Source organism: Pimephales promelas, chromosome 6 (genome assembly GCF_988280905.1).
Source record: "Pimephales promelas chromosome 6, fPimPro1.hap1.1, whole genome shotgun sequence".
NCBI classification, from domain to species: Eukaryota; Metazoa; Chordata; class Actinopteri; order Cypriniformes; family Leuciscidae; genus Pimephales; species Pimephales promelas.
The window spans coordinates 6,467,679-6,687,931 of NC_142774.1; the positions used below are offsets into that span (position 1 = coordinate 6,467,679).

At 37.6% G+C, this 220,253-nt stretch overlaps 10 protein-coding genes across 34 annotated transcripts in view; 5 read left to right on the forward strand and 5 right to left on the reverse strand.

Moving 5' to 3' along the window:
- Window positions 1-10,823, reverse strand: part of grin2bb (glutamate receptor, ionotropic, N-methyl D-aspartate 2B, genome duplicate b) — a 112,412-nt gene extending 101,589 nt beyond the window's left edge. Inside the window, exons 1-3 of one of the 4 annotated variants that reach the window (XM_089132016.1) lie at window positions 10,382-10,823; window positions 10,061-10,131; window positions 7,190-7,818 (exon numbers count right to left, since the gene is read on the reverse strand). In XM_089132016.1, coding sequence (XP_088988142.1) covers window positions 7,190-7,216 — 27 coding nt within the window. In that variant the 5' untranslated portion in view covers window positions 7,217-7,818; window positions 10,061-10,131; window positions 10,382-10,823. Of the gene's footprint in view, window positions 1-7,189; window positions 7,819-8,709; window positions 9,357-10,060 lie in introns of all 4 variants that reach the window. The other 3 variants (XM_039687296.2, XM_039687278.2, XM_039687303.2) reach the window with 3 other exon arrangements.
- A 13,114-nt stretch (window positions 10,824-23,937) lies between these two features.
- atf7ip (activating transcription factor 7 interacting protein) lies at window positions 23,938-67,709 on the reverse strand. 12 transcript variants are annotated; one of them, XM_039687347.2, is made up of 14 exons: window positions 67,440-67,709; window positions 35,108-35,170; window positions 33,822-34,398; window positions 33,108-33,286; window positions 31,250-31,396; window positions 30,965-31,039; window positions 30,743-30,801; window positions 28,691-28,752; window positions 27,958-28,617; window positions 25,768-25,802; window positions 25,622-25,679; window positions 25,196-25,285; window positions 25,035-25,063; window positions 23,938-24,942 (listed from the first exon to the last, which is right to left on the reverse strand). In XM_039687347.2, the coding sequence occupies exons 3-14, from the start codon at window positions 34,390-34,392 to the stop codon at window positions 24,469-24,471; spliced, it is 2,439 nt and encodes an 812-aa protein (XP_039543281.2). In that variant the 5' UTR covers window positions 34,393-34,398; window positions 35,108-35,170; window positions 67,440-67,709; the 3' UTR covers window positions 23,938-24,468. The 12 variants fall into 12 exon arrangements, with proteins under 12 accessions (XP_039543281.2, XP_039543319.2, XP_039543272.2 ...); XM_039687385.2 differs by having other exon boundaries at window positions 33,108-33,283; window positions 67,440-67,708; XM_039687338.2 differs by lacking the exon at window positions 67,440-67,709 and adding an exon at window positions 55,410-55,550.
- Window positions 67,710-69,745: 2,036 nt separating this feature from the next.
- Window positions 69,746-90,039, reverse strand: septin3 (septin 3). 4 transcript variants are annotated; one of them, XM_089132019.1, is made up of 12 exons: window positions 87,785-90,039; window positions 87,214-87,636; window positions 85,163-86,673; window positions 80,133-80,372; window positions 79,912-80,040; window positions 76,914-76,995; window positions 75,711-75,848; window positions 73,869-73,986; window positions 73,688-73,783; window positions 73,498-73,594; window positions 71,988-72,039; window positions 69,746-70,977 (listed from the first exon to the last, which is right to left on the reverse strand). In XM_089132019.1, the coding sequence occupies exons 2-12, from the start codon at window positions 87,618-87,620 to the stop codon at window positions 70,842-70,844; spliced, it is 3,006 nt and encodes a 1,001-aa protein (XP_088988145.1). In that variant the 5' UTR covers window positions 87,621-87,636; window positions 87,785-90,039; the 3' UTR covers window positions 69,746-70,841. The 4 variants fall into 4 exon arrangements, with proteins under 4 accessions (XP_088988145.1, XP_039543355.1, XP_039543348.1 ...); XM_039687421.2 differs by lacking the exons at window positions 85,163-86,673; window positions 87,214-87,636; window positions 87,785-90,039 and adding an exon at window positions 83,095-83,205; XM_039687414.2 differs by lacking the exons at window positions 85,163-86,673; window positions 87,214-87,636; window positions 87,785-90,039 and adding an exon at window positions 81,879-82,101.
- Window positions 90,040-92,044: 2,005 nt separating this feature from the next.
- On the reverse strand, window positions 92,045-98,188 carry serhl (serine hydrolase like). The gene is made up of 13 exons (XM_039687441.2): window positions 98,106-98,188; window positions 97,764-97,871; window positions 97,137-97,280; window positions 96,902-97,015; window positions 96,476-96,517; window positions 95,348-95,367; window positions 94,969-95,043; window positions 94,764-94,873; window positions 94,080-94,159; window positions 93,961-93,995; window positions 93,626-93,702; window positions 92,780-92,861; window positions 92,045-92,688 (listed from the first exon to the last, which is right to left on the reverse strand). The coding sequence occupies exons 2-13, from the start codon at window positions 97,819-97,821 to the stop codon at window positions 92,542-92,544; spliced, it is 984 nt and encodes a 327-aa protein (XP_039543375.2). The 5' UTR covers window positions 97,822-97,871; window positions 98,106-98,188; the 3' UTR covers window positions 92,045-92,541.
- A 176-nt stretch (window positions 98,189-98,364) lies between these two features.
- trappc5 (trafficking protein particle complex subunit 5) lies at window positions 98,365-101,019 on the forward strand. 2 transcript variants are annotated; one of them, XM_039687470.2, is made up of 3 exons: window positions 98,365-98,449; window positions 98,731-99,057; window positions 100,141-101,019. In XM_039687470.2, exons 2-3 carry the CDS (start codon window positions 98,788-98,790, stop codon window positions 100,435-100,437), a joined length of 567 nt encoding a protein of 188 aa, XP_039543404.1. In that variant the 5' UTR covers window positions 98,365-98,449; window positions 98,731-98,787; the 3' UTR covers window positions 100,438-101,019. The 2 variants fall into 2 exon arrangements, with proteins under 2 accessions (XP_039543404.1, XP_088988146.1); XM_089132020.1 differs by lacking the exon at window positions 98,365-98,449 and adding an exon at window positions 98,455-98,478.
- A 3,001-nt stretch (window positions 101,020-104,020) lies between these two features.
- Window positions 104,021-122,407, forward strand: mcoln1a (mucolipin TRP cation channel 1a). Its single transcript, XM_039687481.2, has 15 exons — window positions 104,021-104,263; window positions 111,725-111,969; window positions 112,690-112,854; window positions 113,002-113,158; window positions 113,718-113,799; window positions 113,891-113,987; window positions 115,132-115,231; window positions 115,347-115,453; window positions 115,533-115,682; window positions 115,783-115,884; window positions 116,109-116,231; window positions 117,680-117,796; window positions 117,884-117,973; window positions 118,527-118,657; window positions 120,923-122,407. Exons 1-15 carry the CDS (start codon window positions 104,224-104,226, stop codon window positions 120,957-120,959), a joined length of 1,743 nt encoding a protein of 580 aa, XP_039543415.2. The 5' UTR covers window positions 104,021-104,223; the 3' UTR covers window positions 120,960-122,407.
- Window positions 122,408-124,532: 2,125 nt separating this feature from the next.
- Window positions 124,533-150,039, forward strand: prr36a (proline rich 36a). 4 transcript variants are annotated; one of them, XM_039687493.2, is made up of 6 exons: window positions 124,533-124,849; window positions 134,368-135,047; window positions 135,338-135,416; window positions 141,237-141,388; window positions 141,504-144,128; window positions 145,988-150,039. In XM_039687493.2, the coding sequence occupies exons 2-6, from the start codon at window positions 134,450-134,452 to the stop codon at window positions 147,001-147,003; spliced, it is 4,470 nt and encodes a 1,489-aa protein (XP_039543427.2). In that variant the 5' UTR covers window positions 124,533-124,849; window positions 134,368-134,449; the 3' UTR covers window positions 147,004-150,039. The 4 variants fall into 4 exon arrangements, with proteins under 4 accessions (XP_039543427.2, XP_088988148.1, XP_039543435.2 ...); XM_039687501.2 differs by lacking the exon at window positions 124,533-124,849 and adding an exon at window positions 125,157-125,633; XM_089132021.1 differs by lacking the exon at window positions 124,533-124,849 and adding an exon at window positions 125,947-126,103.
- c6h19orf67 (chromosome 6 C19orf67 homolog) lies at window positions 149,585-153,252 on the reverse strand. Its single transcript, XM_039687511.2, has 7 exons — window positions 153,124-153,252; window positions 152,833-153,019; window positions 152,438-152,582; window positions 152,254-152,354; window positions 151,867-152,046; window positions 150,639-150,800; window positions 149,585-150,397 (listed from the first exon to the last, which is right to left on the reverse strand). Exons 1-7 carry the CDS (start codon window positions 153,230-153,232, stop codon window positions 150,253-150,255), a joined length of 1,029 nt encoding a protein of 342 aa, XP_039543445.2. The 5' UTR covers window positions 153,233-153,252; the 3' UTR covers window positions 149,585-150,252.
- Window positions 153,253-155,073: 1,821 nt separating this feature from the next.
- pkn1a (protein kinase N1a) lies at window positions 155,074-196,132 on the forward strand. 3 transcript variants are annotated; one of them, XM_039687536.2, is made up of 22 exons: window positions 155,074-155,749; window positions 178,678-178,978; window positions 179,736-179,884; window positions 181,214-181,334; window positions 184,862-185,007; window positions 186,406-186,619; window positions 186,727-186,921; window positions 187,601-187,710; window positions 188,806-188,949; window positions 189,101-189,176; window positions 189,323-189,452; window positions 190,271-190,358; window positions 190,437-190,510; window positions 190,640-190,715; window positions 190,809-190,900; window positions 191,150-191,326; window positions 191,996-192,058; window positions 192,145-192,221; window positions 192,326-192,468; window positions 192,549-192,656; window positions 192,765-192,845; window positions 193,412-196,132. In XM_039687536.2, exons 1-22 carry the CDS (start codon window positions 155,729-155,731, stop codon window positions 193,613-193,615), a joined length of 2,790 nt encoding a protein of 929 aa, XP_039543470.1. In that variant the 5' UTR covers window positions 155,074-155,728; the 3' UTR covers window positions 193,616-196,132. The 3 variants fall into 3 exon arrangements, with proteins under 3 accessions (XP_039543470.1, XP_039543455.2, XP_039543464.1); XM_039687521.2 differs by lacking the exon at window positions 155,074-155,749 and adding an exon at window positions 171,961-172,224; XM_039687530.2 differs by lacking the exon at window positions 155,074-155,749 and adding an exon at window positions 175,942-176,043.
- Window positions 196,133-197,842: 1,710 nt separating this feature from the next.
- Window positions 197,843-214,771, forward strand: map2k7 (mitogen-activated protein kinase kinase 7). 2 transcript variants are annotated; one of them, XM_039687551.2, is made up of 12 exons: window positions 197,843-198,031; window positions 200,986-201,033; window positions 204,938-205,082; window positions 205,203-205,269; window positions 205,359-205,472; window positions 206,967-207,086; window positions 209,092-209,199; window positions 209,332-209,511; window positions 209,709-209,789; window positions 210,857-210,999; window positions 211,722-211,767; window positions 211,840-214,771. In XM_039687551.2, the coding sequence occupies exons 1-12, from the start codon at window positions 197,908-197,910 to the stop codon at window positions 211,978-211,980; spliced, it is 1,317 nt and encodes a 438-aa protein (XP_039543485.1). In that variant the 5' UTR covers window positions 197,843-197,907; the 3' UTR covers window positions 211,981-214,771. The 2 variants fall into 2 exon arrangements, with proteins under 2 accessions (XP_039543485.1, XP_039543494.1); XM_039687560.2 differs by lacking the exon at window positions 200,986-201,033.
- Window positions 214,772-220,253: the final 5,482 nt, after the last annotated feature.

Genomic DNA, 220,253 nt, shown 5'->3' on the forward strand with positions numbered 1-220,253 from the left:
TATAATGTGAATTTTTGCAATCTTTCCAGATCTTTCCTATATCCTGAGACCTGACATGAATGGCAGAATAAGGCCAGTGAAGAATAAGTCAATTTCACACTTTTAAAAGGCCACCACATGCAAAAAAAAAAAAAAGTAAAATGCGATTTATATGACATTTGGGGACAAAAAAAAACATTCACAATGCACATCTACTTTTGAACGGATGTCAATTTGTGCCCCAAGATGGAACAGGTACGGCATCTGCCAGCAGGGGTTAACGGGTCCATACTAACCAGATAAAACTTGACCCCTTGGCATAAAGATCATCATTAGCTATTAATGCATGTTTGATTGAGTTTTATATTAAAATCTAAAGAACGGTAAATCTCCAGGAATAGGAATGAGCATCCCTGCAGTAAAAGCAGACAGAAAATGTAGACCAAACGTTTCTTAGGTGACATCTAATCTGATATATCCAGTATTTCACACTTCAAAAAAAAAAATAACAGCACAGCAAAATACGGTATTGAACTGCAATGTTTGGTATAATGACATTTTGACTGTTGTCTGCCGTACAGATCCGCTTACTCGCAACTTTCTCGCCCATATCCTCCATTCCAAAGAAGCAGAACGTCATTAAACGACATAATGAATGACATAATGAAATTACTCCATTAAATATGCATATCACTCATCTCAGAGACTTATGACACCGTGCATGACTGGACAAGAGCTCATTAAGTCACTGTAACTCTATCCGTAATGAAGTCATGCGCCGTGATTAAGGCTAAGCTTCAACCAGCATGGTGAACGAGGGACGAGAGCCAAATTCACTCCTGTGGTGATGTATTACAACGGGTGCACATTGATAACTGGAAATTCATCCCCATGAGGGGGAGGGGGGGTCAAAAAACACACATATACACAATCAGCCGTAACTTGCCTGTTAGCAAACTGACCTGTGCCATAAGGCATTCCTTTTGACCTGATTACAGATGAACTCTGTGTTAAATGCACCCATTACACATGCACACAAATACACACAATGGAACCAAGTCTCGTTAATTTGTTAGTCGATACTGCCGATGCGAAAAGACCAGTGCAGGATAATGACCTCCGTGTCATGTCAATCCATCTCTCCTGCTGCCACTTTCACATACAAATGTTTGTGCACTTCAGCAAACAACAGTTTGAACTCTACCCTGCTTTTACTTTTCAGTTTTATCTGGCAGTTTACTGCTGTACACAAACGAAAACGAAAAAAATGAAAACATACTTTCAATTTTATTCAGTTTAGCAGTGAGTTAAGAGCTCTTTTTCTTTGAATGTCTGTTAAAGGAGTAAAAAACTTTTTAAAAAACTTTTGCTGATAATTTACTCACCCCCATGTCATCCATGATGTCCACGTCTTTCTCTCTTCAGTCGAAAAGAAATTAAGGTTTTTGATGAAAACATTCCAGGATTTTCTCCATATAATGCACTTCAATGGGAACCAAACGGTTCAAGGTCCAAAAGATGGTTTCAGTGCAAACTACAAACTGTTCAAAGGGCTTTAAACGATTCCAGATGATGAATAAGAGTCTTATCAAGCGAAACGATCGCTCATTAGAAAAAAAAAAAAAAAAAAAACAAAGTTTAAGTTTTATAAGCTCAAATGATCGCCTTGCTCTGTTCTGAGATGCGCGTTCGTGACTCTCCTGTTCAAACAATTCTTTTTCAGTCAATTTCATTTGTTTAATTCGTTGAATGAACCAAATGACTCGGAAAAAGATTTGTTCAAATTTTATAAATGAGTTCGAACAGGAGAGTCACGAACGTGCATCATAATTTCTTTTCGACAAAAGAAAGAAAGACATGGACATCTTGGATGACATGGGGGTGAGTATGTTTTTTTTTTAAAGTGAACTACTCCTTTAACTGCTGCAGTCAATTTAAAATGTTTAAAAAATCGATTTGAATGAAGGATTAAATAACTACTTCACTTGTTTCATTACTGGATGAATCAGCGTTTTAAAAAAAAACTAAAAAATTGAATAACGATTCAATAACAGATGTAGTTGTTTTTAGACATTTGTCGCCACCTACTGGCATGACGATAAAAAATGTATATTTGTTTATATCCGATCTATAAAAAACTTTTATCCCAGTACTTCTGTGATAATTTGAATATTTGTAACATAGAAATTAATGATGCTGTGTGGTTGAAAAGATTGTTTGAGACACTGCTTCATGAAAACTGCTTTCTCTGGCTCAGTGATGGCGCGAACAAAGATTTGATTGTTCGATGTGTTTGAGTGTTTAACAGACACAGCCGAATCGCTGTTTTCAAAGTTTCTGAATTTGCAAAGTTTGTCCAAAATATCTACTTTATATTTGGATATAATTATTGATCATTTGAAACCAAATAAAAATCAAATAAGAATCCTGTAAACGAAGAAAAAACAAATCCTACTAGAATATAAGCTATCCTAATGGTAAATGTTGTTAGGATCAAATTAGGATCCTTCCAAATTATTGTAGAATTTGGATTTAAGAATTATTTACAAAAAAAAAAACATAAAATTTAATAAAGTAGTATCCATAATTATCATTTACATTATATTAAAAAAAAAGAAAAAAGAACGCAGATGTGTAGGCTTTATAACACGCTGTTCTGTTTCTCTGACTACAAAGTCCACAACACTCCAGCTCTATATTCACTCAAAACAAATGAGCACTACACATTTCCCTAACTTGTTTCATCACCCATCCCGAGAGGCTTTTATTGACTATCATCTTTGTTGTTTGAAAACTAAAATTTCTAAGTCAAATTTCTCCAGTTTTCGGGATGCTAGATTAAGGCTTGCTGTTTGCTCAGTCGGTACACAGAGACACAAGTTCAATGTAGAGCAGTACTTTGTCAGACAATTTGTATACACAAGCCAGGTGTCTACCGCCTAAGTATCATTATTTCTGAAACAACGGCTGACACAAAATCAGATTTGCACCATCTCTGTGTAGCAGTTATATCATTGAAAGTCTAGAATGCCCTCGTGTCCCTATGTTCCGTTGCCATGCCAACAGAGGCTCGGTTACCACACCAACAGAATCTCTGAGTGATGCTTCACTCTGAAAGACATTCCACACTGTCCTCATCCCTCTGGTCCCTGTCAATCAGTGTCAAGCTTGATTGACAGCTGCTTCGACCCCACTGACGTGGGTAAAAAACGCTGTCACCTCACGTTAATCATCAGCGGCACATCTTAAGAGGGCGATACATCATCAGACGTTTTCAGATGGACTAACGACTTTCCTGTTTTCCCAGGATTGAGTCTAACGGCTATTCGGGAGCGCCTGTGGAGCAGCTTGAGAAAAGAGAGCGAGAGAGTAAAAAGGCAGCTCGACCTCTCCGTCTGTTTCTCACCCTATTTTCTTACCCTCTATCTCTTTCTCAGTATTTATCGCTCTTACTCTCTCTTTCATTAACCCACTTAGCTGCAACGTCTGACCCAGACCACAGGCACATTACTCAAACTGGATCGAAGGCAGCACGAGCAGGTGCAATTTGGGCGAATGCCTGCATGAAAACAAGACAATGGCAAGCTGAGTACCACAAACGCACACATTCATTGAGACAACAGAAAATTAGAGCCCTGGAAGAAAAAAAAATAGACATGTCGTTTAGGCTTTCGAGTAAGTGGGAGACGATGGTAAAATGGCGATGAGAGAGAAAGCGAAAGAGAGCATTTCAACTATTCAGGCTATTCAGAATACCATATTATTTTTAATATTGTTGCAGCACATCGTGTGTAGGCTATTAGGGCTGGGACTGGGTATTGACACAAATTTCACAATTCAATTAGATTTCGATTCACAAGCTTGTGATTCGATTTGATATCGATTCATTTGGATGTATTGCACATGAGGTACATTACATGGCAATTTTTCTCAAGGGAAAAAAATCTCTCTCAAATGCTGTAAACTAGGAACCCTGTCAGTAAATCATAAAAACATTTACATTTTCATGATGGATTTATTCAAACATGCATGAAATTTTAAAAAACATAAATATTTCTCTCTATAGTTTTTCATTTTTAAAAATGTATAGTTTACATTTTTCTAGCAAACTATCGAGCTATGTAATACACTCACCTAAAGGATTATTAGGAACACCTGTTCAATTTCTCATTCATGCAATTATCTAATCAACCAATCACATGGCAGTTGCTTCAATGCATTTAGGGGCGTGGTCCTGGTCAAGACAATCTCCTGAACTCCAAACTGAAGTATTTGGAGCTCCAAGATCTGAGTGTTTCACAATCTGCTCAGTTACTGGGATTTTCACGCACAACCATTTCTAGGGTTTACAAAGAATGGTGTGAAAAGGGAAAAACATCCAGTATATGTAGCATATGTTGATGCTAGAGGTCAGAGGAGAATGGGCCGACTGATTCAAGCTGATAGAAGAGCAACTTTGACTGAAATAACCACTCGTTACAACCGAGGTATGCAGCAAAGCATTTGTGAAGCCACAACACACAACCTTGAGGAACAGCAGAAGACCCCATCGGGTACCACTCATCTCCACTACAAATAGGAAAAAGAGGCACACTTTAGGCCCCTTAGTGCCAGTTGGGCATCGTTTAAATGCCACGGCCTACCTGAGCATTGTTTCTGACCATGTCCATCCCTTTATGGCCACCATGTCCCCATCCTCTGATGGCTACTTCCAGCAGGATAATGCACCATGTCACAAAGCTCGAATCATTTCAAATTGGTTTCTTGAACATGACAATGAGTTCACTGCACTAAAATGGCCCCACAGTCACCAGATCTCAACCCAATAGAGCATCTTTGGGATGTGGTGGAACGGGAGCTTCGTGCCCTGGATGTGCATCCCACAAATCTCCATCAACTGCAAGATGCTATCCTATCAATATGGGCCAACATTTCTAAAGAATACTTTCAGCACCTTGTTAAATCAATGCCACATAGAATTAAGGCAGTTCTGAATGCGAAACGGCGTCAAACACAGGATTAGTATGATGTTCCTAATGATCCTTTAGGTGAGTGTAGCATTACAAAGCTTTATGAAGTCACACTGTTTGCAAACCGTTTCATTGACGTCTTTTCTTGGTTGAAACACTTTTTGAGCGATTACATGCGAGACAAGATGTGGATTTCATTAAGTTGTACTATCTCTTTAAACATATCTTGTTTATTTCATCCTATAGCAGTGCGATCTGTTACGCCATATTGAAGAGCCCCAAAATGGTATTTATTGAATTTCATAATAAACTTGACACAATTTTAAAGGTGAAAGTTTGTTTCATATAAAAAGTAACAAAGCACAAACCCATTGCGATTTATTGTATCAGAGGAGCACTACAAATATTTTTTTCATTCGTCAACTGAAAACCTCATAGACTAAAAGAACGATTCTTGGGATTTAAGAATAGATATTGATATTTATCAATAATAGATATTTCATCAAAATGAGAAGTGATGAATGAATGTGAAATTATCTATGATTTTTGAGTCTTTTATGACTCATTATTTAAGTGAACTGCCTAATTTTGTAACATTTTTCACAAATCTGATTGACAAAACAATAAATCAAGGTATTGGATTGGTTAGCATGGTCCATTTAGGCCCTGCTGGTAGAACTAGACCATGTGGTGGGCAAAAAAATAATAATAATAATAATAATTCAATGATGGTGAAGACTACGTATTTGATAAAAAAAAAAATACAGTAAAAACAGTAATATGAAATATTACTGCAATTTAAAATATAATATATTATTTATTCCTGTGATGTCAAAGCTGAATTTTCAGCATAAAGTCTTCGGTTTGACATAATCTTTCAGAAATCATTCTAATATGAAGATTTGCTGCTTCAAAACATTTATTATCATATCTATGTTGAAAACAAGTTGTGCTGCTTAATATATTTTATGATATATTTTTTTCAGGATTATTTGATTAATTAATAAAAAATCTTCAAATTATCAGATTTTATTTGAAATAGACATTTTTAACAATGTCAATTTCTTTACTGACACTTTAAAAAAATTCATAAACAATGCATCCTTTAACGCACACAGAGACCAGAGAGGCCACAGAAAACTGAGACCTTATAACATTTGATCACTGAATTTACAGAAATCTTTTCACTTTGAGATGAGGAAACACCATAGATTGTAAAAAAAAAATATGGACAAAGCGTCTGTGACGTCTCCCATAGAGAACGGGTTTGAAGCTGTTTATGGGGGGTATGGGCGGCGCCATACTGGAAAATCTTGGAAAATTCAAAATACAAAAGTTTCAGAAAGGATACAGAGGTGGTATGATGTGTTGTGTCAGACCATGGCCGAGACGTCAAATTCACTCGACGCATCCCGTTATCAGCTGTCAATCAAAGTTAACCGCCCTTATTGGTCATACGTTTTATATCTAAATATGATCTAAACTAACGAGTTAGAAAAAAATTCACCCCCCTCACAGTTGTCAGGCACTCGGAACATATTGAAGATTACAATAAAAGTCCATGGGACCAAACTGTAAACATGAATTTATGCTGTGAAAACGGACATTATAACTTGACGTCTATGGATATTTGCTCCCTTTTGGGACCGGCCTCTAGCGGATTTGAGATGTATTGCAGTTTATCGCACTTCCGGGTAGGCTTCATCTTTCAGATTAGAATGTTGCCGTTTGGGAAACACACGTGTTTTCTACATCCTTTAATCCCACCCAATACCTAAACTTAACAACTACCATACCAACAATTGTTAAGCAGTAATTATGAGCTTACAGAGGCAAAAGTCATAGTTAATAGTGAAAATTGGACCCTAATTTAAAGTGTGGCCATAAAATGAAACCAATAATAAAATTAAGTTCATACCTCTGATGCCGGTTAGTTTTCACCTGACATGCAAATGAAATATTTAATCTTTATAAACAAGTGTTTTATTTTGATACACTCGTGAACCCTCTGCAGTTCCATCATGAACCCTGGGAATTGGGAAACCCTGACATATTGTACTTAAAATAGATTTTCTTTCCCTTTTTGTCTTTATATCAATATGGCACAAGATTATTTTATTCACATCAATGTAATAAACGAGTTAGGTCAAAAGTAAATGTGATGTACTACATTTTTCCCATGTAATTTAGAATCTGTGACCGACTACAAGTAATAAGAATAAGAAAGGTTTAACCCTTACCTTGAACATTGCCAGCCCAACTCCCATTCTCTCTCCTCAACTCCTGCATGATGATGTGAGCTGGGTCTTGTCTCTTCCTCTCATAGCCCTGGATGGAGGTTGACTGACCGTTGAAGTAGTTTGAGGGATTGGTAAGAAAAAGTTGGACTGGTGTAAAGACCGTGGATGAAAGTGTTGGTCCCTACTGTAAATCCAGGCAGGATGACTGAGCACAGGCAATTGTACTGTGTCAAATCAAAACTATTAAGAAAAGTCACTCAAGAAAAGTAAGAATGATGCCTGGCTCACAAAAGAAGACAAAATCAAAGACAAGTGAAGCTTTAAATGCTTGAGCTATGTGAATAATGTTCAGTCACTCAAGAAAAGTCTTATATCAAACCTAAGAAATGTACGTCAAATTTGAAATGAACCAGGACAAAGTCAGGCCTACAAAATGTGATATAAAATGAAAAAGGTGAAAAGAAGAAGATTAAATGTTTTTAAAAGTTCATTTTCATCTGCGAACAAGTCCACAAGCTCTGGAGTTGTTTGAGTCCAGTGGTGAGAGGGCCGAAGAAGCGACGCCTGGTCTTAAATTCTCATTGGTTCAAGTATCCATGAACGTCCTTCGCTGGATCCTTCTCATGACACTGGAAAGGAAAAGAAGAGAACAGTATCTTAAAGGAGTAGTTCACTTTAAAAAAAAACTTTTGCTGATAATTTACTCACCCCCATGTCAGAAATTAAGTTTTTTGATGAAAACATTCCAGGATTTTCTCCATATAATGGACTTCATTGGGAACCAAACGGTTCATGGTCCAAATGAGAGTTTCAGTGCAGCTTCAAATGGCTTTAAACGACACCAGATGATGAATAAGGGTATTATCTAGGACCCTTCGAGTCATGACTCGAAAAAAGATTTGTTCATTTTGATAAACGAGTTCGAACAAGAGTCATGAACGCTCATCAAAGAACACAGCAAGGCGACCATTTGGGCTTATAGAACTTTCATTTATTTTTAAATGGCCGATCATTTCGCTTGATAAGACCCTTATTCATCGTCTGGTGTCGTTTAAAGCCCTTTGAAGCTGCACTGAAACTCTCATTTGGACCTTGAACCATTTGGTTCCCATTGAAGTCCATTATATGGAGAAAATCCTGGAATGTTTTCATCAAAAACCTCAATTTCTTTTCGACTGAAGAAAGAAAGACCTGGACATCTTGGATGACATGGGGGTGAGTAAATTATCAGCAAAAGTTTTTTTTTTTAAAGTGAACTACTCCTTTAAGCGCAGGTTTTCTGGTTAATGATGTTGAATAAAGATCAAACTTGATGATGATTTTGGAAAACTGAGTGCCATTTTTCTTATTTCTTTCAATTGATCTAATATACAGTGCTTTGGTTAACTGATATGTAAAAAATATGCACTTTAGTCAACTTCGAGCCATAGAAAGGACAGGCATGTTTCACAAACACAAATTAACACACTTACAAATGCATACAAATACTTATGTGTGACGTGTTTAACCGTGTTACTTACCAGTCTAACTGTCCTGTGGCATTTCATCATTATTATTTGGGTAATGTTTACAAAAATGTGATACACAAGACAAGAGGGCGAGTGCAAGCATTCAAAAACGCAAGACAAGATGGCCGCCTTCCACTGATTGGTCCATTTCGCCCAATAATAGGCAAAGTGAGATGCTTTTTCCCCTTTTTTGATTGTTTGTTTTTCAAACAGTCCATATATAAGAAAAAAAAAGATGAATTTGAGACGTCTAAAGGAAAAATTCTAGCTGAGATTTCAAACTCGTCACTGAGAGGAAAACATAAGCATAGAAATAAAATATCAACATGAATGGAAAAAGGAGATGTTCAGATTTCTTTCCATGACACAACGTCACTTCTTGGATCACCATTAAAATGAACTAAAAACCAAGAAAAAATCAAAAACAACCCCGTTTGACTCCTGTTTGTAATTTGTAGAGGCAAATATAAATATATATTGCAACGAATATCAATCAGTCAATCAAAAAAAAAGCAGTTCTGAATTAAAATGAAGTGCAAAATGGTCATTCAAGGAAGATGGGGTATAAGTAACTTACAGTGGGGAGTGAAAAGTTGCATTCTCTATTGAGAAGATTTCAGTCATACAGCGGTCATGCACGACACCTCAAAACAGGGACCCTAAACGGATAGACAAAATCAAGAGGTGGTGATAAGAAAAAAAAAAGTGGAGGTGACAGCCCGTCCTAAAGGCGTTCGATGAACGGATAAAATGAGAGTGACGGCAGAAAATTAAACACTCAATAAAACGAAGGAGTGACCATAACGCCGCAAATGGACTCGAGCTCGCAGGCGGGTGAAACTGGGGGGAACGACTGCTGTACTGAACCCTTATCGATCTTTTGAGCAAATGCCAATTTATTGTTCAAGTTTTAGTTCGTCAGTTCGAAATGTGTCCAAGAAGCACAAATTAAGCAGTCACACCAACCTCACCCATCTCTGTCGAAGAAAGGAAGCAGAACCTCATTTCACGAATGTGTCTGCAATGATTTCTCAAAGAAAACTGGACATATTGAAATGAATGGAGGATGTTTTTAGACCAGATGTGTGTGAGTGTTTTAAGTGTGTGTATGTGTGTTGCAAAAGAAAGAATGGCAGGAAACAAACGTCTTTGTGCTCATAAGTGAGAGATGGACAGAGTTGGAGAGGAGGAAATAATGGGCATGGAGAAGTGATATTTAATTTCTGACACCTGGCTGTCCATTAGTTGAATGCATGTGTGTGTCGATGTGTGTTTTATGTACATGTAAAAGAAAAAAAGGACACACAAGTACACACACACACACACACAGACAAACAGACACTAAACGAGCCGTTAAACCTACCTAGAAGAATATTAAAGCATCCGGGGAAAAAAAGAGTGATACGTGAGGTTAGATGGTGGAGGACAAAAGAACTGTTTAAAAAAAAAAGAGAGAAAGAAAATTAAAGAAGAATTAAAAAGAAAAACTGATAAGGAGACGTGGAGATGGTTGTTTGAGTCTCTTTCGCAATTCTAACCAACTTTCATTCAGGGAGCGTCACACTTTTGAGATGAAGGGAGGGATGGAAGGAAGAGGGGATGATGGAAAGGAGGGACAGGTGAAGGAACGAAGGGGGACATAAATAGTCAAAAATCTGTGAAAGAGTTGAAAAAAAAAACTTGCCCCTTCTTTCTCCTCTCGCCTGTCTCGTCATAAATAGACAAAATTATACACCGTATAGATGGAGAAATAGATCAGGAGGCAAATGATGGAGAGAGCGAACAAATGAAAAGATGATGTGCCGCCCAGCACCACGATGAGAAAGAAGAAGAAAACAAAACGAAAGAAAAAAACAAATACTCCAGTGGCTTCCGTTTTCCTTCCTTTCTTTTAAACAGGAAAGGCGGTCAGTTTGTTCCTGTTGTCCAGTTGTTGCTTTAGTTCATCTTTTTCTTTCCCTCTTTTTTCTCTCCTTTTCTTTTGGCTTCTGAAGGAGTCCTCTGTTTGCAGTAAGTAATAGCCCTTTTCCACAGACAGCGACTGAGGCAGAACAGTATGAAGAGGTGTAACGGTTGCGATGTCTGCCCAAGAATTCCACACAATGAGACTGCGCTCTCTCTCTCTCTCTCTCGGACAGAACACTGTTGAGTAAGAGTGAGGCAGAGGAAGCAGAATGAGAGGGGTCCCTCTACAGGAGTACTGCACAACTGAAAAAGAGGGAGAAAAAAAGAGGAAAAGCTAAGAATGTCTTCTCTATTCCAGTTCAAAGTAATAGAAATTATTACGTAGGGCTGTGAAACGATTAATCGCATCCAAAATAAAAGTTTGTGTTTACATAATATATGTGTGTAGTGTGTATAATTATTTTGTATATATAAATACACACACATGCATGTATATATTTAAGAAAAATGTGTAATTACTATATAAAATATTTATGTGTAATATTAATTTTGAATAAATATATATAAAGTATATACATGCAAATATTTCTTAAATATATGGATGCATGTGTGTGTATTATTTATATATACAAAATAATTATACACACTACACACAAATATTATGTAAACACACACTTTTATTTTGGATGCGATTAATCGCGATTAATCGTTTCACAGCCCTTATAATTGGTAAAATTATTCAGTATAAATAAGAAAAATATTTATTAAATACACAACACGAGGTATTTTGCAAAGCATGACATTAGATGGTACTAATAATCATAATGATGGTACCAATAAAAGTTTGAAAAAAACTACTAATATATATATATATATATATATATATATATGAAGAGTTCAGATGCAAAAGCCTCTAAATGCCATTTGAAATTTTCTTCTTTAATGATGATTTTTATCAAACTTGTATATTTAAGTTCAGTAATTTCACTTAAATAACAATTAATAGGTAATCTTCATTGCCATTTAGGTGAAATTACTGAACTTAAATATACAAGTTTGATAAAAATCATCATTAAAGAAGAAAATTTCAAATGGCATTTAGAGGCTTTTGCATCTGAACTCTTCATATATATATATATATATATATATATATATACACACACACACACACATCTGTGCTATATATACACTATATTTTTTATTTATAAAAATGCTGGCTTATTTTAACCCAACTTTGGGTCAAATATGGATAAACCCAGGCATTGGGTTACATTTTTTAATTAAATTTTTAACCCAACATTTGGGTTTGTCCATATTTGACCCAAAGTTGGGTTAACCCAGCATGGTATTATTGTGTATACATAAAAAAAATAAATAAAAATAAAAAATAAAAAAAAAATCACCAAGACTGCATTTATTTGATCAAAAACACAGTAATATTGTGAAATAACGGTTTTCTATTGTAATGCATTTAAAAATGTAATTCATTCCTGTAATCAAAGCTGAATTACTCCAGTCTTCAGTGTCACATGATCCTTAAGAAATCATTCTGATTTGCTGTTCAAGAAAAAAATTCTTATTATTATCATCCATGTAGGTAATAATTTTGTTGAAAAGGTGATAATTTTTTTAAGGATTCTTTGATGACCAGAAAATTTAAATGAACCGCATTTATTTGAAATAGAAATCTAATAACGTTACACACATCTTTACTGTCATTCTTGACCAATTTAATGCATCCTTGCTTAATGAAATTTAAAAAATTCAAACTTTGGAAAAGTTGTGTATATATATGTATATATATATATATATATATACATATATATATATTTAATAAAATTTGGTGCTATTCCACCCAGGGCCAACATATATATTAGTGTACTAAATACATTTTTGTTGGGTTGCACCTGGGTTGAAAAGCAGCAAATTTTATTAAATTATAAAAAATGTCATATTTCTTACCAAAATCTTCGCCAAACATCTATTCTACATATCAGTTAGGAAAGTCTAAATCAGCTAAATTAGTCTAACTTATGTCATATTTTTTTGTTCCAAAAATAAATTAAATCTCTTTGTTGTGTGACTTTGTTGAATTTCCTTGAATTGCGATGCAATAAAATTCCTCTTTAACATCCTGTGGTATGTGTGTAATCAAATTAAAATTCCAACTTGAGCCAATTCCTTATTCTAGATAGATATTGCCCATTCCTACTTATAGGCACTGATTCTGTACCGGTGCACTACCACTCCATCTGTCATCGGTCTAGGTTTCTGTGTACATGTGGATGTCTGGTTCTCAGATGTCTGCTCTCTCAAGGGCTCACTCTCTCTTTCTCTGGTTTCTTGGCTTGAACTACTGATCACTGTGCTTTTGATCCTCAGTTTCTTGGCACCTGTCTTCCACTCCTTTTTAAAACTCACACAGTCTGTCTGCCTGTTGCTCTCTCCCTCTGTTGATCATTTTGAAATAGACAACAATAAAAGGAGAGTTAAAGAAGGGCTGTGGAAATGGCAAAATTTGGGCTTTCAATTTTTTTTAAGATTATTCTATACTTTAAGGCTACTGCTAAAGTTTTTACCACCTCAGACCCAAAGTATCAGGGTTGTAACAGAGATAAATAAAAATTGGAGCACTATCTGGGGTGCACATCAATAAATAAAAAAAACACCAATCATAAATACTAGCCATAAAACACTACATTAAAAGCTGTTTGTAATTTGTGTAGCCTACCAACAATTTGAATAAAAACTGAATCAATATTGGCAGTATCATTGCCATTATTTCCAATAGGGACTGCAGGGACATGTCCCCACCACTTTTGTCATGGATAATTTAAGCCAAACCGGTTTCACCATAGAAAAATACTCATGTTAAAGGTACACTACATAACATTTGGCGAAAGAACATTGTTTTGGTTGTGCTTCGGCTGTGCGGATGAATATGACCCTTCACGATACTTTTCAATAAAATCTGAGAGCTACAAATGTCAATTTATCTGTTCAATAAAATACCTCACTGACCTGTCGAATAATAAAAACAGCATCTTTGCATCGCACAAAATGTAAAATCCCTCAGCTCCCGCCATTTACGAAAAGCCAAGCCAATGTATATTCTTGTTTTATTACGAGTTCTGTCGCATTCCCTTTTCGTAAAAGTTTGATAAAAAAAACCTGAACCAAATCTGTGATATGTGACAGAAACATCAACTTTTTCTTGACCCAAGAAATATAAAAAATGTGATCTCATTTCTTGCAAACAAAGGACAAGTTGTACATTTGTAGAAACTACAAATACAAGAGGAGAATGAGTATCTGGAGGTTCCCACTGACATTTTGAAATACTCTGGGGTTTTGAATGCTTGATTTAACATCATTACACACATAAAAATAATGAAATACATCAATGTTTACGTTTTGACGTCACTACCGGGCGGCAGGCAATAACCGTTTTTTGGTAGTTATCAGCGTATTGGTGTGTTCCTGTTCTCTCACATCACCCTTCTTCTCATGAGAAATACACAAGTCACATTGGTAAGCAACATTCATCAATTTCTTATCACTCCCATCGCTCAATGTCAAATAACCCACTCAATTAATGGTCATATCTCTCTCTCCATCTGTTTGGCAGCATGGCGACTATGTCGTCCTCATTCATAATACAGCTGCTAACTTAGCTGAACTAAAACAGTTTCCCTAATCAAAATGTACAATGGTAGCTCTCAGATTTAATCAAAAATACCTTAATTTGTGTTCCGAAGATGAACAGAAGTCTAACGGTGTTGGAACAACATGAGGGTGAATAATTACTGACAGAATTTTCATTTTTGGGCAAACTATCCCTTTAAAAACCCGAGTGTAATGTTCATTCCATTTTTAATGATCACACATTGTTGTGATGAACAACAGCTAGCTTAAGCCAGTCATTTTTTTTAACTCGTTCCCATGACAATATAAAAGTAAGAGTTCCTCTCTCTGAGTTAACACAGTAAATTATAGCAGCGCCGCCTTGTGGCTACATGGATATATTACTGAATTTCAAAAACGTCACTGGGAAACTCCCACAAACTCATTCTCCTCTTGTATTTGAAGTTCCTACAAATGTACAATTTGTCCTTTGGCTGCACGAAATGAGATGCATTTTTATATTTCTTGGGTCAAGAAAAAGTTGATATTTCACCTCCTCTACCACGAAACACTTACTGTGGCTGGATGTGCTTAAATCTTCCGTATGAGGACGCTTTCCTGTGTGCGGTTTATGCGTTACATACACAAGCTGTCGGCTTATTAAACGTTATCGGGTTAAGAACGTGCATGTAAAAGCAACTCACTGGTGATTGTGAATAATGTGCTGTGATGATGATAAAACTATTTTAACAATTAACATTGCGAACCATTAATGCATTTTTTATATATAAAAATAAATTATATTACTCAAAGATTGATTTGATTTTTTCCTTACTTAGTGAATTTCTTAGGATGTATTTTGTAGCCATCGGCATGAACTCCACAAGCTTTTGTAAAATCTGTTGAGAATGATCCAAAGGGAATCTTTGGCTTCCGTGGAAGTAAAAATGTTGACTGTATAAAAGATATCACATGCTCAATGTTACAAAATTGGTGTGACAGTGACCTAGAGGGCAGATTTAACGTTATATATAAAAAATCATTGTACATAATTCCTTTTCTGTTTCACAATTTCACATTATCACGAGTTAAGGGATTTAAATAACTGTTTGAGATTTGATCGCATACGTTTGGTTGGAGTAACGTAGCTGATGTGACCAGAAGAAAAAAAAACTTTATAGAAACAATTACTCGTCGGTAGGCCTATGCTATGGTCTAAAATTGATTTTGAACTTACCGCTGTTTTTTGTGCAGAAATATGAGAAATTCACGTTGCTCGCGCGCTCCAGGAAATCAGCCGGTCTCATTGCGTGGATTTGTGCTCTGAATCTAGTGACGTATTTCTGTTCTTCGCGCTACGGTTCTTCTTGCCAATCACAATTCAGATTTTGATTTAGCGGCAATACATCACACAGACCCGGCGCCAGACACAAATTCTCGGACGGACATTTTTTCAGGGGGCACGTTCTGAGATAATGATATGACCGATTATGAATTGAATATGTATGATATAATTGTCGATATTAGCCTGTTACATAATGTAGGCTATGACGCTATTCAAATTCACTGACGGTAAGAATGCTGTTTAGGCCATAGACATATACACTAGACCTCACCTGGGGGTTCTAAGCATGCGTCAAAACCGCCGCCATCTTGGAACAGGGGTCTTGTCATAGGAAGTAGCTAACGCTGCTATCTTTGCCTTTACTTCAAATTCATTGATGGTGGCGGACTTCTGTGCAGCGTATGAAGTTCACGGATGAAATCTGAACTAGGAAGAATGTTTAAAAAAAAAAAAAGTATTTTTTTTTTCTGGAATCAATGATAAATACATGTCTGACCGTTGGAACAAACCAAAAAAACAAGAAAAATCGCATTCATGATGATTTATGGTGATTTTATTTGCGTTAGACCTGTGTCTACTACATTGACGCTGATGCATTAAAGTGGAGGGGCTCCCCTGTTTCAAGATGGCGGCTCTATTGACGCATTCGTTCTAATGAACTGCCGTATCCAAGGTGACGTCTAGTGTATATGTCTATGTGTTTAGGCGCGCAGCCTCGATGAAAGGCCTATCTACAGCTCACACACACAAACTCGGTTAGCATACTGAGATAAAAATTCAAAATGTGTAAGTTAGTTTTAATATTTATAACACGAAGCAACACCATACAACCAAGTGCTGAATACCAACATGATTTAAAATGTAGCCCATCACTGATTTCGACAGTTCAATAAAGTAATTCATATTAAGTCACTTACATTTTAGATGCAATATTGACTTCTACTATTTAAAAACAAAGATCCTACCAGAAACAGAACGCAACTCGCGGTCAACCATGTTTTGATTAGCAAATGAGTCAGTGTTTTAAGCGAATCGGTTGAGTCAAAGATTCAACGACCCATTCATGAACGACCACTTCTTGATGAATCAGCTGTTTGAACGAATCGTTTGAACAAAGACTCAATGACTCGTTTAACACCACAGCCCTTATCCCTTACCGCCATCTAATGGCGGTGTAGTTTAGTTTGTTTAAAAGTGTCATTCTTTTAGCTTTTCTTATTTGCATATTTAAAAAAAAAAGATTAAAAACAGATCATAACATTATTTAATGTATATTATTTAATGTTAATGGTTTAATTCTACCAGTAATAACAATATTAATATAGTTCAAAGCTAACGGTTCCTGAATGCTGTAACTAAAAGCTAAAAGCACCTGTCTGCGTGACTGTGGCGGATGTTGGTAAGCCTGGGTCATGTCAGTTTGAGTTTTTATTTAATGGAATTTGTTTACAGTAAAGAATACACAACAACATTATTTTGGTTTAATAAACTTTATTTAAACTTTCGTGTGGAGTTAAGTGCGCACACAACGTTTAGTTTAAGTTCATTCTTACCGTTCTTATTGTTTGTTTGTTTGTTTGTTTGTTTGTTACGTCTGGGTCCCGTGAGCTGGTGTACCATCAAAAGGGGTTCGAGTGGAAACATTGGACGTATATATAGGATTCCGGCTGATGATCGGGCCACAACCATTCCGGTTTCTTCTCCGGGGGAACTCCAAGGACTATTTTGCTTGCTTTTCTTTTGTTTGTTTATAAGAAGTATATTTATTAAGTGAAGTCATTTGATAGTATTATTTGAGGTGTTTGTTTATATATATTGGGTGTTTTCATATTCGTTTATTGTGTGTAATGGCCATTATATGTCTATGTATCCCCTTTATGTGTTAGTGGCCACCAAGGTGTAAATTTGTTCATTGTTTCTGTATGTGAGTTAGTGTTCTGTGAGAGAACAGGTTCTGTAAGCACTTGACCTCTGTAAACGTTTGAGAGGCAAATGCAGTGAACCATCGTTATTGTATGTTTTTTTTTTTTTTTTTTTTTTTGTTATTTGATTTTTGGTATGTTTGGTTTACCACCATTGGGTTAGCATTGGCTTTACTTTTGTAAACCCATCCTGTTGAAATAAACCCCTAAACGTTTGCAGTAGCCTGCTGCTTCCAGCCTCCGTGTTCTTTTATCCTTTACTGATCACATCTATCACAGTGACTAAATCAGCCATCACAGCTGTGTGTGATTTGTTTACATACGAGCTGTGGTAGGTCTATCTGTTGAGTAGCATACTATATACGAAGAGTTCAGATGCAAAAGCCTCTAAGTGCCATTTGAAATTTTCTTCTAAAATGACCATTTTTATCAAGCTTGTATATTTAAGTTCAGTAATTTCACTTAAATGGCAATGTTTTAATTGTTTTAATTAATATTAATTGTCATTTAAGTGAAATTACTGAACTTAAATATACAAACTTGATAAAAATGGTCATTTTAGAAGAAAATTTCAAATGGCATTTAGAGGTTTTTGCATCTGAACTCTTCATATATATATGTGTGTGTGTGTGTGTGTGTGTGTGTGTGTCAAAATCAATGAATAAAAAATATATGTTCTTTGAGTTATTCTTACTTGACAGCACTTAAATGTGTATTCTTAGTTAAAGAACAATATTGTGAAATTCCTGGGTTTTTTTTATTTCACCTTTATGAGGCAAAAAAATGGACTTACAGGGCGGGTCAGGCCCCCCAATGCCTGCCCATGGCGGCGGGACTGATCACATATTCTGAGGCTGCTTCAAATTCAACTAAAATGGTACGTTAATTGCTTCAAGAAATAGTTCAAAACTTTGAAAACGTAAACACTTTCCCCTTTAAATACAAAGTAATTGACCCCTTTTAAATGTCTGATTTAAATGTCTGTCAGTTATCAGTGTGGGAATGCAACTTTGCTAAGATGTATTAATAGACCCACAGTTTTTCTATTAGCATGAGATCATGCGTCTGCGCTGCATTTCCTACTACAAAAATTGTTCATCTTTGACCGCCCCCTTGTGGCCAATGTAGGGACAACATAGGTGAAATTTGATCAGTGCAAATGGCAGGTTTTAACTTCATTTGTATAATAAATGCAGACGTGTACACTTTAATTTCAATTCAGTTTCATTCTATTTGCATAGCACTTTTCAGATTTCATTTTGTAAAGGTGCTTCGCAAAGTAGTGCCAGATGAGGGAAGGGATACTCCACTTTTTTTTGGAAATAGGCTCATTTTACAACTCCCTCAGAGTTAAACAGTTGCGTTTTACCGTTTCCGAATCCATTCAGCCGATTTTCTGATACTAAGAAGAATTTCAGTAACCAGACAGTTTCTGGTCCCATTGACTTCCATAGTAGGAAAAATATGGAAGTTAATGCAGAAACTGGCTGCTGATATTTTTCTAAATATCAGATAATCGGCTGAATGGATGAGATGGTCCTCACTGTGCTACTGGAGAGGATTCGTAAAATCGGCTGAATCAATCCAGAGCTGGTCAAATCCAGATCAGTCGGCAAATAATTATTCAGTCGTGAGGGGGCAGACGTGATCAAACACGGGGCAAACGCAAACCGTATCAGAGGAATCCAAGCGCACGGTCAAGATCAGGCTGACAGTCAGAACGGCAAGACAGTCCAAGGCATCAGGCACTGAGGGAGCGACTCCAGATGGTCAAATCCAGGAGAGCTGTCCGAGACACGTGAGTTTTGGAAGGGCAAACGGGCAACTGGACAGAAGAGAAAAACGTCAGACAAATAAACTAAACTAAATGGGATCCCAAACTTAACAAAGTTACTACAAAGGAGGCTTGAAACACAAAACACACTGAGCAGAAAACAGAGGGAAACGGATTGATATCAGAAATCAAGAGACAACGAGAAACAGGAGGAGAAACTGATTAGAGCGCGCGATCACGACGCAAACATGATCTATCCGAGGTATGCCAGAAAGCAGGTAGTGCAATATGCACGGGTAAGATTACTCAGGGTAAGGATAACCTCAACTTTTACAGAAACAGGTCTTTCCGGGTAAGTAGCCATGGCAATTTATTTCTATTTCTATGCGCGGACACTTTTAATGCAATATGAAACGGCTAATGATTTAATAACTCCTCAAGAAAACTAATTTGAATAGCCTAACGTACGTACGCTATAGCTTAACCTAATTTACTCATTTGCCCAAACTAATTTATTTCAACAGCTGTAAATGATGATAGTCAGTTCATCTATTTTGAAAAACATACAAAAATGAATAATGAAATTCACCCAAATTATTAATAAAACAACATAATAGCAAAACACAAATGAGAGCGTAACGTTGCTGAGCATTATTAAACGATGCTATGCTATAACTTCGCAGACATTTCAGATGATTATGGAAAGATACCAAATTAGAGACATAAATATTAACAAAAGTATGTAAAGTAGACTGTGGGCAATGTGTTCTGACGCAGTTAAAGTACATTTGTGAATATAACTGTCCTCTCCAGCAGCTTGAATGTGTTCTCGTGGTTGCTATGGATCAGTTAGCGCAGTTGACGGAAAAAAAGTGCCTGAGGAAAAAAAACCTGCGCGCACATGTGGAGGATATTCTTCTTCTTTCTTCTTCTTCTTCTTTTGTGTTTTTTGGCGGTTGGCAAACCAACTTAACGGTGCATTTACCGCCACCGACTGGGCTGGAGTGTGAATCAGGAGATATTGGAACTTTAATATGTGGAGGATATCTCGTCACTATCTCATTATAAAGACCAAATAATCGTCTGACTTGGTGAAAAGAAAAACATTTTATATTAAGGGAAAATTCACTGTGTCTGACGTTTAATTACTCATTTTAAGTAGCAAATACTGCATCAGAGCATAGCCCATATAAAGAACGTGTAAATGATGGTATTGGCACGCACATTACCTCATACAATTACCAATATAGTTGTATCTTGAACGTTATCTTGTAACCTTGGGGGACGTTCTGCCAATGTTGTGAGTTGGTAATGTGGTGGTAAAATTACGGGTATGCGACGTCGTTTTTACATTGTCAATTCTAAATTACCAAAAAGTATAATACATAACTTTTATGTTGTGTGTTAGTAGGGATATTTTAGTTATTATTATTATTATTAAAAGCAGTGCTTTGAAAATAGAGAAAATATAGTCACAGTCCAGCTTAAGTAAGTTTGTAAAAAGTTATTGATTTAGTTCATATATACAGTATATAGTTGTGTGATGTCACCGTCCTGCTCAATTCAGTTCTCATATAATTGTGTCAATCCAGGCAGATCAATAATATTGTTGAATATTAAATTTAATGTTAAATTTTGCTATGCATTGCTATGATTGGCTGTACTCATGACATCACTGAGGTTGAGTCGCCCGACGGCTCTGGATATCTATGCTAGATATGCTAGATATCTGGGCTCGGCGACGCGTCTACGAGGCGTCTGCGAGCGTATTCGCAGTGTTGTTGGCTCTTTGTTGGAACCAGCATACCATGAGTAAGCAAGGTAAGATATAACTGTGATGAGAAGGGAGAGGTCGAGGGCCGTGGAAGGACGGCGCAAGGCCGGTAGCGTGATTACTAATGAGCACACCTGCGCGACGCACCGGTCTCATATCTCTCACGGAGGAGCGGAAGCATAAAAGGAGAAGCAACGACCGTGGAGATCAAGAGTTTTGTTTTGTTTGTGTTTTCTTATGTAACAGCAGTCGTCCTTGAGGGGCTGCTGTCTTTTACTTTCATTTTGTATTTGTTTATTTTATTATTCAAATGTTGAACGTTCGCCAGTTCCCGGCTTGTGGGATTTTACTTTGTTATAGAAGTTTCCAGTGTGATTACTGAAATGTTCTTTTCATGTATTCCCTAATGTCTTATTTGATATCTGAATGCAGCAACAGTGCTTGCTCATTTAGCCCGGCTTCCAGAAATGAAATGTGGAAAGATGTTTTGTTTGAGAAAGGTCTTCACCATCTGTTAAATAAAACATATATCTGTTCTTCTAGCTCACCATGACGACTATTGGTCACAAGTTTCATTGAAACCAATAGTTTGAGTGACCATTTCGTAGCTAGTCTTTACTTAACTGTGTTAGATTGAAGTGTCCTCTCCTTGGGTGAAAAAGCGTATTATCTTGATGTTTTGAGGCAACTCCCCTGTCTATAGTTAAGAGCCTGGCCAAATCCAACCTTGGAAAAGCAGTGTTTCGGTGTGTGTGTGTAAGTCTGTTTGGTTACAGGTTGAGGAACCACTGCCATTACTGGAGATTGACTGAGTTGTTGTTCTGGACAGGCTGGCGCCTAGCAACCCGAATCTGCGACCTGGAAGATCACAACGTGCCTAACTAAATTGTGGGACAGTCTGAATTGTAAGCAATATTAACTAATAAAAACTTTTTAAAAGGTCTGGCTGGTTTCTTCTGTAAAAAAAAAAAAAAAAAAAAATTAAAGCAAGGTATTGCTTATACTTTATTCTGTTATAAATTGAAGCTTTATCAGTTCCTGTTCGTTTTTGGAAGGTCCTTATATTTTTCTGTATATTGCCTTGCACATCACATCTAAGGACAGTTGCTAGTAAAGGCCTTGGGACTGTGGTATTGTTATGGGGCCCTCGACATTGTTATAATTCTTCTGGAACTCATTAATCATGTATCATTGGACCCAATTGTCCTTTTTCATATTTCCTGGGCTCTCGTGGTGTGGCTATGAAGATTTTAGGCCATTACTTATTGGCTGCTTGATAAAATAAATCCTCCTAGGGAGTTTGTGTCTGTGTGAAAGTGAGGGGTTGTTTCCACCATCTTGAAAAACTTAAATAGCAGAGAGGGACAAAAAGTACTTGGCCAACGCGTTTCCGTTCAGAGCCAGCGTGACGTAACTGAGCAGTGAGAGGCGCTTGACACGGCCCCGACAAGTTTCACAGTCAGTAATTCATCCTGTAACATTCGTTTGTTCGTTGTGTCAAGCTGCAGTTTGTTTGAAATCAGGGATGCAAACACGTGTATGGTCAAAAAAGAGAGGTAATCAAAGCCCTCGCCCCACGGAAAATATCCAGATACTTGCATTGCCACCAGCTGGCCCACCCCTAGGAACATATAGTAAATATGTTTCAGGTTTTATAAAAAGACGATGCTCACACATTTCAGCCTTTAAATCATTTTTCACAAAAAAAAGATGTTATAAAAAGATAAACCTCCCATATTTCAGTCTTTAAATCATTTTTATAAAAAGAATGAGTTGAAAAAATGAATTACTTGACATTTACATTAATGCACATTAGCTTATCTTTTATTATTAATAGTAAAATTCAGTCCGATTTTCCCGTGGCGTCTGTCGTTGCTAAGCAACCTTGAACTGCGCTCTCCGCAACAACAAAGAAGCTTCAGTAGCTAATAGATTTTCACCACCGAAAAACGCTTTCTGTAGCTCTGCTACAAGATTTATTTGCGGAGAAGAGAAAAACACAAGACAAAAGTCACCCAAACTGAAGTGAAACAGCGGGAGGCGCCGAAAAGCGCGCTGTTTTCGTCCATGTGAAATAACAAACCTGTTCACCTTGAAGGAACACTCGACGAAGTGCTTTTAGAAGAAATCCTGTCATAGCTTTTTGGTACATAACAGCTACTGTAGATACAACACGCATTTGAAAAAGCTAGGTGCTGAAGAGCACATTTAGTTTGAATGCAAAATACAATTTCACCGCAAGATGGGAGAAATTCCTACACATTGTCCCTTTCAAACAACAGCATTTTGGGGGCCTGAAAACAGTTTTCTGAGTGCACGTTTTTGAATATGATATGGTCTTTGGTAAACTACAAAAATGCTAATTTTTGAAAACATGACATCATGAGAATGCGTATTACGTGCAGTGCAGTGTTTCTTTATAAAGTGACATCGCCAACTACTGGCCTGGCATTCATAGTTGTTTTTTCAGATTGTCATTTGTATGCTAAAAACAAAAGGAAAACGTTTCCGTTGTTGTCGTGTAAATGTAGCCCAAGTCGTCATCATGTAACCTTATATAGTGGATGACGGAAACTACAACAAATATCATTTTTGCGTTCTCATTTGCTCCAGTAGCAAGTAACTAGTTTCCTGTAATTTAATGGCAAGGTAATACAACACAAATATAGTGTTACGTAGCCTACACAAAATATCTATTAAAAACTTTGCTAGATTTACAATGTTAACAAAATGTTAAAGCATGTCATCAATCTGTGAAAATAAAGGTCAATACTTCCAGGGAACCAAGGAACTGCCACTGAGCTGAACGGGAATGCTACATTTGAAATATTTGTAACAGGACTTGTATGTCATTAAATAATACACTGTAGTTTTGACAATTAATAAATGAGAGACCTTTAAATATATCAATACTTTTATTGAGTGTCATTTTGGAGTGTCTGGGTACCAGACAAAAAACATTAGAAAACCTTTAACACCTCTGCTTTCCTGTCCTGTAGCTAATAACCGGGACCTATATTGGAACAATAATCTGTGCAATGTATTGAATATTGTTTTATTTAAAAAAAGTCACCTTAAAAAAAAAAGAGAGAGAGAGAGCAAAAGAATTCCCGAAAACAATACTTAACTCTGAACATTTTGCACAAGGAAAATACAAATTCAAGCAGAATGCATGTTTGATAGTTCCTTCCTCATTGTAAAATAAAGTTGAAACAAATAGTGTATATGTGTCTGTATGCAATGATGAGTATTTGTTTTTCCGTTTGCATTAGACAACCTATTTGAACTCCCTACAATTCCTAACACGAAGGGCAAGACTAAACCAGTGGTCTGCGCATAGTTAACAATTTTGTAACAATTACAAATCTCCCGTCAAAATTCCTCCGGCCCAGGCCACATCCTTTTGTACCATCCGTTTGGAAATAATTTAGGATGATGCAGCGGATGTTGGATTAATGACGTCAGTGCACTGCGGTTCACAGAAAGGACCGAAGCGGCCGTACACATCTTTCGCCCTCACGGCGAAATAATATGTCGACCCCGACACAAACTGGGTCAAGGTGCACGCCATGGGCAGCGGCAGTGCCTTCACCTCCCCGATCTTCTTCCACAGCGACTGAGCCGAAGCCCCAGTGCCCGCTACTGTCCCCTGGTTGTCCTGGTGATAGGCGTACAGGTGATAGGTATCTACAGCGGCGCAGTTGCGGTCCGTTTCCGCAACACACCAGGAGAGGACGATCCCGTTTTGGCTCTGGACGCGGGCCAGTTTGAGCTGGGGCTGCTGCGGCGGTGAAGTGTGGGCCGCCTCGGGTGGGAGACGTGCCGGTGGTGATGGTGCCAGCGGTAGAGGAGGAAGAGACGTGGAGGAAGAAGAGCTTGGGCGGGAAAGAGATGGAGAATCCTAACAAAATAAAAATAAAATGTTAAAGCATAAAAGAGAGAAAGAAGTGAAATTATGGCCTTTGTATCTATCATCTTTAAATATACACTCACCACAGAGGAACGCTGTGCAGATCGAACTCCTGAACATGGGGAGGCAAGGGGGGGGGAAGTAAACCATCAGTATAGTATACTGAATTTATTCGTACAAAGTGATGTAGAACGCTATTTAATATTTTACACAGCAACAGCAAGATAAAAATATGATCACTCACCTGCATTAGGGGTAGAGCTGACTAAAGGAGGCGGCCCAGATGTACGCTGGGTAGTGATAGGGGAAACAGTGGCTTTCTGGACTCCTGTCACTGCAGAACACCCACAAAAAGAGAAAAGTATTAGAAAACGGTAGCTTGAGAGATAAAAAAAAAAGAATATTTAGCAGTGAGAGACAGTTAGCAAATGTTCGGTCACATTTGCATTTCATCCACACAATCGTGTGAAAGCGGAAAAGTTCCCTACTTAGATTTCTATTATATTCAAATTGGTCATGCAAATTTGACTCGCTGAACAAGGAAGCCTCTTGGTTTCAAACTGACTTCAGTGAGAGCTGTGCTTTATACAGAACTGACCTTTTTGCACACAAAAATTTGCTAATATGGCTGCACCTTAAGATTGAGGAATAAAGAGCAACTGTATGTTACCTTGAACATCGTCATCGTCTTCAGTTAGATCAATCACAGAACCTTTGGGACGCCCAGGCTGTCGAAAGAGGGAGTAAAATTAAGTATACCACACTTTTACTACACAAAAGTGGTATTTGCAAAGACATATTTTAAACCTTGCTTACCTGAGTGGGTGTTTTTGGTGTTGAGGCCTGATTATCTGTTAAAATGAGAAAGTAAAATGATTGCATTATGAAATTGATAAAGTCATAGCTTAAATATGCATTACATAGTTATAAATAAAGGCAATGGGTCTCATTCATGAAACATTCGTAAATATACGAGTGATTTGCGCGTAAAGAGACCTTCCCGAAAACTCTTCTCCTGATTCACAAATACTTTGTAAACGTCAGATGTGATAGTGAAATGTGTGCGTGTGTTAATGAATTCCAACCAGTCGTAAATGGGATGCGCGTGCACGTTCATTCTCAATTACCATAAATCCCACCCTTTATATCAAACCGACATCTATATATAGGCATATAATAACATGAATGCGAATGAAAAAGAAAGATTTCTTGGATGCAGAAATTGAAGTTTTATTATCAAAATGCCACATTTTATTTTCAAGCGTAACCTACATAGTGGCGTATCAGGTCCTAAAAAAAAGTAAGCTTGTCAGCATATTACAGATGCAGTTAATGGAGTTTCATCTGTTAATCGAACAGTCCCAGAAGTGAGAAGAAAATGGTTCGACATTAAGCTTGACAGCAAAAAACGAATTAATTCACTTCGGAAAAATCAAACTGGAGAAGGACCGCCACCGATGCCCAGATCTGCTATTACTGGCTCTCATAATAAAAGTAAAAAGAAAAAACGTATGTAATTACTATAAAAAATATTTTTTCAAAATTCTGTTTAAATATGTACCCGATTAAGGTGAATTAAAATGCAGCCTTATTTATTAATGAGCAAAACGTTCGGATGTTAAGAAGCGCAAAATTTACGCGTGGCTGGGAGCAGGTGTAGATTTCTTGCGCATAAACTAACATTTGGAAAATACGAACATTTTAATGAATCCGAAAATTTACGCCAGAACCAATACACGATTTACACACAAATTCGTTCTGCTCGTGTTTCATGAATGAGACCCAACGTGAGAATAATAAAATACGCTACAAAATATTTGCTCCTTAAGGGCCGTAAACACCGGGACGAATATCTGCGCACGTTATTTGCTAGCGTTTTTTGTGTTCACACACCCAAGCGATTTTCGCTGCCGATGAGCCGAGTGAACATGCAAATTCATTCCCTGACATTAGATGGCGCCCATTTGCTCTGCAACACCACTCCATATCAGTTCTCTTTTATCAAGATGTTTGTAGTCACAGTCATCAACGAGACCAGCAGCTCTACATTCATCTTGCATCTTCCTTGTCTCATTTCTTCCTGGCAGTGTAGACGGCGACGCTACTTGGCGTAGATCTTCTCCATTACGCATGTGTGCTCGGTAAGACCGTTTTGTGTTTGAGCGCCCCCAAGTTGTGTTTTACAGTAAATTCAGAAGCACCAGACACGTAAGCAAAAGCGCCAATCTCATCGGTCGGATAGTTTTTGACACGGCGCGGCAAACTAAAAAAAAATTTATTTTTTTTTAATTATTTTTTTTGTTGTTTAAAAAAATTACGTTTTTACACGTGGTGTTTTCCGCGTCGGTGTGCACACTCACATTGGCGCCCTTTGTTTAGTCACGAGGCATTAAACGTCGGCGAATATCACGCGTGAAATTCGTCCCGGTGTGAACAGGCCTTTATAATATCTGGTACATGCTTTGAATTTTCAGGAATTACAATTTTCCAATGCGTTTTATTTAAAATGCTATTCTTCATTGCTTTAAATAGCATGGTGTAACTAAATCTAATGCAGTATGTCCCTTATAACCCCCAATGGGCTCTATGCACGGCGGTATTTCCGGTGAAGGATTAAGGATGCTCGATAACTTCCACCGATCGTAGAGTCCAATGCAATACTGAGAATTTATATTGAGTTTTATACTCCACGGTTATACTAAAGAAACGTTAAAACAGATAAAACAGACACCCCTCGTTGTGTTTATGCGTCTTTTTAAAATTATATTAAATAAACATAACTATATATAAAATTACACCTAAATGTATGACGTTTCGTTTCAAAGACGGGAGGACAGTAAATTTTGAAGACTGCCATAATCCCGTTTTCTTCGGTTTTCCTCCAGTTTAATCTCCCCAACCGGAAACTAACGAGCATCTTTGCGTCAAAAGCGGAACTTATGCGTGCATGTAGCCCATTGGAAAAACAGCAAAATTACTAAACAGAATAAAGACGTCGTCTCGTACCGGTCTTTGAGGCCAATGCGGAAGCTGATGGCGGAGCGGCTGCCGCTGATCCTGTCGCTGCTGGTCCCGTGGTTCCTGGAGAAGAGGCGGCTGTAGACACCCCCACAACAGCAGCACACTGAATGGGTGTTCGGGCCGTCGTCACGGATATCCCTGTGCTGGGTGAACTAACAGTCCCTGTGCCACCCGGATACACGGCTCTGGCCAAAGACACCGCCGGAGCTGACGATGTGGAGGAAGACGAAACAACACTGCCTGCTGGCTTTTGAAGGATGAAGGTGGTAGCAGCTGTAGTCGTCTTTGCCTTATTGATGCTACTGACCGTAGATAGTGACGACACTGGTATCAAACCAACACCACCGGCAGCATTAACCAATGCCCCGCCTTGCCCATTCGCCATCGCTAAAGGCAGCTGAATTAAAAGAGGCTGAATAGACACTGACTGACCCCCTGATGTCACCGGGGTGTTAGTCATGACCCCTGTACCGGGCCCAGTCTTTAATAGTAGGGTGCCTGTCTGAGTCTGGCCAGGCAAAGATGTGGACGAGGGAGTAGAGCTTGTGGTTGTGGAGATGATCTGAAGAATTGGTGTGGAGGCGGCCAGAGCGGAGGAGGCTGGCGCAGTCGGTGTAGACAGAGGTTTGGGCTGCGCTGGGATTGCTGAGAAGAAAAACAAGAGTTATTTCATGGAATAGTTACTAAGCATATTGCAAAAACTAGAACAAAAGCTCACCAGTTGAATTGGAACCAGTGGGTGGACTGGACAGTTTGGTTTCCATTGTGGTTTTAACAGTACTGTAAAAGAACAGAAATTGTAGGGTCGCATTAAAAACGGCAAAATAAAAATAAGTGGTGGGCAAGCATTTCACATATTGTTTACTGTAGCATTTTGAATTAGAATTAGCAGAGCTAATATTTGTGTCTGGAGAATTAGCTCTTCTGACAGAAACACTCTTAAATGGGGGTGGTATAATGCCCTTTTTTATAAGATGTGATATAAATCTGATGTCCCCAGTGTGTATGTGAAGTTTTAGCTCAAAATACCCTTACAGATATTTTTTATAGCATGCTAAAATTATCCCTTTCTGAGGGCGACCAAAAACACATTTTGTCTGTCCCTTTAAATGCAAATGAGTTGCTGCTCACGGCACAGAGGGCGGAGCTTCAACAGCTTGTGTGTTTGTGTGCGTGTTAGTAGCTCCGATTACCTCACGCAGACAAATACTAAAATAACAGAAACTGCTCTACCTTTTATGTTCAAACTGGAGTCGGACAATGATGGAGAGACTCAAGTCACAACGTAGAACGTTTCCGAATAGTTAGTTGATGAATTTATGTTGCTGATGTGGAGTTAACCATATTATGTCACGATAATCTATAAAATAGCTTGTGTGGGAACTGTTGTAATATGCATACAGAGCGACATGCTATTGCATTCGTGTTGCGTACTGTATTGCACGTGAAAAGACGGATGCGACGGTTTGAGCAACAACTCTACTACAACAACTCTACCTCTTCTCAACATGGACTACATGTTCCCGGGGCGGGGTTTGTGTAAATTTGAGTGTTAATGATGTCACTAACCAGGGAGGAAGCTTGTGTAGTCCCTACCAGCAGTTTGTTGTCCTTAAACTCTTTCTTAAAAAGCAAATATCTCACTTTGCTTTGAACTTTGAGCGTTGTAACTTTGCAGATACGGTTTATGCTCAAACAGCAACATTACACACTAACTAAAGTTAAAAACAAGTGAGGTCATAACCAACCACCCCTTTAAAAATAAAGGTTATTTACTGGCATCTATGCTTCCATAAAGAACCTTAATCGATTTTTTAAAAGTTCATCATACTGACAAAAAAATAATTGTTCACTGAAAGGTTCTTAGGGGAACCAAAAAATATAATTGTATGGCGTTGCTTTTGGAACAATTTAAAGAGCAACTAAACACTAAACCAACTTTTTTTAGTTAATGATCTGTAAGAATGGGTCTTTATTAATACCAGTCATTGATTCGAGTAACTTTTTTGACATTTGTTTATAAAGTGTTCTATTTCTACAATATATGGTGTAAAAACGTCTTAGTGCTGCCCTCTTCAGGTTGAACGGTGGCTACTGCAGTTGAATTTTCCTATTAGATGTTCCGCACTTCGTGACGTACGCAGGTTTCAGCTCACCACGCGAGCTACGCCCACTCGTCAAAACCACTGTAGGGAGTGTTGTGAGTATTGAAAACGATCAGGATAGAGTGTTTTAGCATCTATTTCGTCCCCTCCATCTCCGCTGGGGTCAGCGAACTTTTTCAGCATTTTCAAATATTGCCAGTGGGTGGAGTCAGGCTCTGACCAGGGGTTTAGTTACCCTTTAAGAGTGTACCGAGAGTTTGTTCAACCAACATGAAAAAGTGATGGTGAAATTTCTAGATCTTGGCAAGCTGGAGCCCTACAGCTTTAGGGGCCATTGACACAGAATGCATTTTTTTGCACTTAAGTTGCTCCAAAGGGACGTCTTTGACCATTGCGCTCACATGGTTTTCGCGCATAACACAGCACTCATGTTAAAGAAATTCAACTTAAAAGCATTGCCTTTTTACCTATTCCACTGACCACTATTTTATTGTTTTTTCAACACAAAACACATTCTGTTTGAATGGCCCTTTAGAATGAGTAAAAGGGGTTGAAGACGTTTACAGAAGTGTAGGTTAGAAGCAAATCAATTGCAACAACTTGTACTAAAGAAAAAGTAGCATGATCTTGTGAAGATTAATAGAGGATGTGTCAGATATGTTTACCGTTGTGGTGTGGTCATGTTGGTTGCATTGTTGGCCTGAGCAGCAGAGGCAGCATGAACCTGATTAATGGGAAGCAAAGTGCATTTTACCTTAGAAGTGAACTAAACCTTACATTCAAAAGCACATTTCGCCTGCAATCAAACACTAAGAAGTGTATTATATTTCTAAATAAGGACCATATCTTTATTCCACAATAACTTGACAGAAAATTCACACTCTTACCTCTTGATTTCTCTTTGAGTTCTCGGAGGCCTGATTAGCAGCACCAAACTTTTTGGCTAGCCGTGAAATCTTAGCCTAAAGTTAAATCACAATTGTATTAATGTTATGTGTCCAGCATGATACTATTTTTAAAATTACATACTGAGATTGAGCAAAACATTCATATGTGGTTTAATGCTATTCAAGCATTCCAATAAAGACAAACTTGTTTCTATTTGATGCACAATAGCAATATTTCTTGTATTATTCCGGCAAACATCGATTCTAGTGAAGACTTAAACTCACCTGTAGTGTGTTAATATGCTGCAAAGCATTCTGCTGTTTGGTTGCATTGTCGATCTTCTCCACTCTCTCTTTCAGCTCTTTAATGCTCCGGTCAAATACAGTCAACTGCAGCACCCGTAACCGTTCCTCAACTAACTGCTGTACCATCTAATAGGAAGAAAGACAAGAAATATAAGGTCTTCCAAAAGAGAAGAGAATTAGACTTTAGAGACTATGTTTCTCATGAATATTATATAGGAGTATTCCTTTCTACAGATAATTGGGAAAATCCCCCAATGAAAATCTATATTAGCAGAACCCAAAAGCAAAATTAATAGGTCCTTATCAGAAGACTTGGATTGGACTTCCGTCTACTTTTTATTAACTCTATAAGCTTGAACATTTTGGTTGAGTGAACTTACAATATTAAATAAGAAATGAGAGGTTATTAAATCTTAATTTGTGCTTCCAAAGCTGAATGAAAAACACTCAAATATCTTCAAGCCATACAGGGGTGGAATGTGAAATTATGACAATGTTCATTTGTTTTGATGAAGTATCCCTGTAAAGTATTGGTGGTGATGGCGCAGTGGATAAGACACATGCCTTTGGTGTGAGAGACCCGGGTTCGAAATCCACTGTGAGACACCAATGTGTCCCTGAGCAAGACACTTAGGCTGAATCCCAATTCTCTGTCTTACCCCTTCCCCTTCGTCTTACCCCTAGCCCTTGTCCCTCAAAAAACCGAGTGGTAAGCGCTACTGCAAACATACCCCTATGAAATGAGACACCACTCGGTTACGTCATCTTGCTTCGTCTTTAACTGGCGAATGTGTCACCCGGGGCAACAAGTGTTGATCACAAAATTCTCGAAACTTTCAAGATGCCGTCAAAATGTCCGCGATTGGGCTTTTGCTTTCCGTCTTCACTATTCATTATGTTTACATGCACAAGGTGTTGTTTCAATCGGACTGAATTCATTCATTTAAATCGGTGAATCTGAATGTATTGTTGATCTAATATTCCCGTGTTTTCGTCTCAGTCGGGATCCGTTTGAAGCTGAATGCATCATCTGAGAAGCTGATCACGTGCGTGTCAGTGTCAAATAATGTACACATAATGAATGGCGACTGTCGAAATCAAAAGCTGAATCCTGGACATTTTGGGTGATCTTGAAATGTGGGACTGATTGTGCAAATCAGCAATGTAACGTTAGCATAGCCTAGCGTAGCAAAGTAGCGATTTTTAAAAACGTTTCAATAAACAACATAGTTGCAAATATATTTGTACATAATTGTGTAGAGCACAAAACAAGGCGGTCATATTTTTTTATCAATCATTTAAGCAAAAAAACTTGTGCATTTCTTACCCCTTAATTTCAAGTAAGCTTGCGAAAATTCTTGGTCTTAAGGGGTATACACCCCTTCACCTTACCCCTACCTACCCCTTGATCAAAATGAGAATTGGGATAGCCCTTCCTCTCACGTGAACGTGCAAAACTAAGGGGAAGGGGTAAGACAGAGAATTGGGATTCAGCTTAAACCCCTAGTTGCTCCAGAGGCGTGCGACCTCTGACATATATAGCAATTGTAAGTCGCTTTAGATAAAAGCGTCAGCTAAATGAATAAATGTAAACGATACACAAGGCAACTTTGAGGAATTTTGCCGTCAATGTGCACAACCAGGGTCTAAAGTAGCCACTAGCCAGATAGAAATTTGTTGCCCATTGTCAATGGGAAAGTACCCAAGCAACATTGCTCAAAAAGTTGCCCCGTGTATCACCACCTTTTTTTACACATTCACCTCCTAAAGCATGCTGTTGTGCATGGTCAGTGACTGCATGCTACAGATGCTGTACATAGAAATTAGGATTACAAACCTTCTCTAGTTTATGGCGGTTCCCCGCATTGCCTGTGATTTTCAGCTCCAGCTGAGCCTCCAGCTCCTCACCCTCAAGCCTTGCTCGTTTTCCATCTCTCTCCTGGATTTCTTTGTCATCTTCATCTTGCTCCTCAGACAATGCTCTCTTTGTACCAGCAGGGGAGCTGTTGTCTGCTGCTAAGTAGAAGCAGAGGAAAGGTTTAGGTTTAAAGGCAGTGCCTGCAACCATTAAAACAGGGATATTAGCGTAACGAACGTTAGCTCAAACGCTAAACTTCATGTCGACACTTACGTAGGAAACTCAAAATAAATTCTACTGTAAAACACAAGATATATTGAAAAATGTTGCAGCTTTTTTTGTCCATACAACGGGGTCGAATGTTGTTTTTTTACTTTCATTGAATGGCAAAAAAACGGGAACTTAAAATTTGTGTTCCACAGAAGTGGATTGAGTTTATAGAGAAAATTTAATTTTTTTTGATAAGCTATCCCTTTAATTAATCAGATTACAAAGTAATTCATTATGATCAGGATTTGAGGAACAAAAAAAGGGAAGCACATATTTTCCTCTAAAGTATTCAAAGGAGCGCCTTTTTTTACAGTCTCCAAAAATAAATTGTATGGGAATGCAAGAATGACAAAGATCTCACCACCCCGAAATTAGAGATTGACCAGTAGTTTGCAGGCGGGTTGGGTTTCTAGACATTCTCACCTCCTGCGTTTTCAGAAGTGCCTTTTTCATCTTTTTTGTCCTCCGTCTCGTCATCTACATTCATCTTCTCCTCGCTACTTTCTTTCTTTTCATCTTTCTCTGCTTGGATTTCATCCTCTTCGCTCAAGCACAGAAATCCTTCTTTAACCTCTGGATCGCAGTTTAACCCAGATGGAGAAGCAGAGAGAGAAGAGGAGGAACTTTTATTGCTTGTCTCCTTTTTCTCTTCTGTGGCCACAAGGGGGTCGTCCATATCCATAGAAGGTGAGGTAGCCTGTGCGTTGGGAGGGGATGGGGATCGAGAGACAGACGGAGAAGGAGAACAGCGAGCTGAATGCGGAGCAGGTGACATCAAGTCAGCCTCTTTATGATTCAAGTCTTTCTCCTTCTCCTCGGTGTGGGTGCCATTCACCAGCGGTGTCTGAGGTTGTGATGAGGAAGAGGCGGAGCTGGAATTGGTGGTTGTCAGGGTGTTGTGCAGAACTTCAAGTTGTTGCCGATCGCTCATCTTCATAGTTTTCCGTGCACGGAAGATTTTCTTCTGAGGTTCCTCAGGTACAGCTACTTCCATTTTCACCTGCGGAACAAGAGGAGGATATGGTCAAACAAATGTTTTACATCCTAAACAGGCTAGTTAGCAAAACTCCATGCAGTACTCAACACATCTGATTAATCTAACCAAGTACAAGTGCCTTTACTGAAGAGTGACCACAAGGTGGCACTGTCATTCATCTAAAAGCCATTTCCTGCTGTTCTAATTTTCTCTTGACCTCAAAACACAATACCTTCTCTTTTAACTGTAACAAAACCGTCACAGCAACCTTGGACTAAGGCTTTGGCAAGTTTTTTTTTTTAATTTTTTTAGATGGTAATTGATCCAAAGTAAAAGTATATTAAACTGTTTAGATCTGTTTATCCACACTATCAGTCTGAGCTGAAGCATCTCTCTAATAAACAAGCCCACAAACCACTAGAAATCTGTTCTGAAAAGAGTTACCTAACGAAAACCAATAACCTTCCTCAGTTCTATTGACATAACTAGCGAGTTGGTAGGGCCGTAACAGCCAGCAGTGCATCTGCTATCAGAATAATAAGAGGGAGAGCAGACTTTGTGTCCTCCCCCTCAACGTGATTGGTGCAATTCTTAGCCAATAAGAGCAGCACACCACAGAATCTGCTAGCGACAAGAGGAGTTCATTATATAATGCAGATTTTCAAAGTTACAATCGAACTAGACTCGTACTTCTGGCTCGTGTTAATCACAGAAACACATTAGTTTGTCTTACCAGGCTTCTATAATGTCTCGTACTATCCTGTTCATGGATTAGGCAGCCAGTCGCTTGAGGATCCTAAAAAAAGGAAAGAATTGAAATATTAGATATGTTAAAAATAGTTTCGCACACATTCTAACTCATTTCATGCTTAAGTTAGTTCTTCAGCTCATAACAAGATCCTTCAGCTCCCTACCTCATGTTTTAATTAATAAATTGCTCTCAAAATGTTACGTAATCATAACCCAGTAGTTTAGCATAACCGATGAGCGCTGCTGCTGGCATGCTCTCTAATTGATTATCTAGCAATCTAGTCAACATTTTTTCCTTAGTTCTATGTATATGATTACAATCCATGCTGAATCTCTAGCCAAATGTTATGACAAAGGCCACATACAGTGAACTCATTGCAAGCTGTGCAAAAATAACAACATCTACAGAGAAAAACAAAAGAACTTGAGCAAACAGCTAAAGAAACAAAGCTGGAGACATCCTGCAATTAAAGTGGATGCTTCTCAAATACTACACAACTAATTAAATTCAGAAATTAATACATCACACAACGCGCGTTAAAGTAGTACACTGCAAATTGTTATCCTGAGAAGACGAGGTAATATTAAAACCGATTTGCCAATTACAAAGACTGAATTTTACTGGAGGACATGTTTTAAAAAATAAAATTACAATGCTGGTGTTGTCTTTCAACGCTTAAGAGACTATAAGTTTCTAAATTAATACAAAACGAACAGCCTCCTGGCATTTAAAAAAATTAAAAACTTGTGATCTGAAACCAGAAATAATATGGTCAAGTTTGAAATTAGTGTTACTTAAGCAGCCATAGAAATGTTCAATACTGAACTCCTCTCAGCCAACACCATTTATAAAAAAAGATTAAAATACCATAAACCTCAAAATATTCAACAATTTCCTTTATTTTACAATTCTCCCAATGATAAGAGATGAGCAAATTGCTAGCATTGAACTTGCTATTAGTATCAAAGCACCTTACTGGATCCAAAAAGTTAAACTTCATTCTAATGCTTAACATCAACTTATTCTCAGTACTGATTATCTACTCCAGTTATTCTCATCTTTTCTTCATTTACTACACTATCCCATAAAAATATATTGCCAAGATCTGCAAGCATAAATCCACAGGACACCACATTGCTGCTGTGCAACAAAATTGAGCAATCGTCATCCTGGCAGGTGTGAATGACGCGGCTTACATATACACCATTAGCAAAAACCTCCTGTCAACAGCCATTCCCCAACGTTCTGGTATCCATGACAACCACAAACTTAATTCAATTGTAAGTTCTATAAGCTTTGACTAATTTTCCATTCTAAACACTGAAGTGTCACCACAAACAGCTGAGTCAGGTGCAAGACAGGTAACAAGGTTGTACAACTCACAAATGAAGGTGTCAAGCAAGCTGACTAGACAGCTATTTAGTAGCCCAAAGCGAACACTAAAAAAAATTGACATTTGATGTCATAAATCTCCCCCACACCCCCCAAAAAACACTAATGTGTGACAAACTAAATAGTAATAAAGTGCATCTCTGTATTCCTCCATGTCCTCGGTTTTATGTCCACAGAAAATACATTCATTTTATAGAAATGGCTGCTAGCTTCTGGGAAGCTTGTTGTTCTAATGTTGATCACCGCGCACAGCCTCACTGTGGCCCTCCCCCACCCTAACTGTAAACATAGACACTGAGGTTCCCGCTCATTGCAAAATGGTCGCCAGAGCTGCGGTGTAAAGCCAGGCTCAGTTTTACAGTAGGCCTATTCCTCCACCTGAGGCTCAGGCCTGAATATCCAAGTCCCATTCAATGTGCAAGTTGATTTCAGCGATATAACCTCTTGTGAAAAAAAACTATTCGCAAAATAGCCGAACATTGTATCCCGTATTGAAAACCGTTTCAAGGTAAAATACCTGCAATAATTTCTATGGTAAAGCTGACAAAAAAAAAATAGTTTGCTCTTTCTAAAATAAGTAAAATCACTAATATTCCATTAGAAGGTGTTAAATGTCAACAACAAAAAAATCGCTAGGAATTGCGTTCGTTTACGGTTTGCACGCAATCAACACTTCCTGATGCCAAAGACCAAAGTATGACTTGAAAATATCCCAGTCAAATGTAAAATAGATGATCTCAATCATGTTAGAACTGCACAATTCTCACTAACAGCCAAAACAAACGAGACCCAAAAAAAATCGTAAAAAGGGTTGTTTCTGCGATGATAATACGAAGACATGAAAATCCATCTAGAATTTTTCTTAAAACAAATAAAACAAAAATCCACCACAATGTCCATTAATCTTACAAGTTCACAACACTAAATTTGAAAGCGAAAAACTGAAGTCCCCAATAACCAAAACAGCTCAAAAAACAACCTTGAGGTTTAGTCTTCAGGAGTAGGCCTTGATTAGTAGGGAGCGCAAAAACGGGAGCATGCCTAGCTTCCAACTAGCTCAAAGCGCACACAACAAGAAAAGAGGAACAGAGAGAGACAGAGAGAACGGGAGGGGGAAGGGATCTCATGTGGAGAGGCGGAGCACATTCTTTGTAAGGTGTTGGCTGTAACTAGAATAGAAAAACAGTGTAGCTACACACAATTGTAGCGTTACAACCAACAGGCCAGTGTTGTATGAAACAAAAGGTCACATTTTGCCTCATGATCAGCCTGAGATGATTCATCTCATAATAAAATATCACTGACAGACTAGCAGTATTATAAAAACCTGCAATTAAAGGTGTTCAAAAAGAAGACATTCATACAAAAACCTTTAGAAAAGATAGGAAAATGAAGAACAAAGGAAAAAAAACATCAGCAGCAAGAAAGAAAAACTGCCATATGCTGTAAAGCAAAAAAAAAAAACAGACCCCTCCCCCACTGCTGCAGGCACAGAGAAAACAGGGTGGAAAATTACTGCGATGTGGATCGTACCATTGCAACAGAAGAGGGGTGTCTTACATGCACCACTGTGTGTCAACACAAGAGGGAGCGCAGAAAAAACTGAATCTGCTCTGCATTTTAAAAACAAACCAAGTGACAACAATTTGCCTATACATTTTTACTAAAGTCCACAATTTTCAATCAATCAACTTGGTAGCGTATATCCCAATACAGCACAAAAATCTTTTGGCAGTAGCTTTGCTATTGCACAAGAGCAGGTTTATAACAAGGTAAAAGGTCAAAACACTGCCATAAATAAATGTAAACAACTGAGCAAATGATGCCACACAATTAAGCATATTCATATTTCATGCTTTTTTACTATAACCTCTTAGTCACATGGAAACATTCTCAGCTCATGAACATTTTTGTGATATTTCATGACTATGCGAAATCAAATAACTGACAAGAAATTCATTTATTCTATTCATTGTTGTCCTATAAAGGAAACCTATCCTGACTAACTATCACTCAAAAACTACATTTTGTTAGGCATAGCAGTTAGTGCAGGTGTTTTGACACATTTGACTAAAGTGTTCATTCCGGGCAAGTACAAGTACTAATCCGGCTCATCATGACATTTTCCGATTTTATTCCCCCCTCTTCCCCCAATCCTTTCCTGTCATCTCTCAACTGTGCCTATAAATAAAACTGAAAAAAGGGCCTAAATAATACCCTACAATCAGTCCTTGCGGGACAAAACAGAGGATCGTATCTAAACAAATCTTTTCTAGTTCAGATGGCTGCTATTTCTGCTGTCAATTTTCACATACACACAAAAAAGAGAAATATTAGCACAACAGATTTAACAGATCTCATAAAAGCCTAATGACATTTATGTTGCAACTCAGCAGACAGTATTAGCAAACATTGAGGAGTTCTTCTCACATACTCAGAAGTCTGACACGACAAACCAGACGCGACATGACCAAAGCGCTCTTCCACATTAATCCGCGCTTCTGTCCTAGCCATGACAAGCGACACTGCACTTTGCCCATCTCACGGTTTCCCGGTTTCCATTTTTGTAGTTTTACTAGTTTTCACAAACATCAAATATGACAAATCCCTTAATATCCAAAAGGATATATATATAAAAAAAAAATAGTGCCGACTAGAAACACATCATACAAGTCATGAAAACACAAGGTTTGTGGTTCTTATCCCTGGTACACATTGGCGATTTCTCTGGTCCTCTGTCATACAGTGAGAGGTTCAAAGATGGCCATTTTCACGGTCTTGCAACCAAAGATAACCTGTAATAATTTTCTGACAGAATCTCACAGTGCGTTTGCTGGTACAACCTACGTCTACTGACTAGCCAATTAAAATGCGACATGAAACGGCATATTGATCAATGCGACATAGCACTAAAAATAAAAACTACTTAACTCGAGCTCAATTTACAAAATTGGCATGCCAAGTTAGCCTCTTTTACCTAGTCTATATTTTCCTTTTATTTACGTTTAATTTTCAGCGAACATAAAAACCACAATTGCCAAAATGTGATTCATCTTTCTCTATTTGTTTACCACTCACGAATGCTGACTTTATTCTCCTATACCAACTTCAATAGTTGTCATCATCGTACAGTCTACATTCATGTCGTACACAAGTTTGTTAGATCCATGTCGTACAGTGTGATTTGTAATGATCTTATAGGATTGCCAAAATCACACAGTCTGTTGGAGGCATTAGATTGACGCAGTTTCAGCAGTAATGTGCAAATTATTGCGAGTGCAAGAGAATGTGCAAAGTGAGAAAACCACATACTGAGGTTATTTTGTCGCAAAGCATTTTCGCTTTCAGAGTGGACAAAGATCACTTGCTGTAGAAATCTAGTTGCACCACATCTGGTTAAGACATGTCTGCCTAGCAGCAGTGAGCTTGTCAATGCCCCTTTCGTACTGACATATTTGGCGCCATCCACAATCAATAAACGTGCATGAATACACACACAATGAACCTAATACTTCATAGGCAGAACTCATGATCATGAGAGAGCGCAAGTACGACTAGCTATCTCACACCTAGTGTGAATGGAAGGAAAAGAGTTCTCCGCTGGTCCTCTTTTCTTAAAAAAAACTTTAGAAGACCACTAGGAAAAACATTCCATGAAACTGCAAAGAGAGAAATTACACCAAAAAAAGGTGTAAAATGGGAATGAAAAGGCGTTCCATTAGAGTGGAGGTGAAACTCAAGCAATGAGAACGGTCACTCCTCCCCCACTGCTGAAGAATGTGCCGTCAAAACGGTAAGAAAGAGACAGGGATCGTACGATAACTAAAAGCAGGGGTGTGGAGATGCAGAAATTTGAATACAAGGAAGACTGTGATAAAACTTCATTTAGTATTTTCCAGTGTGTCCGATGTTCCTAATGTCTGATAAAGGCCTTGAAGGAGGCTAAACAGCATGGTTTTTATCTGATAAATTTGAAGCTCTTTGTTTTCATATAGAGGAAGTCTGGCGCCTTCTCAGTACAGTCACATAAAAATGAGTATAATACTGCAGCTATGATGAGAACAATTAAAACATAGTATGCTATCAGGGTGTAAAAGATTCAATTTATTATATTCATTTCTCTCTCTCTACGGTTTGCGCACTAGCGTAAGGTTTATTTTACGACGCTATAACTATTCTGATCTATTTATTGCGGCACTGCTAATATTGCTGGGGACATGATTCCGGCTTCCGTTTTATTCTAATTAAATTTATTAGCAGAAGATTTTTATAATGATATTTTTAATTGTTTAATAAAAAACGTTTTTAAAAATTCACTACACCAAGGGGATTCCGACAACTGAATATTATAATTACGGCTTTGAGACACCGCTGTTTCAAATCGAAACGTGCTCCCAAACAACATTTCATAGTTTTCTGTGGCAGCAGAAGATAAAGCATCAAATTCAAACCCTAAGTTTATCCTTTGCTCTTTATTATAGAGCATTAGTGCCAAATAAACTCCCTTCTTTGTTGGTAAGTGGACAAAGCGGATTTTATTCAGACAAAAATCACTTGAAACCAAATCCCGATGTTATTGCGAATTTCTACCTCGCAGAGAATTCCCGAGAGAATGTAGCGCCGATGTACAAGCACAAGAGAAGTACAAGCGCAAATGACCGGCAATGGATACTTACAACATTTAGGGCCACAACATCTTGAACCCATCTTAAAACCCTCCAACACAACAACTGTTTATATAAAAACAGCTTTCCTTTTAAAACTGCTGTATGCACAGCCAGCTAATAACAGGCTGAAACCAGTTGATACAATCTCATAGATCTCTCTCATGTGCCAAAAAAAAAACACTTGGAGGTTTCTGGGATAGAGCCATCAGATTAACTGATTTCTGTCAATTTTATTTTAGAAATTAACTTATTTTCCTCTTATTTGCTGACTGTCTGATCAATAACATTGTCAAAACACCACTAAACTGTCTTATATGCGTGAAATAGAAAATATTTCAGGCACTAGAGCTTAAACTCCTTCTCGAATGACAGGAATCAAACGCGGCACAACAAACAGTAAACCGTGCACATTCTGCAGTTACCACTGAGAGCCAGAATCACAGCGGCGTCTCTTTAAGAGCACCTCCCCCGCTCTGCCATTTCATACAAGTAGCTCTGCACTGCAATAACACAAAATGGCCACCAGCTCGGCTGCTGGCAAGCCAAACAACTGCACTATCCATGTGACCTAAACCAGATTTGATTTGATTTTACAAGTTGTCTATTTTAATTCAGCCAACTTGCATAGAGCATGCGTCTGACTCTCTCCGGTTCCCAACGTCGGGGTTCCTCCCAGCAGTTGATTTTCTTTTTGCTTCAATTCATCCTCTTTAGGTTGTGAAACTTCAAGTGTCTTCAATCATTCACGATTTTAGATCCCACAAAATAACCTGCTATATGAGAGCACAGAGGTGGCCTTTTGTCTTCTGGACAGCGTAAACATGTTTCAGTTGATGCGTCAGGTGCGTGTTGCTCCATTGAGCTATATCATCATCAGTCTTCCGGTTTTGCTTCATCCTGGAGTTGTACGCTGTTATAGGTACTCTTCAATCCTTGTTCCTCATCTTCAACACCTTGTACTTGACAAGTCAGGGTTATAGAATAGCAGCAATATCTCTAGACATGCATGGCTAAGTTAATCTATCTATTTTAGTTAAATACATTTGGTAAGCACTGTTAACAGAGAAGGCCTAAGTATGTTAGCTCTACTACAAGGGTGCTCACAATCCTACTGGAGATTTACCTCAGTGCAGATTTGATTTTCAAGATTGTGTTTGTTTCCAAAAAAGGACCTGAACCAGCTAATCATGCTCCTCAGAATCACCTGTAAATTACCACAGGTGAGTTAAACCACGTTATATCTGCGTAAATAAACTGGTTAAGAACCAACATACATTTTTTAGTACATATGTTAGACATTTACCAATAATCGCATTATGTAGCAAAATGTTTGTTTTTTTGAAAACCCGCATTTTAAACTACGGTAAAAAAAATTAAAAATGTCGCAAAAACATGTCTAGCTTCGATAAATCACATTCTACTAAAATAAACCACATTCCCACAAGGATTCTAATAAAGAGAAACAAAAGTACAGGAAGACAGAGAGCTGTGACCTTACACTGCTATCCTCAAATGCAGGCCACCTTCTGCTTGGAGGAGAAACTTGCAAGCGTGACTAGCCAACATGCGATCAAAAGCCTAGCAGTAAAACTGAGCAGAGGTGGGGGAGGGGCAGGGCTAGGGCTGTACCATGGATTTTACAGGGGTGCTACTATTATTCATTTCAGTATTAAACACACTAATATACAATATTTGACACTGACAAATGAGCTCAGCTGTACTATATTTAGCCTATTCACATAACTGCACAAAGGGAAAAAAATGATTGTTCTCTTAGCAATACATTTATTCCGGTTATACTTTTGGATTTTTCTTAGCAAATTAAATAAAACATTTTGACAGACTTAAACATGAAACTAAAAACATTTTTAAACAAACATGAGGTCTCAACATATCAAACTAGCTGAAACTAGTTCAAGAGCAAGCTCAGTCACACTGCAGTGTAGCTCCACCCTCTTGCTGCAAAGTAACACAGCAGAGCAGACAACGGAAAATTACTGGAGAGTACAGAGCATACCATTAGAAAGGCCGAGAGGGGGAGACACTCTTAATTTGGACGTTACAACGGTTCGAGTTCCAAACAGACATTAATTACACGTCTTTTCCATCTGAGGTCCAACTAATCGAGATGTTCCTAAACTGAGGTGTCCAACTTCAAGCGCATATGAAGGCAGACGCAAATATTTTTTTATCGAAACATTTAAATTCACGATATGAATCTGTAATAAAACGGTTCTCAAACGCAGCCCATGATTAGTTATGAGAGAGTGCAAGCATGTCTAGTCACACTACCTCAAGGAGCACACAAAGGAGTTCATGGAAGGGGGAGGGGAGCACACGTTGGACTCTTCCATGTTTGCAGTCGTTTTTAAAACGTGGACTTCTACACTAGTAAAATAGTAAGACTTTAATAGGTACCAACTATTATTTAGCAAGAAGCACAACTGTCCTCAGCAACCAGAACAGTTTGCAAGACCTTGCCATGATTGAACAAGCAAAGCCAAACTCCACAAAACTGCAGGCTTTCAATTAAATTATACATTGCGAAAAAGTGAAGCATATAGACAATATCAAATAAATAAAAGCTGTCAAATTATAAGGGGATAAAAATCATGAATACTCGCTTTTCCCTCACTTTTGCAGAAGATATATAGAAAAAAAAAACTGTAGAAATTAATAGACAGAAAATGTACTACTAAAATCTGCCTAAATTAACATACAAATCACAATTTAATTATAGTGTGTTTCTGCATAATCTAGTAGCTTATAAATTTAACGGGGCTTATGCTCTGCCAAGCTTCTTCTCAACAGCTTGGAATTTTCCGATTCGTGTGTAGCACTAGCTTTCAATGCAGAGACCAAACTCAATCTGCTAGTCAGTTGGTTGCCTCAGTAGTTTCAATAATCAGAAAGCCAGCTTTAAGGGCAAGTTCTGAGTCTATATAGCCGTTTCAGTAAAGCGAATTCACAAATGACAAGAGGCATTCATTTAAAATCCCAGCAATGTTAATTCATATCAGAAAGCTTTTCATTGTTCATACAAGTTGAGGATACAGTGTATCCAATGGCTTTTTATTTTATTTATTTATCTGGATGTAGGCCCACATGCTGCTTTTACCCTGCACAAGTAGCCACAGATTTGTCTGCACCGCTAATCAAAGACTACGACACGCTGCTGCTGAATCTACAGCACCAGGAAAGAGAAATTTTAGTTGAGTTGGGACTTGTGAGTTCACAGTGTGAAGTGAATGTGATGAGAAAGAAGCAAAGGAGAACTGCGAAATACTGATAGTATGAATAAACATTGTTTACTGCATTGTTCTCGCTGGATGCACACAAGAAAAGACCTCTGTAGTCTAATTTGTGAACAAATAACTATGTGCTGATTCTTTGTAATGAATCAACAAAAAAAAAAAAAAATCAAACCTGAGTTATCTGATTGAATCAGTCTAATGACTCACTCGATGAATAAGCATCTGACTCACTGTCAGTTACTGTTATTTTAGTCATCGTGCAACTCGAGATGAACAGAGAATGGTAGTTTTGACTATCGACTAAGATATTCAATACCGTTCTGTGTGGACATCTCAGTACTAGTAACTGGTACTGGAGCAGATGCCAGCTAACTACCTCACAAGTATTATACATTAGCAAGGTGATTACAATTTAATTCAATGTTATAAGTCAATACAAAAAGAACAACACAAACAGGGTGTAAAATGAGATGATCTCATTTTAGAAGACATGAGACTGTTGCTAAAGAGTGCCAGAACTATATAGTTTTACAGTTATGTGGAATATTGGTTTATGTGCCTCTATTATTTAGCATTGTTTCAGACTAATATTTATTTATAGCTTTATTCTCATCTATTTTTTTTTAATTCAGTATTGTGGGACTGCTAAATTTTGGCTCCTTATTCACCATTTGCATTTATATAATTCAAAATGGTATGTCCCATTCAACAAAAACATTTTAAAATGAATAAATGCCAAATGCAATTGTTGCGGTATAGTGCACAACAAAAAGTTTAGTCAAAAGACAAAAAAAAAAAACCTTGAAGAAATTCTTCAATGCAATTTAACCAATCAAAAACTATTTGCTGCTAGCATGAAATACATAAGATATACCAAGATCCTCCCCCAATCTTCACTGTGATGAAGAGTAAAAACCTAAATGGAATATACCATTTTTCTCAGATTTGTAGGGCAGCACAAACATTAACAGAAGCTAATCCTAAAAAATAAAATATAAAGTATTATTAATGAGGTTTTCTGGTGTGGGTACAATGTGTACAAACATGACCTGTATACATCTTAAAAAATAATAATTCAATAACTCCCTAAAGTCCAAAAAAACCCAGCTTCCCCCTTGTAATGCTACTGTAGGCACAGCCAGCTAATGACAGACACGACCGGCAGAAACCGGCTGAATCCAGTTGAGACTGGCTTAGCTGTGGGTTGTATGTCATAGATCTCGGTCATGTGTCAGTCTTTGTTCCTGATAACATACACTAACTGACTAGCTAGCGGATCAAGCAACAAAACAAAAATTTTATAATGACCTGATCTAAAATTTCTTTGTCCTGTGTAATAAATGATTACTTTCCAAAACTAACAAAATGATCATACAAGTGCATGAAATGAAACATTTCACGCATTGAAGCCTAAATCCTGCAAGAATGACTGAAACCAAACACGACAAAACAACATTAAACCGTGTACACGGTGCAGCTACCATGGAGAGCCAGAATTACAGCGAAGTCTCTTTAAGATCCCCTCCCCCGCTCTGCCATTTCATAGTAGCTCTGCACTGCAATAACACAAAATGGCCACCAGCTCGGCTGCTGGCAAGCCAAACAACTGTAGCTGCACAAATCATGTAAATTAAACAGGAAGAAAAGACTAAATTAAAAGCAAGTGCCTTTGTTTCAGGGCTGTCTGATGGAGTGTCTAGCATGCATGTAGCATGTTTCTTCACATCTGACATTCGTCCACACAGGAATTATTTATTTGCTTTTAATCATGCTGCATCATCAAGATCGCACAACTACTACAGAGGGCATAGTCTGTTCAGTTATTCAAGCCTTGGTCTTCTGTATTCAGGAGCACAATGATGGTTTCCGCTATGCATCAGGTGCAGGCTTGCTCCTGTGATTCTTCTGAGATATCTGATCATACTTGAGTCTTGTGCCATTGCTACTTGTGCATTGGAGTATTAATGGGTTCTCTCTTCAATCCATGCAGATGTCCCATACCGTTGTCACCTTTCACTCAACGAGTGACAGTTATGGAATAGTAGCAATGTCTCGGGACTTTAACTGCATGCTTTGTTTTATAGATAAATGCAGGTCATGCTGTATCAGAAATATTGTAAGGTGAAAAGGCCAATAGCATGAACTATCACGTCATCCACACTGCATCCAAGCGGCACGTCACATCAAAATGTAATCCCCCTCCATTCTAATTTATAAAAGCCGTCTACATTGGAAACACCTAATCCCTTTAGTTTACAAACATTTCGATTTTAAGTATGCCAAAATCTAAATCGTTTAAGCTCTGAACCTTTTCTTAAAGGCCAGCTGAATTGATTTTTCTGGTCTGTAGTTTGGTCTGGTCTCGCTATTTCTTAGTTAAAATAATACAAAAAAAATGTGCAATTAAATTTTTTTTGTAAGCATTTTAGCTCATGTAAGGATTACATTTCATTAAAATTTAGTTTCAAGTTTAGACCAAGGACTTTGTTGTGACACCACTACAGCTTTCAGTATTTAAGCTGTAACTCAAGTTTAATTTAGTCTGGCCTCTAAACAAGCTCACAAGAAATCTAATCAAGATCCTCAGGATCTTGTAAATTACAAGCAGGTGCGCTAAGGTAGGGACTTTAACCGCTGCTAAAAGGAAAACACGTCCAGGATTGAGTACACCTGAAAGACATGCCAAAATCAACTGATTGACAACCAATCAACTGCTTTTAGTTTAGCATATGGTCAATACATGTGACACAGTTACAGAAAAAAATGTTTTTTTTTATATTAAACACTTTTATACTAATGCGCAGTCAATCGCAAGCACCCCAATTACTGCGTTTTTGCATTTTGTTAATTTAATATATTTTACATAGTTCTATAAATCATACACAGAAAGACGCTAATGAAAATACAAACAATTAAATAAGTACAGGAAGAGAGAGAGCTGTGACCTTACAGGGCTACCCTCAAATGCAGGCCACCTTTTGCTTGGAGGAGAAACTTGCAAGCGTGACTAGCCGACGTGCGATCAAAAGCCTAGCAGTAAAACTGAGCAGATGTGGGGGAGGGGCAGGGCTAGGGCTGTACCATGGACTTTACAGGGGTGCTACTCATTTCTATCAGTAATTACACTAATTAGTTCTCACTGAAAAAAAATGAGTGCTAATATAGGTCTAACTGCAAGGGGAAAAACTCATTTTCTCTTAACTTTAATTAATTTAATTATTCAGGTTTTTACCTTTTTCCTTACTAAATTAACTTTGAGGTGGATGGATGTGCTGTGAAACAGAATTGAAAAACCGAGAACTGTAAAAACATAAATTAGGTCTCAACATTTTAAACTAGCTGAAACTAGTTCTAAAGAAAACAGTCACACTGCAGTGTAGCTCCACCCTCTTGCTGCATAGTACAACGCCAGAGCAGACAGTGGAAAATTACTGGAGAGCATACCATTAGAAGGACTGAGGGGGGGGAGACACTCTTAACCACATGAGTTCCAAACAGACATTAACTAGTTGTCATTCTAAGGTCCACTAACTCAGAGGTCCAACATATCCGCAAATGAGCATCGAGTTTGTCGCAATCCTCTTCAGAGCCCCTAAGCGTTCACATATAGACGCAAAAAAAATGTGTCAACACAAAAATACAATTAACTGTGGAAATAAGCCTGCAATACAGCGGTTCTCAAGCTTAGCCCAGGATTAGTCATGAGAGAACTCATGCACGTTTAGGAGCACAAGAGTAGATGGAAGGGGGAGGGAAGCATCGCTCGGACTCAACTACGTTTGCAGAGGTTCCTTTAAAACATGTTAATTTTAAACCAATAAAGAATATTTACATCCTCTGTCTGGATCACTGTTGAATCCTGTAAAAAGACTCAAACATTATATACTGCCCTCAGTGACCAAAACAGTCTGCAAGACCTTGTTACAAATCAACAAGCGATTGAACAAACTAGCATTTCCAAGAACACAAAAAAAATCAAGTAGAGATCACGATGAGAAACAGAAGTACTTCAACATGAGTGGGGGTAAAACTCATGGAAGTGAGAACACTCACCCCTCCCCCATTGCTGCAGAATGTGCAGTCAAAACGGGAGAAAGGATAGGCACGGATCGTACTATTATTTTAAAAGGGGTGTGGAGAGATCCATTAAAAGGAAGTAGTGCAAGGAAGAGCACGACAAGCTCGGCTATTTATAATCTCCGCCTTTTCCATCCCGGCCACTAGAACCCTAGAATATCAAACTCTGAATATTAACACTGACAGAGGGTCAGCCAAGAACAGGGATGGGCAACTTTGATTAGGTTGCTCAGGTGTGTTTGATTAGGGCTGGAGCTAAACTCTCCAGGACTGTGACCATCCAGGACTAAAGTTTTCCATTCTTGGCCAAGAAGGATTAATATGACATTTTGAATCAAGCTCTTCCCAAATGCTTATAAATTAACAATGTAATGCACCATGCAACATTCGGCGGACATTACATCGAACGGTTTGATGTTTGTGGCTGCCTCTCTGGATGAATGCTCGCATGCATGTTTTACCCAGCTCAAACAGGTATCCACAGTGTTTCATGCACCGCTAATTAGAAGCAGCAATGCACTTCTGCTGAATCTACAGCGCAAAGGATTTTTTTGGCCTAGCAGTGAGCTTGCAGTTTCAATTGAATGAGATAGAAAAAATATGCATACACACTATACATTTTAACAAGTGCATAGAACGGCATGACCAAAACATTGCTGAGTAAATGTGTTAAAAAGTGTTATTCTGTAATTTCTATATTTACGTTTAATCAAAAGCTTAATTATTTCTTAAAGGAATTGATTCACAACTACAACTGACTTTTTTTCTAAAACTCTTTTACCCAAATTTATATACTTGTATGTCTTTATATACAATATATATCTAAAATAATCTGAAAAGGAGAGTGCAATAAACACAGCAACTCTTTCCATTCAGAACGAATCAAATGATTGGCTGTGCGACTGTCACTTTCCCTTCGCTACCACCCCTGCTGCTACATGAGCTCGGTTGCACTCGGTTGACCAGCGAATTCATGTCAAATGCGTGAATGCACTAAAATAAAATCACTAGCGCGTATTGCACCAGACGCAATTATCACTGCTAATATCGCATTGCCATTACTCTGAACTTTAAGATGCTTGTTTCGATACAAGTTAAATGAATTTATATATGCTACTGCTTAATAAAACAGCATTGTTCACAACCGTCTTAAATGATTTCCAAAAAAATGAATCCATAGATTCTTTAAACTGGATAATATCATAGAATGGCTTAGAGAAATGGAAGCAAAAAAACTGCTGCTAACACAAGCAAAACCCCACCCCAGTCCTGACTGAGAACAAAAATGAATAAGTAGAAACAGAGACGCCTGGAATATACCATTTTCTAAATTTCAGAGGAGCAGAAGCATTAGGATCTAATCCTAATGACAAACACAAAATCCAAGATATTAAAATCAGAGAGCATTGTTAGTTAAAAAAAAAGGTTTGCATTGAAACTGATATCATTTTTCCAATGCTATTGTATGCTCAGCTCAGCCACCTCACAGATAAACCCGGCTGAAACCAGTTGAGACTACTTCAGTTATTGGTTGTTATAGAACTCTCATGTATCGGTCAGAAGTTGAAGGTATCTGTTAAAAGATGCTAAAACTAGCCATCTGATCTACCAGATTTCAATTCGATAGTACAATTTTACAATTGTAGAATAAAGAATTCTGAGCCATAAAATGTTATTACTTTCAAAACCCACAAAATTGTCAAACAGGTGCAGGAAATTGAATATTTTTCATGCACTAGTGTTTAAAATTCTCACTAAATGACACAACAGCAGTGAAGCATGCACACTACAGCTACCACTGAGAGCCAGACTCTAGCACGGTCTCTTTAAGAGCCCCTCCCCCATTCTGCCATTTCACACTCTGCACTGCAATAACACAAAATGGCCACCAGCTCAGATAATGACAAAGAAAAAAAATACAATCGCAGTTAGGCCAAGTGAGAAGAAACAAACACAAGTGCCTTGATCTCAAAGGTTGTCTAATTTAGACTGAAATAATCAAGCCTGTTTTTTATCCTCAGGTCAAGGTCACCCATGGTCTTATTTGTCTTTTTCAAAATTGTTATCTTTTAATACTGTTCCATCGTCAAGGTTATACAACTTCAACACAGGGCATAGCATGCCCAACATTCAAGGTTCATCCTACAACCTAATCTGATTGTGTTGTTGTTTTTGCTTCTTCATGCTCTGTAGAACGTATACGGTTGTTGCTGAAATCTTGCTCACTAATTAAGACGCTTTCTAGACTGAGAAAAGCCAGAGAATGTATTTTTGGCTTATGTGAATGAAAAACAACAACTCCTAGAATACACTTACTTCGCTGCCATAGGAGGCCACGCCTACCGGTAACAGAGTGCTAAACAAGTCTAGGCTACTAGTGAGTCTCCGCATTGATTCTGCCTGGCATTTCGAGATCGCCCAAAATGTCCGGGATTCGGGTTTTGCGTTCTACAGTCGCCATTCATTATGTTTACTGTGGCAAGCGGGACAAGTGAGGGCCACGGGAGAACGGCGCGAGGCCGGTGGCGTGATTACCGATGAGCGACAGCTGTGAGACGCACCGGTCTCGTATCGCTCACGGAGGAGTTGGAATTTTCTTAGAAATGTTAAAACGCACATCAACCGATCACTTGTTTAGCGTTCATGTAAACACTGCATTCAGATTCACCAATCAGAATGAATTCAGTTAGATTGAAACAAAAGATGTGCATGTAAACAATGAATGTCGACTGCAGAAAGCAAAAGCTGAATCCCGGACATCGACGGTCGGACATGTCCGGGAAAAAAGAGGATGGTAACCCCAACTACTCAGCTTTCTCCACTGAACAAGAGCCTGCTAGCTTAGCTTCCAAAAAAAGATGGCTGGCACTATCGGCTATTTTCCATTACCAGTACCTGCTCGACTCGACTCGGCTCGCCTCGTTTTCCATTGCGGACAGAGCCGCCACAAATAGTACCTGGTCGTCATAGGGACGCCTTTCGTTCCTCGTTGCCCCATCAAGCTCTCGCTGGATCCTCTCTTCGGCCAAACAAAGGAAAGTCTGCACCTCCTCGTTTGACCATGGCATATTCTTCTGAGTTGCCATAATAACAGTAGTACGTTTTGTAACTATCTCTGGCCAAACTATTTAAAAATGGCGGGGTTATTCTGGATACATCTGGCGCGTGCAATAATGATGCAGTGAATGGTAACGATTCTCTCTGACCAATCAGCTGTCGGCATTGATTTGACGTCACATTTTAGTATCGCCTCAGCTCGCTCAGAACCTCGCCGGAGGTGATACAAAAAAAGTACCCGAAAGCAGGTACAGGTACAACTTTTACACAGTGGAAAACGGAACAAAGGCGAGTCGAGTCGAGCTGGTACTGTGTAGTGGAAAAGCGGCAAATACTGTGAGTGAGATCCCACCCTCTATGGGTGGGTTGAAAACATGCGGGACAGCCCCTACTACTGACTATATTCTTTAGCCTCTGGCCAAAAAATATTCAGATGACGCAAAATGACGATTTTTGCGTAATCTGAGGATTTTTTCCAGACAAAAAAATACATAAATCTCTCATCTCGGGGGGATATGAGGGTGGAAAGCATGGTAATTTGAAAATACTATAGGTTTTCTACTAATACAAATCTTAATGCTAAACCCTGAAGTATGCCTTTAAAATGAAACTTAAGCTTAGTTCACACTACATGATTTAAAGCCCAATTTAAGCCCGAATTGAAAATCGTTGAGCTTGACAGGTCAGGTTGTTATCGCGTGCAAATCCCGGGGGATTGACCGATAAACGCTTGCCAATCTGTTAGTATGAAAGAGCCAACAACGCATTAAAGACGCTCACAGACGCCTCGCAGATGCATCACTGAGCTCAGAAAAATATCTAGCATGCAAGATATCCAGAGCTGTCTCACGACTCAAGCTCAAGTAATGTGGCAGCAGGTATATTAGGCTGCTGTCACTTTAACACCTGACGCACAGATCCATTATACTGTTGCGCATCCGTTTTATAGCTTGTTTCTGTTAAACTGTTTCTCTTAAAACATAACACTGTGTTTACGTGAAAACTTTTCAAGACTGGCATTTTAACATTATTTTTTAGTAAATTTGACTTTTTTTCTAAGCAGCAAAATATTACTCAATTTAGTACTGAGGAGGCTTTGTGAGCGCACCTTCACTAGTACTTTACCAATTTTGCGGTTATTGGTAAAGCGATGCACAATACGCGCAATCCCACACCGAAATTCAAGTCGTTAACACCAACAATATTCATTCGGAGAAATAGAAATGAGTGAGTGAGGGGAGGCAGGTTTGTGTGTCAACTTGTTGTCGGATAGAAGAGTGAGTGAGGAAGCACAGCTGGTATATATTCTGCAGAAAATGATTATTGGAAGCGTTTCAGATATTTTTTCGGGGGGTCTAAACCTACCTTTCTACTACTTCTCTGACTGAACATTACGTTGTGGGTCACTTGTGCATTTCAAAACTCACAAAATTGACAAACAGGTGCATGAAATGTAAAAAAAATTCTTGCACGTCTAGCTACAGCTTAAACTCCTTCTAGAATGACCAGAAACAAAGACACAAGGCACAACAGCAGTGAAGCATGCACACTACAGCTACTACTGAGAGCCAGACTAGGTCTCTTTAAGAGCCCCTCCCCCATTCTGCCATTTCATACTCTGCATTGCAATAACACAAAATGGCCACCAGCTCAGCTGATGACAAAGAAAACAGTTGAAATAGCAGTGTTTCAGTAAATTGAGAAGAAATAAACATAAACGTATCATGATCTCAAATGCTGTCTAATTTAGTACAGATTAAACTAAACTAGTATGTGTTTCTTCTAAAACAGCATCAAGGTTAAACAAATTCAAGACAGGTCACAGTACGTCCAAACATTCAAGCTGGTTTATCCCACAACCTAATCTGATTGTTGTTTTTTGCATCCTCTGAAAAATCTAATGACTATTGTTGCTAAAATCTTGCTTATTAATTAAGATTGAAAACAGTATGACACTTTCAACAGCTGCCTCTCATTTCCTGTCATGCATTGCAACGCTTCAGTATGACAGCAAATCAATGTGAAGCTCACCGAAATAAGAACAGAAGTACAGTGCAAATATACACAATCGCAAAAGACTGAATTAAGGTGTAACTTAAAGCTCCTCAAACTGCATTTAGAGAGCAGTTGTGTACCAAAACTGCTGTTGCGCAAGTATGAATTGCATTCTCAGTGTTGCCACTGAGGGCACTAAAGCAGACATTATTAAATGACTACTATGGTCATTCTTCCTTATGAGGCTAAAACTGTTATGATAGAGCAACAGTATCAGTGTAGTACAGCATAGCAATCTAAAATTATCTTTCCACTCATCTGTGCCTCTGTTCATGCAGTGTGCACATTTTACTACTCAGAAAGAATATAAGTTCCAATTTGAAGCTTGAGACATAAACACTCAAATCATCCCGGTGACTTAATTTATCATTCATAACACTATGTTCGAAATCATCACTCTTGAATTATTTCATTCCGACTGAAACAAAAGGGGTCCATGTAGCTAGTTTTAAGACAACCTTGCTGAGCAAGTAAGGGCTCACTTTGTTTATTGAAAAAAAAAATGGTTTTAACTTTCTACTCCTTCTCTGACCCTTCAACTGATAGTTTAATTTTTGGGTCACTTGTACGTTAAAGACTAAAATGTAAAAAGCCATGATTGTGATTGGCTAAAATCTTTGCAAAGGAAATTATCAATGTCTCCTCGATTACGCACAAAATGGTTTTCAAAATTCTGGATAGACGCATGTATCAATCCTATTTTGCACCCGTGCAAAGCGGGCTTTTCCCTTCACAGACACACGTCAGTAAACTAGGGAATTAACTTCTGCTCCCTGGGCGGGTCAGCGCATAAAATAGGCGTGTTTCAGCGCAAACATTCCCTAGAGCTATTTTGCAGTTCAAGAAAACTGACCAGAAAAACACCTAGTCTAAAGTCAGTGGCGCGTTGCGCGTATACAGATGCTACTGTGAACAGATTGTGAATCGCGCCTGGTAAATGTGTTGTTATATTAGAATTGCACCATGGAACAAGCGCACCTCGTTCATCATGCTCTTAAAGGGTATGTTGGATGACCCTCTTATTGGTTTATTTCACGTTACGCCCAAACCACACCCAGACCAACCCCTTTTAAACTTGCGTCGGGCGCAAGAGTCATTTATCCCGCCGGTAAAATAGAAACAGCGCCCAAGACCCGTCTACAAAGTTACTTGCGCTTCGCGCTTGATACTTGCGTTTCAGATTGTTAAAATAGGGCCCATAGTCTACAAAAGACATAATTTGATGAAAACCAAAATTATACGCTTATACCATCTAAAAAGCTGCCAACGCTGAAAATAATAGACTTGAGGCCCGTTCACACCAAGGACAATTTCTATAAAGATAACGATAAAGATATAGGCTAGAGCTAAATCGTTCTCAATATTAAAGAATAGCAGAATTCACACCACAGCTTTAACGAAAAGAAACTAATCACTTACACAATGATCTTATCCAGCTGATGAAAGAGCCAATCTGAATCCATCCTGCTGTAACGAGCTCGAGCACGTTTAGAATAAACAAAACTATATCGTCCGCTGGTGTGGACGCTAATATAGTTGTCTTTATAGTTATCGTTCCTGGTGTGAATGGGCCTTAACACTAGCTTCAAGTTACGAGCTACGAGTTAGCTACGTAGCACTAGCTATGAGTTCACAAATCTGACTCCAGGTATCTGTTGATGGACTTCTTGGATAATCAGTCAAGTATTACATATAACACACACATGCTTTGCATTACATTGCACCCTGCTTTTCAAACAAATATTAGCAAACCAATACTTAAGAATTAAATTGTTTACTTACCGTCATCACAGACAGGTTGATTATAGTACTGTCCCATATTTCAATAATAGTAACTTTGCAAATCCTGCCACATATTGTGAGTGTTTTACAAACAAATCAATGTTAAAATGTGCCAAACAAACAAATAATCCCACATTTACGCAATCAGACACACCATTAGGCACATCCTTTTTCTACAACCAGGAACACAGCAAGAATGTCTGGGGAAAAACCAAATACACTGCCCTATCAGTGCTGGATTACCTTAACTGCTCTCTTTATCAATTCAACAAGACTATTACGCTTATTGCAGGGGTGGGGTCATTCAAATGAACACCACCTCCTGACCTCACAATGTGACCTCTTTAAAACAAGTCGTTACTCCAGAGTGAAAAATTACAAGCTCTATTTGGATCGCTAGCATGTTTTGATTTCTGTAATTTCACTGAGTACAATGACCCCTTATGCCAAAATATCAATGTAAATTTGATTCCTCAAGACATGAACCCTTTAATGAGGGTTTAAACTGGACATGCTCTGAAAAAAACAACAACATTTAAACATAGAACTGTTCAAAATAGCGTAAAAGTACGCAAAATATCAAACTACCTGAAACTATAGTTTTGGAGACACAGTCACACTGCAGTGTAGCTCCACCCTCTAGCTACCAAGTAGCAGGCAGAGCAGGCAATGGAAAATTACTGGAGAGTACAGACCATACCATTATAAAACTGAGAGGGGGAGACACTCTTGTATCGGCAGAGAAAGCCAGTCGCAGGAAACAGCATTAAACAACAGAGATTTCATTGATTGGGAATGGTAAAAACAGTATCTAAACCCTTACCTTCTCCTGTAGTTCCAGCAGAACAGACAATAGCCAAGTAATTATATGACTGGGAAGAGAGATTGTGTAACATTTGTGTCCATTGAGTGCTTATGTAACGAGTAACTTACTTGATGTTGTATGATCACACATGAAAGTGAAAAATGCTTTTATTGACGAAAGCTGGAAAGCATCCTGCACAATCAAACGGTAATTGTCGCAAAATAAATAATCAAGTCCTGGGATTAATGATATGAGAAGAGCTGACAGTTAAGCCCTAATTTTCGTAGATTAGTTATACTTATTTTTATACTAGGATCTAGTTTACACCTAGCATGAAGACAGAAAGTAGGCAAAGAAACAGGAATCTGATATCGTCTCAGAGGACAAAATGCGAGAGAAAAGAAACCTCCACTTTCTAGAAACTGCCTAGAATAGATATTCAGGTGTGTTAATTATTAAAACAAAACCAATTACAACGAATGAGGAAAAAAGGACAATAATAAATCAATCATGATTTGGTTCCATGCATACTTATAGGTTTACTGCCAATATCGAAGCACTGAAAAATTGCATGCAATTAATGTGCATTGAAAATTGGACTCAAGAGACAAAGGCCTAGATGTCAGTCATAAATTTAATATATTTTTATATATTGGGAAAATATATATATTCAACTAAATATATGGGATGTTAGGGGCAAGATTACCTGTTTGCACAAATAATGACAGGGAGTAGTGCAGGAAGGGTGGTAAGTTTTTGGCAAAGGCGTTTTGTCATTATTTTGCAATTCCATTTGGTGCCACTGCTGGCGCAAAAAAAAAAAAAGATGATACATTGGCGAAGTTGACGAGTTTGTCACCTACCCGATGGGCCAGTATTGGATTCATGCTGTCAGTTCAGTGCCATAATGTGTGTGTAGTGGGTTCACAAAAACCAAATCAAATGCACACAGACTTACAGATGTGCAGCAGCACAGATGAACAAGCATAATTCCCCTGACAGCACTATTCCAACTGTTTTTTGGAAGCATCAGTTTAAATATGTCAAAACATTAACGTTTTCGTTGTACGCTGCTGGTTCAAATAGGCTTTTAAATAGGTTATTAGCACATAGTCTGGTTGGAAAAACAGATTGCCAACAACCAACCTATTTGGTCCACAAATGCTTCCATTATAAATGACAGTAGCGCTGTATGCCACTGCTTCATAATTCCTGTAGCTTAACTAGCATAGCGCTAACAATGCAAAGGTCACAGGAATGCAAATATGCAGATGAGCATTGGAAAGCAGCCGAGTACTCACGGCAAGGCACTCAAGTACAAAGTCATTACTCTGTCAATCAACACTGTAGAGAAACATTAAGTACGATTAAATATATTCATATCAAACCAGGGCTTAATTAGGTCAGCAACCTTTAACAAATGGTGAGAGCATATAACACAAAGAGTTGTAGAGAAAATAAACCTGTTCCCACGCAAAAAACTTTAGTTATTATGACTAAATTTACAATTGCAAAAAGCTTGTTGGTTGTTAAATGTATGAATTTAAGTAAATGGCACCCCAAATAAAAAAAGAGATGAAGTGGAAAAACAAGAGGCAAGGGTGGACTATACCATAATGTGGTTGTGCATAGGGGAGTGTCCACACCACATGTCATGGTTAATGAGAACAAAAAGCTGCAGCATTTTGAATCAGTTTTGTCGAAGTCCTGTTACCATTTTAAATCCTGATATTTATATCTTGTTTTTTTTTTTAAATCTTGTAAAAATGTTTATACGCCATTTTAATTAAGCAAGCCAGGAGAACTCAATCATGAGCCAACACGTGATAAGTGTGGGGGAGGGGTGACAGAAACAAGGCTATACCATTTACTTTGCAGAGGATATTTTAGGTGTTGTATAACCTGGTAATGTTTCATAATGCCACCTTTTTTAAGCGCAATACAGTTTTGCACATCATTTTTCACTTTTTAAATTATGAAGAATTATCACTGACTCAACTAATTGAATTTCGCTAATCTAATAATGATCAATGTGTTACATGATTCACATCTATCATGCATATTCAATGTTCTACCTGTCGTCTGTTAGTATGGTCCTGAATTAGTGGCCAATATTTGGTGTTGAGCCTGCTGCTACATAGTATGAGCAGTACATTTTTACACTTATTATATGGAATTTAAACAAAAGATGATACATTGCAGTTGACGAGTTTGTCACCTACCCACTATAGGCCAGTATTGGATTCATGCTGTCAGTTCAGTGCCATAATGTGTGTGTAGTTGGTTCACAAAAACCAAATCAATTGCACACAGACTTACAGATGTGCAGCAGCACAGATGAACAAGCATAATTCCCTCACAGCACTATTCCAAAAATATTTGGAAGCATCAGTTTGAATGTCTCAAAACATTAACGTTTTCATTGTACGCTGCTGGTTTAAAAAGCTGACAAGTCTGTTAGCAACCTTAAATTATTGTAAATGGGCTCTTAAATTGGTTGTTAGTACATAGCCTGGTTGAAAGAAACATAGTTCTTCCATTAAAGAAACATAGTTCACCCAAAAAAGAAAACTTGCCATCATGTACTCACCCTCCTGTGACACAATTTAGGAATGATTAGGCCTAAATGATGACACATTTAAATTCCTAAATGCGACTAGGCTAATGTGTGGCCACTCTAAAGCTAAATTCACCCTGATCTATAACATGCATGATCATATACCAGAATTATCATGTACGATTAGTGCATGTTGAAGATAAAAATAATAAATCATGCCTTCTTAATATGAGACCAACAACACAGACAACTATTTACAGAGGCGCTGGTTTACTGCAAAACAATCAATGTAAAATTAATCTTCATCAGCTAGATTCAGAATCTGAAAAATTAGATCAGGTGATTATTTTTTTATTTATCGCTTTACTTTGTTGGTTTGTGGTTATTTCATTATATGTTCTTCTATTACCTTAAAATTTTAAAACATTTCTTAAACTAATCAGTCACTAAACGACACATAATTAAAAATCGTGAAATGTCCTAAAACACAAAATAGTTTTAGCGCTAAAAAATTTGCAAATATCACGTTATCATTACGTCACAAATAGCTAGTGACCTGAAATCATTGTTGTTCACAGTGGCGATGTACATTCAGGAAGTAAAGCTGTGCAAACACAACCGGTTTCAACCAGTTCTGTCCTGTTCTCTACACTCAAGATATGAGCAGCTCTCCTTCTCCTTCCATTCCTTTTACCCTATTTTTTATCAAGTATTTATTTTGATGGGAAAATTTCTGTCTTAAAACATATACATTTTAGATTAAAGACTTAACTTTACCTTTTTCGAATTGACTAATAATCGACAACAGTTTTAATAATTATGAAACCTCTTAAATTTGTTTAATCGCTTTATGCATGAAAGAGGCTAGGCTTTATGTATTTTGACTGATGTGTTGTACAAATAAAAAAAAAAACAACATTCATGTGGCACTAATAGCTAGCGACATGAAATCACCCCGGTTTCACACAGTTCTGTCCTATTTTCTTTACTTAGAAAATGAGAAGCTCTCTCTTTTCCCCTTTTGAGTTTGTTTTGATAAGGTCATTAAAAAAATGAATAAATACCACATTTCAATACATTGTACAACCACGACCTGTGATATAACAGCACCTAACAGAGCTTAAAAGGGAATAGAAAACTGAACCATGTACTCATGGAAACGCAAGTTAAACATTTTACTTGCCACTGCAAAGCTTGCAACTGTAATTGCATTTTAAGAAAGTACACTAGACCTGACGTCAGTGAACAAACTATTTGTCTACGACTATCACATGGCAAAGAAGTGGAAAACACACCGAGAAACGCATAATACAACAGCACAGCTACTCTGTGATTCAAGCAAGCACAGCCGTTCCCCTCCCCCCACAGTGAATGTCAATGGGTGAGTGGAAAATTACTGACAGAAAGGGCTGTACCATTTAAGAGAGCTTTAGGGGTGGAACAAAAAAAAAATGTGCGTAGTTTAATAATGTATTAAAAGAGATATTACCCCAAGAGTAGAAAAAAATAATCTATTGCTTTACTGTTATGAAATGAAAGCAACTATTAAAACTGTGTGGAATGAGTACACAGACAGGGGAAGTAGGACAGCTCAGCCATGACTACTTGGTGGCACATGACGTCCACAAGATGCATATGTTATTAGATCAAGCATTCTGAATATTTTTAATGGCTGTCAATAACTTGAATCAAAAATCGCATACTTCCCTACTACATAGTAGGGGGTAAACAGTATGTGAACAGGTATTATGTCCGAATTCACAGAATTCTTAAAATAGTAGGCGACAAATACCCGAAGATATCTGAAGTGCGCGTCCAATGAGCACTTTACTATCCCATGAAGCCACAGAACAGATGAAGTGACACAACTGACGCAAGTAGGTCACATGAAAGGTAGCAAAGTATGTAGTGTATGCGAGTTTCAGACTACACGTTTTTTTCTGTTACGAGTCACTGTCAGATTATGCGATTTTGCTCCTTAAATTCTTGTCCTGACATGGACATACATCTAGCCATTTTAACGACATGCAGGGATGTCATCGAGAAGGTAGATCTAGTGACTGACTTCACAAGAGCGTAAACAAACAATAGCACTTTGGCATGGTAGTGCCTTTTTCACTTTGGCATGGTAGTGCCTTCAGGAAACATCATATACCCCTTTTCCACCAACAAGAGCCAGGTGCTGGTTCAGAGCTAGAGCTAGTGCTGGTTCGGAGTTGGTTCGACTGACGAGCTTTCAAAGAACCGGTTTGCCTTTCCACAGGCAATCACAGAGCCAGATCTTACATCACTGTATCTCATGTTGCCCAGCAACGCTAGCGCGGCACACACAAACACACTAGGCTTGTTCGAGATGGTTCGGCACTGTGAATCTTGAACTGCGAAAGCGATTCGAAAAAATATTAGATTCAAAAGCAGAAGGAGTCATTAACTCTGCAAACACTCCCGCAGCTCCGATCAGTCCACACTGCTCCGATGCATCTCAAACAGGCCTTCCATCAACATTGGCGGTTGTTGCGTTACTATTTATGCTCATGGCTTTGCAAACCTACATCGGTATCCAAACATGGCGAATCCAGCACGTCCGTGCAGCTCGCCGTAACTTGCATTAACGGAGATTACAATCAAACTGTTATTAGCACGATTAGCTGCGATTTAAAAAATGGCGGACACAAGTTTCTATTTGTCTTGTTGGTCACAGGAACCCTGCCCCCAGCTGCTGACGTAAGCGGTTCTTACTTCTAGAGCAGCAATGATCTGGAGCTACTTAAGAACCACTTTTACTGGTTCGGAGATGGTGCTTTGGTGGTCGAAAAACCAAGAACCGATTTGAAACTAGGCTCTGGCTCCGAACCAGCACCAGCTCGGCCTTGGTGGAAAAGGGGTAATATAGGCAGGAGTATTGTTGTTACTCCAGGAAACTCTATTGCATAATTCCACCTAGCAGCAGCACCAATTCATTTTGCCATGTTTGAAAGCTGTGCAAGGAATAGGTTCTGTGCTCCTATTGGTCAATGACAGAACCCAGGAGATCAGAAATAAAAAATGACTGTCGATTACTTTCTGTCGTGTAGTGTCGGGTTTCGTTCACGATGACACACTGTACGAGATGAAACGATTGATTCTTGTGTCCCAACAGCCATTGTTTTCGGATCTGTAGATTGTTTGCTTTGTTCCGAAACAGGGACTTAATTTGTACAATGTTCCATTTTCTTCTTGGTTTGATTTGCTTTCACAAGGCAACATTTCAAAGCGTACCAAAAGTCTTTTTGCAAGTCACGTGTGAGAAAAACTGTCCTCTTAATGGTTAGAGTTTTCTCTGCTTCATCCATAAAGAAAGATTGACAAGTTTTTGACAAGATTGACGAGAGCTTATTGGCTTCATCTGTAGCTATCGTGACACGCAACCACTTCGAGATGAAGAGGTGCTCTTTTCTTTTCAGTTACGATAACTAATAACACAGAATCAGACACAGCGGATTTCTATAGAACCCATTTCCCGTTACGAATTATGATACCACTTGGTTCGTTGGTTCATTGGTCTGTTGGGTCAGATTGCTTTCTCATCTCAAACGAACAGCCCCAGAGTTCGTTTTCAATCAGACCAAGACCTGGCGAGCAGTTGCTTTCGTGCGGATCTGAGCAAGATTGCGATGTTCATATACCTAAACGATCTAAACTAAGGGAGAAAACGCACGACGAAACAAACACTCCAAACGAGCCAGGTGTGGCAATGCCCTTATTCTCTGGTGGTGGGTCAATAGCTCAACTTGATTGCACAACTATATCTCAATGTTGCTCAGCAGGGCTCATGTTCAGGGTTCTGAACTCAAGTGAATGTACCTTCAACAAGGACTGGACCATCTTTGTTATTTGGCAAGACAGTTCAAAGAGAATGACTGACACCAACAATTGTTGATGATTAGCAAAGATTTGCCTAAAATCTCTTATAGCTAATGGATCTGTTGTTCCAATCTGACAAGATGAATTCACTGCCGTCAGCTCCAATCCCTAATAACATGATTCAGCAGACCATTCTACCATCTTCTAGTCCACATTTCCAGCCCAGTATTGTACTGTTACTAGTGAAAAAGTTTGTCACCGGCTTCCAAAACCCACAGTCAGTCTACTAATTCGATGATCAACCTCAATGAAATTTAAGAAAATTATGCACCATGTTTTCAAGCAATGCAGAACAGATGTACATGCCAAAACTGGCCACAGCATGTCAGTTGTCTTCACAGTAGTCAAATCTTCAAACAGTAGGCTATAAAGAAGACCCCAATGTGTCCATCAGATGGAGTGATCTGATCCAACAAGTTCACTTACATCATGGATTATGCCCATAATCTCATAGAATGCTACACTAAACAGAGGTTGTAAAGTGTATCAGACTCAGAATGATTGTAGTACTATTGGTTTATTTAATTTCATGAAAGCTTGCTAAAAGGTGTCTGTGTACTAGGCACAAATATCTAAACAAATCAACTCTGCAATGAATCATTTGAACTGGCATTACTGATTCAAGTGATCCAAATCCCTTTATAAGTTAGGTTCTTTTACACGTACAAACACAAAACCTCTCAAAGAATACTCCATTGTATAGCATACGTGAACACAGGCAGTTGAATAGAAAGTTAAAAGACAATTAGTCTCTGCACTTTCTCTCAAAATATAAGCACAAAAGCATACTGTAAAACAACAACCATGGGCAACTTGTGGACAAACTAATTAGTGCAAAAAAAAAACGGAAGGATACACTTATTTACTGACAATATGTTCCCTTCCCATCCAGATGTTATATGCAGTAAGTTTGAATTGGGTCAAAGCAGTAAAGCAAAGTGATCAATCTGAATCATTATAGTAAACAAATCTATGGTTTCAAAAGAAGCATCTGTAAAGGTCATGTTCATAAAACAATTATGGTTCTTTAAAATAAAGAAGGGACACCATTTGTTGATCATATTTAATAAGTCTGTTTTGTACAGAAACTTATTGTAAATAGTATTGTTCTGATATAAAAGATTCCAGAATTACCATTTTTGTATGTAATCTAAAGGCCTTTGATCTAAATTGGCAAATGCTTTTAGTGAGGTACACTGCATTCATGGTATTCATTTTTATCAGTTCATGCTTTCCCTGGTCTTCTGGGATCTATGAGTGACATGAGTGTGTTCTTCAATGACAACAGTGCATTAATATAGAACACTGATTAAAATGACTTGGAACTATTAAACATTTTTATTGTATACCTTCCAGCCAATCAGAATCGAGTATTCAGAAAGACCATGGTATAATTAGACTTAATAACTGCAAGCTAAACAAAAAAATTATGAAGTGCAGTGCTTGGCAAATTACAAGATCTATTACTCCAAATAAATTCCAGTGGACCCTTAAAGCTGCAGTCCGTAGTTTTTCCTCTTTGTCACCATCTCTGTTCGAAATCTGCAATTGCACTTATTCACGGAATTATCAACTTTACGTAGGTTGTGCCTCGGCACGGTAGAGCGTGGAGACGCTTTTCTTGCAATGAAATGGAATAACCGTGGAAGTGTTAGTAATATCTATTTCACGGATAGCTTGTTTCTGTATTGTTTCCATATGAAAATGTCAATGTAAAGTATTTGCTTTTGTTTTAAATTATGTTGTTCCATTATTATGGTTGTTGTCATCTGTCATCTGTACAAGCAGGATGTGGCGGTTGGTCTGTGTGGTATTTGTCCTGTCCCTCCTCCACTGTGATTGGACGGCTGGGTAAAAATTGACAGTGATGAGTGCTTTGTTTTCTCTCGGCGGCCAGTAAAAAACTTGTCCCGAGAGAAATAGATGCTAAGAGACTGATCACGCTGTTGCCGTTTTCAAAACGCGGAGCTCCCATTGAAAACAATTGGAAAAATCTGCTAGCCTCAGGAAAAACTGCATTGGTGGACACATGGCCTAATTGCAACCTTTTTGTACTTTACATGGTGGGGGTCACTAGCCTGGCTCCGCCCTCCTACCGCTCAATTTTAATTTTCCTTTCGTACTACGTCTGGGATTGTGGTGTATTCTTTGGTTTTCTTAATTCTAACCGGTAAATTTTTTACCGGTCCAATCAGCGAACAGAGGGAATTGCTGAGAACGATGATGTTGATGTCGTGCGCTAGTTTGAGTCATCATATGTCACGACCAAGCACCAACATTCTAATCTGAAAATCTTCTACATCGAAAATCCGCTAGAGGGAGGTCCCAAAAGGGAACAAATATCCATAGACCCCATGTTAAAATGTCCGTTTTCACAGCATAAATGTGTTTTTACAGGTTGGTCCCATGGACTTTTATTGTATTTTTTCGATAGGTTCCGAGTGCCTGACAACCGTGAGGGGGGTGATTTTTTTTTTTCTAACTCGTTAGTTTAGATCATATTTAGAAATAAAATGTTTGACAAATAAGGGCGTGGTTAACTTTGATTGACAGCTGATAACGCCTGCGCCGAGTGGAATTCCTGAAATTTGACGTCTCGGCCATGATCTGACACAACACATCATACCACCTCTGTATCCTTTCTTAACATTTGTATTGAAATACCGTACATTACATGGGTTGCTCTGCTAAAAACTGCACTAACCAACACTATAGGACTAGGAGTACTTCGCTAATTTTTTCCGGTAAGTGACATTCCACTACTATTTTACATAGCACTATTTAGCATCAGTGTTTATGGCCAGTGGGACTGCAACAGTCAGCATTAAATCGCCTTAGATAAGTTAGCGTCCGAGGTACTTTACCTATGGTTATAATTGACGTTTGAAACACTGTAAATGTGTCTGCCAAATGAACAAATGTAACATAAGAATCGCCTTAGATAAGTCAGGGTCCGAGGTACTTTACCTGTGGTTATAACTGATGTTTGAAACACTGTAAATGTGTCTGCCAAATGAATAAATGTAACATAAGAATAGACTGATCGGCAAGCTCGTTTGGTCGCACGTCAGAGGCGCCCACGCCATTGGATGTGCAGTTGCCGCAGCACAGCCTATGAGCGAGTTATGCAGCTTTAAATACGTTTTACATATAGGCTTCAGTAAATCGAGGAAAAGGAGTTTCAACATAAGAATGATACTGACTGTAAAAAGTAGCTTAGTCTGCCAGTTGATCTTGTAACGGTACAGATAGCTGAGGCTGCCTGGCTGAAGAGGCGCGTCCACCGGCCGGCTCAGTCTCACACAAAGCCCGCCATTTTACCCATGCATTATATGAAATGACCAGAAGGTGGGCGGGGTTAGGATTTCCAAAGATTTTCCAAAATGGCGGCACCCATACCCCCCATAAACGGCCTCAAACCGTTTTTCAGAAAGTCTATGGATGATGTCACAGACGCTTTGTCCATATTTTTTACAGCCTACGGTCACGGCCAAACGTTAGTGATTGGTTATAGCAGATCCAGAGTGGCTCTGGGCATAACCAATAGTTTTAAACTTCAACAGAGTACCCGCCTTCAAGGAAATTAGGCCGTGTGTCCACCAAAGCGTTTTCAGCTACGCTCTGCTGAAGAAGGACAGCTTTGGGAGCTTGAGACGTTTCGTTGCTGTGATACAGAATATCCACAGCACAGTTAATTTGTAACTGATTTCGCAGAAAATTTGTTTCATAATTAAAATGTTTTTTTTTCATCCATTTTGTTCGGTTAGCTCTGCTGGTTGATGTCGTTGTACAGAAAGAATGTTGTGACAGTTGATCGTGTGGTTTAGTCCCGCCCCTCTTCCACTGTGATTGGACGGCTGGGTAAAAAGTGACAATGATGAGCGCTGCGTTTTACCCAAAGTTGAACATTTTTCAACTCTCGGCGACTAGTAAAAAACACCGGCGCTCAGCGCTTAAGCTTTAAAAAAAAATGCTCAGCGCCTCGTTACGCTCATGTCGTTAAAGAAACGCAGCAGGGCCTCCCATTGAAAACAATCGGAAACATACGCCAGGCGAATGGAAAAACGCTTTGGTGAACACACGGCCTTAACGCTTGTCAATGGAGCGAGGCCAGACTCTCTGTACAACTGAAATTGACGAGAGTCTGGTGGGACCAGGCTGGGGGTTCGCCTCAGGGGGCCCGATATATTGAGTTCACATGACCATCCAAATACTACTTGTTGGACACTTTCTCTCAGAGAATACATTATCATGGCAGACAAAATGTAATGTTTCTACAATGACATCAGTAACAAAACTTATGCAAACAATGCTACATCACACTAATATCAGTCAGCCAACATAAAAACATTATATGTTATATATACACATGTGCAGCTTTTTTTTTACCTTTTGGATTTGTAAATATAAGTGATTTTTCCAGGTTTAGAAGAAATCAAATTGAAGTTATCACTTTAAGAAAAGGGGGGAAAAGATACTCATTTCAATTTAACCTAATAAATTTAACATAAAAAGCATATAGTCTAAATTGTGTTGAGTGTTTTATTTTATTTAAATTGAGTTTCTAGATGAGTTTACACCTGACGTGCAATTAGTGACAGGTAAAACCACGTAACAGTTTAAAAATAAACATAGCCCAAATTCAAGATAAGAACAATTACATAAATAATACATTAATGAAAATAAATGCATATTAAGTGACAAATATTCTCAGAAAAACGAAGGACAAACAATTCATTTAGCAGAACCAAGTGTGAAAACTCACCCAGTGTTTTGATCAGTCGGAGCACATACAACCGGTACCTCCAAAAAATCGTTACCACAACGGTCTACGTGTAATATTGTATACGTTTAAAAACAGAACATCAGCAAACGCGGGTTCGGTTGGTAACGTCTTTATCGTCACGCAACGGAATCGCATACAGTCACACATGCAGCAGCACAAGGTGACTGACTGTTGGCTACAGTGTGAGCAGGCTGACAGCAACTCAACAGTGTAGTTTGCTTGGTGATTCGCGCTCTCCTCTCCTGTCCTCCAACGGTACAACAACAGGGGGAGGAGACATGCTTTTCGCGGGACAAGGGACAACGTGAGAATCGAAATAAGCTCCTCCCATCATCCCTCGAACGTTTTCAGGAACGGGTGTTCACAATGTTAAATCTAAATGTATGTTGGTACATTTTACATAGTTTAAAATCCATAAGTAGATTATGGGAATCTCGATTTCTCATGTTCAACCGTCCACACATGAATTTTGTTTGGGTTCCACATGAGTGTCAAGTGGACAGGATTAGCAAATGATGTATTCATGTATTTGCAGAACGATCAACAAAAGTTAGAATTTTTAACAACTGGATTATTTTTGTATTATTTATTTATTTATTTAATTATTGAGATTGCATACAACGCAGCAACCAAGCTCGAATTTTGGTCAAACCCTGGCAATATATATTTTTTTTAACTGTATATTATGTGAGTTACATTAAAAAGAGTCATGAACTGGCTGTCAGAATGATTTACCCACATGTGCTGCGGCATAGTTTTTTGGTTGAATTCGAATCAGGGATGAAAATCATTTGTTTGGGTTATTTCCGGTTACAGAGTTACCTCTCCGATTGATCCATATGATTCACCAAAAAGAACCGGTTCATGTGAGTATCTTCGGTTCCATCCATAGACACCATCCCAACCATACATATCTATGATCCCAACGGTGTGATCAATGCACCAACCCATGTGCTGTATCATTGATTCACTAGAATGAATCGATTCAAAAGAGTCATTCGTTCGGGATTTGGAGTACCGGTCACGCTGTTTCGCGCTGCATTCTTTTGTGGTGAGGGGGATGGGAGCTTGCTGACCCGTGGGAGGAGTCGTCTGACTCTGTCCATGCATGCAGGCTCAATTATTTATTTATTTTTTTATGATCGCCTCTTTTTAACAAACCTAAATAAACAAGTAATGTAAAAAATGCACATTAAAAGCACACATCCAAACACCTTCCAGAGCCGTTCGACGATTCACGATGGCTTTATTTGTGTGAGCTGAAGGTCAGCCATTTTGTCATTACTTGCAGCATGCGTAGCTGTTTGAAATGTCTACTATGCAGTACCGCCTACCAGCTGTTGGGCTCGATAGAAGATACGAGAGACGTTTATTTGTGACCCATTTAAGATAAAATTCAGTGGATTAGGTCTATATTTGCATAACCAAATGTATCTTAATCAAACAATAAATAAATGATTATGATAATGATGATATTTTAATAAATTAAGAATCCCTTCAGTGCTGAAACGTTTCTGTTAGACTCCACTTGATTGAGAATTTAGATTCAATAAGTTAGCGGAGGTAAAATGTGGTATGACAGTACACTACACCAGTACATGGTGTACATTACACAAACCAGTATGATAAAGAACAAGAAGTAACTTAGCCTACTTCTCTCAGACAGAGTATAGAGCAGGAAGATCATTTGGCCCCGCCTCTTTTTTAAGCCATCCACACAAAGCTCCTGAAACGACACTTGGTCATTGATAGACGACGGTATTTTTGTATCATATAAAAGCCACGATAAATAACGATGTCAAATTGACTATCACTTAAAATCAATCACCTCAGTGCTAGAGGTTTTCGAGGCAGAGCGGGCAGAACACGCTCGAGAATGATAATATGAAGGCAGGTTTACAAGATTCATCAGAACACACTGATGACACTATAAAATGTTTAGTCAAACCTAGTTACAGCGTTTTACACTCAGGCAGGCACCAGTCATACAACAAAACAAGAATTCGGATGGACTAAGAAAATACTGTGTGAACTGAATACAGTAAACTGATGTGTTGTTACGATTCAGCACTTCGCCACCCAGTGGGCTTTGTGAATACTGACGTAAATGTAGTCTTTTGTTATACAGTTCCCCCTACAGACAAAATACGAGATGACAGTCTTCTTTCCGTTTCTGTTTGGAAACAAATAACTGTCTTTCTTTTCTGTATATGTAACTGTGTATAAAAATAGAAAGACAACTGGTAAAAGTATAGTTTTTAGATGTGAAAAAAAAAAGTCAAGACAACCATGCCAACCATGTTTATTAAATCAAAACACAATAAATAAAACATAAATACAATATAAATAATTTTCATAATTACTGTTCAAATGTGTTTTATTATTCCACACCAGCATTGATTAAATGTGATATGAAAACAGTGAACTGATTTAAGATCAGTATGAATCTCTAAGATTCCAACATAATGTGTATAAATCTGTGCAGAGATCGTGGGAGTGTTATTGTGATAGTAAATGTAAAAGTAATTACACACAATTGAAAATATTGGCACACATGGGATATTAAAAAGAAACTTACATCACATAAGAGACAGAAATCACTTTTACCATATGCGAAATGATGAGAAAGCTTTGTTAAACGCAACCTTTCTACTCATTCACACCAACAGACACGCATACAAAATGTGCTGAAGAAAAACTTCTTGATTTGTAAAAGGAACTGATCATTTTTAATCAGTGTTCTTTCAGTATCTTCCTGAATTGGCCACTGGAAAGCAACGTAAACGCACTAGTTTAAATTGTTGCAGTCATCTGTATACTTCAATGGTCACTTCAGAGTCCTCTGAGACTTCCTTTGGCAGAGATACACAGCAAAGATAAAAAAGTACTTAGAGAAACACTGCTGTACCCAAAGAGAGGACACTTATTAAAACACTTTGCAAGTTAAGATTTAGTAGGCTAATTCATGTTCAATTGAAACAGGTACTAAAAGTGTGCTAAATGTTTTAATAGATAAGGCCCGTTGAGTAAGCTGCAGATTGCAGTGGCAGTGCAATCCCCCTTCTAACTAAATCAAACTGCTCAAATGTGTCTAACAGAGGTTGCAGTGGAGGACGGAGGACAAGACACGATTATCACGAGCAATCTCGCTCGCTAATGTCAGCATAGTGAGCAACTGGGGAACACTTTTTCCAAATTTTCAAAGGTTGTGACAAGAGATGACGACAAGTTCCACAAAGGGTTAAAAGGAGCATAAAGACAAAACCTCCACAGCGATGAGATCTTCTGAGCATGCACAGCTGAATTATTACAAGATGAATCTATGTCTTCTCTCACATCCTTACTATACTGCTCGTTGGATATTTTTTTTCTTGTTCTTCTTCACAGGTTGCTTTCTTGCGTGTCATGGCCAGAGGAGTTGATGGGATGCAGACCTCCGTTATCGTTGAGCCTCTTGGCACGGTACGTCTCGTATTGGATGTTATGAGTGACCTCCTTCAGGTCCTGGAGGTGAGACCTGAGTATATGAAAACATAATTAGTGTCGAGTGTTTTTGGTAATATTTCATAAAGATTGAAAACATACAATATATATTTTTTTATATTAAGAATGCAATAAACACACAAATATATATATATATATATATATATATATATATATATATATATTAGGGCTGTCAAGCGATTAATCGCAATTAATCGCATCCAAAATAAAAGTTTGTGTTTACATAATATATGTGGGTGCACTGTGTATAATTATTTATATATATATATATATATATATATATATTAACACACACATGCTTGTATATATTTAAGAAATATTTTCATGTATATACTGTATATAGATTTATATATAATTTATATTATATATAAATCTAAATATTTTATAAATATACATGCATGTGTATTTTTTATTTATATGAATACAAAATAATTATACACAGTGCACCCACATATATTTTGTAAACATAAACTTTTATTTTGGATGCGATTAATCACGATGAATCGTTTGACAGCCCTAATATATATATATATATATATATATTAGCATTTATACACTAGGCTACTGTTCAAAATTTAGGGAATACTATGATTTTTAATAGTTTTTGGAAGTCATCTCTTATGCTCACCAAGGCTGCATTTATATGATCAAAATTAATTAAAAATATATATATTGTAAATGTATTCCTGTTATGTCAAAGCTGAATTTTCAGCACCATTACTCCAGTCTTTAGTGTCACATGATCCTTCAGAAATCATTCTGATATGATTTTCAAGAAACATTTCTTATTTTTATCAATGTTGAATAGAGTAGAAAGTTCAGAATAACAGTATTTATTATAAATACAAATCTCCTGTAACATTTTTATTGTTTTTACTGTCACTTTTGATCAATTTAATGCTTCCTTGCTGAATATTAATATCTTTAAAAAAACACACACACTTACTGACCCCAAACTTTTGAACAGTAGTAAATACAATAAACTATTAAGATCACTATAACAAATAAAGTTGCATACATCACCTAATCATGAAATCACGAAGTAAGGAGAATTCGCAGTGGTTTGGGTTTTCAACTACAGGGACGGGGAAAAAAAAAAAACTTGTATTGTCAGAAACATGCACCAACACAGCAATATAGTGTACACAACTACAAATGGTAAAATGTGTCATCTGTAGAAAAAAAAGTGATTAAAATGCCTCGTGTTCACATATGTGTATTATTTGTGCAAGCTAAAACATAATCCTCTTGGAAGCATTTTCAGTCCATGTTTTGAGTGAAACATAATCTGATTTTCTTCTGGGACTATAATACATAGAAAATTACCCAAATATTGTAGGTGATGTGCAAACTCTGTTCACATGTAGTTGGGTTCAGTAGGGTCACATTGGAAATCTGTCATTCAAAGTTTAATTTGAAACCCGAAAACAAACGAACTTCAAGCAAATTTGAAACAAATTTTATGGAAAATTCCTTCAGAAATATTAAGTGGTGGGAGCTTTTAATGTTGTTTATATGTCTATGTGGTGTTTTTAATCTGCTTTAAGACAAACCAATTCTCAAGTCAACACCATTGCTGAGTATTTTCTCCTTAAAACTGCAGTGAACCAAAGACAGTCTCAAAAGCGTGGTTTGAAATTGCTAGTGTTTCTGACATCACAAACTACCTTTTAACCTACATCAACGCGTGATGGTGTGAGTGAGTGGAGGTGGGGCTAATTAGCATTTTCATAGAACTACTAAATGAGGCTAGAGTGTGTTATATCCAACCTATTTTAATGCATGAAGTTTTTTTTTTCAAGGAAAACACTTTTAAATATGTAATTTTGGTGATCAAAGATGAGTTTTAAGGGATAAAAGTATTGACTACAGGGGGACTTTAAAGGGATACTTCACTTTTTTTGGAAATAGGCTCATTTTACAAGTCCCTCAGAGTTAAATAGTTGGGTTTTAACATTTTCGAATCAATTCAGCTGATTTTCTGATATTTAGAAGAATATCAGTAATCAGACAGTTTCCGGTCTCATTGACTTCCATAGTAGGAAAAAATATACTATGGAAGTCAATGAGACCAGAAACTGTCTGGTTACTGATATTCTTCTAAACATCAAAAAATCAGCTGAATGGATTAGAAAACGGTAAAACCCAACTGTTTAACTCTGAGGGAGTTGTAAAATGAGCCTATTTCCAAAAAAAGTGGAGTATCCCTTTAAGATTCTGCACTATTTCTATTTTACTAATCAAATAAGCAAGTTTTTAATTGATCAAGTGACGTTTGATCATCACGTTTCAACTGTAAAACGTGTAAATCGTTCAATTAAGCTATTACAAACTTTTAAAATAGGGTTATTATGTGTATTTACATGAGGGGTCCGAGGGTGTATGGCACTTTGATTAATTAGGAAACTTAAAAATGTCACTTTAATCGAACAGAAATAAATATTATTGGCATAGTGACACTAACAGACCATTTTTATCTTAGAAATATGCGTATAAAAGAAAAATAACACCGCAAACACTTCTGCCCACTCACCCTCCACCACTCCCCAGGGTGTCTTCCTCCCTAAAACTCGTTTCCCATTGACCTGGTATTCTTTATCACTTCCCACCACGGCAAAGGGCATTGTCTCCTGTAATGGGACAAACATAATGTGAAAAAAAATTGACCAACAGATGAGAGCGTCCAAAGAGATAAAAAAAGAAAACAGCATGCAAGATCTTACCCTGATCTTATCATTATCACTCTTATCCTCCGTGTCCTCATCAAACTCTTTCTGCGGATAACACTCGATCCCACACGCTTCCAGCTCCTTCCTCACCTGCAAGGGAGTATGGTGAACTCTAGTTAATCGGTGTGACTGACTTGATTATGAATCACCCTGTGAATCCGTCTTTCATCCTCACCCTTTGTTTAAATTCAATTTTCTCTTCAAGAGTGAGTGTGTCCGATTTGGCAATGACAGGAATGACGTTGACCACACGACTCAGATGTTTCATGAACTCAATATCCAACTGGCGAAGCCTGAGAAGGGGAAATAAGGGAGAAGATATATGATTAATAGAGTGATATAATCTTATAACCGGGACACTGGTCTGCCTAAGGTTCACGGTTTGACTACTGTTAAGCATTCAGAAGCTTACTGGCTGAATGTGGTCTTAAATCACCACAGCGGCTTGTTTTAATTACCAAACCTGCAACGGGAAGCATTTTTTCAATTACTGACAAATAATAGAAAGAATTCTGAGAGATGCGACTACTCTGAAGAAGCACACAGAAATCCAGATGTCTTATTGCTGTCTTCTAGAGACCAGTTTAGTCAATTACAGTTTGAACTATATAAGAAATACGTGAGCTGATTCAGTATGTGATTAGATGCTCTTATGAGAAAGACGTGCACTTAATTGTATTGAATGCGCACTTGTAAAGTACTTCAAATTTGTAAAAAAGTGAATTTGCAGATAATATGATATGAATTAAATGAAGGCCATTTAAGTGTATTTAAAGAGAGCACACTTTCATGGCTATATTTCTTAACACTTATGTACACTTTTAAAAATCACACTGTCAATAATGTCAAAATAAAAGATTTAAATGACATTTTAAATGCTCTTCATCATGCTTTAAAGCAAACTTACTTTGATATGTTGGCTGACATACTATAAAGCACAATGTACTTGATTATAATTTGAATTGTAGCTTGTTATTCAATATTGCATTTAAAGTTAATATTTTAATCCCCGGTTAATCCCCGGTTTCACAGACAAAACTTAAGCCTGGTCCCTGACTAAAATGCAAGTTTTAATTGTTTTAACTGAAAGCAACTTGCACTGGAATGTCTTAAAACATGACATATCTTAAAATATGTAGGGCTGTAAAACGATTAATCGCATTCAAAATAAAAGTTTCCAAAATTAAAACTTTTATTTTGGATGTGATTAATCGTTTGACAGCCCTATATATTTTAAGATAAGTCATGTTTTAAGACATTAGAGTGCAATCCAAAATAAAAGTTTGTGTTTACATGTAAACACAAACTTTTATTTTGGATGTGATTAATCGCGATTAATCGTTTGACAGTCCTATATATTTTAAGATATGTCATGTTTTGAGACATTCCAGTGCAATCCAAAATAAAAGTTTGTAAATAAAAGTTTGTGTTTACATGTAAACACAAACTTTTATTTTGGATGCGATTAATCGCGATTAATCGTTTGACAGCCCTAGTAATATGTAATATTGTTTTGTCTCAAAGTGCAGTTTTTTCTAAGGTATGTTTATAAAAGCTACTTAAATGTTTTAATTGAACTAAAGCCTAATCCTGGCTTAATCTAAGCCCTGTCTGTGACACCAGGCCTTCATTACAAAGGTGTAATTAAAATATATACATGACATACAAGTTTCAATAGAAATGACATTACATTATTATTTTTTTGTTTATCATTTATGCTTGTCAGTACATTCGGCAATTCGCTTTAACCATATATAAAAGCAATAGAACTAATTATGAAATTAAAGATGTACTCTTAAATTCAACTAATTGCATTTGATATGAATGTAAACTATAATGTACTTTCATTTAATTGCAAATAACATGCAATTAAGTGTCTAAAAACATTACATTGAGTTTGAACTTAAGTATTATTTCTGTAATAGGGTATCTTTTTAAAAAGTATGCGTATGCATAAGTGTACACACTATGTGAGCTGTTTTACATATGTGAGCTAAAGTAAAATGTGTAAACTCACGAGTGTCCAGTTGGGGATATGAAGTACAAGCAGCAGTGCACTCGGGTGTCAGGGATGCGTTTCTTGCGAGCAATGTTGACTTCTTCCTTTAAAAACTTCTCATATTGTTCATTGATGTATTTGGATATGGGCTCCCAGCTAAGAACAAACAGGAACGAATCAACAGTGTGGGATGTGGAGAGTTGTGTTAGAGTACATGAAAAGGAAATGGAAGCACATGAAGAAAAACAGACTTTCTTTGTGAAAGGCAGTAAAAAAACAACAGTGTTAAAGTTTTAGGTATGCTTCGTTTAATCATGAATGAAATGTTTTTCATTGTCATGACAGTCACCAACAGAAGATTCAACCCCCAACGCAACAGCGTTTTGTCTGAGGCATTTAAATGACAGAAAGTACTGTGTTGCTTTACGGAGACCCTTGGATCTGTGATTGCTGGGGGCGAGCTGCCAAACCACACTCACATTTGGCATCTCTACCAACAATCAACATCTTGTCTCAGGAAATTAAATCTGGAAGTCGAAACACTGACCCTCACACTTTGAATGTTTTGGATGCCAGTTACTAGTGGCTGACACAAATGCATGTCCTCAGTTTCTCCGATGCAGTGATGGCATTTTGGATCATTTGCAAAAACTCAATTGATTGAAAATAGCTATGAGTCCTCTGGATTTAAAGGGATACTTCACGTCTGGAAAGATGAATGTGTATTTAAAATGGGTCACATATATTTTTGAATTTGGAGCTTTCTAGACTGAGTAAAGCCAGAAATGTATTTTTGGCTTATGTAGATGAAAGACAACAACTCCCAGAATGCACTTGCTTCACTGCCCTATAAGGCCACGCCTACCGGTAACAGAGCGCAGTAGTTAAACAACAAGTCTAGGCTACTAGTGAGTCTCCCCGAAAATGTGTTTCAAGATCGCTCAAAATGTCCGGGATTCGGCTTTTGCGTTCTACAGTCGCCATTCGTTTATGTTTACGTTGTCTTTAGCCTCTGGCCAAAAAATCCTCCGATGACGCACAATGACGATTTTTGCATCATCGGAGGATTTTTTCCAGACAAAAAATACATAAATCTCTCGTCTCAGGGGGATATGAGGGTGGAAAGCATGGAAATTCGAAAATACTACAGGTTTTCTACTAATACAAAGCTTAATGCTAAATCCTGAAGTATCGCTTTAACAGAAATCACACAATACTCACCAATTATCATTGTTGATTTGGTCCCCAAAGCCTGGTGTATCAACGACTGTTAACTTCATCTTCACCCCTCCTTCCTCAATCACTGCAAAATCAACATTTATCAGAGCTACAAATGCAGAATGTAAGATTACAGTGATTGTTTCTGTTTAAATACCAGAGTATAATATGGGATCAGACGGGATACAGTGGTTCAATGTCACAAGATAACCTCCATTATTTTGTCCATACAATGAAAGTTCCAATGTTTTGCATTATATGGACAAAAAAAAAAAAAAAAAAAGAAAGGATAGTTGACCCAAATATGAAAATTCTGTCATCATTTACTCACCCTCATGTCGTTCCAATCCTATAAGACTTTGGTTAATCTTCCAAACACAAATATCTGAGAGGATTTGGTAGGTTTCTTTGAGGGGTTTCTCTCCCTCTATTGAAAGTACTGGTAACCAAAACTTGGCTATGTTTACACGGTCAGTTTTTGGGGTTGGCAACCTCATTTACTTAAAGGTGTGAGTCTCGAAATGTCCGGTTCACACATGCAACATTAGTCAAGCGCGTATTTTCTTACCAGTAACCAAAGCGACAGTGACCAAAATATCAAAGAGGGCGACGTCCATAAAACTGAAAGGTCATCTCACTTGATAAGACACGAGTCCAATCGAGCAACGAGTTCATACATTAAATCTTCATTAACTGATAGCAGCTTTTACATCTGGGTGGAGAGCAGTATTTGGGTCGCACGCACAACACAAAACTGACGTGAGCGGCTCCGGTGGAGAACAGTGACTGGATTTAGAACCTTCAGAGGCTCATATCATCGTTGTAAGTTACTGAAAGCAAAACCATACACCAAAAAAAAGAAAAAACGCAATACACGACACATACATGCATTTGTGCACTATCTATGTGTTTATCATTGATTAGATGTAAATAAAAGCCTAAATTGAGACTTCGCTAAGCCACGCCAGAAAACCGTCACAATCGTGTCTTAGCAACCGTAACTAGGAGCGGGAGGTTTGGCAAGCTTTCGAGCGAGGGAAACATGCCAAAGCATTGTTCAAATCTGATACCCGGTATCCTAAAAGTTTGGACAGGGAAGTGGATTTTTTTTTCCTTCCCGAAAATCTAAAAGCCGCGGGGAGAAATGATGGGCGTGATCAAGCAGTGTGGGAGACCCATTCACAACTAAATGTCGACAGGATTAACAAAAACGCCCATTGCTTGGAAATATTGACGGTTCTTTGTCCATAATGCATATATTTTAACGTGAAATAAGACGATTAAAGACAAGACGGAGGCTCACTGACATACTTTAAAATATATTTCAGCATTTTGTTAATCGACGGCCTACTAAGTAACTTTAACCCAATCCGATCGCGGCTCTCCCAGTGTTAGTGTTATTCCACAAGATTTATGGATAAACAGTTTGATTTATAATTAATTGGATTATTTTCTCATTTTACATACCCTGCTGTGTACGAACATCTATGTTCCTCAATTTGTGTGTTTCCCATTTGAATAGTCAGCATATGAGGCGCTGCTTGCGCTGGGACTAATTTATAGGCTTTAGTTTCAATTTTTAAGAAATTATTCTCTAATCGGTTGCATATTATGTCGTGGATATATCCGTCAAATGGAATACTGCAGTCACACGTTCGCCAAAAATGACTAGATATCTGATTGGGAATGTCTGACACCGGTGCATACACACTGTAATAGATGTGCCAGCCGCGAAAGCTTGACAGGCGTAGCAACAGTAACTAGGGAGGGCGGGGTTTTAGCGAATCTGTTGCATCCTATGGTTGCATCTCTTCACAAGACTTGGATTAAACCACTTGTTTTTACAATTCATTTAGGAGCTTCTAGAAGCTTTAGTTACCTTGAATTTCAATGTAGAGACAGAAACCTCTCATGTTTCATTAAAAGTAGCTTACTTTGTGTTTCAAAGATTACCCAAAGTTTTATGGATTTTGAATAAGTACATTTTGACAGAATGTTTGGATGAACTATCCCTTTAAAAATGTCTCCTATTGTGTTCCACAGTAGAAAGTCATACAGGTGTGGAACAACATGAAGGTGAGTAAATAACACAGGTGTCATTTTCGGGTGAACTATACTGTTTATCCAGACTCAATGTAGTTTTGATTTAAAATATTTGCACCTGATTTCTAATGACTTCCATTTAACACAATCTACAGAACAATATCACACATCGGTCTACACAAGGTTAAAACATGATTACATATAAGTGCCTTTTTCTAAACACCATTTGGGTGCATATGGTATCATTTAGTTTGCCAGCTGTTCACCTATCTGACCTCCTGACTTACCCTGGGCACATACACACATCTTACTCCTGGGCACATACACACATATTACTCCTGGGCACATACACACATCTTACTTACGCACCGTACACACTAAAGGTCACCACTGTGCTCCAGTTCCTGGTGTATTGATTAAAATGAGCAGACACTAATTGAGTCTTTCTTAATTAGCCCATTCTGTCCGGTAAATGGTCTGTTTTATAGCAAACTGCAGCTAAAAGCCAAAGGCCCCTCAAGGCAAGTCATTTAAGTCGGCGGCCATCTTTGATACGCCTATCGTACAGCTATTTCAGTCATGCAAACACTAAATGGGAAAACATCAAATTCTCTATACTGTAGCTGTTCACCAAGCATATGATTAAATTTCCTCTTTGAAATCACCAATGAAATCTGACAACAACCGTCTCATACATTTTGTTTCTAGATGGTCAAATCATGACAAAATTTTTCAGGCTGGACCAACCATTGCACATGCGGTATATAAGCGCACGTCTCAGAACACAGAGCAAACTGAGCTTCTAAAGGCAGCTGCAGTGGCACAATGATTTTACCAATTGGCGATTGGCTCTTTTATTTAGCAATAGCAATATGAGTGCATTGTCTTTGTATATCTAAAGTCCTTACTGACTGAGACACTGTTACATGTTTAGAAGTCATGATCAATATTCTCTTACCATGCGAGACAGATTTAATCTCAACAGTCTTCGGAATCTTGTCATCACGACTCCAGCTTGCGCTCCTCCTGCTCACCTGTGACTTAAAGAGAGTATTCACTAAAGTGGACTTCCCAAGACCACTCTGACCTGGAGAGAGAAAGCGAGGAGGAATGGTAAGAAACGGTCACTCGGGAAGAACTACTGGATTAAAACAGAAACTTAATCACTCTCCCACCCACCAACCACCATAATGTTGAAGTCAAAGCCTGTCTTCATGGTTTTCTTCCGCATCTGCTCGATGATGGTGTCTATACCGATGTATCCAAGCAATGCAGATCCTCGACCTGACCCTTGACCTTCACCCCCTGTTCCTTGGGGTGAAGGCAAAAAGGGAGTGCCAGAAGGTGGTGCCACATGAGAGGGCTTGGCTGGGACGACAGGTTTAGGTCTCACTTCAGGGGGCACAGTTTCTGACATGTCTGTGTGAAAGAATCAACATTCAATACATTTAATCAGGCTAGGTGTTATTACACTATAAATCCGACACGACACCATGCCGTCCTTAACCCTAGCAAACTGTGCTTTGTCATGTGATCATATTTAAGGTGCTGCACATGAGAAAATTGATTCAAAGTACTTACATAGCAAGTACAATAAATTTTGTGTCAAATCATGAATCCACAGAAAAAAAAAAAAACATTGAATTTCCAATTTATACAACAATGCAAATTATTTGGCTAAAGATTAATCAAATTATTAGGATGTAAAGGAGACATTAAGCTTTACATCCAAAATGTACTATTACAAATCCTAAACTGTAAAAAAATATTGTTGGTTTAACTTAAAAAAGTAACTAACCTGGTTGCCTTAAAATTTTAAGTTCATTGAAATGAAAAAAATTGAGTTAATACAATGAAGGAGATTGATTTAATCATCAGAAACTCAAAATATTATGTAATCTGGTAATTAACTACGTAATTATTTAAATTGTTTTGACAAAAGAAAAAATGTGATTACAAATCATGAAATTTTTTTTTTTACAGTATTACTACCTTCAAATATCGTGAATTGTACACTTTTAAATGCAAAACATAAACTAAAATAGTTTTGTTTATATTAATATTATAATTGTAATTATTTATTTGAAATGAATTCAAATAATTGTATTTGAATGTAAGCGTATATAAAATATTCCGAACATTTTTAAATGTAAAAAAATATGCAGCAAAATACAGCTTAAAACAATTTTGTTGTTATGATGATATTATTTGAAATGTAAGTGGTATAACTACATTCAAATATTCTAAAAAATAAGACGTATTATAGTGTTGTTCACATTAATATCTAAATTAATATAATAATATAATAATATTCAGAAGCTGTATATGTTATGCTACTTTCAAATTACACTGTACAGCAGAAATCTTGAAATATAGGTTGAAGTCCTATTTCTTATTCCCTGGGCAATTTAAGTAAAAGGTGGCACAGTTTACCCCACTCTCCCCTACACTGTTTTGCATGGACAATATGTAGTTAATAAGAAACAACAGGATTAATTGGTGATAAGAACAAAGATTAGACAGTAAATAATTGGACTCAGAAAGACAAACACCTGTGTGTGCTATTTATTTCCCAGTCTATATAACACCATATGCCACAATAATAAGCAACAAATGAATTATTACAGAAGCACTCAACAAATTTCTTTATCGGATGAATCACCCACGGCTCGACCTTTCCCACGCACTATATGAACACAACAAGAGACATTTCCTTCAAGCGACTCTGCATGATGTGCGTCTTTCATGTAGAATGATATTAATATTACTCGCATTTTAAACGTCACTAGCAGTTTATACATTAGTATGTGAGTATGTTCATGGGTTCATGCACACACATTCTCCCGAATTGTTCGTGTATTTACCTCAAACGGATTCGAGTGATAACGAGTAGCCTAATTAAAGGGAAACACTCTTCCCACTTACCAATCCTTGTTTTTGTAGCGATCGCAGGATGTGTTTTATTCGCGTCCTTATCTGCCTTTCTCCGCGGTTTTACAGTCTTATTAAAGTAGGCTATAAGTAGACTAAGGCAGCAGTTAGGGAATGATCATGTGTTCAGGTTCACCTCTCTTCCTCTTTCTTTCACTCGGTCTCTCGCCTTTCTATTCGCAGCTCGATGCACCTCATTCCTTCCTCCACCCTTTTTTTTTTTTCGTTACCAAGGAAACTAACGGGAGACTGGGGGATGCAGCGCGCATGCTCAGTGCGCGGGTCGACCTGAATTAGGGATTCGGGTCGTTGGATGATATGATATTTGAGCGGCACTCTGATATTTAACTCATAGCCGTTTGTCTGTGTTTGTTTTAGCTAGTTTTCTACAGATTTATATAGGCCACTTTACTAAGCCTGATGTATCAAGCAGAAAATAAGGCTATTGTGATAATATGATTAATACGCTGATTTCGTCATTTTGAAATCGCTCCGGTGGGAAGAAAACCGGAAGTGTTGCCTTTATTCATAGAAGAGTCGCGAATGCGATGGCGTTTTTTTGTGTTTAATGTACAAATTTGTTATTCTAAAAATGCACATACATTTCTTTCATATTTTAGACTATATACAGTGAAATTTATACAATTATAAATACATTTTATATATATATATATATATATATATATATATATATTCTATTCAGAACGTAAAAAAGAAGCAGGGATGAAATATATACATATCCCATATTGGATATTAGCCTAACATCTAATAGTTTATATTGCGGCAGCAGATTCAGATTGGTAGTCCAAGACAATGTTGCCTCGCTTTCGATTTCAAAATGGCTGCTGTGTGAAGTCAGCGTACAAGATAAAACAATGCGACAGAATGTAGATTAGCCTACAACGGAACTCTTTAAGTAAAAAGTTTTTTTTTTTTAATGGCTCCAAAATAGGAGTTTATGGAGCAAAATAGTTCATAAACAAATAGCCTAACAACTATAACTATCCCATTCTGTCGACGTCATCAAGTCCTCTTATTTTCCAACTATCTTCTCCGTTCTATATTACTCATTCAATATTCTGAAATACATCAATTTATGCAAATACAATCTTTCATATTAACTTAAACTCACATTATACCACATGGTACAAAACAAAATTTTAATTTTGATTTGCACTTCTTATGTCATCAAAACTATAGGCCTACTCACATTTTACGCCTTTGTATTCCGGTGCCTGCTTGTCCCATGAGCTCCGTTCACATGTGGAGAGTTTGTGGCGTATACAGTGGCCACTGAAGTGCCGCGTCAATGTGGTTTCACCTCAAAACAGGGTTATCTCAATGTGTTTAGACAGGGCTGTGCTTGATGATAAGGCGGGCTCCCTATTTCGCATGCAACCATTTACAGTTTGTCCTTTCCCATCTATATTGTAAACACTCTGTATAGCCAACTCATGAATATTTGGGTTTAAAGGGTTCATATAGATACTGAGTCTTGAGCATATACCCTTTGCACAGTGACATCACAATCTAATCACATGATCCCAAAGAGATTTTCAATGGCTACTTAAAGGAGAACTCCAGTCAATTTTAACATTGAGCTCATTTTTTGTACATTTGGAGTGCTGTCAGAACAGACAAAAACATCAAAAATCGGTGTTGCCTACACTGTGTTATCCTCTTTTTAAAATTCATTTCGCACCCTGTTGACTTCAATGGGGTATGTTCTTTTAGCCTCTTAACATCTTTGATTTGTCATTACGAGTGCACAGCCATGTGCGTGGTGTTATTAAGTGGACCACGGTCAATCTGACTGCAGTAGATGTGAAAGAATAAAAAATTATGTTATTTCAGTCAGCTCACATACCTGTATTTACTTCCTGTTTTCGGTCAAAGTCCATAGTAGTCGATTGTCGAGTTTACGCGCGAGATCATTAGTGAATATCATCTCAAACCTAACACTGTGTGGTGTTCTGAGAATATCAGCTCAAATGAATTGTTCATCCGAATCAAATGTTGAACACACGGAGGAGGTTTGAGATGATATTCACTAATGATCACGCACGTGTGAGATCGACAATCAACTACTGTGGGCTTCGACCGAAAACAGGAGTGTTACCGAATTTTTAAATTGCCAAGTCTTAAACTTTCTTGACGATTCAACACTGCCCCGTCAACTGTCCCGAGCATAACGTTTTAGAGCCCGAACGATAAAGGATTTTGAAGGCCGATACGATACAAATATTTGTTGGTTTTAAAATCCGATATTCCGATATATCGGCTGATATTTATTTATTTATTTTTCCAGAAAACGCGCAACAAAACATTAACAGATTTCCCTAACATGAATTATTTGTAGTTATTTATGAGTTTTAACTAAAATAATATGATAATACATTTTAAAAAGAAACTTGTTTCTTTTATAGTCACAAAAGAACAGAGGAACATCAAAATATATTAAAGTTCTGATAAATAAAATAATAATTAGTCCCTACATTGCCTTATAAGCAACCTGCTACCAGCAGGTTGCAGGATGTGTGGCGCGTTATACACGAGTGTTGCCAACAGGGACGGTGTAGAGTGCCCTCTGGTGGACAAACTATACAACTCCAACACTCATGACATGGTTGAAGCATGTTTCGTCCGTTTTTATTTTATTTTTTAAATATTAATTTATCGGCCATTATAACTGCCGATACCGATAGTTTGGAAAATGCCTAATATCGGCCGATAATAATGTTTAATCTGGCTCTATAACGTTTGTTCATGTTCTCACAATTTGTTTCATAAAACTGCTACCAGCCAACTGGTGATTGACACCGTTTCATAAACTCTGCAACACAGGTTTTACTCGCATTTGGTGCCTGGCGAGTGTCCATTTTCCACCCTAGTAACACACACGCTGGTTAGGTCAGTGCTGTTCAGTGTTATGAGTGAGTTTTAAAACTTTCTATGCAATAAGGTGTTCTACTACGTGATTTTTTGATGCAGTTGCTACAGTGTTCTGGGTGGTTGGTTGTTTTCCTGAGCCACATAATTTGAGGTATCAATATGTATTGTGCACCTAAGTAAAATATTTCGGCTTATGGAGTTTCAAATCCCTATGAGAAGTACTAACTGTGACTCTCGCCCAAACATGTGCCACTAATGACTAGTTTAAGTCTTCCTATCTGACACATGATATTCTCCATGCTTAGATTGTTTATCTACTAAATTTACGTGAGGCTTCTAATGTATTCAATCCTAATGTAATTCCAGCAATTTGTCTTTGCACTTACCTGTAGACACGCATTCTTCAGGACAGGACTGTACATCAGCTCCACTCCTCATGTCTGCGACTACAGATGGCTGTACGGGTGGGGGGTCTTCTTGCTCTCTTAACCACGGGTGGTTTATTTCTCTAAATCTGTCACAATCTGTAGTATGAAGTGTGTGTTTGGGCTCTTGTCGTTGATCTAGAGTGAACGGACACTGCGCCATGCAATCACGTTTCTTGTCACCAAACTTATTATCGCGCTTTTCGTATAAACATACACCCCTGTATTTTCTTCCGAATCTGTAATCTTCATGCACGGACGCTTCGCTTGAAGAGGACTTGGGAGATTCTGAATCTGAAAGGTTGTGTCTATTTTGGGATGCATTTCTGACATCCCTCCCTGTGTTCGCTGTTTGGTTTGAGGAAGGTCTACTCCATGCCTGAGGAGTTTTGAAGTATGTCGGTCTACTGTCAGGTGTTCTTTTGATCATAGGTCTACAGATTCTGCTCAGCTGACCGCATTCGGTGAATGATCTGGGACTCTTCAAAGGGAACTGGAAGCCGCTCATTCGGCCGCACTGATCTGATGCATTATTGTTATGGGATGTGATGACGGAAGTCTCGGAAGCTGCGGACTGAGGCCTGATATTTGGTTTAGACTCTTGGTTGGACTCATTGGCATTGGTTTGATTGTGTTGAGAGTAGCTAATCACCATATTACTTTCATTAGATCCATCGTTGGTGGTGTTGCAGTCCTCTGAAGCTCGGCTTGATGAAACCAGTTCACTGTATTGCTTTGGAGAACTTCCATTTTTCAGGCTTGATGTATCTTTAGGTGATGAGGCTGGTTTTGTTGATTTTTTGTAGAGTTGTGGGTGGTTTTGAGGTTTCTGACGCATCATGGTAGGTCTTTTTATCTGTGTGGCTGCCCCACAAATTATCTTTGAACGAACGGGCTGTTGTAACTTTTCTGAAACAGCAGGATGTCCATCGCTCTGAATTTTTGGGTTGTTCTCTTCACTGCTTCCCTTGATCTTCTCCAGATTAGACACGTGGGCAGTAGAGTTTATAATCCTCCCTGTTTTAATCAATCCAAGCCGGATTCGAACTAAAGTAGGGTCCTGGGATTGCCTCTTCTTTTGAGAGCCTGCTAAATTTTGTGGTCTGCTTTCCCCTTTTTCAACATGTCTGAGGTTTTTAGGGCTTATGCTCACAAACGTTGGAGGCTTGGCAACTTCCCTGAAACAGACGTTCGAAGTTTGTTTTAGTTTATCTTGCCGTTGAGGTTTGAGTGAATCTTGTTGTTGGCCAGTTTGCTTTTTTTGACCCCTCGTGTTGGTTATGGGGATTGATTTGACGCTTCTCTCAGTGGATGAAATGGGTGAAAATCGAGATATTTTGCTGTCTGGCCATGTTTTACCATGTATATTGGCAGAATGTAATGGATCTTTAATTGTAGTCTCTATTTGAGAAATGGTCTTGACTGTCTTCAATTGTGATGAATTCAGAGATGTATCCACTTTATTGATGATGCTTTAGAACAAAGAACAATGGAAGGATGGATGAGTATTATTAGGTTTGATCAACAAAATGAAGTAACTTTTTATCCAACTTTTCAACGGGGTAAAATATTGTAAAATTAAAGACATTAGCAAATATGTAATGTTTGGAAATTAAGGTCCCTTCACACTTCGTTTTCGCCATTTGGTGGCTACACTGTAAAAAACACCTACACTGTAAAAAAGTAAACCGTAATTTTTACGTAATTTTGCCAGAACTTTAGCAATCAACTGTAGCAAGGTTATTGGTTTACACACTAAACTTAAAATTTACAGTAATAAACCATATTTCATTATCTGATATAATATTAATTTACCAACCTATTTAAATATTGACATGTTTTGTACCATTGGAACAGACTGAAAATCAACAATCACCCATGATCAATCAAAGCTCTTCACAAATAGTCTTCCATAAGAAGGTTAATACTTATGTAAAGAAGCTGCACAGTCTTGTTCACACAAATTTGGTGCTCCTTAGCATCAAAAAACATTTCTATTGAGATTAACATACCTGGTTGGAGAACTGTCAATCTGGTTCTCTTGTTTCACGCTTTGGCCGGTCTGACTGAAGGAGGAAATGTGGATGGGCTTTATTAAGACGACAGAGGGGGAAAGAGGCACAGGACAGGGGGACACTCTAGTGGGTGATGTAGATGGATCACATGTGGGACAAGGAGACAGACGAACAGGAGAGTAGGATGAAATAAAGTGAGACGATGGACTGAGACGAGAAGGAGGAGTGGATAAAGGTGAGAGACGGGAGGGAGAGGAGTTTGAGGTAACTGGACATGGTGAGAGACTGGAAGGGGAAGGATAAACAGGCTCAAGACTTGGAGAGAGTCTTGCTGAGGACAGAGAGGATGTGTTGAAGGAAAATCCTAACGTGTTTCCAGTCGGGTCTTGCTCACATGGGTTCATTGCAGTAAGACACAGCCTATGAGATTTCATGAAAAAGTTTGAGTAGGCTAACACAAAATATGTAGTACGTTGTTCAAAAGAACCATGACAAAAGTCTATTTTTCCATTGAATATACAGAAAAAGTGTACATCTAATTCTAAACGTGATATGTAATGTTACTGACCTGTGATCCTGAGGTCTGTTTACTGGACGAGAGAAGCGAGAGAATGAAGGGGGAAGAGTGTATCAGGAAATGGTGGGTCCTAGACTTACATTCCCTCCATTCTTCTCATCTGAAGCTCCACTGTCTCATTCACCCACTCTCTTCACATCATACTCGCTAAATGGCAGATTTTGTGAAACTCAAAAATCAAGTTTGTTTATTTCCAAGAAGGGGGAAAAACATTCTACAATTGTCCACTTCATTATCAATGACATTATTATATATGAATCTGATTGTCCAAAAAAATATTAACCAACAGTTTTATTCCAAGAAACATTGCATTCTGTAAATGAAAATCAGTGCAAATCTAGACGGTAAAGTTAAGAGACACAAAAGTATTCGCACATGAAAATATACAGACCTCGGATAAGAACAGTAGCACACAAATAAGCACTTAAAAACAGTGTTCTTTTTTTTCGTATTGGGCCGTTTACAAGACATCGTTTCAAATAAAAACTTAACAAAACTTCTATGTGTTTTGGCTGTTCATTCACACGACAACAGCGTTTTGAAGGACTGAAAACTTATTTGAAAAAGTATTTGAAAACAATACCGTTATCGTCTCTGTGTAAACAACAAAAACACACATTTATGAAAGTGTTGACATCATGCCGAGTTTATGTTCATAAGTCCCGCCCCTTCCGCTAACCCCGCTGGACCTCTAGGTTTAAAAATGATCAATGCAAGTGAATGAGAGAAAATTATTATTTTCTAATCCCATTTGAATTTTGCAATGAATGTGAACATACGTTGTCAGTGATTTTTTTATATAATTTTTCGTGTAAAGAATGCTACAATTTAGCGGGTAGAATTTTCATACGGTTAGACTTTGTGTGAGAGCACTTTGTGGACTACAACTCTTCCTGCTTTCGACGCATTTGATATACGTCACCACCACTAGCACACGGATCCCGCTAAACGAACCATTGTTTGAATGGTGACATTTGGAAACAAAACACGGGCATCTCGATCTAATTTCCTTAGATTATCGCACGTGGAGGTAAAATGTGTTATGCGGCGACGTCACATATGCGACGTGTAGTCTTTCTCGTTATGTCTATTCCACAACTGCTTGCCAAAGAATCATACAATACTGTCAAACTCGTTACATGAGAAATTATATAAAAAATTCACGGACAACATAACGGGATCAGAAAATAAGCATTTTCTCTCATTCACTTGCATTGACGCTTTTTCAACCTGGAGGTCCACTTGACTTCTTGCCACTTGAGGGACTTACCAGCTCTATAGGCGCATAGTGTTTCATAACACGTTCCTTGACATCGCCAACTACTGGCCTGGCATGCATGCATATTTCAACGCGTTCTCATCCTAGGACGTCATATAGTGACACTTTTAAAATTTTGTCTAAATCAGAAGCACATGGGACCCTTTAAAGTCAATATAACACACTTCGGTTATGTGTAGGTTTAGGTCTGGGGTAAGGTTAGGGTTAGACCACTAGAGGGCGCCTTCTACCCCCTATATATCTGCTTCTCACGCTAAAGGGTGCCATGTGCGTTGGATGTAGACGAAAGTCAAAAGTGTCAGTATATGATGCCTTGGGATGAGAACAGGCTGCATATTTCCATCATTATGGTGCCCAATGACAATTTTAGCACCCGATACATGACAGTCATGACCTGGAAACACTCCATCTTGTTTGATTATTGTATGTAATGTATTTTCACACAATACCACGCCACCCTTCACACTAATGTCAAGGTTGTTCCTCCAGTTTGGCGAAATGTCACTACAATTCATTCTAACGTTGACTTGTGTGGGAGGTTTGTGTGAGAACAATCACTGGATTTGATCAAATTTTGCAGGGCTGAAATCTTCATTTTGGGATTCTCTGATTTTGCATTTTGCATCCGTGTCTATTTTGTGGATATGCTGACACAAGTAAACATGTCAGCTGTACGATGCACTGCAACTTGACCAAAAATGATGCTAGAATAGCAATGTGTATTTTTACATTGGGCTGAACTTTACTATGCAACTGGTTTAATTTATCACCTGAAAACACGACACCGAGTTCAGTTTCCCACTGACCCAAGTTGAATTGCCATTATTGCAAATAATAATCATTGTAAATAATGGATTGACTTCTGTAGTTTTCCTCTGTAATCTGATTGCATATGACTAAAGAAAACACAATGGATTCTGATAAAGTGGCATCAATGCATGATTTGGCACAAACGTCCACACATGTCCCATCATAACAACGCATTGCTGTCGTCATCTCTGCTGTGTGTTTGAGCCAGCGGCTGGTGCCTCAGTGACTTGCTGCTCCACTTGTGGGCATCCTGAAGACCCGGCTCCAGAAAATACAGACACGCTCCAAAACCAGCCAGGACCAGGACTGAGACCAGCAGATAGACGGGGACGAACCAGTCCAGAAACATCCAAGACATCGTGTTGTCTCAAAAGTACGAGAGAAATGGATAAAATGAGAACACACCTGCATGATCCACATGGAAATATGACGCTATCGTCCCTCATTATTAACAGTGCAGCAGATTCACTTTACTCTACAGTACGCGTGTATGAAGTACAATGAAGATTAACTAATAAGTACATCAGCATGATAAGACATCAGCACATTTGTATCATGTGTCTACATACCTGTAGTCTTTCTTTGATCGTTTGTGAACTGGAACTGTAGCTTGGGGGTTAACCAGCTGCGGATCGAACCGTCTTAGTAAAAATGCTGAATGAAACAGCGAAATGATGGTTGATGCAGCTACATATGGACAAATATTATTTTATTCGATGCTGTGGCATGAGGGTATCTCGCACCCTTGCTTTCGTCCTCTCGAAGGGGTGGGGGGTTGTAACCATGGAGACGTCTCTGACGAGGAAAGGGTCAGAGCAGAAGTTACATAATTTTTTTTGTAACCCTTTCTTTTCAATCTTCGATCTCCCGTTTTGGTCATTTCAGGTCAAATTGGAACATGGCAGATATGATAAGAAATCAGAGGTTTTAGGGAGGACGTTGTGTTGTATGTTTTCAAATCCCTGAAAGGGTTCAAAATAACCCACATCATCATTTGTCCTGCATTACTCACTCTCGTGCAGTTTTAAACCTGTATGGCTTTTCCTCCATGGGACACAAAAGGAGAAATTCAACAAAATGTTCAGGCTGCTCTTTTTCCATACAATGAATGGTGACCTGGTCCATTACAACCGAAGTTGTAAAAATAACAAAAAATGTAATAAAAGCGGTTGATATGATGTACTATTACAGAATATATGCTGCTTTTTTTGGTCTGAAAGAAAGAAAATCATACAGATTTGAGTGTAAAACAATTTGTGTGTGTGTGTGTCAACTCTAATTAACATGAATGACACTTCCAAGAATAATGTTCCTAATGTAATATTTCTTGTACGCACACACACACACTTGGCTTACTCTATATGTCTAAATAGCTTGAAGTAAGCAATGCTTGGCTGAATAAACATAAAGCAGATTCTTAAACACAAGCACACACAACTATAATCTCATCACAATAATGCCCATTACACAGTTGTTGGCTTTCAAAGCATCATGCAATTGATAGTCTCAAATGTAAGGCAAAACTGAGCAGTGCTGACCTATAAATGAGCACAAGATGTGGAGCATTCAGCAAAGCCTGAAGGAAATACATTGACAACAAATCTGCACATTCACAATTACAACTGCAGTGACCCAAGAAAGTATATGTACACTTACAATTTTCAGTGGTGATAAAATGCCAAACCAAGTAGGATCTGCAAATACATTTGCAGGACTTTTTTTTTTTTTTTCAGATCCAATTTCAATATTTGTGCAATTACTTTCAACCAACTGGTGGCACAGTGATTGAGTGGATATAAAGCGAGTTGCACTTCACTTAAAGGGATAGTTTACTCAAATTTAAAATTTTGTCCTCGTTTACTCACCCTCGTGTTGTTCCAAACCCGAGTTTCCTCCTGTTGAACACAAAAGAAGATATTTTGAAGAATGTTTGTTACCAGACAGTTGATGGACCCCATTGACTTCCATAGTATGTTTCCCTACTGTGTACTAAGTCAATGGGGTCCATCAACTGTCTGTAAAAAAAAAACACTCTTCAAAATATCTTCTTTTGTGTTCAACAGGAGGAAACTCGGGTTTGGAGCAACATGAGTAAATGATGACAGAATTTTTATTTTTTGGGTGAACTATCCCTTTAACACTCACCGCAGACTTCTACACCATTAGAGCTTTGATGTGTCCCGCACATCCACGGCCAAATTTATTGTGTTTGACGTATGATAATGAAGTCAAAATAACGGCACATAGTTAAACTGTTTTTACATTTTGTTTCCAGCTCAGCAGTTTTAATCTTTAATTTTCATTTCCACAAAATACAGAAAGTCATTAACTTAACCAACTCCACAGAACACTGGCTTTTATGAGAAGGCCAAAACATTAAACCAAAATTCAAAGCAATGTATTTTGCTAAATTAATAGTGTTAATCCGCACCTCAAAAAGCAAGGTGAGGCGAGAACTGGAAGACCCATGGATGAACGGAGTGCAAAAATACTGCAAATGTTCAGAAGGCTTTCTAATAAAACACCATTTTTTAAATATGAGAAAATAAATCTAAAGTTTGTTATGCTTTAAAAAAGTATCATTGTATAAGACAAAATGAGGATTGGTTAATGATGTGAAACTTTGAATGATGTGCATACTTCATTGTTTGAATCTGTGTTATAATTTCGATGTTTGGTTGTTGTCAAATTCACTTTCTGCTTTGTCAGGACTCTGTGACTGAAGAAAATCAGTGATTATGGAGGCCACAGACTCGGGTTTGTTGAGGTGAATGTGATGGTCTCCTTCTACGTGAAGAACGGTGGCCTGTAGAGGAGCGAGAAAGATCTATTTGTACATACTGCTATTCCAGACATACATTTTCATTCATTTTTGTGTGTATGTGTATGTATCTCACTTTTTGATCAGTCCAGCTCTTCAGAATCATATCACTATATCCATTAGGTAGAGGAAATGTTTTGAGCAGACCCTCATTTGCCCTGAACAAAGAAACAAACGCAGTCTTTTGTGAGATTGTGTGGGTGTTTGAATCGAGATTGCGATTTTTTTATGATTAATCGTGCAGCTCTACCACTTGGTTTAAATATCTCATTATTTAGTACAGTGACATTCAGGCATTCAGTGTAACTTAACTGTTCGGATACTTTTTGGGGCCACTATATTTCAAATAGCAAAATACTGTACATTATAATGTTGTGAGGCCTAAAAAGTTTTTTTGACCTGTAGCATTTAAAATGACTCTTTATATTCTAAATCAATTAACATCTGCAAATTATTGGTTTCTGGCCATAACATGAAAAATTATCCTATCAGTACTGGACAGAAATGTACGGAAGCTTATTGCATTCAGTTGAGGAAACACTTGAGTTAATTATCTCAGAATTATTAAATAATTTTTCATACAAAAAAGTTTTTGCTCTGTTTTTTCTGAATTAACGAGTTAATAATCTCAGAATTATGAGATATATATATATATATTTTTTTTTTTTTGCTGAATTAATAAGTTACTCCTAATTTTTAAGATAATCAAGCCATTAATTAAAAAAAAACAGAGCAGAAACTTTTTTCCATGAAAAATTCTCGTAATTCTAATTCAGAATAACAGAGTAGATTTTTTCTTCTTCAATGCAATACACTTCCGTAGAAATGTATTAGCAATAGTGTGTCCCTAATTTTGAGCATTGTGCATTAATGCGAATGGTCTTTCTCATGAATGTGTGTGTGTGTGTTTGAATGGACTCACAGCAGTAGCATCACTCTGGCTTTAATAAGTGACATCAAATAGAGGACATGCTGCATGTTAAAATTTACAATGTTTTTCTAAAAAAAAAAAAAAAATCACCAGAAAAAGTTAGATCACATTAATCATGATGTGTATAGTGTAAACTTCCACACATTCCTTCATTAACAAGACATCTGTAAAGCAGAAAACATGATGAAAAGGTAATAAACTATATGATAACGAGTGGTTTGGGATAAATGTGAGTTAAACTGTAGAACAAAATCTGAAATCTTGTTATCTGGAATACACAAACAACTGAAATGTAAATGACTAAATAAATATATCGAATGCCTCACCAGGTTGATCCTGAAGTCTCTGGTAAATATAAATCCTATAAGAGAGCTTAGATATAATAAACTGTTTTGTCTGAGCAAAATCTATGAGAAAGTTTAGGAGTGTGTGTTGCATGTCTTACCTCCCTCAACCTCTTTGATTGCTCGCTCCAACAGAATATCTGCAGACTGATCCGACAGGAAGGGGTTTGCAACCTTCAACCTGAAAGAGAATAATAAAAACTAGTGCATATATATATATTTTTTTATATATATATATTATATTATAATGCATTTATATACATAATACATTACAATTTGGGTAGGGCCAGAACAACTTTTAAAAAAGGAAATACTTTTATTCAGAAAGGATGCATTAAATTGATCAAAAGTGACAGTAAAAAACATTTCAAATGTTGGTATGTTACAAAAGATTTCAATGTCTATTTCAAATTCTATTTCAATTAATCAAAGAATACTGTGACACTGAAAATTTGAGTGAAGATGCTGAAAATTCAGCTTTGTATCCCAGAATAAAATGACATTTTAAAATATATTCAAATAGAAAACAGTTCTAATATTAGACAATATTACTGTTTTTACTATACTTTTGATCAAATAAGTGCAGCCTTGGTGAGTGTACGAGACTTTTTAATATATATCAATATGAGGTGGACATGACAAAACTAAACTTAAAATGGCAAAAAATTGAGTTAAAAAGGAATGAGAATGAGATGAGAGCTTGAAACTCAACAGTAAACAACAACATTCATGTTTACAGTAGTTACAGACAAACATTTACATCACATGACATCAGAAATCTTCACCTTTCTTTGGCTTTCTCGTACGTGTACACCTTCTCTTTCCTTTCATCTATCTTGCTGTCATAATGGATTTGATCATTTATCCCTTTTCTCATGTTTTTAAACATGTCACTCTAGGGAAGGACAAATAAACATTTATGTGGGATGCATGTATGTTGAACAAGGAGTCTTCTCTATGTCGACTCTAACATGCTCCATTTATTCTTACCACTTCTGTCGGGAGAAACCCATAAGTGTCCAAGAGAACTACGTCTTCAACCATCTCTGGGTACAACGCGCTAAACTGGAAAACCAGAGGAAACTCGTTACATTTACACGGCACAGTGACAGTCCTAACACATCGGTTCTCAACGGTTGCAAAAAAAAAACAAAAATGTCTCCGTTCATCAGTGACTTCAAATTTAAATAATATTATTACAGCTCATAGTCATATTAACACATGTAAAGAAAAAATAAAATGCATTATTTTGTACTGTAATAGGTTGTCTCTTTGTCAAATGTAAAATCTGGGTCATGAAGCAAATTGAGAACAACTCTACTAAACAACTCATTTACATAAATAGAAAAGTGCTATGATGGATACTCACTATTCCTGCCACATTACCACCTGTTAAAAAAGCAAAATCAATTTAATAAAATATTAGGGTAAATGGGCAAATACTTATATATTTTTAGGTCAAACCGTTCTTGTCTGTCAGTCATATAATGGAGGTCTATGGTCACCACCTCAAAGAGCATGCACAGAGAAGTCCAAATTAAACATGATTTAATGACTCATAAATGTAAGTACACATTGATAGCCTAAGACACGAAACGAGCGGTTTGTGTGAGAAAACGAACAGTATTTATATCGTTTTTACCTCTTGTAACCACAAAAGCACCCTCGCCCTCAGATCACTTGGACATAGCTGTGAGCTGTGGTTACAAGAGATAAAACGATATAAATACTGTTCGTTTTCTCACACAAATCTTAGGCCATCAATGTGTACTTACATTTACGAGTCATTAAATCATGTTTAATTTGGACTTCTCTGTGCATGCTCTTTGAGGTGGTGACCATAGACCTCCATTATATGACTGACAGACAAGAACGGTTTGACCTAAAAATATCAAAATTGAAACTACTGCGGAAACAAAGACACCTGCTCTTTGAGGCAAGTTAAAACATACCAAAAATTAATTTCAAAGTGAACTATTCCTTTAATCCAGATAATAAAAATATATATATTCATTTACACTAATTTTAAATTTTGAACATCATAAATATGTGTTACTTATAAGTTGTGAATGGTGAAAGAGCTTTACTGCTTTTTTATAATTATATATATATTATATAAATTATATATTATTATATATATTCACTCTATATTAACCCTCATGTTGTGTTGAACCGGAGAAGATTTTCTTTTTCTGGGAACTAATATTGCAGGAACTCAACAACACGGATCATTCTCTGGCATGAATAAGGATGACGTTTAGAGCACCAGCAGGTATGCTATAAATAAGTACTGTAGTTGTGGCATTCATCCCACTGTGTCCTTCTTTTCTAATGCCCTCATGATCTACGACAATATAGTTATATCATAGAAGATATAACAGCAACACAATAATATCACTCATCTTCAGCTAATTTACAGTTTACATAGATCCTCCAACCTTTCACACACTAAAGGGAACTTTGACCTGTCAGTAGATGAGTAAAAGTGTTGACTCACCCATACTATGTCCAATTATGGAGAATCGCTTCCACTGAAGAGCTATGAACAAATGGAGAAAAAATACAAATATAGTTCATTCGTTTTTTTGCCTTGTTTTCCAGTAAAAATGAATAAGATATATTTACTTTAGAAGCAACAATGCATAAGATATTAAGACTTGTTTTCATAGGTTGTATCTAGAATTTTGTCTTTCTGTAATAGCAGTAAATATTGCTAAACTTGCAAATGAGTAAAAAAAGAGAAAAAAATATGATACACTCTCACAATTCAGGACACTTTTTCTGAAAACCAGTTATGCTTCTCAATTACATTTATTTTGTTTACAAAGATTTTTTTGATATTTTAACTGGAAAATAAGGCAAATTGCGTTATTGAGGATGATACATTAACGGTTTGTAACAAAGGCCCGAAGTGGCTTCAAACCTTCTACAACTCGCCGAACATCTGCCACATACAAAGGGAACGTGTAAAAGCATCCATCAGGCCTATGAGACGAGAAGCCATGACCTGGAAGATCAATGGCAACGAATCTCCAGTCTGGAAGAGATGTGGACAGAATGAGAACCATGGTCACTTCATTGATGCTTGCAAATGGAGTATGCAAGAATGAATTCATAAATGTGGATCTTTATAATGTCCATGAATCCAATACTAATACCTTTAGGAAGCAATGGAATCAGGGTATTGAAGGATCCGCTGTTGTCAGCCCAACCGTGCAAACACAGCACGGGACGGCCATGAGGAGGACCCCAAACCTGACCTCTCATCTCTCCCCATGGCACAGTCATTCGAAACTCAGACGCTGTGTGTCAAAGTACAGACGAGTCAAAATCAATGCAGTCAATGCAATCAATGAATTAGTGAACACATGCTCCATGTATTGAAAAGTTCATTTTAAAGCAGCTATAATGAATGTTAACTAATATAACTTTTCAATCGTAATAAAAAAATGTTACACTTTATTTGGTAACCCTTTATTTTACAGTGTCAAATCCTAATCTCACCCTAACCCTGTAGTGCGTACATGTAGTTGTTTTATATTACCCAGTACTTAGATATATAATTACACTGTAACAATGACACTTTAAAATAATAAAGTGTAACCCTATATTTTACGTCGAAATAACTTAAATAAATACTACAGGGTATTAATTAACTATATACTTTACGGTTAGGGCTAGTTACTTGTAATTAAGCATAATTTGCTGTTAGTAAGTACTTGTAATAGCTTGTAACTACTTCACCTTACAAATAAAGTGTTACCGTAAAAAAGTCTGTTTCTTACCAGCTCTCCTCATCGTGGTTGTGCCAAAGTGTCTGAGGCTCGTGAACGCATAAATCATTCTCAAACCTTGTAGAGCAGTTTAAAACCCCCTTACATGAGAGGGAGAAGCTGGTGATAGCGGAAAATACACTTTTAAAATGTTTTAAAGGTAACCTATCTTCCACTTTATTCATTTGAACATGACATGCATACAAAAAAAGTTTTCGAATGAAGAGAGAAATAATTTTACTTAATACGAATATTTTTACATGTACTAACGTTATACAATTAGAATGAAAATACATGTATATAAAACACATCTTTATTGTAAAGTACTGTTTTCCAAAAGAATCGCAAACTTACATCGAAGGATATCTGCTATTCCTGAAGTTTACATCAGCACATCAGAGAATGTCACATTCCCATCCTAGCCAGTGACCTTAGAGTGATGATTTCAAAGTAAAAGTCCATTCCATTGAATGACAATTTCGTGAAAAAATTTACAAATTACAAATTAAAATAAAAAACAAACAAACAATGCATTTAAAAAAATTATAACTACTTAACCACTACAAAACAGTGAGTTATATTTCGCAAATTCATTACTATTTCCCGTCCTACTTTTATATTGAAAATATCCGGTCACAATGACAACTTTACTAATCGTGGCTTCACGGCACGCATCCGGAACTGAAACAAAACATCAGGTAAACGCTACTGAGCAACGGAATACGCTGTAATTGTTATACCTGCTTATCATTTCATATAATTTATTTACTGGCTTTGCTATGTTCTGCGTAGTACGTTCAGCACCTATATAATATAATTAGGAAAACCCGTAATATAACCAGAGGCAAACAACTAACGTGAGACTCTGTACCAGAGCAACAATGAATGACATTCTGACATTTTCTATGCATTCTTATATATTTGCAAATTAACGTTACAATGCGTTGATTTTTAAAAACAAACTGTCATTGTATTCCAGGGCTCAGGCACGTTTATTCTTTGATTCAGATTGCAATTCGAATTCGGTGTGGACGGAATGGAGGTCCGCTTCACGCGAGGCAAATCTGCGATCCTCGAGCGCTCGATCACGCGTCCTAAAACGGAGGTCAGCGTGAGTGCGTTCGCGCTGCTGTTCTCCGAGATGGTGCAGTACTGCCAGAGCCGCGTGTACTCGGTGTCTGAGCTCCAGGCCCGGCTGGCTGACATGGGTCAAGGTGTGGGAGCCAGTCTTCTCGATGTTCTTGTGATGAGGGAGAAAAATGGGAAAAGAGAAACCAAAGTATTAAACATACTTCTCTTTATTAAGGTAATACTTTTATTTTGTTTACAGATTATTTTGGTTTAAGTTCAAATCTATAGTGTTAAAGGGGTAGTTTACCAAGCTTTGAAAATGCTGTTATTTTCAGGCTATGTTTACACGGAAACGATTCTGAAGAGAAAACGCAAAAGTGGCGTTGCGTTATCACTTTTTATTCTGCGCTTAGACGAGCGTTTTTGGTGGGAAATCCGCGTACATATGGTGACGCAAAAGTGTGTACAATTGTAGTATGCACTCCAGACGGCTAGGTGGCGATGTGAAGCACTGCCACACAACAACACCAAGTCCGCGCGCCTGCGTACAACCTTCACTGTCAAGCAGACTTGTGCATTTGAGTGTTTTTAAGATTTCCACTCTCGAGGGTGGTTTCACTTTTTTGCTTTTTTAATCCCCCAAAATGCCGTCACCGTGTAAACGAAAGTCACATCCGCTAAAATATTTTTACGTTTTCACCAGCGAGCGTTCTCGTGTAAACACGCCCTTTCGTTCATCTTTGAAACACAAACTGTCAAGATTTCTGTCCATCCAGTGAAAGTCTATTCACCCAAACCTGTCACTTTAAAATAATCGTAAAAGAAATCCATATGAATCCAAGTCTTCTCAAGAGAAACGGTCACTTTATACAATGGACAGATTTAATTTAAGCTTTTATTCACATATAAACATTGATCAGCCAACAGCCATTGTGGCTAGCCACTCAGTTTAAGTTTTATAAGCACAAATGGTCTCCTTGCTCAGTTCTGTGATGCGTGTTCGTGACTTTCCTGTTCGAACTCGTTTATCAAAATGAACAAATCTTTTTTTGCGTCATTTAGTTCATTCAACGAACGAAATGAACAAATTGACTCGGGAAAAGATTTGTTCATTTTGATTCATTCATTTATTTGTATAGCACTTTTCACAGTACATATCGTTTCAAATCTGCTTTACAGAAATGTATTTATATGTAAATTCACGGTTTCTTAATTTGTGTTTCGAAGATGAACGAAAGTTTAGGTTTTAGAATGACATCAGGGGTGAGTAATTGATGAAGGAATTTTAACTTTTTATTCTTTCTTACTTTTCTCCTAGGTAAATGTGTGGAAATCTTTGTTTGGCAAGGAGGCAGACAAACTGGAACAAGCCAACGACGATGACAAAACATACTACATCATTGAAAAGGAGCCATTGATCAATGCCTACATATCAGTACCTAAGGAGAACAGCACTTTAAACTGTGCGGCCTTCACTGGTGGCATTGTGGAGGCTATCCTAACCCACAGTGGCTTCCCAGCCAAAGTCACGGTCCACTGGCATAAGGGAACCACTCTGATGATCAAGTTTGATGAGGCAGTCATTGCTCGAGATAAAGCTCTTGATGGCAGATAGCAGATTGATCAGAATCAAGTCTCAAGGTTTACCCTCGAGTCTGGAGTCTAAATAGGATTTAAGTTGAATTGAATTTTCATTCATTTTTATAGCTAACAAATTCACTGCATCTAGCATCTCAAATAACTTCATGCCTGTATCTGGCTCTCTTGCTTTATTAACGATGTTACAGAATATAGATGAGGACAGCACAGTCACCTCACTAGTCCAAAAAAAAAATGTCTTTACTGATACACTAATGCAGTGAAGGGTTATACAGTTCTTAATCTTTGGATGTCCCTTTTGCATATGTACTGAAACAAAGCATGCATAAATTGTAATAATTAATCAATTAAATCAGAATTGAATAGATTGTTAGGTTTGGTTCTCATTGAGTTGAGGATAAAATGTGCTGGATTTTTCCAAAATTTTGCGGACAATGTACATATGGCAAAATTAAATATGTATATGAAGTTTTATTTACAGCATTAATTAGATTTGGACTTCTTGATCATTTTTGTATTATAGAGGATTGATCTATGTATCTGTGTTTCATTTGTTCTTTCATTGTCTTACAATATAATAAAGTCTTTGTAAATTGCATGAAGAGATCGGGAAATATACCTCAATGTGACAATGATTATTATTAATACTATTATAGTAACATTTTGTCTGTTTGTTTTGATGATGACTGTTGGCTAACAATAGTTACAGCAGTTTTATTGCAGTTGCAATAACTAGTAAGTGGTAGTTTTTATCGGGACCAGGATTTAGGAGTTGTGTGTAATCAAGTGTAATCATGGCCTTTGGTAGTGCTTCTGACTTCATTTCTTGTAAATGGTGTCATGTTGTAAAAATCATTGTGAACTATTCCCAAATGAGTCAATATATGTTGCCTCACATTAATTCTTGATTATTGGGACAACACTGAAATATAAGAGCAGTATTTAACTTAAGCTAATGTTCTTAATAACAAAACAAAAATACACCCACCAGTCACTCAGAATGGGTCAAGACCAATAAATAAATAAAAACGAAGAAAAAAAATAGCAAAATAGCAGGGTGTTCAAAATCAAATACGTATTTTCCTCATATTATACCACATTTTGGCAGTGACATACATTGTACTTGTAGATTATTGCTTGATCAGTTGCCGTTTGAGGATTGACCTCATGTTTGCTATGGGATTAAGATTCGTAAACTTGCCTGGCCAGTTGCAAAAGATACAAAATTTATATGTAATGATCTCTGAATCATTTCATGATCACTCTCGCCTTGACATGGTGACAAATCGCTCCTGGACTGTTGGGAGAAGCTGCTCTTGCAGGGCATTTTGATACCATTCTTTTTTTAATGTTTTTGGGCAGAATTGTGAGAGAGACCACACATGGATGTTCTCAGGATGCTTCACTGTTGGCATAACCTTTTCTTCTCCAGACAAAGAAGTGGTTTCAGGCCTTGACACCAGGCCATTGTCCAAATGTCTTTGCTTCTCTGTGTGTGTGTGCAGGTGCATCACATCCTCCTCCTGCCAATATTGAGCAAGTTCTGCACTAGTGGTGACCCGATTCCATAGGGGGAGATTGTCCTGGAACTCGCTGGACACTCGGTTTACATCCTAAAGCCTTGATCACTCCAGCTGAAAAAATATTCATGCAGCATTTCCCTTGCATGTGAGTCCATTTTGAAGCAACGATGGCTTGCTTTTTTTTGGAGGTAACCATTGCTAAAACAAAAAAACAGTGACTGGAAGGACTTCCCTCCTTTTATAGCTTGTGTATGCTCTTATAATCCAATCAGAATAATTGTATTTTTTTCACACTTTCCTAAGTGCCAAAAGATGATTACTGGAATGTCGTTAGCTGGTCATTTTGTGGCAGCGGCAGCGCTGTTTTTTTTGTGTGAAAAAAGTTACATTTTTTGGCCCATGAAACTTTTTGCAATTATTTGAAATGCATATGATCACTCTGCACAATAGTATAGAAACGTGAATCAACACCACAACAATTGAATCAGCAAAAGACAAATGTATGACACTGCCAATTCTTTTGGCCACAGATGTGTGTATAGCCTAACAGACATTACATACAGCCTATCATTCACCTCAGATAATAAATGAATTATGACAGCATGGTTTCAACTTTGAATCACCTAAAAAACAAAACAAAACAAAAAAAAAACGTCAAAATAACCATGTTTTGCACATCATATGAAATAAAGTAGACATTTTTGGGGGAGTAAATTTGAGAAGGGGATTCCAAACATACTTGCAAATTTTTGTGACAGAGTTAAAACAATAAGAGGCTCACAACTTATAAAACAAGACATCTGTACACATACACACAATAAAGTGTTATGGCCAATATTATGAAGCTGCAGACTCGGAGCCTGCATCTACAGTCCCCCACCGAGAGTCCCGCATTCTCAGACCCCTCGTTTTTCGAACACAGCGCCTCCTGCTGTTCAAAAGATCGAATAACACCCGCACAGTATAGTATAGAGTACAGCGCACGATATCCAAATGCAATTAAAACAATAGGATGCAATATTACAGTCTTCAAATAAATGATCCAATAAATATTTGTGTTACCTGCTTAATGCATGTGTCAAATAATAAATAAAAATAAACTAATTGTTACTGATGGAAGGGACAATTAGCAGATTGAACTATCTTCAGAAAAATAGTAGGCTATGTGATATTATATTGCTACAATGTTTTTTTTTATTTTTTATTCAAATTTCAAATTTTTCTTTCAGTTAAACCTATAATGGTCTAATTAACATTACCATGCTAATGCTAACATTACTAAATTTGTTTTTTGATATTTTTATATTTTTAATATTTTGAATGCGAAGCAAAACAAATCAAAATAGACAAAACACCAATAATTAACAATTCTGTACTTTATTTAATGATCACCTAAACATCATCTTGCTGTAAAGAAAAAAGGAAGAAAAAACAGTGTTCGTGACTTTACTTTTCGTCTTGCATTAAACAAACTCATTTATAAGTCGCTTTGCATAATCAGAAAATGATATGTTGCTGGATTCGGCAGGGGCAACTCAATAGGACCGATATAGCACATGTCTTACGATGTTTCAAAAAGAAAAAAAGAAAAAAATGTTTGCAAATGTTAGTTACCATGTTGCACTGCTCTGTTGAAGTGTCCCTTGAGATGTTTTTGAACTTTGGACAACTTTGTGGGTTTGAACTGTATGGGGGCACAAAATGGGCAGTGAAAATAACTGCAGCATTTAAGACAAAAAGTCCAAGGTTAAAGGCTAACGTAAACGTAAGCTATCTAAATATTTTCGGGAGGAAGAGGGCGAAAAAACATACATTAACGGCTCAAATCTTGTTACAAACTATCTTTACAAATATTAAATGGACTATTCATATGTTGTATCGATGAGCTAAATTAGTTTTATTAAAAAATAAATCAAACGAATACAATTTGATAGGAGGCGCTGTCTCAAAAAACGAGGGGTCTGAGAATGCGGGACTCTGGGTGCAGGGGGACTGTAGATGCAGGTCTCCGAGTCTGCAGCTTCATACTACTCGTTATGGCACCTCATGAGCGTCAGATGGTCACATGATGTTGTCACATGACCTCAAGCATCGGAAGTTCTGTGTCGCTCGCGGATCGCGAGTGTATGCTTGTAAACATGAGGTAACCGGGGAAGAACCCGTCAGATAACTACAGAGGAACAAAAAATCCTGTTGAACATAATCAGATACTATTGTGATGTGAATCAACCGGGGGTTTTAATGCCGACAGCCTCTGCACGTGATTTTAAATCGCTGACATGGCCGCTGTGGACGCGAATAAAGCCAACATTCCCTCCGGTGAGTGATCGGCTGTAATAATGCATGCGATGAGAGCGTCAGTGAGGTGTTATTACAGCAAGAACGGATCTAGCACTGAATTTTAATGAAGTGGAATACAAAATAGTGATTTTATTATTATTTGTTTGTGTTGTTGTGCGTGTGTAATGTATATGAAGTTCTTAAGATGCACAAGAAAATCAAATGTCAAAGTTTGTTGATCACGGTCACGAGACCGTGATCAACAATTTATTTGACGTTTGGTGGTTTGGATGATTCACAAGGTCGGATACACTGCTGTTTTAGTGGATAAATAATGTATGCGATGTGTTTTCCACTTGCTTGTTTTCGTTTTTTCTTCCTCATTCGTGTTTCATTATTACACCATAATACAGAGTCCTGATGTTGTGTTTATGTGGTCATAAAGCACAACGCTACATATTTAACACCTGTTTTCATTTTCATTTCACTCAGTTTTTAATGACCATAAAAATCATCTAAACCTGATCTGCTCAAGACTCACTGAAATATCTTGGGAGTTGTAGATTTGTTTATACCTCAGTTTTGTTGAGTTCTTCATTTTGATGGGCTGACAGACTTTCCAAAGTCCTATTGCACATTTACTATCCATTAGGAATGAAACATTCTGCCACAGAATTAGTTGGGAACCAAAATTTCATAGCCAATAAGTAGTTCAAGATTTGTTGACCAAAACACTGTTCCATATCACTTTCCAGACTAGTAATTACGTAAAATCTTACGTAAGCATAAAATCAAAATTTTCATGTATTTGGTTTCATAAATTTAACTTCTTAATGTCTTAGTCTTTGTGAAAGTGTCATCGGTGGATGTTATTTCAAAGGATTTTTGTTGTTGTTGTAATCTTTAATTATTTATTATAGGAAATAAAAATTTAGTCTAAGTCTGTTCTGCAATGTAACACCCACTTTTCAACATTCAATCTATTCACAATGGATTAAAGCAAGTTCTACAGTCCACCCGCCAATTATGGTTTTACTCAAAATATATAAAATACAAAAAGCAAAATGGGTTGCTATGCTAACATCAATTCACATTAACTACAAAATGTATAATCAGTTGCAAAAGGGTCTGTTCTCACAGATCATTCATTGTAAAACATGCGCTAGACGGAGAAGTTTTTTTTTTTTTCAACGCTTAAGCTTTGTATTAGTAGAAAACTTGTAGCACTTTCTAATTACCGTGCTTTCCACCCTCATATCCCCCTGAGACGAGAGATTTATGTATTTTTTGCGTCATCGGAGGATTTTTTGGCCAGAGGCTAAAGACTACAGTCAGTAGTAGGGCTGTCCCGCATGTTCTCAACCCACCCATTGAGGGCGATCTCACTCACAGAATGAACACATAGTGTCGGCCATCTTTTTTTGGAAGCTAAGCTAGCAGGCTCTTGTTCTGTGGAGAAAGCTGAGTAGTTGGGGTTACCATCCTCTTTTTTCCCAGACATGTCCAGCCATCGATGTTCGGGATTCAGCTTTAGCTTTCTGCAGTCGACATTCATTGTTTACATGCACATCTTTTGTTTCAATCTAACTGAATTCATTCCGATTGGTGAATCTGAATGAAGTGTTTACATGAACGCTAAACAAGTGATCGGTTGATGTGCGTTTTTACATTGCTAAGAAAATTCCTGCTCCTCCGTGAGAGATACGAGACCAGTGCGTCTCACAGGTGTCGCTCATCGGTAATCACGCCACCGGCCTCGTACTGTTCTCCCGGGGCCCTCACTCGTCCCGCTCGCCTCAGTAAACATGACGAATGGCGACTGTAGAACGCAAAACCCGAATGCCGGACATTTTGGGCGATCTCGAAACACATTTTTGGGCAGACTCATCACTAGTAGCCTAGACTTGTTGTTTAACTACTGCGCTCTGTTACCGGTAGGCGTGGCCTTATAGGGCAGCGAAGCAAGTGCATTCTGGGAATTGTTGTCTTTCATCCACATAAGCTAAAAAAGCATTTTCTGTCTTTTCTCAGTCTAGAAAGCTCCAAATTCAAAATAATTTCACATTTCTTCTACATAAATGACCCATTTTAAATACACATTCATCTTTCCAGAGGTGAATTCAGCTCACGATTTTTCTGCCAAGCAAATTTAAATATTTCTATTTTAGCATACTTTTTGGTCACAGTAAAGTGCTCCACACAGCTGACATAGCTTTTCCTAAAGTTGCTCGTTCACTCCACACTGGCACTTAAATTATTTTACTACGCATAAATAATACATAATCAAAGCTCACTGAGATGAGACAGAGAAACCAGACATAATCAACACAATTTTTTTTTTTTTATAACAAAATATTCCACTACTTACTGGCGCATCTAGGTCGCACTCAATCGCTATTCCATCTATGGTCTAAAACGCAATTGCCATCATGCTTTGCCGCACAACAACAATTGTAAGTAAATTTTCTGTCTTATTTGCAGGAATGTAATATGAAGATAGCACACATGCCGGTCTAAGCATAGGTACAGTGTGCGTCACATGGCTAAACATGCATCTTCTTTTTCAAACACCTCCGTTTTCATAGTCCACACACTGTACAATCATGTAAAAACAATCTTTTTAAAATATACCCACTTTAAGAAGAATCTTCAAAATGATTCAAAAGGTTTTCTGATGGATTAATGTACACAGATTTAAATATCACTATTTCAATCAGTGATTTTGGCCCTTTAAAGCCATTCATCTCTTTTTCTGTTTTTGCCAAATATTTTCTGTTGCTGAAATTTTTGTGCATGACTATTTTGTTCATATATTTTGATTCATGATTGTGTGTTGTTGTTTAACTTAGACATATAGATATAGATCACTTAGACATAGATCTTGGCCACGGCAGAACGAAAAAAGCAGATGTCGTGTGTGATAGGGTTAATTATAACATGCTGATATTTACTTATGACAGCAAGAACGTGTGAGGACCCATTGCACACGATCTTAGAAAACTTGCTGCAAAACAGGACGGATGAGATTTTTCAGTTTATTCTTTGCATTTGATTGACTCTATCGCTTGTAGACAAACACCAGTGCTCGTGAGAGGCTTCAGACACTCGCGAGTGTCGCAGCTTTGCTGCCAAGATTTTATCACTCCAATAGACTGCATTCAAAATCTTCCTGTTATACAGTAACAAAAATGTGATAAGGGAAGATTCCAGTGACTCCGACAGACGGACCGACACAGACCTGCTGCTAGATGAACAATGATGGTTTTGATTAGAGAGACAGAGCAATGGGAAGAGTTGCATAAATAGCCTAATCTTAGGGCTCTATCTTGCACCCGGCGCTAATGACTTTAAACACTGACGCATGTATCATTCCTACTTTGCACCCGCGCAAAGCTGACTTTTCCCTCCACAGACACACGTCGGTAAACTAGGGAATTAACTTGCACTCCCTGGGCGGGTCGGCGCATAAAATAAGCGCGTTTCGGCGTAAACATTCCCCAGTGCTATTTTGCAGTTCCAGAAAACAATTGCGACACCTAGTCTAAAGTCAGTGGCGCGTTGCACGGACATTCAGATGCTATTGTAAGCGGTCATGCTTGGCCATAATACAGAGTGTGAACAATGCACATACACTGTAGATGATTCTCGCATTTACACAGATGCATTTTACTTTTTGCAAATGATACATTATTGTAAGGAAAAAAAATTTTAACACGAGGGAAATCATTGTTGTGTCCATGATGATGGGAAAAATAGGCATAAAGCTTACATATTTACCCAAATAATTATATGCATGTTTAACCGAAGCTAATTTGGGAGGGTTTGTCCCATCCCCAATGTCACTTCTCTTTCTTTTACGGCCCTTACGAGAACATCGAGCTCCTCGGCTGTGAACCGATTGTGATTGCGCCGTTATATTAGAATTGCGCGCACCGTGCTCTTAAAGGGTATGTTGGATGACGCTTTTATTGGTTTATTTCACGTTACGCCCAAACCACACCTAGGAATAATGAAGCTACTTCAGAGTCAGAACAACCCCTTTTAAACTTGTGTTGCCAAGACCCGCCCACAAAGTTACTTGCGCTTCGCGCTTGATACTTGCGTTTCAGATCGTTAAAATAGGCCCATACGCCTTATTCACGGCAGCGCCATCTTTGATTTTTAATGAGAATGAAAGCGAGGCTGTGAGGGATAGACTTGCATCTCTTCAATGGGCTGTACTGTTATTTAATGTGTTTTTGGATTGTTCTGCTCATGAAACACTGGAAAAATATCTTTCAAAGAAATGTCAGTTGACAAAAAACTCCTGACAATGTAAGCTGTGAAAAAATTGTAAGTAATCTAGGAGCTTTATTCAGCTTTTTACAGCGGATGCCATTGGAAACACGGTAAGTCTATCCCTCACAGCCTCACTTTCATACCTGTCATGGCGCTGCTCTGAATAAGGTCTATAGTCTCTCTCCATTTTTTGCTTAATCATGCATCAGCTGGTCCAATGTTCAAAAGAGTAAAGAAATAGGGAAATCTCAGTTGCTCAATGTGGACGTTACAGGAACTTGGAAATTAGAGAAATATCAGTGCATTTAGTCCGTTTAGTTAGACTTTTCTGTTTTGCTGTAATAAAACACTGAGTTGTATGAAATTTCCCATTTGTCAGCACTGATACGCTGTGATCACTAATCTCATTTGAGTGGCTGACCCTCACACTTTTTTATTTTACTTTCCTTTCAGTCTAGATTATCTTTACAGAACAGGAAATGCATCCGCAAGATTGACATTATTAACACTTTTTCATTGTTGCAAATGAAGATAAAAAGATTAGAGGCCACACATAGAGACAAAATTCAACATTCATTTACAAACCAGCCAGGCTACTAGACAAGCTAACTAAGCTAACAAGCCCTTTCACATGACTTGCACCAGCACGCGATGGAGTGAAACATTAAGATTTGCTGCCAGCAAGCCAAGCGCTGTAATGCGATAATCGATAAGTTCTGATAAATTCAACATTTCACTTCATTACAAGGGCAGTGCACAGAAGTCATTGGATAAAGTCAAGTCGTACAGAAAGTTTTGGTGTTCCCCTTTCACTTCCCTGCTACCTGGCAACCACACAAAATCCTATCCTGATCCTGTCCATGATATAATGTGAAACGCTTCATGTAGGAGTCAAAGCTGTACATGACGCTTGCATTGAGTGCTACGGTGAAGCCTTAACAGTAACGCTAGTCTGTTGTCTCATAGATCAAATTCACGCCAACACAAGTCTTTGACAAACCACCCATTCCTCAAGTGTTCACACTTTGAAGAAGAGAACACGCGTCAGATATCAAGTTTCAGATTGTGTGCATGTAAATGTGACTGAACTCCCACATTGAATTTGGGTCTCAAGAATGTTGGGTTATTTACGGTATATTATTTGTTGTTTGCGTGTGTGTACTAGTGATAGTGTTATAATGTGAGTTTGCAGGGAATTAAGCTGCATTTTTTAAATTCTGAGAGTGGCAGTTGAGAGTTTGATAGTTACCATGACGACTGTGGCTCATCAGACAACACAGAGCTTGAATAATATAAGAACACCTAACTCGTGTTTCTCTCTTAGTCAATGCTAAAGGTTCGTAAAAATTGTCGGACAATTTTCAGAGGAAAAAACTGTTAGTCAAATGCTTTTAACTTGTGAATGTGAAGTGAATGTTCATTTTATTAAAGGGGTGATGAACTGAAATCAAATTTTCCTTGAGCTTTTGACATCTAACATGAGGTCATCATATGATAAGAATATCCTGTAAGTTTCAGAACTGAAAACGTCCTTGTTAGTCCAATAAAAGCTTTTATTGACACCTCAGCAAACGACTCGTTTTTCGAAGTGGGGAATTATGACGTCAAAGAGGATAAAACCCCACCCCCGCACTTCAACACGGCCGGTTTAGCCCCGCCCATCGATTTGCGCTTTACACGCATAGCTAAATTACATTGGCCTAGCTCGTGATGATAAACCGGATCGAGAGTGAAACTCATTATAATATGCAAAACTGTTATCCACTCACAGCAGTGGGTGTTTACTTCAGTCTTCAGTGCGAGACGTCCATAAAAACCGAGCGTTTTTCAGCCGTGCTCAGAACTAGGGTAGAAAATAGCCTATTACTTATTCATTTTTATGTTTTTGAATGTAAAAACCAAGCGAACGTCATAAGTTGACCTCAGACAACAATATAATAAAATTTAAAAAGCCAGTTCATGACCCCTTTAATGATTTTTGTATAGTTATGTCATCGAGAAGTCTGTTAGTGTATCATTCAACCCGAGATACCTAATGTTACCCGAGATCAAATGTGTATTACATTTATTCATAGTTAAGAATATTGTATTTTCTTCATTGTTTTGAATACTACTGGTATGTTTAAATAAAGACAACACAGAACTCTTGTCTCTCTCACTCTCATTTAATATTAAAAGACAATTCTCATCTGTTGAGTGGACCTGCAACATATAGCCTAGGCCGTCTCTGACTTACTGAAGTAACGTTAGACTGAAGGTCACGTCAAGGCTCTAGTTGAGGCCATCTTCTCTTTCAATTGTCTTTTATTTTTCTCTTATTTTGAATAAAGTTCACTACTGTATCCTTATGATGCAAATATGAATCCAAATTTGATCAAGTTTTGTTTAATTCACTGTATGTATCAAGCAAGATACTTTTGTTAATTTATTTGATCAAAACACAGTAAAAATACGGTAATATTGTAAAATATTATTACAATTTAAAATAAATGTTTTCTATTTTAATGTTTACTGTGTCATTATAAATGTGTTTACTGTCACTTTTGATCAATTTAAAGGGTTAGTTCACCCAAAAATTAAAGTTATGTCATTAATGACTCACCCTCATGTCTTTCCAAGCCCGTAAGACCTCCGTTCATCTTCGGGACACAGTTTTAAAGGAGTAGTTCACTTTTTTGAACGTTGAATGAAAACGTTCCAGGATTTTTCTCCATATTATGGACTTCATTGGGAACCAAACGGTTCAAGGTCCAAAAGACCGTTTCAGTGCAAACTGCAAACTGTTCAAAGGGCTTTAAACGATTCCAGACGACGAATAAGGGTTTTATGTAGCGAAACGATCACTCATTTAACAAACAACAACAAAGTTTAAGTTTTATAAGCTCAAATGGTCGCCTTGCTCTGTTCTGTGTGACTCTCCTGTTCGAACTCGTTCATCAAAATTAATGAATCTGTTTTCGTGTCATTTGGTTCATTCAACGAACGAAATGAACGAACTGACTCGGGAAAAGACATTAATAACATAATTTTAATTTTTGGGTGAACTAACCCTTTAATGCATCCTTGCTGAATAAAAAAAAAAAAACATTTTATAATCATATTGACCCCAAACTTTTGAAACGTTAAATGTAATAGAAAGAATAACAGTGGTTTCAAGCAAAAAGACCATTTACTTTGTGAACTGTCCAACTAATGCTATCTGTCTCTCTCTTTCTTTTTCAGAAGAGGATAGGCTATTATTTCCGGTGACTCACTATGGTTCGAATGACTGCATGGATGAGTATAGTAACCCCAGGACGACTCGGCCGACAACAGATGGCTGGATAGGTGCTGGTGAAGAAGAGGAAGAGTTGCGCAGGAAGTTAAAATATTTCTTTATGAGTCCTTGTGAAAAGTACCAAGCCAAAGGCAGAAAACCTTTTAAACTGGTTCTGCAAATGCTGAAGGTTCTTATAGTAACTATACAGGTATTTATTTAATCTTAGATATTCTTTGTAGTGTTGTTCTCTTTCTGGGGCTTGTATACTCAACCCACAGCTTATTAAATACAGTGTTGCAGCTCAAAGTCTCAGTTCTACCCCCAAATGATTTCTTAACCACTGTGACATTCCCTAGAATCCCAGAATTAACCCTTGTGTGTATATATATATATATATATATATATATATATGTGTGTGTGTGTGTGTATATATATATATATATATTATTTTTTTATTTTTATTTTTAATCATTGGCCGGGCAATGATTAATCGTGATTAATTGTATCCAAAATAAAAGTTTGTGTTTACATAATATATGTGTGTTTAGTGTGTATAATTATTTTGTATGTATAAATACACACACATGCATGTATATACTCAAGAAATATTTGCATGTGTATACTATATATATATTTTTACACACAATTGATATTAAATATAAATATGAATATTTTATATATTAATAATAACACATTTTTCTTAAATATATACATGCATGTGTGTGAATTTTTATATACAAAATAATTATACACAGTACACACACGTATATAATGTAAACACCAACTTTTTTTTTTTGATGTGATTAATCGTGATTAATCGTTGCTTAGCCCTAATATATATAAATACACACACACACACACCCATATATATATATATATATATATATATATACAAATTCTTACGTTTTTGCTTTGTCATGATCTCCAGCTGGTACTTTTTGGCTTAAGCAACGAGATGGCGGTGACGTTTAAAGAGGAAAACACAGCCTCGTTTAAACACCTCTTTCTCAAAGACTACGCTGACTCAGATGACGCGCTTGCTGTTTACACACAGAGTGATGTTTATGATCATATGCATTACACAATAGAACAGGTAATGTATAATTTTGACAATGACACATACACTATTTGGGCAGCGAGACCAGTCAAGTCATAACACAATTTTGTTTTCTGAATTTATGTTTTTAGGACAAAATATATTATCCTTATTTAACGGCCTTTGTATTCACTTGTCTTTCAGTACCTGGCTTTGCCGGAGACGACAGTGGGCCGCTATGCATATGTGTACGATGTCGGTGTGAACGGGAGTGCTCTTTCTCTGTGTCAGCAGTATTATAAAAAAGGCCAGATTGACCCAGCTAACGACACCTTCAACATCGATCCGCATGTGGTCACAGGTGACAAGTTTTTGCCCTCTTTTTCCTCAATCGTTCTATCATTGTTTAATCTGAGAAATATACCTGTCCAGGTGTGTATAGGATCAAGGCAGATACTTCATGAACTTGCTATATTAGTTATTAGTATAACAAGCAACACTGTATCACTGGAAAAAAAAAAAAATCTTTTCACGACTAGTAATCACAACATTTTTTCTTTTGTCAAATCAACTTAAATAATTTCTTTAGTTCAGATAACATATAATTTTGAGTTTCGGATGATTAAATCATTCTCCTTCATTGTATTAACTCACTTTTTCTATGTCAATGAACTTAAAATTTTAAGGCAACCAGGTCACTTACTTTTTTAAGTTAAACCAACAATATTTTTTTACTGATTAAAACTTGATGAAACTAAAAGACCATGTAATTTCCTCTTTTGCATGTTGTTACTTGCAGTTCCTTGTTACTGAGACACAGGAATCACTTTCTCATGTATTCTAAAATAAATCATCGGATGACCCTCTCGGTCACTGAGGCTGGTTTAGGTGCTAAACAATTTCTCTCTTCCTCTCTGTAGACTGTATGGGTGTAAACCCTTTGGCCACTCCCACAGCGGGTCTGGGCCGCGATTACAGGAACTTCACCCTTAAGTTTCACAAGTAAGTTAAGTGTGGATTTTTTTTTTAAATTCTACTTATTTCCATTAATTAATTATCTAAAACCGTAATATCAACACACACTCTCTCTCAGGCTCATTAATGTCACCATACAGTTCCAGCTAAAGGCTATAAATCTTCAGACCATCATCCACAATGAAATTCCTGACTGTTACACTTTCTTCATCACAGTGAGTTTGCACATGAAATGTTACTTTAACACAATAAAAAATAGTATAGATGGATAGATAGATAGATAGATACACTCACCTAAAGGATTATTAGGAACACCATACTAATACTGTGTTTGACCCCCTTTCGCCTTCAGAACTGCCTTAATTCTATGTGGAATTGATTCAACAAGGTGCTGAAAGCATTCTTTACAAATGTAAGCTCCCGTTCCACCACATCCCAAAGATGCTCTATTGGGTTGAGATCTGGTGACTGTGGGGCCATTTTAGTACAGTGAACTCATTGTCATGTTCAAGAAACCAATTTGAAATGATTCGCGCTTTGTGACATGGTGCATTATCCTGCTGGAAGTAGCCATCAGAGGATGGGGACATGGTGGCCATAAAGGGATGGACATGGTCAGAAACAATGCTCAGGTAGGCCGTGGCTTTTAAATGATGCCCAATTGGCACTAAGGGGCCTAAAGTGTGCCAAGAAAACATCCCCCACACCACCACCACCAGCCTGCACAGTGGTAACAAGGCATGATGGATCCATGTTCTCATTCTGTTTACGCCAAATTCTGACTGACAGAAATCGAGACTCATCAGACCAGGCAACATCTTTCCAGTCTTCAACTGTCCAATTTTGGTGAGCTCTTGCAAATTGTAGCCTCTTTTTCCTATTTGTAGTGGAGATGAGTGGTGCCCGGTTATTGGTTATTTCAGTCAAAAATGGTTATTTCAGTCAAAGTTGCTCTTCTATCAGCTTGAATCAGTCGGCCCATTCTCCTCTGACCTCAAGCATCAACAAGGCATTTTCGCCCACTGGACTGCCGCATACTGGATGTTTTCCCCTTTTCACACCATTCTTTTGTAAACCCTAGAAATGGTTGTGCGTGAAAATCCCAGTAACTGAGCAGATTGTGAAATACTCAGATCTTGGAGCTCCAAATACTTCAGTTTGGAGTTCAGGAGGTTGTCTTGACCAGGCATTGAAGCAACTGCCATGTGATTGGTTGATTAGATAATTGCATTAATGAGAAATTGAACAGGTGTTCCTAATAATCCTTTAGGTGAGTGTATATATCTATATATAACAGTGCTATGTTCCTCTATATAGTCGTACTATTTACTGTATATAATGTTATTATTTTCTGCTCAGATCCTGCTGGATAACAAAGCCCACAGTGGTAAAGTTAAGATCAGTCTTGATAATCAGGCCTCCATAAAGGAATGTAAAGACCCAAGTGTGTCTGGACACGGTAGGATTCAACTACCTCATTCGCGTCACTTTTCAGATCAATTTTTGGGGATTTTCTCATTTTTTTACATTGTGGATAATCACAATACGTTTGTTCTCATGCCATCTGTCTCCAGCTGATAGTAATGCTCGAGTGTGGTTTGATGCGGCGGTTGCAGTGGTGTGTATCTTCTCTCTGCTCCTCTGTGGTCGCTCTATCATCAGAGGAATCATTCTTCAAAATGTAAGATATTGTAACAAACAAATCCACATTAAATGCCAAAGATCACTTAGTAAATCCCGTTCTAATGTTCTCTCCTCAGGAGTTTGTAAAGTACTTTAGGAATTATCTGAACCGTGACGTCTGTTGGGGGGACCGAATGGAGTTTATTAACGGATGGTATATTCTGCTCATCATTAGCGACATCCTCACGATCACAGGGTCCATGATAAAGATCGGCATTGAGCTGAAGGTCAGTCGAGCTGATGAGCATCAGAAATACATTCGGAAACCATCCATTTTATTATGTCAATTAGCACAGATACTTCACGATACTTTGTTTCAACCCTCAGAACCTCTCATCGTACGATGAGTGTGGGATCCTTTTGGGCACATCGACGTTATTGGTTTGGGTTGGAGTTATTCGCTACCTCACTTTCTTTCAGAAGTACAATGTGAGAGACAAACACACCCACACACCACCACATTAAAATTCTCCTTGATCTTTACAGTAAAAAGACAATAAATTCAATTATTTTAACAAGGTTGCTGACTTGTCTAGCTTTTCATTTTTTGTTGCATTTTTCATTCAATCAATACACCTGAAATTTGACCTCATCTCTTGAGATGTTTCTTAGGATGTGGAATTTGTTTACTATATAGTGTTTTCCTTTCTCAGATTCTCATTGTCACATTACGAGCTGCATTCCCTAATGTGATCCGTTTCTGTTGCTGCGTGGCGGTGATCTACCTCGGGTATTGCTTCTGCGGGTGGATTGTGCTGGGACCCTATCATGTCAAGGTATACAACTTAAGTCTGACAGTCTGTGATTGACACAAGATAATTAAGTATAATTAAATAAACATAATTTAATGTGGAGGTATTGCATGGAACATGTTCAGAAAGCTGACATTCACATATATGTATATTTGTGCGTGTGTGTTATTTTTTTTTATTTAGCTACAACAGTAATTTTGACCTTTTTTGACCTGTTTAGGAATATGACACTTGTTTTGGTTTAATTTATACTGTAATGTAATAAAAGTCCAAAAGAGAGAATGTTTTTCAGAAACCGTAAAAAGGTTTATAGTGGTTTGTAGCGTTCACACTGCCGCCCTGCCAATGACGCCGTAGAAATATTCGTGGGCGCTCTGACGTAGATCGAATGCTTGCTCTTTTTTTAAACTTTATTTAAAGGGGCCGCGAAGCAAACAAGCACGTTGGTCGTTATTTGTGCAGACTTGACCGTATAAGTTAACCTCGTGGAATCTTTTAAATGTGAAAGTAAGAAATCGATCGATGGGAAGAACTTAACAATTAAAGTGACATATTTGCTAACGAAATAAACCAATTAAAAGCTATTTGTGTTCATGGTTAAGTGCTAAACTAATTTGCATTCCTGCTGAAAAACAAGCATTCTAGCGCAAAAATGTTGCCTGTATTTATAGTGTTGCTTGCCTTATCAAATTCACAAGATCAACTTCTCCTCTATATTGCTTGGGAACTAATGTGGTCAGAACCAAAGTTTACAGGATTCTGGGATCCTCTCAAGCAGAGGACTGTTACATTCTGATTGGTTTTTTTGCGAACAGCATCATAGCTCATCATTATCATAAAGTTGACCTGACTTCAACTCTCCTCGCCGGCGTCTCACATTGAAAATTAATGACTTCCGCCACTTTGACGCTCTCGCCGATGGCGGTGGGAAGGCACTCTCCCTAAGATCTTTTTTTTAATGAAATTAATATTTTTATTCAGCCAGGATGCACTTAATTGATAAAAAATCACAGTAAAGACACTTATATTGTGATAAAAAATGTCCATTTTGAATAAATGCTGTTCTATTTTTAGAGCTAACTTTTTATTCATCAAAGAATCCTGAAAAAATGTCACGGTTTCCACCAAATTAAGTTTTCAACATTGATGATTATAATACGTTTCTTGATTTTCTTCAAATCAGCATATTATAATTATTTCTGAAGGATCATGTGACACTGTAGTCTGGAGTAATGCTGAAAATCCAGCTTTGCATCACAGGAAGAAATTACCGTTCAAATTGCAAACAATCATTTAAAATTGTACGAATATTTCACAATATTATTGTTTTTTACTGTAATTCTTTAAAGGTGTAGAAACTTTTGAATGGTAGTGTTGTGTATATGATGTATGTACATAAGGAAATGTACATGTGTCTTCTCTCTCATTATCTATTGAATGTGGTGTTTATAGTTTTTGTTTTGTATCCTCAGTTCCGCTCTCTCTCGCTGGTGTCGGAGTGTCTTTTCTCTCTGATTAATGGAGACGACATGTTTGTGACCTTCAGTGGCATGCAAGAGAGCAGTTTGCTAGTCTGGGTCTTCAGTCAGGTGAGTTTGAGCCTCACATCCTCACACAAGGACATACATTACAAATACTGCAGGATTCAGAGCACTAAAGACACTGTTCTTTTGCAGGTTTACCTTTACACATTCATCTCTCTGTTCATCTACATGGTGCTCTCTCTCTTTATCGCTCTCATCACTGGAGCTTACGAGACCATCAAGGTAAGAGTGAGAGAGGATAAAGAAATGAAAAACACGCACATGCACAAACATGAATATCTTTATAGGGAAACTCTCATTAGAGTTCAGTATGTTTATTTATTTATTTATTGCTATCTCTTTGAGATTTATTTAGATAGTTCTTCTTTTTTTATAGATTTGTTTTTATTAACATATTTACTTACAAGATGTTAATAGAATGTGTTTTATTTTTTTGTTTGTTTTTAAACATATTAAAGTGTCATTTTTGACTTATCGTTCTTGTAAATCATGGGTCACCAATCTCGGTCCTGGAGGGCCGGTGTCCTGCAGAGTTTAGCTCTAACCCCAATTAAACACACCTAAACCAGCTAATCGAGGTCTCACTAGGCATAATAGAAACTTTCAGGCAGGTGTGTTGGACCTGGTTGGAGCTAAACTCTGCAGGACATCGGCCCTCCAGGACCGAGATTGGTGACCACTGTTGTAAATTAAAAAGTTTTTCCTAATTAAGGTGACGCTGACAGTTATAAATAGCTTGATTATGGTAATGTGATATCCTGTCATTTCCATTCAGCATCAAACTCAGGAGCCGTACCACATCACTGACCTGCACGCGTTCATCGCTCAGTGCACCGACACACCCTGCTCTGGAAAGTTTCGCGGGATCGAGACCTCACCCTGCTCGTTCTTCTGCTGCTGTGACAGGTGTGTCACTGTAAATTAGAAACAAAGAAAATGCCTCTTAAAGGGATACTACACTCAAAAATGAAAATCTTGGCATCATTTACTCACCTTCAAGTTGTTGCAAACCTGTATGAGTTTCTTACTTCTGCTGAACACAAAGGAAGATATTTTGAAGAACGATTGAAACCAAACAGTTGTTTGGCACCATTGACTTCCATAGTTGAAGAAAAAATACTATGGATGTCAATGGTGCCAATCGTTCTTCAAAATATCTTCCTTTGTGTTCAGCAGAAGAACGAAACTCATACAGGTTTGCAACAACTCGAGGGTGAGTAAAAGATGACAGAATTTTCATTTTTGGGTGGAGGATCCCTTTAAAGTCGGCATGAAACACCTATTCTGACGTTTATCCAAGTGAAAATGTGTGTCCATGTGTAATCGCTTAGAAGGTTGTGGTTTTCTATTGGTGGATCTCATGTGACTGACAGGTTTTCATTAGCCAGTAAACATGTCATCAGAAAAGAGATGTCACTGCAAGTTTTTTTAATTAAAGGCAGGATTACGAGGGCAGTATATATATGTACACTGTATATATATATATATATATATATATATATACACTGTAAAAAAAATATTGTTGGTTTAACTTTAAAAAAAAGTAACCTGGTTGCCTTAAAATTTTAAGTTGATTGAACTGGAAAAAGTGAGTTAATACAATGAAGGAGATTGATTTATATATGAAGAGTTCAGATGCAAAAGCCTCTAAGTGCCATTTGAAATTTTCTTCTAGAATGATCATTTTTATCAAGCTTGCATACTTAAGTTCAGGGATTTCACTTAAATGGCAATGATAATTACCTATTAATTGTTATTTAAGTGAAATTGCTGAACTTAAATATACAAGTTTGATAAAAAATCATCATTAAAGAAGAAAATTTCAAATGGCATTTAGAGGCTTTTGCATCTGAACTCTTCATATATATTTATATTTGATTTATTTATATATATATATATATATTTGGGTTGTCAGTTTAACGCGTTATTAATGGCGTAAACGCAAACCCATTTTAACGGCGTTCATTTTTTTATCGCGCGATTAACTGTCTTTTTGTCCTAGCAAACTTTGTCGTTTTTTCACATGCTTTTGCAACAGGACGTGGCATGCGTCATGATCCATTTTGGCGTCTCGCGCTCATCATCCACTCAAAGACGAGCGCGAGACGCCGAAATGGATACCCTAAGATTCTTAATGGAAAGTTTACTTTTAAAAAGTTGCCAAATTGTCCCATTGACAAGACCAAGTGATCTGTGTGTTTTGTCGTTGTGAACTGAGCTATCATCATCGCAGCATGTCCAGTCTGAAACACTGCTTGATGATGGCCAAGCAAACACACACACACAAATGATGCGAATTCTCCACCCCCTCGTCAATATCAGGACCTCATCAGTATTTCTTTCACCCTTTTATTGATAGACAGTGTTCCATTGTGTGAGAGATTATTTATACAGTATATGTTGGTGTGAAATTGAGCACTATTCCAATGTTATTTTCAAAAATAATAATTAAAAAAAAAACATTTGCACTAAACAAGCCAATCCACTTTCCCATGTTGATAAGAACATTAAAATGAGAAAAAAATAATGTAACAAAAAGAAATCAAAAGACATTTAGAATAGATAAAAATGTGCGATTAATCGCGAGTTAACTATGACATTAATGCGATTGATCGCGATTAAATATTTTAATCGTTTGACAGCACGATATATATATATATAAAGAGAACCTGCTGCCAAGTAACAAAAACTTGTAAAACAAACTAAAAAAATAACAAGAAAGCATAACAATACAACTTGGCATAACAAGAAAGACGCATATTCATTATTAAAAACAACCAAATGCCAAGTAGTATCTTGAATTCTTTTAATAGTTGTTTTAGCTTATTTCATTGCTTGTTTTGTCTTAAAATTTAAACCATTTTATTTTTAAGGCATCTTGAGGCCCCCTAGTTCAGATCTTCTGATTTAAATCCAGCCCCTACAAACTCTCATTCCTCTGCCTATACCTGGCGGGCAAACAGCCGATGCAAAGAACTGCATTTTCACTTTTTAAATATTCCGTTTGCACTTGGATGTACGTCACAGTATAGAAGAAAACGTTTAGTTTTATCATGACTTTACACTGGGGTATTAGAAAATATTATAACACAAAAGTTTTTCGAAAGTATTTCAACACGAAAAATGACATCACCGAATGCTGTAATTGTGTCTGTTGGTGCAACCCTGCAGAACCACCACATACGAGGACGTCCTCCTCGTGAACTAGTGAATGACGAGTCTCGACGCCTGACTGCACCTCCCTCTGCTGGTCACACTGCGCTAGAGCAACAGGACAGAAGCCAGTAAAAAGCTCCAGGCAAAATACTCAAGAAGTCACAGTCGCTTCAGTTTGGAGAAGAGCATTAATGAAGAATCGCTTCGGTGGGAATAAACTAATTTTACCTCCCCTTGTTTTTAGTTTTAACTCAATTCTGGAGGTTGCCGCTGATTAAAACACCCAGGAGGTTTGAATCGGAAGACTATTAGGTGATATGTACAGTAATCACTCCCTGAATGTTGATCCCACACACGTTGGTTCAGTGCACGTGCTGTGGTGTGCAAGTGGGTCACCAGTCGCCGATACTGAGAGTCAAAGTGGCGTGTGTGACGGTGGTCAATGATTCATAACTATTGAGTGATTCATATAACCTCTAGTCACGTGTAATGTCTGCATCAGAAGGTGTTTCTAAAGGAGACTGAACTGGCAGATGTTAACCTCACAAGATGAGAAGATTAAACATAGTAAAGTTGGCTCTTATTCCACACTTTGAGCAGAAACAGCACTCCCAAAATACATGCTCTGCTATGAATTCATGCTCAGAATGCCTCAAAACCTTGGCCTTAACACTCTCTTGATGTGTATAGATGGCTATAATACCTCATTGTTGGATGAGATGTTGAATAAGACGATTTTTAGGATTTTGATTCACAAATTCAACCAAAATGACACCTCTATTTTTTGACACTGATTCATTGTTTCGTATGCAGACTGAATCAAATCACTCTGTTTGCTAGTGAAATTATATTAGACAGCTTTACCCTTGCTGATCTAGTACTTTATAGAGGAAGACTTTTACAGCTCCCCTCCATCAGCTTTATTTTAATCTATCGGTCGAGGACACAGTGTTCACAGTGGTGACATATTAAAACAATATAAAGCCATTTTTAGTTTCTCCATTATACTTGACTTATAAGAGAAGCAAGTATAAATATTTAAATCCTGGGGCCTGTGCAAGCTTTTACTCAAGTACACAATAAGTGGGACCATATGATATGATTTTGACGATTTTCCTTTTTTTATTTTAATTATACTGTATGATTTTAATTAGTAGCTCAATCAATTTTTTTGGCTCTGTTGTCTTTGTTTTAAATGAGTTTAAAGCGCACAATTTATTTACATGTGAATCCTGCACCAAGTGGGGATGTTGTAGATGTGTACCTGAAGTATTTCATATTTCATTTTATCCTGCTTATTGTTTGATTGTGTGATGATTTTTTTTTTTGTGATGATGTGTGCAAATACATGATGTTAAAGAATCTACTGACCTTCAAACTGGAGGATTTTAATTTTAGTGTCATTGCACACTTTTTTTTTTCCTGAACTTTGTTCTTGACAGGGTTATATGTGTTATTTTAATGTTTATATGTATATGTTCAATACAGAGATTTTCTAAAGTCTGTTTAATAGTCACTTTTTTGCTGTTGTTCTACATTAAAGGAGTAGTTAACGTTTAAAAAAAAACTTTTGCTGATAATTTAAGATGTCCTAAGGTTTTTTGATGAAAACATTCCAGGATTTTCTCCATATAATGGACTTCAATGGGAACCAAACGGTTCAAAGTCTAAAAGACAGTTTCAGTGCAAACTGCAAACTGTTCAAAGGGCTTTAAACGATTCCAGACGATGAATAAGGGTCTTATCAAGCGAAACGATCGCTCGTTTTAAAAAACAAAAACAAAGTTTAAGTTTTATAAGCTCAAATGCTCGCCTTGCTCTGTTCTGTGATGCGTGTTCGTGACTCTCCTGTTCGAACTCGTTCATCAAAATTAACAAATCTTTTTCCGAGTCAATTCGTTCATTTCGGTTATTGAATGAACCAAATAACACGTAAAAAGATTCATTCATTTTTATGAATGAGGTCGAACAGGAGAGTAACTAACACGCATCACAGAACAGAGCAAAGCGACCATTTGAGCTTATAACTTTGTTTTTTTAAATGAGCGATCGTTTCGCTTCATAAGACTCGTCTGGAATCGTTTAAAGCCCTTTAAACATTTGCAGTTTGCACTGAAACTGTCTTTTGGACCTTGAACCGTTTGGTTCCCATTGAAGTCCATTATATGGAGAAAAATCTTGGAATGTTTTCATCAATAACCTTAATTTCTTTTCGACTGAAGAAAGAAAGACGTGGACATCTTGGATGACACAGGGGTGAGTAAATTATCAAATTATCAGCAAAAGTTTTTTTTAAAGTAAACTACTCCTTTAACCATCTAAACATAATTTATTACTATACCGTATAACCACCACTAGATGGTATAATGAGAGCACCCCCCCCACACACACACACACATACACACACACAAATCTGAACCCTTTCAAATATAAGGTAGTGTATGTAAAGATAAAACAAATTGTAGGCATGTTTGATTAGCTGGACTAAGCAGGTGCTCTAGCCAGTGTACATTGTTTTAGATGGCTACCTGAAACCACAGAACGAGATTACACACACTGTTCAAACAGAGCAAACTCCATCAGACGCTGATCTCAGACCTGTGGCCATTGATAATAAGAGAACCGCTCTATGAAGGCCTGCTTTACTATTATGTGAATATGAGCCACACCCAGCTATTCAAACACAATGACTTAACAGGAAGAGATTTCATTTAACCACATCAGTAAGTCCATTGTGGTGATGTAGCTACAGACAGGTCTTGCAGCAGTATAACAAGAAAGATAATCTTCCGAGACTTACATTTAATTAGTCTAATCCCAAATCATTTCCGTGATGCTTAATGCACTCAGATGTTCACAATATCCACATTCTTGGTTAACCGTAAGGGGTGAGGTTAGCAATTGCCAGACTAATGCACTGTTAGGAGGTTCAGTGATGTTGGTGCTGTGTGATTGGCTTCACCCATAGATTCAGATCAGCATATTAAAGACAAAGCAGAACTTATATAAAACCAGTTTAGACAAGAAGAGCAATGTATAGTGCGCAGCTGCAGGCCTGTGAGTCACTCTTACAAAACTTCTTTTTGAGATGCACACTAAAATGTGTTTTGTCTATTTTCTCTCCCTCTTATATACGTACACAAAAAACAAGTGTTGCTTGTCCATCAATGAACCTTTCTTTGTCTAACAGGGTGAAGTTTACTGTCATACTGCTTTTTCTTACTGCCTGAATGCTACTTTAGACCATAAATACGCCTTTTGTTTTCAAAGAAAAATACAATTTCATAAGGGTGTGAAATTACTCCACATAATTTTACTCTTTTTTTTTTTACTTTAAACTACTTTAATTTTTTTTATTTGATTAGAGCAAAAACAGGCAATATTAATTTTGTTCCGATTTCTGATAATTAACTTACAGTTGTTGTTTTTTTACATATCTTGTATGCATTTTTTTTTTTTACAATAATATAACGGTATATTTGTGTATGTTGGAAACTATCAATAGATTTACATTTTATCAGGTAGCCTACTTGTGTGTGTTGAGTCGCTAGTCCTCCTCAGTCACGCTGGACGCTAGATGGGCGGGGCTATAGTTTGCAAAGTGACATCACTGCCCTTTGAAGTGAATTTCGGTACTTGACCCCATTGGATGAAACGGGAGTCCGATGGGCTTTTTGGTGGCTTGTTCCTTTTTTTGGTTCTTAATTGCCACGCTAGTATTTGGTTAACTTCCTTCACACTGGTTTCAGCTCAAGGTGTAACGCGAGAGCAAAGCAGCAGCGGGCTGGGATAAATGTGTTTTTTTTGCACGTTTGTATATTTTAAGCAGTTTGCACAAGGAACCTCACGGCTCCGTATCACCTTGTCGCCGGTGTGAAGTCGTGGATTGCCTGCTTTTCCAGATTTTCAATCGAAACAGGACGCTTTTAAAATCATCTGAAGGTAAATTAATGGCATTTTAGAGCATGTTTTCTTTGCTTATCTTTCAACCTGTTTGCCTGGGTCAATTTCTCTGTTAATATTGTCACTTCATTCGGAACCAAAATCAACTTGGTTTGCATTCGGTTGTGAATGTTTTCTCGTGTCAGGTTCGGATTTTGTATGTTTGGGTTGGGCTGGGCTTAAAGGATGCATCGATTTATACACACATGGTATGAATTGAACAGCGGCCTGCGCTTCGTTTGTTACACCGATTATGTTTATTATATTGGCTACGTTTGTATTTAATCGCTGCGCGTGACTGAAGGGCATCGTTAATCACATTTTCGCGTGGCCGGTTGTATGTAGCGATTCGTGCTCGGATAAAAACAAATATCCTTGCAGGAACATTTTTTCTTGGGCATAAAAGGATACAAAATAGAACATTAATCTGTCTTAAATTCAAAGAAATCGCTGGATTTTGTGGAGGGTTGTATAGTAAACTAGCCTATATGCTCAACGTTTAGTGATGTTGTTGAGAATTACAAGATTTGATGTTGAGGAATTCAAATCCCTGTTTTAATCGAAACGCGCATCACTTGACAAACGAATCTACGCTCGTCTCCGACATAGGCTAGCTGTCCTGTTTTATTCTTAGCCGCCTCGAGCTCTTTATCCGACTAAACTTCTATAAAGCTCAGAGAAAATCGATAGTATAAGTGGACTCTCATGGATTGCCGTTGTTTGATATGGTCGTGATGTGGACCCCCTGTGATAATTATCCCGAGCTTGTCTGGACAAATTCCACGTAAGCCTACGTTTTGACTTGAAATCATCGTTTGAATCGCGTTGATGTCATTCCGTGTTATCACCTTGCCCTTGTAACGCCAGTCGGTATGTAGATAACAGCGTGTCTCTCATCACACCCTGTATCTGTCTGTTTACATTCTAGGTTTCAGTTGTAGAAGTTCATGACCGCTTTTAGCGCTAATGGCCCGGATATTTACGCGGCCGCTCCGGGAACTGTTGCCCATTCACCAGCGATTGATCGTTTTGCGTGAAAAGTGCAGATTTTAAGCTGCGTTCGGTAATTTCTCCCAAATTAGCAGGGTTTACACAAAGCGTTTTAGAAATATCCTTAAAATGAGGTGATTGAGGAGTTAGATTAAGACATCAGTCATATTCCAGAAGAGTTCATTCTACACAGAACGGGTCGCCTATGGGCGTAGCCATATTGAGATCACGTGACTAGCGGAATTATGCAATTAATTATTACCGGTAAGTTGGTAATTTTAACAATATTAATACATTGACTTTAAATCAATACTCAACTGTCGTCAGTACTTCTAAATAGAATCTAGTAAAACAAGTTAACAGCATGGTCGGGTCCAGATTGATAGAATATACTGGCAAGGTGTTTGAACAGAATACATTCAAGTGGGGAGAAAAAAAATGCATCCAGTGTATGCAATACGTGTTACTATTAAGTCCAAAACTGGGTCGAATAAAAGTTAGCTAAATTTAGCCTTTACAAAAACGTGCTGAGTGCACCTTTAAGTAATTTGCAAGAGATCGAATTCTTTATATGGTATTTTAACCCCCCTGTCTATGCCATTTAATGTGAATCAACTATGATGTCTTGCTTAGCCCATAATGGTCTATTGTTTTCCCAGTTGTCTGTAATGCCAGCTGTTGTTGTGACCCCCCCCCACCCAAAAAATAAACCCTGATTGACCTGACCAAACAATCCAAAGCTAAAACCAGTTTGATGCTAGAATGGTACATTGAAATGGAACAGAGTACATTGTTGGGTCTCCTTGTCCTAAAAATTATGATAACCCCTCTTTGTTTCAACGTGTGCCTGAGCTCAGGTCAGTCAGAATAGTGTTTGGCAGGGACAGCTGCTTTCAATGGTTGTTTTAGCCATACCACTTTGACAGCTTTATTTAAACGGGACATTTTTACCAATGTCTCTTGCTGCTCCATTAGACTTAGTTTTATAGCCGATAGTGCCATGTATTGATTGGTTGTGCTTTATTGCATCCGGTGCGCTAATGATTTCATCAGTTGAGTCATCTTGGGCTGGAACCATCTTGGGGTTGTCACTGTGGTGCTGCTCCTCAAGTCTGTGGTCGGTATTTTGGCGATGACATTAGTTTGTTTGTTTTTTTGTGCTGCATAACACACGAGAGTGAACTCTCATTGGTTCTTGCGGTTCCGTTTACCACAACGGGTGAGTGCGTTGATGAATGTTTACATGTGAATAAAATCCTAAATTCAGTTTATAAAGCGATTGAGAGAATTTGTAGAACTAATCCATATGAATTGAGCTGTTTTGTTTTAGCGTCAAAGTGGTAGTTGCGTAGCTGTCAAATCTCTGATTTGAAAAATATCTTGGGTTTGGAATGGGTGAGTAAATGATGACAGAATTTCTTTTTGGATTAATTAACCCTTTAAGGGTGTTTGTATGCATATCTATTGATGTCCTGGCCAATGCAGCAGTCACAGATTGGACCATTTAACAGCTTTTGAGATATGTCTGGTTTGGCTTCAGCTTAGCCGTGGGGTCGTCGAGTTGGACAAGGCCAAATTTTCTGTAGCAGATGAATTGAATTAAATAAACCACATCATCAAATTGCTTTGCTCATGCTTATTCACCACCAGTCCACTGCCTTACAGAAACTCTAACCTAGTTTAGTGTAAACTCGATTGACTCCACTTCCAGTAATGTGAATTCCAGACAATCATTTAGTCCTGGTATTCTTCGTTTCTTGTGAAATGGCTTCCTGAGTTTTTACCAACGGGATAATCTACTTGGTTCTTGACGTTGGTTTCGCATTTGGAAAGAACATTTTGAAATACCCCTTTATTATGTTAAATCCTTTCTGGTGGTTTTATAACCCCCAAATCTGCTGAAACCCAGCCGCTGACATAAGAGCTTTTAACCGTCAGCAAACCAGTGCTAGATAACTTGGCAGAGAGTTTATTTGTGTGTTTTTTAGATGGAGCTGATGTCCCGTTTTAATCCTCCTGGGCTCAGTTTCTGTCCATCACAACGTCCTGCTGCGTGTTCAGTATGCAAACTACACCCAAACATCACGCCACCATTCACCATCTGTTCTTTCTATCCTTCCCTCTCTCAAAACTCCCGCCCTCTCCGTAACATCTTCTGACGCTAATCTTTTTTTGTCCGTCTTGCACATCATGAGATGGTTCCAGGTTTCTCTTTACTCAATTTACACTCAAAGTTTCGTTTCTTCAAAATGCCTTTTACACCACTTTTACTTTTTGTCCCGTGTCGTTTTACAGCCTCTTTCTGTCCAGGCAGCCCCGTTCTGGCTGTGCCCAGCCCCCGTCGGCACACAATGAGGAATGTCCTCTCTTAATCCTTACATTACGCATGGCAAAATCAAACCCTGCTGGGTCATTAAGCCCCATTCACACCCTATACTGAGACAACACAGACGGCTCGCTTGTCTGGGGTTAATCCCGTTGGATGAGTGGGAGCGGGGTCGTCACGTTTCTTCCTGTTTATATGCATCGTTACTACCGTTTCACACTCCCTGAAGTCTGACACTTCAGCTCGACCCCACACACACAATACCGACCCATTACCCTTCCCTACTACACCCATATAGTAGCCATTTACCAGTGCTAGTGAATGGTGGAGAACATTTACAGAAAGTGCTGATTTGTATAATATCTATATGGGTGTGTTTGTGTGTGGTGGATCAGAAAGTCGATAAAGTTTTATTACTTTGAGCATATTAAAGAATTTCCCCCTTCTGCGAGGAGATTATTTCACTTGGGCAGTTTTCACTCTCACAGTTGTGGGTGTATATGAATGTTGCGACGTCCTGTCTCTTGTCCGTATTGAGGAATGTGGTGTGCTCATAAACATGCTGAGATGTAGCTCAGGGAGAAAGATGGGAATCTGGGTTTTCTAGCGCTGCGCAGCATGTTAGATTTTGTTCTGAGATGTTAACTGATATGCAGGCCAAGACAGAATCAGAAGAGAATCCCCCCCATATTTTCCTTTTTTTTTTAAATCAGCAGAGCTTAATAAAAAGTTTTGGCTATTTTCATTATGCTTTAAACTACTGATAAGAATTTAGTACTCTTGTACATTTGACTGTTTTTAAAGGGATAGTTCACTTTGAAATTAATTTGATATGTTTTAGCTTTCCTCAAGGGCATCCAAGATGTTAGGTGTTTTTGTTTCCACAGTTTTTGATATTTTTGGGTCAAACCATATGTCATATAATGGAGGTCTATGGGGTTCACGTCAAAGAGCATGCACAGAGAAGTCCAAATTAAACATGATTTAATGACTCGAACAGTATTTGTATTGTTTTTACCTCTTGTAACCACAGCCACGTCCAAGTGATCTGAGGGCGCAGGCACTTTGTGGTTACAAGTAACAAGAGGTAAAAACGATATAAATACTGTTCGTTTTCACACACAAACCGCTCGTTTTGTGTCTTAGGCCATCAATGTGTACTTACATGTACGAGTCATTAAATCATGTTTAATTTGGACTTCTCTGTGCATGCTTTTTAAGGTGGACCCCATAGACCTCCATTATATGACTGACAGACAAGAACAGTTTGACCTAAAAATATCAAAATTGAAAATACTGTGGAAACAAAGACGCCTACATCTTGGATGCCCACATCAAAAATGTATTTCAAAGTGAACTCCATTCTGTAGATTTTCCTTTAAAATAAGAACTGGCCTAGATATTACTGGCTGTCGTTTTCTACATGGGAAGTGAAAGTAAAAAGTGAACATGCCCATGCAAAGTGCCCATGCGAAGTGATGCCCATGCAAATTTCAGAGGTCAGTGTGCAAATGCCGAAAAGTGAATCATCAACTTGAGATACAGGTCAGACTTGTGTAAAGACTTCATTTCAGATGTCTATTCAAAATATTATTTGTAGTAATTTGCCAGATTTTCAAAAGTTTGAGATCAGAAAGTTTTTTCTAATTTAATAATAAAAAAAAAAATGTAATCAGAAAAAGTCCTGGAAACTATTTAAAACATTAAGCAGCACAACTGTTTCTGAAGGATCATGTGACACTAATGCAGAAAATTCAGCTTTACATCACAGGAACACTTTCTTAAATGTATTGCAAAATGGACGGGCTTTTTGGAGCTTCAAAAACCCAGTGACGTTACAAAGCCGGGAAGAGCCAGGATATTATTTAATATAACTCTGATTGTGATTTAGCTGAAAGAAGAAAGTCATAATACACATACAATGTCTTGAGGGTGAGTAGCTAAATTATGGGATAATTTTTAGTGGAATTCCTTTAAGAAAAACTTTCATTTGCAATGCAAGCTCCGTTTTGGACCGGCCAATTGAATGCACACAACAATATCTTTATGCACAATATATTATCTCATGGAGTCAGTGTGGGAGTCCGATGACTAATTGACTGTAATGTGTAGGGAGTAAAAGAGATGGAATAGGAGGGGTGTGTTGCTGCACTCTTTCAGTGTTTTTTTCATGTGTTGATCTCTTAGGAGTGCATGTGCCAGTGGTAGCGTTGTGAGAGCACGGCCTTGTATGGGCAGATTGTGTGAGGGGTGTGTGTTTGTGTCGTTTATGTCTGCTTTTTTACCTCTGCTGAAATCCGTTTCGTTATTCGACCTCTCATCCCATTCCGATTATTTTTCCGTTTTCGCCTGGTAACGTCAAGTTACAGAACAGATGATAACTTTCTTGTGAAAGTACAAGTTAAAACTAAACTTAACAATTAGAATGAGGATACAGATATTTGTTAAACAGAGGCCTGGGTCCTGCTGCTGGCTCTTATTACAAGAATGCAGGATGTGGCCAACTACAGCTGCATGGAAATAGCTGCACGTCTGTCTATGACAGTTGGTTATGGCTCGGCCCTGAGGAGCTGGAAGCCTTGTGCAGGAATTTGGGTTTGCAAGGACTCGTTATTTGTTGCTTTTTCGTTTTGTATCAGTTTCTCTAGAATGTGACATTTGCTTTGTCTCTAGCTGTCATCTGCAGATGTTTCTGAACTGCTTAGTGGGACGCGGTCAAAATCCATCAAACCACTACACTAAGTAAAAAGACACACACTTTGGAAAGGACGTCCCCATGCGGAAAGCTGCTTTATAAACTTCATTCAGCTTCATTTATTTCATATCTGATAACACCAACTCTCAAAACTTTTTAATTTAGCTTAAAAACTTACTTGCATAGGAGTCTTAGCTTAAGGGACTGATCTGAGAGCAACTCTGAGTAAAGAAAAGACAAGAACTTTCGTCTATTGAGGAGGCGGGGTTGACCCCGTTGCTATGTATGACACAATCTTTTAAAGACTGATTGGTTGGTTGTCTGAGGGGGAAAAAAGTGATTTTTAAGTATAGGGTCTATTCTAAGCCTTCACTTTGAAATTACATGCGTCATTTTTCCTATTTGACCATTCTCTCTCTCTCTCACACACACACACACACACGTTATACGTGTATATAAATCCTTTTTAAAGGAAGGGAATAAGCTGTTAAATTATTCATAGGCTTAGAATGATAAAAAATTGTTCCACTCTTTCCAATTACACTGATTGCTGGCATGTCTATTTAAGTGGTGGTTTGAGTGTTGGTTTCAATAACAAACATGGAATCAAAACCAAGAAGGACGAGAAAGCCCGACTGGACAGAGGAACAGTGTTTACTTTACTGTTTGCCTCTTTTAGTGGATGAACACAAGGCCATCTTTAAAGGGGTCATGAACTGTCCTTTTAAATTTTATTATATTGTTGTCTGAGGTCAACTTATGACGTTCACTTGGTTTTTACATTCAAAAACATCAAAATGAATAAGTAATCGGCTATTTTCTACCCTAGTTTTGAGCCTAGCTCAGAAATGCTCGGTTTTTATGGGCGTGTCGCACTGAAGACTTGGAAGTAAACGGCCACTGCTGTGAGTGGATAACAGTTTTACATATTATAATGAGTTTCGACTCACTCGTCGGTGTACGTGGGGGAAATTGTTTTTAAAACGTCCAACGATGTAAAATGGCAACCGGAATGATTCCCCCATACATGTTCGACCCAGAGTCCGTGTGTTGCACATTGTCGGATCCAATATACATTCAATACAACATTCGGGCCGGGTGTCAATCTATAGCGTTTTCTTAAATCACTGTAATACATTGTCTGCTGCAACACATTTCTTCTCTTCCACAACTCCTCGTCCGTAGTCCTAACAACTTTGACCTTAAGACCTCTTTTAAGGGTTAAGATACTTTCCAAATTACTTTTTTCTTTACTAGGATTTTTTTAGGAGTAAATGCCCATTTCTAAGAATTTTCTTAGAATTGTGTCATTAGGAGCTACTCTTTGCATTACGTTTCTTTATGAATACGGGGTTTAGGATTAGGGAAGCACGTTTTAAAATGTCCACATGGCACCTTTTCTAATCCTCAATCTATACGTGTAAATTCCCTAATCCAAACAAATAACAGATTAAGGTATTAAACAAGACAGACATGGGATTTAACGAGAGGCAGACAAGGTTCCTACTTTCAAAATCAGTATCATTTTTTAGTGTATCTTAAACCATGGTCATTTTTTAAATCGGAGAGTGACTTGTTACTTCTAAATGAATTGGTTGGTTTGGTTCAATGCATCAGTCTGAAAGACTCATTTGCAGATCAGTCTTGAATCAAATAGATGAATAGCTGAAAAGGCCATGGAAAAATCAGTTCTTATTTTTAAGTGTGAACCGATTTGGTTTGGATGATAAAGTAGGCTTTTTTTCATGAGCACCCGAAGTGCTTTTGCTGGTAGATTTCACTGATAGTTCTCATTTTCGTTTAGTTTAACTTGATGTACAAAAATAACTAAAACTAGTACTGAAACAAAATAAATTGTATAACTTTATACACATGAAAAAAAGATGCTCAATTTAACTAAGATGAAAATGGAAAATATCAAAATAAAACTAATTTAAAATATGAATAAGAGGTTTGGGTTTAGTTAAAGTTTTAGAGGTAGAGGTAAAGTTTTTTTTAACTTTTTTACTCTTCTCTGACTAAATTGGATCTCTTTGTTTTTAATGTCCCCGGTTGACCTTCACATGGAGACACAGCAGCAGGGCTGCTGGGTAATTTCTGGGCAGAACGATGACTCCCCAATTCATCATCTTGGCCTGTAGGATGACAAGTTTTGTCTCTTGAGTGTCTTCCTTCAACATTGTTATTCAGTTTTGCTGTATGTTGTTTGCCTCCTCTTGATTCTGCCTCACACACTTGAGCCCACTCATTTCCTGCATGCTGATGAATTTAAAATTTGATTTCTCTGCTTGCCTCATCATTGTTACTTCATCCCACTATTTTCCCCTTTGCCCTTTCTTAATTTGCTCTCTTGATTGGTAGCTTGGGCTTGTTGAAGAGCCAGAACAATAGCTCAGCTGCTTGGCCCATCTGTATTGCTGCAGACGAGGAACAGATCTGATGCGGAGGAGGAGGGGAAGGAGAATGGAAGAAAGAGGGGGGGTTGTGGTTATGTGGTTAAGGAGTAAGACAAGAGGATTCTGAATAAAGGAGTTTGGAGAATGGAGAGGGGTGAATGGGTGCAAAGCCCCCCTCTCCACCACATTGACCCTTTATCCTTCTTTCTTAGAGCCCAAATTCCAAAATCTTTTTTGCTGACAAGCTTTTGCATCAGTGCCTGAAGGAAAAATAAAAGACTGGCATAGTGCAGTGCTCCAGTAAGAGTTATATTGAAATCTTCTTTTAGAATTCTACCAAAATTTAATTTGGGTTTATTTATGAGACATAAAAAGCTGTGGATCTGAATTGGTGTTGTGTGAAAAAGATGTCTGGGACTTTGGTGTTTCTTCACTTATGACATCTCTGTTTACTCTTGGCAGACAGGAAATTACTAGTTTATCTGGACAGTAGGTTTCATCTACTGGTTCATTCAATGGCATCATGTCTTTGTATAGGAGGTGGTGGTGATGGCTTTGTGTGAATAATCCACACAAATCAGAGCTACAAATCATCTTATATTAATATTTGATTTTAAAAAATATATTAAATTATGGAGCCATTTCTGACTAATGTATTGGTGAATGAAAATGAGTGAGAAGTGAATGACAATGTCATCAGTTGTAGAATATACAGTGATCAATGTTACTTTCTGTAATACATGACAACTTGTCACTGTATTTCTGGCCACCACAGTTGTTGTGTTTTTATTTTATTTTTAAAGGATATTTTTATAGTATTTCATTCTATATTCGAAACTATTTTAAAACTACAGTGATCCTTTAGGATGCTTGACCTGGACGTGATCTTTTTTGTATTTTGGTTCTTTCATAATGCACCATTTCCTGTTTTTCCCAAGTCACCATTCATGGGAATGGTTCCCTTTAGAAAACACTGCTTCCCATTTAACTGAATGTTCTCTCTGTGGAGTGTATTTATTTCTTACTCTAAGATTACTTAAGTCTTTCACACATGGCAAAAGCTTTTCTCTGCTAAACTGATTGTATTTGTGTCTTTCCCATGTTTTTGCAGGGCAGTTATTGAGTTGAACACATCTGTGATCCCTGGGTTCAGTGTGTGAGCAGCACTGAATCCAGCAAGTGTAATATTGGAGATGAAACCTGATGGGGTGGCCACATCACCATCTGAACCAATGGAAACTGAAGGAACAGAACCGGTAACGCATCCAGCCAGCAGTGATGGGGCATCTCAAAATGGCACTACATTACCTCCACAACCTGATGAACCCCAAATTGAGCAAGCAGCTCCTCCAACTGTGAAGGAAGCTCCTGGGAAAGCAGTAGATGCTAAAAGCAAACCCAAAGGCCCAGTCAAAGACAAGACCACAACAGCAGGTCCGGCTACCACTGGACCAGGCACACGACCTAAAGCAACCCAAAGCCGTGCGGCTAATGGCCTCACAAAGACTGCAGCGAGTACCTTAACCAAGAAACCCATTCCAGTGGCCCCCACTGCAGCAGACAAGAAAAAACCCACCTCTAATGTTGGACAATCTGGTCCCAGTAAGAAACCTGTTGGCTCTTCTACTGCTGCTCCAACCTCAAGGGCCCAACCTAAAGTAACGACGGTAGGAACTAGCAGATCCATGACAACTGTTGCCAGCGGAACGAAGACCGGAACAGCTGTCGGCACAGCAACCAGCTTGAGTAGAAGACCTGCCACTAGTGCTGCAACCAAACCCAAAACCACAGGTAAGGTGACCTGGCATGAGTTTAGTTCTGGTACTTCTAAGTTTGGATTCGGGCATGCACAAATTACTCATCGTAATTAGAAAATAATCCATTATTGTCATGTGGTAGTTACAACATGCGCCTCTCATGGTGTAGTGAGTCATTATGTGCTAGTTTTCTTTTTTTGTGTAAAATAAATGTATTTTAATCGTGGTTCTTTTCATCATTGCTTTGCATCATATTTGATCAGATTCATATCCCAGTGAATTTTCACTTTGAAACATTTATTTATTTCAATTTATTTTCTTCAGCTCCAGCTCCAAGGCCAGCTGCTGCCAAACCCAGCACTTCAGCCACAGCCAAAACCACTGCAGTTCCCAAAACTAACAGGTAAAGCAGCTTTTGGACATTTGACTGTATTTTAATGGAAAATTGAAATGCTGGGAACTGAACAAATATTTGACTTGTGTGGCTATAAAGGAGAACTCCGGCGCAAAATGAACTTTTGGTCTAATAATAATAATAACACATTGGTACCTAGTCAACCGTTCTCTGAGATTTGTTTTCATGATAATTGAAAATAAAGAGTTATCTCTAAACTTAGTTTAGTGTATAATGCTAGTAAATGGGGGCATAAAATAAGTAAAATGAAATTGCTAGTTTATACCACTAACAAGGTTCAAAATAGCCCCGCACTAACAAAGTAACATAATGAGGGTCCCTAAATACAAAACGTTTTCAGATTTGTTTTCATGATAATCGAATGTAAAGAGTTTTATCTCTAAAAACTGTTTGTTTAGTGTATAATGCTAGTAAATGGGGCATAAAATAAGTAAAATGAAATCATTAGTTTATACCACTAACAAGATTCAAAATAGCCCCACACTAACAAAGTAACATAATGAGGGTCCATACATGCAAAACGAAGCATTGAGAGCTTTGTAAGTGTACAGACTGTTTAATAAGAAGATACTTTACAAAGACAGTTCACTTCGTTAATACAGGCGGCGCCATCTTTGGAAAACAGTCTCGACAAGTCGAACCACGAACGCTGTTCATGTAGTTCAAAAGTTTGTTAAACTTCATACAGTTCAGCTCACTTAGCACGTCGTTCGTGGTTTGACTTGGCGCTGCCTGTATACACGAAGTGAACTGTCTTTATAAAGTATCTTCTTATTAAACAGTCTGTACACTTACAAAGTTCTCAATGCTTCATTTTGTATTTAGGGACCCTCATTATGTTACTGTGTTAGTTTGGGGCTATTTTGAGCCTTGTTAGTGGTATGAACTAGCGATTTCTTTTCACTTATTAAATGCCCCCATACTAGCTTTATACACTACAGTTTTTAGAAATAAAACTCTTTACATTCGATTATCATGAAAACAAATCTCAGAGAACGGTTGACTAGTCTAGGTACCAATGTGTTATTTGACCAAAGGTTCATTTTGCGCCAGGGTTCTCCTTTAAGGTATCAATAAGGCAGATGTGGATGCAGTCACATTTGGAAACTGCTTTGTGTTTAGGACACCAGAAACCATATAAATATCAATGACTGCATGCTTTTTGCAGTGGAATGGTCACTATTGTGTGTCTGGCAGTTATTGGCTCAAGTTTCTGTCCCTTTGTGAGTCATTCTCCCTGAAAGACTGCTTAGATCAGGCTTAACCAGTGTATAGGCTCAACAGTGCTCTTTTTGTTGATGATACACTGACTCTGGGAATGATAATTGGTATCTTCACTTGAGTTAACCTGCTTTTATGATCCAAGTTAGCTACATTTACCAATGATGTTCATCTTTTTTGTCTTCAATCTCTTGTTTATTCCTTTCATCCCAGTTTTATTTAAAACTGATCAGTCCCAATCATTTGATTCTGATAATGATTATTTCTTTCCCCAATTCCTTCCCCAATTTATTACTATTTATTCTTTCTTTTATGATTTAAAAATGCGCAAACTGCATGTAAATTTGTATATTACATCATTTTGAATCAGTCATGGATTTTTTTCTTTGATCAGATCTAAAATTCACTTTGTGATCTTTAATAAATATATTTAGCATAAAAGTAAAAATACAAAATTATAAATAATCACAAATGACTGCATGGCATTGAAGTCATTGGTGAAAAAGTTTGTGAACCTTGTTTTGAAGAGTTAAACTGTTTGTTGCAGCTGATTACTTCCATATCTGATCTCCTCAATTGTACGTGGAGTTAATGTGGACATAACCGGTCTTATCTGCTGATTACAGATTAATTATGTGCTTAATTATGTCTATTTATGTGGTAGTGTCAGTTTACAAGGCTGTTTAGACTCCCTTTTTATAGTGCGTTTTAGGCAAACTACAGGGTGTGTGCTTCTGCGTTGACTCAGAATTTACTCTTGAATGAAATGCTCAGAGAAAAATTAAAGGAAGTTTATGAGCATTCATTTGATCTTTCTATTTAGGCGGGTACGTTTTCCTTTGATGCATGTCATACAATGCTTATCCTCACTGTAGCTTCAAATGAAATGTTTGCACTGTGCAAACACAATCATGCCCCCACTGTGAGAAATGTAAACTAGTTCCATCAAAGTCGTCTCATGATCAAACTACAGCTTCTCCCTTCTCTCCTCTTTGCTTTTACTTTTACTTTTCTTTCTGGTATATGTGCCAGATATATATATTTTTGTCTTGTGATTGTGAGGTGAAATAAGATTTTTGGCCATGGTTCTTCTGACAGTCTTACTAGACCAACTGTCTTGCTCGCTTGCAGTTTCATGGGATTTGGATAAGTGCTGTGCTCGCCACATCAAATTTCCTTTTGTATTTGGAGTTTTTCTGTCTAGGTTGCAAAGTGAGCCTCTTGAATTTTTAGCCTGCGGGAGTCAGAGCATTTTTTTCCCCTTGAACTGAGCTTCTGGTTAGCCTATCTCTATTTGTTTTCCTTTTTCCTTTGCTGCAAAATTACTAGTAAACCAGATGGCCTTTGTCACATTATACCACAAGACAAATGTTTAAATATGAATGAGCTTATACATTTCAAAATGGTGCTAATGAGGTTGAAAATAAAAGCATCTCAAACCCTTAAAGGTCCAGAATGAATGGAAGAGTTAAAACCTAAGTGAGTGATGTTTTAAAGCAGCGTGTAAATGCTGCCCAATGCTCTGCTGAACACTTTTTAATTTTTTTTAATTTATTAATCCAGAACCGTATCTTCATCCTTATGGCCATTACTTAATTAAAGCTTAATTATTGATGTTTGTTCCTGTGGGTGTTGTGTTCTTTTCCATTGTTCCTCCTATAGGAACAACTTTGACCTCTTAACCCGAAGAAAAGCAAAAAAAACCACTATCATTCACATTTGCAGGGCATTTAGTTTTCTTAAACTTCTTGCCCAGTTATTTTGTTGTTTAGGACTTTGGAAAAATAAGTACATAATGGTCAACAGCATGTTATTGTCGAGTCTTGTCTTTATCAAAATTATAGCCTTGGTGATTTGTGTTCTGTTTGGCCAGAAATATAATGAGCCCTAATCAGGCAAAGGTTTTTGTAAATACCTAATCTTTTGGATGCCTGAGCTTTTGAGGTCAGCATGTCTGTGGAAACTGCTTGGTTCGTACCTTCCAGCTGCATAATTTTAATCGGGTTGATGCCATAATGCTACAGAAATGAAGATGATGAATCAAAGATGTTTACTTTAGTTTATTTGCTACGCTTATCTTATGCCTTATGCTCTCCTGTTATATTAGTCGCCCTCTATTTATGTAATGTGATTGCAGCCCTATTTTCTTTTCCCTCTTGTTGTCTTTATTTAGCTTTAATTTGACCAAAGATGGTTTAATCGGTGTCCTAGAAAGTACAAATAAACTTAATGTAGGTCATGGAAATGTATTGGGAAATTCCAGTTCTTTTGTTCTCATCCTTTTAACAATTGGCCATTGTTTCATAATAATTTGTGGGGGTGATGTTGCATGTGGGGCCAAGCCATTTGACCATGTTCTCTATTGTGCACTTCTATTAGGAACGCGGTTATTAGTGTGGAGTTGAGCTTTCCAACATGCTTCATGTAGTAGATCTGATTCTTCCTTGCTTACAAAAAGTATTTAATGATGTTTTTGATTATAAAGACTAATGCAAAGGTCATGACATGTAAACAGATGTTAATCTGTTCCGATGGCATTCTGCAGTGTTTGACTGTGTCTACATTTAATAGGGCTGTGCTCCAAAACAATGACAAAATCTGCATTTAGAAGATGTAAGCATTCAAAACTTAGTCTCTGTCTTCTGCCAGTAAGGTTTAATGTTTTTAATGGCATCACTTTGCATTTCAGCTTCTCATCAGGTTTCCTGTCCAATCAAATGCTCTCTAAATTATAAATAGATGCTAAAGTTGCTGCTAAAATCGGTCACTCTTAACACATTTACTGTTTGCTACATGGTGTAAAGATGTTTTCCATTGGGGCGAATGAAGTCTGGTTTCATGTTAGTGAAATGTGGTCAATGTGAAAGCATCACTTTATAAAAATATATTAACTTGTATTAATATATTAACATGTTAGGTGTGATTAATCACAATTACTTACAGTAAATTTTGATTAAGCAGCTATTTTTCAGTCAACAGTTTTCCTTGCATATTACTGTGATTATTATTGTCTTAAGTTCCTACTTTTAGTTCTTATTAGTTGCAGCCTGTTATTTAGGTTAGTAGCTTGTAACTGTTATCTGGGATTCACTAATGCAGTGTATACACTGTAAAAGACTAATTTATTCAGTTTACTTAAATTAAGGCAACAAGTTTTTACAATTGAATTAAGTAAGCATAACTTAAATGGAGTAAGAACTTGATGCAATTTTTGCAAGTTTTGTCAACTTAGTTTTATGTGATCTGAGGAAGTGTACTTCCTCAGTACACTTCCTTCCTCAGTACAGATTGGGCAATTAATAAATTAATTGCTTTAATTACTATGTTTGGCTTTATTTTACATGACAATTTTATTTGCTATCGTTATTTGGGTTATACTGACAAGAGACAGCAAATTGTAATGGTCTAAATAATAAAAAAAACTAAAATACTTGTTACCATTGTTGTGGTTTTCATGCTGAATGTTTAAGTCTGTGTGTGACTCAGGCAAAATTATAAGATATACTCTTAAATATTTGAGGGATTATATCAACCCAATTAAAAGTTTATGCCATAAGTGTTAGCAATAAAATGTTAAAAGATCATTATTATACATTAAATATAATTCTTATATATCAATACATTAATTCAAAACATGAAAATAATTTAAGTGTGTGTGTGTGTATATGTATACACTTCCTTTGAAAAAAAAAAAACCCCTCTGATTTTTAATTTTGCATCACTGCATCAATTGGAAAAGAATTACAATAATATTAAGTTCCAAGTGCCCAACCAAAGAGAACACTAATCATAATGATGGTGAGACATTTTTGGAAATAGACATTTAAAGGTACAATATGTAATAATTTTGTAATCAATTATAAACAAAATTACTCGCACACTGTGATATTTTCTATAGTTGTCTTGTGTACTTAAAATATCCCAAAAGTTCCCAAAGATTTTTAATTTCAGAGAAATTCCGATTTTAAATAATTGGCAGTCCCAGAATCCCTGTTCACTTGTTGCCTGTCAATGATGTAATATTGCCATTATCCCTGGTTTCCTACCAAAACTACATTAAGTGAAGTGATGTTACGGAAATGATCATCTTCCATTTCTCCCTAATGTGGTCTCTTACCAAACGCTTTACCCATCCCCACTCCTATTTCCTCATTATCACCATTTCTACTCCCCTTTCTAGTTTCCTCCTCCCTACTCGAATCACTTTCTCTCAGGTTGGAGAAATGAGAGGTAGATGCATTAGTTGATGAATGGCACGAGTGGATTGGATTTCTGTTTCTGCTTGAAATTGCTTTTATGGTACACATGCAGACTACAGATTTACCACCCAAGACAGAAAGCTGGTTTGATAAGAACATATTTTGTGCATGTACTGACACAAAACAGTATCTTGGGAGGAACTGTAATGAAACAAAATATTGCACCTTAAAACGTACCTCGTATATCTGCTTTTTGTACTCAATCATACAGAAAAATACCTGAATGTGTGAAACGCATCCAAAATGCTTAATTTAAACGGCAAACATCAAACAGACATCACTCTTTTTCTAAAGTGCTCATGAATTTTTTTTTTGTGTTCTTTCTTAGGGCACCTGGAAGTACTGCCCCACGACCAGCTGCTATATCTGCTACAGGAAGAACGGCAACCAGTACAACTACTTCTACAGTAACTAGAACAAGCCGCACTGCTACACAACAGCCTGTTAAACCCTTGATTACAGCATCAGCTGCTCGGAAAGGTGATGCACCATTTATTGGCATTTAAATTCATATTATTTATGGAAAAGCCATAAATCCATTGCTTAATTTTTTGCTCATTTCATCAAGTCATCAAAATCTATTTGTCACTTATAGATGTTGGAAAAACGAGCACTACAGTACCTCCAAAAAGAACAGTTGCCTCATCTCGTCCTGCTTCCAACAAGCCTTCAAATTCTGAAGCTCAAAAACCAGCTGCAGTTACCAAACGACCTCCACCAGGCATCAAAGCACCTCAACCCAAACCAGATGACAAAAAAAGTGTACCAACACGTAAGGTGCCCCCTAGTCCACGAAACACTCCCTCACGGCCAGCATCAGGCAAGACTGCTGCGGCATCTCCTAATCGTAGACAAGCAGGTAGTGGGGTTGGTGTGAAGCTTCAGCCATCTAAACCAACACAGTCTGTTTTGCCACTTGTCAAAGGAAAGCCTGAATATAAACAATCTGCAGCAAAGCCTAATGATAAAGAAGCTGCTCCAGAGTTGGTGCAACTTTCAGCAGGCGCAGAAGCTACTGCTGCTGTAGGAACAGCTTCTGCCATAGCCAGGGAAGAGTCGGTTTCAGGCCCCGAAGTTACTCCAACTGTCGAGAGCTCTCTGGATGCACCAACCCCCTCTTTAGATGTGCAGGAAAATGTAGATGTGCAGGTCCCTAATGTAAGCTCCCAAAGTGTGCTGGATGTTTCTAAAACAGAGCCCGATGCTCTAGAGGCCTTAATAGAAACTAGTCCTGCTGAAGTTGCTTGTCCGACAACATCTGCGGTTGAACATGAATCTGAAGGGCATGTGTCTGAAAAAGTTGATGAAAAGCTTATTATAGCTGTGAAACCAATTGTGCAGGAAACCATGACTGCTTCACCGGTTAATAGCTCTGTTGCAACTATACTATCCTCAGGTGTAGAGGTGGCTGAAAAAGCTGAAGCGATTAACAGTGACTGTTATGAAGCAGTGGAAGAAGAAGAGAGAGAAGGCAGTCAGCAAGTATCTTTGTCAGAAATGAGTGGCACCCAGCCTACCGAAGAGTCTCGACCTGGGTCAGCTGGACTTGCTGGGTCTGTTTGGCGTGCAGGTGCCTTGCTTTCGGAGCTTGACTCTGAGGAGGTGAGTTGCAGCCAGCAGGGAGCATCAGAGCTCAGTGCTCCAGGTGTCCTGGAGGGCACGGAAAGCCTGGATGATCTAGGTGATGCAAGCCTTAAAGGGGCTGATGGTGAAGGTGCATCTGTAGGGTCCCCTGACTTTGAGAAGGTTCCTGATATTCTTGCTAACGAAGATGACGATGATGACTATGATGATCGAGTTTGTGACATGGAGGTAGGGTCAGAAAGAGCAGAGGACTCCCATAGGCAACATCATGACAATGAGGACGATGAAGAGGATGAAGATGTAGAAATGGCAAGTGAGGGCATTACTGAGAGTGGGCTTGAGAGTTATGGGAATGCGGATGAGGATGACTTGACCGAAGACTACAGATTAGACAACTTGAACCGAATCCAGCCTCCTCCCATGGTTCCCTCTGCCCCTCTGGCAACCCAGTATAACCAGCCTAGTTACTTTGCTGATGCCTGGGCCCAGCCACCACAACTTGCCTCTACTCTTCCCTCAAGTCCTTCATCTGAATGTTGGCAAGCAGACCCAGAGACCCCAACACAAACACCTGCTCAAGCAAAACTTGATGTTAGTTCTGAAAGTGGCTCTTCCTCCCCTCTACCACCAAACCTTTATGATCCTCCAACTTGCTCACCTCAACAAGCACCACTAACTGCTTCAGATGGAGATGTTAGCCCCCAACCAGGCTTGACACCCTCTCAAACCTGCAAATTCCAGTCTGGTACCTCCAGTCTCCCTGACTTAGCATCTGATGGTAACAGAGACACAAGTATACCAGCAGAGGTGGAAGATTGCAACAAGTTCTCCGATACTGAGACTTCTTCTAAAGGGGAGCTGCAGCCAGAACTGCTGGTCCCTGTCCCCGCTGTCCTGCCTGACATCATGCAGGACCTAGGCATCCACCTTGAACATGATGATGAGGAAGAAGAAGAACAAGTAACTCTGCCAGCTGATGATGTATTGGGTGGTCCAGCAACTGCTCCATCATCTCCTTCATCAGCTACAGAGGATGAGGCAAGCGAGACGGAGGGCGAAATGCAGATCAGTGAACCTCAAGCTGAGCTACCTGGCACTGGGAATGCCCATGAAACTGCACCTGTGGGCCACAATGTGTCCAGTCTGGAGGAGCGTGAAGAAATGGGCGGTGAGAATGAAGCTGGTGGTGGTAGTGAAACCCCTCAGTCTGCCACTTCTGCTGCATCCTATGGCTTTGACTACATGACCTCTAACTCCAATGCCCAGTCATCTGCTGAGAGTTGCAGCAAGAGTCCTGGCATCTTTTCTCTTGAAAACGAAGAGCAGCTCCCAGATGAGGCCAAGGATCCATCTCTTCTTAAAGAGTTGATCCTGATGCCTATTACTGCATCCGGGGAAAATATTGATCATATTGAAAGCCAACATGGGGAGTTCCAGTCCTACTCAGAGCAACAGTACATGCTGTGTGGAGAGTCCAGTGAGTTGCCTAAACCTGATTCAGTACCAAGAGTTGTACCCTTACAGTCAGGTTTGACTGACCCTTCATCCCCAAAGCACCAAGAAGAAGAGCAAGATATTAACACTCAGCATCCCTACTACTCCACTATATGCGAAAAGACTGATAGTCCCATGGCAGGTAACGTATAGAGTGCACTTAAGATTTTGTCTGGCTTGGGGTTCCCCAGTTGATGATGTCTTTTTATTCAGTTTAAAAATAAAAACGCTCATTCAATGGTTCCACTTACACAATATGAAACCGATATTAAAATTACATTTATAAGTATATGGCTTAGAACCTGTATGTGCAATAGCTACTACCATTTACACTTGAGTTGACTTTCTCAACTATTCTTTTTAAAACTAATAATGGGTGTTGGTCTGAAGTCTGAACTGGCATGAAATCGTTTGTTTGTGAAGTCTTCAAAATGACAAAAGAAGCATTGAAGATAAACGAACAATGTAATGGACTTTCAACATATTTTGTGTGTATTTATCCATTTTTTTACTGAACAAATGTATATTCATTGCTTTTTGTATCCTGATGTCTGTTAACTATAAATGCCACTCTTTCGTCCCTTTCCCATCATCATTATCATATCCTGTCCTCGCGTTTCTCTCTTCTGCACTTTAGGGTTTGCTAACCCCTTACTTTTTTATGTCTTATTTGGAGTACTTATTGTCTTGGCGTTAAATAAAGGTTCGATGTTTAACATGATTTCTTTTTACTCTGTATGTTTCTTGAGGTTTGCATTTCAAGGTAATTTGCACTGGTTTATTTTAATGCCCACTGTTCATCCATCACTATGGACTTTCAAACTGGTAACTTTTGAATTAGCCAAATGATAGCAAAGATTACTTTGTTATATTATTTAGAATATATTATAGTATATATAGAATATTTAGTACATAAGGATGAGACGCATTCTTCAAAACACATTTGGGTCATATTGTAATATTTGATTTATTCACTCAAAACCAGTTGCTACCATATTTGTTGTGTCATTATAATTCAGTTACTTATACTAAATTGTGAACTTGAACATTCAGATTTGCACACAAACATACGTAAAACCTTGTGTAAGTGAATTATATAAAGAAATCAGGATGCTTGCAGCAGTATGCCAGTATGTTCCTTTTGCTTGTATTCCTCCCGCCTTCCTCTCAACTCCCTACCATCCAGAAGAGGAAAAACAACATCTGACCCCATCAACCTTCTGGATCTCACCCTCTATCAAGGTGCTTTAAGTCGTCCACCTCATTTTTGTTTTTAATTCTCCATCTTTGTATTTTGATAATGCTGCTTCTGGAGTAGACTTTGCACACCTTCCACTTTGGGACTAACTGGGTGAAACCGCTTTAATCACTCTGATTATTAACCGCTGAAGCTATTTGAAAGGACCTGACTTGCCATATTTACCTGGACTAATTGGACGTCAGTAAATCCCTATGCTGGGTTCTTCTTAATCCCCAAACTGGACTTGCTTTGCACAATGCACTTTTCTGTAATTTTTCCTGTTTTTAAGCATGCTCACCTCGCCAAGGAAATATGCTGTACACTGAGGTGGCTTATTGTGTAAAGCATGTTTTGTTTTATATGCATGGATCTATTGGTGGGGTCATGTTTTCACATAGTTAAAAAAAAAAGAACATGTTTGCTTTCTGCTGTATTGTAATATGCATGGTGAGCACTCACTTTTGCATGTGTTCAGCTTGTCACATTAAGGGAGATTGTTTACCACATCAGCTTTTGTTTTCTTTGATTGCTCTTCACACTAGTTAGTGGTTACTGCATATACAGGGTATAGCCACTTTTATTGCACAAATCTCTTCACAAAAAGGTGCACACTTAGTTTAATTTTCTGCAACAATTGTTTCTTATTCTGCAATCTCAATTTTTCCCCACAATGCTTTTTTTGTCTTTGAAATTTGTGTTTTATTGCATTCTGCTTAACTCTCCAATTTTAACATGCCCTGGACTCTATGCTTCCTTCACAGAAAGGACCTTAAGCTTTCCACCACAACCAAATGACTTGCTTTCAATCCAAATGACGATGTCGTCCAAACTTCGTCTTCGGCCACGTGCTGCCCATGTGACCCAACCACCACGGCTTCCCACTGACCTCCCACCCAGAATACCAAATGCAGTGACAAACACACAACTTCGATGTCTAGAGCAACACCAACAGCACCTTCATGAGATCCAGCAACGACAGGAGAAACGTAATCGAGAGCAAGAGAGATTAGAAGCGAGAGAGGAAGTACAAGTGAGGAATGAAAGAGAGCAGCAGGAGGAGGAACAGAGGAGAAATTTACTTGAGTTGCAACTTAAGCAGCAGGAACAAGAACTGAAGCAGCGACAGCAGATCATGCAGTGGCAACAAGAACTTGAACAGCAGCAGCAGCAAAAACACAAGGTGCATACACCAGTCGTCCTCTCTCCTTCATCAGGACTTTCCACCATCTATGAAACTGTGGAAGCAAGTGACACAGAAGAACAGGAGGAGGGGGGACAAAGAGTGCTTGAAGTAGAAGATAAAAGCTCTTTTAATGAGTGTCCTGGAGAAGACATGCAGAGATGCACTGAAAAAAATGACTCGGATGATCTTTATTCACAATACTCGACACCTTCCCCAGAGTCTACCACTCAAGATCCACAGCGAGAACTTCAGGGGACGGACCCTGCATCACATCAAGACAGTCCTTCTCCCTTGGGATTTCCAGAGCAACCTCCACATTTGGAGTTTGACTGGGGCAAGAAGGTGGACATCGTTCATCAGCTCATCCATCAGACATTATTGCTTACAGGTGATGGTTGCTCGCCCCTTTTTCTGCTTCCCGGAGCTGCAGGTGGGACACTCAGCCCCCTCGAAAGCAGCCTGTGGCCCAACTTGTTGCCACCTTTGACACCCCCTTCAGCCACCGTGACGTCTGTGAGCAGCTTCTCACCTGAGGTTCCCGGCAGCTCTGCTCAAGGTGAGTGGACCGTTGTAGAGCTGGAGACACATCACTGAGGAAAGCTCAATAAAAAGCTTCCCAAAAATATGAAGGTCCACCAATAGGGAAGCGCATGTTGTAGCTTTTAAATGGAGGATGCAATCACAGATTGGACAAAGTAATCCATTTCCGTGTCTATCACTATCACCATCTTGCTCTTTCTTTGATTGGTCTTCAACCTGAGAGCTATCCTACAGAAATGAGCTTTCATTTCAACTCTCCACCCACTCAAAAGCAATGAAACACTACAGCCACATCTGACCTGACCCCATGCCTAAAAGCCATTTCCTTAAGGTTTAATTGAGATGTCTGGCTGGTTTGGGCTACATGCATTTATCTCTTAGTCATTATTGAGCCCTGTACCCACAATGGAGGCAAAATGCCAACTCAATGACTGAGCAAGTTTAAACAAAATGGGCTCCTTTCTTTGGCTTTTCTGAGCAAAATATCTGTGGAAAAAGATGAGGTAAATTCACCTTTGGCTAAGCCCCGCCCCCCTTAGTTACTGTTGCTACATCCGTCAAACTTCATCTGCGCTCTGCATGGCTTATGCTGTAACAGCTCTTCCTGCTGAAATGTTATCAAACTTTTATAAAGCAGTCCGATAGAAGTAGGCAAAAGGGGCTGCAATATGCGTTCGAAGGCTATATTCAAGACATACAAACGCAAGAAACAAGGCATTCAAAATAGAGGTAAAAGCATAACGTTACCGGTCACAGTCAAAAAATGAACCACCGCATTTCCTACTAATGGAGACGGAGGCTGGGACTAACGACAGGGAGCAACACTATTCATTCAAAGCTGGGTAGGTCTCTATTCACTTCTATAATCGTTATTACATGACGAGTATGACGTTGTATTTATTAGCAGCGTGTGCTAGCGTATCAACAACCGGTATGAGAACTGAAATCATCACCTAAAATATTATAAAACGGTCTAACTAGTATAACTTCACACTCACAGTAATGTTAGAAGTAAAAAAACATGTGCTTGTTGATCTTTGCGGGGTTTAGCTGACTGAGGACGTCCACACAGTTTAATCCAAAGACGACACTTGTGAGGATTTTACTTCGGTTTTGGGAAGGGAAAAAACGGACACCCCCCTCCAACCTCTCTGGAAAACGCGTATCTGTGTTGCAAATGCCCGAGGCACAACGTTTAACCATATTTTGGATAAAACTACGACGGTAATAGCCTGCCGAGACCAAAAATATGAGCCGCTCGTGTTGAAAGTCAATGCAGCGCTGTGAAAAAGTGTCGGAGCTCTGTGGGAGCTCGTTCTTGGCTGCGCTGTGATTGGTCAATCTACATTATAGGGCGTGGCTTAGCCAAAGGTGAATTGAAACATGCAGGTTTTTTTTCGCTCTATGCTTATTATAAAAGACCAAATTAATACAGTTTTTGTGCAATTTAATAGAACAAAATGCTGTTATCGAGAACTAATTTCCTGTGCATTAATTAAATCCACTGGTTTGCAAGATTTGCAGGAATTTCACTGGGTAATTTGGAAATGAAAACTGTAATTACAGATTTTCCAAAGGATGCACAGCTACCTGAACTTTCTAAACATCTTGGGGGTCAAAGATAATTTTTGGTCTAATACTTATAAAGAGTGAAGCATGGAAAATTTGTGACCTACAAAGTAACGATTTGGTTGCTGTATTTTTCTTTTTCCGGAACTATATGCACTGCTGTAACGTTTTAGAAATGGCTGACACCAGAACCTTTGACATTCTAGATTTGAATGTGTTCGACATTTTGCAACTATATTATTAGACAACTGTGCAGCTACATCAAAGAATCATCTTTACTGTGAACCTTCTGAACACTGTGCCTCTCTTACATGTCCGAATTTTGAATGATTAGTATCTATTCGAGGAACAAGTAGCAGCTCTCATAACCTCACTCATTTAAATAAACTTTTCTGGTTTGCTGTGCCTCAGATTGACTCCCACATTTAGAGGACATTACACTTGTCACGATAGTCAACCAAGTGTTTACAGTCCCTCCTTGGGGTCGAATTGTTTTGTTTCATCTAGTATGAATGGAAAAAATTGTCTTTCACTGATCTGTCTCTTTGTTTCTCTGCAACTTATGTGTGTCTGGGAAAAAAACAACTAAGAATTCCAAAGCAAAGGGAATCCAATGGGTCACATTATAAGCAGGCCTAAAATTAACTTGTAATTAGATAAGTCAGATGTTATTGTCGTTTGTGTATCTTTTGAGGAGTTTTGTTTGTCACATCTGATAAAAATGAATTGATTTAACGTGGCAATTTTGATTGCCCAAAGGAATGTTAAAGCACAATTTGATTATTGGAGCTCATCTCGCCTATATTATTTGTTTTGTCGTTTGTGAAAGTACATATATATTATTTTAAAAAGGATCATGTTTAAAGTCGGTTCACTGTGTTATGAAGAGAGGTTTTAATTTCATTTGTACTACACTGTGTACTGCCTGTTTGTCCAGTGCTGTGAACTAGTAGTTTAGAGATTATATATAGTACTGTTTTTGACACTGTAATTGTTGAAGAATTGTTTCTTTTTTAATATATCAAATGAACCACTTTGCATTTTAATCAGGGAACACACACAGGGATTCCAGGTAGATTGACTTTCACTGTATTTTGGCTGAACTACTGTTGTATAAAACTCGACATATCACTTTACAAAAAATGTACAGGGAAAGCTACTGTATGGAGACCAAAACCAGCAGTACTACTAATGCACTGAACACAACACTCTATCTCTGACTGGGCTAAATTACAATAAAAAAATGAAGGAATACAACAATGTTATTCATAATGCTCTTCCCTCTACCATGTTTTACAATAACTGTATCTCAATGGTACATTTCCCCACTTTTATTGTGTATATTTTTGTAATTTATTATTTTGAAAGGAAGGATTGCTTTATTTCTTTGTTTTATAGAGAAAAGTAGGCAGTGGGCCAGGACTGCCAGCAGGTTTTATTTCTGGACTTTGTAACTTGGACGGCCACTGTATTTTAATGCTTTCATGAAAAAATAAAGTTGTTTTGACATTTAATCTTGAACTTTGACTCCGCTTAATGAGCTTTTCATCATTTAACTTAAAACAAACTGACATTTCAGAACAAAATTAACAATAGCCATGAACTATAAAATGGTTATTTTGAAAGATCTACAGATTTTGGATTTACAACTGCTATCTGTATTCTGTTACCCATCTGATTTCAATAAACCAAACGCTCTTTCCAGAATGGGTGAGGTCCTGAGCAAACACAACCTCATATTTGAACGTCAAATGTACCATCTATCTCCGGAGACAGCAGCACCCCCAGCAGGTAGTCTGTGGCAGTGCAGGGTGAAGGCTCTTCAATTCCCAGACACAACAGGTGCTTGTACTGACCACAAGGGACTGAACACAACACCCTACAAAACATACACACAATGAATTTAGCAGCTAGCTTTAACTGTTAGTCCTAAATCACATATGATCTCAAACCAGTGCTTGTCAAGGATTAGCTTCAGTTTTTGCTTGTATTGTGGAAAGCAGAAACTGTAATTGCAATATTATACAAGGATATATGATTAGATAGTAATGTAAGTAATTATAATGCATTTAATAATCTTTTCTCCATATTTTACTATTGAACTGAGGGCAGTACATTACCATTCAATGATGTCCTCGGGGTCAGGGTGCGTCTGGACCCACCGGCCGATAGACCAAATCCTTGCCACTCTTTTCTCTCTCTCTGTATTTTCTCCCTCGCATGTTCCCTCTCCATCCTCATCCTCATGTGCCTCAATGACATCCTCGCAGCACAGAAAGTAACTGTAAAGGTAGTAAGGGGTTGTTGTAAAAATTAAGATGTGGCATTATTCAGTGCCAAAATATGACTTTTTTTTATTTTTTATAATTAACCTGAGATTTGTACTGGAAATTTTGTTCCAGTAAAAAAAAAAAAAAGACTAAATAAGGCTCTTAACACATGTAATATAATTCAATCCCATGTCAAAGTGAACAAGAAACTGGATATTTGTTGAAAGTGTTTCCGTGTGCATGATCTAAAGTTGCTTTGGCTGAAAATGAATGTTTAAATGACATTATTATTAACTAATAACAGGTATTATTAGAAAAAAATATTATATTAATAATAAAAATTACTATAAAATATAAGTTCACTTTGAAATTATTTTTTGGTATGTTTTAGCTTACCTCAAGGGCATCCAAGATGTAGGTGTCTTTGTTTCCGCAGTAGTTTCAATTTGGATATTTTTAGGTCAAACCGTTCTTGTCTGTCAGTCATATAATGGAGGTCTATGGTCACCACCTCAAAGAGCATGCACAGAGAAGTCCAAATTAAACATGATTTAATGACTCGTAAATGTAAGTACACATTGATGGCCTAAGACACGAAACGAGCGGTTTGTGTGAGAAAACGAACAGTATTTATATCGATTTTACCTCTTGTAATCACAGTCACATCCAAGTGATCTGAGGGCGCGGGCGCTTCGGTCTGCACAAGCGCCGGAAGTGATCTCTTCGGAGGTGAAGAAGAGTTTGCGCGAGTACCATTAATGTGTACTTACATTTACGAGTCATTAAATCATGTTTAATTTGGACCTCTCTGTGCATGATCTTTGAGGTGGTGACCATAGACCTCCATTATATGACTGACAGACAAGAACGGTTTGACCTGAAAATATCAAAATTGAAAATACTGTGGAAACAAAGACACCTACATCTTGGATACCCTTGAGGTAAGCTAAAACATACCAAAAGTTAATTTCAAAGTGAACTATCCCTTTAAAATACAATGAAATTCCCCTTACTCCTTTTTACAAACAAATGGGATGGGACCTTTACATGACTGTCTCTCTGACTAAACCTCACTTACAACTCTGCACTGTCAAACGTCTTTCCTTCTCCTCCCTGTATCTCTCGCTCCACATTCCAGCGCATACGCTTGTGTAGCCCAGTACTGGCTGTGGCAAGAAAGGGGGTGGGGCAACAGTATCGGAAGATTGACAGCTTCATGTTGTCTATTTGACACTGGCCAATATAGAAGTGTGAGATACTGTAGAAAGAGATACTTAGTGAAAATCTGCAATGAAATGAATAGTACTAACAGAAATAATACAACCCTTGGGTATTTCATGACTACACTTTATGACTACAACCAAAAAACAGGCCTCTAACTGAGAAACAGGCCTCTAAATGACTCTTCACCGTCATTGCTAAATCTGCTGCCTGTCTTTATCTATGATTTTTAATTGGTTTGTACCTCAGTGGATCAGATTCATCCAGTGAGACGAAACTGAAGGAGGCGTATAGCAACATCAGCTGTTCCAGACGAGAACACAGTTGCTGAGAGAACTGCAAAAGCTGTGATGATGGATATAAACACAGTATGATAGTTATTCCCGCAATGCAGAGCGTGAGATGTGCAGAATAAATCAGTCTCTCACCTGTGTGCGAATATATGTGGACAGAGGCGGGCGGAAGGGGTTGGAGTTTCTGGCTGTGGACTCCAAGTAAGTGAAGTATGACTGACAAGTTTGCAGAAACGTTGGGACAATGTGGACAAACTCATAATTCTGAAGGCACTCTTGGCTATAACAACAATAAATACAAGAGCAGATTATTTTTCTATCAGATGGGTATGGGTATCAAATGTCAGAAGACATTTGGCTGTTAAAAAAGGAGACCCAATGACATTTTTTCATAAGTACAGCTTTTTTGTTCTGTGTTGACGTATTTGCTTATGCTTATTATAATAAAAATGTATCCTCGTCTCTTCTAGTATCAAAACATACGTTGGCTAATTAAAGCATAATTCTTCTTTTTCCAGATATAACCACACCTCAACAAAAGCTGTGTTTGAAGCTCATCTGCCTTGTTCAGCAAGTACTGAAGTTGGTTTTCAATGGGAGATATTTTCTCATCAATCATTCTCTTATCCTGAGAGGATGGAGAAGTGTTTCCCGCGGCAGGACCTTCACCCAAAAATGACCTCTCATCACCAAAAGAGGGCGCCATTGTAGTGTATTCTGTAAACAAAAGCAGTATTTTACGTATCAATGTGGCTCTGGGTTTGGGCTGGGATTGGATAAATAATTAGCAAAAAATATATATATACATTTCCAAAGCCTACCTTCAACAGTCTGTGTAAATGTTGATAATTCTCTCAAAGGCTGGGTTGCTTCATTCTCTTCACATACTAGTGAAGACTTAAACTCAACATGCTCTGAGTTTGCCATCATGGCTTAATCAGCCAACCTGAAATCGTGAAATGATGAGCTCTGCGACAAGAAACGTGTGTAAAATACTTTATAAAGTAATTGACGACTGCATGCTTGCTAACACAATCGATAATCGTCTGCAAACACGTCAATATACACGTGACAAAATTAGTAAAAGATGTCATGAGACCTGCAATGTCACAAAATTTGACGGCTAATTGTTGATTTTGCTTATTAATTTTAGTCTGTACATAGTATTACACCTGTAGCTAAACTAATAAATACAAAAAAATAGAAAAATACACATTTTTGTGGCAAACTGTCGCAGTTAGAGGTTTGAGTGATTTCCGTTACCGTCCTCGCCCGTTGTCGTTTACTCGTCACGACCATATTTGTATTTCCTTGACCGTTGTAAAGCTATTCCTTATGACCATATTTGTATTTCCTACTCTTAAACCTGCTAGGACTCCGAAACCCTTCCAGCAACAGGGAGTTGTACCAGGTTGTATCTGGGTTGTACCAGTACTTATCTACAAGGTAACAATTAAATGTAATCATTTTACAGTCTATTTAATCTGTGTGCAAACTCAAACATTACGTCTTAATTGGTCATCTCATCTCATATCACATCTCATGCATCGTGATAGGAATAATTTTAAATTATTTTAAGGAATGGTTTTAAGTAATTTAAAGAAATAGTTCACTTCACACATATATAAATATAAATATATAAATATATATATATATATATATATATATATATATATATATAATAAAAATCTCGAGTTTTTTTTTAACTTTTATAACAGTGTGTAGTGCAGGTTGAGTCATCAATATTTTTGGTCCCTTTAGCAAGATGTGATTGCGTCATCAACTCTGCGAGGAAAAAAGTCAGAGGTATGAGATAAAATTTCAAAATTATCTTTTTGATTATTTTTTTTAAATTCTGTGGTGGAAAGAAGCTTTCATATATTTCATTGGTCTTTTAGAGAAAAAGATGACATTCGCACACAATATATAAAAGAATTAGTTCACTTAAAAAAACAAACAAACAAACAAAAAAAACCTTTTGCTGATAATTTACTCACCCCCATGTAATCCAAGATGTCCATGTCTTTCTTTCTTCAGTCGAAAAGAAATTAAGGTTTTTGATGAAAACATTCCAGGATTTTTCTCCATATAATGGACTTCAATGGGAACCAAACTGTTCAAGGTCCAAATGACAGTTTCAGTGCCGCTTCAAAAGGCTTTAAACGACACCAGACGATTGAATAAAGGTCTTATCTAGCAAAACGATCGGTCATTTTAAATATAAATAAAAAAGTTTAAGTTTTATAAGCACAAATCTCGCCTTGATCTGTTCTGTGATGAGCGTTTGTGACTCTCCTGTTCGAACTCGTTCATCAAAATAAACAAATCTTTTTTTGAGTCATGACTTGAAGGGTCCTAGATAAGACCCTCGTCTGGTGTCGTTTAAAGCCCTTTGAAGCTGCACTGAAACTCTCATTTGGACCTTGAACCGTTTGGTTCCCAATGAAGTCCATTATATGGAGAAAATCCAGGACTGTTTTCATAAAAAAAAACTTAATTTCTTTTCGACTGAAGAAAGAAAGACGTGGACATCTTGGATGACATGGGGTGAGTAAATTATCAGCAAATAAAACTTAATATATTGTGTGTGTGTGTGTGTGTGTTCAACAACGGTTAACAAATTTGTATTTTAAAATCTGCGGTGTGAATCAACAACTGGAAATGTTGTTTGCCATGAGGGAGTGATGATGAAACGAAATTCACTTGCTTGTGAACACAATGCGATGCGACATCACGTGACCCGCAAGAGCGCGCAACCGGCGCACTGCCTGCGTCCACAATGCTCGCGCCCGGACACGAGCCTCATCCCTGGCGCGCGAGGAACACACTGGAGAGCGGCGACAGTATCTTTTTTTCCAGAGGAACGGATTGTTGTATTATTTACCGGCTGTGAATGTAAACTCCTCGGGCCTCGTTTGATAATGAGCTAGCTGTTGAACTGAATATACGCGTTGGTGTTTTCAGATGAAGAAGTAAAGCTCAACTCTTTTGACCAGTTACCCTGACCAATGCGGGTAACGTTACATGTATGCATCTGTAACGAGCTCCACCAGAAGAACTATTTTCGGGCGCTATCATGGAAAAATACATAGGCTACGACTCAACGGCAAGCTGTCGATATGTCAGATTATAGTTTGATTGAACGTTGCCTTTTATATAGGCCTAATTAATGCTTTTATATCATGTTTTATTTTAAATTGTAGGAATTTTTGAAGCTTTGGTTTTAGATGACAACCTGTATCAGGTCTGACAGTGATGAAACAGCATTTATTACATGCTCAGAGTTTTAGTAAGTCTTTCAACCGCTGCTGGATCTTAATCTGTTGCATTGAGAGCTGACATTGTCGGCTAACACTGAAAATCTAGGAAGAGGAGGAACGACAATTTGGGTGTCCTGATACAAACGCCACTCCAGATACAACAACCATGGCAAATGACTCCATCCAGGTAAGTTGGCTGTTTATTACAGAATAAACCCCTCAAAAATTATCACTTGGAGTATTGCACCCTTCTAGTTTGATCCTAAACCCCCTCACGTGTTTTATTATACCAAAATAATCCCATGGATTTGGGGGCAGACAATAGAGTTGCTTTTAAGACCCATGAGATGCATTCACTTTTACTTAGAAAGCTCATCCGAACAGAAGAATGATTGAGTTTATCTCTAAAGCCGTGGAGTACCCCATCCACCCTTCATCTGAGGAGACATTTCTCCCCCTTCATGGTGTAAAGAGACGTGTGGTGGCTAAACACAAGTCAAAATGTTTGGGTTGTACACTAAATATACTGCAGTTCATTTGGAAAACTCCGTTGAGCTTGGGTTGCTTTAGACCTGCTCTGTTTTAAACACCAATATTTATGTTTTCTCGTCGTGGTGTGCCAGAGAATTGTTCACATAAAATCGTATTGAACCGAAACAAGTCAAATGTAGGATAAGTTTAGGCCTTGTATAGATAATCTTCCCTCTTTTATGATTTCTGGAAAGTGTTTAAAGAAATGTTTTATGTGTATATTTCCCTTCATGGTCAATTAAATGTAAGTCAACACTCTTGTGTTGTGTAACATGGGCACATATGCTGACCAGATTCTTGTGGAAAAATGTCAAAAGCAGTATAAAACAAATGTTCAACAAGAAGCTTTAAAAGAGCATCATTAACTGTCTGGACTAGTGATAGTCGATATATCAGACAGACTGAGCATATTTAGGAATTTTCAGGAGATTATCCAAATTTATTTTCAAATTTACCAAACCGATTTTTCTTTTTTTTCTGTTTTACATTAATTTTTTTTTTGGAATTTAATAACATTATGTATAGTACATGTGTATGCTGCTATTTTTTCATTTATGCTTTAAAGAGTAATTCACCCCAAAATAAATGTTCTGTCATCATGTAGTTTCAAACCTATATAATGTTCTTTATTTTGTCGAACACAAAGATATTTTGAAGAATGTCGGTAACCTCTTTTTGTCACTGTTGACTTATGGGATGAACAGAAAAAAAAACATTTCTCAAAATATTTTTTATATCACACAGAAAAAATAAAGTCAAACAGTTATGATGAAACAAAATCACGGGTAATATGATGATACTTTTTTTTTAAAAGTTAAAACTATTGTGGTATGGTTTTTAATCTGAATAAATGGCGAACACTTCCATGAATAAATCAGTTATTTGGATAATATGCTGAAGTATCAGCAGATTAATCAATTTTCCCAATTTAAACCTTTTTGTAGATATTAGTGTAATGTTGCTGAATGCGACTGATTGTTGTCAGATACTTGCAGACAACATGGAAAACACCAACAAAGTCATAGTCCGACTCCTACACATATTTTCCCTGTTTCATGAAGCATCTCCTATATTACAACCAACAATGTGTGGACATAGCCTCACACACTCCTGTCCACTCATAGGATGACTAAGCAAGAACAGTCATCAGGAATGTGAATGTGATAATGCCAGTGACTGAATGACAACAGCTGATTCACATAATGAGCATAATTTTTGTTTTGTTGAGAGATCCCTCAAGTTTCAAATTCAGATGCAATGATCTTATCTTTCTTATCCTCACAGCAGGCCATTCTGCACACAGATGCATCTCAAGCTAACACCCTAACAGTTTATTTGCTCACTAGATTACTAGTTCACAGATGGAGCACGACAGAACTTAATGCTATGTGCTAGGCGAAGCATTATCCCTGTGAACTCCTGTTGGGTATTTCTGTGTTTTATTAAGTAAGTTCCCAAGCCTCTACGCATTAGACTAGATTAATGGGGTTCGAGGAGTAGGTTAATTCCCTGTTTGCTGTCCTGTCTTCACTTCACTGGCTTTTAACACAGTTGCGTATTGTTTTTGTCAATACGTACATACCATCAGCAAATCGATGCGCCTGTATGTGGGTCTATAGAATTAGGTGTACCTGTTTGGTTTCATTTTGTGTCAATGGAAATTGGAAGTTAATTTGATCTATTAAGCAATTTCAGTGCAGTGAACACAGTTGGTTAAAGTAGTTCACCTCAACTTGGAAATTGGAAATTTATGACTGTTCCCTTACCATCCTAGGAAAAAAAAGATCGCTCCCCAGATGTAGATCTACATTTTGCTTCGTTTCGCGCGGACATTTGATGGCGTGTAGTGTACAGACACTCGGACGTTAATGGCGTAGACATACACGCGGATACACGCGGATAGCTCAAAATGCGTAGAGATAACACGCCACTTGACTCGAAAGTGTTTACGCAAAAGTCATGTTGCAAAACTTGAGTCTGATTCACTAACAAATTGTTCTGATTTAGTTTTTTGAATCAAAACCAAAGCCAAGTCAGACTCAAAACACCTCATGAATGAATTAGCCTTGACTTCATGTCCTCTCTTAACTCAAACTCTGTATTTTTGGTGTTCTTGAAAGTAAAGTTTGAGCGATGCCACAGAAGAACCATTTAGTGAACAGTTCTTAAAAGAGTCATTATTTTCTTGCTTGGAACATTTTAATAATCTAAAGAGCCATCAGTGCTAAAAATAAGTGTTTTATTTTTAAGAGTGTGATAAGAAAGATTATGTTGTTTTTGTTTTATTGAAGTTAACATTTGGATTTGATTTGGCGAGGATGCTCAAAGATGAGCTTGCCAAGATAAGAAGAGTGCACTACTCGGTATCTATCTGCATCTCTGTTTGCCAGAAAAGATCTTGCTGAGATCTGATTGGCTGTGGTGTGTTTGGCTGATTGTGCAGTTTTGGGGGGGATCATGAGGGCATGAGACTGATGTTCAGGCATAATGGACTCCATTGTGTTACCACAGCTCCAGATCGTATTCACCATTAACTTCATGTTGTGCTCTACCACCACACCCTCAGCCTATTTACTGACCACTAGTGTGTGTGTGTGTGTGTGTGTACTGGTGACTCGCTGCTGTCATGTTTGTGATGACCACCTCACTTGACTAACTTGAATTTAGCTGTTGGTTTGTGTAAATATCCATCTCTCAATATTGTTGCTAAGGTGTAACATTTGCTTTTTTTTTTGCCTTTTGTGTTTTTTTTTTTAAATTATTTAAAGTGGTCCTTGGTTAAAATTTACATAAACCCCGCCCCTGGGAACACCATCTTGGCCTGCTTTAGAGAAGAGGAAGAGTTGTTGTTGCTGGAAAAATTTTGTCCTCCTAGAGTTAACAAACAAAAAAAGAGGTTGAAATTATTTTTAACACCGTTCCTGAACATTATAACCTCAACGTTTGTCTGTGCGCGGCTGCGCGCTGCACATTTTACGGAGAACAGCTTCCAGAAGAGATTACAATGCAGGCTTCTCCTGAAAGAGGTAGCCATTACCATTTTGTCGAGATAATCTGTTGTTTATGGATCACAACTTGTATGTATTATTATTTGTGGTCCAATTATAAGCTCATGAGTTGCTATCTATGATGTAAACGAAAGGGCAAAGCTTTGCCTCTGCTGGTCTACTAACTAACATTACAGTATTGATGTAGTGTTTACTGAAGCTCTTGCTTTTCTAAGACTGTTTACCGAAATAGATGCCATCATTAATATTTACACTAGAAAAGAACTCTGTTATGGAGGGGCGGGGGATTTCCCGAACACGCACTAAAGGCCAATTTATACTTCCGTGTAGGGTGCGCGCAGTAGGTACGGCGTAGCATACGCACAGACGCGTACCATACCGCGTACCCTTTGCCTGACACGCACCTCCGCAAACATGGACCGCAAGATCTGTGATTGGTCGGCTTGGTAGCATCACATTTCCTCCTACGCATTTCCGCACGTACTATCTCCTCCGAAGTCTTCTCATTTCTACATTTTAGTTTTAGTAATTTCATTCAATAAGCTCCAACTCCAACATGATCCGCTCTCTTTCAGTCGCTATTGCTTGTAGTATCCTAGCCGCGAGAAATCTAAACACAGTGGAACATTAAAACCCTCCGCCGCCAACTAGCGTTTTGCAGCAGTACTGCAGAGCAACCAAGACCTGTCGCGGAAGTATAAATGCTCACGACGGTGTCGCTTACGTGCGTAGCCAACGCCGTACACTACGGCGTACCCTCGACTCAGAAGTATAAATTGGCCTTAAGCACTGCCAATCACAACACACTGGGCCAGCTAACCAATCACAGCACATTTCATATTTCGGAAGGAGGGGCTTGACACATTCAACCAGACTGGGGAGTGAGGACCTGTAATAATGTGAAAAAATAATGAGTTTTTTGAACAATCAAACAAAATTTTGGATATTTTACTGTGCATGTTTGCTTCCTCTATTTGTACATTTATTACCCTTGCTGTCAACTGATTAAAGCTACACTGTGTGATTTTTACCCCCATCTAGAGGTGAAAAGGTAATTGACCATCCAGTGAATATTAGTTTCTGTTCCTCTCAATTCCGATTTCGTTTTAACTCCTACGGTGGCCAATGTAGTCCAAGATTAACATGGCTTCTAGTTCGACCTCGTCCGTGAGCGTTAACTCAAACGTAAACACGAAAGGCGAAGCTTGAATTAACGGGTATGTCCCTCTTTGGCTAATGTACTTTCAAGATGGAGGGGCTTGAACGTTGGACTTGAACGAAGTAAATATACATTAATGAGCACATATATTTTTGAAAAAGTGTTTTTAGCTAAGAATAAACTAAAAGAGTTACACAGTGTAGCTTTAAAGTTGATTGGATTGTCATTGTTTGCGAATTGCTGCGTTGGAGGAGAGTGAGAATTGTCAAGCATATTGGTCACCGGCCATACCATGAAAATAATGTATCGGCTTATCTGTATCAACTAGAATTTTAATGTCAGTTTATGATCTCCATTGAAGGTCGGAGCTGCCCTGGCGTATTCCTGTTTTTAAGCTGATCACCAGCTGGTTTAATAACTTTGGGTGGTTCAGAAACTCGATCGCTTCCCTCCCCGTTTTTTTCCCCCCCAAGTTTAAAACAGCTGCATCTTCTCATGACCTCATAAAGGCAAACTCTGGCCATGTGTTCCAAAGCCTTTTAAAAAAAAAAAAAAAATTCCAGCCCCTCCCCATCGTGACGTCATCAGTTCCGAGTCCATACCGAGTTCTACTCATTATCCAACGTTCTGAAGCATTAGTGCAGCTTGCATAACTGTTCCATTACTAAAACCACACTTTCATTATTTCAATGCCTTGGGCTAGTCCTCCATACATTGATCTTGATGCGAAGTACCCAATCACTGTGTAAAATGCCCTCTTTCTCTCTCGTTCTCTTGATCTAATTGTTCATTGTGGTTTAACTGCTTGATTTGTTATTCAGGAAAGAAATGTCACTAATGTACACGATTAAACTTTGTTCTCTCTAATGTGTGTGTTAAATGGACGTTCTATTGTTATGCTAATCTCAGATTTTTATAAAGCACTTAAAAAAACCACTGTTTCCTGGTTCAATGCAGGAATTTCGCCCCGTGAAATCATTTATTTGGAAGCCATCCTGTTAATACATCCCAGAGTGATGAATATTTAATGCTGTGAAAGCCAGCATATTCTGCAGAGACGCACATCCTCCCCTCCCATCCCATCCACACTGTCCTGTTGCTCTTTGTCTGAGAGAGCATGCAACAGTTAGGGTGTTGTAAACTGATCCGCAGGGTGTAGTAGCGCCTGTAATCTCTCTCTCTCTCTTTGCTCTCTTCTCTCTTCCCCCTTTCTCTTTGTGAAACACCAGCTGCTCTGCTGCTCCCCCTCCTTAACTCCAGAATTCCCCTCTCTCTGTCTGTCTCTCCCTTTATCAGACCGGTCAGCTCTCCGTCAATCCCACAGCCCAATTTAGGATTCAGGGTTTCAGCCTCTCTCTTTGGAGATCGGATTGCTCCGATCGAGAGAATACGCAGAATTTGTGGGTTTTCCCCTGTGTTACATCCCTGATAAGATTATCATTGTAGCTTTTTGAATCATTCTGTTAAGCCGAAAAAGATTTTTATATATGGTCAAAAAGAGCAAATAAACTGGTTGATTCATTGATGGATTAGATTTAGCTTTAGGATTTACTGTATTTTTCTAAATTATACTTTTTTTTTTTTTGCCTTTTGAGGTCGTACTCCAAATAGATGAGAATATGATCTTGAATATTTACACATCAAATTTACAGTCTTTTTTTTTTATAAAATTGTACTATTTATATAGCTAGCACAGAAAGTGGGAATGGAGAAGCAACGTTTTTGATAGGGCTGTCAAACGATTAATCGCGATTAATCACATCCAAAATTAAAGTTTGTGTATAATATATGTGGGTGGTGCACTGTGTATACTTATTTTATATATATAAATTAGGGCCGGACCGATAAAGGATTTTGAAGGCCGATACCGATACAAATATTTTTTGCTTTTAAAATCCGATATTCCGATATATCGGCCGATATTTTTATTTTATTTTATTTTTTTTTAAGAAACGCGCAACAAAACATTAACAGATTTCCCTAACATAGTTATTTGTAGTTATTTATGAGTTTTAACTAAAATAATAAGATAATGCATTTTAAAAAGAAACTTGTTTCTTTTATTGTCACAACAGAACAGAGGAACATCAAAATATATTAAAGTTCTGATAAATAAAATAAGAATTAGTCCCTACATTGCCTTATAAGCAATCTTATAATTACAATGTCAGGTTAGCTGAACCATAATTTAGCAATAATGTCATACTGAAAATTGTAAAACATACATTTTCAATTTAACAGGCCAAGGAGAGATGATTGAAGCGTGTTTCGTCCGTTTTTAATTTATTTTTGAAATATTCATTTATCGGGCATTATAACTGCCGATACCGATAGTTTGGAAAATGTCTAATATCGGCCAATAATATCGGTCTGGCTCTAATATAAATACACACATGGTTGTAAATATTTAAGAAATATTTTCATGTATGTACTGTATATAGATTTATATCATTTATATTATATATAAATATAAATATTTGATATATAAATATTTTTTTTTTCTTAAATATACATGCATGTGTGTGTGTGTATTTATTTATATATATATATATATACAAAATAATTATACGCAGTGCATCCACATATATTATGTAAACACAAACTTTTATTTTTGGATGCGATTAATCGAGATTAATCGTTTGACAGCCCTAGTTTTTGTAGTTGTTAGTAACGATAATGATGTGTGAAAGAAAAACATGTTGTTTTTTTCTCGTCTGTCACTTTAGAAAAGAGGATGTGAACACTCTTTCCTTTATTTGTGGACACGACCACGTGTCGTGTGTGTGTGTGTGTGTGTGTATGGGCGTGCGCATGTCTATTCATCTGTGTATTTGAGAAAGAGAGAACTTCTCCAGGTCAATTTGTCTCAGCCCAGTCCCCTGACTCTGGGTGGGTCTAGTATTTTACAGGGTACTAGTCTATATAATACTGTATCTGTGTGAGATGCACTAGCGGCTACTGTTCTTTCAACAATCCCATTATTCATACAATCTCAGATAACCTTTAACATGCAATAAACTACAGCCATATCCACTCCAGGAAGAGATGGACTGATTTCCTCATTCACACACACAGATATACATTGCAGTAGAGTAACAGTGAAATACAATACTTGGTTCAGCTGATCATGTTTTGTTTTTATTCATAATAGGATCAGTTGGTTTGCACAAGGAAGCCTTGTGTTTCATGCAAATACATTATAAACGTTCAGTGGATTTGAAACATGACGTTTATATTCTGCTTCCTGTTTTTTTTTTAGACGTATATCAAACACACGCATCTACTGTTAGCTATATAGATTTGATCGGCTTGTGTTGTAATGGAAATGGGAGACATTGGGAGTGGTCACAGACAGGTGTTTGCAACCAGGTTTCCAGGACAACTGCTGCCATAGCAACTGTCATTAGTGATGTCACAGGATACTGTCTCACAGGAGGGTGGTAGAACAGGCACAAAGCGCTTTAATTAGCTCGGCCCTTTAATTTGGGGAATCTAGGTGTCGCACTAATTCAGTAACAAAAGAGATATTAGACTTAAACTTTGAGTTAAGACAGATAGAAATAAACGTTTAAAGTAGTTCAAATATATTAGTCATTGAAGCTTCAGTTTTTTTTTAGTAATCCACCTTTGAAGTAGTTATACACGTGTATGTCACTTGTAAAATTATGCTATGATATTTTTAAATAATTTGAAAAATCTAAAACCTGCCTTCAAAACATTAGCATGCATATTATTATTGTTACTATCATCTAGGCCTTATTTAAAAAAATAATAATAAGGTTTTTTAGGTGAGCTATTCCTTTTGATTGGGTTCAAGAACATGTTAAAGTTAAACCATTATTTATACCAAATCTATACTAACCTATACCTACAGTATTTCCCATTAAATGCTGGAAAAACATCTATTTATTTATTTATTTATTTATACTTAAATCAGTATGGCTACACGTACATGAAATTTTTCATGCAGATCGAGATCGTCATATCTATATATTGCTGTGAGTAACACGAGGATTTTTGCAGCCGATACCGACTACCGATTTCTTATGGCTGATCCCCATCATTCAAGCTTTATATAAGTCATATGTAAGCTCTCCGTTGATTGTCACTGATGATGATCAGATATTTCTTTCAATTTTATTATTAACTTGCGTTAACTTCACTCAAATAACACGCTTAGCCAGCTACAGAGAAACTAGTAAAGGGATAGTTCACTTTGAAATTAATTTTTGTTATGTTTTAGCTTACCTCAAGGGCATCCAAGATGTAGGTGCCTTTGTTTCCGCAGTAGTTTTTTCCGCCTGCAAATTTCCGTCATGTAAATAGCGAATTCGCTATGGCACAATGCAAGTAGCTTTTAAAGGGAATGGGAAATGAGACTCTGGTTGGTTTTTCACATTACGCCACATTACGTCACATTAAGTGAATAGGGACAACCCTTTTAGACCATGCACCACGCACACCAACCATTTTTCCCATCGTTAAACTAGAAAAAGTGGATTCGGACACGCCCTAAGTGAACTTGCGCCGTACGATTTAGATCGTTAAAATAGGGCCCATTATGTTTAAATCTCGTTTTCGTGATTTACTGCGTGAAATTCGTAACATTTTTATAATTGTAACGAGTAACTAGCAGAACATTAAAAAAAAGTATCGAAATAAAAGTATTAAATTCATCGAAAATAAGTAAAATTAGAAGTATGAGAAAAAAACAATACTCTAGTAGAGTACAGATACACCATTTTAGTACTTAAGTACAGTACTTAAGTAGTTCTACTTCGTTACTATACATCTCTGACCGGTACTGAAGAATGGCAGGTATCGGCACATTAAATGATCGGTTAAATATTTGGTGGGACAAAGATTAAGTTTGCTGTTCACCAAAATATTGCTAATGCAGGAAAAACCGTGGAATAAGACCATGTTTAATCCACCACCCTCTCAAAAAGCATATCGCCCTGTGATAGATTTACTCAAACTGCCTCGGTTTCATCATCATCACATCAAGTCAGCCAACTTTTTGCCTTATGATAGAAGCCAAGCCTACAAACACCACTCAGAACAGATGATAAGAAACACCTGCGTTTTCACCACTTCACTGTAAACATGGGCCGTGTCTGAAATCACCCCCAGGGCTCAATGATGAGGTTTATTTCTCCTGGCCCAGTCAGGACAGTGGTTAACATTTGTACTTTTCCCACCACAAAAATATAATTAATACGTAAAATAGGCCTAGTTATTTTTGACCCATAACCATAAGGTTGTGTGACCAAAAATTGCTGGCCAAACTTACTTAAATATCAACTATTCTAAACTGTCAGTAATAAAGAACAACAAATAATCAAATTGCCATATCACAAGTACAATAGAACATACTCTGCTTTTCATGTTTTTCAGGTAAGTCAACTCCAACAGTCACTTTCAGGTTTCAGGAATAATCAACTGTAAAATAGCACTGCATAAAGCCTTCACTGAATAAATTAAATATGGATTAATCCTTTAAGTTACAAAAGATATTCAGTCAATAGCAGTATAAAGGGATACTCCACCCAAAAATGAACATTCTGTCATCTTTTACTCACCCTCAAGTTGTTGCAAACCTGTATGAGCTTCTTTCTTCTTCTGAACACAAAGGAAGATATTTGGAAGAACGATTGGCACCATTGACTTCCATAGTATTTTATTTTTCTACCATGGAAGTCAATGGTGCCAAACAACTGTGTGAATTGTGTACAGTGGAACTGGGCCTGGACTGATCTTCCACTTTTGACCTTTCCCTCACTCCTTGCAGTTCGAGGAGTCCCAATGTAGTCAGGACACTCTTGATCTCACACCCACTTCCTACACACTTCCTTTATATTATTTTTGAAAAATAAAAGCCTCTGAAATGGCAGTCACTGATAGTTAACTTTGGGCTCATACAGTATATCGACTGCAAGATAATCAGTTTCGGAAGCTCTTATCTAGTTATTTAAAGTGATCGCTCAAATACAGTTGTAAGAGTATTAAGAGTGTAATCCACTACGGCACAATGATATCTCAGTCTGAGTTTGAGTGAGTACAATAGAGATTTAAGAAGGCCTTTTCCTCATGATGCCACAATGAAACTATTCATTTGAACTCAGTGTGCACTCACACACACACTATTCATCTCAACCCATAATGAACACACTGAAAACCCAGCATGGCTAAATTCACAGTGACCTCCTAAGGAACTCTTTGCCTCCACATTTGTGCGCGCACACTTACACAAAACGTGTATCAAATTATATTGTTAACATAAAAAAGCCATTAGTTTGGGAAATAATCAATCAGACTGAATATATACTGAGTCTGACAGTATGATCTTGCCCCAAAATCTGCATAGATATCTAGACCTGTGTATGTGGGCGTCCGTCTCTATTCATCAATCTGACACTAAACACTAACGTTCACCACATAAGAATGTCAAGAATGCTCCAGATGTGTTGATGTGTATTTGTGTATATGTAGTAAAGAGGCCTTGGAGCTTTTCATCTGGAAATATCTCTTCTGTTTACTGTATTTATTTAATTTTTACATATCTTCCTTTTATTTCCATCCCATTTTTTACGGTCACTGAGGTCAACCAGTTTACCGACTTTTTATTTTTTATTTTTTTTAAATAGTCGCCGTGTCCGAAATTGCATAGGTACTACATTTGGTTTGAAACGTGCTTCGTGACCATTAAAGTACGTTCAGTTTCGTGTGAATGAAATTCAGACGTACTATCCGCCATGTTGTCACTGTCATGTGACCTATGGTAGTGCTGGGCGCTACAGTATATCGGTTCATAACGAAAACCAGTGTATATTTTTGTTATGATATTAATTTTCAAAATACCGCCATACCGATGTATTTCATTCGCTGCACGACACTGTTTTTAGATGGACCCTTTACATTGTTGTGCACACCCTTTACATGGATGCTGCAGCGTTATTTTCCTGTCAAATGTCGAGTTTCGAAATGTGATGTCCTTTTCTTCCCTCTGGGCCTGAGACGAGAGTTCAAGAGATTTCCACAACGCATGCGGGAGAACTGAACTGAAGTAGAGTTGAAGGAGATCGCAGTTCTCGCGCATGCGTCGTGGAAATCTCTTGAACTCTCGTCTCAGGCCCACAAGGAAGTAAAGGAATAGTCGAATAAAGTCGTTATTTTTGTTTTATTTCCGCACAAAAAGTATTCTCGTCGCTTGCTAAACTTATACTTGAGCCACTGTAGTCACATGGAATATTTCAACATTTTCTTCATTGATTTTCTGGGCCGTCAATTTCGATCCCTTAGGCAGCCTATGTAGCAGTGATCCACCTCTCAGATTTAATCAAAAATATCTTCATTTGTGTTCTGAAGATAAACGAAGTTCTTACTGGGTTGGTACAGCATGGGGGGTGAGTAATTAATTACTTAATTTTCATTTTTGGGTGAACTAACCCTTTAAGGAAATGTCATTTTGTCAAAAGAAGTTCTTCTGTAATTTTAATGTTATTATATTATCATATTATCATGAAAAAACCCTGACTTCCATTCAAAATTGTTGTTGTTTTGTTGTGAAGAAGTTAAGTTAGTTCATTTATATATAGAGCTGCTCTGGAGAAAACCGTGATGTCATCGTCCAGCTCAGTTCAGTTCTCATATAATGACGTCAATGCAGGCGGATCAATATTGTTGAATGTTAAATTAAAGGGATACTCCACTTTTTTTGGAAATTGGCTCATTTTACCACTCCCCCAGAGTTAAACAGTCGAGTTTTACCATTTTCATTCATATTCAGTTGATTTTTTGATATTTAGAAGAATATCACTAAACAGACAGTTTCTGGTCTCATTGACTTCCATAGTATATATTTTTTCCAAATATGGAAGTCAAAGAGACCAGAAACTGTCTAGTAACTGATATTCTTCTAAATATCAGAAAATCGGCTGAATGGATTCAAAAATGGTAAAAATCGACTGTTTAACTCTGGGGGAGTGGTAAAATGAGCCTATTTCCTCAAAAAAGTGGAGTATCCCTTTAAATGTCCCCAACTAAGTAAGCCAAAAGCCAGTGGCAACAAAGGTGAAAAAAAGATGACAAAGACGAAAAAGGGCGTTATTGTGAGTGAAAACGAGTTATCGAAAACCGAAAAAATGTTGGGTGGGGAACTTGGACTGGACTGGGGCAGATCTGATTCTGAATGCAGGCTTGCTGTTGATTGTATGAAAGGGCCGTGGTTTATTGCAGAGAGAATCAAGCATGTACTGTAGTTTTCACCGGAAGATGTGAGGTTATGACATTTTGAGTCTAAATTATGAGATGCAGTATGTGATTGCCAACAATTCCTTGGTGCACATTAAGAAAATAGATACGGTGAATTTTCATTTCATGCCGACTTTAAGACCGATTAGTTGAATACTTTTTAAGGCAACATACAGGCTAGTGACCCAGACTATAGTATCTCTCCTTTGTTCATTCTCACAGTATTTTGTCACAGTAACACCCCTCTCCGTTTCTGTCTCTTTTTATTGCTCTCCCTCTCAATTTATCTTTAATTTGTAAACGTTTTTCGAATGTTCAGCTAGAGATGAAGCGAGGGTAAATGAATCCAGAGCTCATGACTGGGCAGAGAGACAGAGACAGAGAGAGACAGAAGGAAGGACGGTCATTTGGCCTCAGGACTTTTACTGAGCTCAGAATTGCTGGCATTCTCACGAGCCACAGCAGTTGAATAGAGCTCCCTCTGTGTGTGTGTGTGTGTGTGTGTGTGTGTGTGTTCGAGTAAGCGTGACCTGAGGATGAGCCCTGCTCAGTTATATTATGGATTGAACAGCACAAGAGCTCATTTTAGCCTCGCGTAGCCAGACTGACAGACAGAAGGTCTGGACTCACATCTTTCATTTGCCATGGTTAGGGGTGTGAAAAAATAAGAACAGAACAGCGTGCATCTAATAAATTATTCATTCAAGAACATTGTGCAAGTTTACTGCAATAATGGTCCCGTGAACTTCACATACTTTTAAAAAAATCCAGCACTTAGTTGATCCTGATATAAGGGTTCATTGTCACAATTGAAAACATGACTGCTATTACGGCTTTGTTTCCAGGCTGACCGTTAACGAACGCAACACATCTCCAGGAAATCATGTAGATTTCAAGTTCAACCAATTAAAAAACCACTTCAAAACTCCCGAAGTGTTTGCTATTTTGTATGCCCTGTGCATCAGACGTTTCGCCGACGGTCTGTGTGTGACGTCTGAGGCTGAGACTAGGGTTGTCTTGGCAGTGCTGTTCAGAGGTGCTGTGTCCTCCATTAGCATAAATGTTTATTCATGACACGCATTCTTATGAGAAAAAGTGCTCATCGTCTGACAGTCAAAAAGTAACTTTAATGCAGGGATAGCTTTGTTGATTATAATGTACCAAACATTATTCAATAAAACAACATTATAAAATAAAATATAAAACAAATATTTGAGTGTAAAATCTGTTCATCAAAATGAATAATTATAATATTAAGGGAAATAATTAACTGATTTGCCATTACTGTGCAGCCCTTAATATTTCTTTTATTATTACAGCGTGATATTAGTTATTATTATTTATTACAAATGTATTATTTTCTTGTTGCTACTACATTTTAAACAGGAATTAACACTCTATTTACTTTTAAAACTTAAAAGTTATTGACTTTGTACTTTTTAAATGTGTGTGTGTGTATATATGAAGAGTTCAGATGCAAAAGCCTCTAAATGCCATTTGAAATTTTCTTCTTTAATGATGATTTTTATCAAACTTGTATATTTAAGTTCAGTAATTTCACTTAAATAACAATTAATAGGTAATTATCATTGCCATTTAAGTGAAATCACTGAACTTAAATATACAAGCTTGATAAAAATTATCATTCTAGAAGAAAATTTCAAATGGCATTTAGAGGCTTTTGCATCTGAACTCTTCATATATATACAGTATATATATGTGTGTGTGTGTGTATATATATATATATATATATATATATGTGTGTATATGTGTGTATATATATATATATATATATATATATATATATAAACATGCCACATTAAGTTCATGGGTTCAATTCCTTTGGAAAACACTGATGAATATGTACAGTATTTCATGCACATCCAAAGCCAAATGCAAATGTAACATAAATGGATATGGTAAGTGCAAGTATTTGCATAACAGTTTACAAACAGGATAAACATGTTTCTTTTAATGATCTAGTGTGTGTTTAGTTTTGGGAGTTTGTTTTAGGATTTGTAACGAGTGTGACTCAGATGGTCTGTAACACCCTAAACAAGCTCCTCGCCCAACAAATACCAAATACAGAGTTATTTTTTATTGGCAACATCATGCTGTTAAATCTTCATTAAACACAGGGCTTTTAGACACGCTTTGAAGACGCTGTTACTGTAACATTAGTGTCAGAACGACATCTGGAATCAGATCTGACAAGAAGCGGAGTGGAGTTGGATTGTTTACAGTTTGAAAAAAATCCTTGATATTTTAGAAATGTCCAGTCTCCAATGTATCCCCCCAACACAGACACACTACTAGCTTTGTAGACCGTTATATCTCTCAGTATTTATCTCCCTTTTAAAACATTTCTTCTTATTTTTAATGTGTCATTCTGTATCTGCATTCTGTCTTAAAGTCTGTTATTATTACAGCAACAATCTTCCAAAGTTACATCAGTGAAGGTCCCTCCCGCAAACTGATATCAAACAGACACTTTGACTCTTATTTCACTGCACAGTTCTGTGGTTCACACCCCCTGGTGTTCAAGAACGGTAAAGCTGTATTGCACACCTGGGTCTCATGTTCCTAACACATCTCCACTGTTCTTTTACACACCAGAGATAGAAATCAGTGAATCTTCCTGTGTGATGGCACAGTGGATAAGACACATGCCTTTGGTGTGAGAGACCTGGGTTCGAATCCACTGTGAGACACCAATGTGTCCCTGAGCAAGACTCTTAACCCCTAGTTGCTCCAGAGGCGTGTGACCTCTGACATATATAGTAATTGTAAGTCGCTTTGGATAAAAGCGTTCGCTAAAATGAGAAAAAGAAAAAAAGAATAAAATATCACAATAGTTTAGTTGAGCAATTAAAAAATGTCTTAACGCGTTTTGCATCATCTAATCAGCCTTTATAGAGACCACAGATCAAATATAAAGTTATTATTGGGCGATCGCACCATTAGAATTATGATTTAACACACAAACTATGTTTTTGGACCTTTTCTTGACTGTATTTGACCATCCATTATGCCCTTTCTTGCACTATTTCGCTTCCTCACACTTGGTCTAAATTTTTATTTATCTTTCGATTTCCCTATTCTCATAATTTTTGCAACTCTTTATCACTAATTAGATTCATTTTTTTGGGGGGGTAAAGTGTCTTACGTTTATGAAAGAATTAGTTCAGATGACAGTGAACCTTTCTTCCGGTGGCCTCGATGACTTTGACATACTTCAAGCGCTATGTTTAGATGATGGTCTCTGTATCATGCCTTGTAGTACGCTACATACACACACACACACTCACAGACATGACTGGAGAGAGTTTAGATGGTCTTATGTAGCGGTAAGGAAGTTGAGGGGTGGGGCTTAGTCACACTTTCTAATCTGTCGCTTGGCTTTTTTTTCTCCTCTTTCTGCGTCTCACCCCCACATCGTTTCCGTTTTTTTTCGCCTTTCTTTAGTCGAGGGGGAAGCTGTCTCTGTTGTTTCATGAAGTGGGATTGATAGAGGGTCTCCGCAGGGGGGGGGGCGAGGTGGACTGACCGCCGCTCTAGAGGGAGATTTTATTAGCAGACTTTATCACAGCGCAGGGACATAGAGGATGTGACATGGCTTACGAGGAGGGAAGAAATACATCCCTCACAGAGCAGCACGACGTCGACGACGACGACATCACACACCCAGAGACTTCGGTTACACCACAAGTGGTAGGCTTGCTAAAGACGCCCCAAGTTTTTGTGGAAGCATACTCTGCACTATTTTATTTCAAACCCAGATTCGGGTCAGATATGGACAAACCCAAATGTTGGTTTAAAAATGTAATGTAAAAAATGTACAGTTGAATTTTAAATGACATTTTTAACCCAACATTTGGGTTTGTCCATATTTTACCCAATTTTGAGTTAAAACAACCCAGCATTGTTTAGAGTCGATCTTTTTCAGTGAGTTCATATTTGCCGTCATGTGAAATGTGTTGTGCAAGAATGCAAATCCGTTTTGTTTTTCTTCAGTTTAAAGAAATGTTTTGTGACTTTAATTTAATAATAAGTTAATATTGTATTACATCTATTATTTGTATTTTAAAAATAAAAAATATGAATACATTTATATGCCACTTTAAGTCATTACAATACAGAGTTCCTTTAAAAAATTATTTAAGTTTCTAGTTTCGACTATATTGATACGAAATGCCGCGGTGCTTTATATGTCAGATTGCACTTCCTTAAAACACACCTTCTTTGGATTTAAAATTTCCCCTGTTCCTGTCTATTTGTTTCTGTAGTAGGAGTTCAACTTTTCCCGTGTGGGCTGACGTTTGTTTTCTTTGTGGACCGTGTCCTCCCTCCCTCCCCCAACATCTGATATCTTTGCGAGTTGCATCACGTCATTTCCTCAGTCTCATCCCCCTCTTCCTCTACGACTCTCCCTTGTGCCGTTCTGTCATTGTTTATGCTTTTCCTCAGCCTGACGCTCTTTATATCCTGTCTCACTCTCTCTTAGTCTTCTTTAGTCCTTTGTGAGAGTCGACGCATGTGAGCGGACGCACTGAGTTGGCTTCAGATGTTGTCTCAGTTGAGATCTGACGACTTGCGTTTGGTCGAAATGGTCGAAAAGATGCTGTGGTTTTAGGCTTTAACCATTGTTGCTGAAACCGTATTGTTGAAACCACATCAATTAATGCTTGTGTCATCATGTCACAGAAAGAGTCCCACAGGGTTGTTTGTGCAGTGATCTGGTACTTCTGTCTGCCGTCTGGGTGCCAGCATTTTTAAGGTTGGGAATGTGGTAGGTTATTCGAAATCGATCGATGTTTAAATACACTATGTCTATGTGTTTCTGAATATGTCCTATTTATATCCAGGACACATTTAGAAGTCTCCAAAAGTGGATCAGATAAACCATATCATATAACCATAAACCATATAACCATAAACCATAACATATGAATTTCATGATAAATAAAAGTTATTCCATTAACAATCATTTTAAATGCTAGACAAAAAGACTGTGAACGGCCCTTAGTGAGCATAAGACACTTCTTTTTCAAAAACATTACAAAAATCTCACCAAACCCAAACCTTTGAACTATAATGTAGATGTAAAGTCAGATTAATTTACATATATTACCGTTTCGTTAGGATTGTAAACTAAAGCATCGCGTGTGCTGGTCCTGTAATAAAGGGCTATTTTGATGTGACCGAGTCAAATCTTTCACGCACTATTTTTTATTTTTTTGCTTCAGTTACTGTTAATGACTCATCTGTTTTTTGTGCAAACTAAACTTAACTGTGATCTGCTTTATCTGTGGTGGAATCTCTGCCAGTGTTGAAAGTGTGTTTTTGCCGTTACACACATGAGCCCCAGGCTCTCAGTGTTCATTTGCTCTTTGATCAGATAGCAGTTTGATCACATTAACTGAGAAAGGGTGTCTTCTTCAGGGTGTCTGCTGAAAAAAAAAAAAGTTGGTTTGATTTGTGATTATGTGACCCGTTTTCGAGTTTCAGTTGCACAATAACTGCATGCTGCTATCTTGAGTTACACCAAAGACTTCAAAAAAGCAGCGGTTTCAAGCTCCTCAAGTTTCAAACCAGCTATTTGGGTACATTTCTAGTGATAATAATTAATTAGGTTGATGTCGTACAGCATCACACAATGAAATGAGAAGCTGAGAATTAGAAAGCTGATGCCGTCGTCTCATAAACAATGAATTAAACCCAGCCACACCGGGGGAATACCGCTACTACAGTTTAGACCGTTTTTTTTTGCTCATCATTGGAATATTTTTTACAGAACTAAAGCTATTTTTATCTTAATTAGTCTCAACTTGGATTCATAAGAAAATGTTTTTATAATATTGTAATATATTAATGTGTAATTTTATTTTTTTAAAGAGTAGTTCACTTTTAAATAAAAAAATTGCCAATAATTTACTCACCCCCATGTCATCCAAGATGTCCATGTTTTCTTTCTTCAGTCGAAAAGAAATTAAGGTTTTTGATAAACATTCCAGGATTTACTCCATATAATGGACTTCAATGGGAACCAAACGGTTCAAGGTCCAAATGAGAGTTTCAGTGCAAACTGCAAACTGTTCAAAGGGCTTTAAACGATTCCAGACGATGAATAAGGGTCTTATCTAGCGAAACGATCCGTCATTTAAAAAAAATAATAACAAAGTTTAAGTTTTATAAGCTCAAATGGTCACCTTGCTCTGTTCTGTGATGCGTGTTCGTGACTCTCCTGTTCGAACTCGTTCTTCAAATTGAACAAATCTTTTTCGAGTCAACTCGGTCATTTCGTTCGTTGAATGAACCAAACGACACGAAAAACGATTCGTTCATTTTGATAAACGAGTTCGAACAGGAGAATCACGAACAAGCATCACAGAACAGAGCAAGGTGAGCATTTGAGCTTATAAAACTTAAACTTTGTTATTTTTTTTAAATGAGCGATCGTTTCACTTGATAAGACCCTTATTCATCGTCTGGAATCGTTTAAAGCCCTTAAAAACAGTTTGCAGTTTGCGCTGAAACTGTCTTTTGGACCTTGAACCGTTTGGTTCCCATCGAAGTCCATTATATGGAGAAAAATCCTGGAATGTTTTCATCAAAAACCTTAATTTCTCTTCGACTGAAGAAAGAAAGACATGGACATCTTGGATGACATGGGGTTGAGTAAATTATCGGCAAAAGTGTTTTTAAAAGTGAACTCCTTTAATACTTTTATTCACCAAGGATGCATCAAATTTGACATTTATAATGATACAAAACATTTCTATTTTAAATACATGCTGTTAAGAAGTCTTCCACCAAAATATTAAGCAGCACCACTTTTTTAATATTGATAATGATAAGAAATATTTTTTGATCATCAAATGACGGGATTAGAAGGAATCTGGAAATTCAGCTTTACCATCCCAGGAATAAATTACATTTTAAAATGTATACACGACTGTTTTTACTGTATTTTTGATCAAGTAAATACAACCTTAGTGAACACAAGACGCTCCGCCAACCTCCACTGCTTAGTTTATCTTGGTATATCAGTATCTCACCCTCTCACACACACATGTGCTCGTGCTTTTCTCCATGTTCCTATGAATGTTGTTTATGAAGGTCCTTCCTGCCTCGGCTTCTTGGAAGTTTTTTGTCACATTAAATGAAACTACATTTTTATAAACTGATAAATGAACAATGGATGCATGTTGAATGCTAAATTTAATTGAAATGTGGGTAATATTACTCGAAAGTGAAAAAGACACACGCATACAATAGCCTTATTCCTCACGCTGGTGTCATCTAGTATAGGCAAGCCTCGCAGAAAACAGGAAGAGACCGCGCAGAGGTTTAACCGGATATCCTGCACAGGGAGGGCGACCCTCGACCACAGCTTTCCCTTCCCTCATCTCTTTCTTTCTCTTTTTCTCTCTCTCTGATTCTATGCTACTGGATATTGGTGTCATTATCGGAGAGAGGAGAATGTGTTGGTCTGGTGAATGGGATCACTGGGAATATCTGGTCATACAGGTGACAATCTATTTGACAGGATCGCTGTTGGCGACGTTTTCCATAGGTTGTGTGAGGGAGAACATTGACATAGCAAATCTATAGGAGTTTATTGGCACCTTTGAATTCAGTGTCACAAATTATGACTGGATTTTAGATTTTAAAAACGCATTGGATGTGGTCTGTGGTCACTTTTCTTGATTGTTTAGTGGGTTTGACTAGTGCGCAAACTTGTGTAACCTATAAAACATTTGTTTGAGTTTTATAAAGTGGTTTTTAGTGTTTTCAATGTCCTTTTGAAGTGTTTTTTGTTTGTATTTTTACATAGTAGAAGATCCATTCTGTTCCTGCTGCATGTGATACATTTGCTTTTTATTATCTCCGAAAACAGTGTTGATTATTTTTTTCCATGATTTACGAAAGTAAACATTTCCAGACAGTTTGCATTCAACTGTTTTAATCAATTGTGGGTGCTTTTAAAAAGCTCTTTTGTCTAAGAATTTCTTTTCCCTTTTCTAGATTTGATTAGTTGAAGCATATTTATTTAAAAAAATGATTTTTTTTTTAAACCATTAGAAGTTGATGTACTGAAATACAAATGTTTTAAAGTAATTTGTTTCTGACAGGCAGGAGTATCTCTTTGCAGGCTGTGAATAGTATCCCAATGTGGAAGTCATGACTAGCAGGATGGAAAACAATAGGGCAAGTGACCCAAAATGTCTGGAATCCACTGTTAATGTTAGATGTTTCCAAGCTGTAGTTCACAATGTGTTAATCTAATATGAGTAATTTCAAGTGGAATGTTAGACATTGTTGTGCTGATCACCTTTTTAGCTTGTTTTTGGACACAGTTCACAATGTTCACAAAATTCCTGAGAGATAATTAAGTATATTGTCAATTTGTCATGTTATGTTACTGAGAATAAGGCTGGTGTATATTACACACAAATGTTTGTCAAAAATCGCTCCAATATGATTGGCTGACTTCCACGCAGTTTACAGGTGCACGTTTATATCAGTCCACCGGGAATCAAAGGTGTGTTTAAAGGGACCAAGTTTGCAATTTATTACGCATCTAAACTGTTTGATTGCTTGTATTATCACAAAATGATATAATCGTATAAAAACGTTATAATCGTCGCCCAGTCTATTCTGCTAAATGTGACTATAAGGCACGAAGATATTAAGAAGATATTATAAAGATTGATTTGATTTTGAAAATTTTATAATACAAATTTGTTTTGCAACATGGAAACTAACGGTCAACCGATCGCGGATTTTACCAATACCGATATTTAGGTTTGACCGTACATGCCGATAACCGATAAAAACGTACTTTTTTGCATTAGCATTTGACTGTCCATGAGTATGTGTTGATGTAATAGGTTTTTGGAAATAGGTCATGGAAATGCGTAGAATTTGTCCATGGTGTGTCCATAATTTGTTCATGATTATTCAATTTATCCATAACCTGATTGTCGATGAGTACGTATTGGTGTAATTGGTTTTTATTGAGAGGTTGAGATGTCCATAGAAAGGCGTAGAATTTAACTGTGATTCACTGATTTTTTTTTTATCCTCTCTACAGCATGTTATGTACAGTTTATTTTATTTTATCTTATGTACAGCACTTTGGTCAACTCCTGTTGTATTATTATGTGCTTTATAAATAAATTGAACCTTGAACCGATAATTCAACCGATATTTTTTTAAATTGATACTGGATTAAACACAAACATAATCCTCACAATAAAACAGTGCTGAACTGAAATGTGCTAAATTAAATAAATATGAAGAGTTCAGATGCAAAAGCCTCTAAGTGCCATTTGAAATTTTCTTCTAGAATGATAATTTTTATCAAGCTTGTATATTTAAGTTCAATGATTTCACTTGGCAATGATAAATACCTATTAATTGTTATTTAAGTGAAATTACTGAACTTAAATATACAAGTTTGATAAAAATCATCATTAAAGAAGAAAATTTCAAATGGCATTTAGAGGCTTTTGCATCTGAACTCTTCATATATAAATATGAATATATTAAACCTAGATAATATTAGGACCTAGATTGTGTGGGTGTTTGAATCGAGATCACGGTTGTTTAAAGGCTGGGACGCACTAAGCCAATGGTCGGCTGACAGGCAGTGTTGAGACGTTTTGTCGAGCTTATTTGTTACCCGAACACCGCTGGATCTAGCTGTACGCCGTCTGGGTTTTTTGGGCCGATACAGCATGTTCAATTGGCGCCGTGCCGTCGGTGACAGCCAGAACTCTGATTGGCTGTTCAGCTTTTGAATGACAAACACTATTGATACCCGCTGGTGTTTACTTACATGCAGGTACAGAACACACGTGATAGTTTTTGGCTGACAACAGGCAACAACACAGTCAGCTTTTGTCACTGCTAGTTTTTTGACGTTGACTTGGTGTTTCCCGGGCTTTGCGATCAACCCAACAGCATGTGAATACAAGAATATTGCACTTATTGGTCAGATAGTCTTGCCACTTTTTAGCCAGATAAGCTGCAATGTGGATAAGACTTCATGCCAACATTCAAAGTGATCTCAATGGAATGCAGTCAGTGCATTACTGAGATCTCTTAGGATATGTAAAGCTGAATTTGATCTTTAAACTTCATCTTTCTGTTTTGCAGAGTGATCCCGGTGGGTTGTCGGTACTAGAACAGCTTGGCTTGGACCACAACTCCGATTTCTCTGACACGAGTGTTCAGCTGCGGTTGGATGAACAGCGAGAGCGAATCCGTAAGGAGATCCGTAAGGAGCTGAAGATTAAAGAGGGGGCAGAGAATCTCCGCCGAGCCACTACAGATAAACGAAATGCTCAGCAGGTGGAGAGTCAGTTGCGGAGCTCCAATCGACGTCTGGAAACGCTCCACGATCAACTACAAGAGCTGGATGCTCATATTGTCGTCAAAGGGACGGATGATTCACGTGGTGAGTTGACCGACACTGCTGTACTCGAGGGATGATGACCTAGTGACTTCATGAAAGAAAAATACTTTTTAATTTTAAGAAGTCTAATTTTTGTTTTACAATAACAAAATATTTTTTACATAAAAACCAATTAATGTCAACAAGATTTAAGATTCTAACGCTTTGTTTTATTACGTTTTAGTTACATTTTTAATCAATTTAAATATATATATACACACACAGGTATGTATATGTATATATGAAGAGTTCAGATGCAAAAGCCTCTAAATGCCATTTGAAATTTTCTTCTTTAATGATGATTTTTATCAAACTTGTATATTTAAGTTCAGTAATTTCACTTAAATAACAATTAATAGGTAATTATCATTGCCATTTAAGTGAAATCACTGAACTTAAATATACAAGCTTGATAAAATTATCATTCTAGAAGAAAATTTCAAATGGCACTTAGAGGCTTTTGCCTATATATATATATACACATATATGTGTGTGTGTATTTGTACATACATGCATACATAAAAGATTTAAACAATTTGATTTCGTGTTTTGATTTACTTAGATTATGCTCATCCATTATTCCGATACTTATTAATATTTAAATCCAACAAAAATACATATGTTCAAACATAAATTATAGATGACTGAAATATTAATAATTCATGTTTTTTCATAAAAAACTGATTTTACTCATCGCAAGTCCCGTTTTTAAATCCCTCATCTCACGACTAACTGCAATTTTCCGCTTCTTGCGGTTTAGATGATGTTCCTCAGTCACCAGGAGCAGAGAGCAGATCGTCGGCACATAAGGAGAGAATCGCTGCACTGGAAAGGCAGCTAAACATCGAACTCAAAGTCAAACAGGGGGCTGAAAATATGATCCCCATCTACGCCAATGGCTCCACTAAGGTAGACAAATGCACACACAAACGCTCTGTTCCAAAACGTAGTGATCTGCACTCTTTGGTGGTACGAGTGGTTACGTATTTTTGAAAGTCTCTTAAGTAGGGCTGGGGTAAACGAATATTAACGATTAGTTGGGTGATTATTTTATTGCTTAGTCGACTAATCTAACGACTAATTGGACGACTAATATAAAGATTAATAAAAAAACAATGCATCTCAAATACAATACTTAGGGCCCTATGATTACGGAATACAATAACAGAATCGCGGAATTGGACAATTAACGCGGAATCTAGTGTTAACGTGGAATTTCGTGGATTTTTACATATTTGGTTTGAAATTCTGTTTTTGTGTGGGAGAAGAACGTATTTCTGGTGAAAATGCAGACCAGGGGAAGCAAATCTGTTCGACACAAACCCCCCAACCCGTCATTTCAGCTCCAATGACGAATTCGAAACAATGAAAGCATGGCGAAGCGGCTCTCCACCGCTCTGCTTTCGTCGACAGAAAGTTAAGATACTCAACGCTATTAGCCGTCAGTGCCGAGCTGAGAAGTTCGCACATGACTTATGCAGTGTTTCCCACACAGACTAATTCGCCGCCACATACTGCGTTTCGTTTTTTAACAGTATTTAAACACGCAGCGTATTCTTTCAGTTGTATTTCCCCGCTCTCCCTCCGTTTCTCTCTCTCACTCTCTCTCACTTTTTGTAACAGCGCCGCGTCCGAGAATGAACGACTTCAAGCCGAGTCTTCCCGAGCTTGTACGTCTCTCCACACCGGCAACCAGTTTGTGTCTAAATTGCAATGTTGTTTTTTTTTGTTAAGGGTTTGTTTATTGTGTGTGATTCATTTAATGGAAAGCACATTCACTTCTAGTTGTCTTCGTCCTCTATTCTGCAATGTTTCGGTCTCCCACGTGTGTGTGTGTGTGTGTGTGTGTGGCAAGCTGTACTGCCGGGAACATGCAAAAAATAAATAAATTAAGAAGTGTCAACGCAAAAACGTCGACGCACTGCCACAGCACCACTCTTAAGCCCACTAAAGCTGCTCAAAAATACAGTAAAAACTGTAATATTGTGAAATTATTATAATTTAAAATAACTGTTTTTATTTTCAAATGTTTTAAAATGTAATTTATTCCTGTGATGGGAAAGCTGAATTTTCAGCTAATGTCAAACTCCAGCGCTGAATGCTATTTGCCTGTCTCAGGAAGTTGCTCTCTATGTAGGTGGCAAAGCAGCTCACTAGATTTTGGAACCTGAGCCAGTCTGTCAAAAGAGGTTTACTCACTGTTTAATGATGTGTTTGTGTCTGTGTGTGGGTTGTCAGGATAAGAAGATGTTGCAGACAGCTCAGCAGATGCTACAGGACAGCAAGACAAAGATTGACATCATCCGCATGCAGATCCGGAAAACAGTGCAGGCCTACGAACACAATGATGATACACCAGGTATGGCTTAGTGTGTGTGTGTGTGTGTATGTGTGCTACTGCTTTGTTGCTTTTAGAGTCTGATTTCATAGATGAGCAGAGAAATAAACAGATCAATAACCACCTGAATCTCACGAGTGGTGTGTGTGTTTGGTCAGGTGTACAGTGTTTATGCACAAGCAGTGAGTGCAGGTCATACGGATCAATAAATGTATGTTATGACCCCATTTGGCTTAGAGTGAGTCAAACACACACACACACACAGGATCAAGTAACTGATGACAGTCAGTTCCCGCTCTCCATTTCCTTTACTCCTGAGAAACACACAACTCTCGATTTAACAGTTTACACCATAAAGCTGTAATCTATAAAACATAGAACAAATACAAACAAATAAGGGGCGACATTCAAATAGATTAATAAATAAAAAATAATTGACCTACTTATAATTGGTTCCTTTTCATATGAAATAAATTTATCCCAGTAACCATTAAATAAGTGGGATATAATGTAGAGCGAGAGTACGACGTATTATAGCGAATACGACGTGAAGCGGAGGGGTCTTGAATCTGCCTGACGGGGTTGTATTCTCTATAACTATAATAATTAATCAAAAATTTGATACAAAATATTGATTCAAGAAGGAGTGTATTGATTTAAAAACGATTGTTTTGCTTCTGCTAAAAAAAGAGTCCATGGCAACACTCTGTTTTTCATGGCAACGGTGTGTTATGCTTGGCAACGGTGTGCTATCAAGAAATAACAGACTGCATTGTACATTGGAATTCAACCAAGCAATGTAATAAATAGCTTTAACTTGTAAGTTAGGCCGTGTGTCCATGTTCTGCTGAAGACGCCGTGCTTTTGGCGTTTGAGAGTGTTTTGTCAGCGCAGCGTTTTTTCCGTTGAGACGTTTCGTTGCTATGATACAGAATTTACTTGAAACTGATGTCGCAGATAATTTGTTTCTAAAACTAAAAATGTACTAAAAATTTACAAAAAATGTACGAAAAACGTACTAAAACATAAAAAAACTAAACTAAATAAAACTAAAAATGTACTTAAAAACTAAACATACTAAAAATGTATTTTTCATGCATTTTTTTTTCGGTTTGCTCTGCTGGTTGATGTCGTTGTACAGAAAGAATGTTGTGACAGTTGGTCGGTGTGGTTTAGTCCCGCCCCTCCTCCACTGTGATTGGACGACTGGGTAGAAAGTGACAGTGATGAGCGCTGCGTTTTATCCAAAGTTGAACATTTTTCAACTCTCCGCGAACAGTAAAAAACGTTGGGTGTTCGGCGCTTCATTGTGAAAAAAACGCTCAGTGCCTCGTTACGCTCATGTCGTTTAAAAAAACGCGGCGCTCCCATTGAAAACAATTGAAAACATACGCCAGGCGTGTGGAAAAACGCTTCGGTGGACACATGGCCTTAAAGTACATTTTATTTAGTATACACAGTATTTTATCCATTGTCCACATACACTACCATAAAAAATATGGGGGTCAGTATTAGGGCTGGGTAAAAAATATCGATTTCTCGATATTAATCGATTCTCATTTTTACTAACCGATATCGATTCTTAAACCTCAAGAATCGATTAGTCATCCTGTTGTCATTTGATGAATGATTGGAACATTGTAGTGCGTATCCTATCCAATAAATCGTAATAATCTTTGTGCTTTGTTACTATTATTATGAAATAAAGTCTCAAATTTCGAATTAGGTCCGTTTTCTTCAGAAATTCAAGAACTTAAATAGCGTTTTGGCGCTGTGGCGTGAGATCGCTCTGGCTCAGCTCAAGAGAAGCAGCAGCACATGATCTTCTCTTCCGTAATTTTATTACATTTTATTTCTTACATGTTTTTTTATTGTCATTTAAAAACGTTATCTTGATTGAATTGTAATTTCCCTTACATTAAAACAACACACAAACCTAAATTTTATATGCATTTAAAAAGTGATTATAGCTTATGAAATCATCATCAGACAAAGACCAGGGACTGTATGATATAAAACAAAATGTTTCACACATTCAACAAACACACATTCTTTAATACTCCCGTATAAACACACATGCACATTTAATGTGTATGTACATGTACACACATGCACTCGTCAGGAGTCTGTTTATGAAATTGTCACCTCGTTCAGCTTTATGCCGTATAAGGACACAAAAACACTGCAGTCAATCCTTCTTTACAACTGTCTTATTGTACCTCTTTATAAATTTTCCCTCAAACTCATCCTTTTTTGCCCCCAAGTTTTCTTTTGTAGAATTGATAAAAATCAATATTTATTTGATTTTAATAGGCAGTCCAACTCCAAACACGCACTCTCTCTCACACACACAAGCACGCTCATCTAGTCTCTCAACTATATTAAAAATATATGTAAATCAGAAATAGTAAACAGTCTGTACTCTCGTTTATTTTAGAAGATTGACAATATTCCCTGTACTCAGGAATGCTTTGAACTGCAGTCAGAACCAAACAGACGCAGAGAAATGTTTATATAAAACCCCGAACAGCATGTCAATGTTTTTTGATGGTATGACGGAATAATATAACACCATAGCATCTTAATCTTTCCGTTTATAATCTCTAATAATCCTCTTATTTCTAAAAGTCTGTAGCTGGCAGCATGGCAGACCTCTGAGGATCTACAATCATCTCCCCGAGTTTGCATAAGTATAGTAATTACTATATGGAAGCTCGCTGTCCTGATCTGACATCATCCCTCGCCCTCTTCAAAGTCTGATAGATGCACATGACCTTGTGTACCTTTAAATGTATCTTAGACTTAATGTCTGTTCTGTTTCATTTTGGTTAATGGGTGTAACATTTTTAACCACGACACGTGATATTCTTCATCTAAAACAATTTTTCAACTACATTTTAAAATATAGGTTTATATTATTTAACTGTTTGAAAATAAAACCTATTTTTTATTATTATACTTACTAGGGCTGTGAAACGAATAATCGCGATTAATCGCATCCAAAATAAAAGTTTTTGTTTACATAATATATGTGTGTAGTGTGTATAATTATTTTGCATATATAAATACACACATATGCATGTATATATTTAAGAAAAATGTGTTATTAATATATCAAATATTTATTTTTGTGTATAATATTAATTTTGTATAAATATATATATAAAGTATATACATGCAAATTTATATATGCATGTGTGTGCATTTATATATACAAAATAATTATACACACTACACACACATATATTATGTACACACAAACTTTTATTTTGGATGCGATTAATCGCGATTAATCGTTTCACAGCCCTAATACTTAGGGGAAAAAATATATTTTAAAGTTCATGAAAGGATTATTAAATAAATAAATGCTAACTAGAGTAATTTTAATAGTGATCAGAGTTTGTGCAGTTCAACAAACAATTTGATTTCGAAATAAATTTTCCCTTGTTGTTTAATTGCGGGGTTACAATGGCTGTGTGATTTGCTGTGAGAGTGTGAGCGATATTGATAGCCTAAATGTGTGTGTGTGTGTGTGTGTTTCTCTTCAGGAAAGCCTGACCCATGTGGTATGGAGCTACGAATTGAGGAGCTCAGACACCATTACCGTGTGGAGCATGCTGTCGCTGAGGGAGCCAAAAATGTCCTCAGGCTTCTCGGAGCCAGTAAAGTACAGGACAAGAAGGCCATGTCAGAGGTGAAACTATATTATGTTGTCATTCCAATAGTTTGGGGTCAGTAAATAAAAAAAAAAAAGAAATTACTTTTGTTTAGCAAGTAGGGCTGAAACGATTAGTCAAAAATAAAAATTTTTCGACAAATATCATTGTTGTCGAGTAGTCGTTTGATATGCGTGCAATATCGCCATTTGACCACTACGGCGCTGTGGCGCTAGAGCGTAATGCAGCCCTTTACAAATGCTATTGTGGTAAAAGAAAAAACAGCGTGAATTATAACGTTGTGCAAACGAATCCGAACTAGAAAGGTTTGGGAAAGTTTCACAAAACGTCAAACCAAGAAGATCCATTTCGGCGTCTCGCGCTCGTCATCCACTCAAAGCCGGCTCTCAAGCCGAAATGTGTGTTTGCGGCGTGCCTGTTGTTATGTTTACGTTCTAGCTAGATCCGCTTGCGCTTTGGTCGAAGAAGCAACAAAACGTTCTTGCGCGGCGCAAGCCATTGAAATGAATGGGTTTCAGAGCGCGGCGCAAGGACGTTTATGCCGCACACGCTCGTTTCGGCTTGCGAGCCGGCCAAATAGTAACGTTACGTTTTGAGTGGATGACGATCGCGATTAAATATTTTAATAATTTGACAGCACTACTATATATCATTTTAAGTAGAGCCCGACCGATAAAGGATTTTGAAGGCCGATACCGATACAAATATTTTTGGGTTTTAAAATCCGATATTCCGATCGGCCGATATTTTATTTATTTATTTATTTTTTTAAACTGGAGATGATTAGTCACAAATTTTGTCAAGCTTATTTGACTTAAGAGAACTGATGGGGATGTTCTTTTAATTGTTATTCAAGCAATATATGTCTCGTGACCAACTCAACGAGTGTTGCTAACAGGAACGGTGTAGAGTGCCCTCTAGTGGACAAACCATACAACTCCAACACTCATGACATGGTTCAAGCGTGTTTCGTCCGTTTTTATTGTATTTTTGGAATATTCATTTATCGGCCATTATAACTGCCGATACCGATAAGAAAATGCCTAATATCGGCCGATAATATCGGTCTGGCTCTAATGGTAAGATTTAAAAGTAGAAAAATGTTCTTTTCAATTGTAATAGTATTTTTGTATGTACTGTATTTTTGTGTATATCAAATAAATGCTAAATAAATTTGATCTCATTCATTAGATAAAATCTTTCGAAGCCATTTTAAAAAATCTTTCGGACCCCAAACTTGAACAGTAGTGTATATTACATTACATTACATTGTATAGTATTTAAAAAAATGGCATGTAGCTTTCAGTGATATCTTTATCTCCTATTATATACAGTAGGTCAACACCGTCTTTTCCAATTAAGTGAATAATGAAGTCTACTACAGTGAGTGATTCTTCCTCTCTCTGCTTCTACAGGCTCAGTGTCGTCTGAGCGAGTCGTCTCAGAGGTTGGATCTGCTGAGAGATTCGTTAGATCGGCGGTTGGCAGAACTTCCCGAGGATCATCCCAAAGCATCTGTCATTAAAGAGGAGCTGGTTTTAGCCTCCTCACCAGCGTTCAGCTCCCGACACGGCGCTCCCTACCTGCACAACCAGTACAGCACCCTCTCCAAACCCTCTCCGCTCACTGGTATTCATACATTGTTTATTTCCTTTAATTCAGTACGAGTTGTCAGAAACTGGCTTCTTGTTTGTTTTCCTAATTTTTTTTTTGTACCTTTGTACGTCTATGTGCAGGCACTCTTCAGGTCACATTGCTGGGCTGTGTGGGTGTGCTGGAGGTGGTTCCCGGTCGTTCCCGGGGCAGTCAGGTGTTGTTGCCGTGTTACAGTCCGGGAGAGGGGCGGTCCTTTATGAGGAGTGGAAAAGGCCTGTACGGTCGCAGCGGCAGTGTGAGCGGAAAAACCCCCCACAAAACAGACGAACTTTCCTGTGAGTGTAGAGGATGTAACATTCACAGTGTGATTAGTCCGTGGTGATGTGTGAGTTTTGATGTAACTCGGTAATCTGATGTGTCTGTCATGTGCGATGACAGTTTTGCAATGAACGGAACAGGATGTAGTGCATCAGAGCTTATAACGCTTGGGGTGGTGATTGCCTATTGAAGACAAGACCTACTGTGAGCTCTGAGGTTGCTCATCGATGGTATTTGCTTCCGTTAAAGCCGTTGGATTGCATGATTTTAGCTTATTTTTTTAAATAATCGTGTTTAACAAATGAATTTGTGGTGGCAAACTACATTACCCACGATGCTGTGTAAAAATTTCACCAATAAAAGAGTCCACGCACGCTAAACATGCAATAAACTTAAAATATATTGTTTCTATAGATATAATCAACAACTTTGAATGAGTAGTTTTTTATTTCTCCATTGTTTTTCATTCTGTTATATTGATCACAATCCATCATAGGCTTATAGTTGCTTCATTAAAGCCGTTAAGTACACAGTCTTGTACCTTTTGTCTTTTTGTCTGATTTCCAAATGTTGTTTTTGCTTTTAACAAAGCTTTGTAATGTTATGATTCACCTCATAGCTGGTTGGCCTGGTCCATGGCTTATTACACTTAATCTGATCTCAATTAATAGACATACTTTTGTTGTGTGTGCGCAGCGGAGGTGAGTGCAGTGCTGAAGCTGGATAACTCAGTCGTGGGCCAGACGGCATGGAAGATGGTTGGAGAACAGGGCTGGGATCAGACTTTCACCATAGAGCTGGAGAGAGTGAGTCAGCTCCGTGTTAATAGTAGATTTACACAGATTAAAGCTTCAGTGTCTGTTTTATTAATTAAAGCTCCAGACAAGAGGCTGTAATTATAATTACAAAAAATAATCCTTTGGATATGTAACATCAGTGACTTTACCGCCAACTGGGGCATATCAAATGACTCTTACACAAGCAATGACACGCTATACTTTCTATTTAGGAGAGGGAAAAGCTTACTGAACATGCAGAATGATTAACAGCCAAGCAAATTAAGGCATGCATGTCTCTTTTTGGCCAGGATATATATATATATATAATATTGGTACAATTATTTGTTAATTGAAACTACATGCTGAAAAATCTCTCTGGTCAGTGTTATTATTGTTAACTGAAGCTATTAAAAATAATTTTTGGTTATTAAAATAAAACTGAACTAAATTGTTATATATATATATATTTTATAAAAAATGTACAAATATCGGCATCCTACTAAAAACAAGTTTAGGTACTAAAATTACTAAAACAAATGAAAAATTATATATATATATATATATATATATATATATATATTTAATTATTTGTTTATTAGTTTTAAGTTTTATGTTATGTGCTTTTATCATTTTTATTATTATATTTATGTATGTATAATATATATATAAATATGTGTGTGTGTGTGTGTGTGTGTGTGTGTGTGTGTGTGTGTGTGTGTGTGTGTGTGTATATATATATATATATATATTATATACTTTTATTTTAAACGATAAAAAAAATACAAAAGCACATAACAAAATGACTAAAATTTAAACTAAACTAAACTATTGTTATATAAAACTATTAAAAAAAATGTTCCGGTTATTGAAATAAAGCTAAATAAAATATAAATATTTTATAAAAAACTTAAAAAAGTAAATAGAAATGTTGTCTTGGCATCTAAAAAACTAAAAAAAATTAAGCTATGTATATGTGTGTGTTTGTGTGTGTATATATATACGTATATATATATATATATATATATATATATATATATAAGGTCAGTCAAAATATGAATAAATACTGTAATAGTGTTTAATTAATACTAAAATATTTAATTGTGTGTGTCTTTATGTGTGCAGTCCAGAGAGATGGAGATGGCTGTGTACTGGAAAGACTACCGCTCTCTGTGTGCACTGAAATTTCTCAAGCTGGAGGACTTCCTGGACAACCAGAAACACAGAGTACAACTAGAGCTAGAACCACAGGGACTGCTGTTGGCAGAGGTACGCGTCAAACATATGTCCCTTATGTTCATAAAGGGAATCCCTGCTTGTTGCATAGGTTGCTTTATAAACACACTCCAACCACAAAAATGTGCTAAAATCTGTGATACTACTGGGCACCATTAAATAAAATGGCATCTGTCTTCCACAGGTCACCTTCTTTAACCCCGTGATCGAGAGGGCTCCACGGCTAAAACGGCAGAAGAAGGTTTTCTCCAAACAACAAGGTAAGAGATACAATTTATCTCTATTGAAAATAAATGCATGTTGACATTAATCATTGGCATGTGAATCAAATGGCGTTGAGCTCCATCTAGTGGTCAGAGATTAAACAAAAATGTTTTCTTTTGTGTGTGTTTGCGGTCACATACAGGAAAGGCCTTCTTGCGAGCTCGGCAGATGAACGTTGATATCGGCACATGGGTGAGGTTACTGAGGAATGCCATACCAACCGTCAACAACACAGGAACTTACAGCCCGCACGCACACACTCTAACGACAGGGTAAATCACACACACATTCAGTGCACACATAAGACATGTGTATTCATAGACATTAAAATGAGCCTGTACCATCTGAGAATAGTGGATTAATCTGTTGTTAACAAAAGAGAAAAAGGCTGTCAAAAAACGTTTTTAAGACTAAAAAAAGACCATGAATATTGGTAGTGTAATTTTGTAATGTAAATTAAAATCAATAATTATTTTTTTTAATTATTATTCTTTTACAGTATTGTACTGTAGTATTATTACTATAGTGGTTTATCATTATTGGTTTTAAATTATGATTTAATCAAAATATTTAAAACAGAATTATTTTTATTCAAATATATTAAATGATTAATATTATTATAATTATTGAATTGGTCCATAAAGACAAAAGTGCGAATGTGATTTTTTAATTTATTTATTTATTTATTTATTTTTATTGTAGAGTCTTGGGAGCGTTTTTCCTCATTGTAAAATCATCCACATTTTAAAGCTGATATTTAATACATTTTAGTGAAACTTTCAATCATTTTTGCCCCTGATGAGTTTTCATCTCTGCTTAAATTTCCATAAAATTATCATACAATTTATTTCAGTTAAAGAAATTCAATTAATTTGTTATTATTTCATTTAAATCACATTCATTTACTTGAACGATATGGGAAAGAATGGATTTTGTTTTTTTAAATTTCCGGGTTAAGCTATCCTTTAAAATCTAGTGCACACTAGTATAAGTATTATCCTTGAGTAAGTGTCAGGTAAAGAATAAGTGTGGATCTGATAAACAAGCCGGATTGTGTGTTTTGTTGCAGTTATATATTTGTGTGTTACAGGGAGATATCAGTGGAGAAGTTGAGTTTAGACTGTGACTCACCGATGAAGGTGGACATCCGGCGAGATGTGACGGATACAAGCACTCCCGTGAGAGACTCTCCATAACTCCTCTCTCTATTAAGCCCCTCGTGTCTCTCTGTAACCTCTCTCTGCTTTTTGGCACAGGAACAAGCGGCCACGGAGCCCCTCTCCACTCCTGACCTCACCACTCCTGAGAGACAGATCAGATCACAGAACAGGTATGCTCAGACACATAGTCCAGTGCATAGGATACAGTATAAGGATTCTCAGCTAACTTTCCTTTTACACCTATCTGTGTCTTTAAAGTGGTTCCTAAGTATGTGTGTGTTTGTGTGTGTGTGTTGCAGTAAACAGAAGAAGACCCCTTTGAGCCTGCAGGATTTCCGACTAATTGCAGTTCTTGGCAGAGGCCATTTTGGAAAGGTGATCATCTTCACCTTTACCCACTTCTTTTAACTGTCAACTTCACCCTAGCTCTTTCTGGCTTAAAATTTTCATCATATGCGTGTCTGTTAGGTGCTGTTGGCAGAATACAAGAAGTCAGGCAGCATGTACGCCATAAAAGCCCTAAAGAAAGGAGACATTGTGGCCAGAGATGAAGTAGAAAGGTAAACAAAATAACTTTTTCTTTTTTGTTTTGAGTAGGGATGTCAATTTACATAAATCCTCATAATTGACCGTTGCTTAAATTAACGATTTTGTTTTGCACCTCAAAACTACACACTCTAAATATGACATTGCTTAATCGACCATCGTTAAGTTATACAAATTAAATTATTATCAGCAAATAATTGATCATCATTAGCAATCGACATTTATTCTCTCTCCCTCTCTCTTTCTCTTTCTCTTTCCCTCAGTTTGATGTGTGAGAAGCGCATTTTTGAGACGGTGAACAGCACAAAACACCCCTTCCTCGTGAACCTGTTCGCATGTTTCCAGACCCCAGAACATGTGTGTTTTGTCATGGAGTACACGGCAGGCGGAGACCTAATGATGCATATACACGCAGACGTCTTCACCGAGCCACGGGCTGTGTATGTTTTCTCAGGGTTTTGGCTACACTGTCTGGATCAAATGTTCCCCACAAGCATCAAACAACCTGAAATCAGCTGTCAATCTAAAGATTTTTCAAGTGTTTTTGAAAGAAGTCTCTTGTGCTCACCAACGCTGCATTTATTTGATCAACAATACAGTAAAAACTCTAATATTCTGAAATATCATTACAATTTAAAATAGCTGTTTTCTATTTAAATAATGTTTTATAAAATTTGATTTATTCCTGTGATCAAAGCTGTATTTTCAGCATCATTACTCCAGTCTTCAGTGTCACATGATCCTTCAGAAATCGTTCTGATATGATGAAACATTTCTTATTATTGTCAATGTGCTGCTTAATATTTTTGTGACATTTATTTTAATAATTTTATATTATATATTATGCTTAATATTTTTTTATAATTTTATATTATATTATATATAATTGTATAATATAATTGTGACCGTTTTAATAATATTGTTATATTTGTTATAGTTCTATCAAGTATCCTTGATGAATAAAAGTAATATTTTCTTTGAAAAAAACTTAAATTAACGGTTTTGTCTGATATTTAGATTTAAAGGTAGATGATAGAAAATATGAATATATAAAAAAAGGTTTGCAGATTTTTAGTGCCTAATTTAATTTGTCTTTGTGTGTGTTTCAGGTTCTATTCTGCTTGTGTAGTTTTAGGACTTCAATTTTTACATGACAACAAGATTGTGTACCGGTGAGTACATGCTCTGGCTGTGTCTAAATCTTTTTTTTTTTTTAAATACACTGTATTTTGCATGTATTTTTGTGTTTCTTCTCCAGAGATCTTAAATTGGACAACTTGCTGCTTGACACAGAGGGTTACGTAAAAATCGCCGACTTTGGATTGTGTAAAGAAGGTAAAGATTTTTTCACTGTTTGTTTCTGCTGATGTGCCGATCATGTCGATTTGGCTTGGTATGAAGCCAGGAACGTTTGTCAGAGATTTTTGTCTCTTTCTCAGGAATGGGTTTTGGGGACCGGACCAGTACGTTCTGTGGGACTCCAGAGTTTCTGGCTCCAGAGGTTCTAACAGACACGTCGTACACGCGGGCCGTGGACTGGTGGGGACTCGGAGTGCTTATATACGAGATGTTGGTGGGAGAGGTGAGAGATTTGAGCTTTTGAAATATTTTGAAACATTCATACCGTGTTGGCATCTGTCTGATCTAAAACCGTCTTTCTAGTCCCCATTTCCAGGTGACGATGAAGAGGAGGTGTTTGACAGCATAGTGAACGATGAAGTTCGATACCCACGGTTTCTCTCCTCTGAGGCGATTGGCATCTTAAGGAGGGTAAATAGATCTTTCTTTAATTAATTTAGAGCTGCTGAATCTCATGGTTTTCTTCATTTAATTTTGATGCAAGTGTAAAGTTTGATTTTGCATATTGTTTTCATACAGTTACTAAGGAGAAATCCAGAAAGACGACTGGGCTCCAGTGAGAAAGATGCAGAGGATGTTAAGAAACAACCTTTCTTCAGGGTGGGAAAGATTTTCAATCTTTAAAACACTGATTATTTGAAATGTGAACTTTAGCAAATCTCAAACTAAAAATCAAAAAATCAGGCTTTCACAAACAAGGGTTCGTGGGTTGATGATAATCTAATAATTTTGATCGCACTGATTCAATGTGCTCTAACGCGAACATTTTGTATGGAAGCATGATGTTTTTTGGAGTCGGGGATGAAGTATGACATGTCTGCCATCCAGTGGAGGGGAGGTCGAACAAAATTTGACACCCAATTTGTCAAAATCGGCCCTTTTATTCAGTGCCACATCTCAGTAAACTCGAATGAGGCGCCTAGAGGGTTAAAATCTCAGGGGGTTCTTCATTCAAGTAAATATTTTAAAATATAAGTTTTTAATAACCCCTGCTGTACATTTATAATGTTGTGAAGCCTAAATGCACTTGTAACATTTTGATTCATTTTTAAGTTATAGTTTAAAATTTAATTTTTTTTTTCTTTTCTAATTATTTGTTCATAAATATACTTCTCACACAAATAAAAATAACAAAAACATCTTGTGCTCCTCTTTTTTCCCCTCAGAATATGGACTGGGAGGCTCTTCTCCTCCGTAAACTCCCTCCTCCCTTCCTTCCGTCCATCGGAGGAAAAGAAGATGTCAGCAACTTTGATGAGGAATTCACAACCGAAGCGCCGAATCTCACTCCGCCTCGTGAACCGCGGGTGCTCTCGAGGAAGGATCAGGACAGTTTCCGAGACTTTGACTATGTCTCTGATCTCTGCTGAGAGCGTCTTCACTGTGACAGTGCCGTAGAGAGACATATCTGCTCCGTTACTCGGTGACGATGAGGACAAGAGTGGCCAATTTGAGTGAATTGTGAATGAGCTGGACCTGTGAACACTGTGAAGGAAGAGAGAAAGCTCTGGAAAACCATTAGATACAGGTTTAAACATAGATATCCATAATAAAGGCTAGATGGAGTCTATATCGTCATCACCGGCGGCCATCTTGTCTCAGGCAAACTGATGTACGATGAGTGATCAGCACGAACATAAATACTCTTATCTCGTTGAAATCTTGACAGATTTACAAACGGTTTGGTTTCTTACAAACGTGCCTATAATTCTGGATGATTATTTATTTATACACTTATTACTCATTTGTATGCAACTACATCTCTGACGTTTATAACAAACCAAACCGTTTGAAAATTGGTAGAAAATTGAGCAAGTTATTTAAAAAGTACATGCACCATTAAACACAATGTTACGTGTGAGACAAGATGGCCGCCAGGTGCGGACGTCGACCTCTATTGGCCAGCAACCCGGACGAGACATCTAGCCTTTATTATGGATATCTAAGGGTTTAAAGGTGCACTCAAGCTTTTTTTTAATGTTGCGCTTCGACTCACACTGACACCTAGTGGTTTGGATGAAGCGTCGCACTCGTGGAAATGCATTATTCGCAGTCAGCCACTCGTGAAAGTGTCCAATGACAGGTGTGTTACTGAAATGGGGGTTGAGGTCATGTGATCTCAAAATGGCGGCCCTCATCAGGGGACCCTCTTCATGTAGAATAAAACAGCTTTTATTAGGCTACTCATGAGACTAGAGTCCTCATCCTATGTGAATGGTCATCATTTTAGTTCAAAAGTAATATTTATATCTTTAGAACTAAAATCTAAAAAAAAAAAGAGTGCACCGTTAAACCTGTTGAAATTGTTGGTTTGTCTTCAAGTGTCATATCTGCTTTTGGAAAACGCATATTGTCTTACCGAAGACAATCTGATGATCCGTTTTAAAACTTGAAGCAAATCAATAAACGCCACACGGAGGCATCTCTGTGAACTTTTTTGAAAATACGAACAAGCATTTTGGTAAATGCACTCTGTTCATTCTGACATTTAGGGAAGAAAATTATCTTTCATGACCTCTGAAGAACCAACTGCAAACAATCTTTCTCAACCAATGTCCATTCAAACAGGAGGAACTGGATAACTTTCACTGACATGATGGGGACCAGGACCCCAAAAAGGAACGCATCTCTGCCGACACTGTGACTTTACATGGAACAAGAGCGTTACGTTGAGAGCAGAATTTTCTAATAAGGCCAATTCTAGCTTGAACATTAATGAATGTGTACTTGGTTAATGAGTTAAAGCCTCTTTACATTTGTCCATTCTGGCTATATCGCACCAAAATATTCATCTTCAAGTCAAGCATATTGAAATTTAGGAGAGCAGCACGGTTTGAAGACAGCTTGGTCCCCTTCATTAAGTGCACTTTTAGTATGGCTACCTTTATGAATTTGTACAAAAAAAAAATAAACCTCTCATGTAAAGTCGATTTGAACAAAATGCCTTAAAGATGTTCCTGTTAGCCCTCCCTCCTGCTCTTTTACATTTAGAGGTTGTTTTTCTTGGTTGCCTGTTTCTTTTTTTCGCTGGGAATGGATCATGTTACACGGGAGAATTGTCTTATCTGGAAAATGAATTTGTCATTTACTTTACAATGCATATGTAAAACTAGTGTATGCTCATCAAGACAGTGTCATGTGATAAAATGACTGAACAAGTTCTTTGTGGGCTCAAATATTTGATCTTTTGAATGTGAGTATTGTACTGGAGTAAAGGAGAAAGAATGTTTGGTTGAATATTTTCACAAGCTTCAATCACTGAAAGTACACCTGTAAACATTTTTTTTAACATTAGTGCTTTGATGAATCTGAGCAAAAGGGTATAAAACCACTTTTGTTTAAAGACTATGGACTCCATTAACTGATACTTTGTTTCCATTTCGTTTATGTTTTTAGATATCTGTTAAATAGAAAATGCTATCTGTTGTTTATTTTAGCTAATGACTGGCAACTAGTGACTGCTATGTGTTAGTTCTGGGATTACACCCTTTATTACCTCAGAGCTATTTTGATGCCTTTGAAACATTATGTGCAGTTTTTATTAGACCGTTTGTGCGAATGACACACCATGACATATCTGTTACTTGCTAGGAGCTGATGATTAAATGGTTTTTGATTTTTGAAAGCATTTTATTACACACACACACACACACACGGATGAAGCCAAAAAATAAAATGTGCACACTGTGAAAAAATGCGTAGCAAAGCCGCCGCCCTATCATGTCAAAGTTATGCATAAAATGTTTGCAAATGAAACACTTTTGTATCATTTCACAACATATTTCCTCCTTTGTGTCGGACTGCAGACTAATACTGTACATGTTCTGTACAATTATACAATCCATAAACCTATTACAGTTGTATTTATAAAGCTGTTGTTGAGATGATCATGTGTTTGTGTTATTGTGTTCTGTATCATTTTTTACAGCGTATCCTGAATTATACAATAACTTTTTACTAACTTACTAATAACTATTGAATGTTGCTGTTACCCACTGTGGCCACAAGGGGCAAGGTTATGTTAAAGGGTTAGTCACCAAAAAATGAAAATGATGTCATTAATGACTCACCCTCATGTCGTCCCATGGCTGTAAGACCTCCGTTCATCTTCGGGACGCAGTTTAATATATTTTAGATTCAGTCCGAGAGCTCTATGTCACTCCATTGAAAATGTATGTACGATATACTGTCCTTGTCCAGAAAGGAAATAAAGACATCATCAAAGTTGTCCATGTGACATCAGTGACAGTGGGTTAGTTATGTTTTGAAACATCGAAAATACATTTTGATCCAAAAATAACAAAAACTACGACTTTATTCAGCATTGTATTTTCTTCCGGTTCTGTTGTGGATCCGCGTTTTCAGCGTATTACGTCATCAGTCACTGAACGCGGATCGACAACAGAACCGGAAGAGAATGCTGAATAAAGTCGTAGTTTTTGTTATTTTTGGATCAAAATGTATTTTCGACGCTTCAAAAACTTATAACTAACCCACTGATGTCACATGAACTACTTTGATGATGTCTTTATTTCCTTTCTGGACAAGGACAGTATATCGTAGGCTACATAGGCCTACCTTTTCAATGGAGGGACAGAAAACTATGGGATTTTTGAATGGGTTTTTGCTAAATCGCCCGAAATAAGGTCTGCGGTGTGAACTATAAGCCTCTAAATAGTTTTACGTTTTGATCTATGACAAAAAATATACCAGATATAATAAAGCCTTAAAGATTTTCTTGATAGACAAAATGTGTAAGGGTCACAACTCTTTGTTAAACACAGATCTTATTTTTTGCGATTTTCCAAAAAAAAAAAAAAAAAGTCTATGGGGAAAATGTATAGCTTTTCGATCGAGGGAACCCATTTGCTGCTAACTTCCGAGTTGTCCTACAAAGTGACGTCATAACTTCGCCACTGCATTCGGATCGAAAGCAATGATTGGACGAACATTTTATGATCATATATGCCTTCCACAGACATATACATATAAATATATTAAAACCACTTAACTTAGTGATTGCTATCCGTATATGTGAAGAGACAACCAACATAACAAAAATAATTTTCTGGAACAAATCACCTACCCTGCTTTAAAGCAGCTTTTTACAGTCTATGGTTGCAAACAATTTTGCCAAAACATCAATTCCATACAATCAATGTCAGGAAAAGGTACCACACAAAAAATATTATGAAATAAAGCGTACATTTAAAAAGACATTTATGAAAGTGATTGTTTGAAAGTGATATTCGTATTATGTCTGTGTGTCCGTGCCCGAAGATGTAAACAACACTGGTCCAGAAGCACTTCCTGTTTCAGTTTTTTAACACTACATAAAAGCTGGGATAAAATACAACCGACAGAACATTTAAAACTGAATCAAAAAGTTAAACAAACATCTTTACGATGTTTTCTTTACATGTGAAATAAAGAAAACAGTTACAAACTGAAACAGGAAGCGTTTCTGGACCAGTGTTGTTTACATCTTGTGAAATGGTCTATACATTTTGCTGTGAAATATAAACTAGCAGCCTATTAGCCTCGGCTCGTTTTCCCTCATTGATCGCCAGAGGGCAGCTGTGAAGGCGCGGTGTGTTTCCTCAACAGCGCCGCTAGAGAGCAGTGAGTCGCGGCGCTTGATGGGGCCGCTGAAATTTTCAAGATGTCGTCGCTGGAGCAGAGACTCTCCCGAATCGAGGAGAAACTCAAGCAGGAAAATAAAGAAGCCCGCAAACGAATCGACCTGAACATCGACATGAGCCCGCAGCGGACGCGCCCGAGGCCAAGTGAGTGCTTGAGAGAGTGAACGCGTGATTGATCATAACGACGTAGAGATGAAATACGTTCTACGTGATATAAACAAACCGATAAAATCCTGACACTTCACTCACATTCACTTTTAGGATTCGCTGGTAAAGGTCTAAGTTAGGGGGCTCTGTTTACCAGGGTCTGTACTCCAAATTGTTCAATACGGATTTGTTCTTTAAAAATAAATAAATAAATAAATAAAAATATCTGTCAGTCAGCCCATTAGCGTTAGGCTAGCGGCTAGCAGGCCCTGATACTCGCATATCATTCTCACTGAATGTCTGTCTTATTCCCTCCTATCTGTCCGAAAGACTGTTTTATCTTTTTATCTGTGTGTTTGTATGTCTTGTATGTTCTTCTCACACAATATTATTGGGAATACCATCATTTAGAGATGCTGTTGGTGTTTAGTGTTGTAAAGTCATCAGTCATGGTAGACTTGTTGTTGTGAATTACAGGTTTGGTGTATAATTTATCGTCTTAAGCTTTTGTCTGTTAGTTAGAGGATTGTCTTGAAACCATGGCCACGTTGTAGTGGTTTTTATAGTTATGAAGGCATCATGTTAGGAGTGTAACGTTATTTCAGATCATTTAAAGTATTTTAACATTCATTTTATGTGACATATTTGCGTTGTTCGTGCGAGAGTGAAGTGATATATATGTTCTCAAACCTCCTCCACACAGAAATATACACTGATAGTGTGTTTAATTTGATGTGCTGGTGATGTCCCAGTAACTTACATTAGTTTCCTGACACTCACTATTGCTGTCAATTGTTGCCTTTTGCTGTCTCTTTTTTACCCTAATCACAAACACTTTCAGATTGTCAGCTTGTGTATTTATATGCAGAAATAATTTAGTCTCTTGACTCATTCCTTATCCAATATTTACATTTGGCATGTATGTATATGTTGTTCTGGGGAAAAAATGTTTCACTAATGTTTGCTGTTTCTATCAGTGAAAAGTAAATAATCTGAGAGACATTTTTAAGAGTTTTTTTAAATGCTTTTTAATGTTTTACTTTTCCTTTATTGTGTAATGTATTTGTTTGTGCATGGTGTAGATGATCTGCAAAACTCAGTCTCCCTGTCTGGGTCCAGATATCACTTCCTCGAACATCTATGTCACAATGTAAACTATAAGCATAATGGCATTTGTACTGTTGTTACAGTACATGTGTTTGGAGCGAAAGCAAAACCGCTTTGTATGGCCTTCTGAAAATGGATGAAATTAGGAATCAGAGGTTAATATTTATTTCTAAAGCTTTTCTTGAGCAGTACAACCCAAAAGTTTGTTTGTTTGCCAGTTAGTTTTTATCGATCTGCTTGATCTTCCGCTTCAGTATTAACTGTCTGCTTACAATTGCTTAAAACCTTGGAAGCTGAAGCTGGGATAGTAAAGTGTCCTGTCCATCGTATGCGCACTTTAGAATCTCGCCTGAAGAAGTATGTCATCCCGGGACTTTTTGCCTGTATCTTTTATTAGTACTGTGAATTCTGACATTGCCACATACTGTTTTTTGTCTAGCAGGGTAGTATGTGTTTTTCGGATGCAGCTTAAAGGAGTAGTTCACTTTAAAAAAAACAACTTTTTCTGACCCCCATGTCATCCAAGATGTCCATGTCTTTCTTTCTTCAGTCGAAAAGAAATTAAGGTTTTTGATGAAAACATTCCAGGATTTTTCTCCATATAATGCACTTTACTGCTAACCAAACGGTTCAAGGTCCAAAAGACAGTTTCACTGCAAACAACTGTTCAAAGGGCTTTAAACGATTCCAGACGATGAATAAGGGTTTTATCAAGTGAAACGATCGCTCATTTAAAAAAAATAACAAAGTTTAAGTTTTATAAGCTCAAATAGTCGCTTTGCTCTGTTCTGTGATGCGTTGAATGAACCAAATGACACGAACAAAGATTCGTTCGTTCTGATAAACGAGTTCGAACAGGAGAGTCTCGAACGCGCATCACAGAACAGAGCAAGGCGACCATTTGAGCTTATAAAACTTAAACTTTGTTATTTATTTATTAAATGAGCGATCGTTTCGCTTGATAAAACCCTTATTCATCATCAGGAATCGTTTAAAGCCCTTTGAACAGTTTTGCAGTTTGCACTGAAACTGTCTTTTGGTCCTGGAATGTTTTCATCAAAAACACTTAATTTCTTTTCGACTGAAGAAAGAAAGACATGGACATCTTAGATGACATGGGTGTGAGTAAATTATCAGCAAAAGTTTTTTTTAAAAAGTGAACTACTCCTTTAAGACTAAGGGATGGTGTACAGTCAGCAGATTGTTATGCTGTTCAGGGTGAGTCAAGACCCCACTGCGAAATTACCCTGCTGCTTATGTGTCTACTTGCAAGTTGCAACACAAATAAAAGAGAAAAAACAATGAATTTGATGTATTTTATTACCTCAAGATTACTCACAATACACGTTTGAGTGACCTGTTATCGGTTGTTGTGGAATAACAGACAACTAGATGACATGATTGAAGAAGTGTATACAGTCCAATGTAGACAGCCTTAAGACAAGAGTACAACAGTGGGTAATGGAGAGCGACCGCAGTGTGTTGTGTGCCTCAATGTTAGCAGAATTGAATTTTTGTTGGTTGAATATCCCTTTCATTTATTATGTTTTCAGATACTAAAAAGGGTGTAGTGCTTTCTCGGATGAAACAAAAATGACCATATTTAAACCCATTCGGTGTAATTAACAGATTTCCCCCTAATATCTGATTCTGTCATTAGCTGGATGTGTGTTTTTTTAGGTGGTGTCGGTCGGTATTAAATAGGCGTGCTTAGTGAAGTCAAGTGTGCTCGTGTTGATGCCGGTGAATCATAACATTTGTAGAGAGGACACAGTGATTCCTGTAGGTGTGTGTGGGCTTTTAGTAATGAGTGTGTGTGTGTATTTTTTCTCCTCTGTATCTAGTCATCGTGATCCAGCTCAGTCCAGCTCCAGCTCCCTCCCAGCGCGCAGGTACCATCATCATCATCATGATCATCATCATCACTACATCACCCTCCTTCTCTTCTCTTTACCTTGCATGTTACATTCACTACGCTTTTATCATTCTTTCTTTCTCTTCTAAGTCTCTTTCTCACACTTTCTACTAAATGTCTACATGAAATGGCATTTGCCAGCCTTTTTACTTTCGTAGGGCACAAACACATGATCCAAAAAAAAGGAAAGTGGTTGGAAAGTGGTTAAAGTGCTTAACGTTGTTTTAGAAGCAGATCCTTCTAAAAAAAGATTTTTTTTTTGTGCTCTGGGTTATGTCTCATTCAGAATAAGTTTGCAATTTTGTATGGAAGCCAAATAATATGTCTTAATTTAGCTATTTTTTAAGTTAAAGCGATAATATTTATCATTTCGTAATAAATTACAATCGCTTCTGAAGTTTAACAAACAAAGTCGGGTAAATGTGTTTGAAAGTCTATGCTCACTAGCGTAGACTTAAAATAGCTGTTTTGCATTTTAATATATTTTAAAAGGCAATTTTATTCCTGTGATTTAAGCTGAATTTTTAGCATCATTGCTCCAGTCGTCACTGTCACATGATCCTTCAGAAATAATGATGATTTGATGCTCAAGAAACATATCTTTAATTATGATTGATTGACGTTACATACAGTTGTGCTGCTTAATATTTTTGTGAATTCCAGGAGATATATTCTTTGAGTAGAAAGTTCAAAAGAACAGCATTTTGAAAGCTTTTTTAACATTATAAATGTTTACTGTCACTTTTGATAAATTTAATGCATTCTTGCTGAATAAAATTATTAATTTCTCGAAAAACAACCCACCTCCGCACCCCAAACTTAAATAGGGTAAACTTAAATAAAAGTAAATGGGGTCCATTTTTATTTCATTTTGGCTTTTAATCTCATGTTGACTTTCTTTCATTCATTAATCTCATTTACATAAAAAGTTTCTATAATTTCTTTAAATTAGGGATGTCCATATTCACAAATTCCCATGACCGATCGTCATTTAAATTACCAATCGATTAATCGTTAGCATTAATGACAAAACAGCATTACAGGGTCTGCAAATGCTGCTCAAAAAGCGATGTTCCTCACCAAATTAATAAGAATGTTTTTTAGTCTAAATAAAGGGTTAGTAGGATTGTAAAATGTTTTGATCTGATTGATAAATTAAATTAATTATTTAATATATAAATATAACGTCAAATACAATGTGTCACCAACGCCGCCTCAGATGCGTGCTTGTCAGAATGTGTGACTGAGTGGACGTCCAAGAACAACGCACTGAAAACGGCAAATAAACCCAATGAATTCACAACCATTTAATAAAATAGTGTTCTCATCTTACGTAATTTGACAGTCCCAAATTAACCGTCATTATTATTACGCTGCTGATCCACTTGTCCAACAACACGACAGTCGCGTTGTGACAAATGTAGGGAGGCGTCGCGACACCACGCGACAGTCGTGTCGGACAAGTGGATCAGCACCAGTCGTGCATTCTGCTTGAGTGGCGCGCGCTGAATGAATAACCGTTGAGCACTTTGTTAACGTTTATTTAACTCAAAGAACCGCATCCTATTTGATGTTTATCAGATATATACAAAATAAACATAACAAAATTATATCTGCACAAAATGACGTGAATTCACAAGTGAACTTAAACTAAGTTATGTGCCATTCAGAATAACTCATGTTGTGGTGGACACGCTCTCCCTGAAACAACGCGGCATGGCATCGAAACCCAAATAATTCACAATGTTTTATTACAATATTGGTCTCTTGTCCCAATAGTCGTTCATTGTCGTATGAGATATTTGCGCTAACGATCACGTCAATTCTTAACCAAATGCATCCAATATGAGATAAATCAGATATAGGCGTACACAAAATAAACTATTACAACTTACATTTGCACAAAACAAAAGTCTGCGAATGCAAACTTATAGTCAGGATGAAGGTGTGGATGAAACTTATAGTCCGACGTGTGTCATTCAGTGGGATTCACTTCACCACACCGGCAAGGTTGAGCAGCACGCACGCGCATGATCCTGCTTAATCGATGACCGATAAGTTTTATCGATTAAATGTATTATCGATCGTCGATTAATCGTTGACATCCCTACTTTAAATGCATGATATGTTTAAAGAAAACATTATTCTTTTTTCTTTCAGTGCTGAAATCTCTCATTCTATTTTTGTTCACCTTATTATCTTTCTCTCTTCCTTTCTTTAATTCCTTCACCTGAACATGAAAAGGGATCTGCGAGCCTGTGTGTGGTGTGAGTGTGTGACCTGTGTGTTAGGATTAACTCGTTTTGCTGGACGATCAGACATTGTGCATGTTGTCGGCTATAACTGCACGGCCCGACTGAGCGAACACCTCCACACTCGACAGGTGTTCAGTGTCTGTTGGGTTTGAGCTTGTCTGGCCTCTTTGTCTCTCAGCTCTTTGTCCGTTCTTTCCGGAAGAGACGTCTCCAGCTCTGTTTTCTGCACAGATGTGAATTACGGCCACGTAGTCGCCTGTATGTGTGTGTGTCCAGCAGGTGTTTCTGCACTGAATTGCTTGTCTTGACCTCACTGACTAACCCAAGCTAACCAATTCTCTCCCATGAACAGGTTTTTTTCTGAGGAGGAATCAGAAGTTCAATGGTTATCCCTTCCTCCTTTTCCTCTTTATTTACTTTGCTTTCTCAGGGTTTGACAAATGAAGTAAATGGTGTCGTTTCTATGCTCAAACAACATGAAAATGTACTGAATCAATTGTTTATTTTTGCACGGTTTGGCGAGCGAATACCAAATGTCACCCGGTGGTGACTTCTGCTTGTCTCTCATGAGGCTCTGCCCAGGTGCATGCTGGGAATGCTAACACTAACTCAAATGGCTGGTTTTCACTGTTTGGCAGACTTTGTCACTTCTATGTGTGAGTGTGTCTGATCTTGGCATGACATGGACAGTTATTACTGTCTTTGTGTGATTGATGTTCCCTCAGGATTTTACATGTCTTTCAAGACAGTAAAACAGACTTTGACTGGTTTCACATGGACGGAAATTAAACATTGACCCAAAATGTGCTTCACAACTCAGAATAAATATGTAGTGAATCTCACAAAAACTGTCAAGAAATGCCCAGGTCATATTTCAAAAGATGATTCATATTTTTGTTATTATTACAAAAAATGGTTGTTGTTGTTATTATTATTGTCAAATCTTACAATAAATTTTATGTTTTATTATATATGATAATAAAAATATCAAATTCAATTTATGATAATTATTATTATTATGAGACAGAAATCAAAACAAGACATCAACAAGAACAAATTGTTAGAAAACAAATACATTTTGTTTTTATATTATTATGTAACAACAATAATTATTTTATTAGATACTGTAACAAGTATGTGTGATTTATATTTTTATATTTTCATCATAACAATAATAATTAGAACAAATCATTTTGATTTATTGCAATAGTTATAATTCCAACAATAAATAAATATAATAAAATACATTATTTTATTTTTATTATTTAATCACATATATATATATATATATATATATATATATATATATATAATTTATTATTGATGTTATATATTTGATAATGAAAGCTTTTAATATATTGTGAAGAATGGCATTTAAAAATAAGTGTTGCAGTTTGACACTTTTCATTCACGTTACGCCCCATTCTTAGTAGTCTACTGTACTATGAGGGAGGAAATAGACCTCAGAGTGAATCTGGATCAGCTGTGGACCCTCAGACCTGAGGCTCTTAATTTAGGGTCCCTCGTGAACATTTGCCCCTGTAATGGCCATCAATTGACGGTCACTGACTTGCAGTCTTCTGTCCATTCTCCCACTCGTTCCAACCTTCTGTTCTGTCTTTACAGCTTTACAGTTACCATTGGCCAACGATGGAGGAAGTCGCTCATCCTCTTCAGAAAGCTCTCCTCAACACCCCTCGTACCCTAGCAGACCCCGACAGATGCTCACGCTTCCCACCCCACCCTACTGCCTACAGAAGAGCCTAGAGAAGTATGTCACGCGGCGGCACAGCAGTGTACTGTAGTGTGCACACTGTAGTGTGCTCAGCTCTCATTTTAAGAAAGTAAAGGTCTTAATGTGTTAATTGGTTGCTTATGGTTTTCTCTTCAGTGCTGAAATCGATCAAAAGCTTCAGGAAATCATGAAACAAACCGGATATCTGAAGATTGACGGACAGGTGAGTCACCAGCCAGAGTCTGTCTTTATAGATCCTGACGGTATTGAAAGTGGGAAAAGTGACCGACCTCTTGTTTGTGTGTTTTCCAGCGTTACCCTGCAGAGGTGACGGATCTGATCAGTGAGGGGGAGATCGGCAGTGGAACCTGTGGACAGGTGTTTAAAGTTCGCTTTAAGAAGACTGGCCATGTCATCGCAGTCAAGGTCAGTTCAGCGTTCGGTTTCTCTGCTCAATCCATTGGGGCTGATGATTAGTCATGGGCACTTTGCAAACGCTTCGTGAAGCATCGAAACCTTTGCGGATCATTTGCTTCGAACCATTGATATGAAGCGTGTATTAAACTGCCATAGTCACGGGACATCAGTAAACGAGGGTTCGTTGAGTCGTAACTATTTCGAAACGTTGCAAAATTTCAATGGTTCATCGCTAGAGGGGGAAAGGATCTCTGTGAACCAGGGATTTTTTACCTGATCTCGGATCATTTTTATACATTTAATGACACATTTGTATAACAAAAATTGAGTTGTAGATAAGATAAGTCTCTTACTGGTCTGATTAACCAAGCTCTCCAGTAAACAAACTAAATAAGCTTTACAATTTAATAAAATAAATTTAATTTAATTTAATAGATTACACCTTAAATGAAACGGTCGCTAATGACTTTCTTTTTTAAAAGGTGTATTTATGCATGTTTGAGCTGAGTTTTCGCTGCATTTACACTTTTCTGACCTGCAGGCGTGACCTGATGAACGCTTCGAAATCATTTTGCGAATCAATTGGTTCAAAGTTTCGAAGCGCTTTGTTTCTCACATCACTACTCATTATTAGGGCTGTCAAATGATTAATCGTGATTAATCGCATCCAAAATAAAAGTTTGTGTTTACATAATATATGTGGGTGCACTGTGTATGATTATATTATATGATTATATAATATTTTCATGTATATAGATTTCTATATAATTTATATTATATATAAATATAACTATTTTATATATAAATAATATTTTTTCCTTAAATATACATGCATGTGTGTTTTTATATATACAAAATAACAATATATATATATATATATATTTAAGAAATATTTTCATGTATATAGATTTATATATAAATATAAATATAAATAATATTTTTTTCTTAAATATACATGCATGTGTGTTTTTATATATACAAAATAACTATATTTATATATATATATATATATATATATATATATACAAAAATAACTATACACAGTGCACCCACATGTATTATGTAAACACAAACTTTTATTTTGGATGCGATTAATCGTTTGACAGCCCTACTGATTATGCAAAGTTAGTCTTTTTCTGGATGGGATTAAACCAGGAGTTTTCAAATTAATGAGCAAGAACCCCTAAATATGATGATGTCTTTGTGGGGGACCTCATTACTAACTATAAAACATACTATCCATTTTAAGACTCAAACTTCAGATTTTTACTGATTTTAACAAATTCAAAATTATTGCCATTTATGTTGTCATTGTGCTAAAGTCAAAAGCAGAATCTCTTTCAATGATGGCGTTTGTATATCCATGTGTTTGTCTTGAACTTTCCTCGTAATTACCGAGTCATTAAAACGGCAGTTAAGGCTGGAGTAATTACTGTTTAGTAATTACATCCCTGGTGTTGTTTTAGTAGTTGTTTGATTGTGTTCCCCTATTTTTCTGTGCAGCAAATGAGGAGGACGGGTAATAAAGACGAGAATAAGAGAATCCTCATGGATCTGGACGTTGTGTTGAAGAGTCACGACTGTCCGTACATCATTCAGTGCTATGGAGCAATAGTCACCAATGTGAGTGTCAAGTCACCTTTTTTTATATATTGCTTTATACTATACAAATTGTTTCAAAGCAGCTTTACAGTGATAAACAGGAAAATTATACAAACAGAATGAAATTCTGCTGCTCTAGTAAGACAACCGTAAACAGTCATTATTCATTTGAAGTCAATTCAGTGTTGATTAATTTTGGTTCAGTGACTGTGTAAAGTGCATCATTTATGAAATGAGTTCAATTGAGCTATTAGGACGTGTGTCCACCGAAGCATTTTTCCACGTGCCTGGCGTATGTTTTCAATTGTTTTCGAAGGGAGCGCCGCGTTTTTTAAACGCCATGAGCGTAACGAGGCACTAAACGTTTTTTTTTTCACGCTGAAGTGCCCGCCGTTTTTTACTGGTCGCTGATAGTTGAAAAATCACTCATCACTGTCACTTTTTACCCAGCCGTCCAATCACAGTGGAGGAGGGGCGGGACTAATACCACACCGACCAGCTGTCACAAAATTCTTTCTGTACAACGACATCAACCAGCAGAGCAAACCGAACAAAATGGATGAAAAATAAATTTTTAGTATGAAACTAATTATCTGCGAAATCAGTTACAAGTAAACTGTGCTGCGTATATTCTGTATCATAGCAACGAAACGTCTCAACGGAAAAAACAATGCGCTGTCAAAACGCTCTCAAGCGCCCAAAGCACGGCGTCTTCAGCAAATGCTTTGGTGGACACATGGCCTAAAGCAGCTCTGTGGAAAATAGTGATGTCATCATCCAGCTTTTCATCCAATAGTGTCTATGCAGTCAAATCAGTAATATTGCTGAATAATAAGTGTCCCCAACTAAGCAAGCCAGAGGTGACCGTGGCAAGGAACCCAAACTCCATCAGGTGACAAAAATGGAGAAAAAAAACCTTGGGAGAACCCAGGGGTCACTTCTCTTCTGGCCGACGAACGATTCAGGCTGCATCAGAAGTCAGATTGTGGATGGGTAGCATTCAAAATATTTCATCCAGTTCCTTCTGCTTGAAGATGGGATTCATCACGCTGGTATGGAGACGAAGCTGCCCATTGGGGTCTGGTTCTTGAGGTCTTTGCTGAGGATCTGACGTGTCGACAGGGTCTTCACAGGGGATTGTTCTAGTAGACACGGTCTCTGCTGACATTCAGGGCTGCCATGAGGTCGTGTCTAGGTGCAGGTCCACCATCTGATCTGGATACGACCCGGATCCGGCTGACTACGGTAACCTCGAGATGTGACAGACAGGCTTCTTACGATGTAACAAGAACATCTGGTGTTATAGGATTCCCGGTTGACCTAATTTATGCTCCCTAATAATCCTTAAATGGATTTGAATAGAAATATGATAATGTTGTTATGTGTATGCCAGGTTAAAGAGACGTGTTTTTAGTCTGATTCCCGAACAAGGGTAGGGTATGTAGTGTGTAATATAGTTGTGTGTGAATGTAAAAGGTCTTCAAAGTTATTGTCTCCTAAAAGAAAGAATCGATTCTGAACTTCCGAAACAAGTCGTCATTGCCATACTTCCTTTCACAAATTTGCATAATGCCTGTCTATGTTCTTCATTGGCTGCCCACAAGCGACGTCTACTTTGACCCACCTTCAAACACTGTATTTGTAGCTGAGGCCCGGAAGAGTTTGGTTTGTGTTGTCAAAATGTCGAGAAGACGCTGTGAATCATCTTTCCATGCTCTTCAAAAAGATGAGGATGTGCTGGAATTGATAAGGAGCAAACCATGACCATCGCTCCTATAACTGTGTATCAAGCTTTGAGGAAGCCTCCAGAGGAGAAATTTAGATATGGTAATAGGCATTTGGGTCGACCAATCACAACAGACTGGTCCGTGTGACTAATCAGAGCTGGGTAGGCTCGTAGAAAGGAGGGGTTTAGAGAGACGACTTTAATTACAACCTAATTACCAAATTAAGAACCATTAAAATAGCATAATAGGGACACTTTATGTATATTGAATTATTTAAAGGTCAATCTTTTTCTCGGTAGACGGATGTGTTCATCGCCATGGAACTAATGGGGACGTGTGCAGAGAAGCTGAAGAAGAGGATCCAGGGGCCCATACCTGAGGCCATTCTGGGAAAGATGACCGTGGCCGTAAGACTTTTTTTTTTTTTTTTTTTTTATTTACCTGATTTAGAAAGCCATCTATTATTGGTTAGATATTGGGCTGTTCGCAAGAAACTCTTAGATCCTGTTTCATTTTACACTTTTTCTTTTTGTATGTAGATCGTGAAGGCTCTGCTTTATCTGAAAGAGAAACACGGTGTCATTCACCGAGACGTGAAGCCATCTAATATCCTGTTGGATGACAAAGGGCAGATCAAACTGTGCGATTTTGGCATTAGTGGCCGACTTGTGGATTCTAAAGCCAAGACTCGCAGCGCCGGATGTGCTGCATACATGGCGGTGAGCACACATTGGGATTTTGACAAATATTTAATATATTAACATTATAGGGTACAATCAAATCAAAAATGTCGCTAATCAAAAATGCTAATTTATCCTGCTGTCGTTAAAGCAAAAGTTGGACAAAATGAATGCATTTGAGTCCATATTATGCATCATGCATGTTTCATCTCTTGTGTGTGTGTTGGTTTTTTTAGCCTGAGAGAATAGACCCTCCGGACCCCAGTAAGCCAGACTATGACATCAGAGCTGACGTCTGGAGTCTTGGCATTTCTCTGGTGAGTTCTTCTGCCTACATTTTGTTGAGCCGACCCTCGTTTACCTCGTCAGGAAGGAATGATAGTAAAGACATTTTATAATGTTGCAAAAGATTTGCATTTCAAAATAAATGCGTTTTTTTGTGTGAAGGTTCTATGCATCAAATAATGTATCCGTTTACACAAAAAAAAGATTAACCAGCAAACACTGATTTCAACATTGATAATAACAAAATCTTTTTATAATAGTGCATTAAATCAGCATAATACAATAATTTCTCATAAGAGAATGTGACACTGAAAAATGAAGTAATGATGCTTTGTCATCTCAGGAATAAATTACGTTTTAAAATATATTAAAATGCAAAACGGTTATTTTAAAATAGTAATTTTTCACAATATTAACATTTTACTGTAACTTTGACCAAATAAATGCAGCATTGTTGAGCTTAAGAGACTTGGGCCGTGTGTCCATGCTCTGCTGAAGACGTCGTGCTTTTGGCGCTTGAGAGCGTTTGACAGCGCATGTTTTTTTCCGTTGAGACATTTTCGTTGCTATGATACAGAATATCCGCAGCACAGTTTACTTGAAACTGATTTCGCACATAATTTGTTTCATACTAAAAAAATATTTTTCATCCATTTTTTTCGGTCAGCTCTGCTGGTTGATGTCGTTGTACAGAAAGAACGTTGTGACAGTTGGTCAGTGTGATATTAGTCCCGCCTCTCCTCCACTGTGATTGGACGGCTGGGTAAGAAATGACAGTGATGAGTGCTGCGTTTTGAACATTTTTCAACTTTCGACGACCAGTAAAAAAACACCTCGTGCTCAGAGTTTCAGCGTGAAAAAAACGCTTACTGCCTCCTTACGCTCATGGCGTTTAAAAAACGCGCCGCTCCCATTGAAAACAATGAAAACAAAAAACGCTTTGGTGGACACACGGCCTTATTGTAAAAAAAAACATTACAAATCTTAACAACCCCCAAAGTTTTGGACTGTTTGTAAATGTAATTAAAGAGCTGTATTTAAAAAAAACAACATAGTTGAATAACTGAAAGTTATTCTTTATATTCCTCCCCGCCTGCAGGTGGAGCTAGCCACGGGGCAGTTTCCTTACAAGAACTGCAAAACAGACTTTGAGGTTCTCACCAAAGTTCTGCAAGAGGACCCACCAGTCCTTCCTCTCGGCATGGGCTTTTCCCCTGACTTTCAGTCCTTCGTCAAAGACTGGTACTCCCACTTACAGTTACATAAACACGGCAAATTTTAGCACCCGTATGGGTCAATAGAGAGCCTAAGTCCCGCCCCTCTGCTTCGGAAAAAATATGAATGGTAGTCAATGGCGAGAGACAACTTATCTTTTTATTCCATCTGAACTGTGCCCTGAATTACACATATGATGTTTGTCAATTTAAAAGATAATTCTGAAAGTCAAAAACCTCGCAGTTTGTCGTACAACAGAAGAGTAAACTTTAGTTTTATGTGAAAATCGCTCTGTGAACTACATCTCCCAGAAAGAGAAACGAGATCCGCTGCTCGTGTGTGTGCAGTCTGGTACAAAACACTCAGGCAGGACGGCGTTACGTTACGATTATAATGTAAGACTGAAGAAACAATGACAGACAGCCTCAGTAAAGTTAGCTTCATTCATTGGGAGAAAATGTGCGCCTTTGGGTTTGTAGTCTTTGTAGTTTATACCTCAACGGTTTTACATCAAACTGTGACTTTCTTTACTTTAAAATGTATCTTTTAAATTGACAAACATCATATGTGTAATTCAGGGCACAATTCAAACGAGATCAAAATATTTGTTGTCTCTCGCCATTGACTACCGTTCAATATTTTTCCGAAATAAGGTCCCATGGTGGTCGACCGGAAGGGGAGGGACTTAGGCTCTCTATAGTGTTTGTGTGCTAATTCTACACAGATCTTAATTTTCTTTATCTCTGCAGCCTCACAAAGGATCACAGAAAAAGGCCAAAATACCACAAGCTGCTTGTAAGTCTCAAACACTTGAGCATTAGTTGTAGTGCTCAGTTCAGTATCATGATCTGTTTTGTTCTTCTTCAGGAACACAGTTTTATCCGTCGCTACGAGGTGTCCGAGGTAGACGTGGCGGGCTGGTTCCAGGCGGTGATGGAGCGCACAGAGTCTCCTCGCAGCAGCCAGTGCTTCAACCATCACCAGCTCCACTCGCTCTTCAGCAGGTAGCCAGGCGGAGAGCGCCAGAGAAAGAAGGATGCGACGTTGAGGAGTTGATTTAGAGACACGGATGGACAGGTTTGAAATGTAAATTGCGACAGGATGGAGTGGACATGGACCGATTGAGAGGGGAGAATATGGCGGAAACAAAAGCTAGAATGTTCATTTTGGAGTTTGACTGATCGACAGACAATCCTGGGCAGGTTTGATGTAAATCTGAAATCTTTTTGTCCTTCTCATCCACCCATTGAACAGGATGGACCATTACAGGTTGCAGTCTAACGCGCGCGCACACACATTTGCAGTAACACTGTTTCACTAAACCTGACCGGCATATAAAGATTAGCCACAAGAGTAAGCGTACAGTGTTTTTAAGTTAACTTTCAAATCCGTACATCATGAGGTCCACCGTAGCCCCTTACTCAGGGACTGAACAGAGTAGTCGAACAACACTGTGCAATGGTGTGTGTGTTATCCGTTTATCAGTCCTAGTTCAGAAGTACAGCCATTAATTGAATCCAAGCAAATAGAAACTAGCTGTGTGATGTTTTATAGACGTGTTCTTTTCGGCAGACATTTCAGTGATTGTAACACATACTTAAAGCGTTTATAGTGGTAGAACTTCTAATCCTTGATGTTTAGATTTTTATAACTAGTTTGGCCTGGACTCTAATGTATGGAAGTAGATTTATCGCCTAAAAAAGAAGATTGTATATTAAGAAAACACTAGTGGTTGACCGATAAGTGTGTTTTTAAAAGGTGAAGTGTCATTTTCTCGATGATACAGTGCTTCTTATCTCAATTTAAAAGGCCAAATCATCTATAAATGAGAAATTTGTGTTTGTCTGAGCAGCCTTACCCAGCAAATGGGGGGGGATTGTTCAGAAAAACATTATTAAATCATCATTTGTGCAATTCCGTTAATTGTAGTCCTGCACAAATTACACGCTTCACTTTTACTGGCGATGCTGGTGTCTCATCAGCCAATGGCGATAATCTCAAAATTGCCAAATTTTGCACTATGTATCGGTCTATCACTGGATAAAACGCAAAAAAATTAGCACAGAGTCATAACAACGCACACCTCAGGAAGACAAGTGTTAGAAATGGGGATTTTTAACAGGATTTAGCCGAGTGTCTGAGGGGTGAAACCACAATCAAAGTCACCAAAAGCAAACGTGAGAGATGTTGTCAGTCACTCAAAAACAAGCGGGGGACTTTTCGCAGGTCTCATTTCTGCTTTTATCACCCGTTCGATCTCTTTCCCGTGAGTATTTGAGTTCCCGCAAACCAAAGCATTTTTTTTTTTATGACACAGCACTGCTTTTTTTCCCTGCCAAGCTGTTTTCAGCATCTGCTCATGGGTCACGCTGAAGATGTTCGGCGACTTTCACAACCAAAGCTGTAGAGTTCGAGATTCACTGCTTTTATGAAGCCAAATCACTCGCCTGAGGAGGGGAAAATGTGACTTAAATCAGCAAAGAAAGATTTAGAGGGCGATGGCACGTTGAGAGGAAGCATGGTGTTATAATGGACTGAAGAAAGAGTGGAGGAAATAATGGGACGGGAGAGAAAATTAGGAGAAAGGCATTTGAAAGTATGATAGAAAGTCTCCAGTGAAGTCTTATAGAAAGTATTGAGAGGTTTGGTGAGATTTCAGGGCTGACAGGAACAGGTGTTGGTGGTTTTCTAGATCGCTGTGTTTTGAGCTAGCTGGACGTTGCATAAAAGCTTTCAATCGTTTTGGAACCAATGTACCAATTTCTATTTTTAGGGTTATTTGTGTTTTGCTTCTTACGGTTTTGTTCATTATCCTTGAAACTTTGTTCTTATTGTCTGCTATTATTATTATTATTATATTTATTTATTATCTTACTGCTGCTACTGTTTACTTTAGATGCTGCTCTCGGTGATTATATTCCCCAAAGGACGATTCTTCTTCTTATTTTTTTTTTCTAAACCAAATGCATAAAACACTGCAATGTCTTCTACACATTTACCAAATACGAGAATGATTACTAGTAAAGTGCGTGATGTGATTCATAAAGAGAAAGCAAGCAAGGAAGGAAGTGAATTGAGAATCTCTATTTACCTATATCTATATTTATATCTCAATAGTTTGTTTTTTGAAACTCACAAACGTCACGGCTCACTCTGAGCTACTAATAAGAACGACTTCCATGTATTTGTACAAAATAACAGACACCAGCTGGTAATATCTATATATATTTGAGCTAGATTTCCCTTATTACGTCATTAGCCGCATCATTAGTCGCACACACAGATATGTTTGTAATTGTCCTCCTGTGTCCGTCCTGCGGTGGATGAATTCATCAAATAGTCAGTTATGATTCACCTCGTTCAATATTTTGGCTGCTTTGATTTATGCTCATTTGTTTGACTATGCAATAACACATATTTAGTGAAAGAATTCTGTCCCGAATTCATCACTTTGGATCTGATCATGAGTCCGTTTGTAAGTTTTCCTTCGAATTGGATTGACAAATTAATCAAAAGAGCCAATAAAACAGATGAATGTGTAAAATGCAGGGTTTATTTTCTTACAGTACGCTTAACTATTTATCTCCCAATAGTTTCTTTGCCGTTTTCACATGCCAAATAGAATCTCTAACAGGACTCTCGCTGTCAACATAACACTGGTTTCCTGTGTGGTGTTGATATTCATCACAGATACTGTGGTACCTGCCTGTCTGTCCGTCCGTCATTCTCTCTTTAGACCTTAGACCTATAACCGCAGCATTACACACCAAAGGTGTCATCAATAAAACATTCAAACCAGTGGCGTTGTTGTCATTAGGATGATTATTGTTATTCTAGATGATACTGGATTGTTCTGAGGGATACACAGCTTCATGTATGTAATTTCCTGACTGATGCGAGTGAGGTACTGGAAATGGCATCTTAGTGATGTGTTATTTTTCAGTCCGTCACCCTTATCTGTTGGGCTTTTATTTTGCTGGCACACACACTTATGGAAGCTTGTTTCGTTAAAGGGATGGTTCACTTTGAAATAAATTTTTGGTATGTTTTAGCTTACCTCAAGGGCATCCAAGATGTAGGTGTCTTTGTTTCCGCAGTATTTTCAATTTTGATATTTTTAGGTCAAACCGTTCTTGTCTCTCAGTCATATAATGGAGGTCTATGGTCACCACCTCAAAGAGCATGCACAGTGAAGTCCAAATTAAACAGGATTTAATGACTCGTACACATTGATGGCCTAAGACACGAAACGAGAGGTTTGTGTGAGAAAACAAAAAAAAATCAACATTGTCTGTTTATCGACTTCCATTGCAATTTCCTGTATATCTTAATATGTTTAGATCTTCACAGTGAAAGGTAACACTTCTGAAATCTCTTTGTAAACAATGAGTGATGTACACGCGCAAGAGATCACTTTCGGTGCTTTCCGGCGTGCTTGCGTAGACCGAAGTACCCCCGCCTTCAGATCACTTGGGCGTGGCTGTGGTTACAAGAGGTAAAAACGATATAAATACTGTTCGTTTTCTCACACAAACCGCTCGTTTCGTGTCTTAGGCCATCAATGTGTACTTGCATTTACGAGTCATTAAATCATGTTTAATTTGTACGTCTCTGTGCATGCTCTTTGAGGTGGTGACCATAGACCTCCATTATATGACTGACAGACAAGAACGGTTTGACCTAAAAATATAAAACTTGAAACTACTGCGGAAACAAAGACACCTACATCTTGGATCCCTTTGAGGTAAGCTAAAACATATCAAAAATTTATTTCAAACTGAACTATCCCTTTAAAATTGCAATTGCAAATTTATATGTCACAATTCAGACTTTTTTCCTCAGAATTTCGAGAAATAAACTTGCAATTCTGACTTTCTCACAATTGATTTAACTCGCAATTAAAAAAAGTACAAAAATTCACGTTTACATTTGGCAATTCTGATATTTTGTCACAATTCCAAATTCTGAGAAAATCTGAAAAGCAAAAAACGAATTTCGAGATATTTGTTGCGAGATATGATTTTCTTCAATGCAATTGCAAGAAATTCTGAGTCAGAATTCTGATATAAACTCTCAATTGCGAGAAAAACGTAAGAATTTTGATATAACCTCGCAATTGTTAGAAAAAATTCAGAATTTCAGGTTTTATATTTGCAATTCTGATTTTCTTTAATAAAAAAAAGAATTGTAAGATTACTTCGCAATTGCAATCTCGTGAAAGATCAGTATTACGAGTTTAAATTTGAGAAATTGTGAGATATAAACTTGTAATTGTGACTTTTTGTGATAAAAGTCAGAATTGCGAGATAAAAAGTTGCAATTACCTTTTTTTTTTGGGGGGGGGGGGGGGGTTGGGCAGAAACAAGCATCCATACACACCTTTAAGGAAAGATTATGTCTGCGATGCTTATGTTTATGGTTTATTCTTGGTTTAAAGTGTACTTCCAATCACTGTTTTCTGGCACTATTTAAAATTTGTTTTTTCATTGTAATTATCATTATGATTTTTTATTTGCTTTTAATTGATTCTGAAATCAAAGCATCAGTTATTTGTGTTTTATTTTTGAAATCTGCGTTTCTGTGAATAGGACGGACACACCGAACCCGTTTCTGCGGGTGGCAGTAGTACACATCCCTGAACACCAAATTATGTTAACTAAACCAGTGCGTGCTGCTGTTTCATTTGCATTGTTTATCTGTATGTGTGTGTGTGTGTGTGTGTGGCAGCATCACTGTTATTTTTGGTGTGTGTGCTCAGGCGTGTACTTTGCTGTCATATTGAGTCGAGTCTTTGTTACTTTTTTAGAATTGTTGTTTTTTTTTTTTTTAATGATCATAATAATGCCCCATCTGTAATTAAACCAAATACACTCACTATGCAGTCACTCAAATCAAGTCCGTTTGCATCCCCCCTCCCCCCTCCTGTATATACACAACTACTGGAGTCTCTGTGAAGAGCGAGTGAGTATGACTTCCTCAGCTAGAGCGATCAATAGAGAGAGTGTTTTTCTTCAGTGAGCTGACATATTTAAGGATTGTACTGGGATTGGGTGGGTGGGGTGTGTTTAGGGTCGGTAGTTCGGAGAAATAGTTTGTCAAGTGCTGTAAGTATGTCAATTGCATGTTAAGTAACTGCCATTGATTTGACATTTTGTTGTGGGTTGGGGGAGGGGAGACAAGTATTTTCGTTTATTTATGATTTTTACTTTATATTCTGTATTTTTCCCCCCCAATACATTGTGTTTTTAGAAAAAGACACACTTTTGCCTTTTTATGATCTTAATATGCATTTGCAATTTTTACGTTCATCATTTTTGGCTGATTTCAAGCTGTGATGATATTTTGTCATTTGTTTTTCTTCCATGTTGTGTTTGTGTTGATCTGTGAGCGAGCGCTAAGAGAGGTTTTAGGCAGACATTTTGTCTTCAGCTGTTAGAAAACCAAAAGTCTATTATTTTGTATCTGTTTTGGTCCTTTGTAACCATTTATTTTCATACCTATTATCTTCAGGGTTAAGATCACACCAAATTAAGATGAGAAAGGTGGAACAGATTGCAAGGTTCCTGAGAATGTTGCGTCAAAGGTGTGTCTTTTTCTGTCGAAGCGAAGCAATCATTTATTGCTCTTTCTTTTTTTGTGTAGTTCTTTTTCTTTCTTTCCCCTATAGAGTTGTTATCACAGCTCTTTTTTGCTGTATGGTTACATTGTGTCTTTATGTGGAAATCTCACCATTTTTAGCTGCTGTTGCACTGGAGGTTTTTTTTTAAATTATTGTTGTTGTTATTATTATTATTATTATAAAAAATTGTCATGATGGAGTTTAGAACCATGTAGTTCACCAAATTCTGTTTGACTCTCATAGATGGAGTTTAGAAGTGTTTAAACCTGCTAATTCTGTTTGACGCGGCCGTTGACATGCTGTTCAAGTCAAAAAGAACAGATTTCCATTATGTACTCTATTGTTGTTGGCATCTTGATACAGCTTGGAAAATATATTGTAAGAATTAGAAATGTTTTGTGCCAACAACAAACTTAAGACAACCTTTCATGTTTTCTGGTATATCTATGGATATATGAAAGTTATATAGATATTATGATGCAACGTTTTTACTTTTTGGGATTAGTTTGATTTAAACTAAGATATTTGATGTGGTATTTTAAAAATAAGACTCAACTACAACAGCTTGTCTTTTGTGAATATATCTATTTTTTTTTACTATTTATTGTTTCCTTTTTTTGGGTACCATTTTAATATTCGAATGGAGCAGAAATATCCCAAACTGTTGTATTGAGATACAGCTATTACAGTTTTATCATCATTCTGATGCCCCCTTCCCCACTTTTTTTTTTTTTTTTTGGTTGTTTTGTTTTTCATTTCAAATGAAAGAAATGCCATTATATTGTGAATACCTCAGGATTTTTTTTCTTTTGGGAAAAATTACAAAACTTTCAAAAACCTAAAACAAATAAAACACAAAAAAAAAGTGTTTGTGTGGTTTATTTTATGTACTGTAATCAGACCGAGCTTTCTCTTCTGCGGCAAAATCTTCATGCTTGTGTCCATAAAGCACCAATCCACAATGAATTTCACTGAAATTGTTTGCAGAATCAGAATAATTAATGTGAGCGATCACCATTTGCAATATGTTTCATCCTGCCATAATCAGTTGCTAGTATCATTATTGAAAATGCTCAAAAACATGCTGAAAGGTCATATGAGTCAAGTTCTCTGGCTATATGGTGTAGGTCAACTCAGTAGATGTTTGATAGTCTACATATACACACAAACCTAAGCCCCTGGCAATATCAAAATAGAATATTTTACTAAATTAAGTTTTCTGGATAGGTACTGTGTAATATACTTTCATATAATGCTTACTTAAATTTTGTCAGGTTTTTGTCCTTAAAAGATTAGTTCACTTTAAAAAAAAATAATAATTTAGGCCTACTCACCCCACAGATAGTATAAGAAGGACTCACCCCCATGTCATCCAAGATGTCTTTCTTTAGTCGAAAATGAGCAAATCTTTTTTTGAGTCATTTTGTTCGTTGAATGAACCAAATGACTCGGAAAAAAGATTCGTTCATTTTGATGAACGAGTTCGAACACGAGAGTCACGAACGCGCATCACAGAACGGTCAACTCAGGCGAGCATTTGAACTTATAAAACTTAAACATTTTTAATTTAATTTTGAAATGACCGATCGTTTTGCTAGATAAGACCCTTATTCAGCGTCTAGTGTCGTTTAAAGCCCTTCGAAGCTGCAATGAAACTGTCATTTGGACCTTGAAACTGTTGGAGTCCGTTGAAGTCCATTACATGAAGAAAAATCCTCGAATATTTTCATCAAAAACCTTAATTTCTTTTCGACTGAAGAAAGAAATGTAGCGGGTAATGTATTGAGAAGAGAATATTATCGTTATGATTGGTTATTTCACTGGTTCATGTAGTTTGTAATGGTGCAGTACCGAAAGAATCCAGCAGGGGGTGGGACACGGTTCCCATAGAGATTTGAGGGGACGCAACAAGTGTCTGTCTTGATAATATTTCTATGTTCCCCTCTTCAGGTAATCCCTTTAAATATCTGAATATTTGATGTTAAATCTTAATGTCTTATGTTAATATGAGTTTGTGAATATAGGGTGTTATATAAGTTACCCGTATTGTGGAAAAAGAGATGAGATTGTCGCACATGGCGAACGTGAATATTTTCCGATGCTACCATTAGCACGTCTCAATGCACTGTATTGTTAGTACATAAAGTTGAATTGACAGTGTTAGTATGCTGTTAACATGAGTTTGGCTGTAATATTATCGTCTAACATTGTTTTATGTTTATTTGAGTTTCTATCGTAAACGAGTAAGTGTTAATGGGTCACGTGCTGAACCGTCCATGTTCAAGTGTTTAGGCCTGCAGTTATCTCATAAAATGGATGACGTGATAATTAATATCACTATATATAGAGTACAGATTATAATATACTGAATTACATTCTGTTATCAATTTCAATTTCTTTATGTAATATTTTATTAATTTTCTTTATTTAATATTTTATTTGGTCACACAAACAGATGCAAGCTATGTAGTTTATTGTGTGTAACAGTGTGGACAGTGTTTTTGCCAATTGATCCTAATATGCTTTATGTGTTTTGACTTTATGTGTCACTTCAGAATGCAATATTATGCAAGTTATGCCTCAGGACAGTTACAGCCAAACTGAGTGTAGACTCCATCCCCTGGGGTCCAGCTGGGTCATGACCACTCCGGGGCCGCTCAGT

Coding starts and splice junctions, on each gene's coding strand:
- map2k7 (XM_039687551.2), top strand. CDS start 197,908: ATGTCGTCGCTGGAGCAGAGACTCTCCCGAATCGAGGAGAAACTCAAG. Junction 205,473..206,966: donor GCCATGTCATCGCAGTCAAG/GTCAGTTCAGCG, acceptor TTTTCTGTGCAG/CAAATGAGGAGGACGGGTAA. Junction 207,087..209,091: donor ATGGAGCAATAGTCACCAAT/GTGAGTGTCAAG, acceptor TTTTCTCGGTAG/ACGGATGTGTTCATCGCCAT.
- serhl (XM_039687441.2), bottom strand. CDS start 97,821: ATGATTTATGCGTTCACGAGCCTCAGACACTTTGGCACAACCACGATG. Junction 95,368..96,475: donor CATAATTGGACATAGTATGG/GTGAGTCAACAC, acceptor CTTTTTTAACAG/GTGGTAATGTGGCAGGAATA. Junction 94,160..94,763: donor TACGAGAAAGCCAAAGAAAG/GTGAAGATTTCT, acceptor ATTCTCTTTCAG/GTTGAAGGTTGCAAACCCCT.
- mcoln1a (XM_039687481.2), top strand. CDS start 104,224: ATGGCCGCTGTGGACGCGAATAAAGCCAACATTCCCTCCG. Junction 113,159..113,717: donor CGATCCGCATGTGGTCACAG/GTGACAAGTTTT, acceptor TCCTCTCTGTAG/ACTGTATGGGTGTAAACCCT. Junction 118,658..120,922: donor TTCTTCTGCTGCTGTGACAG/GTGTGTCACTGT, acceptor GCAACCCTGCAG/AACCACCACATACGAGGACG.
- atf7ip (XM_039687321.2), bottom strand. CDS start 42,373: ATGATTAGCTGGTTCAGGTCCTTTTTTGGAAACAAACACAATCTTGAA. Junction 34,399..35,107: donor CGAGACATTATAGAAGCCTG/GTAAGACAAACT, acceptor CTTGTTCCGCAG/GTGAAAATGGAAGTAGCTGT. Junction 28,753..30,742: donor AACATGACCACACCACAACG/GTAAACATATCT, acceptor GTTCTTTTACAG/TACTGTTAAAACCACAATGG.
- pkn1a (XM_039687521.2), top strand. CDS start 172,126: ATGGCTTACGAGGAGGGAAGAAATACATCCCTCACAGAGCAGCACGAC. Junction 179,885..181,213: donor ACGCCAATGGCTCCACTAAG/GTAGACAAATGC, acceptor GTGGGTTGTCAG/GATAAGAAGATGTTGCAGAC. Junction 192,657..192,764: donor CGATTGGCATCTTAAGGAGG/GTAAATAGATCT, acceptor GTTTTCATACAG/TTACTAAGGAGAAATCCAGA.
- c6h19orf67 (XM_039687511.2), bottom strand. CDS start 153,232: ATGATGGCAAACTCAGAGCATGTTGAGTTTAAGTCTTCACTAGTATGT. Junction 153,020..153,123: donor ATTTACACAGACTGTTGAAG/GTAGGCTTTGGA, acceptor TTTTGTTTACAG/AATACACTACAATGGCGCCC. Junction 152,047..152,253: donor GATGAATCTGATCCACTGAG/GTACAAACCAAT, acceptor CTCTTTCTACAG/TATCTCACACTTCTATATTG.
- septin3 (XM_089132019.1), bottom strand. CDS start 87,620: ATGAACCCATGTGAGCAAGACCCGACTGGAAACACGTTAGGATTTTCC. Junction 73,784..73,868: donor AAATTGAATTTAAACAAAGG/GTGAGGATGAAA, acceptor ACTCCCTTGCAG/GTGAGGAAGGAGCTGGAAGC. Junction 70,978..71,987: donor CTTCGTGATTTCATGATTAG/GTGATGTATGCA, acceptor TCATATACTCAG/GTCTCACCTCCAGGACCTGA.
- prr36a (XM_039687493.2), top strand. CDS start 134,450: ATGAAACCTGATGGGGTGGCCACATCACCATCTGAACCAATGGAAACT. Junction 135,417..141,236: donor GCAGTTCCCAAAACTAACAG/GTAAAGCAGCTT, acceptor GTTCTTTCTTAG/GGCACCTGGAAGTACTGCCC. Junction 144,129..145,987: donor GACTGATAGTCCCATGGCAG/GTAACGTATAGA, acceptor CTTCCTTCACAG/AAAGGACCTTAAGCTTTCCA.
- trappc5 (XM_039687470.2), top strand. CDS start 98,788: ATGGAGGTCCGCTTCACGCGAGGCAAATCTGCGATCCTCGAGCGCTCG. Junction 99,058..100,140: donor ACATACTTCTCTTTATTAAG/GTAATACTTTTA, acceptor CTTTTCTCCTAG/GTAAATGTGTGGAAATCTTT.